Consider the following 210836-nt stretch of genomic DNA (forward strand, 5'->3'; position numbering starts at 1 on the left):
TTCTCACCGTCAGGTTGACAATCTCTGGATACCTGTGATGCTTGGTGACATCATCATGCAAGCCATTGCCGCGCCCCTCAGCCAACCAACCATGATCTCAACAACCAGTTCTTTCACTGAGTTTAGCCTGCGCGCTACTGGTGCCTTCAGAAAGCGCCAGTCCTAGTTTGAGAGGAGGGGGATGTGATGTGAACAACCTGGGAAGCTCGTCTTTGATCCTTGGCCGCTTTCGGGTCGCTAATTGTTGCCTTTGGGGACTATTTAGTGAAAGATCTTAAGTCTGGTACCATAGGGAGCCAAAAAAGATGCTATAGTATAGTTTAATATACCGGTAACTTGCTTTCATGTCTGTTGGGGGAAAATGTGCACTTTTACTTGCAGTTACTTTTCTGACATTGTATTACTAAACAGTGGTAAACGCATGTCGTCATGTCAAGAAGAGCCAGCCATTGCTTTGGCATTTACAGCTCAACAACGCCAACCCTAGTTTTGCAACAACCAAGGGCATATTTCAAGTTATGCAGCAAACTCTACAAAATGTGCTGCATAACATACCCTGAACTATTATTTATTAAATCCTCGAAGATGTTTGAATAGAATATTGAATAGAACATGGGGCCACCGAAAACCCTGAAAATAAATCCCACTTCCATCAAAACACACGGGAGAAACAGTGAATCTCTGTTAAATTCATCAGACCAGACAAAGATTTTTCCAAAATGAAACTCTCAGCAGTTGAAGGAAACTCTTTAAAAAGGGAGGGCAAAGCAGGACCTCACATGGGGTTCAACAGGAGGGTGACATGCTGAGACGGTCAGGATCATGGCTGACCTGGCTGAGGAGCAGCTGGACAACAGAAGAATTTTATCCTTGGAACCACTAATGGAGCCCAGCAGAGAAAGTAGCATGGTGTCCACATATGGTCTGCAGAATGGGATGAGTCACAGACTGGAGTAAATGACCAAGGAATGTTTTTGGGTTGATAGAAAGGGATCCACATACAGGACAAAATCCTCAAACATACATGATCACATACACACCCAGTAATTTCTAATACTCTGTAAAAGTGTTTGCACTAACACAGAGGCAATGAGGAGAACTACAATATACAGTGGTGTCATACTGCAGGGCTAGGGCTGTCCAAAGCCCTGCTATATGGCACCGTATAGTCCATTTTTTGCCCACAATAAGGCTGAATTTGGCAGCTAGATGTAAAAATAAATATGATTACAGTAAAAAAAAACATTTTAAATAAATAATAACAGGACTAAAAAAAATGTAAAATGTTGCACGTTTATTTTTTGGTGAGGTGAGAATAATCGTTACATATAGAAACTGCATTACAAGTAATTACTTGTTTATTTGATCCGGTGTAGTAAAGTATATCACCGAAATATACTGTATATGAGAGACAACCTGGAGTAACCTGAACTCTTATTTTGAAAAAAATTCATCGGTCTTACATATATCTATCAAGTAAACTGAAACTAACTCAATTTCCGGTTTGTCGATGCTGCTTTAAAAATTAAAGTAAGTACACCTTCACTGTCGGTAATTATTTAAGGGATAGTAACTTAAGAGTGAACAAATTCACTCAGAATCACCTACAGACTACTTAGTTATGATACTCAACATATGTGAAACAGAAATATTTTTTCAAGATCTCGCCTTTCCCACTGTGTTGGCTTTCATTTCGAAGAGCTAGCGGAAGTGAGAAAGTATTTATTTTAGCTTGACAGCTTTGCATCGCATAGTCCTGCGATGTTAGGATGGCTTGAAAGGTAAGGCGTGTCAATATGATAAGCAACAATAATTTCCATGGAATGTAATGATGATCAGACACTTATTTCGCAGTTCATAAACTCATTATCGAGCGACACTCGTGCTAACGTTCACATTCGTCAGCTAACCCGAGCCAATAGTCAGGTTTTGTCAATGACGACTTCTGGCAACAAAAAACGAATTAGAGTTATTTCCCAAAGCAACATGGACAGTATCCAGGAGCAGAGGGACACTTCGAAGATGTGAAACTTATCGATGTCTGTTCCATCCAGCAGAGTAACCGCAGCGTTAGGTAGTAGCGGTGTTGAGAGCTAGCCAACGCCACCTCGTCAGCACGCGCCCCTCAAAATATCTCTAGGTTAGTACGCCAACTGGTTAATAATTTAAAAGTTTGTCCTGTCTAGTACGAAGTTGTTCTATTAGCCAAGCGATGAGCACTGTAGTTACAAACTAGCGACAACGTTAGTAGCCTGTGTGTTCGATTGTGTACTGCTGGTACATTCTGTTAATAACATCTAGCTAACGTCACACCTCTTTCCTCAGGATGTCATTCAATAATGTGTTGGTTCTTTTTTATTATTATTATTTTATTTAATACATGTATTTATGATGGCCATTCCCTGGTTCATGTACATGAGGTATGTCGGTCATACAGATATTACGATCATAATACGGTAATAATTCCTTCACAGATTAATTTTGGCAGACCTGGCTTAATAAAAGCTATCTGTTCTTTTGAGATTGCAACATGTGGGAACAAGGAAGAGCGAAATGCAACGTGTTTGTGTCTCATTTTTGTAGGCAAGTGTTTAGAGAGAATAGCCTGGGGAGTCTCACATGACGCAAAGGAAAATTATGGCAGGGGCTGCACAATGTATGGAGTATTGTCAAAATAGCAATTTGGCCATATGTAATATTTGCTTAAGGCCAAATTTGTGGAAAAAAACACCACATATTTAATATCCCAGTATGTAAATTGTTTTCTACAGACTTACAGAAAAGTGTTTTCAGAGCAGATCCCTGCAAATATCCCATCATTATCATGTCAATATGTTGATCACAATATGAGTTGGAGTTGTGATATTGTGAATCCAATTGCAATATCAGCCAGAATAATGGCAGTTTGATTTTTTTTCAATAGTATTCAGCCCTAATTACAACTGATTGATTTGATTAACAATTTATTGCTTTTTTTCTCACAAAATAAGCAGTTTATGGATTTTTTTTAGACCAGCGGTTTATCAAATCACTCAAAGAAATATTAACGTGGGTATAAACTCTAGCTTCGAGATAACATTAATCACATGTCAGAATTCAGTTACAAAAAAGCTGGGACTATCACAGGAAACAGAGGAGACAAACACAGCAAAAAGAAAGGTGTCTAGTTGGCGAGCAACAATTCAGGAAACTCTTTCAGTAGTATAACAAAATAAGAAGCTCAGGGGACAAAACAGAAACAAGGGTATTTGTGCTAAAGAGACTCAACCCGTAACTGGGTTTGTGCTCCGAGATAACATCTCAACATCCGTCCTTTAGTTGTTGTATGAAAAGTAATAGATATCTTTTAAACTAGAACCTGCCCTTTCAGGGTTAGGTTTTGCATGAAAATAGGTTGCAGTGTTTTAGTTATTAAGATGAAAATATGCTCATTTTCTGCAGCTAAATCTATAATGTTTCATCTCTGAATCAGTTTACAATCGATGTAACCCACTATTTTTTCCCTCATCTCCAGAAACTGGATTTTCAGGGTTCAGCTATGAATTTTCACCTGTAAGTGTGTCACTGCCATGGGATGATCAGCTGGTGAAGGTGACACTGTTTTGCTGAAATGTGGCTCAAGGAGGCAATATCGCGCTAACAGCGTCACCAGGTGCCAGCTCTACAGTTTTCACATCAGTCCAGTCACGCAGCCATGGGCTTTTGTTCACCGGCGTGCAAGATTTTACGCAGAGGGAAGTATTTTTTACTGCTCCTTCTCTCACTCTCAGTGCTGGCATGGATTACAACTTTTACAGGTGAAACTGTGAAATCCATTGAGGTATCCTCAGCCGCAACAAAAACTCTTGTGAAAGGAGACAATCTGCGGGAAAAAGTTAGCTCTCAGACATCTGTACCAGATCGCTTAATTACTCCAGCACCTAAAGCGGAATGTCCTCAGGAGTCGCCGCTGTTAAGTAAGTTTGAATTTTAAGAGGGGATAAAACATTAAAAGCTTTTAAAATGACACGATTAAGACTGAGGACTGTAATGTTTAATTTGCCACTGCACTGGTTCTTAATACTTTCTTAATTGACTGACAAGGAATTCTTGATTCAAGTGTTTAGTGTCCATACATCAATGGCCAGTAGTGGTTACAGTGAGTTAACAAACAAAGGGCTTTCACACACACGTTTCAGCAGACACATTAAATGACTGCACTAGCAAAAACATTTAAAAGGTTCAAAGGTTTATGGCGTGTTCTTATTGCAGTGTAGTGATGACTGCCATTGAACGCTTCTGCTCTAATCTGTTTCTCCAGAGGGAGCCCTGAAGCTGTCGTTTGAATCCACCCTGAAACTGAAGGATGTGGAGAGTGAGAACCAAAGAGTGACCGAGGGCGTTTTCGAGCCTCCAGACTGTACAGCACGACAGAGCGTAGCCATCCTCATCCCACATCGCAACCGAGAGAGGCACCTCCTTTACCTCCTGTACCACCTGCACCCCTTCCTGCAGAGGCAGCAACTACACTATGCAATTTATGTCATCCAGCAGGTATGTTGCCCCACCTCATCAGGTTTCATATAACAGCAAGTGGTGTTGAGCTTGAAAGCTTGTCGACCTGTTGACCGGCTTGTCACCTCAGGGAGCTGCTCTGATGTTAGATATCTGTGGGATTAGGTGTCTGTTCTGATCCTGAGCTCGTGTCTGACCTGACCTAGTCTGATCAGACTTTAAGGGCATTCATTTACTTGATAAGCCGAGCTTTCTTCAAAGAATGATGCTGCTTCAACAATGAAGTTATTCTGGAACAAGTGTAGCATGAAGTATGAAGTTATTTTTTGGGGGGGGGGGGGTGCTAGAGCTGTTGCCCTGCATTTAAACACTCCCACCTATTCAAATATTAACATTTTTACTAGGTGAGTAAATCATATTGTCACAGATGGTTAAGCTGAGCATTGAAGCTTAGAGTCAACATAGAGCTGAAGCAGGTTGTGATTTCACAATGAACTTTTTTGTTTTTTTAAAGGCTGGGGATGCAACTTTTAACCGTGCCAAGTTGCTGAATGTTGGCTACTTGGAGGCACTAAAGGACTACAGTTGGGACTGCTTTATTTTCCATGATGTGGACCTGGTTCCTGAAAATGATCACAATCTGTATGTCTGTGACAAGCAGCCCAAACACTTGGTGGTTGGCCGCAACGCCACCGGATACAAGTAAGTAGGCGAATAGCAAGGCACCTTACATCCTGATTAAAGAAAAAAAAAAATCTGTTTTGCTTTTTTACCCATTCACAGCTGTTTGACTAGATGATGATATCATCTTGAAACATAGGAATGCATTTTTTTCCTTCATTCTCCTCTTAGGCTGCGTTACAAAGGTTACTTTGGCGGAGTCACAGCCATGACCAAAGAGCAGTTTCTTCAAGTGAATGGCTTCTCAAACATCTACTGGGGTTGGGGTGGAGAAGACGATGACCTCCGCATCAGGTAAAAGAACTGATGGAAAAACTGGATTTCAGAGCCTGAATATTTGTTTTCAGCCACGTGAAGCACAGGTGGTTGACGTTTTTCCTGACGCATTTTGCAGGGTTGAGCTGCAGAAAATGAAGATTGTGCGGCCGCCCGCTGACATAGCTCGCTATACCATGGTGTTTCACAAACGGGACAGTGGCAATGAAATAAACAAAGACAGGTATATACGCAAAGAGTTTGGTATGATTTGTGTCTGTGTTGTGGCCAAATTATATGTACTTATGTGCTCAATGTGTCTTTATTTCCTTTTTCTTAAATGTGTCCCCTGCCAGGATGAAGTTGTTGGGACGAACACCGCAGGTGTGGAAGAAGGACGGACTAAACAGCTGCTCTTACAAGACGTTGTCTGTAGAACGTCTGCCTCTGTATGTGAATGTGACTGTAGACATCGGGAAGCCACAGAGTTGAGATTTCAAACAGGATGCCATGCTGTGACAAAAAAAAAAAAAAAAATTTTATACTTCATGTTTGGACACCTGAACGACTACAAGTGAGTGCAAGGTGTCATATTTAGCACCCATAATACACATTGTTTTGTTTACAGAAGAAGTTCACTAGAGGGGCTTTGCACAACTTTATATATCAATCTGCCATCTATTCATATCAAACCCTCTTTTTCCATTTGACTTCATGTAGCACGTCAAAACATTTAAAAGTGTGAGAAATATTCCTGGTGTATGAAATGGATTTAGTACTTCATATATATGCCTTATTCTTTGTCATAAGTTAGTGATATTTGTTCATAATGGCCCACAATATGCATTTATGTGCTTTAGATTTTGGATGAGTGAGGGACTTGAAAAATATATTTAACACACACACACACACATATATATATATATATATATATATATATATATATATATCTCCTCATGTTTCAGTTGGTGCTCCTGGGATGGCACGGTAATTTGCACTTTTGATATTTTAATGATAATGTGTGTTGACCGTCCCAGCTTAGCTCCTCCCACATGAAACTTGAGGACAGGTCTGATCGACTCCTGTGTGACTGTGCACAACTTAGCTTGTGTTCAGGACTCGAAGTGTTTGTTTAGTCGAGATGTTCAGATGTTGATACTCCCATCGCAAATAGAAGATCAGTGTGAGGTGGTATGTAAACTGGGTCAGTTCCCATAATTAACCACTAGGTGGCAGGAAGGAGCTCTTGACACAGAGCTTTGTCATTCTGACATTCAGAGGAAAACTACAGTAACTATGGAAATCAGTCAGCCCATTTTCACACTCAGACGTTAAACACCTCTTCTATGCCTGTGTGTTTTGGTCCTTTTGACAGACTAAATCAGGACAGCACTGCAAAAGACTGACGCCTTTAAAACCAGATCCTCATCCAGCAACACCCTTCCCAAAGCAAAACTTATCCTCCCACAAGAGAAGCTCCCTACGACATCACTGACAGTCCACAGACAAATGACATTATCAGAAAAACTGAAGGGCCTTTAAAAAAGCAATAAGTATATGTCAGGCTGACAAAAAAATGCGATATTCCATTGAAATATGTTGTGTATTTTTACGTGTTATGAAACTGATGATGAGCTATTGAGCACATAGATTGGCACGGCTGGAAAGACACAGTGAGATCATTGGCTGTTGCATTAGCGATGGCACAGCTGCGTACAGTGTCAGGACTCCGGAACGGGCTCACTTGTCACTTAAAATACAGCTCTTGTTAATGTCATCTGTGCATTTCCTGCTGTGACTTTTCAAAATATGAGAAAAGGGTCTATTAGAAGTGTCCTTGTATGTTGTGGTGGGCACTGAATCATCCGAATTCGTGACAAAATTTCTAATTATTGGCAGTAGTTGCCTTACACTATTTGCCTTTATTTACTATGTTGAAAAGTGTAATTTATGATTTACTACCTTGATCATCCCTGTAGCTTTAGTTCTGAAAAGTAGGTTTAATAATAAGGCCTTACATATGTGACTTTTGAAGCTGAATTCACTGGGTGGTGGATTCTTATTTATTGATTCCTGTTTTTTTTTTTTAAGTCTTCGTTGTTTGAGACCCAACAAAATGACTTTTTATTCCATTATTATACGGAGACATTTCAGTTTTCAGAATTATGCATATTTGTCTTTGCATGTTGCTTGTAGATTTATGTCTGAAACGCTCATATCAAACAAATGATTTTTCCTTTTTTTTTTCCCATTAACTGTAGCCGTTGGTGTGTTCCAGACCAGATATTATAGTCTTTTTATCCTCTGACCAGCAAATCGCAATTTTTGCAAGAATAGTACATTCTTTTCCTACAGACAAAGGTAACAGTTTAATTGATCCACTCCTTGTTATTTATCTGTGTTCATCACCATTCGACAAAAGTTTTGCTGTTACCACAGTTTGTTCAAACGCGTATTGTTTCAAGTAGCAGAGTACAGGCTTACAGTGTCGCATCTCAAATTCTGAATTACTTTTTTGTTGTTCTCCATGTGGAAATATTTGAAGTAAAACAGCAACTTCTTGAGAGTATATGTACTACATTATGAGTCAAATGAAAGTCAAAGTAATTCCATACTCGAGAACATCATTTTATGCATTTCATTTATGAATGTTTGTGTTGATTTTTGCATCGTGTTTTTTTGTTTTTCTTTTATGACTGAAGACTGATCATTAAACTGAGATTATGTATTTCGGTTTACTCAAGAACACTTATACAATATATGAGGTTTTTTTTTAATGACTTGTGTGAATTTATTCCTCTGGGGTTTTAGTTTGTGACAGTCACGAGTACAGAAGGAGCGTACAGTACAAATATTCAGATGTATCAGCGAGGGAGACCTGTTGTTCTACAACTGGGAAAAAAATCCCGATGCAGTCTATAAGTTTTTTAAATGACATAAAAACTGGTGCAAAATTAATTCAGCTCAATTTTGTGAAAGTCATTACAATTAATTTGTATAATATTGCAGTATAATATATGGCGTCGTGGGTTTACTTGTTATCTCAAAAAATATACACAAAATACTCTATTGGCTAACTGGCACTTGATTAATAGCGCACATATTTGCTAAAATAAAAGATAGCTTATTTTTATGTCATTATATTCTCCAGTAAAGCTATGCCAGTCATGTTTTTGGGAGTATAGACAGACTTGTTTCTGGCCCCAGCAGTAAAATACTTGCAGGAAAGCACTTGCAGGGAAAATCACCAGTGACATCATTGATCCCAGCTATGGTCAGACTGTAGCCACTCCCTCCCCCAAGGCTGCATTCGTTGTGTAAATGTGTGATTCAGAGGCAGTGCCGTAAAATACTTCACGTGCTGTTAAGATACAAAGATAAAACATCAATCCAGTGACGTCACCAGCTCTGTTTCATCAGGATGCAGCAGTCCACAGACCTGACCACTGGGGGGCGACGATTTGTTTGAAAATGTGTCAGCGCAGAAATGGGTCCTGTGAGGGAAAACAGCAACTCAAAGCTGAATAATGGAGCACAACACAAACAAGGCAGGAGTGAGCGATTTGAATAAACATACGAAAGCACAGCCATGTTTGTTCCAGTTCCAGAGGGAGGAGTGTTGATCTGTGGGCTGGAATATTTTGAGTTAGCATTTTGGTCACAGGCAGATTACCTCTGATTGGAGCTACGACGATTAATTAGTTGACCAAAAGAGGATTAATCGAAAACTATTTTCATCGCCCATTAAATGTTTCCGTCTTTTTTTTTTCAAGGCATTTAAAACATTTGCTGGTTTCACGCCCTTAAATATTTGCTGGGTTTTTTTTGTTGTTGTCATTTATGTCATAAAGAAAATCAAGAGGTCGAGACTGTTGATGACCCAAAGAAGCCATCTTAACATGCCACTTTGCATTACTTTAAATATTCTTGAAATTCCATGGACGAAACACTTAATGGAATTGACGCTTGATGGAAATGATAGTTTATTTTATCCAATTAATCATCCGAAGAAAAATTAGTTAAACCAGAGAAACAATGATGAAAAACAGATGAACTCACAAGAAACCCAATACAAAAATCATCAGTAAAACATGCTACATACAGTATATATGTATCAATTTTTGTACAAATGAAATGGCTGTGCTCATAATTATAAGAAAAATAAGGGTTTCCTTATTTGACATTTTTTCTCTGTACGAGAAGTCTTGTTTTCTTTCTTCAAGTACATTTGTATGCATTCGCACGTAGACGCATTTCTTTCTGCTCTATAAGTAATCAAGTTCCAAATGTACAATCCTCGTCTTAAAAACAAAGGAATATTTTGTCCCAACATAGGAATCAGTTTCCCTCATTGCATAGTTTCCACTTCGTCACATGGAGCAGATCTAGCAGGACACTGCCCCACTGTGAGCACATGCGCTACAGCGCCACACAAGAGCGCCCGCTTGTTATTCCCTTACAATGACTTCTCAGCACCGACTTTTTACTCTTTTTGGGTTTTTTTTTTTTAAACCAGTGTAAAGAAAGAGCGGGATGTCTGAGGCTTTGTATGGACAGAATGATGTCATGTCCTCTTCCTATGGTGCAGAAAGAAGCTTTGTCTCGCAGAGGCCAGGCCCGGTCATCTCGCTCACATGCCACATTCACAAGAAAATATCCACACAGCAACACAGAACACTGGCCTCTACTCCACAAATTGCTCCATTCAGATATGTTTCATGAATATCAGTGTTGCCCACAGTGTTTTTGTTCGTAAATAATAACCCTTGTATGTGAGAATATAAGAACTGACCGCTGGAATGTTCATGTTTTGACAGTGGCTGATTTACAGCTAAAGTTTTATCCGTTGTTTATATCCAATAACTATTTTAAAACGTATTTATAAATATTGCCTGACAATACAAATCCATTTTGCCGTGGTATTTCAGTGCCGCAGCTTCTGCAGAGCAAGACAGTGCCGTGTTGTTTCTGTGTGGAGTTTGTTGGCGTTTCCCTCTGGGTGTTCCGCTTTTCTCCCGCAGTTCAAAGTCACACAGGTCAGGTGCACTGGAAACGCTGCATAGCTCACATGACGGTATTTGTGTTTGTGTATAACTAACTATATTTCCCTTGAGAAACATTATCGGTCCACTTTCATCGCTCATGACTTCGGCACACAAACATATAAAAAGTATGAAGACCAAAACAGATAAAGGGAAGAATGAATACTGGATTTAGAAATGATAATGTTTTTATAGTTAATAGTCAGAAATACTAGTTAGTTAAGGATGTTTTGATATGCTCTCGAAAACTGCAGTTTCATTCACTGGAACGGGTTTCAGAGGATTCTGCTGTTCCTGCCTTCACCACTGGTGTCACAAGAAACATGTCACCCACTTGCGTTAAAAAAAAGTCGGCGCCCAGTTTTGGTGGCCATATTGGATTATGGATCTACAGTATACACAACCTTAAATATTTCTTATAAATCTTTTTGTTTATATTCAACAGTCAATTGTTTAACGTGAGCTTGCTTTCATTTGAGAAACAAAATAAATTTCACACATACAATCCACACTGTAAGTCAAGAACTGTTCCACCAAATCCTGTGTAAACCTAAACATGCTTTCAGTGGAGTCTAAGCAGGCCATATGGAATTTTTTGTTGTTTTTTTTTTCCCTGTAATCTTTAACATCTCTTATTTTCCTTGATACATTTTGAGCAGGATTTTATTGTTTCAGCACAGAGCAGGGAAGGAGGGGTGGTTGAATAATAGTGTGAGGACCAGAGTGTTACATTCATGTTTGAAGTGGTGTTCATCTCTCTGTCTGTTGGCGGGATTAAGTAAAATGAGGCCGGACTTCAGAATGGTTTTTGTTGGTTTTTTTACATTTGGTTTGGTTGAGTTTGCTTCAGTGGTTTGTGAGAGCCCTCCAGGATTATTGGTGATTAAAAACCTTGAATTGCAGGTTCAAAAGGGACAATAAATTGATTGTCTATTGTCAAGAGATCATGAATTAGGGCTTCTCAGTCAGTCGGTCATTGAGTCACTCTCTCATTGTGTGATGAAGCATTGTTATTGGATCCGTGACGACAACCACCCAGATGATGTCTCAGTCAGAGACTGATATGACAGGGTGATAAACAGCGATGGAGCCCACTATAATGGCAAGAAATATCTGTGTGACGAGTCTGAGGTTTGGGGTTTGAGGGGCTCAAACAGACAGACATTCCGCCAGGATAGTTTTGATGTTCTGTAACTTCATCTGGCATCAAATTAAGTTATTTTAATAAGAGCCCCCAAGATCAAAGCCAGAGATCAAAAGCAGAATCCCCTAGATCAAAAGTCAGACACTGGTCAGAGAGATTTTGTGATGTCACAAAACCAAAGTATGAGCATGAATCTTAAGGTTTTTGTTTTTTTGTTTTTGGTATGAAACCACCACCTCAGTGTAACCAAACAATTTTGTCCTGTGGTGAAATGAAGAAAAGAATAGATGGTAATCTCTACTGTTTGTCAGAGGATGAATAAACAACCCAGAATAGTCGAACATTGTTTTTTAGTCATTTGAATATGAATTTTGTCAGAAGTTTATGTTTACTCCAACAACAAACTGAATTAGCAGCAGCTCGGCTCTCAGTTCTTGAGTGTCGCATTCGAAATCATCTCTGGTCCAGTAAATCACTGTGGTCATTGGGGGTTTGATGGTGGTTCAGCAGGAACACATATACTACAATTAAAGATTAGATCCAAAAATAGCACTTCAGGGAAAGTCACATTTCAAACCTCAGTTTATGGAATTAGGGTTTTCAGACGTGTAATTTTCCCAGTGGAACCCACTAGTTTGCCAATAAGAGGAATCAATCATCACTGCGCAGGCAGCACTTCATGATCCTTCTCAGGCGACGACGCACTACAATGCAGTGATGTAACAGCGACTAAATTTACCTTCCACAGGATGTAACGGAGTGAGTACCGGAGGAGAACTTGACAAACATCAATCACTGTTTCATTGCTATAAAGTTTTGGTCCAGTTAAAAAAAAAAAAAAAAGCTAAAATGCATAGCAGTTAGTAACAAGAACCATGTGTCCATCTCCTCACCCCCCCCCAACTCCCCCAATCTCCCCCCATTTCCCATCTGTGCCCTTCAGGCCTTCACTTCAGTCACCTCCCACTTCCCTCTTCCTCCAGAACCCCTCTGTTTTTGTTTTTCGAGCCTGGGCGCTTTGCACAGGAAATTGTATACACTGGGAGCATTCAGGAAGGCAGAGAACAGCTTTCCCGTTAGAGCTGAGTTTGGGTACATGAAAAAAAATGAATAAGAGGTCAGTAATTCCTAAACTAGGAGAGAGAGAGAAGTAAAAGTCAGCTGTTCTCCTCCCCTCACTTCATTTCCCTCCCCTTTGCACAGTTTCAACATTTCAAATTGCCACGTTCCATCTCTAAACATAGCATTTCAAAAAAAATTCTTAAAGGGAAATCTTCAAAAATAAAATGTTTGAGAAGATTTGCCTCTTTGGTACTGATTCATTTATCAGCTCCCAGAGAGTCCAGTGAATGAGGAGACTGTGTGGAATGAAGGAAAAGAGGAGGAGATATAAGGAGCAGAGGACTGGCCAGGGGTAAAAAAAAAAACAACAGGAAACCGGCCGATTCTAATGCTGTTTCTGCAAATCCTTCAGAGATAAAGCAGTGGACTGCCACGTCCCGGCGAATCAAGAGGTCACACCATGTTTTTTCTCTGATCATCACTTGAAATAATGCCAGTGTAAGAGACTTAAAGTTCAAACAGTGACGTCACTTCTGCTCTCAGCCTCCAACAGTGTGGTTAGTCAGAATGTGAGCGGATGCAGCCTTCTGGGAGCTGATCGTTGGGATTCTTCTATGTGGCTGCTGCTTTTTCACCTACAAACTAGCCCTCTCTCAGGGTCATATGGATCGTTGGTGGTGCCTTCAAGGATCTGTGTGTTTTAAAAGTTTGGAATACTAACCGGAACCACATGAAGAATAAAGGGACTAAGCAAAAGAAGAAGAAAGGAAGTGAAAATGCATTCGGCTGTGACCTGACAGAACATCTCCAGAGCTCAGGACAAGATGGTAAACTCTGTTTTATTTTGAAATTTAACATTCTTTAACAAGCTTCAGATGAGCTATTGTTTCTTACTTTGGAAGTCCCCGGATCATGTTTCTCATGAAGATTAATAGGAATCAGTCTTTTCCTACATTATTGTAGTTTACATGTCCACTAGAAGCAGTGTAACTTAAAAAAAATAGTGTCTTTACATGACACATTCTAAGCTTTACACGTGCCACATAAAACGCAGCTTTACATGTTTTTTTACATTGAGTGGGACCATTTATTCACACATTGGCTGGAATAAATGGTCATTTGTAACTTTGGGTGTGGCTCTTTCATTTTTGAGTCAATTTCCGACAGTGATTATAGTTCCTATGACTAGCTTTGTGTCTGGACTGCTGCTGATGCTGCTGTCTACACACCAGAAAAAACGAATGAGTCAGAGAACCAAAAGAACAGAAGCTGATCTAACACTCAAGAATGTTGTTAGGTTCTCTGGAAAAGTCAAATTATCATATATATATATATATGTTTTTTTTTTAACCCAGCATAGCAGAGGTTGTTTTGGGGGGGGGGGGGGGGGGGCGGGGGTTGGTAGCAAAAGGTTACACTAAAAAAAAAACACAAAAGGAAAAGGAACATGAATCCACCACGTGCAACTAAGGTACATGCTGTGTTGAGATAACTTTAAGGGAGAACTGTAGCAGTGGACATATCCACAATATGAGGCGGAGCGTGAATGCAGGAAGTGAGGGAGGAGGTATGGGGGACCTTGTGTGTGTGTGTGTGTGATAATTGTAGTCCGATTGTGTTTTTAAATTGCTAGGTCCTTTTAATAATTAAATAATGGAAGGCACGTGAGAGGACTATCCCTATCTGAAAGAAAGTCCACCCATTACCATCATTTTCCTTTCACAGCTCTCCTTTGGTTTGTCTTGGAATAGATCCCATTTTATTCAAAGCTGCTCTGAAAATCCAGACCAGACTTGAGCTGCTTGTTCTCATTGTCTCAGTGTGAGTGAGTGGCTTTACATTCAGTATAAATGAGATAAGCCTCCATCTGTAATATGTGACAAAATATTTATACAAACACTGAAACCATTCGATTCGTTCAAATAAATGCTGAAATATCTGGAACATTCATCAGCCTTTGAGAGGACTTCCAAATTATGTGTATTAGCCCCCAAAAGTTCTGTATGTACACAGAACCCCAACTGCCATCATTCTAGAGGGATTAAATCACAAAGTAACCCAAAAATGTCTTTTGGAGGAGGAAGGAAATGTTGCAAATAACCAAAGTGACTCTTTTCACTCATTTTTAGAACAACTTTTTTTGAACTTGGTCTCAAAGTTTGAAAGGGACTTTAGTCGACGTACAACAATGCCACCATAAAGCGCTCATTGTGTTGTTGCGCAAGCAAACTTGTAAAACTCCACAAAAAGGAGAGAAATGAAAAGTGCTGTCGGGAGCTGAAGCTTCAGCCTTTAATGGAACGTGATTGCAGGAAAAAGAACGCAGATCTATTGACTCCAGACTGAAGAGACACTAAATCAAAGCTCCAGCATTTGACCACAAGCATGCAATTGAAAAAGTCCAATTAAGTCTTACACACAAGCATGTAAATGGAAGATTGAAGATCCGGACAAATTAACCAAAATATTTTGTGGAGAGAAGATTCTACTTGAAGGCAGATGATCAGTTTTCACTTCACACCAAGATAAACAGAAAAAAAAGAGTTTAATTAAATACAGCAGGAGTCTCCAGAGTAACCACCAATGACATGTATACACCAGGGTAACAATGACGGGTACGTATCATATAGAACTGTAACAATTATAGGAAGGATGTTTAAAGTAAATCATGTTATTAACTGTTTTTCCAGATGACTATCAAGCACCTCCTTCTGTGGGGAAGGAAATCACAATGATATAATACCATCACGGCGACAGTAATAATAATCAATATATAGAAAGACAGTTCATCCACGATGCATCAGAATATCTGTTGTCTTTGTTTAATGCCTTTTTAAACACAGTAAAAGGTAAAAAAAAAATATATATATATATATATATATAGTATATATATATATATATATACAGTATATATATATACAGTATATATATACTGTATATATATATACTGTATATATATATATATACTGTATACATATAGTTTTAACAAAAATATTCTTATTTGGCACCAGTGAATCATCACCATATATTTGGGATGTTGTTCTATCGTTGTGCAGTTAAAGTGTTGTTGTTTTTTTCATGCATCACAGTCCAACTGATTTCCTCAACTTTCCAAATTGTTTTAGCTGCCCCGCTATTTTCCTTTACCCACAATTATATCCGCATTGTGGATGATTATCAAAAATCTCACTGTTAGTGTTTTACGAGGACGTCATCCCTCAAATATTGTCACAATAAGAGGAACAAGCTATTTGGTCTAAATACAGTGAGATTTGATTTTGGCTGAATCTCCCAGCCCTACTATTTCTTGCAGTGACCCCTTTGATGACCTGCTTCATATTGTAATAAAGAACCATATTTATCGAGATGTAAAAACCTATCGTGATCGTGTGTTTTGCCGCATCAACCAGCACTAATTGCGACATCTATATTTGCTCCAAAGTCTAGTCCTCATTATCACAGGATATGAAGAGCATCTGTGAATGTAAAAGTGGGGTTGTTGGTACATGTAAGACACTTTAAAGTGCTGCTGTGTCTTCATTGGTCCCAGGAAGTCTGTTAAAGCAATGACAGCAGCTTCACGCTCGACTTTTGCCTGGGAATAATTTTCACAATTAACTAAAAGTATGTCGTGGTCAGAATGAGCGTGTTGAAAACCTCGACTAAACCACAATTAAATCTGGCAACTTGCAGCTGAACAAAGTTGTGTACAGCCGGTGATGTACTGTCCTAGAGAAAGTCATGCAGGTCAGCGGTAGCATTTCAAAAGCAGTTTTCTATTAGAGGAAATGTCGTAAGTAATACCAGCTACAAGGACTGGGTGTGTCAACCTTCCTCTGTAACAAACAAACCATTTTTAACTTCCTGTCAAAGTCCACCTACAATCAGCACCCCTAAGGAATAAAGAACAGCCACAGTGGAACAAACCCCACGCTATGAAGTCAACATGGTGCGCATTGTTAGTGTTGAAACATTGCACAGACATCCTGCTTTAAAGATTGAATGTGACCTGAGCCCCATCTAATCTCATCCTATGCAAAAGAGCCGCAAGAGCACAAAATCAACAAGTTTAAGTGTGTGACTAACAAAGCTTCTAAACTCAAGTTCCACAGGTTCTGCAGAAATGTGCCGAGTTCATTGAGAAGCATGGTATCGTGGACGGGATCTACAGGCTTTCGGGGGTCACCTCAAACATCCAGCGTCTCAGGTATTCGCACAACTCCATGCAACACTTTCAGCAAGTGAGCAATACAAAACCCTTATTCATTCAAACTGCAAGCCATAAAATGTAAAAATATCAGACATCAGCTGCTGTGGAGTTTTCTTCAGGCCCTCCCAGGTTAATGTGCGCAGCCGTACTCACTCTCACACATTCTCAAGTTACAACTTTCATTTAAGTAACACGCATTAGCATTCAGTTGCTTTAGCATTTTTGCTTTTCTTGTCGTAACAACATTTCTTGACAGGATCAAATGGATGTTACATGCCAAACACACAACGTCTACATGGTTAGAAGGGGTGTTAAACAATCAAAGGTTTCTGCTAAGCGCACGCTTGTGTGTGTGTGTGTGTGTGTGTGTGTGTGTGTGTGTGTGTGTGTGTGTGTGTGTGTGTGTGTGTGTGTGTGTGTGAGTGCAGGCAGGAATTCTGCTCTGAGGCGTGCCCTGACCTTACAAAGGAAGTGTACCTCCAGGACATCCACTGTGTGGGTTCCTTATGTAAGCTGTACTTCAGGGAGCTACCCAATCCTCTGCTCACATTTGAGCTATACAGCAAATTCACTGTAAGTACAGATCACACTCAAGTAACACACACTTGGCTTACAAATACTCACAAACAAAGGCAACTTGGCCTACAAACAAGCAATCAGTTCAGCTAAAGATTTAAGTCAAAAATCCTCATACTGATGGAAGGTCAAGGGAATTTTTTTTTTTTTAAAGCCACAAAACCTCACTGGAGTTTCAAACAACTGAGGTGAGTGGAGACCAATTTCTAGAAATTAAGAAAAATTGCATAACAAAACCACAAAAGGCCTCCATACTGCTTGTCTAAAGTCATCCAAGAGTCCTGAATTCTCGACATGCCAGGTTGTTTCAAGCAACCTCACTGGCGCCATGTTTTTTAGCCTCCCGGGTCATCACAGCCTCGAGAGTGTGGACTACAAACATGGCGTAAGTGACGTCTTCAAAAACATATTTGGATGTAGATGCCTGAATTTTCATTTATTGGTAAACTCTCTCTTCAAAAAAATGTTCATAGTAAAGTCTGTAAAATTTAATGTAGTGGAAAAAAAGTTGTTTTTTTCCAATTCATCCTGCTGGGAACTTGAGACATTTTTAAAGTTCATACCACAAACATTTTCCGTATATTGTTAATATGTTTATTCTTGTTTTTTTTAGCATGTTCAAGGTTTACAATTAAATGCACTTTTGAAAAATATGTATTGTTCACATACCGTTCATATAACTGGTCATCAAGAACACATTGATTTAAAGGAGGCCTTGTATTGGGGTTTATTTCGGTAAATTACAGTATATTTTGTCACCTCATTTTTTCAGCCCATGATTCATCTGAGGTTTAGATTAAAGTTTAAATTAAAGTTGAGTTAATTCTATGTAACTGTAGGTAAAGTAGAGATCTCACAATAATATACAAAATATTCATTCTACCTGAGTACATTTTTTTATGTACAACCGGCATCTTTGTGATTCAAAATAGTAGTTTTGCCTTTTTTATATGTGTCACAAGTTGCCCTCCATTGATATGAAAAGCTGATGGTTTGTTGTTGTTGTTTTTCTATTTTAAGTCTGTTTTAAAAAGCAACAATCAGGTCATTGATCATACAACCATTAAATTCTCAGTTCTGAATGAACTTTCAGCAGAAATGATGGAAGACTGAGGCTGAAATGGATTTACTGCACAGATCAGTGACTGATCGAATTAGTTTGGGATCACATCGGGCGGTGTTGGGCAGCACGGAGGTGCAGTGGTCAGCACTGTCGCCTCACAGCAAGAAGGTTCTGGGTTCCATCCCTGGCACGGGATCTTCGTAAGACCTTTATCATCTTTGAGGACAAATTTATAAAATGGCTTTAAGAGTAATCCTTCACATTAACGGGTAAACAGCCGCTGTCATCTGTGAACGTCACCTATTTGCCTATATGCCGATCAACAAAACAAATATTGGCCAATAACGATCCACAGCCGACATATCGGCGCATTCCTGATTTCTACCGCTTCAGACGGGCCTCATGCTTTACATCAGTGTGTTGAGGTATTTCTCTCCTTGTGTGGCTGACCCAGCACTGCCTCACTCAGCCCTTTCAAGATGTAACATAGCACTTGAAGGTAATTTTGCTCAGACAGAATGTTAGATGCATCAAAGAGGACACACAACTGCTGTTTTACTTCTATTTCTCACACCGGACAAGCGTAGCTAATGTGTTCAGCTGTTTGGGCCTCAGTGTGAAGGTAGACATTCCAGCATGTGCTTGTTTACATGTGATCAGCGGGGAGGGGCTGGGTCAACATCCAGGTCACGCTAGGTGGAGGCCTGCAGAGACAGCAAGCTGGAAATTCACACTTGAAATCTGTATGACCTCGTTTCCAAAAATGCATCCATAAACCAAAAATAAGAACCAATGTAATCACATCCGGTGCAAGCATTAAAAAAGGTTTGTTTTTTGTTTACACGCAGGAAGCAGTCTCAGTCCAAGGGGATCATGAAAGACTTTTACACATTCAAAAGGTCATCAAAGAACTGCCGACCTCACACTTCAGGTAAACTTATCCTCTCGTAGCAGATAAACCAGTTTACTGTCTTTTATTCATAATGTTGTAGTACATGACACCAACAATTGTTTGCTAACCGTCCTCAGGACGCTGGAGTACCTGACAAAGCACCTGGCCCACCTCGCCACCTTAAGCACTCAGACCAACATGCATACACGTAATCTGGCCCTGGTCTGGGCTCCAAATCTGTTAAGGTGAGTTGAGTTGAACAAATGTGCTTGGAACACATTGTTCACATAAGAAAAAAAATCTGTAGTGTTTATATTTAATGCAAAAAGCCTCAGAGCACTGAAAACATTCATTAAGGGTCAAATGTAAACATTTCTTGTCCTTGTAGATCCAAAGCTATCGAGACTTCATCTGGAAATGGGGACATGGCTTTCCAGGAGGTGCGAATACAGCAGTCTGTGGTGGAGTTTATCCTAAACCACACCGAGCACATCTTCAGTGACTCTGTGCAAATCAAACCCAAAGAAGGTATGATTTTTTTTAAATACCCACGTTCACTACTTGGTTCTTGTACTGAAACGACTGATTATATGTCTCTAGGAACAAATGTGATGTGTGGGGAGAAATATGCCACGCTGCCCATCAGTGGTCAGTGTGGGCCAATGAAACTGATGAGCCTGGAAGAAGCCCAGGCCCGTTCCTTAAGTCCCAACCATCCTGTGCATAGAGAACGTCAGCGAGAGAACAGCCTGCCTGATACCAGCACAGCCACGCTCTACCACACCGTCATCGACCTGTCAGACAGCAAGTACGATGAGTCTATGAATCTCTGAAATAATAGGCTTCAGAGGTTTAGTGTAACGCTGGGCTTAATAATCTCTTTTTATCATATAGGAGAAAGTTTTCTGGAAAATCTAAGAAATGGAAATCAATTTTCAACCTGGGGAGGTCGGTGGACTCAAAGGGAAAACTGAGCCGAAATGGCAGTGTGTTCATAAGAGCATCGGGGATAACAGGCAAGTGTCCAACAGCGAGTCAACCACACACAACCACAAAGTACCAGAGCGGCAACGCTTCAAAACCTGGCTAAAATGCAAGATCAGTATCAGAAATAATGAAAGTGCATGCACTCTGCTTCTTCCAAGCATAAACGTTTCATACAGGATATCAATTCTTCTTCGCTGCTCTAAAATAGCAACTAAACCTATACAGGAAGTTATGCCACACTTCCTCTGGCAACTACTGTTTGGGAGCAGCAAAGAAGAATTGATAGATATATAACCGTTGTTGGACAGGGCAAGCATAATGCGTCGATATTTTTACATCCCGTAATGAGCGGGTCAAGGCTGTGGTTTGGACAGGGACAATCAAAGCTAGCAGTACAACAAAGTACTGTGTCTTTTGTTTCTGGATGTATTTGCTCTTTGTTTCCATATCCATTCATCGGATCAGTGCTCGCTTTCAGGAGATTTGTAAGTTCGGGATAAAAAGATAACCAGGCACAGACCCTAATAGAGTATTGTAAAGGTTTTACAGCAGGTGAGAGAGTGATGAAAGGTAGCAGGAACGTGGGACAGGGACTCCACTGAGTCGGCATTATAAGACCTGTTCTTGAAAGGGAAATTTGTGATGCTGTAAATGAAATAGAGACTCCCAAGTTCCCTGTTGATATTTCTGTACATTTCTCTCCCGCAGAGAAGGCAGCTCTTCGTCCGTCCAGGAGCATGGAGTCCTTGTGTTCCTTACCAGCTGGTAAATCCTTGATATATCAAGATTTCACAGCCAAATAAGCCTGATAAAGCCATTTTACAAATTTTGCCTCATAATTGTGCTCAAAGGAAGGATATCTTTTTTTTACCTTGTGATATTTTTTACTACACAGATGATGACAGAACAGGAAGCAACAGTCCTGCTGGTTCACCGGGCAGCATTTATGTTCCAGATGTAAAATCTAGAACCCTGGGATCCGATTCGCTCTATGATCTGAGCGAACACGACCAAAAGTGGGAGTTTAAAGGGAAGAACACTGGCGGGGCAACAGGTGGCTGGAGCTCTAGCATGAACATAAAGGGATCATTGGCTGCTTCTGGGACCCCTCAAAAAACACTGCCGGAGCAGCTGAAGGTGTTCAAAGGAGATGACCTCAGCGGCTACCAGCCTACATCTCCAAAAAACAGGAGGATGTTGTACTCTGGCTCCTCCCACAACAGCTCCTCTCGGCCCTCCTTTCCAGGAAGCTTCTTCCCGCTGGAGTCCTCGCCGAGGCATCAGCGTAGAGCTGTCAACATATCGGAGCCCTTTGCTGTGTCTGTACCGCTGCGAGTGTCGGCTGTTATCAGCTCCAACAGCACGCCGTGCAGGGGGCACGCCAAGGACAAGGTGGCAACTCTGAAACCGTGTAGAGAAACCTCAGAGCGGGGCAGTAATAGTGGGAAGAGCAACCCATTTCCCCAAATGGAACCAAGTAAGAGGGAAGGAACGGAGAAGAAAAACACAGAGGAGCTGGCCTCCAGCGCTCCTCCTGAAGGTGAGGGACTCTTCCTTTATTCCATTTTATGCTTCTTGCTGGGATCCAGCTATTTAATAGCCATGGAAAAAAAGAACACTTATAATATGCTTTCTCATCAGATATAAGCAAAGAGGTGGTTCAAGAAGGTCAAGAAGGAATCAGGCAGTCCGAACCAGAACAGACGTCCCCTGCAAACGCAAGTGAAAGCAGAGATGTTGCGCCCTCTTCTGGGGATCAAGTGCATAAGCAGCCGCCAGCTGTGAAACCGGTCAGTTGCTGTCATGATACGATAGTGACTAATTCTTTTACAGGAACACATTTACAGACATGATCTTCAACAAAACTGGAGCTTGAGATTTTTTTGTGCTGTAGATTTATGACAAATTGACAAAATTAGCTTCTAGAAACATAAATGTCCACAAGCTGAAGACTACATGGTGTCCGTATTTGGCTGCTTGGACACATCTTCATATTTTTCGGGAGTGATATTGATTGATTCTCAAGGGTTGGAAAAATTACACACATGAGGGCAAAGTAGAAATACATTGTATACCTCTCTTTAAACTAATTGAACATCAATTTCTCTGCATTTACCGAATAAATAACATAAAGAAATAAAGTCATCACTTGTCCCCTCCATTTCTCTAGAGTTAAAAGTACCACATTGAAATATAATAATTATTAGTATAGTTTTTCTGGAGGAGTTATGATCCTGAAGTGACTCCAGCTTTGACCATTCAAGACTCTACAAAGAATATTTACCCATGTGCCTTTAACTCAGAGCAGCATCTAGGAATATCTTTATTTTAGAGATAAATGGTGTAATACTTGTGCATATATCTGATCTCGTTTTCTTTGGTCCGTAATAATTTCTTAGGACCAAGGATCATCTTTTGCAAAGGAGCTGTGGTCTGACCTCCAGCAAGAGCTGAAGATAAGCGAACCTGAAATTGACCTGCTGGATGAGACGTTTAAGCCTGTTTCCAGCTCCCACGGCAGCTATGGAAACACAAAGTTAACGATGGACGTGAAGTCCAAAAGAAGCCGCAGCTCTCCATCTCTGTCCTTGTTATGTAGGGAGCAGTCTTCAAATACCTCTCTGAGTAATTATGTTACATCCACTGGATCCGGTTCGGCAAAGAAACAGCCTTCGGAGTCAGACCTCCTATTTTCTCTTGGTAAAAACTTTGATGAAATGGTCGGTGGAGACACAGAAAATGTCTGTTCTCCTTTGAATGAAAAAGTCAAGGAAGTGCATCAGGTCTCCTTGGAAATCACACCTGTAAACAAAGACACTCCTGCTGACAACAAGAAGTGCCAACTTCCTAAAAAGGAATCCTGTTTAACCAAAACTGAAGAAGGAACGGTTGGAGGCTTCGCAGCGGCTGACAACAGCCACAAGAAGTCATCTGAAATTCCTGAGGGAGACAAAAATATTGAAGGAGCAAAAAAGAATGTGATTCCTTTAGAGGAAGTTGTTCAGAAAGTCGGTTCGGAGGAGAGACGAAATGCTCTGGAGCTGCTGGTCCTTGAAGAGGATGAGGGATGCACAGAACACCCAGAGGAACTGGACTTGGTGGAGTCCTGGGAGGACCTTAGCTCCACTAAGCAGTGGGTAACCAGCCCCCTCCACTCACCTGATGTGGAGGAACTGTTGTCACCATTCAGCTCTAAAGAGGGAACTTCGGTGTCAGCGGAGGGAAAGATTACACCTTCGTCATTCAACCATAAATCTCATAAAGCATCTCTTGTTAAGAGCACTGAACGTCTGTCAGGAAACACTCAGTGGACCTATTTACCCTCAGCACCATCACGGGGGAGCAACACGGCACAAGCTCTGACAGGCAAATGCAGCACAACCAAGCAGAAGTCATCTCAGAAGTTTTACAGGCAGATGTCCTACGAGGCGGCGGCCCCAGAGAAGAAAGAGGAACATTACTTTTCTAAACACAGACCATTTTCTCTGAATCTGGACCTGGGCCAGCGCTGCATCAGAGACATTTCTAATCAGCAGAACCGGCCTTCATCAGAGTTCTCCTCTTGTCAGAAGGGATCTCTGAGCTCGTCTGGACCCACAAACAACGGGCTACTCTCTGAGTTGGAACTGTTTCTGAATGATCGCCAGGCGCCTCTTCGGCGAAACTCAGCCCCAGTCAGTGTGTCGTCAGTGCGAACAGCCTTCATGATCAAGACATGCCAGGCCAAAGCTGTGCCTGTTGTGCCTCCAAAGGTGCAGTACAGTCAAATACCTCACTTCAGACATGAGAATGACGCAGCGAAGGAACAAGAGAAGGAATATCCTAAAATGAGCGCAGAGAAGAGCAACTCAGCGCCTCCTCCGATGATGTCAGATCTAAAAGAGGAGCTGGAGAATAAGGAGCCTGCTCCCAAACACCCAAATGTTGAGAAACCCGACGAGCCCACAAAGACCACCTCCACTCCAGAACTGCCAGTCATAACCAGGAGACACACTCCCAGCCTGGAAGTCTTTGTTGACTGTCCCCGACCCAACAGAGCCAACCTCCTACAGAGACCGTCCTTTAGGAACAGGCAGCGACCCCAAAGTCTGATCCTGCTAAGCCCCCCTTTCCCCATCATGGACTATCCGCCATCGGGTGATGACAGTAAACTCCTGTCATCCATCAGGGGCCTGAACGAGGCTCCGGCAGGGAGTGTGTTCTCTAAAGAGATGTCGGAGAGTTTCAGGACGCCAGACGGGATCGCGCTTCAAAACAAAATGACTATTCCAAAGAGTGGTCAGAGACTGGAGACGTCCACCAGCTGCTTCTACCAGCCGCAGAGGAGGTCCATGATCTTCGACAGCAGGAGCCACAGACAGATAGAGTGACTCCCAACCAAGACTGACTGAATGTAAATAGAAGGAAACAAAAAGGAAGACATTGTAAATCATAGTATATAGTTTGATATGATTCAATGAAATATTTAAATTATAATTCCTTCTCTAAAACCATAAAATATTTGAGAGACATTTTATGAAGCCTTAATGTATGTGAGCGCTCTTAAAGTGATACTTCATCTGACAAGAGCAATTTGCCTTTCAAGTACTCACTGTTGGATAATGTGATTTCCCAAAGACCTTTTTACCTCCCTTGCATGACTTACTGGGGAATCCAGATGTCAGAAACCAGCAATATATTTTTAACTTGAAGCTAAGATAGACTGAATGCTAACAAGGTAAAATTGCTCCCCCCCCCCCCCCCCCCCCCGTCCCCCAAAAAAGAAAATCAGTTAACAAACTCTGGAATGCATCGTCCAGGATGATCAATGTCCTCCTCATCCACACAACACTTTGATTTTAGCTAAAAATAAGCAAAATAAATCTTTTTTTTTAACCGTTACTTGTTAGTCTCTGTTAGCTTCACACTAAAAATATGTTTTTGACATCTGGAGCCATCAAGAAGTAGCACTCACCTAACTGTGAGTACCTGAAGGGCACATGACACTATTTTGGGGCGAAGTAACGTTCGGCCACGTTTGCGATGTTACCGTACATCCGCGATTCGTTACAAGCAGCACGGGAGGCTCGACGCCGTCAGTGGACCACTGCCACATTGACTCAGAAGGTTTAGAATCAAATCTCTGACAAACGCCCAGCAACTAATTAGCAGCTGAATAAACATGGTCAGACTTTATACTTGAAATTCTTGACTTCACTGGGAATTTTTGTTTTTTTTTTCTTAATCAATTCATTTTCAGTGGCTCTGTGATTTACTGTAGTAAAGTCCAGTAATTCTGTTTTGGTGCAAAATCATAAAGGACAAGGTCGCATTTACGAGCACAAAAGAGGTTATGAACTGGTTTGTGGACTCAACAATGACCTGTAAACCACCACTGTGGATCCGATGAGTGCCTCTTCACGTAAATACTGAGTTTATTCTCTTAAACATTTAGGGCTCTGAATGTGGGAAGACAAAGTTTGAAAAAGAAAAACTGAAGAACCGACAATTCAACTGTAAAACAGTTTAACAGCTATGAATCCGACGGAGGAGTTTGCGGGAAAAAAACGGTGATGATGTGTTCATTTGTGATATTAAAACTAAAAAAGATTTGCATGTAGCTTCTGGCAGATAAGCTGAGGTCAATGTGATATTTAAAAGGCAATCCCTTTTTCCGATTCACAGCCGTCGTAGATCGAATTCATATTATTTACCCACAGAAAGGACTTTTATTAACGTGTATCCTTATTTTCTTTATATCTTATTGCAGTTTTATATTTGTAACTGACGTGATCTTCCCTGACTCTTAACTGGAGGTTGACTTTGTGCACGCTGACTGTATCAATGTGTTTGGACCTTGGTGACGCATCTGAGAACCACCCAGGCTTTTGTCTCTTTGCATTTTACCAAAATGGGATTAAATATAATAAGTAGTTGTTGTTTTATGGGGGGTGAGCACCCACGCACATGACATAGTGTGGATGTTAAAGGAGGATGCAAAGTATTTTATACTGTAATGCAAGTGGATGGGTTAATTGATTCAAAGTATGGTGATGGAGATGTCAGTGTTTCTGCCCTTTTTTTGTTTGTAACTTTTGTATACATGTTGATGCAGATATGACGTTTCTGCCATAATTAGCTGAAGATGGCAATGTTCATAAGACACCAAGAGAATTTTGTTACAAAAAAAAGTTATGAGAATAAAAAAAAAAAAAAAGTTGTTAAAAGTCGCATCAAATCATTGAAATCATTCGTCGTCATCACTCAAATCACTGAGACTTACAATGTCAAACTGTGATACCAACGCAGCTGTTAGTTTGAGATCTTATTTTGTAAATGCATGCTGTGGTTTTCCCCTCCTCCGGGAATCATCAGAGCCAGAGTAAAGCAGTTTGATGAAAACGAGGGAGATGGAAAAAATTAAGATTTAGGACACGGTGAAAACCCTCTAACCAGAGGGGGAGGAGGACCCTCGATAGACCCCCGATCGCCCTGGTGGAGGGTCTCTGGACAGAGGTTGAACAAATTTGTAAAAAAAAAACCTCAAGCCAAGTTTAGACTTGTGATTTCATCCTACATAAATAAAATTTGATCACTCATGTGATTGACAATCCCAGCCACAGGTCATGTCCTCCGTATCGATACAGCTGCTCATCGGGATTCAGGAAGCTTCTTCATAACGTTTCCGAACAAACTGAAGCATTTTTACTGAATTCACCTTTTTTGACCAAAAAAACCCCAAATCCTACTCTCAGCATAATATTTTCTTCTCTTTCCATCTCTCCAAATCCCTACGTAGGCATGCATTTTATATTTCACTTCTCTCTCCCTTTAAAATATGGTAAAGTATGAAAATATCAGGTAAAAATGGGCCCCCACAGACATTTGGGGCCCCTTGAGAGGTTGAGGTGTGGTTAGGGCCTAGCAACACAGTCAACTGCAAAAATAATAGCCTTGACTGCAGTGATGATGCAAAGATGGTGACAGCTTTCATCCATCGGGTGTTGGTACAGAGCCAATTGAGTCACGTGACCTTATTTTGCTGGTGTCCTGCCAGAATAATGTTAATAACTGAACAAAGTTATCGCATAGTTCTACACTCGATGTAGAGATAGATTCATCTTGGCCACCAGACGTCGCTGCTGTACCACACAGCAGCCGCGCGCTAAACACACGCACAGACACGCGCTCGCGCGTACACACACACGCGCACTAACCGGGGTAACTCCAGCCTCTGCTGCTGGCACGTCAGCGGTTATTTCTAAGATAAATTCCATTAACTGTGCACTTAAAAGCTGCATATCAGCTGTTTCCTTGTCGCAAACTGAGTAAACAGACTTGAACTCACAAATCCACTTTCAAAGGATGCATAAGGACAACCTGCTGCACCGGAGACTCTTCTGTCTACGTGTGTGTATCTTTAATAACGTTACTTAATTAAAATATATAAGATCAATTAATTATATCCAACTCTTAACAGACTAATATTCATTTGACTGTTGGTGACAGTAGGACCCAAAACCTGTTTTTTTTTTAAGGGGGGGGGGGTGATTTTATCAAAATGTCACGACACATTTTCAACCCGTAAAACGCATTCAGTCGCCTTCATTTTGGACCCGAGTTGGCGCTTGCAGAGGTCACTTCCATGTCTGCGCAGTTCATTATTTGCCGACCTTTGACACCGCCTCTATGCGGGCCAGGGAATTAAAAAGGCGGATTCTTAGCGCACTGAAAAAGGCAGAGCCCGGTGCGCGCGTTGAATATTCAATGAGAGGGGGGCACAGAGGAGAGAAGTGAAGCTGCGTGCCAGTCCATTTTACATTACTGATTAGCTCTTAAACAGATTATATGCGGCTGAATGGGTTCAAATGTTCCAGCAGAAAACACTCGGGAGTTCAAGGCGATGACGAGCGGTTTTCCCTTCCTGTCACTTCAGCAGGATGTCAACACTCAGCCATCACTAACTACTAGAATGAGACATGTTGGTGCCCGCTTTACCCACAGACGTTAAGAAAGAAAACATCAGAGCACGTCAAATCTATCGCCAGTGCACCGACGCAGGTGGAGTTGTCTGGGTGAAGTTATGGCAAAATGTGAACGTAAAATAAATATACCCGCTAAGGCTGCGATTACAGCTGGCTTCATTTTTGCTGTGAAAGTAAAAAGGTTTTAAGTAAACCTGTCAGTTCGCACTCCCGTGTTGAGTTTTCCGTATATTTACAGACCAGTAAAGTGTTTGCTCATGCAGGCTGCATATCCGCAAAATAAAAGGTAAAAAATAACAAACAAAAAAACTTGCACACATTATAAAGGGAAACAATGCGAGCAGAAGATGCATTTAAACACTTTCTGCTGATTTTAGAAAATATATATATCTATACGTTTGAAAAAAAAAAGTCCTCCCTCTTCCAACAATAACTGTGACACAGGGAGAAGGTCTGGGGCAGCAGGCGTTTATCCTCTAAAAGAACGTAAACAAGCACGTTAAAAATACACAAAAGTGGTTCGAAAAGATTGTAAACTGTTTTGTTAAAGTTGTTAAGTTAACGTATGAGGTTGATTACATACATTTATTAAGCTTGATAAGTTTAAAGTAGTTGAATGTGCAGTGCCACAGCAAGCCACGCGGGTCCAAAAGAGCTCTCATTGAGAAGCCACGTGTCCGTTTCCAAAGCCTCTCCAACTTAACCACCTCCTTTGTACGAGTAACCCACATCGGCAGCGTCCCTCCACATAAAGGGATTTGCAATTTCAAGATATTTCAGCTTAAATGTTTTTGACAGTTCCCTCGCTTTTACCTCGGCTTGGTTATTTTAACTGTGCCAAATGGGTCACCTTGGGTTGCTGTCTGCGCGCAAAGGGCTTTTGCGCGCATTCAGTCTGAATTTTTTCCAACTTTCCTTGACGGGGAAACCAGCTGCTGGTCGTGAAAAGACGGCTTATTAATTGTCCTTTGTCATGCAGAATTGCTTGATTTCTAAAGAAACGTACAAAGGCTCTTTTTCAGGATTCAAGTATTTTGTTTCGTGCGTATTTTCAAACCATCGAATCAGCTGCAGCGCTGCGCCGTCTACCAGACTCTCAGGTACTGACTGCCTGCTCCCTTTGTCCCCTTTTAATGCTGTTGTAAATCGTGCAGACTGATTTGTTACAAGCCGTTCTTTTAATCTGATAGATAAGAGACATGTCAAAGAAAAGCCGTAAATAAAAAATTAGCCAGAATAAAGACAAGGGCGAGTCTGCTAGATGGGCGCCTGTTGACTCAAGCGGCTCTCCAGCGTCAGGGGAGCCCTCCCTTCAGCTCCGTCAAGGTTACGTCCACAATTCCCTTTTCTTCTTTTTAAAAAGACACAGTAGTCCTTTTTGCTTCAATGAATTGATCGGCACAAAATTAAGAATAAATAAATTGAGCATTTGGAGCAGCGGGCGTATAAGCTCCCCCAGGGCGCATAGCCCCGGGCTATTGAATGGATAAAGGGCGCTTTGCAGAGGACGTTGTGAGCAAAATGGGGCTATATGATGCAATTAACAAAATAGTCTAATCCCATATCTTAACAAATGCAAATATTAGAGTTTTGTTAAAATGGTTAAGTGAACAATTAAATCTAAGTTTACCAGTGAAACTCAACGTTCAACAAAAAAAGGCAGATTGGTGCAGATGGCGTGCTGTATGCAATTTAATATGAGTTTTTATCCCTTTAGAAAAGTCTAGATGTACATTTCACAGGGAGAAGATACAATTTAAAACCTATTCAAAATTATAAGACAATTCAAACATCCAAACAGTCAGACGGAGAGCGTTTGACGCGGTGCGTAAAAGAGGCGACCTGGAACTACAACACGAAAAAACCAACCACAACACGCTCTCTACTTTTTTTTAAATAGATAAATTCGATTCTTCAAAATAAGCGTGCATTCGGTTTAGAGACGTTTTAAAAAGACCAACACGCACAATTCTTGCTTGGACGTTCGCGATGTAGAATGCTGCGTATTTTTGAACTTGTATTTCTGATCACACTCCGAGGGTTTAATAATTTCCATAAAGAATCAGATTACATGCTAATTGATATTGATGGTGTTTTCTTTTCCAAATGATGTCGGCTGAGTTGAAGAGGCTTTCATTGTGGCTGAAACACACCTGGAGTTCATTAAAGCCACAATAAACTTCGCCACACCGCGGTGCGTTAACAACAGAACAATACGGGTCATGGACACCGAACTGCGTCCTTTCTCTCATTTATTTTCACGTTTAGATTGATATCTTAAGATATGCGCACTCCTCATGCACCCACGGTGATTATTGACTCAGTCACACGAGAAGGATCATTTCAGCCGGGATGAAAAGAGCTCCAAAAAGGACAAGTAAGCGGCGATATCTGGGTTGAGTGTCCCCAAGGGAGAGCCCATAAGAGGAGCTCTTAACAATGTCTTTATCACCTCTGTGCTAGAGATTACCGAGTTTTGGATTAATTGCTCCAGGATCTAGCCCGGGACTCCTGACCCATAATACACCTCTTATATTTATGTGATCCGATCTCAGAAAAAGACGTTGGAAATTTCTGAATGAGAATAACAAATCTCCTCCTTTTACATCTTCTCCTAACGCCAAACCGCGACTGCCCAAAGAGGACATTAAAATATATCCCAGGATGGACTGAACATCCACAAGTCGCCACTCATTCAATGTGTGTAATGTAATGTTGCCATTTAGGGCCGAAGTCGATCAACACGATCCATTTTTCCTTCTTTGATCTCTGCAGCCAAGTCCAAACTGAACCTGCTGGAGTTCGGATGCGCAATCACTTGACGCGTAAAAGACCCACAGGACAACGTAACCTGCCGCTCAGAAATATTTTTATTTAAGTATCAACATTTTTAAATAAATAAATATTTTTTTTTCAATTACACTGAAGATATAATTTCAGGGGGATCTCAGCGATGTGACAGTGAGCTGTCTGTGGTTTAAGTCACAGTTCCATCATAGAAAGAATCTAACCAGTATACAAAATACCGTCCTTTCCAAAATGCTAATAAACAATTTCCTTACTGGGTGTTTTGTTTTTGTTTTTTTTGTTTTTTTTTATCATTTGGGTTCCTCTTTACAAATATGCCTGCTCGTCAGATTGGCAACAACAAATGGAGCGTTTTCAGAAAAAAACTACATACAAAACGTACAACATGTATACAGCTATACAATAATTCAGGGTAATTCCCTGATTAAATATTCTCTTTATGTACACACGACTGCACACAGGTGCAACAGTCTGTTTTTGGCTGAATTCAAAAGCACAGTCTTCCAGTGGGGAGGTTCAGGGAGAGACGGACAGGTCCACATCCTCCTTTTCGGAGGAGGAAGGAGAGATGGGCATGTCATCCTCCTCTTCCTCCGAGCATCTGGCGGTGGACAGGGACGAGCATTTGCAGTTATGGGGTCCAGTTCTTTGGGCGCTGCTCTTGCCCTCCTTTTTGTGCTTCACTCTGCGGTTCTGGAACCAGATTTTCACCTGTTTCTCAGATAAATTCAGGTATGTGGCGATCTCAATGCGCCTCAGTCTGGAGAGGTACATGTTGGAGGTGAACTCGCGCTCCAGCTCCAAAAGTTGTGTACTAGTGAAGGCGGTGCGCATGCGCTTGCTGCTCTGAAGTTTGCTGTTGCTGTTTTCTGTAAAAATAAATAAATAAACACATTTTCAGTCTGACAGATATTTAGAAAAACGGTTCAATTGTAGTTCTATCCTCTCATTTGAGCTTGTACTCACCGATGGAGATGCAGTGGTACTGTCGCGGGTCTGGCACCGAGTACGCGGCCTGATATATCCCCGGTCCGCTAAGGTTGACGCTGTTGGATGAAGAGTGCTGCCTCGACAGGGCCGAGTGGCAATATTGCGAGCTGAAGGGAGGAAAAGAGGCTTTGAGGAGCGGCAGAGTCGGCGGGGACGGGTGGAGCTGGGAAGCGGTCATGCACAGCGGACAGAAGCACAGCAGTCCGGCTTTCCTGGAGTGGCAGGAGCCCGGCAGCCCGTGCGGGTGGTGAGGCGAGTGCACGGCGTAGGGAAATAAAGGTGGGTTGTTCTCACTGCCTTTGTCGCTTGCTTCCCTTAAAATCAAGGAATCCACGAGAAAAGACCTCGGCATGTCTGCGAACTTGTTGACGAGCGCGGGTGAAGTGGAAGTGTCAGCCTGCTCTCCTCGGGACGGTGGACAGCGAAGTGGTGCTGAAGGCGCACCGACGCTCCTTAAATAGCTGCCGCGGACTCGGTTCGGCCATGTGACGGTTACGCTGTAAGCGGCCAAGAGCTCTCAATAGGGTTTTGTGCCTTTCTCTCGGCATTCCCACTGCACGCTTCCCCATTATTTCACTTGTTAACTAAATGAACTGCATAATGTAGTCTATTCTTGTCAGCCCCACCCACGCCGCAAGAGGCGGCACTGCCCATTCTCTCTTTTATCATCATTTTATCATAAAGTTGCAGAGAAAACACTCGGAAAGCCAGTGTACGAACTCAGGAGTTGTCTTCGGCAGAACATTCATGGAAATGAAGGAGAATCACATAGCAACTCAACTTTTTTATTTTGTAAAATTCGCGTGCAAACTCCAAATGGCCGTGCGTACACACATTCTTCCTGAAATACAGTCTTCTTTATAATGTATTTATCGCGAATGATTCTTGTGCCGGGTGCAAAAAAATAAACACAACAGCTGAATGTAAAGTTGATGCATATCGCATTTAAGGTTAATGTGTCATTTCTGGGCACACACACACACACACACACACACACACACACACACACACACACACTCACAAAAAAAAGAAGGGACAAGTCATTGCCTGCAGGCATCAGCGCTGTTAAAGAGCAGTGATTAATTCCTGTGCTCGGGCCCCCGCCGTGTCGGGGGGGAAAGAATATGTAAAAATAACCAGGTTTTCACTCTGCGGCCCTTATTGAATGTCATTGTGGAGGGGATTCAATGAGGGAGAAAGAGAGTCGAATTAAAGTGTGTGACAGCGGCGGATAGACGCAACAAAGGCGACTCTGTCATGGAGGAGCCCCGAGCTCGGCGCGTGAAGCCCCCGCCTCGCCTCGCGCTCGCATTCAATTAGGTAATAGGAAAACATTTTCTTTCACTTTAAGACTCCCAACAAGACCTTCAAAGAGACGGCGCTGAGATGGGAGAGTAAACAGAATTCTTCAGGACGTGACTCTTGCGGGGTTTTTCCTTTTTATTTACGTAAAAGTGGTTTGGTCTATTTTACAAATCGCGAGAGCGACTGAAGTTAAGATGCGTCAAAACAAGACAAGCGGGCGTGAAAAGACAGTCAGATAAAACGCCAATGCATCGCCGCGGGTTTTATTTCTTCTTTAAAATCATTAATGACGGGAAAATTAGATTGATACTGGCTAATTTGGCGGTGTAATGTTATCTGTTTACTCCTCACAAATAGAGGCCACTGACGTCCCATAAAGAGCAGACCTGTAATTAGCACCAGGCGCCATTAAAGTAGCTACAAATTAGGAGCAGTTAAACCCTTTGACGGATAAAAACCTCCCTGTTCTCTTTTTGTGTCTCCCTTTTCGTTTCCTGCCAACATATTTGCTCACTAATTAAAACAACAACAACAATGACAACAAAAAGCTGTAAATACAATCACAGCAACAACCAGAAAATTAAAAACAAATGCTTCTATGAGATATTTTGCGCATAAAACTTCCTATGATGGGTGATTCTGCGTCGACCCTGACCTTAAACATTGCAGCTTTTAGAGAAGCGGGAATGCAGGCTGGCGGGCAGCTTGATGTATTGCTCCACATAGAGATGTTATCAAAGGCACTAATTTTCCAATCATGTACAGCAGTCACCCCGCGGATAGGAATAGAGGTTTCATGGGTCGTCACGCAGGGAGGCTCATCCCTAATTTGCAATCCCAACTGGAGACTGACAAATAGTTTTGACCTCCCTCTGGAGGCGCGGGCCAGAAGTGCAAAGAATCTCATTCTCCATAATCACTTGTTACTGAGATAAATAATCGAGGGAAATAGCCCACTCACATTATAACCACTCAGTTAGTTTGTGCTAGTTCCAACCAAGCTAGGAAAAAAAAAATAAAATACAGCCACTTATGCTAAGATTCATGCATCTTCACATCCATATTTCTCCCCCCCCCCCCCCCCCAACACTAATTCAGCCTCAGCAACTAGCATACAGCTGTGGATGGTGAAGCTTCTGGTGTTGGTGTCTGATAGGGAGGGAAAGCAATGCCCCTGAAGTAGTAAATTATTTATAAGATATTAAGTTGGAACAATTGCCATCACTCAAATTCATCCCTGATGATAACGCTGACCAGTGCCTGCTGTGCCGCTGCAGAAGCACATTTTCAGGGGCTTTTATGCAATTATACCCAAAGATCTCGTGCCTGATGACATAAAGAGAGCAGTCTGTTTATGGAGATGTAGTCAATATCTCCTTTTCTTTTGGTATGAATAATTCATTGTTTAAGACACTATGCCCCCTCACTTAATATGTACACACACTTAAACACCCACACATCTCTAATACAAATGATGGTTTTAGCTGACAGTGTAACAGGATTTAGGGTCCCAGTGGGGTTTGGCCCAGCCGCGGATGGGCGCTGTGACTGTCGACGTGACACAGAGGGCCGGCTGCCCCTCCTAATCTCCCCCTGAGGCAACATCACAGACTGCAGATCCTGCTGCACCTCTATGGAGGCACAAAGGCCTGATTATCATTCATATGCTCACCAGAAAACACCAGTCCAATAGATAACAGATGACACATAAGTACCGGCTGAATGGTGCAATATGTTTAGGCTGCAGGAGTCTATAGGGACTAATGAATCCTTAAGAGAGGCCGGCTGACAGAGAGACGCGGTCAGTTGAGGTGGAGGATATCAGGGCTCTACAGGTGAAGGGAACTGGAGGAAGCTGCATGACAAATGTGCTTTTATTTAGACTGAAAATTGACTGACGGCATCACTGCTGCAGCAAGAGGAGGCATGCAGGGCTGTGTTTTTAGGACGGGGAGAAGGAATAAGTGACCATTTCACAACTGTTAGGACAGCAGCAACTCCCCACAGTTCTGCGGATCTCATGACATTTATTTTATCTTAAAAGACATGTGGCATCAATAAATCTAAGTTGCTTTCAGATGTTCTGTTTTTTTTTTATAGTTTTTTTCAAAAATAATATTAGATTTTTTTTAATAAGTGAGGGGAAAAGCCTAGGATTTTGTTTGGATATTTGGTCCAAAGCTCCAATTATGATGTTTTTTCACATATGACAACAAGCAGATCAGTACCAAACACATTTGGGTGGTTTTAAATTTTTTAAATTCTCAGCATATTTTGTTGAGTAAATGATCAGTTTCAGTTACAGCTACATTATTAGTTTTGTTTCTTGATTTTTTTTTTGTAGCGTAGGCAGCTAATTATTGGAGTTGCTTTATTCTTTTGAAAATGTTTAGATGTCCTAGCATGATTTTTGGGACTGAGTTTAGTTCAATGCTGTTTTAAACAACAACAAAAAATATATATATATATACACACACACACACATACATATACACACATATACATATATACGTATATATACATATATATATATACACATATATATTTAAAAACACACATAGCTTGGTAAATTCTGAATGGCAGTAAAAAGACAGTACTGCCAGCAGCAATAAAGTTTACAGCTGCTGAAATCCGATGTCCAGATGAAGCCTCTGAATCAAATGCAAGCAACAGGAGCATTAGATCCCTCTGAGGATGATGTCACAGAAGCAAAATTGTGCTTTTTATCCGCTAATGTGTTCATTTTTTGTTGTATATTCTTCAGTTCGGCAGGAGCTTAGTGACGACTAAGTAGAAGGAAGGAAAATTTATATGAAAAGGGTTCATGATAGCAGTAACTTGCTTTTATTTCCCTGCAATTCCTCCACCAACACCAAACATATTAAATTAAATTACAGTTAACGGCAACTCACAAACACACGCCCAATCAATAGTCTGCTGAAAAACAAGAGGCCACGATGTGACAATGACAGCTGATGCATCATCCTGTGTCATGCTGACACTCACCAACGTTGACTTTCATTACGAGGGGGTGGTGGTGGCCTCCACACGGAGAGGAGCACAGAGACCTGCAGCAGCGGGGTCGTAGGTGGGATCGCATTTACGTTTCTGCTGCATCAGCATTTCACCAGTCTCAAACCCATACAGTTCACTACTTAATTTCTGGATACTTTAAATCAAAATAATCCATAAGGATGTCGTTTCAAGCAGCTGCAATTTGTTCACTGATATATGCAAATCAAAATATGTGAAATTAAAAGGAATACAAGTTGGAATGCGCATAGAAAGGGCAAGAAGTGAAGAGTTAGGAGGAGGAATGAGCTGTCCTGTCAATACAGTCCATTTCATTGTTTCTGAGTAGCATTTCACAATGTTTTCCTCAGGGTTCCCCCACTAACGGTTGATCAGGTTGCTGGTTAGATCTCTCTGATGTGCTGGAGTCCAGGTCTCGTTGCTCCAGGAGGCACTTCCTTTCAGCCATTTCTGTCCCAGAGACTGAAACAGTCTCAGTGGTGTCATCAGGCCCTTAACTACGGCCAACTGAAGGTATTTCATGAATATTTAGTAATGTCAGAAAACAAATGACACAACGTCCAGAATAAGATCAGTCCCAATAAATCCAGGAGTCACCAGTAGGAGAACATTTGTGTGTTTGGTCAGGAGCAGTTTTTGACAAGCTGGCGGATGATCTGATGATCAACAAGCAAGTTGAACTATGTTGAGACGCAGCTTCTCCATCAAACCCGTCTGAAGGACGACATTTGCTCTCCTTCACGCAACATCCCAGAATTTGACCAGTTCTAGCAAAGGTCAAGTGTAAGAAATGAGTCTGTAGGATGTTTTAGAACAAGCAGAGTAAGATTTACAATAAAGAAACAGCCCTGGATGGGCCCTATGACCCCTAGAACATCAGAAAACTGATGTTTAGATTTTAGAAGAAGGAGCAGACTAATATTTGCAATGTGGTGCAGATTTCACTTCCTGTAACCAGTAGGCGGCATTATGACTGTGACTTAAATCTTGGCTGGGACTCTCATCAGCTAAACTTGACGTGTGGAAAAGATCTAACCATGTGGAGTCCAGTTCCAGCAGTTCTGCGCTGCAGTTTACCACGGCACTACCATGAGATGAAAACCGCAACACCAGTTTGTGAAGACATTTTGGACCAAACTTGAGACGGATCTGTTTGACCCACAAAGAGGAGTACATAAAAATGCAACACTGTCATTTTTAGCTCATGTTCTTCTTGCTGAAGACTTGTCAGAGTTTGATGATGCTGGTTTTAATATGTGGTTGCTGTTGGAAAATATGCTGTAATATTCAGCCCCTTAGTCCCTGCCCACGATGTGAAGACAAAACAAAACTCGCACTGCCACTTCACCAACACCACCTGGCGTAAACAGAATACATGACTTTTAGACGGAGAGCAGCTCCTCCTCCTGGATCTCCAGTAATATACTTGCCGTACTTGACGTCATTCAAGACACACACACACACAAACACACACACACACACCCATAACAGATTCCCTAAGAAATGCTCAAATGGTGCCACATTACAGGCTCACGCATAGCCTGAACCGTTGACATGAGGTCAGACAGACTCATGCTTTCACAATCTTTAAACCAAATACTGAGCATCGACTACACAGCAGCAGAAACCGATCAGACCAGCCAACATTTGTTACCTTATTCCAGTTTTGGTGAGCCCCCTGTAGTCTCAGCCTTCTGTTCTCAGCTGATTAGCTATTTGCTATAACAGGAAGCTGAACAGACGCACCTGATAAAGAGGCCAGTCAGTGTATGAACAAGTGAGCTACTCCAACTTACTGCCAACATCACGTTCGTATGACTATTTTATTTTGAAAAGGTGACGCAGCGAAAAATGTACAAGGTTAAAAAAAAAAAAAAGACATTACATACATTTTGGCTCTACCTTACACTGAAATGAAGTTGCTATTTTTTAACTTGGAAATGATCATATCCAGATTTATGTTTTCAAACGCGCAGAGCTCAACAAAACCTGAGAACGACTGAAAAAAAAATTTATGAAAATGCTGGCATGATTCGTGTGAGGTCCGAAATAAATTGGTGAAATGCACAGTGCCACTGTCCACTACCTGTGCTCTCAGATGTGGTTTTGTGAAAAATATTTTTTGCGGTTTAACACCATAGAACAAATTTTTATTTTTTTTTTTATGGGAAAGGGCATCCATTTGAAGAGAGTACATACTTTTAGTCACCTGCCATCAATTCTATTTCACATTCACTAAGAAAAAAAAAAAAAAATCAAGTTGTCCTTCATGACCCAGTATACATACTGGGTCACTGGTAACTTTTCACGCTGCATGAAAAATGACAAAAATTCCCCATGTTTTCCCATATTTTTTTTTTTTTTTCTTTCTTCATGTCCGTTCTGGGGCTCTGTAGAAACTTCAACATTTCTAAGTCACTGGTCTGGTAATATTGGGATTCTTCTGCAAACATTTGTATCATCACGCTGCAGATACAAGTTCAAGAGAAGCACCCCCCCCCCTTTTTTTTTTTAAAGGTAAAAAAAGCAAACCATTTTAAAAACAAGTGAATTCTTGAGCAGGATGCTGTGGAGCCTGGTCTGTCTTTTTTTTTTTTGTGTGACAAGAATAAATGAGAAATAGATGCAAACCTGACAGTCTCGCCGTCCTAATGAGCCAATTTACATCTAAATGTGAAGACGTTATGGGAACTAAAATGCTCGTCTACGTTTTCCTGATGACGAATAGTATGAGCCAATATCTTTTACCATCTAACGTCCGCCATACTACCTTACGAACTATTGGTTTCTGAAAAAGTTTAGGGTCTAAATTTTTAACAGATATTGTTAGAAAAACCCCACAGTGCCATGAGAGGTGTAAATATCTTTGGATTATTTCAAATTCCCTTTTGATGTAAATCCATTGGTTCTGCTATAGATATGTCTCAAACTTTCCCTTTGACCCTATTCATAGAAAAGCCTTGAAACGCTCTTCAAAGGGGTTTGTTACCCAGTGAAGGTCAGTAGGCTATTACGTATGGCTGACTCACATTTTTCCAAATCAGCAGACTTTTGGCTTAGAAATAACAGGTCAAACCAATGAATTTAATGAACTCTCCCAGACACAATGAGCGCTTCTTGCCATTTGAACCCTAATAAAGGGATATGGGCAGGTCAGCAAGCCCTTTCAAGGGGTCTGTACACAAATGTGACAGAATGCAGTTGCTTCAGTGTCGGCGCTGACAAGTTGTTCAAAGTGCTGGGGATGGCAGTGATAGTGCCTTCATCCACACTGCCTCCTTTGTTGGCTGTTTTGTGTCCTCTTGCGCTTCCATGAACAGTCCCCCAAGTACAAAAGCGAAAGAATGCAAAGCGTCTTTTGCGATGTTCTGTTTGCCTTATTTCTCTCCGCTGAATGTCATGCTGTAGACCAACATGTAGGAGACTTCATTGTGGTGAAAACAAAGCAGAATTACGGCGCAGAACAACTTTTGATGCTGGCTCCCTACTCCTCCCTCCTTTTCACTTTACTTTTTCTGATCCTCCCCTCCATCCCTCCCCTCATTCACTTTTCCTTTTCCTTCATTGTCACTTTCTTCTCCGTTTTCATTTTTTGATGTTCGGCTATTTCCAGTGTACTTTCTTCAACCTCCAAAAATACAGAATAAAGTACAGAGGGTTTCTTTTTGCAAAAGCAGCGCTCCGATATGTGTCCTTGATACAGCTGCCGAGTTGTTTTGTGAGAACAAACATCTTAAAGCATATGGCATTTGTTTGTTCACTTAATTGAGTCAATTGGAGGCTCATGGGAAACCGCCAAGGGGGGTAAGAGTTAGGGAGGAGGGAGGTCAGAGAGCTAGAGGAGGAAGGAGGGGAGGGGAGATAAACGCTCCTAGAAACCACTCCTGTAACCATTACTTACTCATTTCCAGCTCCGCAGCTTAAGATGACCTCATGCTCAGAGCCAGAACCCAGACGAGCTTCAGGAACAACAGCTCCAAGTCTTAAAGGGAGCAGAAACTCAAAACCACTGTGACTCTTTAAAGTTTATGGTTTTCTCATTAATGACCTCCTGCGGTTTGTCCCATTTCCTCTCCATTCATGTCACATTAGCTTCCTTTCAGAAGTCACTATTGTTTTGGGAGGGTTTTCACTTTTTTAGGATAAAACCATTCAATGTTTGGCGTAGGTTTTGAATGTTTTAAATGCTGGCACTTAAAAAAAAAAAACCAAGAGAAGAAAACTTTTGCTACTTTTTTTTGTTTTTGTTGAGAAAGGCTTCATTTACAAATATTAAATTGTGTTTCCTTGGTGAGAGCAACACTTTCAATGCAATGAATGAGACATTTTGAGATATTTGCATGAGTAAGAACAGACCCCCTGTACGAATTTCATAAGCCAATATCCCCTTTTCTTCTCAAATTTCTATTGCCAGCATTGTGATTTGGAGTGAGCTTTTGTTTGATTTTTTTTTAAACCCCCACTTTGCAGTTGCATTTTACCCTCCCCTCCATCCTAATGACCTCTGTGATGGCTTTTTACTCCGTCTCACACTCTGCTTTTGACACAACTGGGAATATATGGCTGGCTCTCAACTTTCTCTCAAGAGTTATGACGTAAGCAGTGTGAAAAAGAGGTTTAGGCTAATTCAATGTCCATATATGACCACGTATGCGAGAGTCGGTGGGATGACGGGTCACTGCCCATCTCACAGGGTCCCCCAGTTTTCTGCAGATGCTCTCTATTGAGGAGGCGACACGCGGCGGGACGCTGCTGGGAGGTAGTTACTTTTTTCCCATTACCATAGAAACTAACACACTGGCTTTCAGCTGGTCTAGGCCAGGGGTCCGCTGACACCGACTTTCACACTACTCCACGTCCTGACAAAACCCAAAATGGATCTCAGGACTCTGAATAATACCCATTTGTACACAGTTCACTGACAAAATGAGTTGGCAGCCAAAAGCACTATGACAGTCCGTCTGCACACATGGTACCAAAAAAATAAATGAATAAATAATGGGACACTTTTATAATGAAGGAAAATGGCACACACGGCCATTGATGCGGAGTCAAACAGTCAAGTAACAAATTTAGCAGCTTACAAATGATGAGGATGGCAACAGCTTGTGTTGTTCTTGTCCACGCCGGAGTAAAGTCAGATTCTTGAGTTTAAAGTCTTCATTTGTGTGTCGTATATGGAGTGATCACATCGGTAGGGATGTCACGCTCCCGTCCCAGTTATCAGGACTGATCGAGGCTTCTTTAAGTGACTGGAATCATTTTCACATCAGTGTGGATGCAGTTTACATGTTCATCAACTTTATTATTGCAAACAACCCCATCAAGGAGCAATTTGGATTGCAGGCATTTTTTTCTGAAGCTAATCCATTGTCCTGCATAAACCCTGGACTGATTTAATGACTGTACTATACTCTAAGTGGACGCCAGGCAACTGTATTATCAGAGGAAAAACAAGATCGGATCGCCTGAATTACACCAAACTATTCCCCTTATTAAAAGAGCAGAAAATATACATAATTGCATTCAATTAAAATGAATTATAAAGCAATTTATGCAAACTGTGATGGTTGTTAGTATGTTACAGCAGGTTGATGGTCCAGCAGTGGCACCATAACTCCAATATTTTATCCGTCAATATTGGTTCCATTATTTCATGGAGACTGGGATTAGGGGAGGGGCAAAAAGAAAGATATAGGGCAGCTTTTATTAGAGACATGAGATAAAAACTGCCCTATATCTTTCTTTTTGCCCCGTTTTCATATAATGATGGCAAATATGTGATATACAACTTATTGAAGCTTGAGTTGAAATTTGTGTTTTTGCCCATTTAGGCTACCCTCTCTGGGTGGTCTGTCTGTTTGTAATCTGGTCCGACTCCATTAACGCTGCAAAGCAACAGTATGAATGTCACACAAATGTACACATTACATTGCATCATTAACATATGATGTATATATTATATGTGTAATAATTGTGCACTGTGAAAGGTACCAGGTCAGAGTTCACAATTGATCCTCTCACCCCTGGCAGGTGCAGCTAACAGGAGTGAGAGGAGGCGGCCCCTCATCTCTCCCACCTCTTCACGCTGCTCAGCGAGAGAAAGGGAGGAGTGTAAATGAGTGCACTCCAGAAAGCCATCACCTGCTCCCTCCACCCTAAAATCCCCACTAACTCGGCCAGACAGAGATATCCTGCAACCCCAGCTCAAATTTCTCCAACTCTGATTAATGAGACAGACAGACAAACAGACAGAAAGCGGGAGGGAGGGGGATCGAGGAAGGGAGGTAGAGAAGGGGAGTTTAAAATTTTAACTGTTAGCATCCATGCCATGATTTGTTGTTTTGTCTGTTTTTTTTTTTGTTTTGTTTTGAGTAAAAACGCATTCATCAGCAGCAAAATGTACATTTGTCATGCCTATAGAGGGAACTGAATTGGACTGGAAGGGTCTTTCAGTTTGTGCGCACAGAGAGCCCAAGGGTGAGGTTGTGTATTGATGGGTGCCCCTCCCAGCTTCTCCCAGATTCCTCCTCTATTGTGACTTTGAGTGAATGTATCCTCTTGCTAAGGGCACTGGAATGTGTCTTCTCAACTCATGTGATGGATGGGGCCTTGTTTTGCACTCCTCCGCCCCTCCCTCTGAATCCCTCTTTCTCTCCCTCAGCCTTTGACTCTTTCATCACATCCTTTTATTCGGCACCAATAAAAGTCAGTGATTCTTCATCAGCCGTTGTGCAGATCTGAGGGCCGCTGTTATTTTTCATCAGGAGTGTGTCACACATCACCATTCAGCCCCTCAGTCACACAAATTCAGACACTGGCACAGAAGCAGAAGCAGGTGGAGATACACCATCAATGAATTATTCAAATGAGACACCCGGCATGTCCTTTAAATTTAATTTAAATACTTGCTTAATCTTGTTTGGTGGCTGTTTATTACCCGCTTTTTTTTTTCTTTTGGGGGGGGGGGGGCATAATGCTGATATAATGTTAGACAGCTGGTGCCAAATAATAATAATATACAGAAAATTAATCAAAACAATAAAGCACTTATAAAAGTGTTTCACATGATGCTATACTGTATATTTAACCACATTTCAGTTGTAGTGTTCAACAAGATCGGACGATTCATTGGAGAAGTTATCTGAAGCTTTCAATTGGCATGGCAGCCATTTTCTTTTGATTATTTATTTTATCACTTGACTTTTTACACAAACTGTAACATCTCCCACATGCCTTGAATGATTTTGTTCACCGTGACATTTTAGCATTTCGCTGGTGAGCAGGAAGAGCTGAGCATGAGGATGCTACATTCAGCTGGTACCGCTTAGATTTCCAGGTGACCACGTCCAGTTAAAGGCTTGCTAGGGGCCTCAAAACTGTGTTGAATTATGATACAAAATCATCATATCTTATCACGGTTCTGCCAAGAATTGATGGATGTTTAATTATATATGTATTATATATGTATAATGTCCTGTCTGAATACCTTGGAGACATTTCTAGCCTCTATTTATTTCTGTACATTTGTAGTAATATAAACTGCTAATCCATCTCATGTCTTTTGATACCCAGCCCTCATTTTTAATACTTAGTACTTTGATTCTGGTGCCGGTTCCTGAACGATACCTTTTTTTTTTTTCCAATACTGTTTAAAATCCACTTGAAAAGAATGAAAATAGCATTATACTACAAATCTTTTTAAAGTTTTTAGCTACTTATTTGAACACCCTCAAAACTGTCCTAACCTAAACACATAACTTCTACTAGAATATGTTTTAACTTCATTTCTCTGTTTCACTTTTTTAGTTTTATGTTGCAGCATATTGACCTCAAAAGATTAAATCATAACACAACGATAAAGAGATTTACTCCTCAGGTACTGAAAGCTGCTATTGAAAGGTGAGACATCTTTAGATACTTTATAGTACTGAGGCATTTTATGTGTTGTTACCCAGCGTTGGTCATGAGTGTGACAGTTTGGGTTTACGTTCTCTTTTTTCCTTTTTAACTCCCCACCTTATTAGCATAAGTCACACAGTCCCAACTACAAAATGCATCATAATAATCAGGATAAAAATGCAACACATGAGTTAGTTCCACAGCTTTCCCTCACAATCATTTGAACATTTCCCATGAGTTTGTTGCCGTACTTCAACATTTTGCATGTGGTTTTATATATTATGACCTTGTGTAATACTTGTTTTATCATACATTTATTCATTGCATTAACTTTATAAAAAAATCATTGCATGCAAAATGTTTAGCATTCGTTTCATATCCTTTATTCCTATTATTTATCTTGTTTTCTGTCAGTGTATCTTCCCAAGAGAAACACACACACACACACACACACACACACTCAGACATCATTTCCCATCAGTGGCCTTGTGCAAAGCAAGAGTGTCTCTATTTAAAAAGTATTATTCAACATGGTGTTACATAAGAAGTTCCAAACAGGAGTCAGGCCTAGCGAATGAATCACCAGCTCAGTCATTAAGTCAAACAACGATCCTCCACCACTTACAGTACTTTATGAAATTTTACACAATCTAAAAAGAGTCATACGCAGACACAAGTATCACTTAGATGAGTATTAACACACTTTTACTCTCCGTGTTATGTACGGACACACAAAAATGTCAACAATATTTATGTCTGTATATTAGAGGTATAGGAACTTCAAATTATACATCACAGATACGATGATTTTCAGAGTTGTTCAAGAGGTCACTCTAACAACACAAAAAAAATGCGTCACGCAGTTTTTCCTATCGACAGTATTGTGATACTAGAAATACATTTGCACGATTTAAATGTTTGCACAAGAAGAGGAAATGTATTCTTCTAAGATTTCAATGAGTTTATCCTGGGGTTGGTTTATGAATCCTACACGTATCCACATATTTTCAGAGCAATGTAGAGCTGTGAATGAAATTCTCCTTTAAATTTTTTAGCCACAGTAACTGGTGAGGATGGTCAGGATTAATGGTTTTAGCTTTCAAGACTGCATGCTGCTTTGATTTAGTGAGAAGAAGACAGTGTTTTAATGTATTGTTTCTGCCAAAAATACCCTGAAATACTGTGATAGATTTAAATTTTGCTCAACCTCCTCTAATATACAAAATGGTTTTTAATCACTCTGCAGTGTGAACGCATTTTCTTCACAGCCTTTGGGAACATTGGTGTGTGTTTGTTGTTTTGCAACAGGGAAATTCTAAACTAATTACAATAAATAACATCTTTGTGAATTGTGTTAGGTTTTATTAACTGGTATCCGGGCATGAGGAAAGAATCTGATGTTAGCATCTTACATCACTGTGACATGATGGTGATTTGAATGTTTTGTCATCTGCAAGAATCAAAAGAATTCAACATCTCTAATCATAAGTTCATATGAAACTGCAGTCATCATCAGTACTCGGACTCTTCTGTAGCATCTGCTGAAACTGGAGCAGCTACAGGTGAAGTCTACCCTGATGTTATCCGCTTTGATACTGAATTGATCGCAGCTTTAAACTACATCAACATTGAAAACACACTCCAGGAGCAACCACAGGAACAAAATAACACACCAGGAAAGGAACGTTCAAGAGCAAATAAGAAAGAGCCATCAGGTGAATGCTTGTGCTCCTGCTGCCCCCCCCTGGGACAAACCACACCCACACAAGAGGATGATGATACAGCCTGACAAAAACAGGATTCTGGACGGAAATCAGGAAATACATTGAATTGGAAAAGTCACTGGTATGACTGCAGGTGAGCAGAGTTAGAAATGCAGGACTGACATTTCTATGACAGAAGACACGTGGCATCATGTTCACATTGCTTATCTGTCTTTTACAACTATCTTTTACCCTTCAAGTGTTAAGTACCCACCCAGATTGCTATTATTTGGGAAGGATTTTAATAACACAAAATATCTATTTTAAAGAATATTAAATTCACTTTGATCACAGCACTATGAGTTGTAAAACTGGCTATTTCATTTCCTCATAGGTGGGGAATATATTGTTTTAAGTAATTATAATTTCAAACAACTTTCTTCTGGAGTTTCTCACTGCGACATCAATAAAGCTTTATCAAAGTGTGATATTTTAAGTCCAAAGTTATGTAATAGCCATGAGTGCAACTTTTTACTGGAGTAGGATTTAACCTTCTTATTCACCTTTGTTGAGCCTGCATTATATTCCCATCCTTCTAATAAACAGCATTTCATTAATAAGTCATGTCATTTTTACAGGCGCCCTCTGCAGGCTGGTTCACCTCTGTGTCAAATATAAATGTGAAAGAATTTAATTTCAAAGTTCCTCACAATTTAGATCTATTACAGCCATTTATTAAAAGCTGTTTGAAATGCGTCCAGTAATGTGAAACTAAAAGAAGAACAAGATTGTTGCAAACATTAATATTCACAATCTTAGAATTTCTTCACACCAAAATAGTTCTCTTAGATCTGAAATCGTTTAATTTTCCTTGATAAAATCATGAAGGTCTCATTTTCTTTACAAACCAGCATAAATCCTGAAAAAACATTTGTGTTCCAGTTCATTGTCCCAGCAGGAGTTCAGGAGGTCTTTAATTCTGTTTGTTGAAAGGAAACAGAAATGTGACCTGCTCGACTTACTCACAGTTGTTTTGTGTTGGTTGTGTTGCTGCTCCACTTCACAACACAACACGGTGCTGCAGCCGGAGGGACGGTGGAGGAATGAGAGGAGAAATCACCTTCCAGCAGTCGCCTCTTCTGTCTCCGGCTGCAACGCAATTTGAACACTTCTGTCATTCATTTAAAACGTTTTCAGCGTTTTGTGGTGACCGGGCGTTAGGAATAATCATATAATGCGTTTCACCTTTTAAAATATTTGTTATAGAGATAAAATAGGACATAGATAAATGTTGGACCATTGTTTTCCACCGTATTTCCGCAGCACTGTATTGTTTATGCATTTTTAATGCACCTAGAATATTTTTAAAATTTACAAAGTTTAATGATTTTACACACCAACTGGAATGATTTCCATTATTTTACTCTCTTCAAAAATATCAATATATTTAGTTGATCTTTAATGAGACTTTTAATCAGTGTTATTTCAATAACAAATCCTATTTTTTTGTAAATATTTTTTCAGATTATAAGCATTCAGCTTTTTCAGAAAAAAAAATCCTCTTTGGTAATTACATTTTTTTTATAGCGTCATAATTGTCAGCTCAGTGTAAATTTATTCAAAAACATTTTATCTGCAATGATTATCTTCTATTTTCTCTATGAGCTTAAAAGTAAGAAGCTTGAAATCTATGTTGTACATACAGAGCTGAAATATTAGATGAAGAAAGAGTTAAATAAGCAGTAATTAGAGACGTTTTAATTCAATGAGCTGTAGAATTTTGAAAGTGAAAAATAAATAGAAAATAATTGGGATCTCTTGGGGGGATACCACTAATTAAGATCTATGATTTTCAACAAACTATTTCAGTCTAAGACGATATCCTGCCAGTTACTTACAGCTTTCTAACCATCTAGAAGTGCAGGAATACACATCTTACAGATCCTTTTTATGTGATGCATATGTGTATGTGTGATAAGACAAAACTGTGCATGTTTCTGATCAGTCCTGATATAACCTCTTGAAACATAGAAAAATGGCATAGGCATTAAAACATAAAAGGGAAAAAGGGCAGTAATGAATTTAGAGGAAAATGGACATTAATGGTATTAGCATTACTCATGTTCCATATAACAAATTATTGGAAATTTGACAAGCACACCAAATTATCTCCTCGTGCCTGACGGGAGTGTGGTGAAGTCCTCTCTACCTGCTGAGGAAAGACAATTTCTGCTCATTTTACTATTTTTAACAATAGAACCAACCCATTAAGACAAATTAATGTCATTATCAAGTCTCTATGAAAATGACAAATACCACCGTTTCGAGCAGCTTTAGAGGCTATTGACAATAATGAAATTCGCTGTACAGGTACTGAAAAGAAACACTCCAAGTAATTATTTTCTAGTAGCTTGTTTGTCTGCCATCCGTTCATTTGCTTTCAGCTCAATTATCTGACTCTGTGAGCATGTGGAGGCGCATAGTGCTCTGCGGCCCACAGAGCGAGGGCCCTAATTGGGCAATTACCGTTCTGTTTCGGGGCTTTTAGCTGCAGTGGAGAGTGGAGGGAGACCACGGTGTGTAAAACCATGAGGACCTTACATGCACAAAACCACACATATACACTGTTTAAACAAAAACAAAAACCGCACATCCTCTATATACAACACAGTCCTATATGGAGGCGCTTCACAGCAACAAACACTAAAAAACATTAAACATGACAACAGCGAGTCCTCTCAGTGATACACAGCTTGCAGGTGTAACAGGCGAATTGTGTGTGTTGAAAACATGTGATTATACCTGGGAATTTACCTCATGTACATATGCAATCCTCCTGGTTTCAGCAATATGTCATCTGAGTAGCAGCTATAAATACTAGAGAGTACTTACTGTGTAACACTGATGATTTTATTGGGGGGGGGGGAGGCTGAGGTGTGCAGAAACTACAGGTCAACAGTAGGAACCTCTTAAAAGTGTTGCATATCGGGAACTGGAAGTTTCATTTCAAGCAGCGATGCACTGATCCACATTTTTTGTCCATTCGGATAAACAGTTGCTAATACTGACACCAAGTGAATATGCAATATTACCACCAATTTAGCCTATAGCCCATACGTGCCAACACTGACATTATCTGCATAAAATGAAGTTTATATGATATTAACATTTTGTTCAAAATACAAAACATACAAACATTTGGAGGTTCCTTTGGAGGAAAAAAATTATATTTGGAAAAGCCCATGTATCAAAATGTTTATCATCAAGTGTTCACGATAAATCACAACAATGAGCACAAATCAACAGACTCATCTTGATTTAGTGTGCTGTATTAACATCAGTGATCGGCTACAGATATATTTTAAAAATGACAAACCTGATACCGATCATACTGATATTGTGCATGCCTCACCAATACTGATTCAAATTCCTTTTTCTTATACAAGTTATAATTATTCTTTTTGTTGGCATGATCTTTAAAACTATATCATGAGGCTGCAGTAAACCACAAAACACTTATTAAAGAGGGCAAATGCATTCCTGAGCAATGCATTCATCTGAACTGTGTACGATGTGAATAACGCCACTATCAGCACCCAGATCCTGATACTTCTAATCTGATATCCTCATCCCTAATTAAAGTTTTAAACATTTCACAGCAGCAATATGTCATTTGCAGAATTTCTCAGCTTTGAAACGAACTTAAATGAATAAATAAATAAGAGAGAGCACCAAAACAACTGCAACTAACTCAACAAAGAGCAGAAGTCACTGAAATGGTCAACATCACCAGACCTCAGTCCAGGTCTACAGGAGATATTTGTGCGAGGCTGGATTAAGAATATGATGTCGTCCTCCTGCACAGCCAGATTATAAATCAGACAAAGCAGCTGTACGTGTTTTTATTTAATGCAGGGAAGTAATAATCAACCCTATGAGAGGCTTCGAGGTGGCACCCATCATTTAGGTCTGGTTTTGTTATGTTTTTCTGAGTGCAGGTTTGCGTGTGTCTGTAACGTTGCATGCATTCACTTATGAATACCGCATCTATTAATAATAAAACAAAATTTTAACTGAAGTAATCATCTGTATCTATGTATTGTCACTACTTGCTCTATTCCAAAATGGCACAACTCAGACATTCACAGCATGTAAACTGAGTTTATCGTCAAGCTGTAGAGGTGCAGAGGTTTCAGGTGTTCATTTGTCTCAGTTCAAAATTTAGTCAACTAGAGATGGTGATCTGCATTGCTGCTGCTGCCCTCGTGCATCACTGCGTCAGTGTCTGAATAATGATTCATACAAACCCATCAGATCCTCGTGATGTATCCACAGTGACGGAAAGTAACTTACTGAAGCACTGAGTTGTATGGAAGTACTTCACACTTTTGCTTGACTGCTTTTTACACATAATACAGAAATTACTTGGTGAAACTGAAAAAAAAAAACATACGGTATGGTGCATTTTAATTGTGAGGAATACACCTTTTTTTCATTTTTTTTTTCCTTAAAAAGCTGCGTCTTGTTCGGGCAGGATTCAACGTTTTACAATTTCTGCATGCTGCAAGCAGTGTCACACGGTAAGGCTGAAGAAATACTTTTATGTGGTAGAAATTTGTGTTTTATGGTATAAACATGAAAATAAGTTGCCTCGCCTTGACAACACCATTTAGTGAAAACTCCCAGTCATCACAGCAACCCACTACCGAGTTCTTAAGTTGTTTCTGAACAAATTTGAAATAGATCTGGTCATTCTACCGGGAGGAGTGCATCAAAAGGTACAAAAAAAATAAACCCACGTAATTTCCTGTTGCCATCAGTTGATGATGACAAATCTGCCCCAAAATTTGTAGATCCTTCCCAGGCCCACACTACACCCCTTCGCCACATTTGGTGAAAATTAGAAATCATCATCTGTCAAAGGAGTCCTTAATTACTTTGATGCTTTAAGCATAAGTTGATACTTAACTTTGTAATGGAGTATTTTCTCATTATTGCATTCCTTTTATTTCTCCCACTACTATTGATGCAGCCCCCCCACACACACACACACACACACACAGACACCGCCTGCATGTGTAATAATGTGCAAAAACAGGAGCAAATTCTAGACTTTCAACCTGTGAAATAGAAGTTGGCCCCCCGGCCCCCCTCTTCCCATCCCACCCTCCTCCTCACTAATTTTCATATTATCCCTGTGCTGTGTGCTCTCTCTCTCTCTCTCTCCCCCTCACTTTTCACATTCTGTCACGCGCTCCCTGGATCATGTAGCTTGTGTTAATTAAACCCTCTTTCAGATCATTTTCTTGCTCAAGTGGCCTCAGTGCAGCACCCATTAGGCAGAAAGCTCTGTTATCTGAATTTCCAAATGTAGCTCAACATTTATTAAAGTGAAATTCATCCAGTAATTGCCCGCCTCGGTATGCCCCATGTCTCCCTCTTACCTCCGGGGCCACCTGCTCAGAGACACCTCCAACTATTTACCGGCATGACGCAGGGTAATTAGACCTCTCTGACCCCGTCCAATAAGAGCCCGGTAATTGCGTTAATAAAAAAATTAACAGCAGCAGCATGAGGATCATTATGTAAAAATACCCGGTAATGAAGCATTAGCCTTGATTTTATTTGGATTAAAAACAGCTATAGGTATTTAAAGGTTACAGTGTCTGCTAAAACAATATCAGAGGAAAAAGACGTGTTTTCTCTTGTCATTAAGAAGCAGCTGAGGTGAGATTGTAGGACAAATATTGAACATAACTGCAACATATCCTTTCATATTATTTTATATAATTCTTTTCGGTCATGTCAGGGGTCGGCTATATCTAACAAGTCTGGAGGCTCAGGATCTTGCTCAAGGACACTTCCGCAGCCTGGATTCGTCAACCATCGCCATATTTTCCTGCACTCATCCCTTTCACTTCCTGCCGTTACTGTAACACGTGGGGAATACAACATCTAGACCAGTAACCAGATGAGCATGCACAGACTTGTGGAGTCTAACTTCACCGCTCCAGCCCAAATGGAGGCAGGAGAACAAGAGAAAATATGGATGCGTCGTGAAACCAGAGGGAACGCTAAAGGCACAGAATGGGAGGATGGAGGTAGATTTGCTTGTTCCAGAGAGATCTAAAACCCTTGATATGTTCACATGGGAGAAGTTTTTAAATGATCCCATGCCATTGATTTTTAATCCATTTAGACCTTAAAACATGTTCAACAATATAAGAGAACCTATAGATAATAGAAACTTCAGCATCCACTATAACAATAAGTTTTTTTTACCTTTGTAGCACTTAAAAACAAGTAGTTAAAAACCTACATAAACCTTAGACCTTTCTCTGACTTACTCTTTGTCCTACTGCTGATCTTTTTTTCTTTTTTTTTTTTTAAATCAACAAGAAACCTGGAAGTTGCATCGTGCATAAATGGGCTGAATGGAATACTATAAATGTTATAGGAGTGGATGTTTTAGACAAGTGTAGGGTGAACCGTTGCTCTGCCCAGCATCAACTGCAGCAGCACCACATGCACAGTCATGCTGCTGTAATGTTCAGCATCATCCAGTTTCCATTTCTTAAACTAAGGAATTTGCTGATTTCCATTACCGTTTCCCTTCAAGGGCAAAAAATATTAACGCCTGTTTGCTGCTTTAATTGTGGTGAAAGCAGAATTACATAGTATTTCAATGCGCTGTGCTTACACTGAAGTTAAGGTACCTACACTGTTACGCAGTACCTTTCAAATAATTCTCTGTCAAATAATGTCAGTCTTTGATTCAGTCAGACTTTGTTTCTGGGTTTTATTTCTAAAATGTAACTTGGAGAAGCTGAGAAAAGACTAATAAAAGATTTCTCAGGTCTTTAAGGAGAACTAAATAGTGTCAAAAATCATTGTCAATGTATTTTATGTTACCTTACAACAATTTATCCATTAAAGCAGAGACATTAATTTCCTCTCCAGTGAAATTGTCAAAAACTTTCCTAAATGGGAGTGTGAATGAGTTCTTTATACAGAGAGAGCTGCACTTTAGAGAAGAATTGTGTTAATCGTCTATATAGTGACACCCTATGGCCAAAGAGTGAAACTGTAGTTACTTCAATGTTAACACAGTCATGGCAGGGCCTACTCACTTTCAACTCCAGCTGCAGGATTATATTTTCATCTAAAAGTCATTCATGTCACTTGCCTTGCTCTTGATGTGTTATACTGATTATTATAATGGTGTCATTGGCTCAAAGGTGTCTCTGAAAAAAATGTATGACAAAAAGCAGTTATGATTACTATTATTAATACACTTTTATACTATTATTACTTATTAATATCATTATGCATCAGTGGGCTATAAAATCTAAACTACATGTCAAATTGGTTATTATAACAATCTTGAAATTACAACATAGTATTTCCAGACAATTGTAAAACAAATTCCAATTTATTGAGCTTCTACTCATTTACCCTTTTTTTTTTTTTTAAAGCAGAAGTCTATGCACCTGGTCACTACATTAAGCCCACTTTTTAAACAGTACTAAGCTAGTTGTCCACCTGGTTAAATCCTGTTGTCTGCATGACTATCCGAGTTCTCCGAATTTCAGCTGGGACATGACTGACCTCTCTCACTCGTATTCTCAAAACACTTGCTGAAGAAGAATACCTGTCTTTAAATGCCTACAGCTGTTTTCTAATCCTGATCAAATCAAGACGAATGCTCCATTAGCATATGAAGCTATTTGAACATAAAGATCCTCATGCTTAATTTAACATCAGTCCTGCAGAAGCTCCTGCTGCCTCCCCCATTAGACCGAATGTCCTCCTGCTACATCATCATCATCACTCCACGCGGGGCAGCTTCTTAAATATAGTTAAGGGCTTTGTGAATGACATTTTTCTTTGTACATTTATATGCACTTATTGTTATTGTTAAGTCAAGCACATGAATTCCCTGAATAGGAAAGTAGCCAATGATGACTTAAGTAATTAATGTGAAATTACTGCAATAGCCACCATTCAATGAATGTTACATTTATGTGTCTTCAGTGTCACTGATAAATTACCTTTGAATGCAGCAACTGTTTAAAATAGCTTTAATGCCCAAATGTTGAATATGAAGAGATGCATTTTAATAAAATCTAACAGATGTCATCTTGGCATGTCATCTTCTCACTTTTTGTTATAGAATTGCCACCTAACTGAGAAACGTCTGCGTATCTTGAGGGAGTCAACCGCTTCCACAAATGTAAGCCATTGAGTCGTCAGTTTAAGGGAGAGAATATTAATGGTGAGAATGAAAATTAGTTTTGTGTCTTGTTAACGTACAGTTTCTCTTTAATGCTTGTATTTGCCAAGCCACAACACTGCTCAGCTCCTTCTTTGGTTGAAGGGTTGAATAGAGAGCCGGGCGGTGGCCTCACTCATTACCAACAGCCTCCGTTAGTATTGACAGCATCACGGAGCGCTGACCTTCACACCTCACACCCCATTCATGGCTCAAAAAGCCCCAAAAAGGAACCGTTTCCACTGAAAAGATACAGAAGGTTTTGTGGCTTAACTCAACTTTTGTTGGTTTGTTGCTGCAAAAGGAAGCAGAATCCAAACGCTAATTAGGAAATGAGGAACATCGCCTTTCCCTTCCTGAATGCTCTTTCGGGCATCTTTTTTTGTCTGATCAGTCAACCATGGAATCATCCACCTGCTACCTCTAAATGATGGACATTTTTGTTCAAATTTCCTAAAAGAATTTAAATAGGTTTGCAAACACGTGCACTTTGGGCCTGACGAGATGTGACGCGCTGCCAAGCTGCAGGGGAGCTGAACCACTGCGTTTACTGCTCTACACAAACTAAGAATACGAAGAAATACTTCAGCGGGCTCCTCATTATTAAAGTCACATTACTGTCCACATAAAAGCTAAGAATATAAACAAAGCTTGAGTACTTGGAAATGATACCACACATGTCAACAGGCTTAAAAAACAGCCAGTCGTAATTGGAAATATACTCCATAAAGCAAGTGATTGTGTGTCGGCTGAACGATTTGGTTGCGGTGAGATTGAGGGAATATCTGATGCTGAGTTTTCAACCATCCCATCCAGTAACAGAGCTTTCAGGCTGAAACACTTGTTTAAATCATGACACTCCACTCACCGACGCTTTGCTTAAAGCCACAGGAGAAAGCAAAGATTAGTCTCTTTGTGGCGAGCGGCATTAAACATTTATCTTTTACTGATCAACTGACTGTGAAATCTTTGGAATGACTGACTCTAAAGACCAATGAGAGGAGATTTCAGTTCAGCAGTCTCACGGAAAAATTTCTGAATTTCTATAAATGTGACAAAAATCACTCGGCAGTGTGTTACGGTCAACTTTAAATCTGTAAATAAGGTACAGTTTTTTTTAAGTTTTACTATTTTGAGACATCTACGTGAAGCTAACAATAGCCTCTTCATTCAAGCCTGTGAAGCTTTTGCTTTGAAGGCAAGGCTAAGAGACCCCCAGCCTCAGTAAAAGCCTACAAAGGCCTATTTCTGAAAAGACAAGGAGTTCTACGAAATAATAGAAAAGCAAATGTTGAGAAATGAGTGCTTAGAAGACTAGAAAATTTGATACAATGTGTGAGGAAAGTATTAACTACGATTCCCAGGAGAGAACAAGTAAACAAAGGCCAGCAGAGAGGGCTATTGAGTGAGGTCAAATTGTGTCAACCTGAGTTACATTCAGATGAGTGCACGGAAGTTGACCTGTGTTCCAAGTGTAAGCCTGCACCGCCCTGTTTAAAAAGCCCGCTTTCATTGCAGCTCCTTGATGTCATATCTCCAGTGGGCCATGTGCCGATAGTTGACAGCCTCCTGGTTTGACGTCACTATTTTTTCAAAGCCGCCCATCGGTGAAAGAAATTGTCTGCATCTGCTAAATGGCACATAAGTGAGCGGGCTACAAATTAGACCATTCATAAGTTCAGAACAATGACAAGAATTTCGGTAGTCAGTGCGTGGCTGGTCCGTTTCCATCAAGGGGCACAAACATGCATGACTATCACCTGTTGGTAGGGTTTGGAATCGTTTGTCTCTGCCAAGGAGATTGTGTTTTCAGAGCCATTTGATTTTATCAGGATATCTTGGGTCAAGGAAGAATCCATTGGTTGAGAGCAGATATGAAAAAAAGGGTCCAGTCCAGGATTTTTAACAAATCACTTCTTAAACACGGCAAAATAGCAGACTTTCATCGGTTTCTTTAGCACCAACCCTTTACACTTAATATCAACATGACAAAAATGATCGAACTTGATGATAGAACTTTGAACTCATCCAGATCTGGATCTGATGACGACCAGCCACCTTGGCAGAGAAGTGAAATCTCTATCCTGTTCTTAGTTCTTTCATATTTCCATGTAAATGATACAGTATATTTTTATTATTGTTAGTTAATTGTCAGTCTAGGTTTGCATATACACACATAGATAGAAAGATAGATAGATGATTGATAGATAGATAGATGATAGATAGATAGTTTCATTTGGGGAGGATTTAAAAACTTTATAAAATAAATACATATATATTCTGCTTTTTTTTTTTAGTTGTCATAAATTCACCACAATTAAAAATTACAAAGAAAAGAAACATACCCACTGACTGACTTAATTTTCAAGGAGCCCAAAAGTCCTTGTACAGTATTTCCATCTAGTAATGATGCCATTTCACAAGTTGCATATCCACCTAGTGGTAAGTAAGTAGTACAACATAATTGACAGCAGGCTGGGATTGACATAGCACCGTCACCCCAAAAGTTATAACCTCCTTTCACCACCAGCTTTGAGCTTGTCATGTAAAAAAACTTAACTTTCAGCTCAAAAAGGACAATTTCAAATGATACGGACAAAATAAATAAAGAATCAGGATCACATCACTGGTATCGTGTAACACTGATCTGCTCAACTACCACAGGATCCAATGTCTCCATCGAGGCACACAAATAATTCATCTCACGTCAAACTAAGACGGACTACACGAGCTAATGAAGCACAAACTTATAAAGAGGACTCCTGCTCTCTACTCATTTTGTGAAATCAGAAAAGATGCTTGCGCTGCCAAGCCACAAAGATGCAGCAGTGATTTCGGTCCTGAGAAGAACAACAACCCATGAGCTTGATGCTAGTTAATAGCTTTACTGGCACCACTTAAGGAGCGGAAAAGTGTTTGTCCTCTGATCATCACCGGGAGTTCATTCATCGTTTCATTTAATGATGATTCTCAGAGAAGAATTTGAGGCATTTTGTTCATCAGGCTCGATCTACAGAATGGACTCCTACTTAACATTCCTTTGACATTTTGATCAGCAACAGGAACGTTGATGCAGCTAAAGCTGAGGTGGCCAACTGGCACCGAATCACGTTGTGTGCTCATTTTCACCTCCTCACATCTCTATTAGGATTCAAGTCATTGAACTCTCAGAGGCCTCACGTGCCTCCTGAGATCTGCAGTGATGGTGGTAGCCATTTATTTCTTTTTGGGCCGCACTTTACAGCCTCTTCTTTTTTGCAGAGATATTGTCCTCTCTTCTTAACCACCCAACACACACGATGAGATTTCTCGGCGCACACTGTCACACAGGCTTTTAGACACTCATTAGCTCCTGCTAATACAATAAGTGTCACCTTCCATTACATGGTACTGGGTTAGATATCAGGATTGGAAACTCACCAAATCTCCACGCAAGGGGTGCTACCCCCTCATGCACTGTATTGTCTTTCAGCCACAATGTTGAATTGTTTTCTCTGTGCACTTATAAATTGCATAATATATAAATATACACATGGAACATAGAAAAATACTCATATTGAAGTTTCTTCCTCATATGCAACCAAATCATCTGGGCCATCTTGTGACACACATTCCTTCATTGTGTGGATCTTCATGTTAACTTTGGGTTTTGTTTCAGAGCAGGCAGCTGTTTAAGGAGCAACAACCCGTCCTATTCAAGCCCATTGTCTCGCGTATGAACAGCACATGCAGAGTTGTAAAAAATCTTAATTAAGACTCCTAATTCTCCATGCTGTCGCCTGACTAATGCTGTGCACTCACGTGAAATGCTGCTGAACACAGCATGAGAGGAGATCTTGTTTAGGTTTATCCTGGCTTTCACATGGCAGGGTGCGAGGAAAATTTGTCTGAAACCCTCAAAAACTTAACAGGCTTAAGATTAGTTAGTTAATATTTTATTGTCTGTTCAGACAGACAGTTGGCTCACTCGGCGGTAACTTTTTTTTTAGTATAGAGAGAAAAAGACAATTTAGACTATGCACATGAGCTTCCACAGATTTTATTTCTATTCATATTTCTTGTTATATAACTTGATATGGTGTTTCTCTGCGATATGCTAATTAGTATATTATATAAATATATAGCGGTCTTATGTGAAATGTTTATATACTTCTAACTTATAGATACACATTTGTTTCTACTCAACTATTAATCCAATTCTTTTTTAGATTCTATTCTAACATGACCTTCAGTTTTTAATGTTCTTTATTGTAAAGAACTTTCATCTGTCATTTTTATATGAAAGGTGCTAATACAGTTTATCATTATTATTATTATTTGTATATTTTTGATTGACATGCTCATTTTGCCATTATAGGATCCTGTGTTGGTATAATTCTATAATATTCCATGTGAGCAGAGGTGACAGGTGGAGGGGAAGGGCAAAAAGGAAAAAGCTTCATGATAATGTTTTAGGCATTTTTTTTTAATCCAAATTCAAAAAAACATTTTAATTGAATTCATTTGGATTCTGCGGTCTTTTCATAAGAATATAGTTTCAATTCAAGAAAATCTGTAAGCTGATTCACGTCAAGTCCCCAGCTTGAGGAGAAGCATTAACAGGAGTTTGTTAACTGATTCATTTGTCGTTTTTCCCAAACTTCCAGGGCAAGGGGTATGTGGCTCTCCACGTGCAGCAGATGCCCCAAAGACGACTTGCGACAGATGAGTTGAAAATGAGCGTGACATGTGTTAAACAGGCAAAGCCCCACAACGCTGACGTTTGACAAGATGATGGGTGTAGGCTGTCATTATTGTCCCCACTTAAGCAAGCAGTAAATATTCAGTGCTGACATATGTGAAAGAAAATGCCAAATGAGCCTAAAGAGATGATGGAGGCGTTTGAATAGATAGTGAGCAGAAGACCAGTAAAATAAGATGTAGCTTTTAAAAAGGTGTGAAATGATTTGTGGAACCATTTTAAAAAGGTTTTAAAAGCAGGTATCAATCTACAGTTAAAAGCTGAAATTCTTTGTCTACATTTTTTTTTTTAAATGCAATTAGACGTGTCAACATGTACGTATGTGTTCACTAGGGACCTTCGACCTCAGACCTTCCTTCCTGACAAATGTGCCAATGATAGTGAGTTCGGCATGAGGAGGAACATGGCAAGGACTCTCCTCCCTCCCCTCCCCACCCTCCAGAACCATTTGGACCACAGGGAATGGGTTAATCACATTAGAGGCCCAGAAGAGAGATGGGAAGTAGACAGTACCGTGACAGCCGGGGTAGCACTGGCACGACTAATCCCGTTAGGCCAAGGAAAAAGGGGGACGCCATCGCGCCTACGAGGCTGAGAAAGAAAAAAACATTTTCCCAGGAATGAGTTCACCTGTATGGTAACACAGAGAAGTTGGCCTGTTGATGCCTATTAGAAGAAACAATCACACTTGGCACGTACAAATGTTTTTTTCATGCTGGGCACCAAGTTATTGTCAGCAGCAGACAGTGGCATTGCTTGAGATCCTCTTTCATGCCACGGTGAAGCAGCTCCTTTCAACCCAGCGCTATCTGTCTCTCAAACAGTGAGAAGCTGGGGAGGGGTGCTGTAAGGATAGGGCTTACTTCATCTGCCATTGTAAGTGCACCCGAGTTCAACCTTAATGTAAACCTTAGCAGGCAAGATATGAATAGGATGCTCTCTATAAAAATATATCCTGCTGGGTAATCCGGCAGATGGCCACAGCAGCGGACACTACCAGCGCGGCTGGCCACTGCAGGGGTAACGGGGAATGTCCGATCAGCAGCAGCCACTACTCAGCCTGGGAGATGTGGAATCAGGATTCTTAACTCCCCTTAGCAACGCTGGGAAACAGAGCCGTCAGTTTAGATCCATCAAGTTTCTACTTAATCTCACCCACCATTTTTTTCTCCCCATTTGCTCTTTTTTTTGTATCTTCCCTTTTGTTGTAGGGATTAAGCCAAGTAGTAAAACAGTGATTTAATGATCTTTCCATGGCTATGTGCACCACTTAAACCATGAGACAAACAAGCTGAGGCATTCTAAGAGTCACCCCCTCTAAAGGCGGCTGCTCAGAACTGTGACGCTTTTGATGCAGCTTTAAGCTCTGGGTGATTATTTTTCCCACTGACGTGTGACGCGCAGTGGTCTGCTATGGGAAAACTTAAGGTTTTGTGTTTTGTTAAGGCCCATTCCGAACAAGACAAGAGGCAAACTGCTGAATAATTACTTTATGATACCTTTATAATGATAAGACATAGGTTTTTAGATGATTTTCTAATATACAAGTGTGAACCATCAAGAAATTATCACAACTGAAAAACTGTCTTGGCTTAGCAGCAGTATGAATGGTAATAGTTTAAATTGCCACCCAAATAGCACGTGATATGGTTCAAAGCTCTATCTTTTTATTACTTGTCAAGAATAAACTTTTAAACCTCCAAATTCCTAATGGAAAAAAAATCTAATTCTAATCCAAAGGATGGAATCCAGGCAATCAATTGACCTCTGTCAACTGAGCAAAATCCATCTGCTGATGAAAACTTAATATGAGTGAATAATAATAAACAGACTTTGAGTTGGAAGTGTCTTCTCACAGTTTATACGAAAAGAAATGTACTTTCATTTCTAGCTTCTACTTTATATCTTTACTCGAACCCTGACAGTTGATGGGCAACAAGGAATGGAGGGGAGAGTGAGATGACATCAAATCGCATACGTGGTTTGTGCATGACATAACTCTTCTACACTAATATTACCAGTGCAAGTTGATGTAATTATTACTCACTCAGTTCCTCAACAGTGTGGAGGTTCTTGTCTTTTAACATCCTCTTCATTGCTCATACAGCCGATTGCAGGATCTACACAAATGAAATTTTAATATTTCAGACTCATCCCACACCATCAGCTAACATGATCAAATATGAAGGATGACACAGGATAGGCAGAGCAGCCCCTGCAAAAAACAAAACATTCTGGTAAAATATACAAATACACACACACACACACACACAGATTTAGATATTCCAAAATCTGCTGGAGGGACAATAATCTTCTGCTATGTACACCACGAAAACCAACAGATGGCACCAAATGATAAGTGAGAGTGGAGGCACGCATCTCTTATGACCACCGTGATGTTTAAACACCATCTACAGGTTACATCTGTTCAATTTTAAACTCCACGAACTGTGAACTGGTCAGCTGACTCAAAACAGCAGAAGGTCCATTACAGTGACCACTCACGAATATGACACAGACGCGACGAAGCATGAATGTTTCCGAGAGGACATTTGAAGACTCCTCCAGTATGAATGAGGAGTTGTGGGTGCTTGTTATTCTGTTCCCTGAACTCAACTAACTTGTCAATAATTATGTTGCTGGTTGAAAGCCTTGGTGATGACTGTGAGCCTTGCAGTCACTGCATCTACTAAAAAAGGGGTATTTATTGATGACATTTATAACAATAGAACATGAATGCCTTTCTTTATAAACTCATTCAAGCGTGTGGAACTTTATATATTCTAGTTATCAAATGTATGAAAAAATAATTCAGCTTCAATGAAGAGCTGAAAAGTTACTTTCGGAAAAACATCATGAAAGGAGATGAAGGGGAAATCGGATGCGATGAAGTAATATGGTGTTATCGTGTGTGTATGTGTGTGTTTCTCTTTCACTGAGAAGTCGCTGGCAGTGATCAATATAGAGCAGGACTAGGAAGCCATAATAGCAGGACAAATATCCAGGAGAGGGAGCGTGTGTGTGTGTGGATAATGGATGATGGAGGTGTTAGTGTTTGGGATGGAGCACAGTAAGTGGCTAAGCTGGCTGCTGGTTCCAGCAAATGAAACCAGCAGCAGGGTCAATGATTGTGATAATGGGAGGGCAAGTACAGTATTGGGGTTAATACTTCTGAGCTGGCCATGAGATTATGGCACCATCAAAAACATGGAAGACCCCCTCAGTGACATGCAGCCCCTCCCAGGCTTAACATGACAGTGACACCATCAAGAGAACATCCAAGGTGGCAAAATAATGCTCTTAAGTGTATTTAAAATGTATTGAAACGCTAACATTTAAGATGATTGATATAAATTTGTACTTCTTTAAAACGGTCCACATTTTTGTGAAATCAAAATATTACAGAACCTTTGAGTGGCCATCGAGAGATAAACAGATTATTTTGGACCATAAAATATACCATAATTCAAATAAGTTATATTATATATGACACATTATACCTTGTGGCCTCAAAATATATATTTTTTGTTTCTCTATGGCCATTCTAGGGCTCCATATAATATACTGCAGTTTTATTAATCACACTCCTGTAATAGATTTGTTACAAGATTTCACTTCAGTATTTAAGCATTTTGGTAGTACACTGTAAAGTCATAAGAAGTACATTTCCATTACTGAGGCACAGTGGTAGAACTTTTAATGCTTTTTTTTTAAATAAATAGTTTTGGCCTTTCTCAGTGGTGATGCAAAATCCACTGAGAACGGCCCCGATGGAAACTTCAGTCAGTTCTGAAATGGGATGCAAAATTTGTATACATCTTAAAAGTCACTCATAGCACCCGTGAAAGAAAAAAAAAACAACAACAACAAGGATTTAACCTGACTAATCCCATGATTGTGGGATTAAACAATGCCTCTGTCAAACAAGCATTACTTCTGTTTGAATTATATAGTTTCATGTTGCACTACTTATAAAGATTTAAGCTTCCATATCTGGGTTACACTGCTCCCTCCCACAATCCAGATGATGCCATCTGTGAGAAAAGAGTAGTGAGTGAGTGTGTGTGTGTGTGTGTGTCTGTTTGTTATGCATTCAAATCAAGTGGGTCTCATTTCAGGATTAATCCATGCCGATGTTAAAAGAGTGGCAGGCTGATGCTGAGCAGACGATTTACGAGAAGAATCTGAGAAAACTGAAATAATAAAAACACATTTCTAATCAGCAGGAAGAATAACAAGAGAGAAACAAAAATTCAAACCCACATTTGACTTCTCATACATTTTTGATAATTGACATATATCAAGAAAAAAAAGAAAATAATGCAGCTTACTGCTTCTTCAAATTGTGAGTATTTACTTTTTTCTGCTTTCAATTTTCTTTCAAGCTCTTATTGAGACCAACCATGTCATTTTACATCAGGCTTAGATGAGGAAAGTGAATCCTGCTGTCTAACAAGCCCTTTTAATAGTTGACATTTTGACATGTGGTAGCAGGTAAACACAGGTTTAACTGATCACAACACACAAGGCCAGAGCCTTGCCATCGGGCTTTTACACTATCATTAATTAGTTACCTGCTACAACAAACTGTAAAAACATCAAGACAAGTGTTGCATTCATTGGAAGGTTGTCCGGATAGAAAGTCACTCCTCCGTTGTAATGCAAGAACGCTGAAGTTACATATTATTGCTAAAAGCGTTTCATAAAAGATACTTACAGCCGTTTCCAGTTTTTGAGAACTATAATTACACATATTTACGAGGAAAAAAAACTGACGACTATCGGCCATGTAATGTGAAATGCATCTAATGTTACTAAATTATGACTACCGAGTTACAGTAAATATTTATAATATTTTCCCAGCCGGGACCTGGTTTTTGAATGCAGCATTAAATTAATTGCGTTGCGGGGCCTCACAACCAACTCTGGTTTAGTCTACACTGAAAGGGTGGCAGACTCAATAAGTCACTCGTTTTTTTGTTATGTGACAGTAGAATTTGCATTATGAACAATAAAGTCGTAAAAGGCTGATCTAATGAGTTAGAATCATTTCCTACCTGGACTAAAACCCTGCGTCATCTGGCTGTCATGGCGGCTGTGATTGGCCGACAGCGGTAAATCCAACTAAATCCCCTCACGCTGTGATTTGCACCAGAGATTTGTTTTGCCCTGTAGAGATGATTCCTGTCCGGCACACGACCGCTGCACATCAGCCGAGAACCGGGTTGACTTGCAAGACAGACCAGAGCTCTTCCATTCCAGCCTGAGGATAAACAACCAGCTCCGCCACCGGCAGCTCTATGGTAGGATACTGGAGTTAAACTGGTGTAATACTGGTGTTTACACGCGTCTGCTGGTGTCATGTTAGGTTGAAAGTCACATAATTTACGCAGGCCTCTGGAGGAAGTTACCGTTTCAGGTCTTGAATTTGTTTGTTGAAGAGCAACATCTGTTAGCTAACACTATTTTCGCGCCATCCACGCAGTGACTTATGGGACGATTTTTTTCCCCTTCAAAGCTTCTCAAAACTGAACGTAAATTATCACCGGGGTCGCGCTATACTGGATTTTTATCGCGATATCCGATATGCCTATATTTTTACAACTGATTTGAGCAATACCTGATACCTATAAATGTCTATGTTATCTGCATAAGAACAGGTTGATATTATATTTACTGAAAAAAACATGAAAACTTTTAAAATGTTAAAAATTGTTTTTCTCGATCATCAATACTTTATAACATAGGTTTTTTTTTATTTAAACTGCTCATTTTGTTCTCAAATACCATGAAATGACAAGCTTACATGTTTTCAAATGTATATTTCTCTGACATGCTCCTTTTCCCATTAAAAAAAACAAATAGGGTAAAGAGATAAGACAGTAATGGGTGAGCTCCGTGACCTTAAGTTCATAAAGTCTTGTCAGACAAAGGAGATGAAACAGATCATAACATTTTCCACGAAGTATTAACAAATAAGAAATAAGTAGATTATGATTGGTTTATTATTTTTTCCAGAGTTTGATGCCTTAGCCTGTGCAGTTGAAGGGTAAAAATCATCTTATCCATCGACCACAGAGTCCATTATATGAGTAAAAAGCAAAAGAGTAGAACCCGGAAACAAAAAAGTCATCAGTAGATCAAATATTTGAGCCAGAATTTCAGAGGTGGAAGAACACAAGGGACGTATAGCCCAAAAAGTTGAGCACGATAGAGCCACACTTCCTCCTGCTGGTGTGTCCAGATCCTCTTGATTTAGATTTTGGGATAACAAAAAGGTTTAGGGTGACTTTATGGAAGTGGAGATTGAAGAAGAGATGACAAATTATGCATGGATACAGGAATCAGTATTCTACTAATTAATGAGAAAAGGCAGTATTTTTTTATTATTATTATTATTATTATTAATATTATTGTTATCCTTGACTGTTTTGACAGATACGCGAAAGTCAGGTGACTTAAGTTCCTGTCATTGTACCTGTGTGCCGTCAGAAAAATTTTAAATGTGGAGCTGACTGCATGTTTGATTCCCTCTGATGATCCTTGACGAGAACTCTGCAGGTCGTAGCATCGGTAACGTGTCCTCCATCTCCCAGCAGGTGCTGTGGCCAAGATGTGAGAGGGCATCATGCCTCTGGTCAAGAGAAACATCGAGCCTCGGCACCTGTGTCATAGCGAGGTGCCCGAGGGAATTGGCAATGAGCTGGAATGTGTGACCAACAACACGCTGTCCGCCATCATCCGCCAGCTCAGCAGTCTAAGTACGACCACAGTTACCCAACTGTATACCGCAGCACGTTTTATTGCTCTCAGATGTTTGAAAAATAATTTAAAATTTTCAGAAAAAAAAGATCAGATCAGGATCTCCTGTCGCCTAATGGTTATGGTATGACAAAAAAAACCTGCTTCAGGAGGCACCTTCCCTAATGGACATCTGGCCCTCTCACACTCTGATTAGTGTGTGTGTGTGCGTGTGTGTGTGTTTGTGAGACGGGTTGTAGTAAAGTTACGGGAGCTTAGAGCTTACCGTAAATCTCAAGCAGATAAGATGGAGGATGAGTGGGCGGAGAGAGGCAGTCTAATGATAGCCTCCACATTAAGTGGATTCATGCCGCTTGTGCTGTTCACACTGTCATTTACAAGGATGTATCATTGGCTCATGTTACTGGCTTATTCAAGAGTATAAAGCCGGACGGCTAAATATACAGTTTCTTCTGATAAGACCATACACACAACCTTTTACAATGTTCTGCTTTGGCAGTAACCACTAGCTAGTTAATATGTACAATTTTAAATCAGTATTTTTTTCTGAACTTTGCTCTGGTTGTAGGTAAACATGCAGAAAATGTTTTTGGAGACCTTTTTAATGAAGCCAACACCTTTTACACGCGTGCAAACTCCCTTCAGGACCGTATCGACCGCTTGGCCGTCAAGGTCACCCAGCTGGACTCCAGCGTGGAGGAGGGTCAGTAGAGACGTTGACCACCGGCTGCCTTCCAGCTTCAGTCTCCTTATATTCAAGCCAAAGCTCTGTCTTCCTGTTTGCAGTCTCTCTTCAGGACATTAACATGAGGAAGGCATTTAAAAGCTCCATAATCCAAGACCAGCAGGTTCTCTCCAAGGGGAGCACTCCCAGCTCTGTGGCTGAGTTGTACGACGAGTGCGACAGACCTCCTCCTCTCAGTGACCTCACCTCCTACAGGTACAGGGTGTGGCGTAAGGACAATATCTGATGAGGTGAAGTTCTCATTAATGTTGTTGTTCTCTAAACGCAGAGAGGATTCCACTGACGCCATGAAATTCTACTCCGACCCGTCATACTTCTTTGACTTGTGGAAGGAGAAAATGCTTCAGGACACAGAGGACAAGAGGAGAGAACGGAGGAGACAAAGGGTAGGGGACCTTCTTATATCGCATCACAATTATCACACACGAGTTCCTCTCAGTTTATCCTCTGACTACGTCTCCCTTAGGAACAGAAGCGACGTGTGGAAAGCAGCACCCTTCAGCGTGAGGTGAAGAAGGTGAGGAAGGCACGAAACCGCAGACAAGAGTGGAACATGATGGCATTCGACAAAGAGCTTCGTCCAGATCACCGACATCCCCAGACACTCCGGCGAGGAGCCTCATCGGAGGGTTCGCTCTCGCCAGACGGCAGGTTCGTTCAAGGTTCGGTTCAGGAACCAAGCCGAATCTTGATAACTTTAATTTAGAAAAATCACCTGTGTCAAATTGAGAAAGATGATAACTAAAACAAAAATATGCTGTCAATAAATGTTGGTGAAACTGACAGATTGCAATGCTATTTTCATAACTGTTATGTAAAGCTGGAGTTGAGATTTGAAACTGTGGATGATAGTGGGCACGTGCCTGAGAAGCTACCCGTCTGTCACTTTTGATCCAGGCCTGACCTCCCAGACTACCCCGTCCCGCCAGTGCCCGCCCACTTTGCTTGTAACTACGCCAAGTCTCATGATTTCATGCCCGGGAACACACACCCCACCCCACCTGTAGAGCATGAATACCATAGTATTGATGTGAACTACAAGAGAGTGAGCTACTCTGCAGCTGATCCTCCAGCTGGAGACCGTATGAACGCCTCGAAACGTCCATCTCTAGATCACAAGTATGTTTGTTTCAGGAACATCAGCTTTAACTGTTGCATAATCAGTTGGATTTAAATATGATCTCGCTCTTGCAGCACCCGCTAAATAATCCTCTTTGTTTCATTGTCTCCCAGCTCTGTCCCTCCTCCTCCTCCTCCTCCTCCTGTCCCAGGACCACCTATCCCATCAGCGCAGACAGCCTTTGGCTCTCCTCTGTGTGCACTACCGCCAACACCTCATAATGGGGTATTGCACGTTGGCCCGGTTTACCCGCTCCCTCCTGTGCCTCCTCCAGGTCCTCGCATGGTTCCTCCTCCCCCAGGCCCTCCGCCTCCACCACTCCCTCCCCCAGCTGCAGCCTCACACCTACCTGGACACATTGAGGGCAGCAGAGTAGAAACTAAACCTGTGAGGGACGCCAGAAGTGATCTGCTATCCGCCATCCGCATGGGTGAGTATGGGGTCAGTGTTAATGACCCTGAATGTGACGGATGAGCGTGGGGGGTCTCATATTACTGAACGTGTGCTCTTATTAGGTATCCAGCTGAAGAAAGTGCAAGAACAACAAGAACAGCAGAACAAACGTGAACCGGTGGGGAACGACGTGGCCACCATTCTTTCACGACGCATCGCGGTGGAGTACAGCGACTCTGAGGACGACTCTGAGCTGGATGAAAATGAGTGGTCAGACTGACCAAACACAAACAGAGGCAGCGTCACTGGGGCTGCAGTGAACTGATATTTTTTATCCTTAATAAATTCGGCAATTATTTTCACGATTAATCGATGATCCATTTTGCATGCGTGTTAAATGTCAGGAAAATGTGAAAACTGCTTGTAGTTTCCCAGAGCCCAAAGTGATGTGTTCCTATACTCTCTTTGGGCATCCAACAGTCTAGAACCTAAAAAACATTCATATTTGACAAAAAAAAGCAGCAAACCCTCATGATTAAGAGTCTACAATCAGCAAAGGTTTAGTTATATGCTTGAATAAAGACTAAAAAAATGAGTCAGGAATATATCATGTATTTTCTTCTGATCCACTACTCGATCAATAGTTGCAGCTCTGATCTCAAGCGCTGGACTGTAGATACCTTAGATGCTGAGCTGCCGGGTTCATTTCTCAAAGAATGTTGTCCAGTTTGCACAATCATTCTGAAACGGGAATTTTTGAGATTTTTTTTTTTTATAACAAGTTCAGTCTTCTGTCTGTTGAAATATGGAAGAGTCTTTCAAGGATGTATTCTCTTAAATTTTATTGAATTAAACTCAACCTTCTCAGGCACAACCGAAGAATAAAGTGACACCCTGGATGCTCGATTTAGATTTCTGTTCAGCTGATGAGAGATGGTAATGTTTCCAGTAACACCCGAGAGTGAAGTTCGTGACAAATCAAAATGAATTTATAGCAGTATAACTCTTCACAGATTTAAGAATTTATTTTTCCATTTCATAAGAATATATAAGTAGAGTCCCGATAATATTTCAGACTAAATGTGACCCCTTTATTATATCAGTGTTTGATTCCCCTTAATGTTTTACTAAACGAAACTGCTACCTCAATTTGTGACCATTTCACTGTCCTGTGGTATTTATAGGTATTTATAAATATTTGCTTCATACTTGCCAATTGTTGTGATTTTTCTCTAAAACTATTGATATGGCAGAAGTATCTGTACATGTGGCATCTACTGCGTGTCTGTCTTCCTCTTAGGCACTCTCTGTGCTCCATTTTATTCCTTAGTAAAAGGGGGGGGGGGGGTTTAGGAAGGAGGGTGTAATTTTTCCTCACTCAAATTCAAGATCTAAGGACATAGAGTGTTGTACCTGGTAGAGATTTTAAAGTCCCATCAGGAATGTTACTTGTGTTTTTGGTAAGTGTAAATAAAATTTGACTTGTCTTGGACAATTATATGCTGTGACTTTCTACTTTTTTGGTCAGTTTCAATTGTAGATACCCAAGTAGAACAGCAAAGTACCACTGTCTCTTCGTAGCTGTAATTTAAAAACTTTTAACAGAATTTTTGAAACTCACCAATCACTATTTGACAGTAAACAGCTGCAGTGCATTTTTCAGTAGATTATTTGTCACAGCCTCAAATGATAAGTTGACTAGGTGAAGGAAGTAACATGAAGCGCCGTATTGAACAATGTATTCATTCATTAAGACATGTAGTTTGAACAGCTGTTTTTGCTGGTTTATGTATCCAGCAGAGGTCAGTAGAGTGCTTAGTGGGTGTGTGTCGACCGGATAGTTTCATCCCGAACTAGAAACTATTACCCATCGGAAGCCATCTTGGCTCCTTAGATTTAGAATCTTAGCGAGGCGGCGGAAGCCCTTAGAGCCACAATGGAGATGTTTTCTTCCTGTGACTGTCCGGTGTCCGGCAGGTGATTAGCAGAGCAGAGCTCCTCCTCAGCCTGCTACGTTAGAGAAAAACCTGGAGAACTGCATTACACATCAAGGTAGGATGATTAAATTAAAGAGAGTTTTGAGGAATTATGGATTTTGACACCCCATCAACAAAAAATACCCCCATTCTAGCGCCATGTAGCATGTGAATTGTTTGTTTTAACCTGTGTATTACGATGATAACGCTAGCTTGTTTGCTAGCTAGTCACCTGACTCATACGTGTACACGCACAAATCAGCTTAAGTGTGAATGAACTATGACAAATTATTGCTCCCCTTTGACTAGCAAATACATCCTTTGCGATATTTTACAGAGGCAGTTAACATAACTGTATCGTTACCATGTCTTCAACTCGCTATGAGGGGAAATACCCTCACATCCGAGGTCTAGAGCCCGCAGCCTTGGTCGTGACTCGGCAGTCAGGCTGTCATTCATGGACTGCAGTGTTTCTGTCACACGGTGCTCAGGTGTCAATGAGCTGCTCATTCTAGGGTGCAGACTCATGATTCTCTACCATGATGCTCATTACTACGTGGCTATTTCAGCACAGAAGCAGTCAAGATGGATACCTCGAAACTTCCTAAGATTCAGGATGAAGAGCGAGAAAGCCAGTTTGGATACGTTCATGGGGTTTCTGGACCAGGTATGGATTACAGGTCTCTCTTATTGAATAGCTAAATGGCATTGTTTTGCATATTTTGAGATTGAAATCAGCACGTTTATACGCCTACACACATGTGACTGCTAAAAAAAAAAAAAACCCAACTATTTCCAGACAGCGTGCAGGCATCCTCATCAGTGTGACTGCTGCAGGACAACGTTAGTGCCCCTTGTGTCCATTTCACCACTCTGTATTCTCCAGTCAGGTGACCGTAGCTGCTGCGTGAAGTTACCTGACTATTAGATAAAACAGAGACAATTTAAATATCTTATTTTCAAATATTTTCCGATGCTCATATGTGTTAAAGTATCTTTATGTGTTAAATTATGCTCTTTGGGACCAAAAAAAGAGATGCTACTGTTCAATAGTAGGAGTTCAAGCCTGGGGGAATGGGAGCAACATGTGTGACGCAACCCAGTGAACAAGTTGGTCTAGGTATTACAGATGAACTGCTGAACATGTGCACCAAATTTGGTACCAGTCTATCATTGGGTGATGGTGTGGTGCTTAATTGTACACAACTCGTCTTCAGACTGTTTGTCCATTTTGGATAAAAAATTTTTCACCAACCGTGTGTACAGACTGTATTTGAATATGTATCAAAAGAATGTTGATAACCTCCAAAATGCAAAAGTTACAAACAAAACAGTTTGTAAGTCAAAATAGGAAGTGCTGTGTATATTGGCGACAGCTGGTTTGATTAAAATGAAACCTGGACCAAATTTTGTGCTGGTAGATGGCACTGTGGTAAAGGAGAACAAACAATCGGCTAAATCAGAGATGTTGAGAACTTTGGCAACAAATAGACCTGTTAACATGAAATGGGGCTCCAACTTGCATCATGTCCACTGAGCACCAGGTTTGGAGTTGCACAGATCTTGGACCCTGCTCATACTTGCTTACAAGTCTAGTATTTATGTAAGTTTATAAATGTTTACAGGGTTTAGTTGTTACCTACATAAAATTTAGGAATTGTCATTCAAGTGCAATTTTTGTTTCTCATTTGTTTTTATTAAACTGTTTTGTTTTAGCAAACCCCCCCCCCCCCCCCCAACAAAACAATGTGATATCAGCATTTTATATCTGCCATCGGCCAGCCTGCTCACTTAAGTATTGGCCTCAGCATCAACTAATCAAAGCCATGTCAGCCTCGAGGCTTTTGACAACCTCGTACTCAAGCACCTCTAAGAATGAGCTCTGTGTTTTAAATGCCTCTTGTCTCATAGGTTGAATGCTAAAAATGCTAAACTAGACACACCTCAAACTATGCGTTTTCCTGTAAACCTATCTGCCCAACAGTGGTGACAGCCACAGCGATGGCCGGAGCAGCCATGTACGAGCTGGTTCGTGTCGGCCACAGTGAGCTGGTGGGAGAAATCATCCGTTTAGAGGGAGACATGGCGACTATCCAGGTCTATGAGGAGACTTGTATCCTTAATTTCCAGCTGTATTGCCCTTTTTGTTGTTGTCAAAACAATTACTAATCCATGTGCATTCATGTGACATTTTGAGTGTGTAAGCCTGTTCGTCTGAACCCAGGTTTCCCTAACATCTGGTCACAGCTGGTGTGTCTGTCGGTGATCCTGTCCTCCGCACAGGTAAACCCCTCTCTGTAGAGTTGGGACCAGGAATCATGGGCTCCATCTTTGACGGCATCCAGCGTCCCCTAAGGGACATCAATGACCTCACTCAAAGCATCTACATCCCTCGAGGCGTAAACATCGGTGCCCTCAACAGAGACAGCAAATGGGAGTTCACCCCTGGCCAGAGTCTGCGGGTGAGAATTTATTTGTTTTTGGAAGTGTTGGTGTGACCTCTGACTTTTAACTTCTCTGACCCTGATATCTCTTCTCCAGGTTGGCAGTCACATTACAGGTGGTGACATCTATGGGATGGTTTTTGAAAACTCCTTAATAAAGCACAAGCTGATGCTGCCACCTCGAAGCAGAGGCACTGTCACCTACGTGGCCCCACCGGGACACTACGATATTTCTGTACGTGCACATATGTCCATCTTGACACGAAATTCATTTGTTTAATCAAAGTTCCACGTGACCAACGGTGACATGTTGCCTTCAGGATGTGGTTCTGGAGCTGGACTTTGAAGGCATGAAGGAAAAGTTCACCATGGTGCAGGTGTGGCCTGTACGACAAGTCCGCCCCGTCACCGAGAAGCTGCCTGCCAATCATCCGCTGCTGACTGGCCAGAGAGTTCTAGATGCACTTTTTCCGTGAGTTAAGAAAAAAATCAAAACCAACTGCAGATGTTACATTGATTCTCGTGTGTGTCCAGGCTGGGGTTTAATGCAGATGTCTTCTGTGCTTTATAGTTGTGTGCAGGGCGGCACCACAGCCATACCAGGAGCCTTTGGATGTGGAAAAACTGTGATCTCTCAGTCACTGTCTAAGTACTCTAACAGTGATGTCATCATCTACGTCGGCTGCGGAGAGCGTGGAAATGAAATGTCTGAAGTGCTGCGGGATTTCCCAGAGGTTGGTGGATGGTGTGGTGGATGGTGTGAATTGTCACGTGTGTGATTTCTGCGCAGCTCTGAGTCGCCGTCAGCTATCACAGCGTGAACTCTCCCAACAGCTGACGATGGAGGTCGACGGGAAAGTCGAGAGCATCATGAAGAGAACTGCGCTTGTCGCTAATACTTCCAACATGCCCGTGGCTGCCAGAGAGGCCTCCATTTATACAGGTAGAAACAAAGCTACCTTAACTCTCCTGCACTCACATTCAGAATAGTTTTTTAAACTGTGGCTTCTGAAAGTACAGCAAAAGTTTAAAAATAGAAACAAACTGCTTCCACAGGGATCACACTGTCCGAATACTTCAGAGATATGGGTTATAATGTGAGCATGATGGCCGACTCTACCTCCCGATGGGCTGAAGCTCTTAGAGAAATCTCTGGAAGACTGGCTGAAATGCCTGCAGGTGAGTCCAGGTCGCATGTAAAGACACTGTCAGACAGGAGATGAGAGGTGGTGAACCACTCCTCTGTGGTGTCTGCAGACAGTGGGTATCCTGCCTACCTGGGTGCCAGGCTCGCCTCCTTCTATGAACGAGCTGGACGTGTGAAGTGTCTGGGGAACCCAGAGAGAGAAGGCAGCGTCAGCATCGTCGGAGCGTGAGTCAGCGACCTTTAGAAGTTTCACAATTAACTTTTAAACACAGACGTCTCATCCTGACAGATGAACTGTCGAATCATCGCAGCTTTTATTCAATGATAAAACAGTTTCCTGTTGATCATCCAATAATTGATGAATCCATTATTTTTCCCCTTTGATTGATTTGCTATCTTTATTTTAGACTTGTGCAAAATTGTGGGTCCATCATCTTACAGTAACTTTAGTAGAGCTAATTTGTGCAAAGGGGAGGCTTGTGGCCAAATTTGGTGCCTGTGCATCACACAATAATTAATAACAATTAGTTGCATTATCTTACTGCTTGTAAAGCAGTCATTTCAAAAATACATGTTTGATGAATTATGTCTTTTTATTCTAAATTAAAGAGATTTGAAATACATTGCAAAATGCATTTAGGTGGAATTGATAGACCATCTCATTGTTTGTATTTTAAGTCATCAGATAGGACATTTGCACAGTTAAGAATATTTTATAGTAGATACATTGGTTCATCAGCAGATAAAGCCAGTTTGCTGCAAAATTTAGCAGACATTTCTGGCAGACAACTAAAGTGATAAGCTCCCTCTTGTGGCTCAAATGTGTACTGCATTCATAAACCCAAAGGGGAAGGAATTCAGAAGTGGCAAGTCAAATAAAATCTCCTCCATCTCAGTCTTCAGGGACCACAGGGATGATTACCTTAAAAATCTGCTCAAGGAGAACAAGAAACCTGCCTTACATGCATGACACCTTGTCAGTTCTGAAGCTGACTTCTCCTTTAATGTAATGATTTCCTCCCAGTGTGTCGCCCCCTGGTGGAGACTTTTCAGACCCGGTCACCTCAGCCACTCTGGGAATCGTTCAGGTAGGTGACAGGTATTTTATGTTCCCTTCACCTCCACCACTCTTCTGTCTGTGTGTGAGTCTTTTCCTCGTTCTTGACTCCTCTTGTCAGGTGTTCTGGGGGTTGGATAAGAAGCTGGCTCAGAGAAAACATTTCCCGTCTGTTAACTGGCTGATCAGCTACAGCAAGTACACGCGAGCTCTGGATGAATACTATGATAAGCACTTCCCCGAGTTTGTGCCTTTACGAACAAAATCCAAGGAGATTCTACAGGAGGAGGAGGACCTGGCCGAGATCGTGCAGCTCGTCGGCAAGGTGAAGTACGCGGTGGAACTGTTTCAAATCAAAACATCAGGAATGCAAAAATAACAAGTGCTTGGAACAAAGAAGTTTCACGGATTTTTACAGGCAGTTAATTGGGGCTTATGATTTTGTATAAAATAGTGTAGCATTCGATTAGCATGCTAACCTGCCAAGTCAGCCATTCTTGAAGAGATCAGTTGTTGCTCTGGATTTGTTCACAGGCTTCTTTGGCTGAAAGTGACAAGATCACTTTGGAAGTTGCGAAGCTCATTAAGGACGACTTCCTGCAGCAGAACGGTTACACCCCCTATGACAGGTGGAGGAACTTGGGTTTTCTTTTTTGTTTTGTTTTTGTTGTGCTTTAAATGATTTGATCTCAACTTTATTGTCACTTTTGTGACAGTTTTGCTCCACTTTGTCTCCTTTCCTTCTTTTGTTGCCTCTTGCCATTAGTATTATTATCTGTGCGTACTTATGTCCAAATTGTTTTGTGACTGTAACTTTCATGTTAGCTGATGTGATTCCACCTGAAATGAAATAAGGCTTTGCTTGCTCGTTAAATGTAAAGTAGAAACCTTAAGAGAAACTTAACTGAAGCATCGAGATGATTAGCTAACGTGCTACATCAGTTTGACGTGGGACGACTCATCACAGGAACGGCAGATGTTTTCACACCTCCCTCTGTCCCATCTGACAGGTTCTGCCCCTTCTACAAGACCGTTGGCATCCTGTCAAACATGATTGCCTTCTACGACATGGCCCGACACGCAGTCGAGTCCACAGCTCAGAGCGACAACAAGATCACCTGGGCTATGATCCGGGAGCACATGGGAGAGATCCTGTATAAGATCAGCTCCATGAAGTTCAAGGTACATGATTAGATTTTAGGAACCAAGACAGTTTGACATATGACCATCTTTCATTATTAAACTGCTGATGTGTTTGTTCAGGACCCTGTCAAGGACGGCGAAGCTAAAATCAAAGCCGACTACGCCCAGCTCCTGGAGGACATGCAGAACGCCTTCAGGTCCCTGGAAGAATGAGTTATTCACCTCCACAGCCCTCTAGCAAATACCCTGGAGCAGTGCAACGCTGAACAGCCGGTGTGTTTATTCCCCTTAACATTCCACAAGCTGCACAAATTGAGACGGTACGGTAATCCACCCAGACACCTGTAAATCTGGATTACTCAGCACACGTCAGTACTGGTCACTACACCATCATGTTGTGGTTAAAAGTAAACTTGCACTTAAAAATGAGCTGCAACAAAGATGGTGGTGATCAGTTGAGATCATGAACTTAAAGGGACATATGAACTGTGCTGGGGGGGTCAAGGCATTCTTCCACCTCTTACCTCTAAAGCGTGATATCGTGGACTGTATACTTGATATTATGTGTAAAATGTGAATGAATGAGTGAGTTAGAATTGTGTTGTAAAAGATGTTTCGCTGTTGATTGTACAATTCTTTGTCCTGAAACAAATATAAAGACACTACTAAAGGTAATGAGGTGTGGGAGATTTAATCCAACGTGTCGTCTCTTTGTCTTTTTGCTTTTTTTTTAAATTTAATTCACACATTTTGTATAATACATATGAATTCAAAACATATAAAGAATTACAAATGTGCCTTATAAGTGTAAATACGAATTATGCACCTGTCCAGGGTGAACCCCGCCTCTCGCCATTTGGAGAGGCTCCAGGCACACACACACACACACACACACACACACACACACACACACACACACACACACACACAACCCTTAACAGGATAAGCGGTAGAAAATGGATGGATGTTGGGTTATTGAACAGAAAAAAAACAATCAGAAGAAGTAGATATTTAGAAATATATATCGCATATTTCTTCATCGTATTACTTAGGATGCAGCACTTTTGTTTCCATCTCCTGTTGGTGACGATTACCACGATCCACTGCTAACGCAAGGCAACCCTGTCTATCTGGACTGACGGCTGTAAAACGGTGGATTGTTTTGAGTGTCACACAAACAAACCAGACCTACATCTACTCAGTCTTACAATATTCAGAGAGTCATGAAAGGATGATCTGACTATTAAATTATTTTTCCACAGTGGCAGCAGAGGGCGAGCTGGAAGTAGCAATGTGAATCTGTCACCAATTCCATCTGTTGTGAACTACAGTGAGATCATTGTATGAACCCTGTAACAATACGATACACTGCAGCGTTAGAATATTGGCAGTAGGTTGACCAACTTCAAACAGATCCAAGCAGACACAGCCCAGTCTGCGTTGTCTCTCCTTCTTCACACATGCAGCATCTGAAGCATCATCATCATCGTCATCCTCATCATCAGTATGCGCTGCTGGTTCAGTCTCTACAACTGGCAGCAGTGATTCCTCTAAAACAGATTAGAGCCAATTCAGATCTCAGGTTCCGGCCTCCATCAGGACTAATGGAAGAGTTACCACAGCAGCTGCAGCAGCATCTTCTCTCTGCATTGATTGAGTCCATCCAGACCTTCGCTCATGTGGACATTAAGAGGTTCCACTGATCTCGGAGTACCTCCCTTCCTCCACCTTCAGCTTCTAATGCACCTGCTGTTGATGTGTAATGACTTTGTGTGTGTGTGTGTGTGTGTGTGAACAAACTATATGTGGTTCCCTTGTAAAATCCATAAATAACAACAGTTTAATCTTGTGTGTTTTTTGTTGTGTTTTAACCATTTTTTCTAGTTCTAATCAAACATCAACAACCATAAGTATTGGATTTTTCGGTATTAGCTGGCTAACTTCATAAAAAACACACATTATTTGTGTTTTTAGTTCAGGCCCAATTCATGCACTTACCAAAGTGACCTCAGAGACTGTGAATCCTAATAGATGCAGGGGAGCTGATGTGACCCTGCACTGATGCCCACTTACCACATGCTCAGTGTTGTCAAACATGAGTCTAACGTATAGGAAGACTGGCTCAGATGAATTGCAACTCTCTAGGTTTACCCCCCCTCCCCAACACACACACACACACACACACACACACACACACACACACACACACACACACACACACACACACACACTTCTAGAGTTCTCTGTGAGTGAGCAGCAAGGTCAGGTTGCTTGTGGGAGGAAATCTGATCCCTGAGGGTGGGGCGTCTCCCGTGGATCATCAAACACACTCTCTTATCTACGTGCTCCTGTCATGTTTCTCATACCCACCCTTGTCTGGCTCAGTGTGGATTATCAGGACTACAGTTTTTGGAAACCTCAACGTAGACCTTCAGCTGTGAGGGGAGAAGAGACGAGGAACGCTCCAGGCTGGTGGTCTGTATTTACCAAGCACGCCAAGATTCAAACCTGGAATGGCTTGAAAGTAGGCTAAGTATGCAGGAGAACAACTTGTGAACTATTTAATGATATGTGCGGAGGATCGTGTTCACAGATGAATCAAAGCGGTGCAAAGCAGTGGTCAGAAGTTCTGCTGGGACCCCCCTCACCCTGGGAATCCAAAAAATGACAACCATCTCAGAGCGCTGATACGGTGTCACGTCCAAAACCGCCAGGGCAGAAACATGCCAATTTCCTTTTTCACCACACATGACTAATGACAAACTGAACTACTTTTTTCTTTTCTTTTTTTCTTCTCAATCACGATGACTTTTTTTTTTTTTATTGAATTTTTTTTCTCTAAAGACTGGTAGTCTGGAAATAGCATTTTTGAATTCTGATACATCATCCCACATTTATTGATGATTTCTGTTTTTGTTGTGGAATGAAAAGGTAAGTTAAAGGAGCAAAGTTTCAGCTTGACTTTGAGAGAAGACATTTTTCTTTGAACATATCTTGAACATATGAAATAGGTCAAATATTGGTGGATAACATGAGTACATGTCGCAGTTGAAAGTCACACCTGTGGCTGTCGCTATACGTTATCTATAGTTTATATATATATATATTCTAGCAATGTATTTATATGTAGACTCTACCAACCATATGACAAGGCTATAAAACAGACTAAAATAATAACGGATGATAACTGGTCTCGAAGTGTTGAGCACTTGGATTTGCTGGCCCAGATAGTTAGTCCCTACAGACACGGTGTCCTTGTTTCAACAAATTACATTAGAAACTCTCGGGGATTAACAGGTCTGATTATAGAAATAATTAAAATTCCACCATCTTAAAAGAAACTGAAGATGTTGCAGACACCCTGTACTAATCTGTGTAATACTGCACTGTTACAGCACACTGTGGTTTTACACATCTTCTTTACGCGGAGCTTATAGGGTGATTAAACTTTAATAAGCAGCTGACGTTGTTCGTGCACTGCCGCTGTCATGAGGTTTTGTGTGTCTTAGACTCGCAGTCATGCTTGCAAACATGGATTGAATTCTTGTTCTAATTATCATTATCATTATCACCACTGCCTCCCAATCAGGGCAGAGATCCATACATTAGGTCAGTTCTTCTCCTTAATTTTTGGTACAGAAAATATGACTGATATAAATTATTTAATTTTCATGTTTAAAAAGTATTTTAAGGCAAAGCTTCCCAACATTTCAGCTCAGGACCCCCAAAATGAAGCTGCCACAGACTAACGATGCCAACAATTCCTGGCAGTGGTTGAAACATACAAATAATATAATCAATATGCAAAAAACAGTCCATTGACCTGCTATTTTTTATTATTGTGGTTTTAGTGTTCCTTCTGATCCTGCAATCCTTTTTTAAAAATTCCTGTAAGTCATTTTTGGAGCCGCTCACAACCTCCCAAGGGTTCCCAACCTTGATATTAAAGTAAAGCTGCTGGAGTAAGTCTTTAGGATATGGATGGATGTAAGTAAAGTGTTTGTGTGTGTGTGTGTGTGTGTGTGTGTGTGTGTGTGTGTGTGTGTGTGTGTGTGTGTGTGTGTCTGTGTGTGTGTCTGTGTGTCTGTGTTTCTCTGTGTGTGTATGCGCGCGCATGTGTGTACTTAACAGTAACCGCACGGTTACAACAGCAGAATATCAGCCGCCCATAAGAGGAAGTAACTTCAAAATCAATAAACCTCTTTTAGATCTGAGGATTGTTATTTGTCTACTCTCTTTTATGCAGTGGTACTGCTACTTTTTAAACGCTGGCTTTTGTGTTGAAATGACAGAGTTTAGCAGGCCATTATGAAATGGGAGAAGTTAAAGCCTCCAGAGCCGGATGAGCCTCTGTGTTGCTGTGAGTGTGATTTCTGCCAGTGTGGATGTTGCTGTGACTGTGAAGATCTGGATGAAGCCTTTAACAGGTATGAGGACGGGTGTTCGTTTTGTTAAAATAAATACTGCAAAACGGAAGAAAACAAAACAAAACAGCATAGTGCACTTAGTTCAAACACTGCGCCGGCTTCTTCTCTCTCCAGTCATGTTTGGAACCTTTGCGGCACTCAGGTTCACCCATCACATTAGTTTGCTGGTCTTTCATCGAGTCAACATTCTTTTGGTTCCACTGTAAGAGCTAGAAAATCGCTCATGTCTGTAATATTACACAATGTTGGCCCAGAGACTGTATATAAAGATGGACGATGTCACAGCTCCCCAAAAGTGAAGCCAATACATCTTTGCTGCACCCTAGTGGTAGGTTGGAGTATAGGTCATAACTCGTCCACGTTAAACTAAAAATACTGGTGTAAAATAATTTTCCAAATATTTCTGTCATTTAAGGCAAGTGTTAATTTCAATGATAGACTTTGAATGATTATGCCATATAAACATGTCAAACAGGTGTGACTTTGTGATTGACAGCAGCTCAGCGTGAAGAATCTGAGAACCTCAAGACAAGATTAACTCCTTGTAACCGTGATTGTCTGTTTCAACCTGTAAACATGAATTGTTCTGCAGTGAATCGATCGCTCGCCATTGAATCAAGTGGGACCTCGATACCGCGCCTCCATCCTCCGATCGCTCTGGCTCCAAATAATGTCACCATTTCAAGATGGCAGCGCCTGTATCCAGGACATTTTGACTGAATTTTTGTTTTTTGGTACAATGGGAGGAAGTGGAGATCTTTATATACAGTCTGTGGTTGGGTGGGCCCACAGCTCATTTTTGACCCCCTACAGGGTTAGTCCAGCCTTTAGATTTCAGTTCAATATGAAAGATTTCCTACAGATTAAAGAGTAAAATAAAGTATTTCTATTTATGCCATAAAAGTATGAATGTAAAGTGTTTTGTAAAGCAGAATACAACTTCATTACATCTTTAATGAGTGAATGTGACCCAATGCCTGCTGTCCTCTGTAGATGGCTGAAAGACAAACCCTCCAAAGGCGGATGTCAGTCTGCTGTGCTCGGGGCTGTGATCGACAACCTGGAGATCTCTATGATCCCGGCGCTGGTCCTGCTGCCTCTCCTGCTGAGGGTGGCCTCTCTGCACTACCTGCTGGGCGTCACTATCCTGACCATGCTGCCCGGCCTGGTACTCTGGTACTACTACGCTACTCACCGAAAGAAGAGACGCACCCTCTTCTTCCTCACCCTTGCCCTCTACTCCCTGGCCTACATGTATTACCTCTTCATCACAGAGATTCTACCTCGAGGGGACGTCAGCCAGCTGCAGGTGTGCACCGTGACAGCTGGGATGATTCTCACTATTGTCTCTCTTATTCACACCAAGAGGGGCCCAGGATTTGTCACGACCACCCTATCTGAGGGACACAGTCAGAGTCAGGAGTCCAATACAGAGGCCCCCGTCTTAGGAACAGAAAAAGAGCCCCTGAAAGCAAAATGGAGCAGGTGCTCTGTATGCAAAATACTGCGACCCCCACGGGCAGGACATTGTCGAACCTGTGGATCCTGCGTCCAGCGTCTGGATCATCACTGTATCTGGTGGGTCATATTCAACATGCATGTATATTTACTGTGGGGAAGCAATATTCAGCACGGTGCATTCACAACAGCTCACACGTGCACCATTAATAATGTCCTCTGAAGTTACTTCCTGTTTTCCTCCTCAGTGGAGAAACTACAGTTAGACCACAGTCGTACTTCTGATCTACAAACAGCGCATTGTTAGTTGTTTGGACAGGAAGCTAAGAAGATAGGAGATTTGAAATCGTCAGGGGGAACAATGTCCAGGTTAAAATGAGGAGATTTTATTTGGAGAGGATAGAGAAACAAGAAGTTGTTGTTGAAAAAAACCTACAAACTAGTGGGCACACAGAGACGCCAAATCAATGTTAATCGGATTTGCCCCAAAATGTAATCAGGTGCACAAAGTTTGGTGAAATTTGGCCTCATAGGTTTTGCAAAATCCAGACACACAAAAACAAAAAACCCACAACCTTCTTGTGTGGTGGGAATGAAACCGGGTTGAAAGCCTTGTTTTTGCGTCATTTCACTTTAGGAACAGTTGTAGCCAATCAGATCAGCTGGTTTGTTTGTGTCTGCCTTGTTTTGTGTAGGATAAACAGCTGTGTTGGCCTGGACAACCATCGCAGCTTCCTGCTGACCCTCTCTGTGTTCGTGCTGACGTCTCTGTATGGGATCAGTTTGGTGCTCCACAGCCTCTGTCCTCAACAGTACCTGATGACCGCTCTCTTCTACTGCCCCGGCGCCTACTCTCAGTCCAGGTGGGTTCCTAAATGTCTATACAGTATGTGCATGTGAAGTCAAAATTCCACTGAATATGAAAGTGTAAATGTTTGGCCCGTAATCGTCACATCCCTCTCTCGTTCTTTCTTTGCTTCCTACTGTCTCGTTAGGAATGTAGCTAAACACACTAATGAACAAGTGCGCTTTCATTAAAGGGCTAGTTCACCCAAAAAAATGTATTTTGCATTTCGAGTACACACAAATAAGACTTTTTCAACACTGTATCACTACTTTGTGACTCCAAAATGCAGAAAGAGCCAGCCAAGTATATTTAGCTCGAGGCTAATTGCACCTTGTAGCCAACAACTACAAATAACAACAAAGCAGTCCAAAAACATCAGTTTGCAAACTCTCAAGGACGTCATCTGGTGGAATCAATATCTTCTTTATCCAGCCGTATGGGTGAGATGGCAGGAACTTGACTACTCTTTTCAAACTGATATATTTTTAGGTCTTAGTTCATTTTCAATACAGTTAAAACATAAAGTCTTAAAAATATTTTCATGTGTGAAAGAAAATTAAATCTTAAATCATAATCTGAGGAATGAACTCTAAATCTAAATATATACATGTTAAATCTAAATCTAAGTTTTAGGTTTAAACATAAATGTTGAGTATAGATTTAAATGGCAAATGTAGATCTAAGAGTTCAATCTAAATCTAAAAAAAACTTTAAACTACAATTGAATAATAATGTTGCTCCACGGTTGCTGGAGAAAAATACGCTTCTGTTGGCACCAAGTCAGTGATCACAACTTGTTTCTGCTGCCCCTACATAACACACACACACACACACACACACACACACACACACACACACACACACACACACACAATTTTACAAAAAAAACTAATAGATTAGCAGGTCTTTCAGGCTCAAGAGAACAGCTTAAGACTGTGACCTAGTTCAAGGAGAAAGGACTTTAAACTACACTGTGTGGTTGTAAAGTTACATTTCTCTCTCTCCTCATATTCCCAGCACAGCACTTTGCTTCACCTGCGCGTGGTACAGCATCATCGTCACTGGGGGGCTGTTTTACCTGTTGTTGGTTCAAGTTCTGAACATCAGTTTCAATGTGACAGAGCGAGAGGCCCAGCTGGCTCTGAGGAACAAAAGGGGCCAGAGCCGCCTGTGGGGACTGGTCGTTGACACGGGGGAGTATTCACGTGGCTTCTGTCAGAACTGGGTTGAGTTCCTCACCATGACAGATGCCACCACGTCTCCTCGATCCAGCCTCACCGACTTGGTCTAGTTTCACTTTCTGCTAATATGAACAGAATGTTTATACGGTGAATGTTTGAACAACACATTCTCATGTACATCCCAGCAAAACCACGATTAAAACTTATATTTGAGCCAGATGTCTTTGGGTTTTGGATTTTTTGCATGGGAAAACACTTGGTGCATTATTATAAATGTACATGTTAGATTGAGTTTTGACATGATACGTAGATGCGTAGCTGCCTGGACAACATGGAAAGGACTGTGGTTTGACCACCCTCTAGTGGTGGATGTCCTTTACCCCTGAAGCCAGACACTGGCTTTGGACCAGGACTAAACCTAGATTTGCTCCAGAACTGGTGTGTCACATCAGAAACAGTCTCTAAAGGACCGGTGCATCGTGACCTTATCATTTTACACAGGTATTCTATCTGTGTACAGGGTGTAGATGATAGTCTGGGTGGGCCTCCACCCAAGGAGAAGTCCGTCACTTCTGGAAAGCTCCTGCACTTAAAGCATATGCCTGTAGAGGGCAGTACTAACCTTCTGATTGACATTAAATAAGCATGAAGTTGTGGTTTTATAATCCATTAATGGTCTTGCTATATCTCTGCTGATGCCAGTTTTTGTGATAGGTTTCATCTATTTTTGTAGACTGTACAAAGGTTTGCATGTCACTGACATAAAAACAGTTCCATTTTTCCCCTGTGCATACCAAATAGTTGTACCTCACGTCTATTCTGATTCAACTATGTCCATTTATACAGAACCAGAAAGAGGTCACGCAGGAGGGCAATCTAGATAAAAATAGATAACGAATTAAGAAATAATGATAATATCCCTAGTGGTGCAGTGGTCAGCACTGTGGCCTCACAGCAAGAAGGTTTCGGGTTCGAGTCCCGGCTCAGGCACGGGATCTTTCTGTGTGGAGTCTGCATGTTCTCCCCGTGTCTGCGTGGGTTCTCTCTGGTACTCCAGCTTCCTCCCACCATCCAAAAACATGCAATTGGGGACGAGGCTGATTGATACTCTAAATTGACTGTAGGTGTGACTGTGAGAGTGAATGTTTGTTCGTCTCTCTATGTTGGCCCTGTGATGAACTGGCAACCTGTCCAGGGTGAACCCCCCCTCTCGCCCGTTGACGCTGGGATAGGCTCCAGCCCCCCCGCGACCCTTAATGTGTAGGAATAAGCGGAAGATGACGATGGATGGATGGATAATATCCCTAATACACCTGCACAATGTAATTTACCTGTACTATAATGGAACCATCTATGTATCACTGAAACAGTGCTGTGTCAATTGTGGTTCAAGAATGTAAAAGCTGAAATCATTCTTAATTAATGAGAAATTGGGATCTTTGTGTCATTTCAAGTTGAAGTGTGTGTTAAGTGTGTGTTAAGTGTGTGTTAAGTGTGTTTGCCTTTGACCCACTGCACTGTCCGCTGACACACAAAGCCCAAAACTACAAGTAAGGATTCACCTCAGGGTGTTTTACAATCTGTAACACGATATAAAATCCTCTGTCCTTAGGCTCTCGCTCAGTGCCCTGAACAGTTGAGTCTTCAAAAGTCCCTTTAAAGTAGAAAGGGACTCTGCGGATCGTATGGAGTTATAAACCACAGTTCTGTTATGACAGGTTTTTGCCAAAAAGCATGTTCAGTATATAGTGGATATAGGCCATTATTCCCTGCGTGTGTAGTGTGCAGGAGTCCCTGTGTGTGTGGCATGCATGCATCTGTAGCATGCACACGCCCACGTGTGTGTGTGTGTGTGTGCGTGCGTGTGCGTGTGCGTGTGTGTGTGTGTGTGTGTGTGTGGTATAGCGCTGCCTCCGAGCTGCTTGATCGCTCGGTCTGGGGAGATCAGTGATCTCTTTTACGAGGGACACCTGGACAAAACAGCACCATAAAACAATTACAGCCGGCCAAGACAACCCTGAAAAACAAGAAACTTTAAAGGCAGTGCGATTGGGTGTCGTCCATAAAGTCAAAGATCCCAAAGACATTTGCATGTTCAAACTGACTGGATGATCATCGAGCTGATAAGTGACGCATGGAACATTTTTAATGCTTTGGGCAAATTAATGTGTCATATTTTCCAGGTGATAATTAAAGGTTATTAGTTGCTTCAGCAATTCGATGGGGAGTGTCAGTTACATGAGCAAATTATTTGAAAATAAACGCTCGTGTCACACTTTGTCTACGCTGAGCCACAAAAACATTCACCTCCTAATGTTCATACTGAATTTACAACGACGGCATTGTACCGTCACTGTAATGAGCCCAACAAATTCCTGACTGCTTCAACACTGACCATTTGGAGAGAGTGAAAGATTTACGCAACAACAAACTAAACTTATACACTGCTCAAAAAAATAAAGGGAACACTTAAACAACACAATGTAACTCCAAGTCAGTCACACTTCTGTGAAATCAAACTGTCCACTTAGGAAGCAACACTGATTGACAGTCAATTTCACCTGCTGTTGTGCAAATGGACCAGACAACAGGTGGAAAAAACATAATAGGGCGGCCCATGCTATGCTTTCTGGCTGATGTTTTGGTCATTTTTGAATGCTGGTGGTGCTTTCACTCAAGTGGTAGCATGAGACGGAGTCGACAGACCACACAAGTCAGGCTCAGGTAGTGCAGCTCATCCAGGATGGCACATCAATGCAAGCTGCGGCAAGAAGGTTTGCTGTGTCTGTCAGTGTAGTGTCCAGAGCATGGAGGCGCTACCAGGAGACAGGCCAGTACATCAGGAGATGTGGAGGAGGCCGTAGGAGGGCAACAACCCAGCAGCAGGGCCGCTACCTCCGTTTTTGTGCAAGGAGGAAAAGGAGGAGCACTGCCAGAGCCCTACAAAATGACCTCCAGCAGGCCACAAATGTGCATGTGTCTGCTCGAATGGTCAGAGACAGAGGGTGATATGAGGGCCCAGCGTCCACAGGTGGGGTTTGTGCTTACAGCCCAACACCGTGCAGGACGTTTGGCATTGTGACATGTGACAGAGTCTGGAGACGCCATGAAGAACGTTCTGCTGCCTGCAACACCCTCCAGCATGACCGGTTTGGCAGTGGGTCAGTAATGGTGTGGGGTAGCATTTCTTTGGGGGCCGCACAGCCCTCCATGTGCTCGCCAGAGGTAGCCTGACTGCCATTAGGTACTGAGATGAGATCCTCAGACCCATTGTGAGACCATATGCTGGTGCGGTTGGCCCTGGGTTCCTCCTAATGCAAGACAATGCTAGACCTCATGTGGCTGGAGTGTGTCAGCATTTCCTGCAAGACAAAGGCTTTGATGCTATGGACTGGCCCGCCCGTTCCCCAGTCCTGAATCCAACTGAGCACATCTGGGACATCTCTCGCTCCATCCACCAGCGCCACATTGCACCACAGACTGTCCAGGAGTTGGCGGATGCTTTCGTCAAGGCCTGGGAGGAGATCCCTCAGGAGACCATCCGTCAGTCGTTGTAGGGAGGTCATACAGGCGCGTGGAGGCCACACACACTACTGAGCCTCATTTTGTCTTGTTTTAAGGACATTACATCAAAGTTGAATCAGCCTGTAGCGTGTTTTTCCACTTTAATTTTGAGTGTGACTCCAAATCCAGACCTCCATGGGTTAATAAATTTGATTCCCATTGATAATTTTTGTGTGATTTTGTTTTCAGCACATTCAACTATGTAAAGAACAAAGTATTTAATATTTCATTCATTCAGATCTAGGATGTTATTTTAGTGTTCCTTTTTATTTTTTAGCAGTGTATATCATTCAGTTGATTACAACCATCAAACTGTTGCAAACGTGTAACACAGTTACCAGCTGAGTTCATATATGATGCGATGATTACAATCCGGGAGCAATGCACAAACTCTTAAGTAGACTGTAAGATTTTCATTCTTCTCATATTCTCAACAAATCATGAAGGCAGCCTGAGAGTTTATTCTTTAAACCCTCAAAAGAAAATGATTCTCTTGTTTGGTCAATCGTCCTAAACAACATTCAAGAATTAGTACTTGTGTAGGTAATTGGTGGTGACAATCCACAAGCTACTGGTTTGTGGTTTATGAAATAAATGTGCAGATGTAAAATAGTTTTCTGGCAGAAAATGATTTTTTTCTCTGCCTGTGTGCTCTTGTTCAAACTGCCGAGGTATGTAGATAGAAGGAATCTCTGTACTTTGGCATGTATCTGCCTGCACGTACGGGGTACATCTGGGCTCGGTTCGAGGTTTCACGCACATCATTTTTTGCTATTAAGCAGATGTGTCAAATTACATACGCATCATAAATCAGAGAGAGAAAAAAAGTGGTGTGAGAGAGTGATGGCAGCCGCACAGCCGCACATTAATTGTTGATACGTCATTTCATCACACAGCTTATATAACCCCCCCCCCACACACACACACACACACACACACATACCTGCAAACATGAATCATTATGGTAAAATCATACTTTATATAAACAGAGTAAAAACATTTTCCTACCTCCATATGGAGACTCTTGCACTGATTTGTCATCATCAGCGCACGCACACTTCTGCGTGAATCCACCACAAACACCAGGAAATTATGTCACACAACAACGCTCACAGCTGCTTTCACACCCAGAGTCATACTGTGCTCCAGGATTTACCTTCACAATCAATGTTCTTCATTCTGGATTTTGGCAGAAAAAAAACTGACTTTTGGTGTCCGGGTCATCATGAGTGACATCACCAAATAAATAGCTGGTCTGCAGTCTGTTTGCCTTGCAGTTTTTGTTGTTGTTGCTTTGCAGCAGTTCTCCTGCAATGGCTCTGGTCCAGGACAGAGGGCAGGGATAGACTTGGGGCATGGGTGGAGATGATGAACAAATCCAAGTTTCTAATTGCGTGGTGTAAAGTGTCTCTGACAGCAGGAAATGAAAGGATCTTCTTTTCGTTATGCATGTGAAGGCACTTTTTTTCATTTAAGGCATTCGACATTTAAAGCAGCCACAGTTTGTGATGACGTTGGCGCCCCCCTCTGGCCAACATAGGAAGTGGTAAACAGAATAAAGAGAGCGTTATTTTCATTGGCACCACCACCTCAATTTACAGCCATTTAGTTTGAAGGATGCAGTGATTTCATTTATCTTATTTGTGACTATGTAACTAATATGAAAATGGTAAAACGTGCAAATTTGCCACTAGTAATGATTGTTTTAGGACCACTAACGTGATGTTAGCCAACTGAGCTTCTGCTGCTTCATTTTCGACTCATCTGATTTCAAACCAACAGGCTTATAAAAGGACCATGAGAAAATGTCACATCTTCTTGCTGATGCTCTGGTGTGTCTGTGCAGCTCATATTATATAAAGGCATCAGTATTAAAGTTCCATGGTTTAAGCTTTTTTGAATCGTAAACCGTCCCTTTCTACATCATTTTGACGGTATACTGACATGGGAATTCAGATCCTAAAGCCTCTTTCATCCGTCTGCTGAGCTGACACGATGGTCCTGCTGGTTCGTAGCGCTGTTTTCAAACTTTGAATTCTAACACAAAACCTTGCAAGGTGTTTTACAAGGAAGATAAAGAGAGAAAGATCTCTGTAGATGTTTGTACTTTCTCTAAAGAAATTCCCTGAAAGTTTTCCTGAGTGACAGGGACTTTGATTTTTGGCAACCACAAACGTTTTGGTTAATCTTCGAGTCTCAGCAGATGTTTATGGCACTCAAAAACCCTCAGGCCATTCCTGAGATATTGTGTTGACGACAACGTGTATGTACACCACCCCAAAACATAACGCCTCCGGCCAAATGGCAGCTCAGATCAGAGTTTGCAACCGAGAGGAGACAAGCCATGAGACCAGAATACCCACTGTGGCTCCAAACACACAGAAACCCCTACGAGTGAGACTACTTTCCCAGGAGAGTGTTCAGCTCGCTCCATGAAGCACCGTCAGGTGTCCAGCCTGCATCTGTGTTGCCTCTGTGTTCTACTGTCACAGCTGCTGACAGACAATTTTATTCTGTGTTCTCGGCCACAGAAAGTACTGGACAACAGCGACTGCTTTGTTAGCTGTTGTTTTTTTGTTTTTGTCTTTATTTTTTAAGGCTAAGCTCACAAAACGAGCCCTGCGAATTATAATTGTGCCACCAAACACAGACACTTTCCAAACTGAGCTAGATGACAAGATTCTAGTCTTATAGGTTTTACTGTTTCTGGACATTTTTCTGTCAGCTGTTTTGCTTTCAACTCATTCACGATTGGCTGGACTGTGCTTGTGGCTGTGAAATAGAATGAGTGTTTTTCTGATACTTCACGTGTTTGAACCCATCCCAGCTCCAGGCTTTGTGTGTGTGTGTGTGTGTGTGTGTGTGTGTGTGTGTGTGTGTGTGTGTGTGTGTGTGTGTGTGTGTGTGTGTTTGTGTGCTGGGAGGGAAAGCATCTCTCCTCTATATAAAGGGATGGCAGGCAGGCAGAGTGTCAGCAACAGATGTGCAGCTCTTCATCCAAGCTCTCTTCCATCGCAGCTCCTCTGACTGATCCTGCTCCACAGCCGCTATGACTTTATTGCTGACGGTGCTGGCAGCGCTGCTCTGCTCCCTCAGGGTTTCTTCCCAAGTCGTACCCCAGGCAGACTTCAACTTACAGGAGGTAAGACACAGAGCAATGCTGACAATATAACCATTCTTGATGTTGGTTGACGGCAGGTACATTTGTTAAGTACGGCATGTGTGCTGGTAAATTTGGAATTTGCAAGATGCCTAGGCCTGACAGAGGTTAAGAAGGGGTTAGACCAACTGCATGTTAAATCTACATGTCATCTCCTTCAGGTTCCTGTGTACAATCACTGAAGCATTTTTTTTGGGGGGGCTTTAGAAGAGAGAGAGAATTAAGGCATGACAAAGAGTAACAAGAGCGAACTGTGAAACTGCATACCTCTGAAAAGAGTATATGACATCAGCAATGCTCCATTTCACTGTGATGAAACTATTCAGGAGCAACAACCCCCCCCCCCCCCCACACACACACCCATGCAAAATCTGTAAAATTATTCCCCTTAAGCAATAAAAAATAGAGCAAAATCTGTGTTATTTACAGTCATTCTGCATAGGTTGCCACGTATGAAGCTGCTCGGCAAATTTTAACAAACTACAATTGCCAATGTCACGGCACAGCATAGCTAGCCTGGAGTTAGATGGCACGGATAGCAGCAGTCATCATAGTTCTACATGAGTCAGCAGTAATACTTATAGTAATACCCACCAGTATTGCAGTTGTCAACATCCGTTCTGCTTCTGCATTTGCGTTGCAGCTTTCACATCTAGTTTTTAATTTATGCAGTCCTGTTGTTTTTTTGTGTGCTTTTTTTTTTCGTTTTGGAAATGCAGTGCAGTTGTCCAATCTCGGTCAATAACACAACTTGCATTTAAAAAGCAGTCGGTGGGAAATCGACCTTTCTGAAACATTTTAGTAAGTAAAGCATTAGATTTACAGTTAGAGGCGAGTAAGTCCCAGAACAAGTGTCGTATGAGGAACTCTCTCAGTCTTCCGTCGTCCTTTCTTGAGTTACATTCAGTTTCTAAATGCAAATGTCTGTGTGTGCTGACAGATGGCAGGGAAATGGTATCTGGTTGGATTTGCCACCAACGCCCAGTGGTTTGTTAACCACAGAGAGAACATGAAGATGGGCACAGCCATACTCACCCCAACTGCAGATGGGGACCTGGACATGTCTTACGCCAGTCTCAGGTGGGTGTTTCGTGATAGACGAGAGTGGTGGTAGACTGCGTATTCGTGCGTGTGTTTGTAGGGGGCGGGGTTGACGTGCAAAATCATGTTTGTTGTGTTTTTGCAGCTCTGATGGAACATGTTGGAGAATGAACAACCTGGCTAAGAAGACTAACGTTCCTGGAAGGTTCACGTACACAAGTAAGCAAGAGTTCGCCCAAGCTGGCGCACAATCTTGAATGTGCACTATGTCAGTGTTTGGGTTCAAAACAGGTAAAAACAAAACCCCAAACATAGCTTGACAAAATAAGCTCTTGCAGAGGAAGGCTTATCTACTGAAATTATACTCGTTATACACTGTTGTGCCTCTAGAGGCGATAGCGAGCCACTGAAGATTCCAGCCTTTCTTACACAAGAGGATGAAGACAACGTTGGCCAGAGGCTAGTTGATGTAGAAAAAAACCCCAAAAACTGCTCTTTTCTTAGATAATTAAAATTGCTCTGAAGTCCAGTAATTAATCTCACAAAACAAATGCAAATTGTGTTGGTATATGATTTACATATTGATATGGAGATTTTACTGAAGGAAAAAGAGAAGGTGACATTTTGAATATTTAACTTGGTATTTATAATTGTTTGTCTGCATACTATCAGGCACATATTATAGTTTTTGTTTTTATAGTATTTGTTTGGAGTAGTTTTGTGTTTGATACATTTTATTCTGTGTTAAAATTTGGGGGAAACACAAAAAAACCCTGATTTACCAATTGCACTTTATAGGAGGCAGTTAAATGTATCTTGTAATTAAGACAACGAGTGACAACACTGACAATAACTTGAAATGCACGTTTAAAAAATAGTGGCGTGTAAAAGGTCTGGCTATGTTTAAGCACAAGAAACACAGAACGTCCGCAACCTGTCATGTCATCAGGGTGGAGAGGGTTTTTTTTCACCTGCTCTGTTCCGATCCTACGGCTCAAACTGAGCCGGTCCTCTGGCATCTCTGTCATCATGAGAGTCCGGAGGATTGCATCATTGTGCAAACATGAAAAAGAAGGGAAAAAAATAACCAAACACGGTCAGCGTGGCTGCTGCCGTCGATAACTGCCCACTTTCATGTTTCGCATCACGCATGGATCCAGTTTAAACTCAAGAAAACAATCGGCTGAGGGCAGACAAACGGAACCCGGTTAAGGGTGTGGAATGCTGAGTTGCAAGCAGGAATCTAACACTTATCCCCTAAACCAACCACCACCCTCGTGTTTTGAACACGGTAACACCACCCCTCACATGATATTGAACCAGGGACGTAGATCAGTTGCTGCAGGAAAGAAACTGACCTCCAATGGAAATGAATTTTCAAAATAAGAGGGAAATCGATGCACACCATGCCTATTACATTAACCCCAAGGACTGAGCTGAGGATTGTTAAATTAGATTGTTGTAAAGTCTAAATGAATTCAACAGCAGGCTGCAGCTTAGACATGGTACCTTTAATGACCATAAATATTCAGATATGGAAAAGTACTACTAATAAAAGAGAGTAACCGTGCTATAACAATACAAACTGCTCTCTCCGTCAGGCTGGGGCAACCTGAACGACATGAGCGTGGTTGATGCAAAGTACGATGATTACGCTCTGACTCACACCATCAAGACTACGGGGAACAATCCCACCATTGTCAACAAACTATATGGTAAATTCTTTACGCTTCAAAACACTGATGCAAGCCTTTAATAGTCCAGTCCAATACTGCGAACCTTGAAAGGTGACTTTCTTGCGTGTTGTCGCAGGCCGTGAAGTGGACCTCAACCCTGAGCTGCTGGAGAAGTTCCGTCAGTTCTCCCTGCAGACCGGCGTCAATGCTGAAAATATTGCTGTCCTTCCCAAAAATGGTACTTTTGAGATCCATGGAAAGATTTAATCCAAGGCAGCGATGATGAGCGATGTTTCACACTGACTTGTCTGTTTTCTCTCCTTCTGTAGCTGAGTGCCCACCCCCCTAGCCCTCTGCCAGGGTCATCACACGCTAACAACGCTGAGGATTTCGTTACGGTTTTGCGTTAAGAAAAGGATCAACTGATTTGGTTTATTCATTTGCATGAAGAGCTCATGGTGCCACCGATACTGCCTGATATCAACATTAACTCCTTCGCTTTTACCACCCTGCAGTTGTTACCAATAAAAGACAAATGGCTAAAATACTTTGTTTTTATTATCTTTTTTAACAAATACGCTGAAGTACATCCATAACAACACAGTTCAGATTTCCTTTTTATCAAGTGTTTACATCTACACGCTTTGTACAGATTTGTATACAAAACAATAATTTACGTCCCATAGAAGTCTAGTTACACTTACCTATACAACAACTTGTAAATGAAATAAATATAAAAACAGAAATAATCACAGGTGAAAAAAAAAAAAGTAAAAAGCCATAGTACAAGTACACCACCAGCACCTGTTTTCTGAAGATGCATCTAAAAAGATATACATTTTCCCTTTCTACTGGCAAAAGTACATCTGTGTTGGCGAAATCAAGAGTTCAGTCCATCGCTTCATAACAGCAGCACCAGGTATACTGTAGGATTCCTTTTGAGGCCAGCCTATTATAGCTGCTATTATTATTATTATTATTATTATTATTATTGTGATAATTTCAGACCGTGCCAATTCATATGAAAAAGTTTGCTAATTTTTATACAAAATGTTTAAAATGAAACCATTTCCGATCAAATCAATGGAATCTCACTCCCATGCAGCAATAAAAATAATGTCAGTTGGGGCTTCGGGTGCTTGATCAGAATAACTCGCAATACATGTACTGACTTGAACTAATTCATATACGGGACGCCATGATCGCATCATCATGTGTGCTGACTGTATTTCGCTAGCAGGTCATCCACTATTTCGTTGTGTGTTGTTTCCACAATTCTGTGTAGTAATTCTCATCCCAGGCCGCTGCACACAGCCAGCCTTGTGTTTTTGTTAACACAATAAAAAGCATTATGTTACAGAGAGGTGGGGGTCCGAGCACCAGGAAGCACAACTAATGTTTTTATGCCACTCACTCACTCTCTCTCACTGTTTCTCCTGCGCTCTGGCTCGCACGCACACATGATTACTGCATTCATTGTGAACTTTATCAAGTGCTACGGGGAACAGGTTGCTAATCCATACCTCTGTGTTAAGTACATTTGAACGAAGATGACACAAACGTTTTGCAAATTACATTTCAGTTTTGAGACAAATAATTAGGACCATTGTGATTGCTGCCTGCAAAATTAAAAATGTGTCTATCTACAATGAGACTTTAGCACGGTCTGCCATGCACACTGTCACCAGTAAGGGACATGCAGTTAAAAGTGCAAGTCTACAAAGAGTTCTGTTGCTCTGACAGTATTCATATTATATACATGTGTGTACATCTCTCAACGGGAGCTAGGCCGGGGATCAAAAGAGAACAGAACAATAGAACAGACTAAGTGCAGCACGCACACACACATTATTTAAATGTGAATGGTGCAATGCTGAGGGTGCAGTGATTGGGGTGTGATGGTTGCGTCAACATTGTTCTTTGTTATGGCACAGTATCAGTCAGAGTCACTCTGCCTGGACCACGTCCTTGTGGTGGCGCATGATATGCTGGTTCTTCTCCGAGGGTCGTCGGAAGCCTTTCGAGCAGATCTCGCAGCGGTGTGGATAGTCCTTGGTGTGAATGGAAATCACATGTCGTTTGAACCCCGACGCATCCCCAGTGCTGTAGTCACAGTACTGGCACTGGTAAATTCTCCTTTCTTTCTGTCCTTTGCCAATAACTACAGTCACACTGCTGGCTAAGCTGGCTGCACTCACTCTAGTGGGCGGGCCAGAGCCGCTGGACCCGCTAGGTGCAGATTTTTTTGGTGTCACTACGGGGGTGTGTGTCTCTGTCCTCTTAGCTTCACTCTTTTCAGGAGCGGCCTGTTGCTCCTTCGTGTGGACAGATAAGATATGGCGGCTGAGAACAAATGGGTCTGCTATTTTGAAGTTGCAGTGTCGGCACTGGTGGAGTTTCTTGGTGCGGTGGGATACTGAATGCTTCTTCAGTTCAGATGGCCGATGGAAGCCTTTATCACAAACGGCACATTTGTGTGGATAGTCCTTAGTGTGAACAGAAATGATATGGCGTTTCAGGTCACTGGAGTTGGAACTTTTGTGATCACAGTGGGCACAATGGTGGGTCTTATTCTCTTCGTGTGTGAGTCCATGCTGCATCAACTCCTCCTCCTCGGCAAAGGTCTGGAAGCAGCGCTCACATTTGTATGGCATCTCTTTGCTATGCTTAGTTTTGATGTGCGTCTTGAGGTTCGAGGAATCGGCCGACTTGTAGTCGCAGTACAGGCAGGAGTATGGCTTCTCGCCCGTGTGTGTGCGCATGTGCTTCTTCAACTCTGAGGGGTGTCGGAAGCCTTTTCCACATTCCACACAGATGTGGGGGAAGCTTTTACTGTGAACAGCCAACAAGTGCCGGTTGAGCAGTCCTTGCTCTGCAGTTTCATAGTCACAGAACTTGCATTTATGCATCTTGGTGGGAGGTGGAGGTGGCTGGCTCTTGGGTTCTCGGTGGTGGTGCTGTAGCCTGTGAGAGAACAGCGCTGCCTGCTGGTGGAACTCCTTCCCACACATTTCACACTCAAAGGGGGCCTTGCTGCTCAGGGCGTGCACCTCCATGTGGTTGTGAAGGCTGGCTTTCTTGTTGGTGGTGAAGTCACAGTCTGTGCATTGGTACTTTTTTCTTGTCAAAACGTCCTGGTGATGATTCTTGGTGTGACGTTTCAGGAAACCTCGAGATTTAAACTTCTTGCCACAGAGCATGCAGGGGTATACCGTCAGAGGCTGACCATATGGACCGATGATGATAGCTGGACAGAAGAAACAACAAGAGAAACAAGGACATTACAACATGGCCGTAATCGTGTTTTTATCCTGTTCAATCAGCAGCGGACGCCTAGTTGCTCAAGCCTCTTCTGTTCATCATCAATGATGAAACAACAACAAATCTTATTTTCAGGCTTTTACAAGTGTTATGAAATAAAGAAACATGCTCCGCTTTCAAATTCGTTTTGTTTACAAGTTTTTTTCTCATACGCACAAAATGTCAATATCATATAAACGTTTTTGTATAGATAGACTCTACATCAGTATTGATCAACTTTGGCATATTTGACAATATAAGTTTTGGGTGATTTCACCTGGTTCTCATTCCAATCTCTAAAAAACATTCATGAGATCTTCTCAAATTTTATCATTTAGAATCTTTTCTAATGTGATACTTCAAAATTCACAAATACAACAAAGCGAACTCTACTACTGTAGTAGTAGTAGTAGTAACACTGCCAGATAAAAACGCTGGAAACTTCCGACAGTAGAATGCTCTACTTTAGGTTCTGCCTGGCATCCATTCTGATTAATCAGTGGACAGGAGAGTGAGCAGGAGCAACTGTCAATGTGTTGGTCAAATCACGTCACCTTCATTAATTTGGACAGCAGAAGTCTGCATTCCTTTGATTCTAACTATACTGATGATGTTTCACTGTTAATATTTATGTAGCCTGCATGAACCAACACATGGTGAAATTCCCAAGCTGTTATCAATTTATCATCACAAGAGTTTGTATTCACCCATGTGTGTCAATATTAACGTACTGAACAGTTCCAAACATTCTTGCCAACAATTAATTCAAAACACTTAAAATCAGGGTCACTGGGCAAACGGAAAAACACCTCTTGTGAACCGCGATGACATCTCACCCACCCCGACTGAGTCTGTGTTACAGAGCGGTGATCAAGATGAGTGATGTATACATGAATGGACGTGACACGGGGTCTGAGGCCCCCCCAGTAGCATCGCATCATACACTTGAGCCAATCAAAGTTATTTGTCTTGTTTTGACTTGGTGTCAGTTGTTTCTATCATGCATCTAGTCTGTATATGAATGCCTGAATCGCACCAATTTGGAGGGAAGAAAGACTCATGTGAAACAATTTACTCCCCCTGTCACATGTCAACAAACCTCTTTAATTACTGGATGTCATTCCATGAGTGGAAGTGAGTGGGAGAATCTCTGCTAAGTCAACAAATGTCATGTCTTAAACAACAGTGTGGTCCACCGAGTCATGCCGAAGTCAAACATCATTCATGACAAATGTGTTCTGCTTTCTAGTCCTTTCCTTATGTAGTAAAATGACAATTTTTGAAGTTCTAAGTGCTGGTTAGCCATGAAATTTAAAATCTCACCAGTTTGGACTTGTCTCGGCTCTGATCGCCGCTTGCTCTTGTTGCGCTGTCTGCCAATCTCGTCAACTCCGTCTGATTCATCGATGTGTAGCAGTGCACTTGCTGCGCCGTTCCGGTTCTCACAACTCTCGCTATCATCTGCGCCTGTGAGGGTAACGGAGGATGTTGAATATGCAAATAAAAATCACAAGCACGTGTACTGCTGTGACCAAGCGACTCAGAGACGTGGCTGCTGCAGACTTCCAGTGTTGTTTTTAATAAGAGCAATTTAATAGACAGGGGTGCTGACCATAAGCAGCTGCCCAGGCCACAGGCATGAAGTCCTTGCTTAGAGACACGCTGTCATACGAGCGGTCGTGAGTTACTGGCTCTTCACCTCCTACCACCACTTCCATATAAACCTCATCAGTCACCTTGGACCCACCTGTAGATGAGCCCAACATGTACAAAACCAAAAAACTGCAGACGTTTACTTTCATGAGCTCCCCCACTCCTTCAAACTCACTCACTTACCATGGTTTCCTTGATTGTGATGACTATCTCCAACAGACATGTAAACCATCTTCTCTCGGAGCGTTTGGCCAGATGACTCTGTTAATGCCACACTCTCCGTGTCTCCATCGCTGATGTCAACCGATTCGCCTGAGAGCAAAAACACATTTTAGAGTCACCAATTTATGTGTCAAACTGTGCAATTATCATCAGTCCTTCAGTTACATTTTGTCTCTCCATAAGAAGATGAAGGTTAATTGATAATCACCCATGTCATCCTCCCCCGAATCTGCCTTGAAGATGTACACCTTTATCACCTCCTGCCCGTCCTCATCCTTCTCCACCTCCTGGTCCTCCACAGCTCCCTCCACAGTCACCTCCGTCCCATCCTCCGACACCATTTTACCAGCTTCATCCACTAGTTGGGCAATAAACATCACATTTAACTTAAGCCATCCAACTATGAGGCAAGTACATTCAGCCAACACATCCATCTGTCCATCCATTTTCTTTGCCTTATCCTGTTAAGGGTCGCAGGGGGTGGAGCCTATCCCAGCAGCCTTCGAGCGAGAGGTGGGGTTCACCCTGGACAGGTCACCAGTCCATCACAGGACCAACACATAGAGACAGACAACCATTCACACTCACAGTCACACCTACAGTCAATTTAGAGTATCAATCAGCCTCGTCCCCTTTTGATGTCTTTGGACTGTGGGAGGAAGCTGGAGTACCAGAGAGAACCCACACAGGAACAGGGAGAACATGGAGACTCCACACAGAAAGATCCCGTGCCTGAGCCGGGGCTCGAACCCGGAACCTTCTTCCTGTGAGGCGTCAGTGCTAACCACTGCACCACTGTGCCGCCAGCCAAAACATATTAGTAGTTAATTAATTGCTATTTTCTATATCAATATGAATGCTGAACACCACACTACAACTGCAGTGAAGGACCAGCTTGGATCCAGTATGATCAGTTCAGTAGCATCTATAATTTCCCTGAACCTGATCAATATCAAAACTCTCAATTCCTGCTCTTTTTGACTTTAAATGGCACCAAAATAAAAGATTTGACAGTAGTTCAGGTTAAGAAATGCTACCAAAAAAAAAAATTACAAACTGAACAATGAATTGTAGTGTTTCCCTAATTTCAAACAATCTTACAACCTGTCAAGAGATGACGAGAAAAATCTGGACGGTGGTGAAAACAAGTTAGTCTCTGGTGCCCTAAGAGACAATATCCAACAATTTTATCTAACACCTACAGAACTGATATTATTCAAGGTTTGCTTCCCTTGACAAAGACATGTATAAGACAGTTATTTGAAAGTTTAACATTAAACAACACAAACATTACACAAACATGACTTAATAACTGGAAAGCTAGTCCACATCCTATTAAAATCGCTGCTAACAATTCAAATTCATTTCAGTTGTGTTAACCACTGTAAATCCACTACCCACCTTTAAACATGATTTCCAAAAAAGACAACTGGTACATTTAATTCTAACCCCAGCATTGCAGAGTGGTCAACTTACAGGATATCATTAGATAATCTCCACAGCCATCTTGGTCGTCCTCCTGCTGCTCTGGGTCCAGCCCATCTTCAGGGATGTCTCCCATGTCAACACCTTCCTCCTCACCCTCCAAGGCCATCACGCAGGTCTCTACAGCGACATCTTCATCTTCATCGCAGTGTACATACTCAGAAACCACATCCTCAACAGCATCCTGGATGACTAGTTCATCTGGGGTGAACCTGTGAACCGCCATGCCTTCCCCCTCGCCTTCTGACACCAACACAGTCTCTTGAAGCTCCACAACAAACTCCTGCCCGCCGGCACCACCCTCATCTGGAAGAAGCAGGATTACCCAGTTAACCAGATAACCATTAAGAGCAAGTGTTTACTGTGTATGTAACATGACAATTTAAGTGATGCTCAACATCATGCAGTTGTAATATAACCTTGCCATGCATAACATCTCATGATGAACCACACTTTACTTAAGCCATTCAAATATTTCAAGTTATCTGGCTAAACAAAGAATCCTGCTTCTTCAAATACCCCAACACTACCAGGTTTATCATAACATACCCCAAAAACTCAATGTTCATGATGTAATAATATATCAATGTAGCATGATAACAATTTACCCGATCCGTGTAATATTATTTTAGGCTCTTCAGAATGTATTGAAAGCCTGGTGACATCTTCATCCATTGTCCTCGCACTGCATTTGTTACTGGAGAGCTGAAAACAAATGATAAAGCTCAGTTCTTTAGGGGTTCACAGTGTCAAAACACAAAGCTGAATGGAAGGAGAACCATGTCACTCCCGATCTGCTTTAGTCACTTATTAAAAATGATAAAACAATAACCAGTCACCCTCACGCATCATTTCAAATGTTATTTTTTTCCAACATGAATTCTGCATAACAGATTAGACAGCTGTAAAGCAGGTGTTACGTACAGAATGACATTCATTAACATTTTTTTCCCCATTGGCTGTGCATGCATTCTGACTATCCAGCCCACAGGAGCCAATACACACAGTATTATATTGACTACAAAATGGCATGTCAACAGTGCTGTAAGCTGGACATGTGTAAGCTGTGCATCCATCTCTATGTGCATGTATCTCCAGTTACTCTTTTTATATCACCAATTCCTGGAGCAATGCCTTGGCATCAAACACTTTTCAAGAAAGAGCACAACGGAGAGCTGCCACAATGCTCGGTTACATGTTTGTACACAGAGCCCTGTGCAATGATTTGAAATGTTAGAAGGAATGTTATATTTTACAGCATTGTTCTCACTTTCATTAAAAAACAACTGAAATGATAATGCTATCCTTTTTTGTGGGGATACGTGTAAACAAACACAAAAAAGTTTTCTCCAATCAGTAGAATATGATGTGTAGGCAGGACATCTCATTAGCAAGATATTAATTTAAAATGACATTTTCACACACAACGCCTTGAACAAGTATTGCGTCTTCTTGTGTTTTAAAAATTGCAGTACACCTTATTGCTGTTTCCCTATTCAGATTTAATATGCAGTCATATTGAGAAGACCAATGGTTTCTATCACGAGTAAAATTATTAAAGTATCATTCAAAGCCTGCTAATTATTCCCCTGAACTCCAACTCCCCCCCCCCCTTCTTTCTTTGTTTAATAAGGGTATATAATTGAAATAAACGGCAGAATACATTCTCATGACCGATGGTTGTGTTGTTTTTAAAATTACAGTAATACTGAAGGTAGTGTATCAACAAACATAAGGTACTCTCTTGTTGCTCTAATATTATAAAAGGTATGGAGAATGGCTACATGTTACTACAAACCATTACACTGTGGAAAGTAATACATCATTTTGACTGGTCAAAGCAGGACATGTTCAGGTATAATGGTGGTTCTGGATCAGTAGGTTAGCATGCTCAAACCAAAGCTCTGGGTCTGGATCCCCTAAACTGAATACTACTTTCACAAGGAAAACTTTTTGCTGGGTAAATTTTGGATCATTGTTTTGTAAATAACGCACATTTAAGTACACCACATAGACAGAAATTAAGTTTTAATTTCCTGGTGAAAATTGCTGTATTTTTCCCAGTCCATCCCTGCACACGCACACAGGAGAGGATGTTGAGATGTAAACAGTGATGTGAACGATGCAGCCGGGTGCCATTTAATTTCCACAGCATGTACCATCCCCCACCTCCAGGTGAAAGAGGATGGCAGCGGTGTGAGGTGATGCACAGCCCGGTGCGTCAACGTCTTGATAGACGCTGCAGGCAAAGTAAACCAACACATATGTCTGGGTTAACTGGGTATTTCACTCATTCATGACTATAGACGGTGTAAACCCAGCTGAGATGAACATCTTTAACGCCAACGGACCACCACAGTAGCACAGATTTGTACACGTTAAAGTGCGACTGTCACATTCAAAACGCGTATTGAGGCACAGCTGAATGCGCGAACATGTAAGCAGCGTAATAATACCACAAAAGAAATGATACAGCGTTATAAATACATTGCAGAGACTCTGTCGTTGCCAGCTAGCGGGAAGGGAGCTAAATACACACACCTTTTCCATTACTGATTTTCATCACACTAGCGTCCGCCATTTTGTTAGCTTGAATTCTAAGCGAATGCTAATCTCAAATACTGACTGCAAATACTCCTTGCCGCTGAGAAAATGTGAATTGTGGAATGTTGGAGACCGTATCGTATACCGAAAGCAGTATCCAATAACGTGAAACAACTCCCAACGACAAATATCGGACAAAGCACACAATTTTCTAGCCCGTTAGCTAACCGGATAGGCCTGAGTTACCAGTTGTGGCCTTTATTGAGGCCCGGGCCCGAGAATAAAAGGCCATCCCCCTTTGCGGCCTCTCGGTGACAGTAAAAAAATAATTAAAATATCATATGCATGCAAAAACAAAGAGACACACACAAATGCAAACGCATCCCTGCAAACAGACACCTTACGAGCAAAAACCACCCCCGTACCAGATTTATGCTGCAGGGATGGCCTCTGTCGCTCCTCGGCTTCCAGGGCCGCCTGGTTCCCCCAGACTCGGGCAGGATTCAGTCGGGAATTTTGTGTTATTTGGGCGGGCCGGAGAAGAGCAGAGAAGGAGGGGTTAGGGGTTGTTTCTGGAGCTCCGCAGAAAGCAAAGCAGGACGTCTGGAGCCAGATCTTGTCATGCTACAGCCCCCCGCTCCTCCAGCTCCGAGGCCGCCGTCAGCACGACACGTCACAGCCCGACAGCGGCAGGAAAATGCGGAAGGGTTGAGGTGGAAATCACACCGGCAGGTAGCCTACCAAACAGGCCATAATCTGAAGACCATTGTTGGATGGGTTACGTCCAAACGTGCACTGTAGAGTTAAACGTTATTATTTTATGAACCGGTGATTATGCGTCTAGTTTCAAGCTGAGCACTGGTGGGTAGTAAGAACCAGTCAAACTATGACCCCAGACGGAGAGCAGCCCACATTAAAACGCTTATTAGTTTGCAGTGTCACCAGTTGCTGCCTAGTCTTTGTTGCTTCTTTAAGTGTAGTTCGCTTTAGGGGTTGAATTTAAGAGAAGATTTTTGAATTAAAAAAGTGAAAGGAGTTGAAAGCCCTAGTTTGTTGGAAAGTTTCCTGCATGTATACCAGTGTCATCGACAATGCTGGATCAAGTACCCAGTTCATTTACTTAAATTAGTTAAAGAATAGTAGAAATACCAAGCCATATTAGAATTAGAAAAAAAAAAACCTGCTTTTGAAAATTGACTTCAGTAAAAGTATTTTATATCTAGTTTACTTAAGTATAGAAAATAAAAGTACACATTCTACATGACGTTTGTGTATTCCAGTGTTGGGAGTTGGGAGGGGGGCGGGGCAGTCCTTGGTCCACTGACCTCCAAATGTCATGTTCACATTCAGATTCAGAAAACTTTTATTCCAGTGGGAAGCAAGTGGTGTGTGTGGTGTTGGCAGGGTTCAGTTCATGTAATCTTCATCAGGTTTTGGTTTTTTTTATTTTTTTTGTTGCAAAAATCTTTTTCCTCAAAGTAACCTGTATCCGATGTGTGTGGAATACAGGACTTGTGCTTGTAATGAAAACCGAGTACTGCTTTTTATAGATTATTTTATTGTATTGTAAATGAAGCAGCATAGATTCGTTAAAATAAAGCTGTTTATTCTAGGCCAACACATTAAAAGCCAACAACAAATCCAACCAACTACACTGAACTGGGCATCGCTTCTTATAATGGAGTTTTAAAAACCAAGTTTTCTAATTTATAGGCGCACGTGGATTATCAAGATTAACATGGTTTTTACCCCCCTCTAAAATACACACATTTTCTTCAAGTTTTTCACATTAGAAACATCTACAGGCCTATAAAAATCTTTCAATGAAATGATCTAATCACATCACTCTTTGATTCAACTCTCCATATTTATTTGTTGAAGCTCATGGAAGCAATGGCGACAGATCATGAGAAGACTAAAGACTGCATAAGCGTGATCACCGATTTATGTAAGAACAAATATTATCATGCTGTAAATCACTTGATAAAAACCAATTTGTTTATCAACACATGTACTTTATGAAGGCAAGTGACCTTTATTAATCACAAATTGCTGCCCCAGCAATGGACCATAAATCAAATCTTAGCGTATAAATAAAGTACAAAAACGTATCTTCAAATACAGCAAACCTGTATAATTTTAACCTTTACGGCTCAGTTAAAGCAGGCCGGCATTTGAGCTTTAAAGCCTCACATATGGAACATTACACTGTTTTTTTACTTCATATTTTCTATTTAAATCACACATTTGGTCAAATCACATGAACAGCAGTATCGATGCATCATCCAGACATCGGCAGAAGACTTCAGATCAGCACAAAGTTATCATGAAGAATCTCTTGAATCAATGACCGAACAAAACAGGATTATAAACCAACAATCAGTATAAGGCGTTCGCCAGTAAACTCTATTTTGCAGACATTTTCATCAGCCTCTCCTTGTCAATGGCGAAGAGACGCCAGCCCTCCTCATAGGAGAGATCAGCTGCTCCTCTTCGCTTGTAGAACTCGATCGATTTCTTGTTGTTTTCTGCCACGATGAAGTGCATGCTGCTGCAGCGGGTCCTTACTGCAGTCTACGGGTAGAAACACACAACAAAGAGTGAACTGAAGCACGTTTGGAAATTTGAATGAAACTGAAACAAACAAGCTTTTCCTTTGTACCTCACTTAGAACCTTCAGGATTTGTGAACCAATGCCAAAACCTGGTGAGGGATGACACATATAAAACACATTTAAGACGATTTAATTGCCCGTGTAGGACAATGTTACAAAACCATCCCTCTGTAACTGATTAACCTTCACGCCATAATGTCAAAACTTTACCCCGAAACTGCTCCATGACATAGAAATCCTCCAAGTAAAGCAGCTTTCCAATCCAAGGGTCATAAGTAAAGTAGTACATGGCGAAGGCAATAACGGTGTACCCTAAAAGAAGAAACCATGAGTCAGCATTGGGCTCTGAGGGAAAAAAACTGTTTTGAAAGACCATGAATGGAAACATTTTTGTAACCTTCGGATGTCCGCTGGTCGCTTGGGACTTCTGCAACCAAGCAGTGGTAAAATGGATGATCTCCAAATCCGTCTTCAAGTAGCTCTACAAGTGGCACATTAACTTTAAATGCTTCGTATATCTAAACCCAACCACAATTTATTGTACTGTATGCAAAAAAGAAATCACCTTTCTCGGTCAGTATGACCTGCTCTTCCATCTCTTCAAATTTAGCAAGTTCCTTGAAAAGACAGTAGATTTTGTTCTTTGACACAGCCACAGTTAAGTTACACAGTGTCAGCAAGTTATTGCAATTTGAAGATGTAGATTTTTCTCACCTTTATGAGTCGTAAGATATCGCACACGTCCTTTGGTTCAGCTGTCCGTAATATAAAGTTGGCCATTTTCTCTTTTTACCCTTTTTGCCTTTGCTCACTATTCCTCTGAATGTAAAGAAAAGTAAAATGTGTTTCTTCATCCGCTCCTCAGGAGTTTACCCCCCCGATAATGAATAAGGAAAACCAGCATACAGTTGACTGAATTGCTTCGGCTGTGTCGCCTTAAGCGGTAGTTGGATTGCCTTCCCTGTTCTTTTTATGTTATCACTGGAGAACATAAACATGCTCATTATCCCATGTATGGGCACTTGACTTCCTGTTGACTCCTTATCTTCATGTTCATCACTACAGCTCACTTGCTTTTGGTTCAAAAGTTAAATATTAACCAGACCTGGAGAGAATCCTGACGAGTGAACAACATGTCTAGAGCTGAGTCAAGAATGAGCCATATAAGTGAATGATTGTTAAATTGAGACCTCTTGGACATTCAGCAGTAAGCAGATGGTTCATTAGGTCAAGTCTGCACACTTCAACTTATACATACCTATTTGACTATGGGCTTCTCCTCGAATAAAAGGCATAGTGATTCTGTGCACGTCGTGTTACTATTTACCAAGAAGTGATCAGGTAATAGATAAACTTGATGACGTAACAACACAACAACGTATTTTGTTGCGATATCCAGTTAGAGAGTCAGATTTTGGAACAGAGCTTTCAGTCTTTTCAATCGCAGTCTGACCGATTTCTTTGCTACAATAGACAAATGTCATACCACATTTATGCTTTTGCATAGATTTCATTCGCAGGGGTTGATTAATAATGTAAATATTCCCTTCAGAAAGACAAAAATCAAACCAACTCTATAAAAGATGCAGAATTTATACTCACTCCAGAGCAAATCTTCACCTTTTCATCAGTTCACTTTCAGAAAATAAGTTCTCAGCCGCTCGTCAACGGCATGTCGTCTGACTTGTTTTGCATTCTCATTTCTCTAAAAGGGTGTCATGTTAACCAACTGTCTTTCTTCTTAGTTGCAGTTAAAGTTGGATCAAAATCGACGCACCAGGAGCTCACAGTGCTAATATATTACAGGAAAGCTACTACAAAACATGCCAACATCTTTTATTGACTATTTTGTTATCAGTCTTTTTCTTGAGAGCATCTGGCGTCCAGTGACTTAATTCCCAAGAGTAACGTCTGGACCAGGATCTTATGAAAACACATTTTATTTGAATTTTCATTGAGTGGAAGATTTCACAAACTCGGACAACAGAGAAACAAATCAGTTCAGCTTATCAAAATACTTCAGCTTGCCTGACGGGTCGGGAATGATCTGTAGGGTAGGATAAATAGAATTAGTTCACAATACAGTAGGAATGCACGAGAATATGCCATTAACTGACCGATGTAGATCCCCAATAAGAGACGGATTTGCGCTTTCCTGTGCACTTCACTATGAAGGTCAACAGGTTGGGCCATAAAAGGAACATTAAAATAGCAAGTTCTGTTCCTCGCGATGAAAGTCTACTGTTTTTAAGTCAAAATACAAGGAAATGTGTTTGATACAGCCTGGAGAAAGTGTTTGTTCATGCACAGCTACTTCATCACCAACCACAATACTGTTGTACATTCAGTCTGCCACTAGTTTGAATACACATGCTGCACTAGTTGATGCTGCGCAGTGATACTCACTGTGTCGCTGCCTGGCTTCCATCCTGCTGGACACACTGTAAAAAGAAAACAAAACAAGGAAGACATCATGACGGTCAAAAATCAAAACCATCAATGGATACGGAGGAACGCATTTTAATAAATGACTAATAATCTGCGAACAAGTACAAGATACAGGGGTATTTCACCCAAAACCTGTCAGGATTCTGCAAACCTGGCCAATGAACATGCAAGGAGGTGGAGGTTAAGTAGAGACAAGCACTTAATTTTTCTTTGTGAGTTCGAAACATTTGATAGCGAGTAACACATAAAACCGATGAAGCAGGTTAAGATTTTACTACCTTCTCCGTGTTTGTCGGTGTACTGGAAGGCCTGGACGAGCCTGAGAGTCTCATCTACAGATCGTCCCACTGGAAGATCGTTCATGGTGATCTGCCTCAGGACGCCTTTGTCATCGATGATGAAGAGTCCTCTGAGAGACACGGACGAGTTAGAATCATCACTGTTAACACACGGTCGGCGAACAGCCCCGAGAGACTGTTACGTAACCTTAAAGTGCATATTAGAGCGGAAGAGTTGAATAAATGAATTTCAATTGAAATGACTACACTGTTCTTATAAGGTTTTTTTTTTTTTTTTAAACAGTCTTATGTATAAAAATATGTCCCCCCCTCCCCCCAAGTTCTACACGAAGTTCATCCCAAACAAGTGTACCTGAGAGTGTGACCCTGGTCTTCTAGATAGACGCCGTAGTTCTTGGATATCTGGTGAGTGACGTCAGACAACAGGGGGATTTTCATTTGTCCGAGTCCACCCTGCTTCCTGGGCGTATTGATCCTGTTCAAAACAAAGGAAAATCCATCTTCACGCTGTCGGATAATTAAAAAAAAAAAAAAAAAGTGCAATAAAAAAAATCTGGAACACAAAAAAAGAATAAAAGAATAAATGTGTGTAAAGATGTATTTATATACTTTGTAACTTCTGAACTGACTTTCCAAGTATTCAGATCTTTATCCACAAGCCGTTCATTTCAGCATCAGTCAAGACATCAGTTATAAGTAGCGAGAGCAGTAATGTTACCAGGCCAGGTGGGTGAACTGGGAGTCCACCGAACACGCCACCACCTCCGTGTTGATAGCACGGAACTCGTGCACGCGATCGCTGAATGCGATGATCTCAGTAGGACACACAAACGTGCTGCAAGGGAGACGAACACATTTACAGAATTCTTGTTTTAATTGTTATCATACATGAGCGGCATCTGGGATATGGTTACGTCAGGTTGGAACTTACAAGTCCAGGGGATAGAAGAAGAAAACCAGGTATTTGCCTTTGTAGTCCGACAGCTTCAGCTCCTTGAATTCACCGTTGATGACAGCTGTTCCCTCCCAGTGTGGTGCGGGCTTTGAGACTGGAAACAGTTCATGGAGCATAGAGAGCCCGGTCAAATGTTTGTACTCAAATAAACAAATATTCCTCAGTATCTTTACACCTTCAGCTGTGATACTTTCCTTCAGTAGTTTGGAAGTTACTAGGTTGTGTCCTGCGTACACTGAGCATTCGTCTCGGAGGCACTTTTCCTCTCATCTGTACTGTTTCCAGTAGGAGCGCAGAGACATGCTTGTTTCTTGTTGCAGATATTGACAGTTATAATGTGTGCATTCAAGGGTTGGATCAAATGTCGTATTTTATTTAATTTTGTTTTATTTTCATAAACCGTTCCAAGACAGACCTTTTTCCATATTCCCATTTTGTTTCTTCTGCATGTCTCGTGTCAATGAATAGTCCATATTCTCCAGTTTTAATTCAACTCTTTTTTTTAATATTTACTTCTTTACATGTATTCTTTGCTTTTCGTCTGCCTAACTTCAAGATGTTTACTGGACTACTTTTCTGTACACATGCCATATGTACAGTTTAATGTGAAGTTTTTGATGAAAAACAACAACAACAACAACAACAACAAAAGCCAATCTGGACACTGAAGTGTTCTACTTTTTTTGATTTGACCGAGGAAATGTTTGATATTCAGCATCGTGCTTTATTTCAAGTCACTGAAGAGCAGAAATGATGAATGTGACCGGATCCTCATGAGGCCTGTTCCTCTCCGTGAGTGCGGTTTTCACGTGTCACATGATACATGTACATGAATCAACTGTCCAATAAGGAATCTTTTTCCCAACTCTTAACATGTCATTGCAAAGTTTTTAGATTCATTATTGTGTTATTAATATACAGAGAGCTTTTCTACGGTTGATCTGGTGGCTGGTGACAGTGGAGTCTAATGCACCCCTCACAATATTTGTCACAGTAACAGTGAGGGACAGTCCAGTGGAAGAAAGAGAATATCGGTGTACAAATACTGCAAAATGAAGTCCAGCGCAAGTTTTAAACTTCACGAGGACAAATGACAAACAGAGATCTGTGCCAGGGATGAGGAGCCGAGGCAATACTGAATGTCTGACTCAGCACTTACTGGGTAGCATGGTGGCCTCATACGTGAACACTGATGTGTGCCACGCACACGAGTTTGCTGTTAATAACGTGTGTAAGTTTATTTTGTTCTCTTGTGGTGGCATGCAGCATCAGGTGTGGAGGGGCGGGGTGAACATCATAGAATGACGTGTCCTTCAAGATATAGAATTTAAAGTGAGGCAAGACTTTGACAGGCACAATCCTGTAAAACTCATGAGGCACAAGTGAATTGATAAGCAGCAGCAGCAGCAGCCAGATGTGTTTCTCTTGTCCTGACAGCTGGTTCAACGTACGCACGCACGCACGCACGCACGCACGCACGCACGGACACACACTCGCAGCTGCTGCGTTCGGAAAGAAGAAAACGCACCACTGCGCATTTTTAATTTCCAAATTCCACTTCTCTCATCCGGCTGAATTTACTCACTCTTGGCTTTGCTTAGGTGCAGGGAGTGATCGGACACGGGCACACGGGAAGCCTCCCCGGGATAGACGTGTCCTCCCGCGTAGTTGTGGCACTGAGAGTTCGGGACATGAGCGCCTTCCTCTGCGGCGCATGAGAGCCTGGAGAAGAGCAGTAGAACCGCCGAGCAGAGCGCACACAGGAGTTCCCTCCTCACACCAGCGTGGACCAGCACCTTCATGATCACGTCCCTGCAAGAGCACGTAGCACCGACAGTTGAAGTGGTCCCCTGCTAGGGTTTCTGGAGCCTCCTTCCTCCTTCTCTTCTTCTTTATTCAATTTGCGTTCTTCGAGTTGCATTACTGCCATCTCCTGGAATTAATTAGCCCACCAGGCTCAAGTACGGTCAGGAGGGCTGGTTTTAGCAGGGGCGGTTCTAGGATCAGACCTTCAGGGGAGCTTGGACCTAATGAGACTGGGACACACACGAATAGTGATCTTAAAATAGTGACCCACCGACTGACTCACCCATGTCACTGATTAACAACTAATACAGGAACATTTCGATGTATATATTTTGATTTATGAATATATAGATATTTGTATTTGCATTTAGAGGACTTGGTACTTTTAATTCACTACATTTCAAAGTTAATATTGTAGTTCTTGCACAACTACATTTAATTTCAAAGCTGCCAACATGAAGAGGGCAGAATCAAGCAGAACAATCGTAACTTTAATATGGCCCATACAGGTCAGCGGCTTGAAGACTGAACAATATGAGGGGTATTTTATAGAATACTTCTCTACTTTTACTTCAATAGACTTTGGAATAGAGAGAGGGAACTATGAGTACTATTGTGTCCCTGTATTTTTAGTTTACTTCAGTAGAACTGTGTACTCTCTCGACCAATGGTGTGAGTCTAGGTAATGAGTAACACGAGTTTTATACCACTAATTATTTTTTTTAGAAAATTAAAAATGGAGTATATGCTATTAGCAAAGGTATCAAACTCCTCTTAAATGAGTTAAGATTTGTCCCAATGCTTCCATTTACTGCCCATAAATGTACAGTAAATTACTCCAAATTAGTAGCAAGCTTCTTCTATTGCTTATTTTTGGCTGTTTACGAAACACCATTTTTGAAATGTAATTATATTAAACTTAACGGCAAAACACACACGTTGATGCCCAAGAGTTGATGTCATGTCCTTTAGTCACACTTACTCAGCGGCTGTGGAGACAGAGATGACACACAAAGAGACCTTGCAGACTTTATTACAAGACCAACGTTCCCAAAGACTGATTAGAATCCCTCAATGTAACAGTTTACTGCAGCAAATATTGAAATTGTAGGCAATTCCAGTTGTACTGAGACAAGTTTAGCTGATCTACATTTTAGTGTGTCATCTTAGTACATCAAATACTTCACAGATTATTGAGATAAGACAGAAACATCCTCCCTTTTGGTGCCCCTCTGGGGCTACAAGCATAGCTAATGCTGTTACACTTGCTTGCTGCCAGCACTTCATGCCTTCATTTGATCAAACACAACAAACTAAAATGTAAAATATCCATGAAACCCTGTTAATTACAGCTGATCTACCATTGCTGAGGAGCTGCAGTCACTACACACCCCTCAGTCAAACTTACAAGTAGCTACGACGGAATCTCTCGCTCAGACGATCAAACGGAACCAAACGACTTTTTTCTGATTTGGCAAGTTGCTGTGAGTGTTGAATGCACCTGGACTTTAACGTAGGTGGGTGGGTTGATAATACATCCGAATGGTAGGAAGTGTCTCCAGATAAATGTTCATGAAGTGTTTGTACCTGCAAAATTACCACGAGTGTAAACAAGCTCGTCTTTAACCTACAATCATGCTTTGGTGCATGGAGGCACCTGCTCAGTTTGGAGTGTGGCACAAACATGACGCCTTCCACAGAACAGAGCTGCCAGGCACGTGTTAGAAAGTTAAATGTTTCCCTCCGTGTTCCTTTTAGTCCCGTTTACTTACAGCATATTGAAAGGAAAAGACATACCGAGAAAACAGTTGAGAACATTTGTCTTTGCCCTGCTGCCGTAATGAAACCAGAACTGAAGACGGAGTGACTGATCCAGTAGAAAGTGTGCAAACCCCTTCTCTTCAGAGGATGAATGTCCATTAGTGACGTCTGTGTTATAGCACCTCAAACGTGACCTGAGATTATCACCAGACATTTAATGGGGCCAGATTCACAAAACTTTGAGTTAAAAAAGTGATAAAACAGAATAGCACCAAATACACCTTCAATGCAGTAGCTTAAGTATCTTTTCATAAACTAGGTGAAATACAGAAAGCACAAAATGGAGGACAAGGTGGTCAAAGACCTTAACTTCAATCCATAAAACAAGTAAGAGCTTATAATTCTGTACTTTTGGAGGCTTTTGTTGATTATTTACAAGACTAAGATGGCCAAACAAGCCATACTGGAACAGAATATCATGACAATGTGGCACATTCACAATGCCTTCTTTGTGTTAAATGAGGTAATACAGATATGTGGCATGAGAAACTTTTATATTTGCTGAAATGGTTTTTAAACTGCACATAAATGGCTTTTGTGAAGGCTGTGAATGTGGCAGAGTGTCAACAGGAGTCACATAGAGGAGCAGAAAACACAAAAAGGGGGGGGGTTCATTTAGTGTTATCACTCCTTTTTTCTTTATCCAGAACATTTTGTGAATGCGGCCCCAGATGTTTAGATATGCAGCACTGATATTCTCACTAATGCTTCAGGGTCTGAGGCACTGGTTTGAGGTACAAATTATGATGTATATGTGTGTTGAAGCTGCAGGCGTGTGTGTGTGTGTGTGTGTGTTTATAAAAAATAAATAATTTAGCTAAGAGACTTCAGCTTGGTCCAAGGGTTTGTGCCGCGCACTTCCACCGGTGCCTCGTTGTGAAACAGGTGGTTGCACAAGTCCTCCAGGGGTGGTTCAGAATCTGTGGTGGCAAACTGAGCCGCTTCTTCAATCTCCTTCCTCACCTCCACATCAATCTCCTACACACACACACACACACACACACACACACACACACACACACACGATTCATTTACATGTAAAAAAAAAAAAACCTACAACACGTTTGTCACCAGGCAGAGATTCTCTTGAGCTAAAGTCTGAATAAAAGTAGCTATGTAAATAAACAATTACACAATTGTACTGCACAAAGCTAAAATTAAAAAAAGGTTAACAGATGTGTACATCATCAATTAAGAAGTGTTTTTTAATCTCTCTCCTTCAGCAGATAAGTAACAGACAAATATTAGTCCTGTTATACAGATGTTAACAACCAAGAAGACAATTTCCACACATTCAAATGTCTTTTATACCATTTTTTTCTGTGACTGGAAATTAAAAAATACTTCAACAGTCAAGATAAAATTGTTCAGAGTCCTGTCAGCTGAAGCTCCAGTGGATTCGATTACAGGGATGTGGACCTGCAGTGAAGACCAGAGGTGCCTCATGGTTGCATTATCACCAGCATTGCACTGTAAAAAATTAAACTCTGCCACAAACTTGGGTTTCTGTCACTGACAACCAACAGTTGACAGCTCGGTGTTGTGCTCTTGTTATAAAAACAAAACAAAGTTATATATATTTTGAGGATGTCATCTTGAGTGATCTTTCCTCCCTCGGCACCTCAGCAACTTTTGATTGATTATTAAAAAAAAAAAAGAAAAAAAAAGGCAACTATTAACACATAGAAATTAACATTCCATAATGAGTTCTTGTTTTAGAAACACCAAACATTCAGTCTTTAATTCATTCGATGACAGAAAATAACCAAAACAGCAACCAAAAAAGCCAAAGCAAAACTGCCATGATTCATCTTTAACATTTTGCTTCTGCGGACCATTTTTGTGACTTTTTTAAAAGATGGAAAACATCTCTACAAGTCCCAGTTTCTCGGGACAAAACAGGAATGTGAATGTCGTGAGAGGACTAACTGGAGATACCTTGAGCTCCTCCACGCTGGCCATGTTGTTGCTGAGCATGCGGTCCTTCAGCAGAGAGATGGGGTCACTCTTACTGCGGACCTCCTGGATCTCCTCACGGGTACGGTAGCTGAGAGGGGACAGATTGGTGCAGGGATGTTGCAGGGATGCACTAATACAATCACATTTCTCATCACAAAATACTGTTTCATTCAATGTGAAGATGACATTGCTGTGTATCGGCATGTTATTTTATCAAGCACTCTGCTGTTTTTATATGTTTCCTACTGATACATGCCTCCTGTATTAGTTTGCTGAAGCCAATATTTTATTCAAAAGTACAAAATTGTATTCAGTTCATCCCTTGTTTCTGGGGCACTGCAAGGCCACTACAGCAGGCAGGAGAAGAAAGGAGCAGCAGCACAATCACGGGAGGTGCAGGTCAGAACACAGTTGTTAATATTGTATAGGAGTGCGCAGGCCGTGGCAAAAGCTCAGACGGTTAACATGATATTTTAGAAATAATGAATATTTACCTGACGCCAGGATCACTCATGCTGTGGCCATGATAGCGGTACGTCTGCAGTTCCATGAGGACGGGACCCTGAACCAAGACAGAACGCAAAGTCATTCACTTACAGACATTAAAAACTGATTTCCCACCTAAAATAATTCAATGTTTTTAATGTACCTTCCCAGCTCGGCAAATATCAGCCGCAAACCTGGTGGCTTCCCGGACACACAGGATATCCATCCCATCCACCTGGGTACAAAAACAGTGTAACAGACCTAAATACGACTGGAAAAAGTTGCTCCGAATGAACAGTCCCACCAAATACAATCTCAGAAACATCTTTTCGTCTTTCTCCAGTTAAACCATGTGGTATAGTGTGTAAACAACTCATGCTATCTTACTATTTCCTGGTTGGAAGTTACTGTGTATTGTGTTGCAACCGTGATTCAATGAGTTCAATCTTGTTTTTCAGTCAGAGCTACACGAGACAGCTGCTAGCTGTTTATATTTAGCAGCGAGTCATGAGTGTGTTATCAGTCTGATGTCATCTAAGTTTCACAAAGACAAAGACTCCGCTTATAAGGCTGATATGCTTCTAAGTCTTCCTCTTCTCCAAAGGAGTTCTGATGACTCCAGATCGAGTATGTGAACTCAGTCGTATGTGGAGGAGGGCAAAAGGTGAGGAAGAGGGGGAGGAGGAGTACCCTGAGACCAGGAATGAATTCTCCTCTCTTGAAGTAGTCGGTGCTCGCTGCAGCTCGCTCCACGGATGTGCCCATGCCGTAGCGGTTGTTCTCGCAGATGAAGATGACGGGAAGCTTCCAAAGAGCTGCCATATTGTAGGTCTCAAAAATCTGACCCTGTGAAATGTGATGGGTATTTTCAATGCGGCACACACAAAAAAAGGAAAAAAGGTATTATTCAACCCTTTTCCCTTCTTTCTGAGGTTCTGGAAACTTGATACGTCAAGACAGTGAGCAGTCCAGCTAAGCTCAGTCACAGGATGTTAACAGTGCAGATCAGTGGAATATCAAAATACAAATCCAACAATAGAAGTGAAGCCCTTGCCAGTGCTGTGACTTTTGCTTTACAGAAACTGTGCTTCCAAAATGTTTTATCACTCTTAATGTCAGGACAGCAAAATGACCAGGGTTAAGTCTGCATGTGTTACTGCTGAAATACATGGAGTAAATAGTGTGAAGCCATGGTCACTTTAATCAATAATCAATCTAATCAACACAGGCAGCTGCACTCATCATGTTAGTCACATGACACACGTATGGCTGCACGGCAGATTCCTGCTTTTTTCCCTGTAGAGGGTTAATTGATCTTTTCCGTCCGTGTCAGTTGCTGTTGAAGCCTCAAAGCATTTATAATGAGAGGGACTGAAACAAAAAAGTGGAAAACACTAAGAGTGTGAAGGACTAATTGAAGCGCCTGAGCAGGAGTAAAGCCTCATCACCGGAAGGACCGTTGGAAAGTCAGTTCTTTGATTTCGATCAAAACTGCAACCAATCTTGACATTCTGGGGACATACCTGGTTGGCAGCACCATCACCATAGAGACAGACACACAGCTCGCTGTTGCCCTGATACTGGCAGGCCAGAGCCACACCAGCACCCAAGGGCACCTGAGGAGAGGTCAGACATGTCTGAGAGTGTAGTGCTGAATAATCATCTCCACGTAGTGCAACTGGTGGAAGGAAACGTCCCAATGGTCATATTTAGATGTTGTAAAACCATAAAACAATCAACATGATGACAAAAAGTTTCCTCAGCTGTTCAATCAGTAAATTGCAACATTGTGGTGAATGCAGTGGTCCTTGATTATTTTGCTCTTTCATGCGTGTGTTTTGGGGCTGCGCAATAAAATAATAATAAAATAAATAATATGATTTATATATATATATATATATATATAAAAAATAAAATCAATACAATATATTGGGATTTTTCCCCCCACTGATATGTCAGCCTTTCCTATAAATCTCATATCACAATACATCAATAAGTTATCAACATAAAGGGAAGATGTTTCCAGATGGTAACCAGCAAAATGTATTCTCAGCTCTATTTGGGAATTTTTAGTTAATTATGTTTAATATTATATGATGCAGTATTTAATTACACCATGTCTAAACATACATTTACAAATCGCACAGTAATTTTAGATTTGTTTACAGTACAACCACAGCATGAGAAGCAGTACTTTCCAGAGTCTCAAACGCAAAGGACATGCTGACTCATATATACCTGAGCTCCCACGATTCCATTTCCTCCATAGAAGTTCTTACAGTACATGTGCATGGAGCCTCCTTTGCCTTTTGCGATACCGCCTCTTCTCCCTGTAAATAAAAACAAAAATAAATACAATGAAGGCAGAGGAAGAAAGCAACGAAACAAAAAAAAACCCATCATTCATAACAGGGGCATAACATGTCACTGAGATTATATCTCAACATTGGGGACTCACCAGTGAGCTCCGCCATGATCTCCTTCACAGTCCCTCCCCTGGTCAAAGTGTAGCCGTGGGCGCGGTATGCAGTGATCAGGTGGTCCGAAGGATTAATGGCTGCTTCAATTCCAACGGCGCAGGCTTCCTAGGAGGAGAAAAATACAGCTTGACATATTGTCCGTGTGGGCCTGCAGGTGTGGAAAATGTAAAAACAAAAGTTAATGGAAAAGATTGTGTATCAATCAAGATTTTCAAGTATTTCTACCATTCAAGGCTTTAAAAACAGTTATGCGGGGGTATCAACATAACGTAGTAACCATGTAGCTGATGGATGTGTGGAAGGGATAGTTCACTCAACCTGTCCATCATACAAGTGGCAGAACCCTCGAATGATCTTCTGCTTATACAGCTGATCGGCTTTCAGCTCCATACGTCTCATCGTCTGCATGGTGCGGTAATACTGCAGACCCTCATCACGAGTCATGACCACCTGAGTGGCCGGGCCTTCATCCAGCTTGTGTAGGTCACATTTCTAGAGGAAATGAAATACCCATAATAATCCCAAACCATCACTTGCATTGATCAGCTTTGCTGTATTGAAAACATACCTTTATTTCAAAGGTAGCCTGGCTGGTGAAGTCAGAGTAGGTACGCGCTGACATGATCACTGCAGCCCCCTGCCACAAGAAAGGAACAAACAAAACAAACAACAAGCTTTATTTTACGTATTTTTTCCATAAAACTGGTGCAGACACTTCTGACTTATTCAATAGTTCTGCATAGCTTCTTAGCACATTAATTCCGGAGATGCGTCAGTTAATTCTGCAAAATTCTTTCTGAAACTTTAAGAATATTGACAATAAAAACGTTTGATTCAAAATACGAAAATCTCAGATGCAGAAAAAGACATAACACTTTTTTAAAAATGTAAACACAAACATTATATGCTAGTTGTACCTATGTCATTTTTTATTTTTTTAATAGTGGGAGCGAAAGAGAGCTACTGAACATTCAGTTCAGCTCCTCCTCTGACCAAACCCACATGTTGGTAAAACACGTACCAAAAAAGATGCACATGATTCTCCAGCTACACTGGTCAACATGCAGCATTTAGCCCACAACATCTATTAGTTGCGTTTGCTGACCATTTACAAGAGTTAAGCAGAGTTAGCAAACAAGCTATCATTTGGCCTGACAAGGTCAGAACAGCACCGACAGTCCAGTAAACACTGGAGGTTTGGAGCGAGGATGCGGTACGGTGTTCGGCTAAAGCTAGCTGTACATTTAGAACTGTGCACTTACATTTCTGTGGGCACAAGCTCTCAGCACATTAGTGATATTGGCCAGCATCTTTCCTGAGCTAGCTTTCTAGAGTCCCGCTACGCTCAGCCCGTCCTTCTGCTAGGATCTGTCCTTCCGGCTCCGCTACCTCTTTTCTTCTTCTACTACAAACAATCTGTAGTCAACGGGGACGCCATCAACTCTGCTGCCACCACATTTCTATTTTAAATCAATGCATGCAGGCTTGTTGGAGAATTTTCACGAAAATGACGAGGTTTTCGGGTTTTGGGAGAATTTGCTTTTTCACCCCCCCCCCCCCCACCATCATGAATTCTTTATTTCCAGTTAGTTTAGGCATCCAATATCTCCAGGTAGATGTGGATTAAAATAGAACCTGTCTCACTACTTCTTCATGAACATTTATCTTTCTTGAATCCAATATTTTCCAATGATGCTTAGTCATGCAATGTAAAAGTGTTGGTGTTATGAATTAATCAAATAGGGAAAACGCTGTCAAAACCAGTAGAGAAAAAAAGAATATGAATAAACTCAGTTGAAAAAGCTGTCAGCTACACCACTGGCAGAATTATCTTCATGTGCTGCGCTTCCTTGTGGTAATTCGTGAATCAGTATATACATATCTAAAGTTATATATATGGACTCGATGTACATACATACATGTATATATACACACATACATACACATGTACACATGTATATAATATATGTTTTTAATATTGTTGTTTTATTGTGTTTTATTTATTTATTTATTTAGTTATTTGCTGTCAAGACTGTCCATGCTGAAATAGGCTGTCAGTCTGAAAGCTTAAAAGTTCTGTTATCCAGACGCACTATTTTTGTGGTAATGTTCAGTACCACCTGAGAAAGGTGAACATATTTTGATGAAAGTAATTGACGCCACATATCTTAATTTCAGGAATGATGTGGATTGACATATTTGCCTGTTCCTTCCACATAGCCTCCTTTGTACTCTCTGAGTGCTTTCTTGTTTTATATAGGATTTTGTGATAGCCTTTCACCCCCAGCCCCCCAAGTAAATATATTTTTGCAACATGCACTTTATTTGATGGGCACTTATAGCTGATGTTCACTCAGAGCACAGAAAGTGGTAGAAACATGAGAGCCCCAAGGACCAATGGAAGTTAGTCCTGCCACGGCCACTGCACAGGCTTTTACCTTGATGCCAAAGAGTGTGTTTGTGTGGCTAAAGGTCTTAAGACAGCTGAAAATACACTGACTAACAAAAGCGTTAAAACCACTGACAGGTTTAATTTAGAGCCCTGGATGTTTTTATGATCAAAAGAAATGACAGGTTTAGTTAAGAAAAAACTTTAAAAATCTTTTGTGATTTATAGGTGAAACATGTATACTGATACTTTTTTATACCGAGGCTTTTGTAATCCGTGGGCTCGAAATATAGATAATTAAAACATTTGCAGAATGAAACTGCAGGTCAGCAGCAGCCCCCACTTGGTGTGTGTGTGTGTGTGTGTGTGTGTGTGTGTGTGTGTGTGTGTGTGTGTGTGTGTGTGTGTGTGTGTGTGTGTGTGTGTCCAAACAAGCATTTAATTCAACTCCGCTTGGATTTGAGCAGCTAGCAGTAGAGATCTCCTCCAGTGTCTGTGCGGGTTACGCTGCGACGCACGGTGCGGTCAGTCAGCGGGTAGTGAGCTGGATTGTGCGCACCATCATCATTATCATCTCCGCTCGGGTCCCAGCATCTCTCTCTCCTGCATCTGCCCGAGACTCCTGGCCATCACAAGGTTTCACAATGACCTTTAGGCGGATGAGATCCAGTTGAATGGTGAGAGGCTGCTTTTGTCCGCCGTGGCTGCGTGTTGCTGCTGTGTACCTGCGCTGCATCACTTGCATCACTGCGGAGTGTTTCGGGTGACATCCTTGCCTTTGGGTGTATTCTGTCTTCATCTACAATGGCGAAAACAGTCACTTCATCCAACGCAATAACAGGTAAGCTCCGTGTCAAATGTGAGAGTCACCCTGCTATCAGGCTGCGTGTGTTTGCATCATTAAAGCGATGACGCAATTGTCTTTCTCCCGGTGAAAATGCGTGATGCTGAATGCAGCGACGGTCCTGTATAAACACTGGATTCTTTATCTCGTAAAGGTGTGCCGGTTGCTTTCGTGATTTATTTTAGGTAAAAACACGTTAATTTGTTATGAAACCAGGTCATAGTGTACGGATATGAGAGCTGGAGCGCTTCCTCGCATTGTTTCAGAATCAACATGACAGATTTAAGGGTCGCTCCAAAGCCAAATCACGTTTTAGGTGATGACGCGATTCAATTGGTTAAAGGGGCTTTAAAGGGTGGTGAGAGGAAGTGGACTGACGTGACACAGAGCAGCCTCAGTGGATTATGCTGTATCATTTTTAATAGCATCATTGTGTGTTGACTGTGGTTGAACACAGGGTACTCAACCTCCACGCCCTGACGTAGGTTTGGGGGGGGGGGGGGCAGGCCAATAATCACATTTGATCCAATTATTGTATCCATGGAGGAGGGGAGATCTGTTCTCATGTAGGAGAAATGAACATTGTCTGTTGTTTTGTTTAGTTTTTTTAAAGAGTACTTTTAGATGTAAGAGGCAGCATCTCTGTCTGACATCAGCGGGGGGGGGGGGGGGGGAGCAGGGCTGTCTGCCAGGTTTCAATACACAATAAAAAAAAAACCCTGACATGCACTTGATCAAGTGAAGTGAGTCACTTATAGTTGGCAGTTTAGCCTACAGTGCACATATTGATTCACTGGTAATGTAGAATTAACATTTCTTTGCAGGTTGTGTGGTTGTTTAAAGGCTCTATATAATAATAATAACAATAATAATAATAATAATAATAATAATAATAATAATAACAAACTTCACATGAATGCTGTTACTCGGAATTTTTGTTATATCAAACATAAAACAACATTATAGATGTATCTACCCAATGAAATTGATTTTTTTTTTTTTTTTGCCATCCTCCCCTGATCCAGACAGGAAGATAAATACCCTTCGTCCCTCTGTGTGCATGAGAGTGCTGAGACCTGCAGAGGCCAGACTACTGCACCTTTGCTTAGCACAATGAATAGCGGTGAATGGGAAGCGTTAGCATACCTCTGACAACAGTACACCTTTAGCTTCTTTCAAACACCCCACTGAAACTTCAGTCAATGAAACAAAATGTTTGTTGACTAGAAGGCCGATTGTTAGAGAGGATGAGGAGGATGAACTCTGCACAAAACAAGATCCTGACTTTTGACTGAGGTATGCTAACACTTACCATACACTACCATTCGTTGTGCTAAGCTAACTAGAAGAGCTGCTTTCTGAGGGTCTCAGCTCCCTACTGGGCAAGCAGAAGAGAGAAGAGTATCTATCTTCTTGTCTGGCCCGGGGGAGGATGGACTATAAGCATGCTTTATCAAAATGTGGGTACTTTCTTTTAACATTTATTGAGGGGTTTATTTTTTTCCCATTATTACAGGCTTTTCACAGTTTATGAGTTGATCATTACCTCCCTGTGAACTTAAATTCACAGCTCTTCAGATCTTTCTCACACGACGGGATTATTCAGTATCGTTTTTTTTTTAATGCCTTTTCTGCATTAGGAGAAAAGATGGCTCCACCATCCATCACTCTACTTCCTGACAAGAGAAGTCCGACAAACGGTCACAGCTCACCAGCCCGGATTGGAAAAACTAGTGAGTCAGTTTCCTCCAGCCTTGGTCACAAGAAACAGTCCTTAAACGTGGTTTCATGTAGAGGAGAGTGATTGTTGCACTGTCACTAAACAAACACATTGAAAGCGTTTATCATTTGAAGGCCCGAGCTGTTCTGTTGACAGTAAATGCAGGATATCATTACTGCCGCAACATTCAGCATGATACTTTCCACTCCTCTCCTGTGTACTGCTGCAGTTTGCCCTTGGCACAAGGCTACTTGACAACACAATGCATTTCAACCAGAGCAGCTCAGGAAGTGTTCCCTCTGCTGGGAACAAAGTAGCACTGCAGGTCAGTCCTGGGGCACTGATGTCATACCTTTAAAACTAAGCGTGTTGTCGTTCCTTCTATCTTTGTGATTTCAGCGCCATCTAACTCAGAGAAGAAGCCACATATAAACGGACACGCATCCCCCTCACATTTGGCAGCCAATAACAGTAACATCCATGCAACTAAACAATGTGAGAAGCTCTTCATTAATCTTTATCTTCCTCTCTTTTTGTGTTTTTTTCCCCCTGCATTGACTCTGGCTTTTTTTTCTTCTTGGATGTCTTCATGTTTCAGTTGTGGAAGGCTACATGAAGACAGACGACAGGATGCGTTTAGCCAAAGAGAGACGTGAGGAGAGGGAGAGAAGCCTTGGTAGGGGATTTCCTGTTGTCTGGCATTCAATCGAAAAGACATGATGGGCTTTTTTTTATCGTCAACGTCGTAAAAACACTGTCTTTGTTGAGAAATACTTGTAGGTTCCTCTATAAAGTTTTTTCTTTGTCATGACATTTCTCTCCACTGCTTAATTGCCAGTGGAAGGATCATCCCTCCCTGGCTCCCTGGCTCGCTGATATGATGAGCAGGGTCACCACAGAGAATGTGACAGTAACACACAATAGTCCACAAAAGTAGGTCTCCCACTCACAGATAGTCCTGCAGCTCTTGCAGTTCCCTGCATGATGACAAGGATTTTTATCTTGATGATAGTCTTGGCTGTACATCTGCGGACAGTTCAGTAAAACCTAAAAGTTCACATGATGATGACAGATAACGACGTGTGAGGGGGCTGCCACGAAAAAAAAATCTGGAGAAATGCACACGTAGGGATGTAAAATGATGAAAAGATTGATGAAAATTGTTATATGGTCACATTCGTTATTCGTGTCCTGACGCTGTTGTCCATCAAATCATTTGTCTCGCCTCTTTTAGCGGCCAGAGAGCAGCTGATCCGGGAGAAGGAGCGCAGAGCTCGGCTACAGTATGAACGAACAGTGGAGGAACGCTGGAGGCGGCTGGAGGAGCAGAGGCAGAAAGAGGAGCTTCGCAGAGCTGCAGTGGAGGAGAAGAGAAGGCAGCAGCTCGAGGAGGAGAGGGTCAGTTGATACGAGATGATTTTATTATCTGACGGTGCACTGATGTCTGTCACTTGGGTCTTGTGCCTGTGTATAATTGCAGTGAACAGACGAGACGTGAAGACCTTTCAGGTTATCTGGAACTTCTTCCTGTTTTTAGTGTTAATGCTTTTTACATCGGTCAGCAGAGCCTGGATGTTTAACAGTGCCTCAAAATACATTAAACCTTTACGTATGATATATATGATTGTGTATTACACAAAGAAATATAGTTGTGAGGTTTCATGAATGTCAGCTTCACTGTGGTGCTTTCAGGAGCGGCTGGAGGCACTGATGAGACGTTCTCTGGAGCGAAGTCTTCAGCTGGAGCAGAGATCCAAACGCTGGAGCCGGGGCTGTGCTGCAGGAGCAGGTGAGAGCCGAGTTTATCCACGCAAGAAAAGGCCGCGGTGAATACAGGAAGCAAGGAAACCAGAATGATTTGATTGATTTGCTGTATTTCTGTGAAATACTGCTACTAAAATGATGTGAATGTATGCTGTAGATCAGAGTGTGTGTGTGTGTGTGTGTGTGTGTGTGTGTGTGTGTGTGTGTGTGTGTGTGTGTTTGTGTGTGTGTGTTCGGCCTGATCCTTGTCAACTGCCTGGCTGCTGAAGGACGCATGAACAGAAATGTGTGTTCCTGGATTCCCACAGAGACAGGATGGAGTTACATACCTGCACTGGCTTTTGTTTCAAATATCTACAGGAGTGACAAAAGGAAGCTGTAGTTTCCAGGCTCCCATCACCATGGGCCCCCGCGACCAAAACCACTGGAATTTTTACATTGGATTTTGTGTAACAGCAGAAAACAAGCTCTGTGGGGAACAAGAGTGTATTAGACTTCAAGGTTTTAGTCAGCAAGATAATCTGCACAGTGGAACTCCATGTTGACGACAACCTCTTTAGTCTCATTTAGCAACTTGTTAGCAATTGCCATTTTAAAATCATAAATACATAAATGCTTTGACATTCACAACATCTGTAATATGTACAGATGTGTTTCATTCCAGAGAACACAATGTAAAAATATCTGATGCTTGTGTTTGCCACAGACCTGATTTCAGGCATTTGAAAATCCATTCAAAAATCCCATTGATTTTGAAATGAGGGAACCGGATATTCAATAACTTCTTTCTGGGTGTAGTAGGACTCAGTCCTGTGTGACTGGTGTCAGCTGGTGTTGTTTGTCTGGTTTTTTTCTTTTCTTTAGCAGGATCACATAAAAAAAAAACAAAAAAAAAAAACCCCGAGGCAGGTTTTCACCTAACTTTGTGGAGGGGTCAAGCATTGGTCAATGGAGACCCCATTGAATTTTTGGGCAGTGAAAAAAATGTGCCTTTTTTTAACATTGGGTTTGGCAGAGGCGGCCGAAGCTTTACGCTCTCTGATTGCTCTTCATTTAAAAGTGAAACCAAATCACATAAACATACAAGGCAACATGACAGCCCAGCGTCCTTACAGGCCTGTTAACGTCCATCCGTCTCTCCAGCTGGATGAGGAATTGCTCACTCTCAACTGTTCATAATGCTCTGCTCTGCTCTACTCCACCTGCTGCCTTTAGGTGACAGTGAGAATGCCCCGCTCTCTTTCTCTGCTGCCTCAGCCCTTTCCCATGGCATTGCCTCCCCCCTTCCTGCTGTCAGCGAATCTGGTAATGTCAAGACCCCTCCCCTCCCCCTCCACTCCTAAATGTATCTCCCTTACATCCAAAAGTTACTGTGTGTATGTGTGTGTGTGTGTGTGTGTGTGTGTGTGTTTGTCTTTGTGTGAGCTGAGAGCTCAATTGAATCAAAGGCAAACTTCCTGTGATGCATGTTCAGTTCTTGCAAATGTGAAATTCTGTACAAATGTGACGCTTTGCTATATTTGCTGTGTTTTTGCTTGACTGCAGTGGCTTTCACCTTCGTGTTATCATCAGTAAAAGACATTTTTCAGGGCGGATGTTATCGGTGCAGGAGCCAACACGAACATATCCAAACAGTCATCCAAAAAAAAAATATAACAGCAATTAAAGACAAACCCCAGCTGAAACATTTCCATGACCTAGAGGGGCTTTCAGTCTTTGCTGCCTTATCCCATTTAGACCTGATGCATCACATGGGTGGTTCTAACTTTAAAGGGATATATTAGAATTTTTTCTATGCTAAACTCTATTTGATACTTGCTAACAATGATGATGATGTTTCTCAGCAGAATCCAGGCTGTTACTCATGGAAGTGTTGGAAAAACAGGGAAAAATGAACACATGCGATTGGGGTCACACTTCTGGGTGTACACAGGAGGATGACCCCGATGACCTTGCATTTTGCCTAAATTTCCAAAGCTGCTATGAGGGAAAGTTTGGATTCTGTAAACTCTTCCACTGTACAACATCATCGGTGGCACTACAGAGGAAGGAGAGGTGAAAGCTTTAGCCGATGCTGAAGTTTCATTTGGGAGAATCCTCTGGTTACTTCTAATAATGCCATGAGTTTGTATTCGCATTTTTTCAAGCTATTCTTGGTCTAAATGGGTTAAAGAGAGAATGTAGAACAGTAAGAAAATGTACCTGCAGAAACACACACACACACACACACACACACACATTAAAAAAAAACAACAACAAGACAAATCAATTGCAGATACATTATGAAAATAACACAATTTGATTTGCTCTTTAATGTCTTTGGAGACTCAATGCTTTGCGAAAATGTGAATTGGTAAACAATTCCTGCCAGTAGTTCCCATAAATCAACCTCTGGATTAATCGCCCCAGACTTGTAATTTCCCAGTAATGACCAACAGGCTAAAGGACATGGGATTAGAATGACGTGAATCTCTCTAACTCTATTGGTATTATTGTCCCTGTTTGTGGATTGTTGTTGTTTACAAGCTAAAAAAAAATCAGTGAAATGGAAGCAGGAAAGTGACTCCGGCAGCTTGCAGTAGACAGTTTTGGAGATTAATTGTAACTGACCTAGAACAGAACTATGCGCACTAAAATAGCCTCAGATACAGTCATCCCACTGCGATTGCTCTGCTCTTTAGAGATTACACTTTCCAGATGGTGACAGATGGATGAGAACTTCTAAGCGATGACAAGAAAACAGTGTGGAACCGTGCTATGAGCTCTTCTGGTTGAGTTTGCGGAAGGTCTGTCATTGTTCTGAGAGAAGCGAAGGAGGGAAATGTTCAGAACTGGGGTTTGTAGCCACCATGCAGGCTTGTGTGTGTGCTTTCATCACATTGTTAGCAGCATACAGACTCATGAATAGCTACAAATGTGTCATGAACACAACCCAGTATGTCTGAATGAGTGCACAAACGTGTGCAATATATTCCACCCTGTTTAGTCAGGCCTAATGCTGGGAAATCAATTCCCTTCTACCAGAAGTAATTAACTTATCGCACAATTAAACATGCATGCAACATGTAAGTCTGTGCTTTTAAATGTCTAATTTTGAATACACTCCTGGGTTAAAATGAGTCTGTAAGCTTTCCTGCTGCACAACATGTCCAGGCAAGCCCCACCCCTAACTATATTATCATCCACGTGTCATATTTTTATTTCCCATCATTTGATTTGAGAAGTGTGTATTTGTCACCGTGCAGCGCCCTGCAGCCCTCACAGGTCACCTCTGTGCAACACTCTGAACTCTGATCACAACAGAGCTGGATTTCAGGGAGGCTCTCAGTCTACTCCCAACACACCCAAGGTCAGACACATTTCTGCATGTTCACACGACGCCCGTGCGAATCAAGCATGAGTGGATGCAAGCCGTGTGAGATTAAGTCTCACATCACAAGAACACTGACGTGCTCTCTGGCCTGCACACAGAAAGAGCGGCTGCGCAGAGAGAGGAGAACGGCATCACCTGGTTGTGGGTTCCCTGTGAGAAGATCTGAATCTCCCGCTAGTGTCACCAGACACTTGGCTTCTCCTACTACCTCCAAGTAAGATCATCAGTGGGATCATTTGTGTTTTTCCCCTCTGTATAACTTCTTTTGACTCCAGAATGCAGAAAGACCAGCTCTTGCATTCAGGTCATGCTCATCTGCTTTAGCGCCAAACTCAAAGTGTCGTAGTTTGTTTGTTTTTAGTTAAAATCAAAGGGTTTGTGGATTCCCATGCACACTGCTGGATGAAGACGGCATAGATTACCAGAATCTGTGAGTTTGAAAGCTGATGTTTTGGGCAGGGTTTTTGTTGTTGTTGTTAGTAGTTAGTTGCTGTTCACGGTAAATACACGTGGCTAGGCTAGGTGAAGTGTCACTTTAATCCTGTTTGTGATAAGTTAAAAAACTTTTTGATCTGCATGCAGGCTGGCGTCTAAAATACGCGCCCAGTCTCCCAGCAATCAGTACCATTACTCTCCAACAAGAAATCGTCCATCCAAGTCAGCTGATGATAAGAAACCAGATGACAAGAAGGTGGACAAACACAACGAACAACCTAAGATGGAGCCTGCAGTGAAAAAGAACTCCAACATCAATAGTGTGAATCCAACCTTACAACCTGAAGAGAATGAAATCTCTAAAACCAAACCATCTAAGAGTGAAACTGTGGATAAGCACCTCAAAAGTGACACATCGGATAAAAATCAGTCTCCTGACAGAAGAGACCCCATATCTCTGGAATCATCAGAGAAGAAAACAGACAGCAACACTCAGAACAGCGAGAAGAAAAAAGGTAAAGTCTTTCTTATCTTCCTCAAAACTTTTAGCATGTTGAGATGGTTCATACACTCATGTTTCCGTGTGTTAATAGAACCAAGCACGACCACAGGCAAGATGGCAGCTGGCACAACGAACGCAGAGGAGGCCACCAGGCTGCTGGCAGAGCGTAGGCGTCAGGCTCGAGCGCTGAAAGAACTGGAGGACAAAAAGCGAGAACAAGAGGAAGAAGAAAAGTGAGATTAGTTAGAAAATTAGGAAAAAACATACCAGGCTTTACATTCAAAGGTAGCATGTCTTTAGATGTGTTTAATGAGCACATGCATCTTAAACTCAGACTAAAGAAGGAGCAGAAGAGACGGCAACTTGCAGAAGAGCAGCGACAGCAAGAGGCGAAGGCTCAACAGGTGAAGGAGATGGCGAAAAGAGAGGAAGAAGCTCACGTGTTGGAAAGAGATGAAGAGAAACGACAGCAGGACGTTGTGGAGCAGCAGCTACAAAACCAAATGAACAGAGAGGTTAGAGATCATCAGAGGAAGCTTAGAGTAACAATTTCAGGGTCTGGACCGGTCCATGAATACAAATGTCTTTCTCTCGACAGAAAGAAAAAGCCAAAGTCCAAGCTCAAGAGGATGCTGAGCGTCAGCGGCAGGACAGAGAACTGCAGGCGCACCAGGAAGAGGAGGAGAGGCAACTGAGAAAAAAGGTTATTTTCAACATTAATATCCTCAGAGAAAAGATGTTGCACTTGATAATCATACGGTGATAGATCGCTGGTATATGTTCACAGAGAATTGAGGAGATCATGAAGAGAACAAGGAAAGCTGAGGCTGACTTGAAGGTACTGTAAGAGACCCCCTCCGTTCTCATACAGTCGTCCTGCTGCCTTTAAACACCCGCTGATTTATATTCAACTCTGACTTTCTGTTGTTACCTTATTTATTAAATTCTATTATTGGTGAGACTTTGGTTTTGTGTCCTATTTACCACCAACGTTGCCTTTATCATCCTTGTTCTGCACTAAATCAGAAGGAGGAGCAGGTGGAGACAAAGTCCGTCTCAACGCCAGGTTAGTATGTGATTCAGTCACCTTGTAGATACTTGCGTTTGCCTGCTTACTCCGCCTCTTCCTGTACGCCTCGCAACTGCAAAAGAAACATGTTCTATTTTTGTTCACTGGTTTTGAGCATGTGCAACGATGGTCTCGTTTGGGTTGGCTGTGAAATCTTGACGGGGATGATATTTTTTCAGTATTATTTTGCATCTGATCAACAGATACTTATGATTGTGATGCTTTGGCTTTGGCTCAGAATGAACAGCTACCGTTCTTACACACACAATGAGCTGAAATCAACCAAGTGATCACTGTTACAATGTTCTGGCTTTCAACCCAGTTGGTGGAGGGGATTATACATTATCTTCTGGAATATGGAGCAGCTGCCAAGTACTTTGGTGCTGATGAGGCACCTTTTAATTCAGAGCAGCACCTTGGGAGCCGACTAAAATTAGCTGCTTTTCCAACTGACCTTGAAAGAATTACTCATTTCTTGCTTCAAAGCAGGGCTTGTCAAACGATTCCACGCTCTGGACCCTGAAGTTTACTCTCGATATGCTGCAAAGCCCCCTTTGAAGGGGACGTTCTGGAGATGTTTTGGTTGACTTTCAGACACTTTTCACAAGCATTTAAATATATGAAATCCAATCCAGCATCTCTGATCTCACCCTTTTCCCAGAAAATCCACCGTATTATTTTCAAAAATGCACAAAAAATTTGCATGAAATGATCTAAAATCTATCCGTCCATCCATTTTCTGTTCCGCTTATCCATTGAGGGTCGCAGGGGGGCTGGAGCTGAGATTGGGCGAGAGGCGGGGTTCACCCTGGACAGGTCTCCAGTCCGTCGCAGGGTCATCAGGACCAATTAGGGGCTCAAGGATACTTGGACGTGGACTATGATCTGTAATGTCGTGTCAAAATCGTAACAGTGAAAATGAACACATTATTCATGACACGACATCTATGTTTATCAGTTACCTCCACCACACTGTTTTTGGTGGTATTGTGTCTTTTTAGTCTATTAGCAGGATAAACCAAAACCTTTGTGGCCAAATATTTATTGATTGATTGATTCATTTAACCTTGATAGGGGAGTATAGTAGAAAGAAACTGTTACATTTTGGGTGGATTAGTCAGAGCGCCACCTGGTGGAAACAGGGAATTACATGTCTTTTTATACTTTCAGGTCCTCCCCCTCGTGAGGTGACTAAATCCATCTTGAATTTGGGCAGAAACACCTTAAGGTTTTGATGGCAGGTTACGGGCAAGGCTGTGAGTAGTCAGTAGGCAGTGTTGCCATGGCAACACAGCAATTATTAAAAAGAAAGTGATGTAAGTGGTCAGATCATGATGAGGGCACCTCTGAGCTGATTTTATGTCGTAGACATAGCACCACCTAGTGGGTACAGGAAGTATGAATGATGTAGCAAACATCATTTGATTTATATTGGACTCTCTAGTGACACCTAGTGGAAGCAGGGAGTCATATTTGCATGACATAATGAGTCTGTTCCTTCATTCAAAATCCAAATATTATCAGGGATCATGCTCTTACTCCATGCTACAGCCTGGTGAGCCTGCTCATCAAGATTTGCAGCATTCAACAGAGCCTGAGCATCAAAGTGCCAGGGCTCAAAGTTCTCTTTGGTGGAGGTATGCGCCTTATAGTTATTTTAAATTAAAATTAATTTATTAGAATTACAATATTGTTCAATGGTCGGATCAGTGATGCTGAATCAGATTTCTTTTGCCTTTCAAAAATATTACAAAAAAAGAAAGAAAATATTTGTACTCATTTTCTTCAGGACCCTTTGGAAATGGACTTCTAGGGTCCCCAAACTCCACTTTGAGAACCTCTGTGGTCGCGTGTGAGCTCACACTTTATTTGAAACGTCCAGTGTTCATTCTCTACTCAACGGGGTTTCACAATATTTAGTGTGACTCTGTCATAACTGCCATCACTGTCAGCAGCAGCAGACTGAAAGTGACGTAAACTGGACGGTTCAAATAAAGTGAAGGCCATTGTGATGCTTTATTATTCTCCGCAGGGGAAGTTATGACTGGTAATGCTCAGGTGAATGAACAAGCACCTATAAAAGCAGAGCTTAAAGAGCAGGTCACAATGAGGGGCAACGTGAATGAAGCAGCAGCACAGATGGACAATCAGACGAGCGCCTCGGTCAAAAACAACTCTCACCAAGTGGCACAGGCACCCCGTGTTCCGGACAAGCAACCGGACGACAAACAAATCAGCGGAAAGCAGGTTAACAAGGACGGCAAAGACTCTTGTGTTCTCAGGCCGCAGGAGAGAGAGTTGGAGGTCAACAAAGAGCACAGAGTCAATGTGAAAGCTGCACAGGAAATGAATAAAGAGCCAACAAAAGTCAAGCAAAGGGAGGGTGGTGTGATGAATGGAGGAGTGAAGGCTGGAGGAAGTGCCTTGATGAGAAGTCACGGAACTGCTGAGGTGGTCAAACAGCAAAGCCTGCATGTGTTGGTGGCCGAAGCTAAAGGAGGGTCCCAGAAGGAGGTTATTAGACCCCTGCCGCCGCCAACCATCAAGCTGGAGCCACTGGATGTATCAGGGTCAGGTGATGAGGTGCAGTCCATGGAGGTCAGGTGGGTCATTACGTAGCCCTCAGAGATGTACAGCTAGATTGTCATGGCATAACCACTTGTTACTCCTCTGTTCTACTGTATCTTCTTACCAGAGGGAATTGCTGTTTTTGAGATTTAGAAAAGAAAGTTACAATTTGAAGGAATATTCCATTTTTTTTTAGAATAAGATATGCTTGATTGTGGTCTTTGTCAGAGCCAGGCATGAAGACAGAGACTCCTCTCTCTTCCGTAGGAAGCTGAGACCTGCAGAGTCCAGCTGAATGTCAGTTAGCTTAGCACGATGAATGGTAGTGGGTGGGAAGTGTTAGCATATCTCTGTCAGCAAATGCACTTTTCGCCATTCTGTTCTTCGCCTGCATTAATATAAAAATGGCTGCGCATAATTTCAATGATGTAATAACTATTTAAAATTGGGAGATAATATAATTTGAGAATCAGACAGACAGTTGGTTCTACTTACCTGACTGGGTGCAGTGCTTTGACTCAGTCGCTCATTGCTGATGACTGGAAGAGCGACTGCTGCTCCGAGTCATGGTTGACTTTGTCAGAGAGGATGAGGAGAATTAATTCTTGACCCAAGGAGGAGGAACTTCAGCTTTTGTGCAATGATCAGGCCAGACGGAGGCATGCTAACACCTCCCATCCACTTAAAAATCACTGTACTAAGCTAATTAGCAGGCAGCAGGTCTTTGTTGATCCCAGCTCCCTAATGCACAGCGAATGAGGGAAGGCCTTGAGGAGGATGGCAAAAGAGAATTTGTCCCTCAAACCCAGTGTGCTCCTTTCAATTCTGGAAAATTACATGTAATGTCTGCGAGTTCAACCCTAACATACAGGCTATATTCTGAGCTGTTACCCTGGTAACCACCCGTTACACTGATAGTCTTTACATTTGACTGACATAATCTGTGCATGTGTATTGACAAGCCTCACGATAGTCTTTACATTCGTAAACTCGGGTGTGAACATTTAAGACTTACAGGACTTGTAAAACAATGACTTGGTGTGTTCTCTACAAAATTTAATAAGGTCTCTTTTATTGATAATATATTTCAGCCCAGCTTCAAAAGAGGAGCTGATTTCAATTCCAGAGTTCTCACCGGTCAATGAAATCCAAATCAGCGGTATGAGTAACGACCGCGCTCTTGAAGACCTGATGGACCTGACGGGCAGTGTCACCTACGCCAGGATGTCCTCTGAGGGCAACATCGGGGACTGCAACAAGAACCTGATCGAGGGCATCGTTAGTCCCATGTCAGACTCAAAGCTCATCGGGTTGTCGCCTCCATCTTCCAATAAACTTAGCATCCAATAGTAGTCCATTCATCTCTCTCGCACGCCTTCTCCCTCTCTCTTACACACACACACTCTCACTCACTCACACACGCACACATGCACACTGGGTGACAAGTTTTATAAATGTGGCCATGTGTCATCACAGTTATGGGAATAGAGCCATAGTGATTGAATTAAAAAAAAAACAGTAAACTTCCTGCAATATACCTGTAATATCTCCTATAGTCTAATCACATTTAGCAACAAATCATTTTTGTTTTGTTTAATTTGTAGTTGAGAGGATTCTTGAGAATCCAAGATGTGTTTGTAAAACGATGCAAAAGAGTCAGGGAGAGAGAAGTGTGTCTGGTACACAGAGTGAACAAGCAGGAAATGTATACATATATCAGGGTTTTGAATATTGTAGTGATGTACAGAACATAACTGCTAACCTAAAGTAGCTTTATAACATTTATCATTCATCCGATCACATGACCAGAGTAAAGCCTGCTGAGAGCATTAATGGCTGCTTCCATCTTCCCTCTTTAATACTATAAAAAAATAAGGCATTATTTCTAAGCGACTGACATAATCTGTGCATGTGTATTGACAAATGTTTTGGCTGTGATTTATTTCTCAGGATCGCTGCAGTTTGAGGTCTGATCCTTAGATGGTTAATTCTTATCTCTTGACAATTCTTTTCCTTTATTCTTTTTTTTTTTTTAGTTTTAAAGTGGACCTTTCTAACTGCACGTGAGTAAGAGAGATGATTCCAGCACCGCTGATGTAAATGTTAATGCAGATTTTAAAACAAAACATGGCATCAACACAGATTAGGATACATTTTCTGTATGTTTGTTGTAGACTAGAGTGAATGTATAACATGGAATTGCAAATATAGTCTCCAGTAGTGCACTGATCATATTCCAATGCAAGTTCCCCACTTGAATAATTCTAATTTACCTCATAGTTCAATAGATACTGAAATTGATTTCCCAAGTTGAAAATATTGATCATCTTCATCTTAGTTTAAATGCTTCATGTAGGAGTGCACTGCCGTGTGAAAGGTTTCCGAGGCACAACGTTAATGGATGCTTAATATTTTTTATGTAATCTGTTTATGAATGTGCACTGGAGCAGGAAGTTGTAGCCGAGCTCTGTCATCGTGCTACATCATCACAGTTTCTTTTTCCTTTTTGGTTTTCTGTGTCATGTCTAAATGTAAATCGGTAGAGAGGCTGTGAGCTCATCATTCTATAGTCTTCTGGTGTGTTGCTCTCTGTTTGGTTGTGTGTGTAACCTGTAATACTTGAAGCTTGAAATCTCTTCTCCCCTAAACAGGAACGCTTGCACACATGATCATGTCTCTTATAGAGTGTCTTATAGACATAGATTTGAAAAGGCAATTTTTTTTATTGTCTTGAGTGAAGTAGCTGTATAACATCATACAGTATTTGGAAGTTAGAATTTTGCCTATATTTGGCATATTCAAAAATTGCAGCTCAATATGAACTGAAGTTACAGAAAAATATGGGAATGATACACATCATTAAAAGTCAAAACAGCTCAAGGGTGTATTTCAAAGCAGTATATCACAGTCTAGTGACTCTTAAGTTTTTGATATGGATATTGTGCATGGCTTGCATGGTCATAACCATCTGAAACAATAAAATGTAGAACTGGGAAACAAGTGTTTGTATTTGTGCGGTCATGTGTATTTGTGTTAACAGACAAACATTCAACCATAGAGGAAGAAGAAACACAACTAAAAAAAAAAAAGACAGATGTAATGTTGAGTACTGTTTCAGTGAGCAAAATATTATATACACAAACCTGTCCCAAAGGTCTACACGCCTGAGCCCTTTATGATTTATTGTAGTTTAGTTCAAGCAGAGCAGGATAATATATTGACATAATATCTATATTGTGATAATTCGATTAGATATAGTGTTAGATTTTGTACTACTGAAGGGTTGCCTTTTTATATTTGCTTTTGATTTTAAACAAATCAAAAACAAAATACAAAAAAAAACAACAATAAAAATACCACCAGTGTCACAATATCGATATTGACGCATTTGGTAAAAAAATAAATAAAAATTAAAAAAATATATATACACACACACACACACACACACACACATATATATATATATATATATATATATATATTTTTTTTTTTTTTCCATATCGCTCAACCCTATGAATTAAACATTTAATAAAAAGGCTGAAACAATCCTCCTCCGAACCAGCAGGTGGCGCGTCAGTTTGGCAACGCCATGTTGCAGGAGGGGAGAACTCACTCAGAGATTATCTACAAAACGAAGATTTGGTTTTGGGTTCTTCGAATGGAGGCCGGAGACTGTTCTCTTTGAATGGATACCGATGTGAAATGGAGCTCGGTACTGAGCAACATTACAAGAAGGTGCATTCTTGAACGCAGCACTCATAAACACGAATGGTCGTTCGTGACAGTTATATGTTTCGCATTTGTTATTAAAGTCTGAACATAGGACGTCTTTGCCCTGACGCCCGACCACGTAGCACCATACTACTAATAAAGCACAATGAACGTACTTAAAAGAGAAGGTCAGGAATCTCTACCTCATACTCTCGAGTATAAATATGTTTTCTTCAACAGCTGTTCTGGACGGAGAACTTTGGGTCATCAGCGATACGATTGGCTCACATCAGGACACGTGACCCAGGCTTTCGTCGACGTGAACCTGCTAAATATGCAACCTGCCGTTCCATAACATCTCTGGGAAGAAGACGAGGAAGAGCAGCTGTCGCTGGTAGCGTTGGTCTAATTGTAAAGTCTTTGGTGAGTATTTAAACTATTTGGTGCTTAATTATTCACCTACTTGCATTGGTAGCCAATATTAATTGTCTAGGATGTATTTGTCGATGGTTTTGCTTTGTTGTCAACTCGACAAATTCTGTGGATGCCATTTTGTATCAGCGGCGTGTGGCGACGCTACAACCCGACGAAGGATTCGAGCTAGCCAACTGTTCGTAGCTACCCTCGCAAGAAGACAGTGTTATTTTGGCCTTTTCGACGCGTCTTTCTAAATTTCTGAATGCCTAACTTTTATTTTCCTCATAAGCTGCGCCATGACGTTGTTACTGGCCCGCAGTATTTGGTTTCACCATGGAGCTGGTGTCCCTACATTTTTTTCCTGGCTACTCTCGCTAACGCCAGAAATGGAAGCTCAGCTGCCCTTTAGCCTTTAGGATTAATGTCAGAGGCCTGGATAGAAAGTGGTACCCTTGTAGTGTTCAGTCACATCGTGTCTTCAGAATTCAGAATTCGTTACTTGCAATGTTAACTTTGTCAACCTGGTTCTGGGGAATCTGTGATTTACGAGATTTCTGCACATTTGTGGGTCCTGTTGCATTTCAGAACGCCAGGCTGAAGCGAGTGTAGTAACCACACTGGCTGACCAGTCTGAGCATGGTGGAATGTGGTTTTGTGTATTTAGTTTCCATTTTATGTTTTAGGCCCACACGTTTTAGACGTTTAAATGGTCTGTCTGGGCGATTGTTGCCCAACAACGCAAGTAAACGTTTTCAATTGATTTTTAAGTGATTAAAGTATTACTGATACTTTGTGTTGTAATAAGTTGGAGTGAAACTGGGTCTCAAACAGTAAATGTTACATTTGTATGTTTAACAAGGTATGCACTGCATTTGGCCTGGTTCCAGCGTCTGATTAGATAAGATTGAAGCTCTTGATTAATAGGGTCCACATGGTCCACATTTGAATTAGTGGGTTTAGACTGAGTATATTTGATTGTAGAGGGACACATGCCTTTTATAAATTAGATCGTATTGTGCAGTGCATATAAGTTTGAATCCACTGAAATACAAATGCAGCCCTCCCATCTGCATTGTTTAAATTTTTTTTGACAAATGGGGGGAAAAAAAATAGACATCAAAATTTGTGTTTTTCGGATCCTTAATTTGGATTTGGTGACTAACCTGGACTTGCTTATACCCAAAGATACACCTGGATAACATTTCATACTCAGACTCTATGCAAACCAAAGATTGGTATTGAAGTATTTATTATTGTATTTGTGTACAGCTTTCCAATTCCGTTTTTCCCCCCCCCTATAGATTACTTATTTACTTACGAAGATGGTCCGACCACATTTTGGACCTCCTCGCTTGAAGCCAAGGTAACGTCCGTTGCTCAATTAATGTTTCAGCAAGGTAATTTGGTGTGTTGTCCCAGTGTCTTTTAATCTAATTTAAGTTAATTAGTGAGCTTTGTTACAAGAGCCATCCTCCAAAGAAAAATCTTACTTTTATGAACAGAGTCCATTCAGGGAAGGGAAGGGAGGGATCTATAACCAGACAGTGCTGTCCAAGGGTGAATCAGTGAATCTTTTTATATGTTACCAATCTCTCACATCAAATGTCTTCTGAAACGTAGGTTAGTGAGGTCTTCGACTATAATGTGGGATCGTTAGTTACTTGATGGCGGTGTTTGAGACCGTCCAGCCAGAACAGAAGGCAGTTGATGCTGACCAATGGCAAAACGGACTCGGTGACATTTGTGTTTGTCTGTTTCAGGGTGCCGCTAAAACAAATTACATTGGGATACTTAAAGGAAACGTATCTGCATTCAAAAAGATTCTGCATCTTAATATTTTGCACTTTTCCCATAGATTTTTCTTGGGCACTTTACCAATGTAAATCCTTAACATATCTACCAATTATTTGTTTATTTTTAGAATTTATCCATTTTTAAATATAAGATTCCTCCCATGATTCTCTTGTTGTTTTCCATTGGGGAAAAAATATGGAATTATTTATGTACACAAAATGTTAGGTGGACTTGGTTATTATTTCAGTCTGGGTTATGTTAATGAGCAACAACAGTGATTAAAGCCCTCATGTGCAGTCTTTTAGGGACATCAATTCCTGCCTCACAAAATTACAATAAAAGTATTATATTGAAAATCGTAGAAAAGTTAAGACTAACAAGATGTCCTTGGTTTCATTGATTTTTAAGATGTGACGATTATTGACACTTGCTTTGTTTAATGCCCCAGCTCCTTTCCCATCTAACACCATAATGTCCTATTTTGGAGTTGTAATTAATCTGCAAGTTAAACATGAGCAAAAAGACACAATCTGATTGGAAATGGGGGGGAAAATACATCTGGAGACCAGGATAAAAACATTGTTTTAAAATGGCATGTTTTTATGCTATAATGGAAGCCAACATCAATCAAAAAATTGTGGTTTTTAAAGGGAGACGGTGTCGACTTTCAAGCCAGTGGAAAATGTCTCCTCTGTATTGTCTAGCACTCTCCACCTGAGATCAACCTACCATTGGTCTCGCTCAAACAAGTGTCCTCAAAAAGCCAACTCTACACATGCCTTCAGACAACCAGAACATATTATGATGCTTTAGGTAAACGCTCTCAATCAAAAGCTTCCTCAAAGCAAAACACACATGACGATAAAAGAATCATTTTCAACAACACCAAGTTCACATGCAGTTTCTCAGGTGTGGTTTTCTTTTACGTCAGTTTTTAGTCTACGTATTTAGCGGAGCTGAGATTGAAATTTCAAAAATTAACCCTAACCCAAAATTATATCAACTAATTCCTTTTTCCCTTGTCTGTAATCAGGCCATATGGAGATGGGCATGGCATTGGTCCTAATGAAGGCAATTACACCCCCAACTCAAAAAGTCGAAGAGATGTCCAAGGCCACCCAGGAAAGGTCCCTTTTAACTGGAGAGATAACAGAGGTCGAGGGCGGCCCCCAATCGTCAAAAGAGTGCCCCTGATGGGTGAACAAAGGGAGCCCCGTTTCAACCACTGGAGATCTTCACACCAGGATTCTTTTCGACCATACCCCCCCAAAATGGAGCCACACCATAGCCAGAGGAGAACCTCTTCATCTAGGCTTAACCGCTCCCCCCATATGCAGCATCAGCCATCCTCTCGCAGTCCAGCACAAGGATCCCTCGGTCAAAGGGGCCCTCCTCCCCATGGCCACCCCTCAGCTCACAGATCACCCTCCCCTGGACATTTTCGCAACCACCCAGGTGACAGGAGGGCAGGCCCTGCACCAGCCTTTCGGGGGTCTTTCAGGGACCCCAAAAGGCATTCAGGATTTCCCCACCAGGAGCAGCGGGGTCGAGACCCTCGTGGGAATTACAGTCCCAGGGAAAGGCCCTATGAGCACTCGGGTCATGGCATGAAGCGCTGGAACGACTCTGGAGTGTTTTCTCATCCACCCAATGGAGCTCATGGGCCCTCTGGGTCACAGAGGAACCCCAGAGAGATGCAGGGGAGAGGCTCATGTCCAGAGAGGTACATGAGTGAAGCAACTATCCCAGCCGGGTAAAATTATAGAGGAGACCCGAGGCCGGTGCAGTCCTCAGTCACAGGGCTCATAATGGTTTCCCCTACTCTGCCCCAGCGTGTAGTGTTTAAAGGGTGTTAATGGGGCTCTGATGTAAATATGGGTTCACCTGCCATTGAGAGGAGTGTTACATCTGTCATTGATCTTTGAAAATTGGCTTCTTCTACCTGTTTCATTCTGTCATGGCATTGTGAAGGGGCATTAAGATAAATTTAAAGTTCCACCTCCCCCTTAACATGACAATGGATCTGTCATTGTAATGATTTCTGTATTGTCTGATGGATGTGCAGGTGGTCATCTGAGCAAGACTCCAGGCGGCACCGTGGTCCGATGGAAAGGCAGGACAGCAGATCGCACAGTAGAGAGCGGACAAAAGATGTCCCTCGCCCTCCCCCTTTCAGATCCCCTTCATGGAAAAGGGGTCCATCACCATCATCCTCTTACCACAGGAGTCCTCAGGAAAGGCTAGTGCCAGGACCCCGCAAGAGGAAGATATCGGACATCAGCATGCCCTCATCAAGCCCTGCACCGGAGCACAGCAATCCTAAAAACCTCAGGAGGGAGAGGCCGCAACTCCTCAGTATTCCCAGACCATTCGGTGGTAAACCTTTGTCTCTTAGGGATAAGAGTTTCCCAGTTAAAGGCAGGCAAATAAGAACAGAGTCTCTCATGAGGCTCAAACTGCCTCCATACATCAAACCCAGGCCCCGTCTTGGTGATTCTGCCCCACGAGCAAATCCCAGCTTAGTTCTTGCTATCAGGAAGAGGCGTTTCCAGTCAAATGCAGTTCCCCTGAAAAAGCTGGAACCAAAGAGACCCAGGTCACAGTCACCCCCTAGAGAGGAAGGGGATGCAAGCAAATCCTCAAGAGACTCTGATACTGGAAAAGAACAGGTGGAGTCTCGCCGGTCCTTGAACACACACAGGTACGGTATTTCTCTTCTAGCACAGTTCGCAGGGGCTTGATGATGATGATGATGATTGGGAGGTCAACAAAGTGTCTGTATGATGAGGTGCCAGCTATGAAAAATGGAGACGCCATGATGGGCTAAATGTGCAGCACTATTTCAGTTGACGAAAAGCTACAAAAGTTTTCAGAAGTTTGGCTCCGTGTCCGCATTCTACATATGTGTCACAATATCATCCTCTCAAGTGGGCTAAAGTGAAGATAAGTTTGTGCTCAAGTTAGCACATCAAAAACCTTCTTCAGGGCCTGACAAAATATTAAAGACCCATGATGAGGAATGAGAAAGTTGCCCCAACTGATCAATGTAAGCTTGAAAGAAGTGCTTTTCGTCATGTTTCGAAGACCCCTTCCACCTCAATACTGAGAAGTGAAGCTCCAACAAGTAGAACGTTAACGAGAACAAAATGTCAAAAGGAAATGAATCCACTCAAAGAGGATTGTACAAATCACCATAACCCCAGTAACCACGCTGCCCCTCAAATTAGCGGCGATGCGTCCGCCACATGTTGCCTTCTGGAGAAGAGACGAATGTTCAATGGCGACAACAGTTAATGATGCTTGCTGTGCTTGATCCAGAAATATCAAAAACAAAGCTAGTCCAAGCTGTCTTGTTATGCCTTGAGTAATATCACAACGCCAGGATGAGGATGACAGACGCCCGAAAACAACAAAGAGGAAAGAGTCACCGAAGGACTTGAAGTGTGACCCTCAAGTGCCAGTGGACTCCCATCACAGATTAATTTGTATTCAATTTATGTATGATGTTATAGATGTATTGGGCTTGAATGCTGGTGCTCCCGAAAGTTTAACTCTAAAAGCAGTTAACCCCCCCCCCCCCCCCCATTGATCTATTTCATTTGAAGGCACTAAGTCACCATAATCCGGATTTAAAATCATCATGCACTCATGGTAGATACGGAGTAACGCCCAGTGCACGTGTCACACAGAAGTGGGGATTATTTTGACTTTATACCCAAAGGATTGATTTGATTGGGATGTCATACAAGCATCGGCAAGTGAAGTGCCCGTGGACGGTGCCGCATCTCTGAGCCAGCCAAGATTTGTGGGAGAGGAGCAAAACTACTCATAAGCTCTGGAGTTTTCTGACATGACAACTGCATGAAATTTGCCTGCACCTTCTCCCCCATTTAATCATCAATGTCACAACCACGATACATTTTGGATTAACATGTCGGCTTTTGAAGCGTTGAAGACTGGGACCAGAGCCAAGAAATGGTCCGCTCAGTTATGCTATGTCAGTAATGACTACAGTGAATGGGCTGATACTGTACGTCGTTTTAAATCGCTGATAAATAATACGAACACAAGACCCAAGACTAACAATGGATTTGCGCCAAATTGCCATTGAAATTAATGTCAACATGATGACGTGAGATTGCACGTGGCTAGAAACCCGGCTAAATGCTACATGGGAGCAAATGCATGAGACCGGCACCCTTAATATACCACCTTGTTATACCCTTGAGTGTGAAAGCATCTGGGCCAGAATAGACCGTAGCCACGCTACAGGGAAAACGTAACCAAAGTCTCGACCCACATCTGCACACGTCAGCTTGGGAAAAACGTCGCCTAAAGGAAAGGACACGAAGACGATCCCTGCACCTTAACGTTCAGCAAAGATGGAACGCTGAGCGTTTCTAGCCCTTTACTGTGTCGTCATGACCCGTTTCCCAATTTGTATGAAAAGGAACAGGAATCTCGCTCGTGGAGTCTGTAATGCTTGAAATATGGACGTTTTGATGGGCAGAAACAAACAGGATCATCTGAGTAGAAGCTCTTAAACTGGATGTGCTCACCCATAACCTACAGAAGAGAAAACGAGTCTGAGAGGCTCGGATCGCATCTTCTAATTGAGGATGGTGCACCTTCTGAAAAAAACCCCAAAAAACATCTCATCAATAACATCCCAAGGAACAATCTGGAGTGGCCTGCCATTCAGTTTTTGAAGATCAGCGCACCAGTAAATACATGGTGGCATTATCCTGTTCATCTGGGAGGGAGATGATAGAAGATTCGGTGACGCAATCTAGACTGATATAAACGCCCTCCGAGATTTGCCCACTTTAATGATCACTGAGTAAACGAAGAAAGCTCAGATTGATTCAGGGTACAAAAATAGGAGTAAAGGAGCATGGACATGCCACGGTTTTTGTAAGTACCCATGTGTGAGTCGTGGCTCATTATTTTGTCTTCCTGCAAAACAGTGCTGTTCATTATTGGTTTAAATTGCAACACTTGTAAGAGCTGCCAGGTTAATATTTTACCTGCTGATAACTTGGAAAAATGACGTAACCTATATATTCAAAGCATATTGTAGATGTTCAAATACTGAGGCCTCACACGCTGATTTGGTGATCACCGCCTCTCCTGATCTGTCCGCAGATCGTCTCCCATTGAGAAACGGGACCTTGTTGTTTTGTCCCACTGGCCAACTGGCCCAAGCACCTCCAAGGATGGCTCGCCCTCCAAAGATCGCAGCCCCAAGTCAAAGTCTGGTATGTCGCCGTGTTTGACAGTCCAGCAAGCAGCAGCCTTTGTCTGTGTTGTTATCGGGGTGTTGATCATATCGTTCTTTTCAGAGCACAGTTCAGACACGGCAGCCACACTGAGCAGCCGACTCTCAAAATCAAGATTGCCTGAAGACAGGAAACGGGACTATTTGGATAAGAGAATATTTAGGTAAGCATCCTAAAAGTACAGTTTTCTGTTTGTAGCCCAGTAGGAAATGGAGTGTTTTGATCTGTGACCCTCTGAGTGATGCTCGTGTGTAGCTCATATTCAATATATGGGTTACTTGCATATTACAAACGAAGCTTATTTGTTCTGTTCAAAATGTCCTGCAACATAAATTTCATCAGGGGCACACAAATAAAACATGTAAGATTCTTTGTCTACTTTTACCACCCCCTAGATCAAATATGGTTGAATGGAGTGAGACTACGTCTGTATCGTGTATCCTATTTCTGAAAATACTTTTAATATTTGCAGGCCATTTAATACGATGCAGGACAGCTACAGAAGTGGGAGACCCTTCAGAAGACCAGGACCTGGACCCGGCCCTATGCAGGCGAGTCAAGTCAGAGCTGTGCCGAGCTTCTGCTGCTGCTCGTGATCATTCACTGAAGAGCAATCAGGGCTTAAACATGAGTAGTTTTAATAATAAAAGAGGGGAAGTTGTTCTAGAGGACTCCTGGTAAGACACTGCATTTTGCCGTTTGTCTATGAAACGGGCGGCGGTGGCATGAAATGGTAGCTCTTTTAGCCTCTTGTATGTGTATTTGCTTCAAAAATTAGAACCACTATAATTGTGAACTGCTCACTATATGTAACAGATGCCGTATAAACAAACATTTGCAGTATTGTGATCATCCTCCAGGTTGCGTCTTAACCAGAGGAAATTAGTAAGCATAACTGCATTTATATTCACTCTTCACTCCTGTGTTTGACAGAGGGGGAGATTCACCGGTGGTCCGAGGAGGATGGGCCTTGAACTGTCCGGAAATGTCAGACGACCACTCATGGTATGCAAAGATGAGACGCAATCACCCTCTGGGATTTTTGAAGCATGAGTTCCCGCTTAATTTTTTTATTTTTTATTTTTTTTTTGGTGTTTCCTCAGGAGAGTTTGGTGCCACGTCCCTTCCCCAGCCAGAAGCCAGTGTTCAGAAAAAGTTACAGCATCATGTCGAAATACCGCAACATGAGAGTGATGCGTCAGCGCGCACCTTACAACCGAGGACCCAGCCAGCAGCGCTGGTGATGACACCAGGTTAGTGTCCCTCAAGGTGCAGCCTGAGGATTATCATGTGCAAGCTGAGTGACCCCTCCCCCCCCGCGTTATTCCAAACTCCAGATTATGCTGCAAAGGAAATGTAGTTATCTAATTTAATTGGGTAATTTTTTTTTTCCTCTTTCTTGATCTTAGCACGAGTCCCATCGTCTTCATGATGGATCAAACTGGAAAGATCTCATCTGGGTGCTGCTGGATGGACTGCACAATCACCGGTCACTGCAATCCCAACCTGCCTGTATATTGTACAAGTGTTGTTCCTTACTTGTGTTTTTGGTAGACGTGTTTCAGTTGTTCCACTAAGCTACTGCAGTACTTACTTCTATGGCATTTTTAAAATACTCTTTGACATCATACTGCCCTGCTTCATTTCTTGTCTTCGAGTTGCAGATTAATGCTTCTGATCTCAGCTGTCTTCTCACTTTAAAATGTGGCATTTCCCTTTTTCTTACAAGCAAAAACACATTTTAGATTAATATCGTAACTTTATTTTTTGTAAAGACATGAGATCCTGTTAGATTAATAATAGGTGTTTTGAGTTGTAACCGCTGCTTGTTTAAAAAAAAAAAAAAAAGTTACCACATGTAGCTGAGAGTCAACCTGATGATCACATGTTCAGTTCGTTGTTTAAGAATTGAAATAAAGTGGCTTTAATCAGCAAGATCTGTGTTCTCATTCATGCTGTTTTGATTTAACTGGTTCCAGACCCTTGAAGCAACAACTTTGAAATGACATCACATTTACAGGATATCTGCTCACCTATGGCTCATTTCAGTCTGGATGGGGGGAACGTAGAACATCTCACTCACACAAGGTAGTAAGACGTCGCTTATATACAGTAGCACTTTCATACAAGAAATGCAATTCAAAGTGCCTTACATAAAATCAAACAGGCAGCAAGAGCAAAATGTACAGAGTAGGACATTAATCAACATAGAGGCTAGCGTTTCAATGTGCTCCTTAAATTATGATAATCTCGGTACAAATACACAGAATAAAATGGAACAAGATGAAATCGATAGTGCGAGTCATTTAAGTGCAGTGATATAAAAGTAATAATAAAATAGTATTAAAACCCTTCTGTACCCTCTCTTTCTAGGCTCTTCTCCATACACAGTCCCATTCTTCCCTCCTATCTATGGTAGCAGTAACTGACGACGGACTCTCAGCCTCAGCTAGTGGGGCGTAGAAGATGGGGGGGGTAGAAATATTTAGCACAATCTATCTTAATGTTGCTTCTCACTATTACCAGTTTGGAGTTACCAGCTCTAAATGCCATTTTAGAACAATTTGCGGTTCTGAGGTGCTTAACAGAAACGTTTCTGAAAACATTTCTAAAAAAATGTAGACACAGTTTGTGTTGAGAAGATACGAGATTGTTGGAAAAAAAAGCTCGTAAAAAATATTCTCAATGAAACAAAAATTATCTTTTGGTTTTGAGGCCTAACTCTCCTTCAGCCAGGAGCTCTCAACATTACTGTTGCCATGGATACAATCCCTGAATGAATAAGGAAACATCTCGAATTTATGTTTTGCAGTATGATAGATATGATTGTGACCCAGTTTAGAAAACTTCCAGCACCTGATGGATGTCGTCAAAATGAACGTTAGTATGTCATTTTAATTAATAATTAAAATAAAAGCAAGAAAGGCAAAACCCCACTTAAATTCTTCTTCTTCTTCTTCTTCTTCTTCTTCTTCTTTCTGCCTGGGACACAAATATCACCAGGCATGACAGGCTGAACATTCTCATGATGTGTATAGAGAACATGAAGTCAGAGGCGTGGCCCTGTGAGCACCAATCGGAACACTTCCTGATGTCACTCATCACTGGAGGTGAACAAGATGCAGGCGTCATCTTTCTGGCTCTGCCCAGTTTAAATACCAGTTCTTGTGTAACTGCGTGCCTGCTTGCTTGTCCTGTTAAACACAACTCTTGCCCTTCAGTGTGTGATGGCGCCCTTTGCTCTGGCCCGGTGATATTTGTAAGCAGAGTGCAGCACCACTGCTCGGCCCTGTGCTAAACTTAGCCGTGACAGTAGCACTCCTCATCACAACATACTCTGCAGACCACAGTGGGCTACAATGGCTGGTGTCCAGTTACCACAGATGCTGCTGGATCTCAGCGGCCAGGCTGACATGACAAGGTGAGTGAGCCGCCTTGTTCCGCGTTGTACTGTAACTGACAATAATCAGGTTTAGTATGTTCACTAATAAGATGATATGTCACTGTGCTCTTTCTGTGCTTTGGTTCTAGCATGTGTTGAATATGTGATCACTGCCCCGGCATGTGAGAAACAGCTGTCCAAACTTAGTCCCCCGTTACTTTTATGGAACCAAGTGAAGTTGCTCGACAAGAGCGGAGTTTGAATAACTGGATGTAAGCATGATATTTTCCTCAACAGGTTGCACTGGCGTCCACTGATTTCTGCTCCTCTGACTTGTTGCTCCCATCTGTCGTTTGTAGATGTAGAAATAAAGACTCTGCAGGTTTTTTTGTCTTTCACTCTGTCTCCTTCAACACTTGTATTCCTCTCTGTCGCCATGGGCAACTATAGCTCAGCCCTCATTCCTGGTAAGCCTTGCAGTTCTTACGTGAGTCGCAACATAATTTAAGATTCTGTCAGCTTGAATGCTGCATGTGAAAGGCTCTGGAATCGTGAAATTAAAACAAAACTATGACACGTCTCCTCAACATTGTCTTTGACTCTTGTTCTAGGATTGTTTTAATAGTTATTCTCTGTTTCACTCAAAGACACCGAAGAGTTTGAGTCAATTGTGTCACTGGCGGAGAAGCTGAATGAGCAGGTAACTCATGCTGCAGATGAAAGAGTACAGTTAGAGCCTCAGTCTTTTGGAAGTATTGACTTTTAATACTGTTATTATGTCATAATAGAACTTGGCTCTGTATGAGAACTCTGTGTGTGCTGGTCTGTTTTTATCCTTGGGATAAATATAACTTATCTGAGCCGTCTTATGCACACACAACCACTTACAGCTGTGAAAGATATCTGCTTCCTTAACCCTTCAATCAAGAGTAAAGGCTACTAAAACTTGAAGTGCTAACTGTATACTGGCCTCGCTAAAGGCTAAACTGTGTGGGGACAATGGTCGATTTTTATGTTCTCAAAGGAAAATGTAATGTTTCACTGATCCGATGTCTCAAACCAAACTTGACCCACAGGTGACACACTCAATGGAGGCCGAGAGAAATGAACACCAGTGTGAAGAGCAGGATTCTTCAGCGCCAACGCAGGAAAACTCTTACGAAAAACGTCAAATTGGTGCCGCTCCTCATGTAAGTGATGTGTAGCTGTCGCAGTGACCTTAACCTTTGACCTTTGACCTTTGGCCAGAAGACCTAGTGGATGGTGGATTTTTTTGGCCAATCTGAAGATATTCCCTCACGGTGTTCCTGCTATATTCTGTTTATGTGGGGTGAAGGTGAGTGTGACCTTTGACCATCAAAATCTTATCAGTTCATTCTTAAGTCCCAGAGGATGTTTTTGACAGAATATGAATGTCTCCTCAGGGTGTTCCTGCCTTTATTAGAACTGGACAGACAATATAACTAAACAGCAGCTTGTATTTTGCTTGTGACTGTAAATTATCATTTCAGATGTAGATTTTTTTGGTGTTTGTTCCTCCCCACAGGCAGCTGAACTCCAAAGTGGACCCACACAGTCAACCCCTACAGGGGGCGCCCAATCCCTGTCCTCTCTGCTTCCCAAGGCATTATCCGCTGTTCTTCAAGCGAGGCCACCCTCAAGCCTTAACTCTGAACCCCAACGCAGCAGAAACCCAGCGGCACACACTTCCCCAAAACTGGAAGACCTGCAGACGGAGCTGCGAGAGCTGAAGGAGCAGTTTGACCAGATGAAGAGTCAGCACAAGTACTGCCTGTTCGCCGCATGATCGTCCTACCAGCATTTTCCAACCAAATGTGAAGCAAATTGAAATAATGAGCTTGAACTTGTCATCTTGTAAGTCCTAACACAACATCTTGTGTTCCAGCAAAGAAATTAAACTTCTGATGAATGAGTTGGACGAAGAGAAAAGGATCCGCTTGACTTTACAGGTACGACTTGAAGTAATGACAGTCGTCACTATGAATTTTAATTTGCTGTTTCACAGAATCTTGCTTTGTGTTTGGTTGAATTCTCCCAATGATTTTTAAAATATCTAAAGTCCTGCTAGGATTTCTTGGAATAATCATCTACTTTTTAAAGCTTGTCATAAGAATACTAAACTGCATTCACTGTTGTGTTTGTTTTATTTCAGATGGAGATACATCGTATGAAGAAACACATGTCTAAGTGAGCTTTGACTGAGTGGTGAAGGTCCTGTTGTATATGTGATCATGTTTTTTTAACACTACGACACAAAAAAAAGGGCTTGTCATTTTTTTTTTTTTTTTTGCCTCTTTGCTTCTATAACGTCTAATTTTGTTCACATTGTTTCTTATTTTAGAAAAATGCTACTTGGGAGTGGCTCTTCTCTCAGCAGCCACATCCCAGCAGGTAAACACAGGTGCAGCTGATAGAAGCATTCGAGTCTCACACGCTTTCGTGTGTCACGTTCAGTTAACTGAGCCTGCATGAGTAATAGCTAGCAGGAGTCTGGATCACATGAATGGAACGTGGCCGTATTTAATGTTACGCCCGTGTTTACCCTGGGCGCACAGTCAAGATGGCGGCTGTGGAAAGAGCCATTTGTCCTCATGTAAGTTTTCAACTTGAGAAGTTTCATGGTGATATCCGTGTTTTATTATCTACCTGTCGTGTTTTAGAATCCGTCTAAAAATGTAGACGTCGCATCAATCAATCAATCTACTTCTTTCTTCTTTTAAAGAGGGGATTCTTCACATAAATAATAAGTTGTAAGATTTATATGACATTTTACCCTAAAAAAATAAGGCATCAAAGTTGAGATTTTGTTTTTTAAATTGCTGTTGACTGTATTTCCTATTTCATGTTAAAAATCCCCTCAATAAATTAAAATACTGTTTCAATAAAATGTAAAAAAAGGCAAACCGCTGTGAATTCTAAAGTTCAGATTTGTGTTTTTGAGATGTACTCATATGTTATTAGTTAATGTCATTCAAAAATGAATGTCTTAATGGAAGTAATCAACTTGAAAAGCTTCTCGGTTATTTAGTCCTCTCACCCTTTTGATTGATGTTTCACCCAAAGTTATAACAAATCCCTCTTTGGTCCTTTTGAATTAAAAATTTGCGTTTTTATGGGGAAAAAATGTCATTTTTATTCAACTGGATCGCTAAATGAACTGAGTCGATGTTTCTGGAGTCACTGCTGAAGGATTAGTTCCCACAAAATGAATATTCGGTCGTTATCTGCTCCCCCTCATGATGATGGAAAATCGGGCCCAAAAGACTGAGTTACACAAGGAAAGATGTTGAAGTAATCTCCCAAACGAGTGCCATAATTGGGGATGGGTTTTCAAACGTGAAAAAAACCCCAAGCTGTAAAATGCCGCCGTACTTCTCAAATAATCCAAGCGTACTTCAGCCTCAACGTGATAAATTGGTTTGAAAAAGACGCCACAGTGAAAACATGGCATCGTCGCCTTCCATCCGTGTGGAAATAATGACTGAATTTTGGGGGGGGGGGGGGCTTGGGGTTGAACTATCCCTTTAGGAATTCTCAGTCAGATGCATTACTTCTTCGGGGGTTTATGTTTTAAAAATTTTCAATGGTAGGCGTCCAAATCTAACATCCAACCATCTGAATTTGTCAACCCTTTAAAAAAATATTTGACAGTCACAAGAGAATAAAGCCGGTAGTAAATCACTTGTTAGGGAAGCCCAAACGTGCACCTTCTCTCTTATTTCAGGGTGGGAATATTCTCTGAATGTAACTGTTCTGATCTTAAAAAAACACGGAGCTGTAAAACCAGTCCGTTGTTAATGTCATGAATTTTATTTTCAGTAAAAATATGTTGACGCGAGCATTCATACAAGCAAATCATCTGATATTGATGTGATGCATGGGGGGGGGGGGTTAATGCAAATCTGGCTAATTTTTTTATGAAAATAAATAAAAGGACAAAAGGTTTGTTCATTTTCTGAACCCTACCTCAAATATATACATACTTTTTGAGATTGAAAAACAATACTGATATAAGATATATTTACGATTTAGATATATTTTCCTTCCGCGTCTCACCATCGTGCAGCCGATTTAAGATTTTCAGAGACGAGCCGGAGGGCGACGTCATATAGTGAGGAAAAGAAATCCTGCTTTTCTTCTAAAATCATCCTTAAAAATCAGCTCGGCGTTCTCTTGAAGACATCAAGTCACCAGAGATTCACTTTCAGTTTGCACTACAAGTGAAATGCAAACATAGTCCTTAACAACACAGATACAGTACATCAGTTATGTCACATTTTCCGTTCGGATCAAAAAATCCCATAGTGTCTATGAATATTTGGCTGCCGGTTCAAAGCTGTCATTTTTTTTCCCCGCGATGTCCAGGGAGAAAGAAGAGTTTTTTTTCCAGACCGAGTTTCAGGGTGGGGTTCCGTTTAGCTTCAGAAGTCGGATTCTTCACAGGGAACCAGCCTGGAGCTGACCTCCTTGTTCTCCTGAAGGAGGATGTCATACCGGCAGAGAGCCCTGCGAGGACCGGAAGATAGTAAACCACATGACAAAAATCACCGCATCTCTTAGCTAAACTTGAAAAATCAGAAGGGCTGCTCATACCTGTCCCTGCTCTCCAGAGGTGTGAGACGTATTCGGAGAACTCGGAGTGTATATTTGGGCTTGAAGACATTCCCAGTGGAGAATATGAGAGAGACTCTTTTCACTGATGTCAGGTCTTTGTCAAACTGGGCCAACAACTTTGTCTCGGTGTACTTCTTGAACTCTGATGCTTTACTGATATGAATAGAACAACATATTAATAAGATTAACATGGGAAGTGCTAATGGTGACATATTTGTACTCGCAACAGAAGTAATACTACATTGAATAAAGTCTAGACTCACTGGTCAATTGTTGCCACTGCCTCTTCACCGTCACCGTGGAGTTTAACAGTAATGTAACCAAAGCGGACGTCCTCATTCCACACCATCACATCCAGCCGGTAGGCTGTCTCTGACAGAAAACACAAAGACAAAACAACGTCCACTATTTGACACAAAACAACACTTCCTCTTAAATAAATGTTCAGTTTCAGTTTAAAGCACGAGTGTCTGAAACATTTAGGATGTATGGTACGATGCATGAAGGTATATTTTATATATATATTATATTTAGTGACAATTAAATATAAAAAATACACCTGAACTTAGAAAACCTTTGGTATGTTTGCCCTAAAACCTGACTGTTTTTGCAAAAACTTGATTAAATTTTTCACCTTGGCCTACTGTTCATTAAATAATTTTCTAAAATACAAAAACAGTTCACAACACCTAAAATAGCATGGACTTCACCGCATATCTAAATGAGTTGACCTTATCGTATCCAAATATATACTTTATGTATCAGAAATATCAAACTATGGGGTAAATACGTCAGAGGGTGAATGCTGTATGTTTTAGTGACCCATTATTGTTACACTTACTGCAGAAAGGGGAGTCTTTATTAGTGGTGAAGAAAGTTTTTGTTTGTCCAAGTCTCAGCAGGACATCTTTCCATTGTACGATATCATGACCTGGAAATGAGAGAAACAGTTGAATCTGTAAAAACACTTTGCTAAAGAAGATCTGCTTACCAAAACCGATTTGTTTTCATAAAAATAACTCCATCTGGTGCTTCTCTTGAGGGCATTAGCTGCAATTTTTTGTGAAAATGTGAATTCAAATGACCTACCGTACAAAGGACATCCGGCGGAACCAAAATGGTCGCAGTTTATGCAGTTCCCATCCAGAAAGTCCCTGTAAGAGGAGCAAGGGAAGACCCTGCTTACACAGCTCCCATCCAGAGAGCCCATGTAGAGCAGCACTGATCTCTGGTGGTCACATTTAAAGTAGGAACTTCCTGTACAGCCAAAAGATAACAAGCAGACTGTTAAAAATGCTCAAGAATCTTTTCTATCTGGATCACTTCGGTTAACACACCAGAAAAGATGGTTGTCGGGCAGCCAGGTTGGTCGGTTCCTCCGTTGGCATAGATATCAATATGACCTAGAGGTTCTCTGAAACCAAGAGCTGAGAACACACATTTATTGTTCACCTTTATGTTGTTATGATACACAACCAACATCAATCACAGCGGTAAAACATAATACATGAAGCAGGATTTCACGGATAAGCGGTATAGAAAAATGACGGATGGTTGGACTTCACTTTACCATCTATATCTGTGTGGAGAACATCAACAAACTGGGCGTCTGCGGGGTCAAGCCGGTTCTCTGGAGGAGTGCCAGTGAACTGAGGCCCAGCAGGATCCAGAGCTGCAAACATCAATAAAAGTATTTGGGTTTGTTGTCCATTGCATCCTGGATATTTGTTGTTCTGCTCTGCACTGACACCACTAGCATGGAGAGTTTCTGCCAGTCAAACCCCTTTTCATCCAAAGAAAGGCTGCATGAGAAATGTATGCTCTTATTGTGAGGCCAACAATTTTCGAAGGCTGTCCTGTGTGTGTTTACTACCTTCCATAAATGTGTCTCATCTCGTTGTCAAGTCAAGTCTAGTCAATTTTATTTGTCTAGCGCCAAATCACAACAAAAGTGATCTCATGACACTTTACAGGTAGAGCAGGTCTCGTACCACGCTCCTTCAATGAATCTACACTCAACAGTTCTCCATCAGCAAGCACATCCTGCAACAGCGGCGACGAAAACCTTCCTTTTAACAGGCAGGAACGTCGAGCAGATCCAGGCTCAATGGGGACGGCCTTCTGCTTTGACCGGTTGGGGGGAAAGAGAGCAGGAGAGCGGGGCAGAGACAAAGACAGATAATGGAGGAAGATAGATATGCAGAAGGAAAGAGAGGGACAGAGATAAAGAGAGAGAGAAAAGGAAGAGCATGATGGAGAGTGCTGTTTTTCTTTTTCTGTCTGTGTAAACATTTGTTTTTACTGCTACTATGATACAAGTCTGACTCTTCCATACTGGATGCCAAAGTTTTATCCAGGCTTATGTTTAAATAGTGCACCAATCATGACTTTAAGCTGATTGTAACGTTCACTTCTGCGTCAGACGTAAAGTTGCTCCTTGGCATGCTGGTGCAATGAGCTCCAGGAGCATGTCAGCTGACCTCACTACTGTTATCAATGAGAAACAGGAACTATTTACATAGAATCAACTTGAACAGATATTATCTTTCTGGTAGAACCGGAGGGAAATGACAGCTTGTGATTTCACAGCTGATAAACCTAGAGATATCTAAGATTGTGCATTTAATCCGATTTTGTAATAAGGAATGACAGTGACGTTGAATATACCAACATTTAAATCTTACCCGTAATTCTTCCAATTGTCCCATTCAGGTTGCTGCCTACAAACCCTGATATGTGAGCTCCGAGACTGAGTCCGATCATGTGGATGGAGCTCAGATTGGCTCCGTGTTCCTGAGGGGAGAGAGTTATTGGTCTCACAGTCCATGAAGAATGTACACTGCGTGATCGCAGCTAAGGAATCAAGAATACCTGCATCATTTCAATGAAAGCAGTGAGGTTGTCTGCTGCCTTGTGTGTGTTCTCAACAGCTTTCAGATAATTAAAATTAGCAGCTCCATTGTTCCAGTCCACAACCATGACATTTTGGTCTGTCCTGGCCAGCAGCAGCTTGGTGATTCTCTGGAGCCACGCCGGTGGAGATCCAGTGGGCCGATAACCATGAATGACAAAGGTAGTGGGTCTGGATAGGTTGAACTGAGGGTGGGCTGTGAGGTTGGTGTGGGACATGAGTAAACCACAATCGATGTTGTCTCTGGTGTACAGCAGCAACTTAATTTTGAGGGTGGTTCCGATGATTGCATGAGCCAGATCTAGATCTGTGAACTGCTCACATGTCTGAGCTGGGAGTGAGGATGAGAGGATGAGAAGGAGAAGACAGAGAAAGAGATGAAGAGGGAAAGAAAAGGACAATATTCCAGTTCTTAACTTAATTTCTGAAGACATGCTCGGAAAATGCGTGTAGATCTCAAATACTCAAATATTTTGCAACACTCAAATATTTGCAATACTCAAATATTTGCAAAACTCAAACATTTTGCACAGTATTCCTAACACTGTTAGGCATTCTATGGACAGGGAAACATGTTTCCATACTGAGCACATGACAATAAACACTTTGGATCTTGAATCAATTCACTTACCTTAAACCACATCCCATTAATTGACATGTGAACACCAATCCTCACAATATCAGAGGAAATGGACATAAAGCCTAAATTTGCCAGTGTGTCACAGTCAGCCCTGTCTGGAGGTGCGCACGCGACTTGTGACAGTATACAAATAATATAGAGGCAGCCTAAACCGGAAAAAAAACCCTCTGATACTGACAAAAAAATGAACCACGGTAACATGACCTCGAAAACAGTCTGATAAGCCAGCAAAAATAACTTTTATCATCGTTACCGAATGACGCGACGGGTTAATTTAGCAAAACAAATTGTTAAAATGAATTCGACGTGTCACATGAAAAGAATGCCATGGTTGCATGTCCGAGAAAAAACATTCGGGATGTGCAGTGACAATAAAAGAGACATGGAGGTGGAGGTTGTTAGTTTCATGAACTCCAACATGCCTTTAAACTGCTGCTACTCTTCCTGGGGTCGCACTCATTTTTGACAGTTATCGTGTACTTTAAATGCTTTCGTAGAGCTTCCCTGAAAATGTGAACTTATCTAAATAATGATTAGAAAATGAACATATATATACTGTATATACACGTTTTATATTTATTTCTGTAAAAGTGAGAAGTGTTCTGTCAGGTTTGTGTATTGCTTGAAGTATATTCTATTTTGTTAATTCTTTTATATTTTTGTTCTGTTAGTCATCTGTTTGTCGCTCACCCCTTTTTCCTAATTTATTTAGCTCCTGCAGTGTTGTGGACTCGATCGTCTTATCTGATCTGATCTAATCTGATCTGCAACATTCACACTCTTAACAAGACCTCTCCTCCAAACAAGTCATACCACTCACAATCTATCAATATGTACTTGTCTTGAAGATATAGAGGAAAAGATATTAAATAACTAAATCCCTCAAATTACCTAAGAATAGCTGTCCATGATAACACACACACAAGCACACACACACACACACACACACACACACACGCATGCATGCACGCACTACAATACACCTCCTCTTATATACTTAAGTACAGTTCAACTGACATAAATTGTGCACCATCGAAATATTGTTGCTGAAGTTGTTATTTTCAGGTAAAATAATAGTTTAACTTCACGTTCATTTCCTCTCCCACGTAACTGGGACCAACACCCAAATGCCTGCTCATCTGAGAGCGGAGTGTCTTTGGCTCCCACATGCCACCAGTATCTATTACACAACACATGTGAGACTCTGTTTGTGTGTCACCGCAGCATGGCTGCACGTATATCAGCTGAGAGCCTGGTGTGGGTTCATCTGGAGAACCACAGATGAGTTCAACGCTGGTATTCCCCGAGAAATTTCAGTTCCTCAAAAGCTGCCTGACTCCTTTTCCCAGTATTCGGCCCACTTGCTGCATCACGCCCTCTGTTTGTATACATAAATGCAGAGAGCAGCATTGTAAACTACGACGTTTACATTTCAGCGTGTTATGGCACTTACCTTCGACAGCTGTGACGGTTAGCAGCAGCAGCAGCAGTGTCAGATGTTGCCACAGGAACATGCTTGAGACCAGCAATAATCTGTATTTAAAACACAAGTCAGACTTTGTTTGATCCATAAAATACTCTTCTGTACTCTGGAGTGAGTACATGAAAACCATATTCCAACGAAGATATTAAACGTAATATTTACTCCTTATCTGACACAAAACTCTTCTCGTCATACTGCAGTTTGAGACATTTCTGCTCTGGAAGCAATTCTGAGTGGAGCAAAGAAACAAGCTTAGTTACTCATCTACTTACCGTCCACTGTTATGAATCTGGTCATGGTTTATTCACACTTTTGGTTAACATGAAAATCTGTGTTTTGGTTCTGACCCCACCCACTGAGGTACACCTGAACCAATGACAGAATAAATATGACTTAACTGAAACCCCATAAATCTGTGTCATCAGTTTCTTTTGATACAGCAGACGTGTAAATGCTCTGCGCTTTATGGAGCTAACCCCCAACGCTGAAACAGGGGCCTCACGATATCAGGATCTTACCTTTGCTGCAGAATAATAACTCCTGGTCTGGTGTGTGTCACAGGTTTAGAGTATTACAGGTGATCCTGTGTTTGTAGGTCCACATATTTAGAAACTGTTCCCTTCAGGAAGTGAGAGGAGGAACAGCAGAGCAATACTCCCGCCCTGCATGCTCTGACGAGGCTAGCCACACCCCTTGCCCCAGGTCATTGTGTCCTCAGGTGAAAAATTCTTGTGAAATCACACCTGTTGCTGGTTTCTGTGAACTCAAACCAGTTTTGCGACCATTTCTCATGTATTCATTGAACTTGAATGTGTCAAAAGCAACAGAAAGTCTGTCTTACCCAGTCTGGTGCAACCTGAGATCAGTGTGTTTCATGTGGGAGAGAAAAGTGAAAGTGAAACATGGTATTTTATTTCTGGAAAAACAAACAAACATCACTTTTCTAAAATGGAAATGTTTAGGCAGTCATAAATGTCAAAAGCAATTATTTGTTTAACGCCTTAAATCAAATACTCCACCTCATACCACTATTTTTCCCTTCACCAATGTTTCCTTGGCCATTTTTTTGCTTTTTTTGTCTCCTGCCCCTCTGCAGGATTATGCTGATTTTCCTGAGACTTGGTGGAAGGGTGACGCATGAGTCAAGAAGGAACCTAGGAACAGATCACTGTTGTGAAAAGTGTGAGATAGAACATTCCACTGAAGAACATTATGGGGCTTGAGTGTGTGATGGCAGATTTGGCCCAAAAAAAAAAACTGCCCTCAAACATTCATACATTATTTCTCATCCCTCCAAGATCCAGACAAGAGGTATGAGACTCTTCTCTCTACTGTGCTCCATTGGGGTGCTGAGACCCACTGGGACCAGCTGATTGCCAGTTAGCTTAGCAAAATTAGTGATAGGGAGTGGGAACTTTTAGCATACCTCCGTCAGAGGTCATCAAATACATCAGGTTCAGGGTCTTTGTTTGGCCAGCAGTAGTCCTCCTCATCGACTCGTACAAAGTCGACCATGACTACTAGCAGCAGTTGCTCTTGTAGTCATTTACAAACATTTTGTTTACTGAAATTTTGAGGTGCTGCATCAAACCATTGCTAGCTGTCTCTATGTCTAAGTAGCTCTATGGTGATGTGTCCAGATCTAAAATTCTCAAAAGCGGAAAAATGAATTATAAATGTTATAAACAAACCTAGTTACGCTCTTGAAGGCAAAGAACTTTCTGTAGAAAAGTGTACTTGACGACTCTTTACAGAGGTATGCAAATATTTCCCACTTAATACTATTCATTGTGCTAAGCTAACTAGCAGTCAGTGGGTTTGTGTGCTCTTTTTTTCAGTTTTAAGTCATTTGAGCTGAATATTACCTACAGATAACGTCAAGCCACAGTTTTACTGTGAGTAACAACAGGGCCTGGTAACTTTTGTCATCATAACTGTTCTACAAACCACAAACCCCTCATTGTGTTCAAAAATACACGGTTCAGTCAAGGAATGATACTGCCCTCCACTGGTTACTTTTTTAACACTTGCATCATTTTGTCAAACTAAGTTCTAAGATTTAGGTGTATATTCAGCTTTTGACTACAGTGCTTTATTACATAACACCTGACCCAACCCTTTGGGTAACTCTGTGTGTGTGTGTGTGTGTGTGTGTGTGTGTGTGTGTGTGTGTGTGTGTGTGTGTGTGTGTGTGTGTGTGTGTGTGTGTGTGTGTGTGTGTGTGTGTAATGTTGGAACATATTGTCCCACTGTGTTTGGTTCCAAAGGCTGTGAACGTACCGGCTCACTTTAACATACAGCCCCCTCTCTCTCAACATCACAGTGTGGGAGGCCCTGTGATACATGAAGAGGGAAGCTCAGAATTGATGACAAGTGCAATCTACATCTGAGTGGCGTGACCTTTGCTCACTATGTTCTCCCGTCATCAGGGTCAGGCGGGCTGCTGGTATGTATTCGTACACACTCAGGATCAGAAGGGCCAGCGGAGCGGTGGCAGGTGGCTGTAGCCCTGTTGTCACTTCCCGGGAAAGGGTTGAAGGTCCAGGATGGCTGGAAGAAGACGAGGCAGAGGGAGTAACGTCCAGCAGCAGGCCCCACAGAACCAGCGAAGACGCCCTGGCAGGGTATGTCCTGTTCTATCAAATAAAACTAGTGGACTTGAATGTTCTTTTATGAATCAGAGAAGAAGCAAGACCAGTGTGATGTATGACTGCCTACTAAAGTCAGTTTTTCCTGACTTGGGAATGGAGGCTTCACTGATAAGCAGGGTGGAACTGTGTTGTCAGGACTGATTTGATATCTGCAGTATAATGCAGCCATGATTCACTCAAGCACATGTTGTGTTTGGCGCAATTAATACACAATAATCTAGAACTATCTATCATTATATGACTCAAAATGACTCCTTGTGATTAGTTTTTATTGAAGCACAGGCTTCAGAAGAATGTCCTGCATTGCAGACTACAATAAATCAACTGCAAATGATAGCCATGATTAAGATTAATGTGTCGGTGGTGATGATTATGACAGGCTGCATGGATCTGTTTAATGAGGCTGTGAGGTAAGGAATCAAAAACGACAGGAAAAAGAGAGAAGAAGCACGGACGTTGACAGGAATATTTTTCAAATTCCTAAATATTACAAAACATCATTTGGAAGTTAAATTGCATAAGAGTTCAAAGTATACGTGACAACACAACCGATCAAGTTATGTATAATTGTATGCATATGTACAACACAAAGTCCAAGACACATCCAGAGATTACTGACAACTGCTGGAGATTTCCAAGTGTCTATAGCTTAAACCATATCACATCTAGAGGTCAAGTATATATGTAAACCAGAGGTGGGTGATTACTCTGTACTGTACTTTTGCTTACTTCATTTCAACACACGTATCTGTACTTTCTTCTCCTTGCACATTCAGAACAGGATCTGGTTAAATCAGTACTTCTACTGTTTCTCACACAAATATCTGCATTTCTACTTAAGTAAAACTTGCTATTTTACTTAATTTCGCTTCCTTCAGGTTCTCCTGTTTGGTAAACTATATTTACCCTCGGGTTTTAATGGGCATGTCATATATGGCAGCTTTTTAAAAATTTGTACCTCTCCTGTCACCTGATACATGCTGAGACTTTGACAGCAACAGTATGGACTGTTTTTTTCCTGTGTTTTCAGGCTCTTCGGGAACCAGCTACTTTTGCCAAGACTACAGGTTGTGAATTAGAGATCCCCCATGAAAAGCTGACCATCGCCCAAGCCAGGAGGGGCACGCCAGGTCACACTTCTTAATAACTTTAATCACAGCTGCCAATAAGTATTATGAAAATGAGTGTTTGCGTGTCATGACAGGACACTCACAAATAAGCAACTGAATAGAGGAAAATAACACCACCAGATAACATAAAATCCATCCATCCATCCATTTTCTACCACTTATCCTGTTGGGGAGGGGGCTGGAGCCTATACCAGCAGCATTCAGGCGAGAGGTGGGGTTCACCCTGGACAGGTCACCAGTCCATCACAGGGCCGACACATAGAGACAGACAACCATTCACACTCACAGTCACACCTACGGTCAATTTAGAGTATCAATCAGCCTCGTCCTCTCTTGATGTCTTTGGACTGTGGGAGGAAGCCGGCAAACTCCACACAGAAACACCCCGTGCCCGAGCCGGGGCTCGAACCCAGAACCTTCTTGCTGTGAGGCAACAGTGCTAAAAACATTTTTTAGAGTTTTCTTTTCTTTTCTTTATTTTCTACTTCATTTTTTTTTCATCTTGTAGCTCATCGTCCAGTGAGAGTCTACGCTGATGGGATCTTTGATCTTTTTCATTCTGGGCATGCTCGAGCTCTGATGCAAGCCAAAAATGTGTTCCCGAACACATACCTGATAGTAGGAGGTTAGTGATACAACAGTGAAGAAGTAGTAATGTAATATAGTTTGTGTACATTGATTGATATTACTTTTAGGGCTCTTTGGCTAAATCTTCTAGCTCTGTCGTTGTGATTCTAGTCTGCAGTGATGAACTCACCCACAAGTTCAAGGGTTACACGGTGATGACAGAGGACGAGCGCTATGAAGCCCTGAGGCACTGCCGTTATGTTGATGAGGTGGTGCGAGACGCTCCCTGGACCCTCACCCAAGACTTCCTGAAGAAACATAAGGTCAAAGGTCACGCAGTTGGAAGAGGCAGCCTCTTGAAATGAATGAAAGATGTTGTTGAAGGTTTTCCATCAATGTAATGTTACACTTACAGATTGATTTCGTGGCTCATGATGATATTCCCTATAGCTCTGCTGGATCAGAGGATGTCTATAAACACATCAAGGAAGCAGGTAAAGACTTATATATCCTGTACCAGCCCCGTCTCATGTGTTTTATCTCATACGTTTAATGACATGCATCCTCTGTGTGTCAGGAATGTTTGTGGCCACTGAGAGGACTGAGGGCATCTCCACATCAGATCTGATCACTCGCATCGTCAGAGACTACGACATCTATGTCCGACGCAACCTTCAGAGAGGCTACACAGCCCGAGAACTGAATGTTGGATTCATTAACGTAAGAGAAATTATGTTTAATTCATATATATATATATATATATATATATATATATATATATATATATATATATATATATATATATATATATATATATATATATATATATATATATATATATATATATATATGAGAATCAAATATAACATTTTTACGTTTATAATGGCTTTTTCTGACAGGAGAATAAGTACCGAATCCAGGACCGGGTGGACAAGATGAAAGAGACGGTCCGTACAGTGGAGGAGAAGTCCAAACACTTTGTGTACAGAGTGGAAGAGAAGAGCCAAGACCTCATCCACAAGTGGGAGGAGAAGTCACGAGAGTTCATTGGCAACTTCCTTGAACTTTTTGGACCAGATGGAGCTTGGGCACGTTTACTTTTAAATTGATCCAGAAAATGTCCCTTTATGAACTAAACAGTTAGAGAACATTTCATTTCTAACTCACTTTTAATGTTATTTAGGGATTTGTTCAGAATCAGAATTCTGTTTTAGCAAAGTAAAAATGTGTGAGGCAATTATCTTAGTGCAAAAGATAAAGCAGAACCAGCAATGACACCAAAAAAATGTGCAATGCAATAAGTACATGTGAGAATGTTTCCAAGAGGTTGGTATAATGGTACAAATTACTGTCAATAAATGTAAAAAACAAACAAACAAACATACAAAAACTATTGATATAAAGAGAATATAACAGATGAATTAAATAGAAATCTGTTTGTTTTGACCTCTTGCCTTGAGGTTACCAGGCAACCAGCAAGTTCTAAAGATAAACTGCTCTGAAATCATGAGGAAGCCTCATAATCCTATCTAAATCTTCCTCCATAGCAAAAGCAAATCAGTATGGCTGTGCGAGAGCAGAGCAATCAGGAACTGTCAATAATTAGAGAAACTCTCTCTGACGCAGATGACCTCACACCATACTGCCAATAGAAGCTATCATAACTCACAACTTAACGCACACAAAAAACACACTACATGAATGCTGCTCAAGGTAGTTAGGGGAACTATTCAGGAATGAAACGCTCTTCTGTCTCTGCCCTCATCCAGCACGCCATTCAGGAGCAGAGTGGACGGATGCTTCAGGCCCTGTCACCCTACTCTTCACCCCGTGGATCTCCCAGCAGCAGTCCCACCAGACGACGCGCAGCTTCTCCTGACTCCGCCCCCTTCACCACCTCTACCAGCACTTCCCCTTCCTCTCTCTCTCCTCCTTCCTCTCCATCCTCGCCTTCCTCGTTTAAAAAGAAAACACGCTCCTCCGTCAAGGCTGCGTCCTCGCGCAGTCGACACAAACAATGAGCTCATCATGTTTTAGTCATCTGTGTTGGTCATTAATATAGCTGACTACACTGCTGTTGATTGAATTTAACAAATAAAAAAGTGCAATATTTGATCATGTGTATGGTGCTTTGACCTCTTTCACCTACCAACTTCCATATAGTATATCGCTGAGATAATTACACACTACATAACTTCAAATTGTCCTGACAGGAGATGTTGAAGGGTTTTGCAGTCCTGTAGTTTTAGGTTAACAACAAATCAAACGACTCAGCCGTTTGAGAAGGTTGTCTAAATTTATGGTTTTGATTTAAGGTCCAGAAAATGCACAATTTGACCAAATAAAGCTACATTTGAGTTAATACAGCTCCAAATGACTGCTAATGTTTGCAGGTAGCTACTTGTTCACCCTTTAAACACCACAAACACACACGCTTATCGTGTTTAAGGAGGCAAAATTTGACTGTTTTTGGATTTGTAAAGTTTCAGGCCTGTATCAAACCAACACTCACAATATAGTGTTTGTTCCCTTCCAGACATGAGAGACGGAGAACATATTCTCTTTCTGTCTAAATTCTGTTCAGTTCTGTGTAAATCGCATTATAATGTAAACCTTTTTTTCTGTTTCAGCACTCTGGCAAATAAAGCATCAGTCCTGAATGTCAAAAACTAATTTTTTTTAGAAGTAAATATGTTCTGTGGTGCAGCTTATTGGTCTACTTGAGACCGTTAAACCACATATACACTTCACCTGGACAAAAGAATGTATTTCTAAATAAGAGAGAATCATGATTGCACCATCTAGAGTGAGTCTCTTTCAAGAACAATAGGATAATATGAAGGTATGTCAGCATGAACCTGGAATTTGGTGTTTAGACATGTAAAAAATAATTTTACTCCAGTTGCCTATGTTATTAATTGTAAAGGGAAAAATACAAATAAATTATATTTGAGTGATTTTATTTTTGTATTCAAATAACATCTCTGACTTGTGTAAGGCAAATGGATGTGTGTGAAAATGTTGCTTTGGTCTGTCAGTTCTGGTGGTAAAGTTTAATTGAATCAAGAAACACCCAGATGAAGTAGTTTTCAGTGTAAGTAAGAAGAGGGCTCCTTTCAAAAATCCATTCAATGACATACTGAGTTTACTGAAAAGAAAATATGTTAAGAGTACATGGTGTGTGTATGTCTCAGTGCTTATAGGATCATTCACTTATGGCTCCATCGACCTCTATAAGACACGTTATACCGGTAAAGCCTGCAGCATCAGATTTTATAATGCTGCCTCAGCAAATATATGTAAAGTACAAATATACTAATATTTACTGAAGTAAACAGTACTTTCCACCTCTTTCAGTCGTGTTGAGCCCTGCAAACACATCTGCGCATGCTCAGTTTACCTGGGTCTTGTAGTTTCTTTGTCTCCATAAATTAGAGCCGTCAATATGACGTCACTGGCAGGCCGGATTAAAGATGGCGCCCTCTCCTGCGGTGAGGTGCTGTAAACGGGCTCTTAACTGGATACCTGTCCTCTTTATTAACCTGGTTGTGGGTTGGTCCTACTACGCGTATGTGGTGGAGCTTTGTGTTTGTAAGTACACGTCATTTTGTGTAGTTTTACTTTAATTTATCAGTCGAGGAGACGGATACGTGCTCGTCAGTTCTGCTGTTCTCAACTTTCAGTTGAAGTGAGATTGAAAATCAGCTCCAGGCTACAAACTGCATGCGTGTATTTTCCGCCCTATACTCGCTATTTACATTGATTGATTAATGACAACAAAAGATATAACGTTAACATCACCGGACATATATATATATATATATATGTGTGTGTGTATATATATTTTTTAATCTGAGGTTAAAAGTCAATGTCAGGTTATCAACGGTTACCTAATAACTTCAGTTTTAGAGTTGTACTTGTTTGTAGGAAGAGAAAAAGTAAAACTAATGAGGTGTTTTGCAGGTTAAATGCGATGTGAATGAGAGCACAAGGGAACTCTCTCGCTCTGAAGCTCTGAGCTCCAGTGCGTGTTACTGACATTGTGAATGGGTTCATACTCAGTAACTTTATTTTTATCATGGCTAATGTATTAAATTGCTGGCATGATTACATTAATATCTCTCCATGATTTTGATAGTTATCATTAATTGTGAATGTTATTTTATGAATTCTGAATACGTGTGTGTGTGTGCGCGCGCGTGTGTGCGTGCGTGTGGACAACTCAGATTATTGATTCAGATAAAACAAACTTGACTAGTAATCAAATCATGTTGTTTCTAACAATGAACGGATTCATTAGTCAGCAGATAGTTTTAATTTTTCCTTACATTTTATTGTCAGAATGTCTTATTTTGAACATAATGAGGATTCATCAGATGAATGGGTGAGGAGACTGGTAAGTTGCTGTCCCCTCACCCACAGATGGGTTTTTATGGTATGTGGCTGCCTGGAACCGATGATACCATTATCAGTATGTGGTGGTCAGGAGGGGGACGTCCCTGCTGCCTAAACAAAGCTCCCTCTCATGGGTGGACCACTGCTGGTCGTACCAGGCCGCCGCCACATGGTGCGGGAGAGGGGTGGTGTGAGGTGGAGGATTTGAACTTATTCATTCTTAGGCCATTGATTAGAAGGTGCTGATGTATTTTCTCTGCTCTCTTTGTGTGTCCCATGTAGATACAATCCCAAATAATGCAGAACGAAGTAAGTTGCCCACACTGTTCATTACCATTGGTGCTGTCACTCCTCTCTTACATGTATTGAATTACAGAGGTGATATCAGACTCTCTCTCTCTCTCTCTCTCTCTCTCCCCCCCCCCCCCCCCCAATCAGTCAGCTACCTGGTCATCTTCCACATTTCCCTCTTCATGTTCATATGGTCTTACTGGAAAACGATCTGGTCCAGACCATCTGAACCCTCAAAAGCGGTAAGACAGGAATGTGTGTTTTGGGGATGGCTGCCTGATGGTCTTTTTCTTTACTTTCTCAGACAGCTAAGGAGTTATTCACACGTTTGTGGTGCTCCACGTTGATCCACCTGATTTAAAAAAAAAAAAAAAAAAAAAAAAGCTGATTTTCCACTTTATTTCCTACATCTGATATCCAATCCAGTGATTGGACCCGTATCTTCCCGATACCTAGTAACTCATCAGCACAACTGCTTTCTGTCTGGGTTGCCATCTTTAAATGAACCTATTGAAAAATTCAGACTGTAAATTGTACATTCTGTACTGTATCTTTTCTGCTATTTTACTGCAACACACAGGAGTACTTCTAAATATAATAGTAGGAGTTGATAGATTGATAGAAAAGATGCAGACTTTGAATTGGAACTGTAATTGACAACATTTCCCGAGAAGACTGACTTAGAAAGACAACTATTGTCTCACAAATAAATGCTGCATGACGCGACAGTCCAAGTTGATCATGGGTTCTTGGTTCACCGTTGTTTGTCACTTGTTGCTCTGAGTCAGTCTCTTTTCGTGTCGTCAGTTTACTTTACCCAGAGTGGAGAAGGAACTGTATGAAAGAGAGGAGCGGGCTGAGATGCAGCAAGAGATTCTGAAGAAGGTGGCGAGGAATTTACCCGTTTATACACGCACAGCAGGAGGAGGTGAGGCTTTCCACCATGGCAGTGACATCAACAAATGACCTGACTGTCTTCTTCTTGGAGATAGAAGTGTTTGCTCTCTGATACAGATGATAAAATGCTGTTTACCTGCCAGTGCAGGCAGGGCTCATCTGTGTTTCCTGATTTGCATGTAACTGGAGGGCTCTTTAGACTGGAGCGCTTTATTGCTGCGGGACACACCGTCTCCTCCACTCATCAACCACTGAGATGTTGCGATCGTGGAACGGCATTCTCTAAAAGATTTGCATTTAATCTTTTTAAAATACAGACGTCATTCTCCTCCCCTTTTCTCTGAAACAGCCGTCCGATACTGTGAGCCCTGCCAGCTAATCAAGCCTGACCGCTGTCATCACTGCTCTACCTGTGAAATGTGAGTCTACACACACCTGAAAATAATTAGCTGTAATTTTGATCCTGGTTTCCACATAAGAGGAAACTCTAAATATGGTCACACTGTTTTTGACTTAGAACACGAAGAGTTAAGTATTCTGGCAATGGTTTTAATATTAGCTCCTTGTATCTTCATCTGCCGTGGTGTAAGTGCAGTGGATCGACTTGAATCCAGCTGATTAAATCTTATAAATAGGAAGAGAATGTTTACGTTTATTTTATCCTTCCAGGTGTGTGCTGAAAATGGACCATCACTGCCCCTGGTACCGTCATCTTTCCTCATTTAACTACAACGTTAAACATGGCTTTTATCTATTAGCAGTTTTACTGTTATGTTTATCTCCTTTTAATGATGTCAAAGTGCCTTTTATTGTCATTATAATGCAAACTATATATACTTTTGAAGGGGCTAAAGACAACCCAACCACACAACATTACAGTCCACATATACATTCAATAATAAATATCTAAAATCAGTAAGTTGCTAAAGGAAAAAGGACACAGTAAATCAATGGTGTGTGTGTGTGTGTGTGTGTGTGTGTGTTATTTGAGTCCATTTAGGGCAGGGTTCTCCAATTAGATTTCACCAAGGGCCAAATTCTGACCTGGGCACCAAGCCGAGGGCAACAGCACCCGTGGGGCACACGACGACAGGGAGGGGGGCGCCACCGCACCCCCACTCCAGTGACAGTGCAGATACCAACGTTGAATCTGCACTGAAAGTGCATTATAACATTATTATTAGTTGTGCCCTGGGATTCAGGAATACTGTTTGTGAGGGTCACACAAAGACAAATTGCACTCTGGAAACAAAAGTTGAGAACAAACCATTTACTCAAAATAAATATTTGGTTATTACAGTCTGCTTGGAAAGTTGCCAGGTTTACAATTTTTTTTTTTTCCCCCCCAAAAAATCCTTTTTGCTCGCAAGTTGGTGTGGGCCAGTCTGCGTCCTCTCGTGGGCCGCAAATGGCTCGCAGGCCGCCTATTGGGGAACCCTGATGTAGGGTGTGTATTTCTGTCAAGAAAAAGCTGTGATTGAATCTGGTGGTCTGGGTTTTGATAGGTCAGTGTCGCCCCCCAGAGGGCAGTAGGCTGAACAGATGGTGACCAGGATGAAACTTGTCCTTGATGATGGCCGAGGCTCTGCTGAGGTAGCGGGTGATAGCGATCTCTTCCAGGCAGTGAAGAGAACAGCTGATGCTGGTTCTTTGGGGTTTTTTTGGGGTGGGGGTGAGGGGGGGGGGGGCTTTTTTTTTTTTTTTTTTTTTTTTAAACCCTCTGCAGATCCTTCTTGTCATAGCTGAACAGCCAGCGCACCAGATGGTGATGCGGTACGCCAGGGCACCCTCAATGCAGGAACTGTAGCTTCTGGAAGGGCAGGCATTTTTGAGCCTTTTTCATAGCATCTGGCGTGTTGGCAGCCCAGGTGAGGTCAGAGATATGAGTCCCCATCTTTCCACTCCACACGACCATCACTGACGAATAGTGCCGGGGCATCAGTCCCTCGTTTCCTGGAATGAACGATGAGCTGAGTTTGACTTGTTAATTGTTGTTTTGTGAAGTGTCCCTGGTGTCTTTTCTTGCAGGGTGAATAACTGTGTTGGATTCTCAAACTACAAGTTCTTTGTCTTGTTCCTGGCGTACGCTTCACTCTACTGTGCTGTCATTTGCGCTACTGTCGTCCGGTATTTCATCAAATTCTGGACTGTAAGTAGAGAAACGTCAACCTGTTCTTGCTTGTGTATGCCTGGATGTATCTTCAAGCGTCATTGGGTTTTGAAAACCTAAGAGTGTTGTTTTGAGAAGGGGAAAACCACAGAGGGAATGCCGCAGGGATGATGTTTTTTTTTGCAGGCCAACCTAGAAGTTGGCATCACTTTTGCTTCCCTCTGCCAAATGCCTATGAAATTGTTACAATTTGTTTTTGATCGTTGCAGAACACAAGCTTTGTGGCAAAGAAATATTGTCAGACTTGTTAATCACCAATGCACTTGACTTTTACGCTACAAGTGCAATGCTAATGTTGTTCTGTGAACAAATTTTACTGCAGACACATGAATTAAACATCAGCAGTTAGCTTCATGCTTCTTTTTGGCATGATTTTTACAGTCAAGCAACAAAAACACACACAGTATTTGACAGCCACTCCGACTCTGTCCAGCTACTTGTTCGTGCTATTTGCTAATAAGTAGCTCAACTTAGGAGCCAGACTTGATAGCAAAAGCTTCAAAACAATATTTTTTTGACATTCTGTGAACTACAGATTTTATTTCGCACAAGTAGCCAAAAACCCTTTCAAATCAAAATGTCCAGTTGTCCAGTGAGAGGAGAGAACAGGATGTTCAACAGTGCTAACTTAGTTCCAGGTTTTCAGACTCTTTTCTGCTCCATTAACATTCTTGGGGTGGGGGGGGGGTCCCATTTTTACCACTAACCACACTAACACATGTTGTCTGAATGGCAGTTTTATGAACAACTGAAGCACATTAAAACATTGGTATGATAATGAGGCCGCTTGTTTGGTGAAGATGGGGATTGTCAAGTCAAACTGACCCACTTTTGTCTCCCCCCCCCCCCCCCCCCCCCACCTCTGTAGAAACAGCTGCCTGACACACACGCCAAATTCCACATCTTGTTTCTATTTTTCGTGGCGGCCTTGTTCTTCATCAGCATCCTGTCACTTCTCAGCTACCATCTGTGGCTTGTAGGAAAGAACAGGACCACTATAGGTAGCGAAAGATTATGCTACTTAAATTTTCACATCTTTAAAGTTACTGTTGATTTGTTGTTTGGGATTTGAACCTTTGTTTCCTATTTCAGAGGCTTTTAGAGCTCCCATCTTCTCAAATGGTCCTGACAAAAATGGGTTTTCTCTTGGCTGTAGCCGAAATGTAGTGGAAGTGTTTGGAGATCAGGCGAAGTACTGGCTGTTTCCAGTTTTCTCAAGGTAAAACTACTCTGACCCAAGAACCAGAAATGAAAGTGGGCCAGTAAGGTCCAGGAGGAGGGGGCAGCATTTGAAGATGTTGCTCTGCCCCATGATGGTTTTTGTCCTTACTAACATGAATTTCCCACACGATGTACAGATGTTTAGGCATTCTATGGTTTCAAACATAGCTGCTGTAAAGGAATGGAGACAGTCAGAAAATCTTGGCCAATGCTGTGGTTGTTTGTGATTTCTTCTCTTTTTTTTTTTCAGTCCAGGAGATGGACTCTCCTTTGTCACCAGACTGGTTCACATTGATCCTGAACAAGCAAACAGTGTCCTCCAGCAAAATGGCAAAATGTTGGTATTCTTTTTTCCTTCAAGGAAAAAAAAAAAGTTACCTGTTAAGTATGTTTGGTTTTCTGGCTGTGAAAGTCTAACGTGACTTTAAATGCAGCCCTGCAGATGAGGATACTGACCCTCGGAACAACATACAACACACAGTGGATGACAGCAAGGACAAAAGTGGTGTGTAGCTGCTGCTTCTTCTCCTCTTTTTGTTCCATATTTAAATGTCATTTTAATGGTATTTATGCTCAAAACACCATTGTACTCTGTCTTTTTGTTTCCTTTCAGTTGCAGACCAAGTAGTCTCAGTAACAGTGGAGCAATAGCAGGTACATGATAGACATGGTGCTTGGGATTTGTCTTCTTCTTCTTGTGCATATTTTTATGTTGTCCCTCGTTTCCTGCAGGTTGCAGGCATGTCAGTATGCAGTAGAGCTTGGGGGGGGGGGGGGGGGGGGGGGCATTCCATCATCACAGCTAAGTAAAGCCAGGCCCAGTCCAACATCTTCAGTTTGAGCACGCCTCTCAGGTAGAGAGGAAGCCCCGACGAGTCGATAGGCAAAAAGACGATGCAGTGATGATAAATGAAGATAAGGCAGGGGCGGTGTTCGCCTCACAGGCTGAGCAAACGCCACTGACTAACAGTGGTGACTGGCAAAAAATATTCACCCTTCAGTTGTTTCAGCAACCATGCCAAAACAATTTAACACAAAACGCTAGTGATCTGTGATTATTTTCAGCGCTCGGAGTTGCATTTGATACGTGGCATATAAAAGTTTTCATGAGTTGATTTTGGGACCAACGAAAGACCGACTGGATTGTGAACTCTTTATTCTTATTTCATGAGGATTGATGCGAGAGCAGAAATCCAGCCAACAGATTTGTCTTTAGGCTGTTAGTTTCTTTCCATCTGACATTGTTTTTGACTCATTAGCTTGTCAGTTAGCCTGGAGCGGCGCAGGCTAGTCCTGGGGCTTAAGTTACCATGGTTACTAAGCAGGGATTCATATCACCCACATTGATGGTACACTTGTTTAAGTAAGCCAAGTCTTTCCTTAACTGATGGAATACCCCTCTGGTCCACTATGCTGCCTTAAACCAGGATCCTCAGCACCTCTCCGGGAGCCGTCTTCTTCTATCCTCATTTAGAGTTTGACAGTACAGCTTCACTCCACGTTTACCACGTTTGTATCTGCATGGATGGATCGTGGTTCATCCTGCACCAATACTGTTATCAAGTCAACCAGCAGAGGCTGCGCTCCCGGACCCCAGCAGTCTGATCCAGACGCAATTCACAGGTTTTGTCTCGGCCAAAGACACTCAGATGACGTTGAATCATTGAGCCAATGACTGCTCCGACTAATATCCTACACTCCAATAAGAATCACCCTTTCTCAGTGTTAACCATCCATAATCCTCACTTATTCTAGTTTGTAGAGCAGCAAGAGCTACAGTTAATCGATTTATACGGAGAGACGCGATCACTCCAGATATTTAAGAGAAATTCTCACGCAGCAAAATAATTGCACGTGTGCAATATGTCGTAACGGGCTAGTCGGGTATCAGGTCTGATTTCGTTTACATCATTGAAGGGTCTTTGTTTACATTATTTAGTCTTTTATTTTTAATTTTTTTGCATTTCAATTTTTATATGATGGTAAGATATATATATACGGTTAATTAAAGCTTCGACTGTGAGGACCAAATCCAACTGCCACCTCATTCCAAATAATGACTATGCTGCACTCTAAACATGTATTTGTTTTTATAAATGACTTATGTTGGTTGATTTTCTTGTAATAGCTTATTTATTTGATATTTATGTAATTTAAGTCTATGAATGCGTTTCCTCCTCATTCATTTCATTTGATTTTATACTCGTGATGAATTATTGTATGTGTTTTAACGTCAGGGATTCCGTCTTGTCTTCTCGCCACTTCCTTCATTTCCCGCTAGTTCTCATGAAATGTATTTCAAAGTTGAAGAACAAAAGCAAAACCTCAAATAACTAAAGGACCTTCCATGTTCTGATCTTGAGTGAGGAGCAGATAAGCAGTGGTTATAAATGCTTATTGTTGAGGGTCATTATGTTTTATCCCTTTTTATTGGAAGTGATGTGTAACACTGTTTGCTTTGCCCTGTCGTTCTAATCGTGTGTAGCTGTCAATGATTTGACTGCGGTTCATGTGAACGCACTCACTCAGTGTCACCATAACTAAAACTTCTACAGTAAATGCATCCCTAGTTTTAATGGTGGGAATTTCATGTTAATTCATCCTCATTATACACATTTATTGTTCTGCAACAATAAATGCAAGAAACTAAAATGAATCATTGTGATTTGTAGCAGGAGCACTGTGGTTGCAAACGTATAATGGTAATTATTGCAATAAAGTTATTTATAGATTAATACCATGTTATTAGGTAGTAATGACTGCAGGTTGGCTGATATGGTAGATGAGATATTCATCAGAAACTGCCCCAACTGTCAGACTGTGTTAAAGACATGCAGTTTTTACTCATATTTTATCTGATATTTATTCAGAATCGGGTTTAATGGCAAAGTGTGCGCACAGATTCCGTATCGCTAAATATTTCAGCGCAATAAACACAACATTTCAAAGTCAAGAGGCTGCGCAAAGGGGGTCAAACATTTAAAACTATACATTTAGCCTGTACGTGAATTTAAAGAGGGAAAATTTGAATAATTTAAAAAGAAAATGAAAGGTGGCTGGACGAATGCAGTTGCGTGGAAAACAAAGTTTTTAAGGTAGACGAGGGATTCTTGACAAGTATGTGACAATCATTGTAGGATTTGTGTATTGAAGTGGGCGTTAATTTTTTTATAGTCTCTGAGTGTGAAAATGGGGTTAAATTCTAACTTTTTAAAGCACAGTATTGTATGGTGCTTTGCAGTGCTCATGTAATAAATACAATGAAATGGTATATAGCGTCTTTAAGAATAGAATAAAAATGTGAGGTTAGACCATCCAGTGTTCACGATGGTGGTAGACTGACCAAAACCTGTCCATGTCCAGTTCTACACAGACGTGAGACCAAAGTGAAACACTCCGCTGACACGGTTCAAGAAAGGTTTCACTCTTGATGACGGAATAACAAGATTAGCCTGCTGGCTGGTGAAGGTGAATGACCTCCGTGTCGTTTACCGTTCCAGGAAAATGCAACCAAGCATTACATATTTAACACACTGTATGTGGTAATACTTTTAATATTTGTACCCTGAAGATATCTGGAAAGGGGCCAAGCACAGTAAAAAAACACACACACAGAAACTCAGATAAAGTCAAATAGAATTGTGAATTATAGATAAATCAGATTCTATAGCCTGAGATTGAAGAACTCTCTATCTTTTTATATTTACTGGTATGCATCACACCCAATCAAAGTTCATTGTGACACACACACACACACACACACACAAGGGCTCACCCTTGTCATTAAAACTCAGGCCTCGCTGTCATTTTAACGACGACAACTATCTGTGAATGAGTGAGTGACAGTTACTTGCAGGGGGTTCTCATAAACTCTGAATGTGTCATCACTCCTTAAAACTTGCTTTAAGGGCAAAGCTCACTTGTAGAACTGGTCAACACGACACACACACACACACACACACACACACATACATAAACACACTCTCCGCAATGTCAAAGAGGGCACATTACTCCAGGAAGCCTTTTTAGCTCCAACCTGTTTCTCATGAGTATCCAACAGGAGAGAGATTTTTACATTTTCAAACTTTAGTCTATGAGTTAAGTTTTTGAAGAGGACCATCATTACAGCATGGAGGAAACCCTCAACAGCACCATCGATCCAGCATGTTTACAGGAGCCCCCGCTGGCTAGCGACGTGATAAAGCGTGAGTGACCCACATCACTATTACCAGCCAGCTCACTGATAATGTCTCCTTAACAACCAGGCAGAGCTAAGGATGCCTAGTCAGCTGTAATCTGAGTTTATTTGCCTCCAAAATACAAGAAAAAAGTATTTTATGATGTACATTCGTGATGTTACTTCAAGAAACAGACCCAAACCGTGAACTGGAATAATGTGATTGTTTTGTGTTTAAAACCAGAGCTGGATGTGTTTGGCGTCTTCCTGTACGCCATGCTGACCTTCATGTCCTGCATCTCCCTGCTGCTCTACCTGGAACAGTGCATTTACATGTACAGAAAACTGCCCTACCCCAAGAAGACCACGATCATGTGGATCAATGGAGCCGCACCAGTGAGCATCCAGGCCGGCTTATTGTAATTATGAAACATTTTAATGGGAGAAAAACAAAAAAGAAAAAGACAAATTACAACAGACGAGGTAGTGACAGACGGACTGCTGACAGGACCTCAGCTTCTTTTGGTGGTGCGATTACAATGATAATTGGGCTCAAAAAAAGAAAGAAACGGAAAGAACAGAAAAGGGAAATCCCCTTGCAAGTGCTTGAATTTTGAAAATCATTACACAGGCAGGTTAAGTAATAATGCACCTATAAGTTACTATAAGTACTTATAATAATTACATTTGTTTAATCTTTATTAATGTTTGCATCTTATTGTGAGCGCATTCTGAAAAGATATTGATTATTTGCTTATTTACATTCGAATGCTAAATGGCTGGCAAGCGGTGAAAAAAACCTCAACTTTACTGTTTTATTTATACCATCAAAAAGTCTTATATGTTGCATTCTAAAAGACACATTTATAGAATTACATTCACATTATTATATAATACTATCAATAAATCTCCATCATTAGACATTTGGGATTGTTACATCATTTTTCTGCTTTTTTACATTTTCATTGTTTTCTCAAACAGAATTTGTATCTGGAAGCTGGGGGAGTTTTCACATTGGTGTGTAACCCACAACATGAGGGAGATTTCGTGTGTTTTTTTGCGGTGTAGACGGTCTAAAATCCATCAGGAGGCAATCTGGATTTGTCAAAACCTAGATTAGAGCTGGGAGTCATCAGACAGCTGCAAACCATCTGAAAACAGTTGCCGCCTCCTCTGTTGCAGTCCCCTGCTGTCCCTCAACAGGCTTCCCTCCCAGCTCACCAGCAGACTGAGTGCACCGGCCTCCTGCAATTACCACTTAAGGCAGCAGAGGCCGCTGTAGATTCATCCAGGGATCAGACTCTCTCATATCATCACCTTCTTCAAATAATTGCCTAAGTCTAATTTTGTTGTTGTTGTTGTTGTTGCCTAAAACAACTTCTCTTGATGTTTTGTCTCCAGTTATTTGTGTTTTCTGAAAAACTAGAAAAAAAATTCACCCATCCATTTTCTACTGCTTATCCTGTTAAGGGTTGCGGGGGGTGGGGGAGGGGGCCTATCCCAGCAGCCTTCAGGTGAGAGGTGGGGTTCACTCTGGACAGGTCACCAGTCCATCACAGGGCCAACACATAGAGACAGACAACCATTCACACTCACAGTCACACCTACGGTCAATTTAGAGTATCAATCAGCCTCGTCCCCTCTTGATGTCTTTGGACTGTGGGAGGAAGCTGGAGTACCAGAGAGAACCCACACAGGGACAGGGAGAACATGGAGACTCCACACAGGAAGATCCCGTGTCCGAGCAGGGGATCCAACCCTGAACCTTCTTGATGTGAGGCGACAGTGCTGACCACTGCACCACCGTGCCGCACTCTTGAAAAAAAATGACTATTGTTTTTCAGAGGGCGACAAGATTATAATCAGTCATATCATTTTAAACAGTTATATAATCATCTGTTCTTGTTCTACTGTAATTTTCAGTTATCAGATGTGACTCATGCTCATGTCTCTTTCACTCTTCCAGGTTATAGCCACCATGTCTTGTTTTGGGATGTGGATCCCCAGAGCTGTTATGTTCACAGACATGACATCCAACTGGTACGCGTTCTCTCATCAACACCCGCGCCTGGTGCTGCTTGTAGTTGCTCTAGCGTCAGCCACACAAGCCATAGTCTAATACAGTGTCTGATCTTTCCAAAAAAGCTGAAATGTAATCATTCGAATGTTTGTAATACCAGGAAATCTAGACCAAGGCGTTCTTTTTTAATGTCATCTGTTTCATTTTAGTTTAGAATTAACAAGCCCCCACCCCAACCCCCACCACACACTCACATGTAAGACGATCACAGTAAAGGCAAGCCTTCAGTGTAAAAAGAGTCAAAACAATGACAACTTAAAGCTAAACAGCACTGTATAGATTAACCACTAAATGAATCATTACACACACACACACACACACACGCACAGATCAAAGGTATCGCCATACCTCCAACCAGCACGTGTTTTTCATCTCATATACAAACACAACGAATGTTTCTAGATTTTTCCTGCCACCCCAGACCCTCTAAGCTATTCTATTTTTCCTGATAGTATCATTTTGTGCTGCACGTAACGTGAAGCTCAGTCACATTCCATCAGTGGGGGTTATAGTAGACATTTATGATAGACGAATTACTGAACTACTCAATGCAACATTTGCTTCCTTGCTGAAAAAGCTTCAGTATAAAAGTGAAAAAGAAGCTGGGTCCGAGTCTGAGTGTTGCGTCATATTTGCTAAACAGGTCTAAGTCACTTGTCTCCCCCTAGTTATTTTGCAGTGGTGGTTTACAAAGTCTTGGTTCTGCTGATTGAAGAGTTGGGGGGCAGCAGTGCTTTCCTACAGAGGTTTTCTGGTCAAACCTTCAAGATCTCCACTGGACCCTGCTGCTGCTGCTGCCTCTGCTTGCCCCGCGTGCCCATGTCACGGTATTTACTGCACTTGCTCGTAAACTGAGGTTTAATGCAGCCCGATGTGATTCACTCTTGCTCTCACGATACTCTTTTCTCTTCTTCTCTGGTGCATCATGGGTGTACCCTCCTCCTCCAGGCGGATGTTATTCCTGCTGAAGTTGGGTGCTCTTCAGTACGCCATCCTGAAGACGGTGCTTTCTGTTCTCTCCGTCATATTGTGGACCAACGGCTACTTTGATCTCGCTGATGTACGTTTTGAAATGATACGCATTTTGGTTGCACATTAAATGGAATAAACTGACATTTAATTATGTGTTTCTCTTTTTAGCTGGAGATAACAGGAACAGCCATCTGGATTAATCCATTCATCGGCGTTCTCACCATCACCTCCCTGTGGCCTGTAGCCATCGTCTTCATGAACACCAACAGCTTGTTGCGCAGCCTCAATATTGTACTGAAATACGCCTTGTACCAAGTGAGCGCTCACTCCTCACTCATCAGCTATCCAACAGCTTAGCAGGGTATCAGCAGCATTTTGCATTTGCTTGACAGAGAAGATGCATTGGCTTTGGCAACGTAATATGTTTTGTGTGGTATTTTAAATGAAATCTAGTAGATTTCTCTCTTTTTTTTTTAGTGTGGACTCACTCACGAGAGCTGGTCACTCTTTTAATTACTCTCCAGACATTTTGTCTGCCTCAGTGCAGGTCACAGACTGTTTGTTTCAGGTTGTCCCTCCCTCTGTTCCATTCTTTATCAATGCAATATGTCATAAACACCATGAGGGAATTTATTCAATTTTGCCCCGAATGTCCGCTGGAGCTTGAGGGCAAACTCAAAAGATTTTTGATTAAAGGTCAAAGGTCGAGGTCACCTCACACAGACGCAATATCTCAGGACTGCCTTGAGGAAATCTCTTCAAATACAATAAAAACATCCACAAGGATGAATTCAGAACAAAATGTTAGTCAAGCACACAGACGCTCTTCTAGTTTTGTTTTTGCGTTTGTGGTTGACTCACTAATAGTGTTTACAGATGTCACACAGTGCACAGCGTGTTTCTAATATCCTCTTTGTCTCTTTAGCTAATACTTGTACTGAGCCAGCTGCAGACATCAATCATCAACATCCTGGCTCTGGATGGAACGATTGCCTGCGCCCCTCCCTTCTCATCTCAGGCTCGTGGATCGAGTAAGAAACATCTTTTAAAGTCTGGATTGTCTGCTAAAGTGGGGCATGACATAATGCATCCTCTCTCTCTCTCTCTCTCTCTCTCTCTCTCTCTCTGTCTCTCTCTCTCTCTCTATCTCTCTCGTTCTGTCCTGCAGTGCTCAGTCAGCAGATGATGATCATGGAGATGTTCATCATTACCCTGGTCACTCGTTTTTTGTACCGTCGTACATATGACACGCTTCCCTCTGAGGCACATGACAACCAGCAGAACGTTCACTTGCAGGCTGCTCTCGTGGAACATGATGTCTGAAAGAGTGTATATGAAAATGACGGGTGGTTTAATTTAGGACATCATCAAATAGCCAGACCTGTTGAAGCGTACGATAAACTGCTTATTAACGGAACACCTCATTCTGTCACGGACAGTAAATGCGAGGGGAATCAAATGATGACTAAGGCGACTCTCCACACAAACGTTCTCCTCCTCGTAATTCCTCCTTCAGAATCACCGTCAGTTCTTCTTGGCCAGCCGATTTTTCATTGACAAGAGGAAAAGGGTCAGTTCACCGAAATTAACATGTTAGGTCGAAGAGATAATGAGCTGCAGTAGACTGCAGTAGGTGGGTTATCTGGAGGTAAGTGGGACATTTGACAGTGTAAGTGATTCTGCAGGTTTCACTGAAAAATGATTAACTTAAGGCTGTTGAGATTAGTAGACTAGATAATACAGTGTCCACGGAGGTCTAACATCGTACCAAAGAGACACATTAAAACAGGGTAAAAGGTAAAAAAATGATCCTTTAAAAGTCCTTCGCTCTGGATTTTGCATATTTGTGTAGAAAGGCAAGTTTTATACTTCCGTTTGACAAAAAAGTACCACACTTATTTATTTGTGTGTGAAATGTGTGTATGACAGCAACCCAATGTCCTTATGTGTGGCTTTTATCAATCCGGTGCGTCTTTATTTATAAAAAAGAAGGTGGGAAACACTTGATTATGTATGCACTGTTTGTATGGATACACACCTAAAGAACTGAGCACTGGACAGAGCCGAGAACCAATCAGTCTCCTCTTCAGCCAATGATGCATCCCTGTGATGCAAACTAATATTTGTGCAAGAGTTTTAAGAACTTAATCTGAAATCTTTGTCCTCCACTGAGACGCTTACCCTTAAAGCTCCAACTGCTTCACAAACACAACCTCAAAACAGCCAGATTTGTTGTGGGATTGCTGACCCACTTACACAGACGGGAGCCCTGAATACGTGTGGAGGAGGCTGCTGCAGACTCTGTCTACAGTTTGAAGCCATCTGGGAGCAAATTGGTTCACACATTGTTTTCTCACTGACCACAAGAGGGCGTTTGTGTTCCATCTAAGTACCAAACTCATAAATCTTAGATGATGAAACAACTAGCTCAATCTCCTGGACTCACATTTCTAATTTATAAAACTAGTTAACATCTAGTATGAGCATATCGAAGGAACAGAAGAAATGAAATAAAAGTTTGGTACTCATTGTTTGACATTTATATGCAAATAAGGGTTAAATGAGTGCTCGCTTTAAAAGAAGTCGTTAAATCTAAATAATTTTAATACTAATTCAAAACAGAATACTACTACATATGATTTTGAATTAATAACTGATAACTAACCAATAAGATGCTCAAGTACCGCACTTAAGACCAAAGATACGGACAAATATAGTCAATAATCTGTTGATAAATGATCTACTTGAAGATAATGTGACTAACCAGGATCTAGAAGTGCAAGAAAACAAACGATGTCTCGAGCAATCACCTGACATCCTTGCATTTCTCTTTAAATGCTGAAACAGATTAACACTGAATACACTGATATTGATCACAACAGACAACAGCAGTTACCACTCTGCCATATTTTATAGTTTTAGTCCCCCTCTTCCCCCTGTTACCATAGACTGCTTTGTTCATGATAATGAAATCTCTTCATTCATCTTCTGTTATGCAATCTTTCTGAATGGCTTGATTGTCTTCTGGTCAGATGCTCTTAAGATGAGCGAAAGGTCAAAGTCTCCATCAAGATCGATCCCTTTTTATTTAGTCATTAGGGGAAAACTTCAAATTGATTCACCGCAAGAAGCATTAGTTTTGCGGGTTTTTTGCATGTCTTTGGAGGGGAAAATGCAACATATTATTCATAAGCTAATTATACCTCAAACTAAGGAGTTTAAGTGTTTAAGTCTTGACTCCTATGACTAATTATAGAATTGCAGCCTTTGAAATCATCTTTTTACAGCTGTAGACACGTAGAAGACAACTTTATTTAGAATAAAAGCAAATTTGTTGCATCCAGAGATTATTAAACTGAATACAGAAGGAAATTTCACTAATCTGGATGAGATATTTATATAAATCCAGATCAATCTGATTTTTTTTGCCCTATTAATGGAGCATTTGTCTTTGCTGTTTATGTAAACAGAGTCATCAGACAGACACAGAGAGAGAGAGAGAGAGAGAGAGAGAGAGAGAGAGAGAGAGAGAGAGAGAGAGAGAGAGAGAGAGAGAGAGAGAGAGAGGGAGAGAAAGCTGTGTTCTGGGTGGGTTGATGACAGCCCCTGGCTCTGCATTGCTGACGAAAGCTGCTTAGCTCCTCAGTTGCTATGGCAACCAGGGAGAACAGCCAGACCAAAAAAAAAATGAGGCAAAGGGGAGGGGCTTTCAAGGGAGAAATAGAGGAGAAAAGGGTTGGATGGGAAAGAGAGAGACAGAGGGAGGGATGCAGACAGACGATAAGGAAACACACCGAGAGGGACATTCTACAGAGGGAGACAAAGATAAGGTGTGGATATAAGTGTTCCATCTGCTGGCTGGGGAATAATAAGAGCAGCAAGCGACGAGAGGATACGGAGAGAAGATGGATGTACAAACGGAGAACACGGACCCCCCGCCTTGTGAATCCCAACCAAGTGGAAAAATCAGAAAAGGATTCAAGCTGTTTGGCAAACGCAAGCCAGGTAACATCTTTTCTATTCGGAGCAAAGGGGATGGCAACAACAAGTCACCTGTTATCAAGAGCAAAACCACCGATGGATTACCAGAGACTGATGCTCCAGATCTGGAGCACGAGCCCGACAGGGGACAGGAGGTGAGTCAAGGAGAGCATGAGCAAGCAGAGGAGGAGCCGCTTGGTGAAGATGGCGTTCTGGCTGCTGCCCGCCACTCCATTTCTTCAGTCAGCTCAGCCAAGTCCCTCAGCTTCCTTTCATTACTGAGGGGTGGCCGGAGAGGAGGGGCCGACCGCCGAGTCCACACCGTGTCCCAACCAGTGGCTCGCCAACGTCGTGGGCTTAAGGGGCTGTTTGGCAATGTTAAATTCCTCTCAAAAGAGAAGGAGGAAAAGGAAGAATCTCCTCCAAGTCCACTTCTCATGTCATCTCGTGCCAACAGCGTGGAAATCATCAAAGAGGACCTCACCCTCACCCCCAAAGCCCACCCTCGCTCTCTCGACAGCCCACAGAGAGAGAGATATGAGCCCGTCAACAGCTTAACCTCACAGGAGAGCTCAGACATGTTGCCGGCAGAGATGATAACTCCCCAGGTGACAGCGGAGGATGTGAGTAGAGCTAATGATCGTGTACCATCTTCACCCTCCACTGAACCTCCTATGATACCCGGAGAGACCAGCCTGAGCACCTTGCTGGCAGATATCTCCTCTCTCCTGACCTTTGACTCAATCTCGGGGGGTGGAGACATTATGGCTGATGTTGAGGCTGAGTGGGGAAAAGCCAGCTGTGCTATCAGTCCTGTTGGGACTGAAGTCACTGCATCGTCTGTCTTCTCTAAACCCACCATCACCTCCCCGCTGACTTCAACCTGTGTCAGCACGGGTAAACCTTCAGTAGCTGCTCCCACAACAGCCTCCATCCAGTCCTTCACTTCTACAACAAAGACGACTTCAACTTTCTCTTCGGTTGCCAAGCCCAGTAACATCATCACTACTCTGACCAAAACTTCTGCTTTGACAACGCCCTCAGTTAAATCAAGCTCAGACTCAACTCCAGCGTTCGAGCCGTCTGCCACCATTACCACGAAAGCAACACCCACAGCCACAGCTACAAAACCTCTCACTATCCCTGTAACATCATCAAGCCTCTCAGCTCCGGTAACATCCTCCCTTTCCACAACAACTACATCTACATCCGCTTTCAAATCCACCACTACGACAGGTCCTCCAGCCAGTGTGGTCAAGTTGCCCTTGATTAGTTCAACTATTACATCTACAGCTAGCAAATTGGCTTCTGAGATTGCGGTGCCTCCTCAAATTATCGCCTCAGTAAGTAAACCCAGCCCTGTAGCTACCCCTCCTCTTGATTCCCGAAGCCCACCCACCGCTGCTTCTTATACCAAACCTCCACCTGCTAAATTAGACTCAGCTAGCATTTTGCAAACAGCTTCTTCCAGCAAACCTTCTCAAAAGTCAGCAGAAGAATCGAAAGCTCCAGTAGCAGTATCACCTCCCAGTACTGTTCCAAGCCAACCCCCATCTGCTGCCCCACTTTTACCCTCAACGATAAAGATCATAACTCCAACCCCGGCCTCAGTATCTACAACCATTTCCAAATCTACACCCTCGTGTAACCTGATGGACTTAAATAAGACCCTTCCCACCCATGCAAAAGCTGCAGATCCTTCCCAGAGCGAGACTGCCAGAACTAAAACCAAACCGAGCCCAACATTGGCTCCAACTCTCCCTCCAACTCCCTTAGAGATTGTCCCTCCCACAGCCAAACCTGCTCTAGCATCTTTAGACAAGATGCCCCCTGCCCCTACAACCATTCCAGCCCCCAGCACTCATGCTATTGTTTCTACAGCATCCCCAACATCTCCTGTCCCAGTTCTAGTCACTCAACCCAAAATCCCACCAGGCACTACTCAGATCCATGCTTCTCTATCTAGAGATGACACAGCTCCTGCTCAGATCCAAGTGTCTACATCTAAGGACCCTCCTGCCCTTGCAAATATATCTAAAGACCCTCTTTCTAAATTTCCAGTTTCTGTACCTAAAGACCCTCCTGCCCCTGAATCAATCCCTGTGTCCATTTCTAAGGACCCTCTTGCTAAATTCCCAGTTCCTGTACCTAAAGACACTTCTGGTCCTGCATCTGTCCCAGTCTCCACAGCTAAGGACCCTCCTGCTAAATTCCCAGTTCCTATACCTAAAGACACTTCTGGTCCTGCATCTGTCCCAGTCTCCATAGCTAAGGACCCTCCTGCTAAATTCCCAGTTCCTATACCTAAAGACACTTCTGGTCCTGCATCTGTCCCAGTCTCCATAGCTAAGGACCCTCCTGCTAAATTCCCAGTTCCTATACCTAAAGCATCTGTCCCAGTCTCCATAGCTAAGGACCCTCCTGCTAAATTCCCAGTTCCTGTACTTAAAGACCCTCAAGCCCTTCAATCCATCCCAGTATCCGGTTCAAAGGACACCCCTGCAAAATCCCCATTTCCTGAACTTAAAGACCCTCCTGCTCCTGCATCTGTCCCAGTCTCCATATCAAAAGACCCTCTTGCTAAAATCACAGTTTCTGTACTTAAAGACCCTCCTGCCCCTGCATCCATCCCAGTGACCATTTCTAAGGACCCTCCAGCTAAATTTCCAGTTTCTGTACCTAAAGACCCTCCTGCCCCTGAATCCATCTCAGTGTCCATTTCTAAGGACCCTTCAGCTAAATTTCCAGTTTCTGCACCTAAAGACCCTCCTGCCCCTGCATCCATCCAAGTGTCCATTTCTAAGGACCCTCCTGCTAAATTCCCAGTTTCTGTGCCTAAAGACCCTCCTGCTCCTTTATCCATCCCACTTCCTGTTCCTAAAGACCCTCCTGCTCCTTTATCCATCCCACTTCCTGTTCCTAAAGACCCTCCTGCTCCTGCATCTGTCCCAGTTTCTGTACCTAAAGAGCCTCCTGCTCCTACATCTATTCCAGTCTCCATATCTAAAGAAACTTCCACTAATTTACCAGTTTCTGTGCCCACAGACTCTCCTGCCCCTGTTCACATTCCAGTTGCTGTATCTTGCGGCCCTCCTGTCCCAGTTCAGCTCCCTGTGTCTCAATCTAGAGCAGCCCCTGCCCCCTGCCCTGTCATTTCTCCCGCTCCTACCCCTGCAGCTGTGCCAAGTGAAGCAGCTCCAGCCTCTGCTAAGAAGAGAGGAAGTGGGCAAGCATCAATGGATGGGCAACTGTCTAGTCCAAGTAGCATAGATGCCCGGGAGGCCCAGACACTTCCCCCCAAAGCAGAGGAACTGCATAATGAGTCACGAACAAGCCTCCAGGGCCACTCCAAAGAAAAGAGGACACCACAAGTAAAGGCACCAGGACTCAGCAAAATCCCTGTAGTAGGAGGAAGTAGAACAGGAAAGCTCCCAGTCCGGGACAGCCAACATGGCGATGATGAAGCGGCCAGGGACCCTCCTACTCCTGTGTTTGAAGAAGAGAGGCCCCATTCCATCTCACATGATACAAGGAATAAAGATAAAATTAGTAATGTTGAGGCCACTGCTCCCACCTCAAAACACAGCCAGGAGGAGAGTCAGCAGCCGCATCAGTCCAAGGTCCTCACTAGTTTACCCCGTGACTCAAAGATCCCTGTGAAGCATGGCACGCAGTTACACACTGCCTCCCAAATCCCTCAAGCTAAAGAAACTCCTCGCACCAAGATACCTGTATCAAAGGTTCCTGTTCGCAGAGTCGCAAATAAAGCTGCTGGAGCAAGCGCCCAGACAAGAAAATAAAATACGGACTCGTATCAACAACAAAGACTACGGCTTTGACTGCAACTTTTATTTTTCCAATACTCGATCACCCTTTTTCAACTCATACTTGTATACAGTAATTTTTGGCTTGTCTCTCTGGCATCTCTTGACTTCAAAACACCACAAACGACAGATTTGAGAAAGCTGACAGCACAAAACATCTCCACAGGGAGCCAAAGCAATAAGCCTGGCTCTTTGGTGCTGAGCCAACTGGACATGCTCTCAGGAAAGGTTCAGGGTCACACCTGGACACACAGCAGCATCGGTAACTAACGATAAGCAAGATAAAACTGGGAACACAGTCTCTCATACACACACACACACACACACACACACACACACACACACACACACACACACACATAACATGGGAGAGTGCCTTTTTAAGGGTGCTTTTCCTACAGACTCTCAGAATTTTACTGTCTTTTCTACAGTACTTTTAACTTTTGTTACACCCACTTTTTGTAGAAACCGTCAGAACTTCTTGTCTTTCTTTTCAGCGATTCTCTTTGATAATAACTATAGCCCTTTTACCTTTTGTTTATGTCAGGAGAACAACAGCAGGAGCGCTATAAATAAACGCACCAACCAAATTTACATTCCACTCTTAATCTCTGGATGTATGTAGCAGAAAAATGTGCCATTAATTTTTTTACACGTCTGTGTCCGCCTGCTCATATGTAACACGATCAGATTTCACTGTGAACGAGGGGAGAGACTGCTGTTTCGGAGGCAGAGAGGAAACAATTGCTTCAAGTGAAATGGACAGTGGACAGCAGCCATTATGAGTGGACAGACAGGATGCAGAGATCCAGCTCATACACTGGCACATCCTTATTCTCACCCTAGCTGTACTCAGATGAGGACACTATCTCTGTTTATAGTCTCATCTATGTTGTTCTGGTTCCTATTTAATCAATAAAATGATATGAATACTTAGCAAGATGACATGGATCATTTTTTTGTTTTTGTGTTCTGTATTGTGGTGAAGAAATTAGCTATAAAAGAGGATTTACTGGCTTAATGGTAAGCAGAGATAAACAGTAAAAAGTCAAGTTAATTTTTAAATGGAACTAAATGCTAAAGGTTAAGAGTCAAGGAGAAGAAAATGACAAATATTCTAACAGACACGTCCCCGCAGTGGCTCACCATCTTACTACAACATGGATGTGATGTGTCCTTGATTCCAACATCATCTACACTACAAGCTCACTGACCTGAATTGGGAGCGCATGAATGTCAGAACCTGGCCAATCCGCTTCAAGGGAAAACGCTTATCACGCATACCTCATTATCAGGAAAGGGGGTTTGGGAATGTGTGTCATTGCTATTCTTAGTGCAAAAAGCATCTGATGCATCTGCTAAATAGAATGGATTGTTCATGTCGACGTTTAGTTTGATGTCTGCAGAAAAGAGCAGAATACATACATTGTTGCACAAAGGCAGAAAGTTTTACACTTCGACAAAACATCTCGAATGGCAAGTGATTAAAGGTGGGACGCTGATCTGAAAATTCTGGTATAAGGAATAACAGCAAGGCATTGCAGGGGTGTTTACTTTAGTGCTTAAGGCTGAGGAAGGGAGAGAAAGAGAGAGAGTATCATTTGTTCAAGAAAACATGAAGACTTCACCACACCAAGTGCTGAGACAAACAATCTCCCTGAGAAAGGAACAGTGTCGCCCTGAGGCTTCACAACACATGGACATTCTTTGGTCACACCTGTAATTTGGCTTTTAAATATTTAAAGTGTTCTTTCACCACGTGCAGAACTCACAGCTGTTTAAGGAGAGGGTGGTTATGAGGGCACACATGGTGCAACAGAGGGATAAATAACACGACGCTCATCATTGATATCAATATGACTCCTACTTCTGGAAACATCAGTGAATGCCGCCTTTTGTCATCATCTATTCACATGATTTTTCAGCAACGTGGCTTTCATGCTCCCAAGCAATAGTGACAACAGCCTCAAGTGCAGTACAGCCACAGAACACGTTGGAATCAAACATTTCAACCACATTGCATAAGCCATTTCAGCAGGTTGCCATTATTAGCATGTTTGCGTGCGTCCCTGCCGTAGCCCCTATCTCCAAATATGAATTACAGCACCCATAATGCATCGAGGCGGCCACCCTGGCTGTCTTGTGCTTTGAAAGTGTATGTGTTTGTGTCTGCATCTGCCTCTGGAGAGACATGTGCCTCTTTAGAGCCTAATTTAGCATGCTTCATTCTGTGTTTCCATGCCAACCCTACTAGGTCAACCAATGAAAGGCTGTGAGTGTCGGTGGGAGGAGTTTGTAAACATGAGTGCCTTAATGAGCCCACTCACAGAGGGTCTATACATGCTAATAAATACACATTGTTAATTGAAATATTCAGCTGGAACAATTAAAGCCTTCTTGCTCTTTTCAAAGCGTCCTGGAGGAACGTTTTCATGATCATACATTCTCACACATGAAAATAAACCAAGAAATCCACGTCAGAGTTTCTCAGCATTCAGTACATGGAACTAAAAGAACACACTACATTGTTGCTATAGTATAAACGTGTCTTAGAGTAAATCGTTGGTAAGCACAAGGGCTCTTTTCTCAATGGATCCCAACAGAAGCAAACATACTCTAATACGCAGGTAGTTATGAAGAATATTTTCATGACTAATACTGAAAATATTTTGGCATCATTTACTTTTTCAAAACCTCTACGGGTCTGAAAAATTGCAATTATTCTGATGCCCAGCTGTAAAATCAGACCTGTTTTATAGACAGTTTGAAAACTCTGCATTAACCTGAGTTGAACTGCATGTGACGGCTCTCCCTCTTCTTGTCTTTCCTAGAAAAAAAGCTGTGCAAGCTGTCAATGGTATTTAATTCCTAAAAAATACGTTTCTTAAATATACTTTTCTGTAACTATTCCTAGAAGGACTGTTCAATGGAAACATTTTTCCAACAGTCATTGTGCTCCTCTCTACATTGAGGCTATACACGTGCATAGTGATGCATTATATAACGACATAAAGCGAATGCTATGCTTCTAAATATCCATGGGAAAACAAACCGCCCTGCTGTGCTAGGATTGATAAAGCTTCTTTTCAGTTGTCCAATACACAAAACAACACTTTGGCAAAGCACTCCTCCTGTATGACATTGGCCGGTGATGTCACACTCATCACACAAACATCTCACAAACATGATTCATAACCAAAATGGTTTATTCTCATTCATAGTGAAACATATGACACAGGTCAAAGCTTGGCGTCACCTAAAAAACACAGCTGTTCATGATAGAAAATATCAGATATGAAAAATATATATATATATATATATGTGTGTGTGTGTGTGTGTGATAACTTGTTTTGTTTTAAGGCTTGTGTCTCGCACAGTGGGCGGTAGTTTTTGGGGATGAATGGACTCATCCGTAAAAGCTGAGCTCAACACTTTGAAGCAACACAAGACAAACCGCGAGCCCTGCAGCCTCCCAGCCATCCTCCCCTCCCTCACTTCATCATCACATTCTCACCGGTGCAACATGTCAAAAAATATATAGATCCAATATAGGACTTTAATATGAATTTCTCCTTTGATTCCAATATGCAAATGCTATATTTATATTTAATGTGTAGGCATAAACAAAAAACACACAGCTGAGTATGGACTGGCCAGAGCATTACGTCATCTCTGTGTCATATAGTGTGCACTGAGGACCTCTGCTGGTGACAACGCATAATGGCATGTTTAAGAGAAGGTGATGTGAGACAGAGGATCGCTGCTGCTGAACATGGCCTCATCGTATTGCATCTTGCAATGGATAGAGGGAGCTAGTTCCTTGTAGTGAGCACGAAGGCACCGAAGCATCGGGACCAATTAGATGAATATTTGCTTCGGAATAATTCATAGTGGTAGATTGAAAAGTGCCTATAATAATCTCCCCTTCATGGACAACCAACTATGGAATAAAAATGTTGGTGAGATTTGATTTGAAGGGACGGAGGACATTCAGGCCTGCATGAATTAAGCAGACAAGCTTAAATGATCTGAACGCTTTTACGTTTGAATATTAGCGACTGAATGTAAACGCTTGGGACGTCTAAAATATGCATTTTTTTGCAGATGCAGATCAAAGATTCCCAGCAAACTGATTCACTATTAGAATCAGATGTTAAACAGAAAAGTCACATACTGACAAATTGAGAAAGTGGAGTCTTGTTGGTAAGTACATCACAGCTGCATGGTTGCAACAAATGCAATAATCATATTTATTTTGGTCAATACTGAGATCAAGATATGTATTCATCTGGCTGCTTTTTTTAAGCTTTGGACCAAAAAAAAACCCAACTAAAAAAAGATAAAAAAGGAAAAAAAGAGAATGAAATCGGAATGCTTGCCCAATCGGAGTGTGAACGGGATCAGAAGTCAAGCTAATCATGGAATGTCACATATTTACGTTTCATTCTGTGTGAAAGACCAAAGTTGATTTCGTGACACTCCATCCACTCAACACTAAAAAAAAAGACAACTTAATAGCTTAATTATGAAACTGGTATATAAATTATTTTGATCTTTACTGGATCATCCTTGATTAAGTGTGCTTATCAGCATGAGTTGTCCTTACATATATGTGCAAAAAGAGGTTGGGTTCCTGGCGATCATCAGGCGGTATGAGCAGACACGTGGAAATCCTCTCACAGAAGAAATGGACCGGTGTCCACCTCGGTTACACCATGAAATGCATGTGTCCCTCGGCTCCTGTAACAATAACGTCCATCCAGATACGCATGGCCTCAGGAGACGGAGCCACCATGTAGTACACCCGATCGTGAGTCTTCACGCTGAAGGTCAGCGAGGGGTTGGGGCTCTTGGGTGTTGAGGGGAGACGAGGGAGAAAAACAGATGTTAACAACAAGGTTCAAAAGAGGGAGTGTGCGCACATGAATGTGAATGGACTTACTTTGTGTGCGTTCTTTAAATGGTCGTAGTACACCTCCTCTATAGCCTGGAAGTAAATGACTCCTTTCATCTTTGTCTCATGTTTGTCTGCAGCGGAGAGTAGAAACAACTGTGGTCAAAGGTCCATGTCAGCCCTCCAGAGTCTCCCAGCATACTTTCAGTGTGACATCACAACAGCACATTCTCACCACACGGAGAGGAGCAGGAGGTTCTCACCTGCGTAGTAGGTGAGCGTCCGGCGATTCTGGTCAAATACGAACCAGCGTTTCTTCCACGTCTTGATCTTGCCCCCCATTTTGACCAGGAAGCCCCGACAAGTTTTATCAGTGATGGCCAGATGGAAGCAGGCGTCCGGATTGTGTCCAGCTGCCTCAATATGACCGTGAAGGTCAAAGTCGTCTTTCCTCATAGGGAGGTAGCGTGTCAAGAGCCTGGACTGTGGGGAAATCAATCAAATGAGCTTACAAATTTGTGCTGCTTTGTTTCTATGAACCCCTCAGTTACTGTGAATACCTGCGATCTCTGTTTCTCCCTCAGCTTCACTTCTCTCTCTACAAGTTTCTGTCTCCTGCTGGTCTCCTCCTGGAGTCGCTTCTCCAGTTCCTCCCTTCTTCGTCGTTCCTCCTCCAGAGCCTGCCGACGCATCTCCATCTCTCGCTCCTACCCACGCAGCATTTACTCACTTAGCCCAATCATTAAACACACACGTCAATGCACAGCACATTTGGGCCCGATTAGGAGGTTTACCCGATGCTCCAGCAGTCTCAGCTTCTCAGCCTGGGCCTCTCGCAGTAAACGCTCCATCTCCTCGATCTTCGCCACATTGGACATGCTGGCACTGATGGAAAATGGAAAACATAAGTACAGACGTGCAGTAGGAATCCAATTTCAGGGACAAGAGAAATATGCTTATGGAACATAAATCACAAAATAGAATTCAAAACAATATTACGGAATAAAACAAAGAAAAAATACATTGTGTCGTTGCTGGATTATCAACTAACCATGCACCCTCCTTAAATAATGTGTGGCTTGAAATAACTGAAGCGCAAAGAATTTCTGCCGCTGACCACAAACAAAACAGGTATAAAGGCACAAAGAAAGAGCTCACAAAAGATTATCATGTTGAATGTCACGCCTTCTTTGCCTCAGAGCACAGACGGATTTCTGATAATTCTTCGGGATGCTCGCTCAGTTTAAGGTGTACGTAGCATCCGTTTGTTAACAGGGTGAAGAATACTATTCATGAATCACCTGCAGCAGAAGAGATGAGTGGGTCCGTCTAATTACACATTCACACAGGAAGTGCAGCAGTGCAACTTCATTTATTATTTAAACCTCCCACCACGCCAGAAGGTTCTGCCGAACTCTGACAGTAATGAATGTTCTCTGTTCTTCTACACACCCAAAAACATCACAAACACAGGTTCTTACTGTTAAAATGTTTGGTGTAAAGCGGCCACCCTCCTGATAAATCCTGAGATTCGTACCGCTAAACTCAAGATTAAGCCTGAATTTTTGTCCTGATCGTTTCTTTAATGATTTCAAGCTAAGAGAGTCTGCTTTCAGTCTTTGAGGAGAATCAAAGAAAAGAATCAGCCTCTGAAATAAGTGAAAAAAAAGAGAAGATATTTTTTCCACCCCAACTCATTTGATGATTAATGTTACGCATAAAACAATCAAAACTCTCACTTTGTGCCCACATATGGCATCTTCGGAAAAGATTGGCCACGCCCCCTTATAAATAAGGCCCATCATGTACACTTGCACCTCTGATTTGAAATACAAGGGCAGGTTTTTGTTCATTCAGTATTGGAGGTAAAAAAAAATAACAATAATCATTGTGGGATACCCCCGTTTAACTCTCTCACTGATTCAAAGATGGTTTTCATTTATCAGTGACCTGAATAAAAGATAATAACAAGTCATAAAATATCATAAAAGGTGCATGTGACTGAAGGTGAAAAAAGGTTGAGCAAACATTCAGGAACTGGAGAATATTATTGCTTTTTTGCCTGATGACATCAGGAAGGAGGATTCTAACCTGGATATGTTATCTGGTGAGCAGGCGGAGAAGCTGGTCTCCAGGCTGTCAGAGCTGTCCACACTCACGGTGTCTGACGCCTGGCTGTTGTCTGGGTAAGACAACGAGTCCAGGAACACATTGGGCTCCGACACCATCCGGCTGCAAAAATCGCTCTTCCTGTGTCTGTCATGCAGACTGTCGTTCATGTGTGTGTGACTGTTGCCTGCTGAAAGAGGAAAATGTTACGGAATCACGTTCTCAGGATAGCAGGTTACATCGACAAGTCTGTCAAACCGGGACACGTTTCACAAATTAAACGGTGTTGCATCAAGTAAGATGAGTAATTTTGAGTCAATGTGATGTGAAAAGCTCTTTCATCTAAAACCTGCAGTCTCTATACTCTAAACAAATAAAGAAAATACCTGCGGAGCTGCTTCTCAAACTCTCACAAATGAAAATTCATTTGTAGCCACAAGCTCTAATTTGTTCCCACAATGTGAAAAAACACACACACAAAATATAACCAGTTCCCACAATTTGATTATTTTGTGGCCACGAGTTACAACTTGTTAGCACACTTTTACAACTCTTGGAAACAAAGTATTAGTCAAAGAGAGGAAAGAACTTTTATCATGTGACAACAAAATATCTTTCCCCTCTCGGAAGCTGCTTCTGCGCTCCATAGCAATCGACTTATACACAATATACATATTCATAAATTTAAACACTGTGACTACTGGTATTAAAAACTAAGAGATTGACATTACTTTTTTAAATGCTGCACACACAGACTTTTTTTGAATATCAATATTTTTATCTTTGATATCACATTTAAAGTCAGTGATAACATTCACATTTCCTGCTAGCCGTTTAAATTCTGGTCATTTGTTGACTCACTCTTGGGCGGGCGGCGAGAGTTCAGGTCTCTGGGGGAGAAGCTGAAGCCTTGGGGGATGATGCTTCCACAGCTGGAGCTTTGTGACAGAGGCAGGTGGGCCTGGGGACAGAACAGCAGCACACACGTGGGTCAGAACCAATCGCAACATTTACACAATTCATGTCGAGCTGGAAGGGCAGTGCAAAGCAGACTGAATTCCTCTCTGGGCAGATCATTCTCCAGGGATGTAGGGTTTTAATGTTCCTGGACAGAAAATGAGGGCATTGAAATCCCCTCTTCTGCTGTCCAGCATCAGAGCACGGACGTTCCCAAACTGTATCCCAGTGGGGTTAAAAATAACATTACAATATTTTAACATTTTTTTGGAACCTCCTTTTTGACGGCATCATATCTGAGCTGCAAAGATCACTTCTTCTGGATCACCTTAGGCGGGAGAGTGCGTGCCAGGGATCTGCCGTAGGAGGCGAGGTGCTGCTGGCTCCTCTTGGGAGGTAGACTATCACCTGGGTGGGAGGAGTTCTCTTTGCTGTTCCTTCTTCTTTCCTTCAGGGAGTGCAGGTGCTGGGGAACAATCAGAACAATCACAAAGTGAAAAAAAATAATATCATAGAAGAAAAATCTAAAGCGCTCTGATGCTGGATAGTTATTGCAACAGTTTACCTCTTTGATGGCTGCAGGGTTGTTAGTGAAGTTCTGCCCCTCAGACAACTCTGCATACTTTCCTTCCAGCGATGCCAGTTTCTCTCTCTCCTGCAGGCACCAGGAGAAGCTCCTTAAGAAAAAGACCCTAATATATTTACAATACGGTCCCACAAAGAATCGTCTTACCTTCTGAAGCATGACCAGCAAATTGTTTTTCTCCCTCTGGAAATTCTCTCTTTCTTGCTGAGACTGTAAAGTAATCTGAGACGACTGTTTCTTCAGCGTCGCGAGTCTTTCCTGAGAGGGAGAGAGGGAAAGGATAAGACAGTGAGATATGTAGCAAAATAATGACATCACAGCAGCAGATACTGGAGATTTATTTTATTTATTCTTGTGAGATTGCAAATTAACATATGGATTGATCTTTCATCCTAGTTCAGAAATGGGATATTATTTTAATACCCTGCTTTGGCTTGAAAGTATACTGCCCCCTTGTGGTTTTCCCCTTGATCAAACAATTCATTCACTCTTTCCTTATAATCGTATAAATAATTTTTCATGCTTACCCTCGGTGCTATCTTCTAATTAGTTCATGCTCTGTGCAGCAAATCTCACAATTTTGTTGCTTTATTTTCATGCACAACCTGCAGCAAGAGTAATGGTGACAGGGTGGTAATTGAACAAATCCAGAGAAAAAAATAAGAACAATTTGAAGTGACCACAATAAGCTTTAAATGATAAATGTTTTATTCCATAGAATTAGGCAATTTAAGGTCAGATTAAATGCACTTTTACAGGAAAATACCTGAAAAGTTTTTTTTGTTTTGTGCATTGCAACACGTGAGCATATAAATCGTTGCATTTTGATTTACCTGCAGAATCTTTGACTTTTCTTGCCGTTTTGATTTGACCTCAAACTATGATGACACATAAGCAAATTACCCAAGATGCAATATTGTATGGGCTTTATCTATAAAAGTTACTGGTAATTAATACAGTTTTCACTGAAATACACTGAAATAAAATTAAAAAAAAAAAAACTTATACTGAATATCTACACTACAGGGTAGTTTAACACAGAACAAAACGTACAATAGAGGTATTTTCTGGAAGTATGACAGTGAAAGCAGTGAATGCAGTAATTATGTGTGTTAAACATGCACTACATGCTACATGCACACTCACAGAACCTTGCCACAGTACCTTGCGTGTGACAGTCAGACGCTGATACTCAGCGACCTCTCGCAGCAGCTCCTGATTCTGATTTTCTTTTTCCTCGTCCTGATGAATCTCTCTCTCCAGCTTCTGAAAGTCCAAATCCTCCAAGCTTTTTATCTGCTCCTCAGAGTCCTGGGACACAAAACGGACACAGAATACTTCAATGAACGACAGAAATGTATAAAGGAGGAAATTGTGTTTTAGAATCATATCTATTGTTTGACTGTTCTTCAAAAACAGATTAATCTATTTTGAGTAATAGTAATGTAATAGAAATATTTGCAAAATATTAAAAAGTAGAGAGGCACACCATGGCCAAAGTAAAAGAAAAATGCCATTCAAACGGATCAGTAACAGGTTCCTGCTTGGCCAGTGTTCCACCTCTCCACCAAGGTTCATGGACATCCGCCTGGTCTTTTTTCCACAATCCTGCCAGTTTTCTCAAAATTGGAATCAGGTGGTCTCCACATTTGATTTATTTTTACACATGGTAAGTATTTGTCCTACAGTATGCAGGCCCCTTGCTACATTTGGGTCTCCAGGATATCAGGTACGAAACACAGGTTGTTAACGTGAGACAGGGAGTGAAGGAAGGGACTCTGCTTTACAAGGTCAACGAGGATATTAGAGGTACAAAAAGAAACAAATTGTGGAAACAGGAGAAACGGACGGTTCAGGTGAAAAGTGGGATCCAAAATACGCTAATTCTGGAGAGCACTGTATAATCTGATCTGCATTGTTCAGAGTGGTTTGATCTGACTGTCAGAAAAGCTCTGCTGCACTCAAGGTCTGCTAACAAGAGTAAATGCTCTTTCCTTGCAGATGCAAAACTTTTTTTTTTTTTTTTTTGATAGCTGTCGTCATTGGAATCATTCTGTATGGACAGATTTGTTCACTAGGGAGACAAAACAATTGGGCAGCTGAGTGGAAGGGGGTAAAGCTGCAGCTGTAATGAGAGCTAAGGAGAGTCTCTGAGATCTGGGCCGAGGGTCTGCTCCTCATGTCCCACGTGATGATCTCCTGGTCTAATGTGAACATTACTCTTTGTTTGAACTGAGTGTCAGTTGTATTAATGTCTCATCCCCTGGTTCCATATTGCATTTATCTATTAATGCTACACATGTAAATTTTAACCAGGATTGGACGGTGTTCTGTCATCAAAGGTTGGTGGCAAAACATTGCTATTTTTTATAAATTTAACACATTTTTACCTGGGATTTCTCACTTTGGCTTTTCTTCTCGGTGCTATGAATCTTTTCCTTCAGCTGGTCCAGAAGCTCCTTCTCCCTTTGCAGCTGAGCCATCTCAGACTCCTGCTCCCCTTCCAGCAGAGCACACTCCACCTCCATCTGCAGGAAACAGTAGCACATATTAAAGGACCGCAGACGGGATAATACCAATAAAACAGCAAGGCAGCTGCGAGAAAACACATGCACACCTCAGACTAGAGACAAAATGGGCAACTTGAGCTTGAGTGATAGACTCTTGAGTTCACCTCTCTGACAGACTCCTCCATCTGGTTGTCCAGGTCTTTGATCTTCTGCTCCAGCTCTTCTATGTTGTTCAGAACCTGGATCCTCTCCTCCTCTAAATGCGTGACTTCCTGCTTCAGCTGCACGCTCTCCAAAACCTGCAGTGGTATCAGGAATGCATAAAATGTTTGGCACAACATGGGACTTGATGTTTTCTGAATACTCAAACATGCAACTACTCATATATATATATATATGTGTGTGTGTGTGTATATATATATATATATATATATGTGTATATATATATATATTTACGAAAGACACGCTGCATGTGTCACACAGTTTAACAGCAGGGCCATCTTTGGTGAATTCATACTTGATAAAAAAGTTAGAAGTTTTACAACTTTCAGAACGATCTTTTACGAAAAAGTGGGTTGTTTAACTGCCAGTAGAATCCAGCAGTGCGTAGATTTAGATGACAGCAGCTGCTGCTTTAACTCTTCATTGGCTGGATCGATGACAACAGAAACAGGATTCTTTTCTGCATGGCGTAATGGAAATCTCGATCCGTGCTGTCCGCTGCCAGTCCCGCCAAAGTCCTCCCACATATTTAACACAAAATCACTCACACTCATACACAGAAGATGTTGTAGTATCAGGTATTCTTTCTTGAAGGGGAAGAGACAAATGATTTCTTGTGGTCAAAGCATAATGTGGTCATCAGCTCTGGGATTTATAGAGTCCCTGAAGGGTTTGTGAGCCCTCTCTTCTTCCTGCATGTACTGACTAACATAAGAAATGGTATTTGGAGTGTGTAAACATCTGTCACAAGTGACACAGAGCAGCAAACATTCAGGTCTCAACTTAGAAATCTACAATGTTTAATATAAAGCCCCTTTGATGTGTAAACCACAGTTTCATTTTCATAAGACCTCCCATCAATTTAGCTTCAGCCACAAAAAAGGGAACATCTGGGAAAATTCTTTGCCATGCATATGCACAGGCATTCTTACACACACACACACACACACACACGCACACACACGCGCGCGCACACACACACACACACACACACACACACACACACACACACACACACACACAAAATTCTCCGTGGAATAAAGTCATTTCCTGTTCCCCCCTCCTCGTAGAGTTTGAATGGTTGAGTGCTGAAGCAAAACTAGGTCTTCCTCATTAAAACCAGACACACCATTAGGCTTTAACTGCTTCAGAGTGGAAAAAAATCTTCACTTTTATACAGACAGTAACTCCCGAGCTGAGACAGTAGAGGACAAGAGAGGTCACCTGGCTGAGAGTTCTAGTCTTGTTAACTTTTGTACTCTGAAGACACAGAAATCGAATGGATTTTTCCAAACTGGTAGTTTTTATGCTTCTCGGTGGAGGTGCTTATTCATTTTCTATTCAAATAGCTTCAACTACTTCACTGAGGTAAAAAAAACAAAAAAACAATTCAAAATCATATCAAAACTGTGAAGGGATCATGTAATTTCCTCATATCTGAACCGAGCACATAAACAGGAAACTCACACGGTGCTCCTGGTGATTTTTTAGGAATGTACCTCCTCTTCAAAAGAGGTTTCTGTGGCAAATGGAGAGTGTGGAAAGTACTCACGACATGCAACCACCACACCATGAGCTTTACACTGCACATGTTTCTACTTTACACTGAGCCAAACCCAGAAACGTTTACTGTATATGATTATTAACTCTGCTGGTTGTTGTGGAAAGGAAATGGAGAGATGGAAAGCATTTACCCTGGTTATAGAAAAGGTAAACAAACAAAGATAAACAAGCTGTCACTGGTGTGATAAATAGCATTCCACACGACTGGCGGCCCCAGTCGTCCTCACTGAAGATGGGTCCTCTGTTTGACACCGCAGGGTGAAGGAAAGGGAGTGACAGGTGGATGAGATGTGGACGGGTCTGCTGAGCTTTGTTCAGTTCATCGATTAAAAAAAACCCCACCATCTCAAGCAGTAATGAGTCTGATCAGAAACTTTAATACTTCATGTAATACTGATGACCTTTTCAGTAAAGAGTAACCTCAGATCAGACTTGAGAGAGTCAAAGAAAGCCTGCATCACTGAATGGATCTGGTTTTTAAAGCCATAGATGGATTAATGTCATGCCTCCATTTAGTTGCACAACAGGAATTGATGAGTTCCAGCATTTGCTGCCATGCTGAGAAAGAAAAGGACAAAAATCAAAAATCAAAGACAGATATGTCTTTGATTTTAAACATTCTTTTTTAAAGCTGCATCCTGTCTGAACTTGATGGAAGCAGCATGGATGACTAAAATTTTAAATGTATTGATGATTTAGTTACCCATGCCTGGGAGATAATGTGATGAATGTAGTTGTTCTTTCAAGATCAAACAAAAACTGCTACATTTTAACCAAGCCTGGAGGAGGAATGTGGCATGAGCCAAGAAATAAACCTTTACACTTTGAGGCTGATCATTTCTTATAGAGAAAAATGAAGTTGTAACAGTGAGCCAGCATAATAGCAGGAGCAACTGGTCCGTTCAACTTCTTTTTACTGAAGTTAGCAAGGAAACATTAGTAAAGCAGCAGTTTTAGAGATGCAGATGTTAGTAATGCGGAGCCACAGTGACAGTACTAAAGCAAAGTGAGTCATTTAAGTTCAGAAATAGCATAATGATGCAACAGAGTTAATGAAGCAACTAACCTAAGGCCACAAAGAGCTGGAGAACATGCCACAGATAATAAAACATACCTCCAAGTCATACATTTTCACATCCTTGTGTGTATATGCGTGTGTGTGTGTGTGTGTGTGTGTGTGTGTGTGTGTTTGTTTGTGTGTGTGTTTGTGTGGACTGTGGAGTCTTACCTTAACTCTGTGGTGGCTGGAGGGTGAGGGGGCGCTGCTGTTCAGGCTCAGAGCAGGGGAGTGTGGCCGGGTCTCTCTGTAGTTGCTCTGCTGTCTTTGTCCAACCTGCTGCTCCTCACTCAGGAGCAAATCTCTTCCTTTTGCACCAAAGCAGCTTTCTGGAGCTGTGCTGCTGGGAGAGTCCGAGAAAACTGACTCGTCGTCGGACACCTGTAGCTTCTCCAGCTCCTTATTGATCTTCTGCAGGTCAGAAACAGCCGTGGCTGCTGGTTCTCTCTCCACTTGGGAAAACTCAGTGCATAAGTTCAAAATGGTCTCCAGACGCTGGCACTCCTGCAGGGTTAGGGTTAGTCAACTTTTGTAAAACAATACATTTTTAAACGTTCATTTGATTCAAACTCACCAATCTCTGAACTTTCTGCTCCCTGAGTCTCTCGTCTCTCTGGTGCTGGTGGTAGTCTCTCAGCTCCTCTTTGCCATTCAAAGAGCTGATACTGCCTACTCTCTGTCCCGGACCTAGCCCAGCCTTCCCAAACGACAAACGGCGCTCTCCAAATCCCAGATCTAAGCCTGTCCCGTCCAATTCTATCCCCAGAGAGCTCAGAGAGGCCAGACTGGCCCTTCTGGGGGTGCTGGGCATGCTGGCTGGTACTGTTACATCTGGGGGCTGCTCCAGGGAGGAGAGACTGCGCCGCGCCCCTGCTGAGCCCACTCCTCTGTGGGCACCCACAGAGAGATGTGACGGTAGCGACAAGGGAGGAGGGTCTGCTGCATTGTGAAGCCGCGGCAGAGAGCGGCTATGCATGCCCAGACTGTTGAGTGAACCAGTGGAGTATTTCCTCTGCCTAGAATCTCCTCCTGCTTTACCCTGAGAGTAGAGTCTGCGGCCCATGCGAGGGCTTGAGGGCACGCTTGCTGCCCCGCTCTTGACCCGGGGGGAACGAGGTAGAGGTTCGCCATAGGAGGAGAGTAGAGAGCTTGCATCTGCTGAGAGGAGCAGACTGTCTTGAGACTGGTGGCGAGGATGGGAGTGACGGAGCAAGCCATTAGAGCTCAACTGGCGTTCACCTTGGCGAGGTGATGGGGGCACGCTGCTGCTGGTCATGTAAGAGAAGTTTCTAGAAGAAGATGGGGGCCGCTCAGTGTTGCTGAGGACGGACAGTGGCCTTTTGGACTGGGGTCCAACAGGGGAAGTCACACTGAGATACTTGCGGCTGCACTCAGCTGCTCTCAGGCTGGCCTCCAGAGCGCTCTTCCTGCGCTGTAGCGTCTCCATCAACTCCTGTAGCTCCGCCTTCGAGCGCGAGCCCCTGAGCAAAGTCCCACCCATCGAGCCACTGCCGCTGTGCTCCATCTTCACACAGTCTGTAGAAAGGAGCAAGTTAACAGAGCATGAAATCCTGCCTTTTTCTGGGGCGATGTCATAGAGTCAGGTTTAATGTAACTCCTTTAATAAGCTGAGCTAAAAGAAGAGCTATCAGACGAGAGCTGAGTAAGAGGGGAAAACCACCCTGGAATGTGCGTTCCTACAGTTCTGAGCCCAACACAAACATTGGCTCAATCAGTGGTTCAGCTTCTTCTAAAAATGGAAGAATGCTGATGGACCAAGACAAGCCAGAATGCATCATAGTCTGGACTGTGAGAGAAATCTGGAGGGCATCTTCAGCAACAACTCAACTACCTGAGCAAGCAGGATTCTGTCCTGACTCACTGCTGGCTGGCCAATGATGGTGATGCTGCAGCATGTCAGCATCCTGTATGCCATCATAGTAACTCACAAACTGATTCAAAGTAATCCATAATCCATCTATTTTGATTTTTGATTCATTGATGCTTCTCAGAGGCACTTGTTTTTTTGTCTTTCTTTCAACTATGAGGCTGATTTTCACCAAACTTGTTGGAAGGGTGTACCATGGGCCGAGGAAGAACCCATTCAATTTTGTGGTACATGATTCATGGTGTCCTCTGGTGGCAACAGGAAATTACATGTTTGTTTGTTTTTTACACTTTGATGCACTTCTCCTACTTGGTCAACCAGCTCTCAAAATGTGGCCTGAAACAGCTTAAGAAGTTGATGACGGGTGAATGTGAAGACTAAGTTTTGTTCGTGTTTTTTTTTTTCCCCTGCAGTTTCTCAGCGTCTCTCCCTGTAATCTCTCTCTTTGCGTTCTCAGCCATTTTTTTTTTTGTCACAGTCACACTACATAAACAAGACCACTAATGTAGTGTTACATGTGTAACATCAGCCATCAATTCAAACTCTTCACACGTCTAAATCAAATGGTTAAAAAAAAATAATGCTTCAATTTTTGGAGAGCATTTTCATAGATCCGTTTGTTTTTTTTTTTAAATTTTCTCATACATAAATGTAACCGTAAATATCCAAGTTTGAAATAATCAGCATTTTTGAATAAATGCATTCAAAGCTCAGTTAAGACACATGATGCATCAGGTCCAATCAATTATTTTTCCAGCCTTATCTTCTCTCCATCCAGTGGATCACAAACTTTTTAAGGTCCTGCACCCGCCCTGACGCTCTCAAGCTCCTGCTGGTCACCCCCTCTACCTCCACAAGTGGCACAGCCAGTGCCTGGGCCGGCATCGCTAACGTTAGGCGACATATTGGTCAATAACCTTGCTATATCCACAAGTCACACCCACTACGCTCCGCTGCCTCTGATTGGATGGTACTTGGTACCTTTAGGCATGTGGAGCGAGATGGATCAGGATCAGATTCAATCAGAGGAGGATAGTGAGTCTTTGCAGAATGCAGGTGGGAAAAAAACATAAACACTGGTTTATTTATAATGGAGGATTTAGGAACTTTATTACAGACATAACTGTGTGTACCCCAGTTTGGTAATCATAGCTTGAGCAGACCGACTGCTGGGGATGCATATAAAGGTGACACCAGGATGAGTCTATAAGAGAAAACACTGGCAGGCTGGAGCACATTAACTTCTTCAAGCAAATGTCTCTACGCTATCAAGGCGCAAGGCAAACATAGCTTCTTTTATTGAGTGATCCAATCAGCCATCCAGTCTTGGTCCTACCTGAGCCGTAGGCCAGTGTGGCGACAGCAGACCTATGAGGAAGCATGCTCTTCATCAGCCTGAGGATTCAGGATTCAGCCGGACCTTTTGTTGTCTGGGGAAAGAAAACTAGTCTAATTGAAAGTAAAAACATTGAAGTTGTGTTTGGATTGGGTGGAAGGCTTTACTGAGTGTTGCATGTGAACAGTTGAGGGGGAATGTTGTTTTTAATGCTGTTTGAGGATAACAAATGTGTGACCACAAGATTTAAAGGAACATCACGGGAAGTTGAATTTATGTCTTTGGGCTCCTCCGCGTATCCTTCAAAGAATGTAGAACAAACCCCTCGACTCAAGCAGATCTTTCTACACACTTCAATGGAAAGGGAAAAAAAATTAAGTAGGAAAACAGATCTAGGGGAAAATTTTCATGGCTGGCTCAGTGTTATAGCTGTAAAAACCAAGTCTGAGAGGCAATGAGATGTGCCTCAACCCCACTGAGGCCTGACGCCAAAACAAGAGGTTCAGGCTGACTACACCAGGACTGTCCTGCAGGTAATGATGGAGGGATTCCTCAACAGACCCACCGACACAACAGTAGCAGATCAAATTATACAAAGGATCTGTCTTTTTTCTCATTAAATTAAAAATCAGTTATGAAAATGGTGAGACACGGACATCCCCCTCGATTAATTTAAACAAAAATTGAGCAGAAAGAAACCCTCGCACCCTCGTCTCTCTCAGAAGTAGAGGAGGAAAAAAATTTGAATACTTTAATTCAAAATTCTGGAATACATCTTCAGATCCCCATTAGTGATTTAATAGAGGGATTTGAAAAGTCAGACATGACTGTTTCCTGAATCCACAGACACAGACAGTACACACACACACACGCACACGCACCCACACACACACACGCACACACACGCACACACAAGCACGCACACACGCACGCACGCACACGCACACACACTGAACCAAGGTTTGCTCCTGCTGTCTGGAGAGAGGGCCTACAGGAAGTAGAGTATCCTTTTACACACTCACACAATCAATCAGCATGAGTTCATTCTCCAGACCTCCCAAAAAAGGAGGAGGGGGCTCATATTAGGAGCAAGAGATTTTACTGCATCACCCAGACGACAGGCCAGCAGGGAAGAGCACATCACACACACACACACACACACACACACACACACACACACACACACACACACACACACACACACACACACGCCGTTGTGAGATGGTTACATTACGGGGTGACTCTGACTATCCTTATCTCGCGAGACGATATTTCTATACATTTGATTCGAAAAAACTCAAACGAAACAACAGCAGTTATGTAAATCAATAATCGCTGATGAGGGCAGGGCATTACACATAAATACGTTGATTACACCGACCAGATTACTTCAGTACTATCAAGTATTGAAGATGCCTCCCATTCATATTAATATATTATTTCATGCCTGAAGAGTTAATATCCATAAGTCCAAGTTGTGGCATCTTGTTAAAACGATAGAGAACCGCGCTGAAACTTACACCGAAAGAGTCCAAGCAGAACAATGAAGGATAACTGATTTATATTGTCACGTTCTGGACATTTCTAATATGTGACATAAGTTTCAATTTGTAGTTAAAATGAGTTTTAGTCAGTATAGTAAAGGTTATTGTTAGGGGCTAGTTAACGTATCAAGGTGCGGGTATTTCTATTTTGGAAGGATACCCAGCCCTTGCGGTGATGACTTTCACTTGTAATTCTTTCTTCCAACGATATTCTAATTTTTTTCATGTATAATCAATCAAGAACTATCCAAATAAATAAATAAGCTCCTATAAACGGTTATACGGTTAATAAACGAGTTTGCTTAGAAAAAAATGTTGAATTTTCAACAAAACTGTTTAAATCACTAACAACTTCAATGTAGCGGTACTTCGATCCAATATCAGGAACAACTCATTAAGAATACGCAAGCCGTGCGCGCGCGCGCACACACACACACACACACACACACACACACACACACATCACCAACAGTAACCACTGTTGGCTGTCATGGGGGGGGGGCTCGTGTCATTTCCAGCAATGGTGAATCAATGCCGAAAGACACGTGTGAACAATTAAGCGAGTTATGAAAGCCGGAACCTTCAAGAATTAAAATTAAAGTTGTGAAGCACGTTGATGTCTATAGTATCAGCTCTGTATTGGTGCTTGGTAAGATCTATGGGGGGGGGGGGGGGGGGGGGTTCGACTTTGACCCGCCACATCATGACCCTGCAACATCCCTGTCAGCATCACCGGATCAGCCGCTCAACTCCTCCCTGGCTCCACTTTTAAATACCAAAAAAAAAAAAGGAGAGAGAAGAAAAGCCACTAACCTTTGAGTCGCCTTCACATTGCTGTGAGGAGTTTTCTGGCTGTGTAGAGTTTTACTGACCAAGCTGCAGTCCTCTTCCCTCCCTGTGCGTATGAAGGAGTAGAGAGAAGCCAAAGTCTTCCCATGACAAAGGATCAGACAGGAGACCCTTCCCACCTCAACTCTGCTCAATCTCTCCTCCCCAGAGCGAGGGGGAGGGGGAGGGAGGCGGGAGGAAGGGGCTGTATTTACTTTCAACCATTGGACTGCTGCCCCCACTGGCTGAGTTGAGGATTGATAGAAAAAGAAAAGGATGAAGCATTTATTATAAAAGTCTGAAAAGGAGTCAGGACTTGTAACCCCACTTTGTGCTTCTGGACTTTGACCTCTGAGCGGTGAGGGCTAAAAACCTCATGTTACCCCTCCTGTTATAAGTCCAAGACTTTCCTCCAAGTTTTCTATTCACACAATGTCTATTTTATATTTTCCAGGAGGAGGAAGACGCCAGCGCCGCTACTCAAAGTTGTAAAACATGTTAGTTGTTGTTTCAGCAGTACGCGGAGGCGGGAGGAGGCCCCACGGCTCTGTTTGAAAGAGAGCCAGCCTCACTCCCCCTCTTCATTTCCAACCACAAGGAGAGAGAGAGAGCGAGAGAGAGAGAGAGAGAGTAAAAAACACCTCATATCAGAAAATCTATTATTCTTAATATTGTTCTATAAAGACAGCTAATTCCAAATAGTGTCTGGATGGAGGCAAGTAGATTCCATAATAAGGTGGAGGGGTAAATTCAGAGAGTAAACGGAGTGAAGATTTACTGAGGAAAAAATCCCCCGAACGTCCCTGAAAAACCTGAACCATCATACAAAAAACTCCAATTACATCATAGGGAGGGGGGCTGTGGGGCGCAGCATGGACGAGATGATTACTTCCAGACATGGAGCTGGGGTCTTTGTCATGAACTAATACACACTCATACACACACAAATTGGTCTGCATTTAATTAGATTTTTTTTTTTCATGATCCCAGGAGGAAAAAATGGCAGTTTAATTGAAAATTAATAATCTGGCATTTTAAAAAAAGCATTTATAAGGTCCATTGAGAGAAGGTAAAGAAAAGAAAAATGTTTAAGTACGTTTGGCTTCATTTACAGATGAGTGTGCGTATGCATTTATTTCAGCTTGTACCAAAACCACATGCAGAACGATTTGGGTTCTAAGTAGACGCCCGTGGAAACAACGGAGGAGAAAGAGAGAGAGAGAGAGAGAGAGAGAGAGAGAGAGAGAGAGAGAGAGAGGCTGGTGTCAGATTGTGGGAGTGGGAGTATGATCAACTCTGGTAATCATCGGGAGGTTTGAGTCATCGCTGAGAATGTCTTAAGGCAGCAAACATCCAGCCAAATCACACGCTGCAGTCAGACAGGATGTTTTGTCATTAAATGTGGATCAATTTATGTTAAATTTCTTCAAAATGAACTTTGACCTTTACAGCGTCTCTTTTAACTGCTTTGTCCTCAGATCAAGTATGAATGTTACTCATATCTGTACCTTGTAGTGGTTTGAATACTATTCATGCACCTGAACTCCTTAGTTTCCACTCACGACATCTTTACAATCCAGAAACAGAAACTAAACCCACACGCGAGCAGGATTCAAAAATGATTCGAAACGCTGTTGGTTTGAAGAAAAGCAAAGACAACAGAAAACTTCAGAGGTCTGTCTTCATTCGACTGCTCTCTTAATATTTACAGACACTTTGCAGAGGATCAAGCTGTGGATAGATGCCATGTGACTATAATGGGAGGAGGTTTATAGGTTTCTGTGCACTATCCTCCTCATCTCCAAAGTCAGCCTGGTCTAGACTACCAGACTGCAGCCCGTCCTTTCCTTCCACAGGTGGTCCTGCTGTTTTTTCATCGTTTGTCTCTCTCGTTTGTGAAGAAGACACGGTACAGTCCTCCGAAGAGTTCGATGAACCTCCTGCAGGATCCTCCAGGGCGTCAGCCTGTAGCCTTCTGCATTCAACTTGGTGTTGTTCTGCTATGTATGAATGTGTGTGTGTGTTTAGATCTTTGTGCGGTGAAACTTCAACGGGTCCTGCTCCGTTGTGTCTCTGTGACGCCAAGTCCATTCCTGCACCAAAGATAAGAAGAGTCACTCAGCGGGGGGAGACACACACACACGATGGATGTGATATCAGGTCATGAACGATTCCTTTTACCATCAGACTTTGATTGAATTGGTCTGATAACGTTTGGAGTCTAGAAGAGTCACACGACCATGTTATTTATCCGCGTTCAAGTTAGCAGAGGGTTAACTGGTACCAGATGTAGCCAGACTGAACAACTGTTATCAGCGGATCCTTACTGCAAAGTGAGACCAATATTGTGTTCTGATACGGTTGTGTATCAAGACTCAGACCCATTTGGAGAAGAGTTTCCACCATTTTGCAGCTTTTGCATCCTAACATTTGTTTTGTGCTACCTGAATGCTTTTTGTTGTTGTTGTTGTTCATAATTTTACCATAAAATACCAGCGGAAAACTTCTCATTCGAAGTAAATAATGTATTGCTTTGCACTTCAGAATGTTGTCTCTGTGCTGTAAGTAATTTCACTCACTTTTCACCACTTTTCAAAGCCTTGACTGTCCTACAGATGTCGTATCTCACACACCTCTTTGTCGCACACACTGAGGAAGAGCCACAATGATGGTGAACATGACAAACGCCGCAGAAGCCGCTGTGCTCCACCGCGACCTCTGCACACTCTGTTCATCCACACCTGCACAGAAAATAACCCATTTCTCTTAGTGATTTGTTTGTGTTTCTTCTTCCAGGGTTCATAGGGATCTAATACTCACGTATCGGTGCAACAGTAATGTTGACTTTGGTTTGAACAACGTTTCTGCTCTGCGGGCCTGAGAAGGTGCATGTATATGTCCCAGAGTGTTCCTCGCTGTCTGGCTTGTAAAGCAGCAGAGATCCGTTTCCCAGTGGAAGCTGGTCCTGGTCCAGTTCAGCTTGGCCATCCCACAGGTTAAAGGTGTGACCGCTTCTGCTGTCATACCGCATGATAACTGTGGGTTCACTGGACGAAATGAAGGTCCAGACGAGGGAGAAATTCTGAAGACTGTGAGGGGCAACACATGGGACACTCAGTGTTTGTCCTTCCTGTGTCAAGGTCTCTGAAAGATATTATAAAATATTGTTTTTAATTTATCATCATCATCATAATCATATTTTCTTTTTTAAAAATAAAACCCACCTTGATTTTTTCGAGAGGCCGTCCACACTTGGGTCTTGTCTGCTGATATGAAAGAGCAGAAGTAGGTATGATCGGTGAGATTACCCAGAATCCTCAGCGTGCTCTCCACAGTGTACAGACCCTTGTGGTCTGTGGTTTTAATGGTGGAGTTTTCGAAGGCTTCCTGTGCGGAGGGGGGGTCTGTGGCCCATGTCACCTGAGGAATGGGGTAGACGTTGTGGGAGGAGCAGGTGACCATCTCATCGCCCAACTCCATGATTACTGACTGGATTAAAGCTGGGACAAGAGCATACAGGATGTGGAATAAACAGTTCACCTTGTCCACAGAGGACAATCTGGTGTGATTGTCTGGTCGTTTGAAGTGAGGAGCACCCGAGAAGTACCTCAGCAGCCCTGCAGCAGTGTTACAAATCTCCTGCAGATGGAGCTTTCTGGCTGCACTTCTGCAAAGAGGCTATACTCTAGGTTAGTAGGGCAGACAGCTAAAATAAGCTAAGCTATTGTGGCTTGTATCCAGAGATGTGGTGTTAGAGCATCAGTCAAGAAGTAAGCTTTTATTTATTGAAAACTGGGCTGTTACATTTTGTGCTACAGACAAGTACAGCTCACTAATCAAATTTTTTTTTTTTTATAAATCTTTTTTTTTTTGCGGGGGTATTTTGGCATCAGCCTCTGGTTTGGATTTGCTGCAAATGCTGAAATACAGGAATCCTCTTCTTAAGTGCATCAGTAGACAATACTGGATCTCTTTTCCGTGCCCTAATAATGAGGGAAATGTCTTTTTGTCCTAAAACAAAAGAATATAGCAATACTATATATTAAAACAACAAGAAAAGAGCTTTGTTTTTATGGGACTATGTCAATTTCTGTCCAAGTCTTAAAAACTCTGGTCTGTCATTAAGACACAAGACAGAGGCAGTGAACAGGGCAGAAGTGGAAAAAGAGTGTAATTATTCCACGTTGTGGTCACGAACTGGGGGGTCATTAGGAATGGAGTGAAAGTCTAATCTGTCCTGCTCTCATCAATGCAAATCAATGCGAGTGAGACAGAGGAAAACTGAAACAGAAGCGAACATTTAACATCAATAAAGAGAAGTTTAAATCAAAGAGAGAATCAGTGTAAGGTTTTACTGACCCTTGACCTCCAGGTTTACAAAGATCTCCTGATTGCCCTTTCGTGTGCTGGTGTAGCATTTGTATCTACCCTTATCTTGAACTTTGACCCTCCTGAGGAGGAGAGATGCATTTCCATGTGGAATGTGGGAGTTGAATAAACAAGTTCGTCCACTGAAGTGTTTGTTCTGGAGTCCAAACTGATCCTTGTTGTAGTAGAAGCTGTGAACTGGTATCTGCTGCTTGTACCAGTGGATCACAACGGTGCTGGTGGGTCCGAAGCTGCAGGGCAGGATGCAGTCGTCATGGATGATGCAGGTGACGTTGGTGTCTGAAGGTAAAACAAACATTTTTAAAGTGACTTCACAATTATTTATACTGATCCAGTAAACGGTGGCACGGTGGTGCAGTGGTTAGTTCCAGTCCCGGCTCCAGCACTGGATCTTCCTGTGTGAGTCTCCATGTTCTCCCTGTTCCTGCGTGGGTTCTCTCTGGTACTCCAGCTTCCTCCCACAGTCCAAAGACATCAAGAGGGGACGAGGCTGATTGATACTCTAAATTGACCGTAGGTGTGACTGTGAGTGTGAATGGTTGTCTGTCTCTATGTCTTGGTCCTGTGATGAGCTGGTGACCTGTCAAGGGTGAACCCTGCCTCTCACCCAAAGGCTGCTGGGATAGGCTCCAACCCCCCCCCCCCCCCCCCCCCCCCCCCCCCCCCCCCCCCCGCTTATCCTGGAAGAAAATGGATGGATGGATCCAGTCAACTTTACTTTTCTTCTGAATCATTTATCTAACAATTAACTGTCTTGCTGTTATTTATATAAATTGAAAACAAAATGGAAACAGGTTATTCAGGTTGGTCCACTTTTAGTAAAAGTTACACTCACAGTAATTATAAATACATTCACAACTCTGATATCTATTTCCCTCATAAAACATTAACTTAATAGAGTAGCTATTCTAATTTCATTCAAGCCGCACGGCGGATTGTCTCTTCTGAGGATTTTCTCCCTCGACATCAAAGACACATCTGCTGATGTGTGTCAGAATTGATGCGACTTTAACAGATACTAAACAACAGCAACACATTTGATTCATAAAAGACTCAGTAGATTTCCGTTGTCTAAGTCTGTTTGAGCTGTTTGTTTTTACTAGGGTTCAGATATTTTCCTCAGATGTGAGCAGCTGTCACAGCTGGATGACCCTCAGTGTACTGAGGACACGCTTCAGCTGTGTTTTCTGCAGAAGTGGCAAACTAAACTCTAGCTGCACATTTTCTTTGGTCAACAACCGACATGGTCTAAACAACTGCAATGTAAAACTTTCAGATTACTCCTCAAAATGCTGGCTTGTTTCCATGTGGTCACTCGTGGAGGCAAACATCTGGTGTATCAGGATGTTGATAGTCTCTTTATCAGCACACTTGGAGCTTTAGCCAATAAATCCTTTTGATTTTGAAAAGTTAAGTCAACTTACTTTTTACTGCCTGGAACAATCCTGCTCAGAGTAATGAAATCACGTGTTACTGTACCTTTTGATTCTGTTAATAAAAAAATCCCCATGAAAACAAGCAGCACAATTGTGGCTCCGTGTGTCGCTGCCATGTCTGTTGCTGATCCTGTCACAGTATTTGGTGAATATGTACGTGCGAATGAACACTGCTGTGCAGCGAACTGCATCTGTGCCATTCTACTTTACATCCTTTCTAACACTAATGAAACACTGACTAATTAACCAGGCGGGTGAATGTATAACCATGCCTCCTCGCAAAAGCGCCACCACACCACACATCAAATAAACCTACAAATGCTTTAAAATGTTCACATTGCCAAGTATTACGTCATCATTGGAAATAGTCTTCCTGATTATCTGATGCAACATTTGCCTACAGTGTATGAGTAATAACCTCAAGTGTTTCCCCTGTTTTATGCTGAGAATAATGCCTTTGACCCCACATGACCCTGATCAGGTATTACATGGTATAGAAAACAAATGGCTGTAATGCTATAAACAGAAGTCAATCCAGCTAGGAGAAAACGATCATACAATAATACCAAAAACATTGTTTGAATGGAAGCAAAATATGGAAATAATGTCTTTATCTTGTCATAGTGACTATGAATTGTTCGGAAAGTTAAAAAAAAAGGTACAGTACACAAAAGTATTTTAACAAATTTTTAAAAAATGGTGGGCGGCACGTGGTGCAGTGGTTAGCACTGTCGCCTCACAGCAAGAAGGTTTCGGGTTTGAGTCCCGGCTCCAGCACAGGATCCTTCTGTGTGGAGTCTCCATGTTCTCCCTGTCCCTGTGTGGGTTCTCTCTGGTTCTCCAGCTTCCTCCCACAGTCCAAAGACATCAAGAGGGGACGAGGCTGATTGATACTCTAAATTGACTGT

General features: G+C 41.8%; 20 protein-coding genes across 38 annotated transcripts; 13 read left to right on the forward strand and 7 right to left on the reverse strand.

Annotated features, from left to right (window-relative positions):
* The first annotated feature begins 1703 nt into the window (after positions 1–1703).
* Positions 1704–8225, forward strand: b4galt4 (UDP-Gal:betaGlcNAc beta 1,4- galactosyltransferase, polypeptide 4). The gene is made up of 7 exons (XM_086227049.1): positions 1704–1781; positions 3515–3956; positions 4301–4533; positions 5009–5196; positions 5347–5469; positions 5570–5674; positions 5787–8225. Exons 2-7 carry the CDS (start codon positions 3695–3697, stop codon positions 5920–5922), a joined length of 1047 nt encoding a protein of 348 aa, XP_086083175.1. The 5' UTR covers positions 1704–1781; positions 3515–3694; the 3' UTR covers positions 5923–8225.
* Positions 8226–13074: 4849 nt separating this feature from the next.
* arhgap31 (Rho GTPase activating protein 31) lies at positions 13075–26581 on the forward strand. The gene is made up of 12 exons (XM_086227278.1): positions 13075–13505; positions 16783–16885; positions 17317–17461; positions 19376–19458; positions 19557–19664; positions 19808–19947; positions 20020–20227; positions 20314–20435; positions 21115–21171; positions 21302–21946; positions 22048–22196; positions 22806–26581. The coding sequence occupies exons 1-12, from the start codon at positions 13409–13411 to the stop codon at positions 24774–24776; spliced, it is 3828 nt and encodes a 1275-aa protein (XP_086083404.1). The 5' UTR covers positions 13075–13408; the 3' UTR covers positions 24777–26581.
* A 4648-nt stretch (positions 26582–31229) lies between these two features.
* On the reverse strand, positions 31230–64599 carry gsx1 (GS homeobox 1). Of its 3 annotated transcripts, XM_086226805.1 has the most exons (7): positions 64536–64599; positions 64182–64422; positions 61172–61244; positions 59638–59715; positions 47138–47260; positions 32145–32275; positions 31230–32047 (listed from the first exon to the last, which is right to left on the reverse strand). In XM_086226805.1, exons 4-7 carry the CDS (start codon positions 59700–59702, stop codon positions 31695–31697), a joined length of 672 nt encoding a protein of 223 aa, XP_086082931.1. In that variant the 5' UTR covers positions 59703–59715; positions 61172–61244; positions 64182–64422; positions 64536–64599; the 3' UTR covers positions 31230–31694. The 3 variants fall into 3 exon arrangements, 2 of the variants coding, with proteins under 2 accessions (XP_086082931.1, XP_086082930.1); XR_015119503.1 differs by lacking the exons at positions 31230–32047; positions 32145–32275; positions 59638–59715 and having other exon boundaries at positions 45360–47260; XM_086226804.1 differs by lacking the exons at positions 47138–47260; positions 59638–59715; positions 61172–61244; positions 64182–64422; positions 64536–64599 and having other exon boundaries at positions 32145–32703.
* On the forward strand, positions 64066–69471 carry wasf3a (WASP family member 3a). Of its 2 annotated transcripts, none has more exons than XM_086226803.1 (9): positions 64066–64427; positions 65724–65885; positions 66455–66589; positions 66673–66826; positions 66900–67017; positions 67098–67282; positions 67529–67750; positions 67865–68181; positions 68267–69471. In XM_086226803.1, exons 2-9 carry the CDS (start codon positions 65753–65755, stop codon positions 68422–68424), a joined length of 1422 nt encoding a protein of 473 aa, XP_086082929.1. In that variant the 5' UTR covers positions 64066–64427; positions 65724–65752; the 3' UTR covers positions 68425–69471. The 2 variants fall into 2 exon arrangements, with proteins under 2 accessions (XP_086082929.1, XP_086082928.1); XM_086226802.1 differs by having other exon boundaries at positions 64068–64427; positions 65721–65885.
* Positions 69472–70040: 569 nt separating this feature from the next.
* LOC147248875 (V-type proton ATPase catalytic subunit A-like) lies at positions 70041–76601 on the forward strand. Its single transcript, XM_086225683.1, has 15 exons — positions 70041–70196; positions 70690–70787; positions 72105–72233; positions 72368–72582; positions 72662–72799; positions 72885–73036; positions 73136–73298; positions 73399–73507; positions 73621–73743; positions 73822–73936; positions 74736–74799; positions 74890–75093; positions 75303–75397; positions 75779–75950; positions 76032–76601. The coding sequence occupies exons 2-15, from the start codon at positions 70706–70708 to the stop codon at positions 76122–76124; spliced, it is 1854 nt and encodes a 617-aa protein (XP_086081809.1). The 5' UTR covers positions 70041–70196; positions 70690–70705; the 3' UTR covers positions 76125–76601.
* Positions 76602–78272: 1671 nt separating this feature from the next.
* On the forward strand, positions 78273–84034 carry LOC147248876 (palmitoyltransferase ZDHHC23-A-like). Its single transcript, XM_086226569.1, has 5 exons — positions 78273–78842; positions 80204–80338; positions 81332–81916; positions 82492–82659; positions 83661–84034. Exons 2-5 carry the CDS (start codon positions 80220–80222, stop codon positions 83932–83934), a joined length of 1146 nt encoding a protein of 381 aa, XP_086082695.1. The 5' UTR covers positions 78273–78842; positions 80204–80219; the 3' UTR covers positions 83935–84034.
* Positions 84035–90346: 6312 nt separating this feature from the next.
* On the forward strand, positions 90347–93822 carry LOC147248877 (lipocalin-like). The gene is made up of 6 exons (XM_086225906.1): positions 90347–90530; positions 91489–91628; positions 91735–91808; positions 93191–93304; positions 93402–93503; positions 93595–93822. The coding sequence occupies exons 1-6, from the start codon at positions 90438–90440 to the stop codon at positions 93612–93614; spliced, it is 543 nt and encodes a 180-aa protein (XP_086082032.1). The 5' UTR covers positions 90347–90437; the 3' UTR covers positions 93615–93822.
* On the reverse strand, positions 93647–103333 carry LOC147248878 (zinc finger Y-chromosomal protein). Of its 4 annotated transcripts, none has more exons than XM_086225904.1 (8): positions 102895–103333; positions 100534–100630; positions 99917–100045; positions 98649–98798; positions 98402–98530; positions 98178–98312; positions 97889–98032; positions 93647–96512 (listed from the first exon to the last, which is right to left on the reverse strand). In XM_086225904.1, exons 2-8 carry the CDS (start codon positions 100598–100600, stop codon positions 95212–95214), a joined length of 2055 nt encoding a protein of 684 aa, XP_086082030.1. In that variant the 5' UTR covers positions 100601–100630; positions 102895–103333; the 3' UTR covers positions 93647–95211. The 4 variants fall into 4 exon arrangements, with proteins under 4 accessions (XP_086082030.1, XP_086082027.1, XP_086082028.1 ...); XM_086225901.1 differs by having other exon boundaries at positions 99917–100231; XM_086225902.1 differs by having other exon boundaries at positions 99917–100231; positions 100534–103333.
* A 716-nt stretch (positions 103334–104049) lies between these two features.
* LOC147248879 (diamine acetyltransferase 1-like) lies at positions 104050–106787 on the reverse strand. Of its 3 annotated transcripts, none has more exons than XM_086179437.1 (6): positions 105798–106616; positions 105649–105724; positions 105481–105564; positions 105294–105395; positions 105132–105172; positions 104050–105043 (listed from the first exon to the last, which is right to left on the reverse strand). In XM_086179437.1, the coding sequence occupies exons 1-6, from the start codon at positions 105861–105863 to the stop codon at positions 104876–104878; spliced, it is 537 nt and encodes a 178-aa protein (XP_086035563.1). In that variant the 5' UTR covers positions 105864–106616; the 3' UTR covers positions 104050–104875. The 3 variants fall into 3 exon arrangements, with proteins under 3 accessions (XP_086035563.1, XP_086035565.1, XP_086035564.1); XM_086179439.1 differs by lacking the exon at positions 105798–106616 and adding an exon at positions 106686–106787 and having other exon boundaries at positions 104052–105043; positions 105649–105700; XM_086179438.1 differs by having other exon boundaries at positions 104055–105043; positions 105649–105700; positions 105798–106596.
* A 220-nt stretch (positions 106788–107007) lies between these two features.
* On the reverse strand, positions 107008–110691 carry prdx4 (peroxiredoxin 4). Its single transcript, XM_086179436.1, has 7 exons — positions 110371–110691; positions 108762–108879; positions 108549–108665; positions 108183–108305; positions 107810–107940; positions 107490–107524; positions 107008–107130 (listed from the first exon to the last, which is right to left on the reverse strand). The coding sequence occupies exons 1-7, from the start codon at positions 110585–110587 to the stop codon at positions 107080–107082; spliced, it is 792 nt and encodes a 263-aa protein (XP_086035562.1). The 5' UTR covers positions 110588–110691; the 3' UTR covers positions 107008–107079.
* A 929-nt stretch (positions 110692–111620) lies between these two features.
* Positions 111621–118756, reverse strand: pdha1a (pyruvate dehydrogenase E1 subunit alpha 1a). The gene is made up of 11 exons (XM_086227118.1): positions 118600–118756; positions 117906–117974; positions 117656–117829; positions 117316–117442; positions 117096–117187; positions 116381–116473; positions 115548–115703; positions 115021–115092; positions 114866–114933; positions 114351–114459; positions 111621–113390 (listed from the first exon to the last, which is right to left on the reverse strand). The coding sequence occupies exons 1-11, from the start codon at positions 118645–118647 to the stop codon at positions 113226–113228; spliced, it is 1173 nt and encodes a 390-aa protein (XP_086083244.1). The 5' UTR covers positions 118648–118756; the 3' UTR covers positions 111621–113225.
* A 1430-nt stretch (positions 118757–120186) lies between these two features.
* On the forward strand, positions 120187–134990 carry map7d2a (MAP7 domain containing 2a). Of its 6 annotated transcripts, none has more exons than XM_086226808.1 (17): positions 120187–120567; positions 122211–122303; positions 122690–122785; positions 122889–122966; positions 123525–123688; positions 123983–124079; positions 125270–125359; positions 127300–127403; positions 127526–127641; positions 128010–128377; positions 128456–128597; positions 128699–128879; positions 128963–129067; positions 129152–129202; positions 129391–129430; positions 131466–132036; positions 133093–134990. In XM_086226808.1, exons 1-17 carry the CDS (start codon positions 120531–120533, stop codon positions 133349–133351), a joined length of 2592 nt encoding a protein of 863 aa, XP_086082934.1. In that variant the 5' UTR covers positions 120187–120530; the 3' UTR covers positions 133352–134990. The 6 variants fall into 6 exon arrangements, with proteins under 6 accessions (XP_086082934.1, XP_086082935.1, XP_086082937.1 ...); XM_086226809.1 differs by having other exon boundaries at positions 129394–129430; XM_086226810.1 differs by lacking the exon at positions 120187–120567 and adding an exon at positions 120631–120755.
* Positions 134991–136042: 1052 nt separating this feature from the next.
* On the forward strand, positions 136043–145108 carry LOC147248883 (uncharacterized). The gene is made up of 10 exons (XM_086227165.1): positions 136043–136135; positions 137431–137492; positions 138957–139646; positions 139989–140624; positions 143069–143181; positions 143266–143365; positions 143675–143753; positions 144136–144207; positions 144306–144455; positions 144612–145108. The coding sequence occupies exons 2-9, from the start codon at positions 137452–137454 to the stop codon at positions 144444–144446; spliced, it is 1872 nt and encodes a 623-aa protein (XP_086083291.1). The 5' UTR covers positions 136043–136135; positions 137431–137451; the 3' UTR covers positions 144447–144455; positions 144612–145108.
* Positions 145109–146320: 1212 nt separating this feature from the next.
* On the forward strand, positions 146321–150063 carry LOC147248884 (SH3 domain-containing kinase-binding protein 1). Of its 3 annotated transcripts, XM_086227100.1 has the most exons (8): positions 146321–146623; positions 146734–146856; positions 146944–147051; positions 147232–147284; positions 147661–147774; positions 148131–148369; positions 148491–148554; positions 148758–150063. In XM_086227100.1, the coding sequence occupies exons 3-8, from the start codon at positions 147021–147023 to the stop codon at positions 148794–148796; spliced, it is 540 nt and encodes a 179-aa protein (XP_086083226.1). In that variant the 5' UTR covers positions 146321–146623; positions 146734–146856; positions 146944–147020; the 3' UTR covers positions 148797–150063. The 3 variants fall into 3 exon arrangements, with proteins under 3 accessions (XP_086083226.1, XP_086083228.1, XP_086083227.1); XM_086227102.1 differs by lacking the exon at positions 146944–147051 and having other exon boundaries at positions 148758–150061; XM_086227101.1 differs by lacking the exons at positions 146734–146856; positions 146944–147051 and having other exon boundaries at positions 148758–150061.
* A 95-nt stretch (positions 150064–150158) lies between these two features.
* On the reverse strand, positions 150159–156888 carry lipia (lipase, member Ia). The gene is made up of 12 exons (XM_086227099.1): positions 156772–156888; positions 156416–156482; positions 156224–156303; positions 154091–154461; positions 153904–154012; positions 152790–152891; positions 152557–152646; positions 152309–152476; positions 152061–152150; positions 151483–151591; positions 151199–151372; positions 150159–151111 (listed from the first exon to the last, which is right to left on the reverse strand). The coding sequence occupies exons 3-12, from the start codon at positions 156282–156284 to the stop codon at positions 151027–151029; spliced, it is 1359 nt and encodes a 452-aa protein (XP_086083225.1). The 5' UTR covers positions 156285–156303; positions 156416–156482; positions 156772–156888; the 3' UTR covers positions 150159–151026.
* A 1668-nt stretch (positions 156889–158556) lies between these two features.
* LOC147248886 (choline-phosphate cytidylyltransferase B-like) lies at positions 158557–162716 on the forward strand. The gene is made up of 8 exons (XM_086225988.1): positions 158557–158877; positions 159935–160034; positions 160543–160659; positions 160773–160924; positions 161017–161095; positions 161179–161321; positions 161501–161689; positions 162371–162716. The coding sequence occupies exons 1-8, from the start codon at positions 158800–158802 to the stop codon at positions 162620–162622; spliced, it is 1110 nt and encodes a 369-aa protein (XP_086082114.1). The 5' UTR covers positions 158557–158799; the 3' UTR covers positions 162623–162716.
* Positions 162717–164050: 1334 nt separating this feature from the next.
* On the forward strand, positions 164051–172262 carry LOC147248887 (palmitoyltransferase ZDHHC20-A-like). Of its 3 annotated transcripts, none has more exons than XM_086226551.1 (13): positions 164051–164192; positions 165279–165305; positions 165435–165529; positions 166095–166215; positions 166534–166603; positions 166854–166886; positions 168213–168333; positions 169223–169355; positions 169447–169573; positions 169826–169912; positions 170010–170080; positions 170189–170229; positions 171003–172261. In XM_086226551.1, exons 1-12 carry the CDS (start codon positions 164075–164077, stop codon positions 170224–170226), a joined length of 1041 nt encoding a protein of 346 aa, XP_086082677.1. In that variant the 5' UTR covers positions 164051–164074; the 3' UTR covers positions 170227–170229; positions 171003–172261. The 3 variants fall into 3 exon arrangements, with proteins under 3 accessions (XP_086082677.1, XP_086082679.1, XP_086082680.1); XM_086226553.1 differs by lacking the exon at positions 171003–172261 and adding an exon at positions 170308–170354; XM_086226554.1 differs by lacking the exon at positions 164051–164192 and adding an exon at positions 164953–164997 and having other exon boundaries at positions 171003–172262.
* Positions 172263–173436: 1174 nt separating this feature from the next.
* Positions 173437–178975, forward strand: LOC147248888 (organic solute transporter subunit alpha-like). The gene is made up of 8 exons (XM_086226555.1): positions 173437–173780; positions 173997–174148; positions 175719–175792; positions 176501–176659; positions 176781–176892; positions 176973–177119; positions 177730–177835; positions 177973–178975. The coding sequence occupies exons 1-8, from the start codon at positions 173705–173707 to the stop codon at positions 178125–178127; spliced, it is 981 nt and encodes a 326-aa protein (XP_086082681.1). The 5' UTR covers positions 173437–173704; the 3' UTR covers positions 178128–178975.
* Positions 178976–180377: 1402 nt separating this feature from the next.
* LOC147248889 (uncharacterized) lies at positions 180378–185541 on the forward strand. The gene has a single exon (XM_086227297.1). The coding sequence runs from the start codon at positions 180710–180712 to the stop codon at positions 184583–184585; it is 3876 nt and encodes a 1291-aa protein (XP_086083423.1). The 5' UTR covers positions 180378–180709; the 3' UTR covers positions 184586–185541.
* Positions 185542–187818: 2277 nt separating this feature from the next.
* On the reverse strand, positions 187819–204220 carry phldb2a (pleckstrin homology-like domain, family B, member 2a). Of its 2 annotated transcripts, none has more exons than XM_086225972.1 (17): positions 204089–204220; positions 201732–201825; positions 199082–200043; positions 198679–199011; positions 195830–195964; positions 195546–195683; positions 194320–194466; positions 193303–193413; positions 193135–193224; positions 192898–193035; positions 192474–192573; positions 191595–191799; positions 190298–190388; positions 190064–190210; positions 189767–189986; positions 189552–189637; positions 187819–189458 (listed from the first exon to the last, which is right to left on the reverse strand). In XM_086225972.1, exons 2-17 carry the CDS (start codon positions 201784–201786, stop codon positions 189318–189320), a joined length of 3099 nt encoding a protein of 1032 aa, XP_086082098.1. In that variant the 5' UTR covers positions 201787–201825; positions 204089–204220; the 3' UTR covers positions 187819–189317. The 2 variants fall into 2 exon arrangements, with proteins under 2 accessions (XP_086082098.1, XP_086082097.1); XM_086225971.1 differs by having other exon boundaries at positions 191595–191802.
* Between the last annotated feature and the right edge of the window lie 6616 nt (positions 204221–210836).

Source organism: Aulostomus chinensis, chromosome 15 (assembly GCF_037954235.1).
Source record: "Aulostomus chinensis isolate RoL2024-O1b breed Wild chromosome 15, RoL_Achi_v1.0, whole genome shotgun sequence".
Lineage (NCBI taxonomy): Eukaryota > Metazoa > Chordata > Actinopteri > Syngnathiformes > Aulostomidae > Aulostomus > Aulostomus chinensis.

What these genes read in the sequence shown, in the direction of transcription:
- b4galt4 (XM_086227049.1), top strand. Translation starts at nt 3,695, where the DNA reads ATGGGCTTTTGTTCACCGGCGTGCAAGATTTTACGCAGAGGGAAGTAT. An exon ending in CGCAACGCCACCGGATACAA is followed by an intron (nt 5,197 to 5,346) that starts GTAAGTAGGCGA and finishes TTCTCCTCTTAG; the next exon opens with GCTGCGTTACAAAGGTTACT. An exon ending in AATGAAATAAACAAAGACAG is followed by an intron (nt 5,675 to 5,786) that starts GTATATACGCAA and finishes GTCCCCTGCCAG; the next exon opens with GATGAAGTTGTTGGGACGAA.
- arhgap31 (XM_086227278.1), top strand. Translation starts at nt 13,409, where the DNA reads ATGAAGAATAAAGGGACTAAGCAAAAGAAGAAGAAAGGAAGTGAAAAT. An exon ending in AAGAGCATCGGGGATAACAG is followed by an intron (nt 20,436 to 21,114) that starts GCAAGTGTCCAA and finishes TCTCTCCCGCAG; the next exon opens with AGAAGGCAGCTCTTCGTCCG. An exon ending in CTCCAGCGCTCCTCCTGAAG is followed by an intron (nt 21,947 to 22,047) that starts GTGAGGGACTCT and finishes CTTTCTCATCAG; the next exon opens with ATATAAGCAAAGAGGTGGTT.
- gsx1 (XM_086226804.1), bottom strand. Translation starts at nt 32,520, where the DNA reads ATGCCGAGGTCTTTTCTCGTGGATTCCTTGATTTTAAGGGAAGCAAGC. An exon ending in GTACCACTGCATCTCCATCG is followed by an intron (nt 32,048 to 32,144) that starts GTGAGTACAAGC and finishes TTATTTTTACAG; the next exon opens with AAAACAGCAACAGCAAACTT.
- wasf3a (XM_086226803.1), top strand. Translation starts at nt 65,753, where the DNA reads ATGCCTCTGGTCAAGAGAAACATCGAGCCTCGGCACCTGTGTCATAGC. An exon ending in CCGCCAGCTCAGCAGTCTAA is followed by an intron (nt 65,886 to 66,454) that starts GTACGACCACAG and finishes CTCTGGTTGTAG; the next exon opens with GTAAACATGCAGAAAATGTT. An exon ending in TCGCTCTCGCCAGACGGCAG is followed by an intron (nt 67,283 to 67,528) that starts GTTCGTTCAAGG and finishes CTTTTGATCCAG; the next exon opens with GCCTGACCTCCCAGACTACC.
- LOC147248875 (XM_086225683.1), top strand. Translation starts at nt 70,706, where the DNA reads ATGGATACCTCGAAACTTCCTAAGATTCAGGATGAAGAGCGAGAAAGC. An exon ending in AGAGGCCTCCATTTATACAG is followed by an intron (nt 73,508 to 73,620) that starts GTAGAAACAAAG and finishes CTGCTTCCACAG; the next exon opens with GGATCACACTGTCCGAATAC. An exon ending in TCGTGCAGCTCGTCGGCAAG is followed by an intron (nt 75,094 to 75,302) that starts GTGAAGTACGCG and finishes ATTTGTTCACAG; the next exon opens with GCTTCTTTGGCTGAAAGTGA.
- LOC147248876 (XM_086226569.1), top strand. Translation starts at nt 80,220, where the DNA reads ATGAAATGGGAGAAGTTAAAGCCTCCAGAGCCGGATGAGCCTCTGTGT. An exon ending in CTGGATGAAGCCTTTAACAG is followed by an intron (nt 80,339 to 81,331) that starts GTATGAGGACGG and finishes TGTCCTCTGTAG; the next exon opens with ATGGCTGAAAGACAAACCCT. An exon ending in CTGGATCATCACTGTATCTG is followed by an intron (nt 81,917 to 82,491) that starts GTGGGTCATATT and finishes TGTTTTGTGTAG; the next exon opens with GATAAACAGCTGTGTTGGCC.
- LOC147248877 (XM_086225906.1), top strand. Translation starts at nt 90,438, where the DNA reads ATGACTTTATTGCTGACGGTGCTGGCAGCGCTGCTCTGCTCCCTCAGG. An exon ending in TGGAAGGTTCACGTACACAA is followed by an intron (nt 91,809 to 93,190) that starts GTAAGCAAGAGT and finishes TCTCTCCGTCAG; the next exon opens with GCTGGGGCAACCTGAACGAC. An exon ending in CATTGTCAACAAACTATATG is followed by an intron (nt 93,305 to 93,401) that starts GTAAATTCTTTA and finishes GTGTTGTCGCAG; the next exon opens with GCCGTGAAGTGGACCTCAAC.
- LOC147248878 (XM_086225901.1), bottom strand. Translation starts at nt 100,600, where the DNA reads ATGGATGAAGATGTCACCAGGCTTTCAATACATTCTGAAGAGCCTAAA. An exon ending in AGATTATCTAATGATATCCT is followed by an intron (nt 98,799 to 99,916) that starts GTAAGTTGACCA and finishes TTGCCCAACTAG; the next exon opens with TGGATGAAGCTGGTAAAATG. An exon ending in GGCCTGGGCAGCTGCTTATG is followed by an intron (nt 98,033 to 98,177) that starts GTCAGCACCCCT and finishes TTACCCTCACAG; the next exon opens with GCGCAGATGATAGCGAGAGT.
- LOC147248879 (XM_086179437.1), bottom strand. Translation starts at nt 105,863, where the DNA reads ATGGCCAACTTTATATTACGGACAGCTGAACCAAAGGACGTGTGCGAT. An exon ending in CGACCAGCGGACATCCGAAG is followed by an intron (nt 105,396 to 105,480) that starts GTTACAAAAATG and finishes TTCTTCTTTTAG; the next exon opens with GGTACACCGTTATTGCCTTC. An exon ending in TGTCATGGAGCAGTTTCGGG is followed by an intron (nt 105,173 to 105,293) that starts GTAAAGTTTTGA and finishes ATCCCTCACCAG; the next exon opens with GTTTTGGCATTGGTTCACAA.
- prdx4 (XM_086179436.1), bottom strand. Translation starts at nt 110,587, where the DNA reads ATGAAGGTGCTGGTCCACGCTGGTGTGAGGAGGGAACTCCTGTGTGCG. An exon ending in GACCAGGGTCACACTCTCAG is followed by an intron (nt 107,941 to 108,182) that starts GTACACTTGTTT and finishes CGTGTCTCTCAG; the next exon opens with AGGACTCTTCATCATCGATG. An exon ending in CACCGACAAACACGGAGAAG is followed by an intron (nt 107,525 to 107,809) that starts GTAGTAAAATCT and finishes TTCTTTTTACAG; the next exon opens with TGTGTCCAGCAGGATGGAAG.
- pdha1a (XM_086227118.1), bottom strand. Translation starts at nt 118,647, where the DNA reads ATGCTGGCCAATATCACTAATGTGCTGAGAGCTTGTGCCCACAGAAAT. An exon ending in AGGCTACCTTTGAAATAAAG is followed by an intron (nt 117,830 to 117,905) that starts GTATGTTTTCAA and finishes CATTTCCTCTAG; the next exon opens with AAATGTGACCTACACAAGCT. An exon ending in GCCACTTGTATGATGGACAG is followed by an intron (nt 117,443 to 117,655) that starts GTTGAGTGAACT and finishes TTCTCCTCCTAG; the next exon opens with GAAGCCTGCGCCGTTGGAAT.
- map7d2a (XM_086226808.1), top strand. Translation starts at nt 120,531, where the DNA reads ATGGCGAAAACAGTCACTTCATCCAACGCAATAACAG. An exon ending in GAACAGCGAGAAGAAAAAAG is followed by an intron (nt 128,378 to 128,455) that starts GTAAAGTCTTTC and finishes GTGTGTTAATAG; the next exon opens with AACCAAGCACGACCACAGGC. An exon ending in AAGCTGAGGCTGACTTGAAG is followed by an intron (nt 129,203 to 129,390) that starts GTACTGTAAGAG and finishes GCACTAAATCAG; the next exon opens with AAGGAGGAGCAGGTGGAGAC.
- LOC147248883 (XM_086227165.1), top strand. Translation starts at nt 137,452, where the DNA reads ATGGTCCGACCACATTTTGGACCTCCTCGCTTGAAGCCAAG. An exon ending in CGGTCCTTGAACACACACAG is followed by an intron (nt 140,625 to 143,068) that starts GTACGGTATTTC and finishes ATCTGTCCGCAG; the next exon opens with ATCGTCTCCCATTGAGAAAC. An exon ending in ATGTCAGACGACCACTCATG is followed by an intron (nt 144,208 to 144,305) that starts GTATGCAAAGAT and finishes GTGTTTCCTCAG; the next exon opens with GAGAGTTTGGTGCCACGTCC.
- LOC147248884 (XM_086227100.1), top strand. Translation starts at nt 147,021, where the DNA reads ATGGGCAACTATAGCTCAGCCCTCATTCCTG. An exon ending in CGGAGAAGCTGAATGAGCAG is followed by an intron (nt 147,285 to 147,660) that starts GTAACTCATGCT and finishes CTTGACCCACAG; the next exon opens with GTGACACACTCAATGGAGGC. An exon ending in GGATCCGCTTGACTTTACAG is followed by an intron (nt 148,555 to 148,757) that starts GTACGACTTGAA and finishes GTTTTATTTCAG; the next exon opens with ATGGAGATACATCGTATGAA.
- lipia (XM_086227099.1), bottom strand. Translation starts at nt 156,284, where the DNA reads ATGTTCCTGTGGCAACATCTGACACTGCTGCTGCTGCTGCTAACCGTC. An exon ending in AACCGTCACAGCTGTCGAAG is followed by an intron (nt 154,462 to 156,223) that starts GTAAGTGCCATA and finishes CCTCACTCCCAG; the next exon opens with CTCAGACATGTGAGCAGTTC. An exon ending in CTTTCATTGAAATGATGCAG is followed by an intron (nt 154,013 to 154,090) that starts GTATTCTTGATT and finishes CTCTCCCCTCAG; the next exon opens with GAACACGGAGCCAATCTGAG.
- LOC147248886 (XM_086225988.1), top strand. Translation starts at nt 158,800, where the DNA reads ATGGCTGGAAGAAGACGAGGCAGAGGGAGTAACGTCCAGCAGCAGGCC. An exon ending in CACATACCTGATAGTAGGAG is followed by an intron (nt 160,660 to 160,772) that starts GTTAGTGATACA and finishes TTGTGATTCTAG; the next exon opens with TCTGCAGTGATGAACTCACC. An exon ending in TGAATGTTGGATTCATTAAC is followed by an intron (nt 161,322 to 161,500) that starts GTAAGAGAAATT and finishes TTTTTCTGACAG; the next exon opens with GAGAATAAGTACCGAATCCA.
- LOC147248887 (XM_086226551.1), top strand. Translation starts at nt 164,075, where the DNA reads ATGGCGCCCTCTCCTGCGGTGAGGTGCTGTAAACGGGCTCTTAACTGG. An exon ending in CCCAAATAATGCAGAACGAA is followed by an intron (nt 165,306 to 165,434) that starts GTAAGTTGCCCA and finishes CCCCCCAATCAG; the next exon opens with TCAGCTACCTGGTCATCTTC. An exon ending in TGACAGCAAGGACAAAAGTG is followed by an intron (nt 170,081 to 170,188) that starts GTGTGTAGCTGC and finishes GTTTCCTTTCAG; the next exon opens with TTGCAGACCAAGTAGTCTCA.
- LOC147248888 (XM_086226555.1), top strand. Translation starts at nt 173,705, where the DNA reads ATGGAGGAAACCCTCAACAGCACCATCGATCCAGCATGTTTACAGGAG. An exon ending in GCTACTTTGATCTCGCTGAT is followed by an intron (nt 176,893 to 176,972) that starts GTACGTTTTGAA and finishes TTCTCTTTTTAG; the next exon opens with CTGGAGATAACAGGAACAGC. An exon ending in TGAAATACGCCTTGTACCAA is followed by an intron (nt 177,120 to 177,729) that starts GTGAGCGCTCAC and finishes TTGTCTCTTTAG; the next exon opens with CTAATACTTGTACTGAGCCA.
- LOC147248889 (XM_086227297.1), top strand. Translation starts at nt 180,710, where the DNA reads ATGGATGTACAAACGGAGAACACGGACCCCCCGCCTTGTGAATCCCAA.
- phldb2a (XM_086225971.1), bottom strand. Translation starts at nt 201,786, where the DNA reads ATGAAGAGCATGCTTCCTCATAGGTCTGCTGTCGCCACACTGGCCTAC. An exon ending in CTCTCGCCGCCCGCCCAAGA is followed by an intron (nt 191,803 to 192,473) that starts GTGAGTCAACAA and finishes TTCCTCTTTCAG; the next exon opens with CAGGCAACAGTCACACACAC. An exon ending in TGAGACTGCTGGAGCATCGG is followed by an intron (nt 190,211 to 190,297) that starts GTAAACCTCCTA and finishes CTGCGTGGGTAG; the next exon opens with GAGCGAGAGATGGAGATGCG.